General features: G+C 35.5%; 1 protein-coding gene and 1 pseudogene across 5 annotated transcripts; both read left to right on the plus strand.

Annotated features, from left to right (window-relative positions):
- The first annotated feature begins 898 nt into the window (after nt 1-898).
- Nucleotides 899-1,585, plus strand: LOC306667635 (E3 ubiquitin-protein ligase SIAH1-like; annotated as a pseudogene). Its single transcript has one exon. The product of its transcript is annotated as an E3 ubiquitin-protein ligase SIAH1-like (transcript).
- A 113,336-nt stretch (nt 1,586-114,921) lies between these two features.
- CALCR (calcitonin receptor) lies at nt 114,922-236,284 on the plus strand. 4 transcript variants are annotated; one of them, XM_079149672.1, is made up of 15 exons: nt 114,922-114,959; nt 115,148-115,355; nt 180,507-180,581; nt 190,015-190,093; nt 198,130-198,283; nt 200,754-200,864; nt 204,632-204,744; nt 208,071-208,162; nt 217,424-217,550; nt 225,353-225,506; nt 227,253-227,313; nt 227,395-227,461; nt 229,303-229,521; nt 230,729-230,770; nt 234,266-236,284. In XM_079149672.1, exons 3-15 carry the CDS (start codon nt 180,559-180,561, stop codon nt 234,500-234,502), a joined length of 1,479 nt encoding a protein of 492 aa, XP_079005798.1. In that variant the 5' UTR covers nt 114,922-114,959; nt 115,148-115,355; nt 180,507-180,558; the 3' UTR covers nt 234,503-236,284. The 4 variants fall into 4 exon arrangements, with proteins under 4 accessions (XP_079005798.1, XP_079005800.1, XP_079005799.1 ...); XM_079149674.1 differs by lacking the exon at nt 180,507-180,581; XM_079149673.1 differs by lacking the exons at nt 114,922-114,959; nt 115,148-115,355 and adding an exon at nt 118,664-118,994.
- The last annotated feature ends 7,435 nt before the right edge of the window (nt 236,285-243,719 follow it).

Raw genomic sequence — 243,719 nt, forward strand, 5'->3', positions numbered from 1 at the left:
AGGCAGTATGTGGAAAATCTCTGAACTTTTTGTCAATGTAAACCTAAAACTTCTCTATAAACTAGTGTTGAAAAGAAGTGATGATACATCAAAGTGTCATCTCAAGCTTGAAAAGTTGGTTCAACATTCAAAAATGTGTCTATGTAATTCATCATAACTGACTTAAAAATAAAAATCATAAATCATTTCAATGGACAACATCTCTCTTATAAACCTTATAAACATCTTATAATAAAGATGTCCATGGAGTTGGGAATAGGAGGGAACTTCTCCTACCAATAAGGAGCATCTAAGAAAAATCTACGGCTAACAACCAGATTAGGGTGTAAGAATCAATGCTTTTGTCTCAAGATCACGATCAAGATGAGGATGTTAGTACTGGCTGCTTTATTCAACAATGTCCTGAAGATTCTAGCCAGTGCAATAATCAGGAAATAGAAATACAGAGAATTCAAACAAGAAAGGAAAAAGTAAGAGTAATTATTCACAGATGACATGATGATCTATGTTGAAAACCCAGCAAGGATGAGGAGAAAAAAAAAACCTTACGTTCCCTTCTTACTCTTATCTAAGCCTTTGATTAATGGTTCCTTATGAAATTGCAATACACATTAAAACCACTTTATAACTCTTTATACCATAAGGAGATACAGTATTCCCTCTTTATCCATGAGAGATGTTCCAGGAACTTCCAGTGGGAAGTAATTTTGACTTTTCTAGAGGAGAGCAGCCACAAAACAAGCCAAGAAAACCAAGCCCAAGAATTCCGGAGGCAGAAGTTACTTCTGGGTCTCTGACTTAAAGCCGACACTGAGAGATTGGACTGGCCATTGGTATTTGAGGGAACACGCATCTCAGGCACCCCCGCAGCTTTGAAGAATCCACTAGCTTACAAGAGATGAGTCATCAGACTGCTACAGTATTACCTACTCATATCTCAAAATATTCACCTTTCCAGAGGGTGCCTGCCATGATGGGCACAACGGTATCCAACTGGGCAAGTCATTTTGAGGGCCTGTGTGCTTTGATTATGTTACCACCCATTTTTCAATGTCAGAGTGGTCATCTTGTTTGTAGCAACTGTCACCCAAAACTCAGATGTTGTTCAACTTAATGGGGCCCACAGGGATTTATTTGCAACTTGCCTATGGAGAAAGAGATCAGTTCAGTACTTTTCCCTTGCAAATATGCCTTTTCTGGATATGAAATAACTCTGCCACTTACAGTAAAAGCAGACCACAAAGAACTCGGTGAACTCAGGCCTCATTCCTGTCCTTGCTCTGGTGCTTCCTGGAAATGGCAAGGCTCTTTGGATGCTTTAATGCCACATCTGGTTCACCGGCACAAGTCCAGTACAACCCTACATGGAGAGGAGAGAGTTTTCCTTGCTATAGGTATTAATCTTCCTGGTGCTGTTGCCTGGGTGATGATGCAGCCGTTTGGACTTTACTTCTTATTTGTTTTGGAGAAACAGGAAAAACATGATGGTCACCAGAAGTTGTTTACAATTGTACAGCTGATAGGAACATGAAAGCAAGCTGAAAAGTTTTCTTATCAACTTGAGTTAAATGGTCATAGGCAATGACAGACTTGGGAAATGACTTCTTGATCTATTCATGAGGGAATTGCAACAGCCGTTATGAATGGTGAGAGTGATGTCAGGAGGACGAGATAAGGTGGGAGGATAGGGAGATGGGCTCCTGGGTAAAGTTCTGAGAGCACAAACAGCACCTGCAGATATTTGCCAAGAAACTTACTAAAAGGCTATTTTTAAAACAGGACCTACGTGACTGGGGTCCATGCTTCTCCAAAGAAGGAAGAATGCCTGATTGATCTTTTGACTTGACTAAAGGCTACATGAATACCTCATGAATACCTCATGCCTTACCCAGGATTGGGCAGGGCACTGACTTCCTTAAACCTGCAGATCCTTATAAACCCCTAGACAATAGCCACTCTTTGCTATCTCTCTCTTGGTACCCCTGCCTCTTTGGAAGTTCTACTTTCTTTCTATTACTTTAATAAATTCTGTAGCTTTGCTCTCACCCTTGTGTTCATGGATTTTGGTTTTCAAATTCATGAGACAAAGAACCCAAACCCACTCTCTCCACTCTCCATGCTACAACTACCTAGTCTTTGACACCAACATTGCACAGATTTTTTGTAGAAAATGGAAATTTAGGAATCAGGGTAACTATTTCAATCTGTTGAAACAGCAATCAAGCATTTTCTGGTCAGTGTTTTAAACTGTTGCATTCAATTTCACAGGAGAATAAGGCACCCATCTGCCTGCCAACCTGAAACTCTTGTCTGGAAGCTAGACCCATGAAGTAAATAAAAAAGACTGTTAAATACAGGAAACAGTTGCATGCAGTAACACTAATATATTTAAAAATAAGTCAACAGTGAACTATTGAAAAAATATGTATATAACCAAGATGGGCATCTCGTGATTAAAAGAACAAGCATTGTAAAATAATTCTGATTTTTGTGTTTGTTGTAGATTGATTGTATTGTTGAAAATATCGGTTTCATGTGCATGTGTGTGCGTGTTTGTGTGTGTGTGTGTGTGTGTGTGTGTGTGTGTGTGTGTGTGTGTTTGTTTTTTTCCTTTAACTGACAAGCCATCTGAATGGTCTTAGACCACTTCCTTTCTCCTTTGTTAGTCAATACATAGTGCTGCTAGTTTTGTGTGTGCATGTATGTGCGAATTTGCAAGTTTTGATTAATTCTAATTTTTCATTGAATAAATTTGACTTTCTTTTCTGTTATTTCAGGTTGTCCTCACTATTTTTGTACTTTTTTAAAGTTAATGTCTTTTTATATACATAATTTTGTTTATGATAAATTTATGTGTTCAAGACTTATTTTCTTTTCCCTCATTAATCAGTCCATTAGAAATAATTTAAATTCAGCTATGTGAAGACATGGGCCCAGAAAGGAAGGGTTTACATCAGAAAAAAATATATCAAAAGCCATTTAGAGCAACTATAAAGTGATCTTTCTCTCTCCTCGCTCTCAGTCTCATTCTTTCTCTTCCTGTTGAATCATACCTTCAGGCTTACTCTGAGAAGTTAGAGAATATATGCTAATTAATGTAAATACTGACTGGGCTCTTTCTTTTTCAAATAACTTGGACAAATGACATTTTAAAAAATTTGTTCTTTTGTTTATTAGTTTTGCAGAGGAAGGCATCTTCATGCAAAATATTTGTAATTAAGAGCAAATCACTTGTTTATAAAAAGCAGTGCCAGGTGTGGTGCTGTAATCCCAGCACCTCAGAAGGCTGAGGCAGGAGGATCACAGGTTCAAAGTCAGCCTCAGAGACTTAGCAAGACGGTAAGCAACCTAGTGAGATCCTGTCTCAAAATAAAAAATAAAAAAGGGCTGGGTTGTGGCTCAGTGGCTAACCACCCCTGAGTTCAATCCCTGATACCGAAAAAAATATAATTTTGCAAAAAAAAATGTTTTTACTCTTTTATAATTCTCATTAAAAAATTATATGGTTAAAAAAAAAAAAAAAAAACATGGACTGTCAATGCCTAAGTCTGAGTACTCCTGGACACTATATATGTTTTTTCACTTACATAGCTACGATAAAGTTTGATTCATATATTATATACAGAGATTAATAACTCTAAGTAATAATAAAATAAAAGAATTATAACAATATTCAGTAATAAAATTTATGTGAATTTCTCTCTCAAAAAAATTTAAGACAAATATAGATTTTTTTTTAGACTACTGTAGAGTGAGAATGACGACAAGCAAAATTTGGGTAAAGGGATGATTGTATGAACACTCAAATTTTATTTCATTTCCCCAGAGGTACTACCTTGAGATTCCTATCAACATGTGGCTTCTCTCATGTTCTCTCTCAGTTCTGCCAAAGACACGGAAAACATGGGTTCAGTGGCAAGCTAACTCCCCTTTTTCTGTGTTGCCTCCAAGATTAGAACTTAGATATCTTCCTGGGCCCTGGGCACTGTGCCTACTGGAGAAGTTGACTTTGCCCAGTCCATTAACGATTTTGCCAGCACAGACTGACTTTAGCTAATCTTCCCATGGACTAAACTTCTGTATGTTGCCCAGCAGACCAATTTGTCTTAGCTAATAGACAGGTAGGAGGATTGGATATAAAAGTAAGAACTGAAAACAAGATATTCTAATCCTCTTCAAGGGCACTTTAATATGTGACGTTGGAGAAGTCCATTGAATTTAGCCTAATGACCTTTATCTATTCTCTTAAAAAATCTGAACTCACAGGCTGCTTAGAATCTGATTGCTCATGTTTCCGGATCCTAATTATTTACTTTTTTAAAAAAAATTACTCATAGGAATCAAATTGTTATATGCATGCATGAATATGCCACAATGAAATCCGGTATTCTGTATAATTAATATATACCAATGAAAAATTTTAACTGACAGGAGGCTAAATTGGAACATATTGAATCATTATGTAAAACTTCACACAGTGAATGAAAAGTTGCCTACTGGCCATTGTTGGGTGACTAACATCTGCCACAGAAACTGAATACAAAAATCTGAACTCACAGGCTTCTTAGAATCTGATCTCTCATGCTTCTGGATTCTAATTATTTTCAACTAGAAAAGGCTCTGATGTTTTAAAGACAGCAAGTGTCCCTGAATTAACAGAAGATACAATAGACTGATAGGAACAAAGCACAGTGACTGAAGAGATCATATAATCAAAAAAAAAAAAAAAAAAAACATGAAAGATCAATTGCTCTTAGTTCCCCGTGTCAGGACATCATGAAAGCAAGGGACCCTTCCTTGCTTTTTCCTTTCCCATGGGTTCTATTCAGAATGCTTTCTCACCATTGTGCCCAGGTGGAAGCTGGAGTGAGATTGTGTGAGGAGTTACCTATTCTGAAATAAATCATTTGTCGGTGGACTCAGAACTGAGCAAGCACTAGAACTCTGGGCTCATGACAGATCTCTTTTCTGCAGTCTTTGATACACATAATGAAAAAGAGCCAAAGCTACTGCTGCTAGTTTCACAAAGTACTCACTTGAATGAGAAAATCTGATGACTGCCAGCCTTCATGCCAAGGAGTCAAACACTTTACATCAATATTTATCACATTTATTTCACTTATCCCAGGCAATGAACCACTTCCCTCAGAGAATTGAGCACCTCCTAAAAGGTGCATTTAGTCTGCACCTTAGGCTGCAGACTAAATGTTGACTACCAGCAAGGATTCTTTTTTCCCTCTGAAACTCCTCAGGAACATGCTATTTACTTTCTTCACAATGGCTGCCCACGGTTGTTCAGGTAACACTTTTGCATTCAGATACTTCCTTGGATTGTAATCTGCACTCTTTGGTGCTGGATAGTTCACATTTGTAGTCCTTGATTGAATTAACATCAGGCTCCTCCCCTTTTATGCAATTGATTTCAAATGTGGAACAATGCAGACATGAAACCATAGTTACCATTTCCATTCTTAGCACCTTGGAACAAATTCACTATGGCTCCATATGCCCTAGAGCACTGTCGGTATAAGTTAACAATATTGTAAAGGGGATTGTGAGCCCTCTATATTTATGTATGTATTATAAATTCTATGACTGCCCCCACATCCCACAAAACTTTTTGATAGGATGATACTTTTGCCTTTAATTTCACAGGTCAGGTGGGGGGAAAATCATTGTACATATTTTTCTTTCACTTCTCTAGTTTCTTGGCTGATAATGTGTTGAACATAAATTTTGTAACCTTTAAGCTCTTTAATCAAGCACACAACTAAATCTTCTTTCTCTCTGTTGCTGAGTTTCAATTCATTCCCTCCTTACACTTATGCAAATATGGTTACTTGATTACTATCAATACTATACATGTTGAATACCGTAATGAAAGAAACTCACACTCACAGGATAAATGTACAGAGAATGCAGAAAGTTACTTAGTTTCTGAACTTTTTAAAAAATACAATATGAAAATTATATCTAGATTGATTCCCAAGTATTTTATTTTTTTCAAGGCTATTGTAAATGGGGTAGTTTTCCTACTTTCTCTTTCCGAAGATTCATCACTTATGTATAAAAATGCATTAGATTTATGAGCATTGATCTTGTAACCTGCTACTTTACTGAATTCACTTATGAGTTCTAAAAGTTTTCTGGTGGAATTTCCCGGTTCCTCTAAATATATAATCATGTCATCAGCAAATAGGGATAGTTTGAGTTCTTCTTTTCCTATTCATATCCCTTTAATTTCCTTGGTCTGTCTAATTGCTCTGGCTAGAGTCTCAAGGACAATGTTGAATAGAAGTGGTGAAAGAGGGCATCCCTGCCTTGTTCCAGTTTTTAGGGTGTATGCTTTCAGTTTTTCACCATTTAGAATGATATTGGCCATGGGCTTAGCGTAGATGGCTTTTACAATGTTAAGGAATGTTCCCACAATCCCTATTTTTTCTAGTGTTTTGAGCATGAAGGGATGCTGTATTTAATCAAATGCTTTTTCTGCATCTATCGAAATAATCATGTGATTCTTGACTTTAAGTCTGTCGATATGGTGAATTTTATTTATTGGTTTCCAGATGTTGAACCAACCTTGCATCCCTGGGATAAAACCCACTTGATCATTGTGCACTATCTTTTTTATATATTTTATATGCGATTTGCTAAAATTTTGTTGAGAATTTTTGCGTTGATGTTCATTAAAGATATTGGTCTGAAATTTTCTTTCCTCGATGTGTCTCTGTCTGGTTTAGGTATCAGGGTGATATTGGCTTCATAGAATGAGTTTAGGAGGGTTCCCTCCTCTTCTATTTCATGGAATACTTTGAGAAGTATTGGAATTAACTCTTCTTTAAAGGTTTTGTAGAACTCGACTGAGAACCCATCTGGTCCCAAACTTTTCTTTGTTGGTAGGCTTTTGATAATGTCTTCTATTTCATTACTTGAAATTGATCTATTTAAATTGTGTATGTCTTCCTGGTTCAGTTTAGGTAATTCATATGTCTCTAGAAATCTGTTGATATCTTCGAGATTTTCCATTTTTTTTGGAGAATAGGTTTTCAAAATAGCTTCTAATTATGTTTTGTATTTCACTCGTGTCCGTTGTGATATTTCCTTGAACTACAGAACACTAAAGAAAATAATTAAAGAAAACCTTAGAAGATGGAAAGATGTCCCATGTTCTTGGATAGGCAGAATTAATATTGTCAAAATGGCCATACTACCAAAAGTGCTATACAGATTCAATGCAATTCCAATTAAAATCCCAATGTCAAAAAACTCTACACCAAGAATACAAATAACCCAATCAACAAATGGGCTAAGGAAATGAACAGACACTTCACAGAAGAAGATGTACAAGCAATCAACAGATATATGAAAAAATGTTCGACATCTTTAGTAATAAGAGAAATGCAAATCAAAACTACACTAAGATTTCATCTCACCCCAATTAGAATGGCGATTATCAAGAACACAAGCAACAATAGGTGTTGGCGAGGATGTGGGGAAAAAGGTACACTCATACATTGCTGGTGGGACTGCAAATTAGTGCAGCCACTCTGGAAAGCAGTATGGAGATTCCTTAGAAAACTTGGAGTGGACCTACCATTTGACCCAGCTATCCCACTCTTTGGCCTATACCCAAAGGACTTAAAATCAGCACACTACAGAGATATAGCCACATCAATGTTCATAGCGGCTCAATTCACAATAGCCAGACTATGGAACCAACCTAGATGCCCTTCAGTTGATGAATGGATAAAGAAACTGTGGTATATATATACAATGGAATATTACTCAGCCATAAAGAATAATAAAATTATGGCATTTGCAGGTAAATGGATGAAATTGGAGAATATCATGTTAAGTGAAATAAGCCAATCTCAAAAAACCAAAGGATGAATGATCTCACTGATAAGCGGATGATGACAATTATGGGGGGTGGGAGGGAAGCAAGAATGGAGGAAGGAAGGACTGTATAGAGGGAAAAGAGGGGTGGGAGGGAAGGAAAAAAATAACAGAATGAATCAAAAACTATTACCCTATGTAAATATATGATTACACAAATTCTATGCCTATACTTCATATACAAACAAACAAGATGTATCCCATTTGTTTACAATAAAAATAATTTTTTAAATAGGGAAAAAATATCAAATAAAAAAAGAAAATTATATCTAACTTGCAGAATTGTTAAGAAGACGAAATGAAATAGTTAAATATTTTATTACAGTGCCTGGGATAGGGTAAAGTACTTACAGTAGTTCTGGTTAGTAGTAGTAGTAGTAGTAGTAGTAGTAGTAGTTGCATTATTAAAATCATCATTTTCTTAGGGCCTTTTTTAGATAAATGAGTGAAATAAGTTCTATGTGAGACTGAAACATGTCTTTACAAGTCTTCAGAGAATAATTATGATTTGATATGATAACATTTCTTGAAGTTGGGAATTTCTGTAACTACAAATACCATTGCCTTTGATACCAGTAAAATTCAGACATTTTCAAGCTACTAGGTGTGATGGACCCAAGGTCCTACATATGCTAGTTTCTCTAAATAGTTAAAAGAAACACTATCTTCTATTTCCTGTTCTTCAATTAAGGAAACAGTATTAGCAAGTATGTCTCTGTTGATATCAACCACTTACACACTCAAATTAAACTTTTAAAAATAACACAAAAGTCAAACTAAAATAAAGAGAAATAGATCACTTATTGACATTTTTTTCTTAACTTTTAAGTTGTAGACGGACACCATACCTTTATTTTTATTTATTTATTTTGATGAGGTACTGAGGATGGAACCCTCCTCATGAACCCTCGTGAACCTCAGCATGGCAGCACTCTGCCCTTGAGCCACAACCACAGCCCTAATTTATTGACTTTCTTAACAGGAATATCTGAGAACTGAGTTTGGGGTTGAGATTGTTTTGGAAGAAATTCTGTAATGTTTAAAAGTGAGTATAAGAATTTGCATTAATAATGAGAAATAATCATAAACCAGCAAACATTAATGCAGAAGCAAATAGGGTGGTCAAATTTGGCGGCATCTTTTTTAGCAAAGAAGTCATACATTCATTTAACAAATTCTTATTATGCAAATAGCTGGACATCTGGCTGGCCATCAAGACAGACTTCCTGCCTTCTCTACCCTAGCATGTAGTTCAGGACCAACTCATATGAACTGGCTTTCCTTGTTCTCTCTCTACCTTTTCATTTGTTCAGACAATGTGATGCACTATCTCAAATTTTAAGATGGAAAGAGATAGTTCAGGGTATTCACCCTGGCCACTTCTCCTTGCTATGCCTTGGATTGAATAAGACTATGTTTCTCTATGAAAATTAGAACTTCTTTCAGATACATTTCTCCTACAACTAAAAGTTTCAGAAGATTCCAGGATATGTTCACTTCCTTTTCTTTACAAGCCTACAGGTGAGAAGAGCTTTCTGGATTTCCTAGCTATTGAGTGTTTTGACACTTACCAATTTTCCTTAAGCCCGACCACATCGTTGTTAAAAGAAAAACAACGACAACAACAACAACAAATGTTGTTGCTGTCTTCAACAATCCCTTATATGACTTGCTATATTTTTGCTATTGATTTCCTGTTCCATTTTAATTATGAATGGTTCCTGAAAAAGACTCTGTAACTGGGCTAATCTCCTATTGGATGGGTACATTAACCCTTATGTGATGAGAGAATGGGATTCTGTGGCTTCCAGTAGCATCAGAGTTTTCACATTAACATCAAGGAAGTATGGAATGAACTGCGGATGGAGTCCAAGGTCATGGGAAGGCAAGTGGCTCATGCATATAGACACTGGTGATAATGGTGCCTGCAATGATTTTTAGCATGAGGTAGTGGTTTCTGCTGGCCTGAGAGCTTACACAAAGTAAAGAACTAGACTATATTGAAAGAATTCTTGCCCTTAAAGTAGTCATACAATTTAAAGTGACTTTGCAGGACTTTGACCATACAGGTGATCTGAGCCCCACTCCTTAATTCTAGGCTATTATTTTTCTCTGGCCAACAGAATGCAGTAGACACAATGTTGTGGCAGGTCTAAGCCTGGCTTCTGAGGCCCTGAACACATCCTTCTTGTTTTTGTAACCCTACCAGGCTCCAAGTGATGTAGCCTGGGCTGACCTGTAGGTTGATAAAAAATCATTCTCCCATCATTCCAGTTAATAGGTGAGTGAGGTCAATCCACTTGTCAACTGTCAAGAATCATCTGCCTTAAAGAGCACTTGATAAATTTAACTATATTAAAGTTAAATAAAGAAATAAACAGTAATTATGGAGAACAAATTATCATTTTTATTATCTGGTTCTCAGTACACTGTAAAGTGAAAACAAGACACTTTAGGAAAAGTATGAGAAAATAAAACAAACAATGCACTTGATTTGAAAATACATTTCAAAAAACTCTCACATATTAAAAAAAAAGACTTTAAAAGATAGTCAATGCAATAGAAAAATAGGTTAATAATTTCAACGGGCACTTTATAAAAAGAAAACTGCCTGAATAACAAGCATATGAAAATGTACTTAATCTCCTTACAATTAGCAATGTGCATAATAATAATATAATAGGATACTATTATTCATACAAAATACTGTCAAAATTTTAAATATTAGAAAATACTGTATGTGTTTAATTGAATTATGGGTCTCAATTCTTCATCTCACTAAAATAAAATTATGGAGCTATACCCTTGCCAGGAACTCAATACAGGCAGTGTAACTTATTTATCTTCACATGAAGGCAGATTATGTTTCCAAAAATGGGACCACAATGTGTTTATGGGTTACATGCCCATAATTTTAGATCTGAGTTTCATATCCTGCATATCCCTCTCAAGGTTCAGGGCAGTTGTAATCTGCATGAGATTATAGCCAATAGAAGAATCACTCTTAAATACCAGTTTCACAAAACAAGAATTAAAAGACTGCCTTTGGTCTGAGGAGATAGTACAAAGCACCCAAAGAAGGAAGAAATTTTTCCAATGATAATTATACAGAAAAAGTAAACTATTTGAGTTGTTTGAGTAAGAATGTGTTTAATGAAACATTTTTATGGTTCTTAGATAATAAAGGCTTGATGTAAAGTGGGAAAAACCCTAAATCAGACAGAATCCCAACTTTGCTACAATCCTCACATTTACATTTAGTACAGTTTCTATTAGACAAATCACTTAAGGTGTCTCATTGGTTCATTTTTTTTTTAACTGGGAGTTTAATGGACCTTGAGTTTGATTCTGTAACAGTTCACATTTCCAATCTCTAAGACATTTTTTTACTCTTTTTGAAATCTCTGTGTTCTCAGTGAAGAGGTCTTCCAATCCTTGGCAATATGGTGAAGTCAGTGGAAACTTTAAACACAGTGTTCCAAGTGGGAAGTGGAATATCAACATGCTGAGCATTGCAGTGACCTTTAAAATAGTAACACCATGCTGTTTGCAAAGTAATATCATATCACAGCACTGTCAAGATCATGAAACAAGACATTTGAGCTAAATACCAACAAATAAAAACGAGGAGTACCAATGAATAATATTCTGAATTTCATTCCATTAAAGATCTAAGTAGAAATGTTGTAGTTCCAATTTCTCATGGGCAATTTCAATCCCATGCATGAGGAAAGACTAAGCAGTCTATTTGCAGGATTGCAGAAAAGCAAAATTTCCCTCTAGCATCCAAGTAGTTCCAAACATTGTTGGGAATTTCTCTTTGGACTAACAAAAGATTGTAAAAACATAGTAGAGGTTAAGAGACAGAAAGCAGAGCAACTGGTGTTGGCCTTCATTTGTGACATGTATGCCAACCTCCTCTTATCAGTGAAAGGTTGGGTCAGAACTGGGATGGCCATCTGGGCTTCCTTCAGGCTGGCCCTGAGGTGGATGCTTTCTTCCCACAGTTAAAATGTACCAAGTTGGGCTACCAAATGGGTTATGATAGCAAGGGGTACTGGAAATGTACCTTGAGTGTCAAGATAAAGACAAAAGTGAGGACCAGAGAACCAGGAGTACAGCATTGAAGAACACTTGGTTAAAAAGAAGAGGAGGAAATGTGAACAAATTCTCATTTGTTCCTGAGAGAACTTTTACACACTGCTAGGATATATGTGCAGAACTTTGGGGTGAGGAAACAATGAAATCAAGAGCTGCCCAGGCTCTGAACAAGTTAAGAAATAAACAGTAATTATGCAGGACAAATTATCACTCTTATTACCAAGTGGCCAGGCTAAAGGACCTGATTTGAAGTGTGATGCTGAAGAGGACCACCTACCAGTACTGGACTCCTGAATTAGACAAACTCAGGCACCCAGCTGCAAGCAGTGCTGGACTAAAGGCCTCCCTGTATCCTGGAGGTCTATCAGCAGGGGTGGGGGTGCGGGGCCTCACAGTATAAAGAAGAGAACTTGTCTTATGGTAAGCAGGCTTGCTCCCAGATAGAGCCAAGGGGATCTGAGTCAAGTCTTGTTCAGTTATGCTGCCAAAGTTAACCACTCAGATAAATTATTCTACTTCCCCAGGACAGATAAAACAAAGCATAAGAGAAAGATCCAAGTCCTACTATTGGGTTCCATTCATAGGAAGGAAACAAAAACACAGAAGGCACTTACCCACTCACTGAAAGGTCTGGGTCCGAGGTGGAAGGAGGTCAGAAACATATGGAATTGTCAGCCAGGGAGGTAGAAGTTATGGTGCTATGGTACTTCAGGACCTGGCCATCCTAATCCAACCTCCATGTAACTGACACATTTTAAAGAGTATTGAATACAAAGGAGAAATTAATCAAGCCCCTCTCTTGCACACTGATATTCCTATATCTGCCTGTGCTTCTGCACTCTCCTGCAGTTGCTTAGCACTTTATACTCTTCAAAATATTTCCCTATATTGTCACTTTATTTATGCTCATAATTATCCTTTTTTCGAGAAACAAAACTATCATTATTATTTCTACTTGATAGAAAAATAAAGAGAACAAAAACATCATTTTCTTAGAAGTATGTAGTATAACTAAAGCAAGTGCATAGGCTTCCTAAAATTTTTATGAATAGAATATGAAACTTTTTATTTATTTGATGGCACAAATAGAAACTAAGAAAGAAAACTAAGATATGTTTCTTTAGATATTGGCCTTATTCTCAGAATATAAATTCCAAATACCTAAAGCTTCAGGCTGGGGCAAAGGTATCATTAACTACCTTGTCTTTAAATCTTTAAACCATTCAGTCTGCAGTACCATATATTACCCTACTCAGTACCATAGAGAGGAAAATCAATTTTCTTATTTTTAAACAGATCTATTAAAGGCAGGACACAGATATTTTATTTTATCTTTTTTTTTCCCTAACCTCACAGAAATAGTATAGCAAAACTATTCTATATATTGTTTTTAGGGAACAAGAGCATTTTGTGCATGAAGTATTCACCCTTTCACTTATGTCAAGTAAGTGGTGAGTACTTGGCTCTATGCTTGATGCTGTTTATACAAAGAAGAAAAAGAGGCAGGTCCTGCTTTTAGATGGATATATTCAAGTCACAGAAATGGGCACATAGATGAATGTTATAAAATACTGCAGCTGAAATGATAGGAGGATATAAAGCCTGCAACAAGAACGGAAAGAATAAAAAAGTGAATTCATTTTAAAGTCTAAACTTTTAAAACTTTTCTTATGTAGATTTTATATAATACATATTTTTACTTAATAATCTCATAGAAGTGGGCTTTATTTGACTTTGCTTGTACATAAAAGTTATTTATCTTTACCACCTGTGAAATGCTTTAACAAAGAAAGTATAAATGATTGGTATTAATTATCAAAATATGAATGATCACCTTAGCATTTCCCTGATTATCACGGTGTTTTCAGGGTGGGGAGTAGGAGAGAAAAAAATATCGGAATCCCAGAGCAGTTAGAATAATATCAGGGATAACAGAAAGACAACATGTTCCATTACCTAGCACTGAAGAGGGACGAGCCTCCATTAGGTCTCTGGACTGACCAAGCAACAAATGAATAATTTAAGGAGTCCCCAAAAGAAATACTTTTATGATTTTCTCTGTGCCTATTGGGATATTTTCAGCAGAATACAGTACAACACCAATCACACGGGATCCTATGGAAATGGCTGATGCTGTGACTGAAATATTGAGCCATCTTTCAGAAACAAGAAAATATTTCTGGCAGTATCCGTTGTGCAAGAATCTTCTTCTAGGAAAAGTTCTTTAGAAAAGCTTATTGTGTATAGGAAAATGGGCCTGTGTTAGTTTTCCTGATGAAGCGTTTTAAATCTCTGCTGTCCATTGAACAGTTCATTCCATTCAAATAGAGAAGATCCCACGGGTTCATGTTTGTTCTTATGACGGGAACATAAGCCACAGTTATGGCCCAAATGGCCAGTTCTGAAACACTACGTTCTAAAAATATTCCACTTTTTCAATATGAGTCCACCTTAGAAGACACAACTGGGACAGGTATCCACAGTTCTCTATGGGCTCTTTCACTATGATTTATTTTCTTTATCCCAAATGGATTATACCCCATTTTTTTCTTCTTGGCATAAGTAGCATACCCAGTTACACGTTCCTCAGAGACAATTGAGATATAAGCAACTAATAATTCATGCATTTAATTTCCTAAGTTTTATTACATTCTTAAGACAGCCTCCGGTTTTAGTGCTAATGAATATGCTACAATACAGGGCATGAGATTGCAGCAAACCCCAGCGAGGTCATGAGTGGCCCCACGAAGACTGTTGGGGAAATATCTGTGGTACAAAGTCATTAGGCAGCATTTCTAGAACTGACAGGTCATTTGTTAGACAGTGAAAAGTAAACAACATCAGTCTATAGATGTGAAATGTAGCAGAAGTGCAGAAATCTTAGAAAGGGAAGATGAAGAGGTAGCAAGGCTTAAGCTACAGATTTGGTTTTAGGCTCTCACTAACAGTCTGATAAGGGCAAGTCGCATAGTGATCAAGGAAGGGACCTTAAAATACCTAGACACTTAAGCAATGCATGTGGTTGATAATAAGCTTTGAAGGCAGAAGCACCCAAGAGGCTGAGGTATATGATCAGGGAAGAGTCCTTTCTATAGGTTGTATCAAGGTTAACTCAGAAGGTGTCAGCAGTGGAATGGAGGCAGGTCTGGAACTAAGAGGTCGGAAAGCATTAGGGACTGAATGTGCGTATGCCCCCAAAATTTGTAAGTTGAAGCTTTAACCTAGTATGAGGTATTTGGAGTAAGGAAGTAATTAAGATTAAATGACATCATAAAAATAGGCCCTGATTTGATTGGATTAGTGTCTAAGAAGAGATACCAAATACACACACATACACACACGCGCACAGGGAGGGAGCATCGAGCCCACAGTGAAAGACAGCTATCACATCCCAAGAGAAGAGCCCTCCCCAGACACCAATCATTCTGGCACTCTGGTCTTGGACTTAACTGTCTCCAGAACTATGAGGGAATCAATTTCTGTTTAGGCCACCAAGCCTATGGGATTTTGTTATGGCAGCCTGAGAAGACTAATATGGCAAGCAATGGCAGAGGAATTGGAAAAGGAGGGACATGGTTGCAGCTTTTAGTGAGAACTGTGAACTGAGGAATTTAATGTTATAGCATTAGATTTTATATTTCTCAGTAGGGCATGAGCTGCAGGGGAGCAGAGACATAGTCATTTACTGCGCTATCCTCAATTCCTAGAACACAGCAGGTCCTTAATCAATGTTGGTGGAATGAATTCTGCCTTACCAAGACTGGCTGGGGTCCTGCAGGGAAGGAGGCTGGAACAAAAGCAGAGATAAAATGGCTCCTGTAAAAGCATTTTACACAAGAAAGACACTGGAGTGATGTTATACACAAAACAAAGACGGTTGCAGAGGCCATCACCATACATTCTCCAAAGTTTCAGAGTAAAAGTCATCCTCTAGACTACTGTACAAATGCCCAATGGGCCAATATGATTGTCTTTCAAAAGGCAAGAGGTAGGAAATGGTGTTGAAGAAAAGACAGCTATTCAGGAATAACACAATAGACTCCTTTACTTTTCCAAGAAATTAGCCACTAAATTATGGTGACCCACTGTTGAAAACAAAGTTGCAAACCATATGCAAAGGCCAGAGTATGTGTGTGTGTGTGTTATGTGTGTGTGTGTTGTGTGTGTGCATAATTCCCAGATTTCTCACAAAGCAAACATTCAAATTATAGATTATTAGTATCATGAATATCATGGGCTATTATATACATGCACAGGAATTTCATAGGGACTACATAGAAAAACTCAGGAGCAATTTTCACAATAAAAGAACAATTTAAGGAACACTTTATGTCATGTTTACTTAGACAGTATTCATCAAAGCAAATCCTAACTAACAAGGCCAAAGTCAGAGAGGGAGAATGTTCATTTTACATACTAGGAGCCCCTGGCAAGAATGTATGTGTGCAAAAAACATTAGAACTAAACATTCAATCAAACACAATTAGTATTTTCTTTTAAAGTTTTTGAAAATCCTTTGATTATGCTATTGTTATTATATCGTATATTCTTGGTTATTAAACATTTCTGTTTTGGTCAGTTTTTTCATTGCTGTGACTAAAAGGCCTGACAAGAACAATTTTAGAAAAAGAAAGTGTATTTGGGGAATTGTAGTTTCAGAGGTCTTGGTTCATAGACAGCGAGCTCCATTCCTTGAGTCTCCAGGAGAGGCAGAACATCATGGCAGGAGAGTTTAGCAGAGGGAAAGAGCTCACATGATGATCAGGCAGCAGAGACAGAGACTCCACTTGCAAGATACAAAATATACCCTAAAGCCATGACCCCCAGTGCCCCACCTCCTCCAGCCACATCCTTGGCGCCTTCAGTTACCACACAGTTATTCCCATCAAAGGATCAATTCACTGATTGTGTTAAGACTCTCATAACCTGATCATTTCTCCTCTAAACCTTGCATTATCTCACACATGAGCTTTTGGGGGATACATCACATCCAAACCATAACAATTTTCATATTTTCTTCAGACAGAAGGATTTCAGTTTTTTAATGTGTGGAAGTGTTATGTAAATATTCCAAAATCACAATCAGTTGTCTATCTTTTGCATATCTTCTCTCACTTCTCTCAGAGTAACTGCTCCGCACTTTCTTCTAATGCAGGTTTCATGTTAACATGATTGAATTTATCAATTTTTAGTGAATATTTTTTAAAGCAGTTCTCCCCATCTCAAAACTCACTTAATATTCTTCTGTACTAATTGTTTAAATACTAGTTTTGCCTCGTATCAGGTCTTTAATCCACTTGGGATTTGTGCTGGGGAGTATAATGTGAAACAGTGTTGGCCTGATTTCATTTTTTCATATGAACTCCAAATTATCTCAGTACCTTTTGTTGTTGAAAAGTCTACAGTTCTCCACCTACCTGTTAGTCTCTCACTCTCCTAGATCAAGTATCCATTTATGCATAATTTTAGGGAGACTCTTATTCTACCCATGATTCTCTATGTGTATCACTCAAGCATGTTACATTAATTTACTGAAGATTACTAATTATCTTGATATTTAATAAGAAAAGTCCACCCATTTGAGGAATAGGGCAAGTTAAAAATGCCACCAAATTCACTGTTCTTACAGAAATTCACCTCTTTTTCTTAAGTAAATACTTCTCAAATCGTTGCAAATCTCTTGTTTAATTTCCAGAATTTCTGAAAAGGTTCATTAGGAGAATATTTGCTGGTGTTCTATTGTTTTTATGAATTAAAGGATTTCTCAAGGTCCTTATGCTGTCATTTCTGCTGACAACACTCTGATAAATTATAATATTTAGTGTATATCTATAGCCATGAAAAAATTGCCTATTAATCCTAATAATTATATCATTTTGACTGCATCTATATATAAAAACCTATCATTCGTGAATATTGACAATTTTGTTTCTTCTCTCCCATTCTTTATGATTTATTTATTTTTGTCTCATTAGGACTTGTAACACAATGTTTGATAGCATTAGTTAAAGCAAACTTTCTTGCGTATGGCCAATCTCAAAGCAAAACTTTGTTTTTGCTTCTAGGTATAAAGTTATTATAGTTATTTTCATATAAACACTACAAGATTAATAAGACTTGCTTCTTTTCACGATTTCTATCTAATACAAATGTTGAATATTCATGCATATATTGAATAATACAATTATTCTCTATATGGTGATTTATATTGATTTTTTAATAGTAATGTCATAAATCCACACAGTTTTCTTAAATAAAGTCAACATGGCCATAATTTCCTATCCTTTCTATTTTGTTGGAGTATATGTGCTAATATGCTGTTTGGAATTTGCATCACTGTTCAGGGTTGAAACTGGCCTACAATTCTCCTTCTTCATTCTACTCTCTTCAGGTAATGGTAGTATCAGTGTCATAATAAATTCATAAAATGACTTGAAGAGTTTCATTACACTCCCTTGAAGACTCTGTGTAATGCTGGAACACTACACTCAGAATTGGACAAAACTTGTGTAGCAAATGAACTCTGGATTCCTCTTGTGAATCTGTTTCGATTGCTGACTCAATTCTTTCAATTCCAATTCAGTTTTTTTTTTTTTTTCTTTGTCTCTTCTTAGTTACTTATGGCAGTGTCTTAGTCTGTTTGGGATATTGTAACAAAGTACCATAAACTATGTGACTTATAAATAGCAGAAATTTATTTCTCACTGTGTTAAAGTCTGACAAGTTCAAGATCAAGACACCAGCAGATTTAGTGTCTCGCAATGGCCTGTTTTCTTGTTCATAGGTGGCAGCTTCTCTCTGTGGTCTCAGATGATATAAGGGATGAGGAGTCCGTCTATTTTAAGTGCACTCATCCCACAATCTAACTACTCCCCTCCCCAAAATCCTAATATCATCACCTTGGGTGTGAGGATTTCAACATACAGATTATGGAGGGACACATATTCAGACCATAACCCGCAGCTATTTTTGCTCAAAATTTCAGATTTGTTTCCAATAAAATGTTGCTGCATCTTCTGATCATATGTAATGATGTCATCTTTCTGTTTGGTATTTTTTTGAGGGGGAGAGGGTGTCAGGATTTTGGGGTTTTTTTGGTACTAGAGATATAACCCAGGAGCACTTTACCACTGAGCTATATCCCCAGCCCTTTTTGTTTTCTTTTTCTTTATTTTTTTAAATTTTGAAACAGGGTCTTGGAGCCTCACTAAGTTGAAATTGTGATCCTCCTGTCTCCGCCTCCCCAGCTGCTGGGATTACAGGCATGTACCACCAACCTGGCTGATGATGTCACCTTTCTTATACCTGATATTTTTATATTTTTGTCTTTTATAAAAAATCAGTATTACTGACAGTTTCTCAGTTATAATTTTTCAAAGTGAACTTGTCCTTGCTCATCTATTGCATATTTTCTATTCTACTCATTTCTTGTCTTAATTTCTTTATTTAGTGACTATTTTTTAGTTTTTTCTTACATCTTAAAGATTTTTAGTTCTTTAATATTCAGCTATCATTTTTCTTAATACCATATGTAGCTTTGCATATTTTTCCTTTAAATGTTGTACTTCAATGCATTTCAAAATATATATTTGTGAATTTTTCAAGCAGAAATTTAATATAAATAGCTTGGTCCAACATTTTACCTGAAATAGTACTACTTTGATGAAAACACCACCACACTTTGACTTATCCTACTCTTATAATTGCTAAAAATAGAGTATTCCATATCTTTATTTTTTCCAATGACTCCTTTATTTCAATAACTTATGATCTCTACTAATTAAATCTACTATACTTCTGCCATACTCTCCAACAGACTTTCTCTTTGATCAGTACTATCTAGCAGCATGATTTAGGGGGATTACTACATAAATCAGGAGATACTTCTCTACTTCCTTGTACACTTAAATCCCTTTAACATGTACAAATATGTTCAAGTCTTTATATCCTGAATTTCATTAGTTCACATCACCTTTACTGTGAGATTTATTTACTTTGAAATACAGAGCTCCCTAGATTCTTCCTCTCATTCAGACTTAATCCAATCAAAGGAGACTGTCACACTTGCCCCCAAAACCCAAAACAAAACAAACTGGACAAGTTTAAAAATCATACAGAATTAAAGAAACATGAATGAAGTCAACCGCAGGAAGTTACAAGGATTACTATCCCTTGAATAAAACAATAAGAAGAATAATCCATAGAAGAGGTAAGAACAAACAGCTGCACTTTTAACAAGGACAAATTGACATCCTCAGGAACCTCAGATACAGATGAATAGGTTCTTACCTGCCAATTATTTTACCCAGAACTTAAGCTAATATTCAGCAATAGCACAGCAAACTATGGAGGCAGGGGAGAAGGGGAGCTCAGAGAAATCCTCCCTAAGATGTGTGGGGTTTCTGCATATTAAAGTAGGTGGGAGATCAGAGAAGGAAGATCAAAAACAAAAAAGATTTCCAATGGCACTTGAGTCTTTCAAGCATCATAGACCGAGGAAGCACCAGTAGAAGTAAGAGAAGGACATCCCGGGCATTCTAGGCCTTCAGAGAATGGACAGCTCTGCTCTCTTAATGTCATTATGAGCCCTTAGGGCTCAAAAAAGATGTACTAAGTCCCAGCAGTTAAGGTTAGCACTAGGAAGTAAAAGTAAAGCAAAACTAAAATTCCAGTACTGCTTCTAATCCTAGCAGCTGGGGTATAAAGCAGAAAATTGTTTGCCACATTTACAAAAGCAGGTAGTTCAACTGCAAGTCCAATAGATTTCCAAAATGTTTTTAGTGCTTATATCCAAGATCCTACAAAAGGGAATGTTGACCCAGCTTAAAAATGCTTAAAGTCAGTGGTAAAATACGTTAAAGCCACCACAAACCCTAGATCCAACTTATTCACCAATCAAATTGAATTAGTCACCTCTCTGGTGGTGTGAAAAAAGTGGCACACAATTTTTGAAAGCAAATAATATTAATATCTATTTCTACTGATGTCTTTTTTTTAATCGAACCCAGAGGTACTTAACTACTCAGCCACATCCCCAACTCATTTTTTATTATTTTATTTTGAGACAGGTTCTCGCTAAGTTGCGTAGGGCCTCACTAAGTTGCTGAGGCTGGCCTCAAATTTGTAATCCTCCTGCATCAGCCTCCTGAGCCTCTGGGATTACAGGCATGGACCACCATGCCTGGCTTCTGATGTCTTATACAAAATTATCAGTGTATAAGGTATAGGCATATAAAAAGTAAGAAAATGAGACACTTGCTCAAGAGACTAAACCGTTAATAAATGGATACCCACAGAATTTTAAAATGATACTATTGACAGGGTCTTTAAAATGATCATGACTAAAATGCTAGTGATTTTAGTAGAAAAGGTTGATGAAATGTATTAAAAAAATGACTAATTATATCAGAAAGATGAAACCTTTAATAAAGAACTAAATGGAAATGCTCATAATGAAAAGTGTCATGTGTCCAAAGTGTAAAATGTATAGAGGAAAAGATTAGAAAACTGGAAGACAGTTTAAATAGACAGAACCCCAAGTTAAACTCCAATATTTTTTAAAATAGTGAACATAACAAAACAATTATTAGTAATTGTAGTCCTAAAAAAAAAAGAAGAAGAAAAAGAAAGGATGAAGCAAAAGGAATATACAATGAGATAATACTTGAAACTTTATACAAGTGACAGACATCAACCTATTGGTCCAAAGTGCTCACAAAGCAGGCAGGATAAATACAAAGAAAACCACGCCTATGTTTAGCATAATCAAATTCCTCAATATCAAAATAATAATTCTTAAAAATTGCTGGAGTTCAAAGACTTATTGCTTACAGGAGGAAAATAATATAAATGATGGCTACCATTTTACTAGAAATAATAAAGTTCAGGTCAAAATGGCCTTTAATGTTTTTAAAGTGTTAAAAGAAAAAAAAAAAAGACAAAAATTGTCAAATCTAGAATTCTATCTCCAGGGCAAATATCCTTCAACTATGAAGGCCACATAAAGATGTCATCAGATAGCCCAAAGCTAAGATAATTTATCTCCAGGAAACCTACATTTCACAAAGAAAAAGAAGGACAAAAAGAAAGGTTATTTAAGCTGATAGAAAAGGATACAAGAAGAAACCAAATTCTTTAGAATGGCATTAAGACCATCTGAAAAAGTAAATAGCTAAGTAAAGGCAAAAGACTTTTGAAACTTCCATTATTATATTTATGTTTATGTATAATTATGCATTTTTAAAGGATGTGTTTTTTTACTAAAAAAAAGAGGAACAAAGATTTTTGGAGATTAGAATATATGTAGAAGTTAATTATAATAATCCAAGAAAGAAAGAGTATAAAAATGATGTTGTGCTATTATAAGTTTTATAAGATTCTTATGCAGATTGTGAGGTGATGTTATTACAAATATTATTGTTATTTAAAGGTAGGCTGTGGTAATTTCATGATGCCTGTTGTAATTTCTAGGGCAACTGATAAAAAATTAAAGAGATATAGCTGAAAAGTCAATGCAAGAGAACAAATGGGATACCCACCCCACAAAAAACTGTGATATACCAAAAGAAGGCAAAAGAGGAGGGACAGAAAAAAAAGTACAAATGCTACAATCAGTATAAGAACAGAATATGAAAGTCATCCACCTCAATAATTCCATTAATTGTAAATGGAATAACAAATCTAATTACAAGAGCTTAAAAGACTGAATAAGAAAACAAGATTTAACTACCTGCTGTTTACAAGAAACAAACAGTTATAAAGGTACAGAGGCATTGAAAATAAAAGTATGGAAATATTCTCATGCAAACACTAAGCAGAAGAAAGTTTGTATGGCAATACACATTTCAGACATAGAAAACTTCAAGACAAGAGTATTACTAGAAAGGAAAGAATTTGTTTTATGACAAAGTAAACAATTTGTCAAGAAAACAAATACCAAAAATGTATGCACTAAAGTATAGCAAAGTTTCAAAATACATTCATCAAAGCTGACAAAACTAATAGATAAATCCATAAACATAAGTGGAGATTTTTAGCAAACATTTTTCAGTAACTATCAGAATAAGTAAATCAAAAATTCAGTAAAATTTTAGATTTCAAAAATATTATCAAGTAACTTGAACCAACTAGCAGTTATAAATTGTGAATTTCAACTGAAGAATATGCATTCTTTTCAGGTTTACCTGTAACTTTCACTAAGATAGATGATAGTAGGCCTTAAACAAATTGCAATAAATATCAAATATCTATAATCACAAAGAACACATTCTTGTAATACAAAAAGTATTGAATTAGAAATCAATAGATAAATCTAGAAATGCATTTAGAACATAGACATTTCAATATGGATAAAATATATATGTAAATAAATACATATTTGATAAGTATAAAATATATAAGATAATAGAATAACTACATTAGTACATATAAATACATAGAAATGCATGTACATAAATACATAGAAATTATAAATATACAGAAAATATTGAACTTAAAGTATTCCCAAATAGTCCATGGCTCAAAAAATATATAGATAAATTATAGAATATATTGGAGTAAATAATATAAAACTCCAACATATAAAAACGTGTGGAATATAGCTGAAACAATGCTGAAAGGGAAAGAAAAAGAAAGGTGTGTGGGGTATCTCATAAAAATCGAAGGGAGATCACTAGAGGAAAGGGACCAGAGGGAGGGATGCAGGAAGGGAAAAGGGAGATACTGGGGAATGATATCGCCCAAATTATATTGTTAAATTGTGTGCTCATATGAATATGTAACATAAAATCACACCATTGTGTAACAATAATGTATGCACCAATAAAAAAAAAAAAAAAAAACTGGAAAAACTGACCGAAAGGAAATAAATACCTTGAAATAACAGGTTTTTATTTTTTTAATGAAAAAAGTCCAAAATCAATAACCCAAGATTCCACTAGAGGATACTGGAAAGAGAGCAAATTATATGCCAATTAGAAAGAAATTTTAAGTGGAAACCAGTATTCAAGGAAATGAACAAAATGTAAAGAAAATCAGTCAGATACAATGGTGTATGCTGTAGTCCCAGGTTGAGGTAGGAAGAACTTGAGACTAGCCTGGGTCTAGCATAGCAAGACCTGGGTTAAAAAAATATATTCAGAACACCAAGAAGGTGAATAATTTTTTAAAAGATAAATCTAGCTAAAATTATCAGGAAAAATAAATTATAAGCCAAAACAAAGACATTGAAATAATGAACTAGGAACAATAAAATAAATGTGGACAAATATACAGGATGCAGCAAATGGTCGTATTTCAAAAAAAATGTTAAATAAATGAAGGACAGACATGGAAGATACATACTCAGTAATTCCATTCACATGAAGTCCAAGAACAGATAAAATGTATTGCCAGTGACAGATTCTAGAAAGCAGAAAGGTAGTGGGGAGAGGCAGAAGTCATTGAAGAGCACGTAGGTAAATTTCTGCTGAACAGGACATGGTCTGCTTCTCACTGTATGTGCATGTGGAATAAGATATGTGTGTGTTTGCATTTCATGTTAACTGCATCTCAAGTTTTAAAATGAAAACTTAAAAGGTAGACCCTCTTTATTTTTATTCTGCACTTTAATTCTTGTATTATAAATACAAGAGAGGTTGAGTCCTTACTTGACATTTTCAGAGATTTGACATTCCTCTTTTGCTTAGCTTTCCCCTAACCTCTAGCCCGACATATGTCTTCTCAAATCCATTATATATGGATTATATATATATAATATATTAGATATTAGATTATATATTATAGTATACATATGAGTTATGAATTATTTGTATTTTCTGGAATTTTACTCTTCTTAACCTTTCCAATTCTTATGATCCTTCCCAGTTCTAGTCTCCCTTATGTCTTGCCCACTTATTCTTGACAATATTAATATTAAAATTACTACTTGTAAGTGACATTCATCAAGGATTTTTCATTCTGTACCCTGTGCTATTTTATGTGCTTAATCACTTCTCATAACAACCAGGAGATAGATAATATTATTCCCGCCCTTATTGCAATAAATGAAGGCTCAGAAGCAATCTGTAGAGTGTTATACTACCAAAAAACAATCGTGGCCAGCATTGTCTAAGACTGTGCTCCTATCCTAAGCTTATTATACTGAGGTTAATTTTATTCTTTCTTTGGGTCAGTACCACTTCACACTTAAATATGCTATTTTTTGTTATTACTATCTCTTAAGGATAAATGCCAAGGCTGTCATTTCTCTTATTCCTCCTTTTAAAATACTTAACATATTTGTAGTCACACAGAGATGAATAACTGCAGATTGAATGAAAATAAAGTTATTGTCTTCAATTTCTTAGTGTTAGATCTTTACAAGTAAATAAACAGCTCAAAAATTATCACTAAAAAAAATGGAAATCCTGTTTACTTGTGACTAATTTTGTTGTCTGTGCAATCACTTGTCTGACATAACCTGTATATTTTATGCTTTAGTAATGATTGGAACCAATCTCTTTAAGTAGCAACATAAATATAAGAGCATAGTTATTACCTGTAAGAATACTTAGTATTCATCAGAAGTAAAACAAAAACAAGGCTAGGACGTATAGTTAAAATCTTTAATACAAAATTAAAGCTGAGAGTGTTCCCTTTTACTTTTACATACCAACTTATAAATATTGCTAATAATTTGAATGGTCACTTGTCATACATTGGCAACCTCTTTAATATCTAGGGACTAGATATTATAAAATTAGAAGGCTTGTGTCCAATATATGCACAATGTATACAGTACAGCAAAGTTCAATGAAACACACGTTGCAGGGCAATGGGTAAGCTGAAGTTTTTAGCACACTCTATCCAAGCACCTTTTACAAACTTCTTCCCTCCCTCCTCCCTCAACCCGATGAACAAGGAGAACTGTTCACAAGTAGTTTAACAATTCCAAACACAATATTTCCCATCAGTGTTTTGTATTTTTTTTTTTTTTTTTTTTTTGCGGTGCTGGGGATTTGAACCCAGGGCCTTGTGCTTGCAAGGCACACACTCTACCAACTGAGCTATATCCCCAGCCCTCCGATCAGTTTTTAACAAACTATTTACAAAAAGTTTTATTCTATTACTTCTACTTTTAAATATATAAAGCACTTCTAAATACATAGAAGGAAGGATATTCTACATAAGAACTTAACCTGATAAATAAAATTGCACACATAGCAATGGTTACTTTCTGAGGCATCTTCTAATGTGATCATTTTATCAAAAGATGCCTTTTCTTATTTGCACTTTGACTGATTCACACATTAACCACACTTTTAAATTAATCAGCTAGTATGACTCAGCGCCCATAAGTTGCAGAAGTATACTTTCAAAAACTTGAATACAGGAAAGATAACTTCTCAGAAAATAAATAGTTCATGAAAATCCTTTTTATTCCTGTCTTGCTCATTCAAGTTGTAATGAGAGCAGTTAGCAGCACTTTGGAAGTCTCGCTACCCAGTTCCTGGTGACAATGGAAGCTGGCTTCACACTGACGAGATGAGCACGAATCTTGCTCTGGTCAGGGTTTCCTCCTTATTTGAATTTTTTAGGCATATTTTGATTTCTGATTGGATCTGCCAGGAAATTTAATTGATATTTTAGCACAAATTACCATTTAATTAGTAGCCAGTATGAGTCTTTCATTAAATGAAATGACTAAACATATGCCCTTGCTTAAGGATAATAGTCACCTCAAGTAGTGTTTCCAAAGACAGCAGTCATACTTTTGAAAGATGAGTCAGCTAAAGAAAACATCTTTTTCCCCTTATGATTTCATTAATAAATTAGCCAATTCTATTAATCTATTTTTCTACATTATTAATGTATTATTAAAAATTAATGTTTTTCTAAAATAGTATGTCATTGCTCTGTCTTGAGATAAATCAGAACAGACTTTGTTAAACCAACTGAAATTCAGTACTCAATAGGTCCCACTTTAGCGCTTGGCGCCAAAATAAGCACTTGAGTACCTGAGTCTTCGATACCAACATCTAGAACTGCCGAGTCATGTGGCTTTGTCTTAGATACTTAGAAACTCAAAACTGAAGCTTTTGATAACAGCTGAAATTTGTTCTTCATTTCTACATCCTTGTATGCATAGTTAGGAGTAACCTGATACCCTACCAAGGCCAGCCGCTTCTTTGGTAATCTAACAATGTATAGCAGAGTTATTAAATCAATGACAAACTAACTGTCTACAAAACGGTAAGGGGAAACAGGTCAGAACTCACTGCTGCTATCTGTACTTGAACATTTCCATCAATGTCAGCAACAACAAAAAACAGCTCACTGAAATAGGCAATGATCTAGAAAGAAGATTTACTGTCATTTAGATGATGTGATCTAAAAAGGCATGCTACAATCTTTTGGACCTCAGTTTACTTACCTATAAGACAAAGAGTCTATTGCAGCTGATCACTAGCTCCCTTTTATCTCTAATATTCCTTGTGTTGAAATTGCCTATTCTCTTGCTGTTTGGCTGTATTGTCTCCTTCTTAACTTGGGTACACTATGTGCAAAGGAAAATGAGAATAGGACTCCCCAAGAGCTGTGATAGGGAAAAAACAATATATAAGGTCACTAGCACTAATATTAGCAACAGCACAACAACAAAAAAGAAAACCTACAGAAAAAAGTGTTTAAACTGTACAAAGAGCTACTATTGAGAAATCAGAGTAAGTGAGGTGAAAGTCAGATTACTCCAGCACAGCAGATACAAAGGCAGAATCAGGAGAGAGAGAGAATGACCAGCAAAAGAAGCTAATGAAGTAATAATTTCCTTGTGTTCATCCTAAAGTAAAGGGGGAAGTAAAGTCATTCACTTCATGTTCTGCCATCTGAGATAATTACAAACATATGCACAGAAAACAATAATCATTTAAATCAAAACCCGCACATAATGTGGAAAATCTCTTTTTCTAGTTTAATAGGTATATACTGTCAGTTAGGGAACTTTTTTTTTTTTTTTTTTTTTTTTGCCAATGTTTAAGAATTTGCTTAAACATCTGACAGAGGCAATCTCTAAAAATTTTTCACCTCTTTTTTCTTTTCATTTTTTACTTATCTCATCTTCAGGTGATTGGAAGTTAACTGGGAGGAAAAATTCAATCTCTGAAGCAGTTTCACTTAAAAAACAGAAAACTGTTTATCAAGTTGAGTAAATACCTTTGTGCAGTTTTACTCAATGAATGATTTATTTCTTAAGAGTGTTTGAAATGGTATGCCTTTGCGCCAAAAAATGGTATGCCTTTGCGCCATGTACAAAGAGAGAGACAACATGTATCCCATTTGTTTACAAAAAAAAAAAAAAAAAAAAAAAAAAAAAAAGTGTTTGAGAAGTAACTTGGTGGAGAGAGACCTACCTATGTTTAAAAAGGAATTCAGTTTGCAGTAATGAGAGAAAATTGAGTTGATCAATATTATGGCAGTGCATATTATTATAGCCAAATATTAGCTTTCAAATTTCCAATGCTAGTTCAATGTCTGGTAGTCTTTTGTGTGTTTTCAGAACTGGTTGCCTCAAAGTTCAAGAGTTCTCTTCTCCTAGAATGGCACATGAAATTCAAATCTTATACATGGACAATTCAGTATTTTGACCATAAAGTAGAGCTTCAAGATTCCACCAACTCAAATGGTATGCCTTTGCACCATGTACAAACAGAGAGGCAAATGAAAAAATTGTTTACAATATGAAAAAGTAAAAAAAAAAAAAAAAAAAAATTGAAGATGGAGTGAAATGAAAAAAAAAAAAAAAAAAAGATTCCACCAACTAAATTTGCCCCTCACAGCACATGACCACACTGCAGGAACATTATGTAGAATATTTTATGTTTTTCCCTTCCAAAATCACCCCATCTCTTGACCAACCTTCCAGTCCTGAATGTGGAAGGGAAGATAACTCATCCTTCAAAACCTGTCCCAGGAAATTTGGGTTTGAGGTCAGGATCTGTCAGTTCTACAGATGATCATCAAAATAATAAAGTAAGAATAGCAACAATAATAATAGTAGTTGTCAGAATGTCTGATACTTATTTGAGGAATTATATGCATTATCTAATTTAGTTCTCTTAACAATTCTCTGAAGTAGGCATTGACTACTTCAATGTCATGACTTTTATGGCATGACTTTATATGTAAGAAAGGCAAGACATGGAGAAGCTTTATCAAACAGCTAGTAATAACAGATTTCAGGTTTTCTGCTTGTGGGTGAGACCCAAAAGAAGTAAACTAGCCCCTGTATCTTGCTATTTCTTAGTGAAATATTTCTTTCCTTTCTCTAAAGCTTATTTTAAAAACGGAGTTCCATCTTTAAAAAGTGGTTTGCCATAGTTTCTGCATACTGTTTTGGGTGCAGGAGTAGGTACTGAGGAAGTGCTATTTGGAGAAAAGAAGGGTGTTGAGCCCTGGGAAATGGGAAGAGGGATAGCAGAATCCACCAGCTCCTGCAAGCCTGCCTTTCAAGTGGGGATATTTAGAATGGGGGCATTTCATTGAATAAAAATTGTACCCTACAAAAGTAGCTTTGTAAAATATTAAGGTGCAGTCACTTTCTTCCATTTATGTGAGTAAATAAATCTTAAACTGATTTGATTGTCTTTTTGTTACCTGCTTCATACAAGTCAATTTAAATTTTATTTTTGATCATTTTATGGGATCAAATTATGTTCTTTTCCAAAAACTGGAATTTAAAATTCAATTCTTGTCAACAGTATATATGTAAAATTTTCCTACAATTATTATTGCATATTTAATTCAAACATACATACATATACAGATATATTGTGAATTTTATGGCATTCTGATCTAAAATTATGCAACATAGTTTGTTTTATTTATTTGTTTAGTTTTTGTTTTCTTTTTTTTGTGGTGCTGGGAATCCAACTCTTGTGCATGCTTGGCAGGTGCTGTACCTCTGAATTATACCCCTAGCCCATTTGTAGTTTGGAATTAAATATAATTATTCCAAAATATTAAAACTAGTTCAAAAAATTTCCAAAACATAAAAAAGGTTTTAGATAGATAAATGACAGATAAATGGATAGATCTTTTGGATAAAATTTCTTCTAGAATTGAGAAATACTTTTCTAATCTTAGACAATGTGTTACTTTAAAAACACATTCGTCATATTCATGGGTTCCTAAACACAATTTTAGGGTTTTTTTTTTTTTTTCTTTAATTAGTAGTAAGTGACAAAATGCAATGACTGAGGCTTTCTTCCTTTTCATTTTTTAAAAATTTGGTACTCTTAACTATCAAGGAATATCTTAAAGAAATAAATAGAATAGCCCATAAGATCCACATTGCTTGATCATCCCAAGAATGATTCACATATAGGGTATTTCCTTAATTGTGCCCTTTATCCTTGTGTCTTTCTTTCCCTGAATGTTTTCCTAAAAGACAAGACAGGAGGGAGTAGTAATAAGGCTTTCATTTTGTCATTTCTTATAGATTTGGTATGTGCTTACATTTCATCAATACATTAAACCACTTTCCACATTAACCTTAGAACGTCTTTCTGAGATGACTGTTTTTATCTGACAAATATTAGGATCATTTTCTGTTCTGAAGTCAAAGGTGCTTCTTTTTCTTTTTTCATTGATGAATAAGCTAAGAAGATATTCATTCCTGGCTAAACTAGGTTGTTTTATATTATGTTTGTGTGTTGCAGCATGATAATATTGAGTGCTAATTGAGTATTGGAGTATGCCATATTAATTTTCTTTCGAAGCACTTTTATAATTAGAACTCTCTATATAAAGTTCATCTATACATTATAACTGAATGAACTTAAACCGGGGAATGTAGCTCAGTGTTAGAGTACTTAATTAGCACGTGCAAGACCCTGGGTTCAATCTGCAACAATGAAAATATATAAATAAATAAATACATGCATTTTTGTAATGTCTCTCCTTAATAGACTAAGCAGAAAATTCTAAATATTTGGTAAAAACATCTTTTGAAACATGAGCCTCTTCTTAAATAAATATTTAATCAGGAAATATTAGGAAAAAGTAAGGGTTCAGAACCAGATAGACCTTGTTCAAAATAATTTTTCAGTTAGTTAGCAGTATCTCCACTGAGAGACTTAACCCCTCTAAACTTTATTTTCCAAATCTATTAAATAGAAAAATAAGGGTGATTATAAAGACAAAATTAAAAATGCACTTAGCAAAGTGAATGACACACATAAATGTTGAACAAAATTTAACTTTCATTTTTAAAAATTAATATTATTTCCAGTATTATTTTTGCCATGCCATAATAATAATATTAATTTTTGTAAGTACAAAGATAAATCAAGTACAAAGATAAATGAAGACATCAAAACGATCTTGTACAGTTCATAGCCTATCATTAGGAACAAGACATGCTAATGGATGGTATAATATAGTGAGATAATCTCTATCATGGTATGAAAAATGTGCTGTGGTATTTCAAGGGAAAAAGATAATACCGATTAATTCTATCTCAGAGTGAGAGAAGGTAAAGAGGCAGCTGCTGGAAAGATGACAAGAAAATCTCTTTAATGTTATGACATTTAGGCTTCCTCATTAACTACCTGTGTAGGTCTGCTCAGTTGAATCTCCCATTTTTCACAATGACTGTTTTAGACTTCATCCAACCCTTTTCACATTTATAATGTCTCCTCTCCTTCCCACATTCTCAACACAAGACAGTGTTTCATAGTTTTGGAGGAAAGAGAAGCCTTCTGGCTGGAACTCCATTAATTTCATTTTTCTTACTATGCAAATCGATCTATACCAGAACATATACCTCTTCATTCTTGTTACACTAAAGGAAATTAATGCCAATGTATACTTGGACTCTCATCTTCCCATCTTCTTAAAAAGCTACATTATCTCTTCTTCTTTCTTTTTGTGTATTCAACGACTCCTTCTCAACTGGATCCTTCCATTTGGCTTTTTAATATGTTAAGTGTCTCTCATAGAAAATAAAATAGTTAATTATACTTAGTGTTTTGTTTTGTTTTGTTTTCTTCACATTCACTCTCCATCTCATACCATGAGATGATTTAACTCCAATAGAAATATTTATTACTTGACATCTCAGAAGTATTTGTCACATTGTCCATGGTCTTTTTTAAATTTTTTATTTTTTTTCTTTTTACCTATACATGACAGTAGAGTATATTTTGACATATTTATACAAACATGGAGTATATCTTATTCTAATTATGAGCTCAGCCTTACAGTTGTACATGATATGGAGATTCGCTGTGGTATATTCATATATGTACATAGGAAAGTTATGTCAGATTCATTCCACTGTCTTTCCTATTCCTGTCTTCCCTCCCTTCCCTCCATGTTTTTTTAAACACTTTTCTCTTGATTTCCAAGGCAAAACACTGTTTTACTTACACAACCAGAAGCATGTCTCCTTTAAGCACTTATTTGCCACTGCCACTATCCAAAGCGCCATTACCTCTAACTCCAATAACTGAAAAGTCTTCTGTATTAATATTCTACTGTGGAGCGACAAATTACCACGAACTCATTGTCTTAAAAGACAACCGACTGGTTAGCTCAGAGTTCTGTAGTTTGGTCCAGCTTGTAGCACGGCATTGCTGAATTCACACTCAGAGCACCACGAGGTTGAAATTGAGGTATCAGGTAGACTCAGTTCTTATCTATAGGCTCTAGGGGAGTATCTAATTCTAAGCTCAATCTTCTTGTTGGCAGAATTCAGTCCCTTGCAGTTCTAGGACTGAGGCCTCTCTTCCTAGAAAGTTCCTGTCAGCTGGGAATTGCTTCTCACAGTCACAGGCTGTCTTCATTCTTTTCCATGTTGTTGCCCTCCATTTCAAACCATCAATGGCACAACAAATCCTTCTTGTATTCCCAATATTTGACCTCCTCTTCTGCAACCTGCTGAAGAAAGTCCTTGGATTGAATGACTCTTGTGATTAGGTCAGTTCAGGAAGAGCTTGGTCAAGCAACCCAGAAAGACCATACAACATTTCTCATTAGAGACATCCCGTCCACATCTCCCACACTATACTGACAGGATTGGACTTTATTCTCCAGGGAAGGGAAATTATCGGAGGTTTCCAGACAGGTTTCATAAATGATGAGGTAAGTATTTAAAGGATAAAAACAACAATGAGGGGGAAATGGACTTGGTAAAAGAATATACAGAAAATGTGGTAAGACCAGGCTATAAAGTAAATGAGTATCCTAAAAGAAGAGAGAGAGATTCTAGCAGCATTCTGGAAATCTGACAAAACTTTAACTCAGTCATACTGATTTTCATTAAACCACCACTTAGTCACTTGATAATCATCCCCTTACATACTTTTCTTGGAACTACATTTATGGCTTATTCTTTGGACATCAGCAACATCAAAAGTTTTAGTAGTCTTTTGGAATTCTCCCACCATTAGTTTCTTAGATTTAGTTTTCTTAGACCTTCACCTTCTCATCAAATATGCAAGTAGAATATAACTTCCATAGTAAATCAACACTTAACCAAAATACATATTAGCTAAAGCATTATGAAAACTATAAAATAAAAATTAAATATAACAAATTCCTGGTACCTAACCTTCCCTAGGAAGATCCAACCCCGCTCCCACCTGATCACTGGGTCACATAAATTCCAGGGAATAAGATTAATCTATCTAATGTCTTTTGACTTTTTCTGAGTGCCAGGATGGATGGGCCTGGAGGTAGCCCCGTGTCTTTATTGAATGATATTTTAATTAGGAGACTTATCTCTGGATCACTTCTACTTTCCTGTTGACAAGGGACTTCCTGCTCTTCCAAGATCTATTGGCAGCTTCCAGTCTGCTGGTCGGGTTGTAAAGTCATTCATTCAACCCGACGAAATTTTATTACTATTACTATTCTGCTATATATACAGCTATATACAACAGGACATGGTAAACACTGTAGGAGAAATGAAAGATAAGTAAGCAACTGTTATGATCCTTAAGTATTCAGTAAGAAAGATAAAAAAATCAATTAAAATATACTATCAAAGTAATGCATTTTTTCAAAGGTACATATAACATTCTATGGGTCATAGAATGATATAAAATTATAATCATGTTTTTTCTATAGTAATTTGCCAAGAAGCTTTGCCCCAAACTGACATCTTAGATTTACTGTCAGAAGAAACCCAAATTTAAACAAAAGAAATGGAAGTACATTATGTAAGATCAGTTATTCCTGATACTATCAAAAAAAAAAAAAAACAAGATTTCCAAATATCCCTATAGAAGAGTAGTTTTATTTTACTTTAATTTTACAAAGATTAGGAAATTCAGAATGATGAAAAAATAACTTTTGTGAATTAATGACATTTAAAATTAATTATTTTAATTCCACTAATCACAGGAACATCTGTGATATTTGAAAAATTAAAGTGCATATATATGAGCCACTTTTATCTGCAGAAAATTTTGGACTTAGGGATTTAAAATTTCTTTATAAATTCAGTGACACGACGGACTCTCAGAGATTTAAAGTATATAATTGAGATTCACTGGTTGTGGTGGCCAACAGTTCAGAAAAGAAATAAGAACAAGTTGGATCTCTGGGGCCCTGAGAAAGAATGTGAAAGTATGTGCGGAACTAGAATGGAACTGAGAATCATCATAGGTGGTTTACAATCAGTATATTAGTGATTTTCCATCTTGTTATTTCTCTACACAGTAGGGAAACTGAGACTAAGAAAAGTTTCATACTGAAGGGTGACCAAGAAACAAGCAAAAATATGACCCAGTTTTCTTAAATCTAACTACATTGCTTTATGTAATCCTTTAAAGGAAATAAGTCAATCCCAAAAAAACCAAAGGCTGAATGTTTTTCCTGATAAGTGAATGATAATACATAATAGGGAGGGTGAGAGAAGAATGGAGGAACTTTAAATCACATAGAAGAAAATGAGAGGGAGGTGGGCTATGAAAAATGGTGGAATGAGACAGACATCATTACCCTACATACATGTATGATTACAGGAATGGTATGAATCTACATCATGCACAACCATAGAAATGAAATGATGCACCCCATTTGTGTACAATGAATCAAAATGCCGTCTATAAAAATTTTTTTAAATAAATAATTTTTAAAAAGATTTTTGCAGTGCACCTTTTCTAATGGATATACAGCATATAAATTTTAATTTGTGATTTATTGAGAAGGCTAAAGGCAAATTTTGATGTTAATCATACAGAAAAGAAGACAGATGATAAGACCATAATAAAACTTATATTGATTGTAATTCATAGATAGATAAGTAAGATCTGAAATTTGAAAATACAAATCAATACGTTTTCCTTTCCCAGAGAGGGAACCAAAATGAACCACAAACTAATTAAAGCTTGTTGTCATACAATTTAAAGTGACTTTGCAGGACTTTGACCATACAGGTGATCTGAGCCCCACTCCTTAATTCTAGGCTATTATTTTTCTCTGGCCAACAGAATGCAGTAGACACAATGTTGTGGCAGGTCTAAGCCTGGCTTCTGAGGCCCTGAACACATCCTTCTTGTTTTTGTAACCCTACCAGGCTCCAAGTGATGTAGCCTGGGCTGACCTGTAGGTTGATAAAAAATCATTCTCCCATCATTCCAGTTAATAGGTGAGTGAGGTCAATCCACTTGTCAACTGTCAAGAATCATCTGCCTTAAAGAGCACTTGATAAATTTAACTATATTAAAGTTAAATAAAGAAATAAACAGTAATTATGGAGAACAAATTATCATTTTTATTATCTGGTTCTCAGTACACTGTAAAGTGAAAACAAGACACTTTAGGAAAAGTATGAGAAAATAAAACAAACAATGCACTTGATTTGAAAATACATTTCAAAAAACTCTCACATATTAAAAAAAAAGACTTTAAAAGATAGTCAATGCAATAGAAAAATAGGTTAATAATTTCAACGGGCACTTTATAAAAAGAAAACTGCCTGAATAACAAGCATATGAAAATGTACTTAATCTCCTTACAATTAGCAATGTGCATAATAATAATATAATAGGATACTATTATTCATACAAAATACTGTCAAAATTTTAAATATTAGAAAATACTGTATGTGTTTAATTGAATTATGGGTCTCAATTCTTCATCTCACTAAATAAAATTATGGAGCTATACCCTTGCCAGGAACTCAATACAGGCAGTGTAACTTATTTATCTTCACATGAAGGCAGATTATGTTTCCAAAAATGGGACCACAATGTGTTTATGGGTTACATGCCCATAATTTTAGATCTGAGTTTCATATCCTGCATATCCCTCTCAAGGTTCAGGGCAGTTGTAATCTGCATGAGATTATAGCCAATAGAAGAATCACTCTTAAATACCAGTTTCACAAAACAAGAATTAAAAGACTGCCTTTGGTCTGAGGAGATAGTACAAAGCACCCAAAGAAGGAAGAAATTTTTCCAATGATAATTATACAGAAAAAGTAAACTATTTGAGTTGTTTGAGTAAGAATGTGTTTAATGAAACATTTTTATGGTTCTTAGATAATAAAGGCTTGATGTAAAGTGGGAAAAACCCTAAATCAGACAGAATCCCAACTTTGCTACAATCCTCACATTTACATTTAGTACAGTTTCTATTAGACAAATCACTTAAGGTGTCTCATTGGTTCATTTTTTTTTTAACTGGGAGTTTAATGGACCTTGAGTTTGATTCTGTAACAGTTCACATTTCCAATCTCTAAGACATTTTTTTACTCTTTTTGAAATCTCTGTGTTCTCAGTGAAGAGGTCTTCCAATCCTTGGCAATATGGTGAAGTCAGTGGAAACTTTAAACACAGTGTTCCAAGTGGGAAGTGGAATATCAACATGCTGAGCATTGCAGTGACCTTTAAAATAGTAACACCATGCTGTTTGCAAAGTAATATCATATCACAGCACTGTCAAGATCATGAAACAAGACATTTGAGCTAAATACCAACAAATAAAAACGAGGAGTACCAATGAATAATATTCTGAATTTCATTCCATTAAAGATCTAAGTAGAAATGTTGTAGTTCCAATTTCTCATGGGCAATTTCAATCCCATGCATGAGGAAAGACTAAGCAGTCTATTTGCAGGATTGCAGAAAAGCAAAATTTCCCTCTAGCATCCAAGTAGTTCCAAACATTGTTGGGAATTTCTCTTTGGACTAACAAAAGATTGTAAAAACATAGTAGAGGTTAAGAGACAGAAAGCAGAGCAACTGGTGTTGGCCTTCATTTGTGACATGTATGCCAACCTCCTCTTATCAGTGAAAGGTTGGGTCAGAACTGGGATGGCCATCTGGGCTTCCTTCAGGCTGGCCCTGAGGTGGATGCTTTCTTCCACAGTTAAAATGTACCAAGTTGGGCTACCAAATGGGTTATGATAGCAAGGGGTACTGGAAATGTACCTTGAGTGTCAAGATAAAGACAAAAGTGAGGACCAGAGAACCAGGAGTACAGCATTGAAGAACACTTGGTTAAAAAGAAGAGGAGGAAATGTGAACAAATTCTCATTTGTTCCTGAGAGAACTTTTACACACTGCTAGGATATATGTGCAGAACTTTGGGGTGAGGAAACAATGAAATCAAGAGCTGCCCAGGCTCTGAACAAGTTAAGAAATAAACAGTAATTATGCAGGACAAATTATCACTCTTATTACCAAGTGGCCAGGCTAAAGGACCTGATTTGAAGTGTGATGCTGAAGAGGACCACCTACCAGTACTGGACTCCTGAATTAGACAAACTCAGGCACCCAGCTGCAAGCAGTGCTGGACTAAAGGCCTCCCTGTATCCTGGAGGTCTATCAGCAGGGGTGGGGGTGCGGGGCCTCACAGTATAAAGAAGAGAACTTGTCTTATGGTAAGCAGGCTTGCTCCCAGATAGAGCCAAGGGGATCTGAGTCAAGTCTTGTTCAGTTATGCTGCCAAAGTTAACCACTCAGATAAATTATTCTATCCCCAGGACAGATAAAACAAAGCATAAGAGAAAGATCCAAGTCCTACTATTGGGTTCCATTCATAGGAAGGAAACAAAAACACAGAAGGCACTTACCCACTCACTGAAAGGTCTGGGTCCGAGGTGGAAGGAGGTCAGAAACATATGGAATTGTCAGCCAGGGAGGTAGAAGTTATGGTGCTATGGTACTTCAGGACCTGGCCATCCTAATCCAACCTCCATGTAACTGACACATTTTAAAGAGTATTGAATACAAAGGAGAAATTAATCAAGCCCCTCTCTTGCACACTGATATTCCTATATCTGCCTGTGCTTCTGCACTCTCCTGCAGTTGCTTAGCACTTTATACTCTTCAAAATATTTCCCTATATTGTCACTTTATTTATGCTCATAATTATCCTTTTTCGAGAAACAAAACTATCATTATTATTTCTACTTGATAGAAAAATAAAGAGAACAAAACATCATTTTCTTAGAAGTATGTAGTATAACTAAAGCAAGTGCATAGGCTTCCTAAAATTTTTATGAATAGAATATGAAACTTTTTATTTATTTGATGGCACAAATAGAAACTAAGAAAGAAAACTAAGATATGTTTCTTTAGATATTGGCCTTATTCTCAGAATATAAATTCCAAATACCTAAAGCTTCAGGCTGGGGCAAAGGTATCATTAACTACCTTGTCTTTAAATCTTTAAACCATTCAGTCTGCAGTACCATATATTACCCTACTCAGTACCATAGAGAGGAAAATCAATTTTCTTATTTTTAAACAGATCTATTAAAGGCAGGACACAGATATTTTATTTTATTTTTTTTTTCCCTAACCTCACAGAAATAGTATAGCAAAACTATTCTATATTGTTTTTAGGGAACAAGAGCATTTTGTGCATGAAGTATTCACCCTTTCACTTATGTCAAGTAAGTGGTGAGTACTTGGCTCTATGCTTGATGCTGTTTATACAAAGAAGAAAAAGAGGCAGGTCCTGCTTTTAGATGGATATATTCAAGTCACAGAAATGGGCACATAGATGAATGTTATAAAATACTGCAGCTGAAATGATAGGAGGATATAAAGCCTGCAACAAGAACGGAAAGAATAAAAAAGTGAATTCATTTTAAAGTCTAAACTTTTAAAACTTTTCTTATGTAGATTTTATATAATACATATTTTTACTTAATAATCTCATAGAAGTGGGCTTTATTTGACTTTGCTTGTACATAAAAGTTATTTATCTTTACCACCTGTGAAATGCTTTAACAAAGAAAGTATAATGATTGGTATTAATTATCAAAATATGAATGATCACCTTAGCATTTCCCTGATTATCACGGTGTTTTTCAGGGTGGGGAGTAGGAGAGAAAAAATATCGGAATCCCAGAGCAGTTAGAATAATATCAGGGATAACAGAAAGACAACATGTTCCATTACCTAGCACTGAAGAGGGACGAGCCTCCATTAGGTCTCTGGACTGACCAAGCAACAAATGAATAATTTAAGGAGTCCCCAAAAGAAATACTTTTATGATTTTCTCTGTGCCTATTGGGATATTTTCAGCAGAATACAGTACAACACCAATCACACGGGATCCTATGGAAATGGCTGATGCTGTGACTGAAATATTGAGCCATCTTTCAGAACAAGAAAATATTTCTGGCAGTATCCGTTGTGCAAGAATCTTCTTCTAGGAAAAGTTCTTTAGAAAAGCTTATTGTGTATAGGAAAATGGGGCCTGTGTTAGTTTTCCTGATGAAGCGTTTTAAATCTCTGCTGTCCATTGAACAGTTCATTCCATTCAAATAGAGAAGATCCACGGGTTCATGTTTGTTCTTATGACGGGAACATAAGCCACAGTTATGGCCCAAATGGCCAGTTCTGAAACACTACGTTCTAAAAATATTCCACTTTTTCAATATGAGTCCACCTTAGAAGACACAACTGGGACAGGTATCCACAGTTCTCTATGGGCTCTTTCCACTATGATTTATTTTCTTTATCCCAAATGGATTATACCCCATTTTTTTTCTTCTTGGCATAAGTAGCATACCCAGTTACACGTTCCTCAGAGACAATTGAGATATAAGCAACTAATAATTCATGCATTTAATTTCCTAAGTTTTATTACATTCTTAAGACAGCCTCCGGTTTTAGTGCTAATGAATATGCTACAATACAGGGCATGAGATTGCAGCAAACCCCAGCGAGGTCATGAGTGGCCCACGAAGACTGTTGGGGAAATATCTGTGGTACAAAGTCATTAGGCAGCATTTCTAGAACTGACAGGTCATTTGTTAGACAGTGAAAAGTAAACAACATCAGTCTATAGATGTGAAATGTAGCAGAAGTGCAGAAATCTTAGAAAGGGAAGATGAAGAGGTAGCAAGGCTTAAGCTACAGATTTGGTTTTTAGGCTCTCACTAACAGTCTGATAAGGGCAAGTCGCATAGTGATCAAGGAAGGGACCTTAAAATACCTAGACACTTAAGCAATGCATGTGGTTGATAATAAGCTTTGAAGGCAGAAGCACCCAAGAGGCTGAGGTATATGATCAGGGAAGAGTCCTTTCTATAGGTTGTATCAAGGTTAACTCAGAAGGTGTCAGCAGTGGAATGGAGGCAGGTCTGGAACTAAGAGGTCGGGAAAGCATTAGGGACTGAATGTGCGTATGCCCCCAAAATTTGTAAGTTGAAGCTTTAACCTAGTATGAGGTATTTGGAGTAAGGAAGTAATTAAGATTAAATGACATCATAAAAATAGGCCCTGATTTGATTGGATTAGTGTCCTAAGAAGAGATACCAAATACACACACATACACACACGCGCACAGGGAGGGAGCATCGAGCCCACAGTGAAAGACAGCTATCACATCCCAAGAGAAGAGCCCTCCCCAGACACCAATCATTCTGGCACTCTGGTCTTGGACTTAACTGTCTCCAGAACTATGAGGGAATCAATTTCTGTTTAGGCCACCAAGCCTATGGGATTTGTTATGGCAGCCTGAGAAGACTAATATGGCAAGCAATGGCAGAGGAATTGGAAAAGGAGGGACATGGTTGGCAGCTTTTAGTGAGAACTGTGAACTGAGGAATTTAATGTTATAGCATTAGATTTTATATTTCTCAGTAGGGCATGAGCTGCAGGGGAGCAGAGACATAGTCATTTACTGCGCTATCCTCAATTCTAGAACACAGCAGGTCCTTAATCAATGTTGGTGGAATGAATTCTGCCTTACCAAGACTGGCTGGGGTCCTGCAGGGAAGGAGGCTGGAACAAAAGCAGAGATAAAATGGCTCCTGTATAAAGCATTTTACACAAGAAAGACACTGGAGTGATGTTATACACAAAACAAAGACGGTTGCAGAGGCCATCACCATACATTCTCCAAAGTTTCAGAGTAAAAGTCATCCTCTAGACTACTGTAAAATGCCCAATGGGCCAATATGATTGTCTTTCAAAAGGCAAGAGGTAGGAAATGGTGTTGAAGAAAAGACAGCTATTCAGGAATAACACAATAGACTCCTTTACTTTTCCAAGAAATTAGCCACTAAATTATGGTGACCCACTGTTGAAAACAAAGTTTGCAAACCATATGCAAAGGCCAGAGTATGTGTGTGTGTGTGTTATGTGTGTGTGTGTTGTGTGTGTGCATAATTCCCAGATTTCTCACAAAGCAAACATTCAAATTATAGATTATTAGTATCATGAATATCATGGGCTATTATATACATGCACAGGAATTTCATAGGGACTACATAGAAAACTCAGGAGCAATTTTCACAATAAAAGAACAATTTAAGGAACACTTTATGTCATGTTTACTTAGACAGTATTCATCAAAGCAAATCCTAACTAACAAGGCCAAAGTCAGAGAGGGAGAATGTTCATTTTACATACTAGGAGCCCCTGGCAAGAATGTATGTGTGCAAAAAACATTAGAACTAAACATTCAATCAAACACAATTAGTATTTTCTTTAAAGTTTTTGAAAATCCTTTGATTATGCTATTGTTATTATATCGTATATTCTTGGTTATTAAACATTTCTGTTTTGGTCAGTTTTTTCATTGCTGTGACTAAAAGGCCTGACAAGAACAATTTTAGAAAAAGAAAGTGTATTTGGGGAATTGTAGTTTCAGAGGTCTTGGTTCATAGACAGCGAGCTCCATTCCTTGAGTCTCCAGGAGAGGCAGAACATCATGGCAGGAGAGTTTAGCAGAGGGAAAGAGCTCACATGATGATCAGGCAGCAGAGACAGAGACTCCACTGCAAGATACAAAATATACCCTAAAGCCATGACCCCCAGTGCCCCACCTCCTCCAGCCACATCCTTGGCGCCTTCAGTTACCACACAGTTATTCCCATCAAAGGATCAATTCACTGATTGTGTTTAAGACTCTCATAACCTGATCATTTCTCCTCTAAACCTTGCATTATCTCACACATGAGCTTTTGGGGGATACATCACATCCAAACCATAACAATTTTCATATTTTCTTCAGACAGAAGGATTTCAGTTTTTTAATGTGTGGAAGTGTTATGTAAATATTCCAAAATCACAATCAGTTGTCTATCTTTTGCATATCTTCTCTCACTTCTCTCAGAGTAACTGCTCCGCACTTTCTTCTAATGCAGGTTTCATGTTAACATGATTGAATTTATCAATTTTTAGTGAATATTTTTTAAAGCAGTTCTCCCCATCTCAAAACTCACTTAATATTCTTCTGTACTAATTGTTTAAATACTAGTTTTGCCTCGTATCAGGTCTTTAATCCACTTGGGATTTGTGCTGGGGAGTATAATGTGAAACAGTGTTGGCCTGATTTCATTTTTTCATATGAACTCCAAATTATCTCAGTACCTTTTGTTGTTGAAAAGTCTACAGTTCTCCACCTACCTGTTAGTCTCTCACTCTCCTAGATCAAGTATCCATTTATGCATAATTTTAGGGAGACTCTTATTCTACCCATGATTCTCTATGTGTATCACTCAAGCATGTTACATTAATTTACTGAAGATTACTAATTATCTTGATATTTAATAAGAAAAGTCCACCCATTGAGGAATAGGGCAAGTTAAAAATGCCACCAAATTCACTGTTCTTACAGAAATTCACCTCTTTTTGCTTAAGTAAATACTTCTCAAATCGTTGCAAATCTCTTGTTTAATTTCCAGAATTTCTGAAAGGTTCATTAGGAGAATATTTGCTGGTGTTCTATTGTTTTTATGAATTAAAGGATTTCTCAAGGTCCTTATGCTGTCATTTCTGCTGACAACACTCTGATAAATTATAATATTTAGTGTATATCTATAGCCATGAAAAAATTGCCTATTAATCCTAATAATTATATCATTTTGACTGCATCTATATATAAAAACCTATCATTCGTGAATATTGACAATTTTGTTTCTTCTCTCCCATTCTTATGATTTATTTATTTTTGTCTCATTAGGACTTGTAACACAATGTTTGATAGCATTAGTTAAAGCAAACTTCTTGCGTATGGCCAATCTCAAAGCAAAACTTTGTTTTTGCTTCTAGGTATAAAGTTATTATAGTTATTTTCATATAAACACTACAAGATTAATAAGACTTGCTTCTTTTCACGATTTCTATCTAATACAAATGTTGAATATTCATGCATATATTGAATAATACAATTATTCTCTATATGGTGATTTATATTGATTTTTTAATAGTAATGTCATAAATCCACACAGTTTTCTTAAATAAAGTCAACATGGCCATAATTTCCTATCCTTTCTATTTTGTTGGAGTATATGTGCTAATATGCTGTTTGGAATTTGCATCACTGTTCAGGGTTGAAACTGGCCTACAATTCTCCTTCTTCATTCTACTCTCTTCAGGTAATGGTAGTATCAGTGTCATAATAAATTCATAAAATGACTTGAAGAGTTTCATTACACTCCCTTGAAGACTCTGTGTAATGCTGGAACACTACACTCAGAATTGGACAAAACTTGTGTAGCAAATGAACTCTGGATTCCTCTTGTGAATCTGTTTCGATTGCTGACTCAATTCTTTCAATTCCAATTCAGTTTTTTTTTTTTTTTCTTTGTCTCTTCTTAGTTACTTATGGCAGTGTCTTAGTCTGTTTGGGATATTGTAACAAAGTACCATAAACTATGTGACTTATAATAGCAGAAATTTATTTCTCACTGTGTTAAAGTCTGACAAGTTCAAGATCAAGACACCAGCAGATTTAGTGTCTCGCAATGGCCTGTTTTCTTGTTCATAGGTGGCAGCTTCTCTCTGTGGTCTCAGATGATATAAGGGATGAGGAGTCCGTCTATTTTAAGTGCATCATCCCACAATCTAACTACTCCCCTCCCCAAATCCTAATATCATCACCTTGGGTGTGAGGATTTCAACATACAGATTATGGAGGGACACATATTCAGACCATAACCCGCAGCTATTTTTGCTCAAAATTTCAGATTTGTTTCCAATAAAATGTTGCTGCATCTTCTGATCATATGTAATGATGTCATCTTTCTGTTTGGTATTTTTTTGAGGGGGAGAGGGTGTCAGGATTTTGGGGTTTTTTTTGGTACTAGAGATATAACCCAGGAGCACTTTACCACTGAGCTATATCCCCAGCCCTTTTTGTTTTCTTTTTCTTTATTTTTTTAAATTTTGAAACAGGGTCTTGGAGCCTCACTAAGTTGAAATTGTGATCCTCCTGTCTCCGCCTCCCCAGCTGCTGGGATTACAGGCATGTACCACCAACCTGGCTGATGATGTCACCTTTCTTATACCTGATATTTTTATATTTTTGTCTTTTATAAAAAATCAGTATTACTGACAGTTTCTCAGTTATAATTTTTCAAAGTGAACTTGTCCTTGCTCATCTATTGCATATTTTCTATTCTACTCATTTCTTGTCTAATTTCTTTATTTAGTGACTATTTTTTAGTTTTTTCTTACATCTTAAAGATTTTTAGTTCTTTAATATTCAGCTATCATTTTTCTTAATACCATATGTAGCTTTGCATATTTTTCCTTTAATGTTGTACTTCAATGCATTTCAAAATATATATTTGTGAATTTTTCAAGCAGAAATTTAATATAAATAGCTTGGTCCAACATTTACCTGAAATAGTACTACTTTGATGAAAACACCACCACACTTTGACTTATCCTACTCTTATAATTGCTAAAAATAGAGTATTCCATATCTTTATTTTTTCCAATGACTCCTTTATTTCAATAACTTATGATCTCTACTAATTAAATCTACTATACTTCTGCCATACTCTCCAACAGACTTTCTCTTTGATCAGTACTATCTAGCAGCATGATTTAGGGGGATTACTACATAAATCAGGAGATACTTCTCTACTTCCTTGTACACTTAAATCCCTTTAACATGTACAAATATGTTCAAGTCTTTATATCCTGAATTTCATTAGTTCACATCACCTTTACTGTGAGATTTATTTACTTTGAAATACAGAGCTCCCTAGATTCTTCCTCTCATTCAGACTTAATCCAATCAAAGGAGACTGTCACACTTGCCCCCAAAACCCAAAACAAAACAAACTGGACAAGTTTAAAAATCATACAGAATTAAAGAAACATGAATGAAGTCAACCGCAGGAAGTTACAAGGATTACTATCCCTTGAATAAAACAATAAGAAGAATAATCCATAGAAGAGGTAAGAACAAACAGCTGCACTTTTAACAAGGACAAATTGACATCCTCAGGAACCTCAGATACAGATGAATAGGTTCTTACCTGCCAATTATTTTACCCAGAACTTAAGCTAATATTCAGCAATAGCACAGCAAACTATGGAGGCAGGGGAGAAGGGGAGCTCAGAGAAATCCTCCCTAAGATGTGTGGGGTTTCTGCATATTAAAGTAGGTGGGAGATCAGAGAAGGAAGATCAAAAACAAAAAAAGATTTCCAATGGCACTTGAGTCTTTCAAGCATCATAGACCGAGGAAGCACCAGTAGAAGTAAGAGAAGGACATCCCGGGCATTCTAGGCCTTCAGAGAATGGACAGCTCTGCTCTCTTAATGTCATTATGAGCCCTTAGGGCTCAAAAAAGATGTACTAAGTCCCAGCAGTTAAGGTTAGCACTAGGAAGTAAAAGTAAAGCAAAACTAAAATTCCAGTACTGCTTCTAATCCTAGCAGCTGGGGTATAAAGCAGAAAATTGTTTGCCACATTTACAAAAGCAGGTAGTTCAACTGCAAGTCCAATAGATTTCCAAAATGTTTTTAGTGCTTATATCCAAGATCCTACAAAAGGGAATGTTGACCCAGCTTAAAATGCTTAAAGTCAGTGGTAAAATACGTTAAAGCCACCACAAACCCTAGATCCAACTTATTCACCAATCAAATTGAATTAGTCACCTCTCTGGTGGTGTGAAAAAAGTGGCACACAATTTTGAAAGCAAATAATATTAATATCTATTTCTACTGATGTCTTTTTTTTAATCGAACCCAGAGGTACTTAACTACTCAGCCACATCCCCAACTCATTTTTTATTATTTTATTTTGAGACAGGTTCTCGCTAAGTTGCGTAGGGCCTCACTAAGTTGCTGAGGCTGGCCTCAAATTTGTAATCCTCCTGCATCAGCCTCCTGAGCCTCTGGGATTACAGGCATGGACCACCATGCCTGGCTTCTGATGTCTTATACAAAATTATCAGTGTATAAGGTATAGGCATATAAAAGTAAGAAAATGAGACACTTGCTCAAGAGACTAAACCGTTAATAATGGATACCCACAGAATTTTAAAATGATACTATTGACAGGGTCTTTAAAATGATCATGACTAAAATGCTAGTGATTTTAGTAGAAAAGGTTGATGAAATGTATTAAAAAATGACTAATTATATCAGAAAGATGAAACCTTTAATAAAGAACTAAATGGAAATGCTCATAATGAAAAGTGTCATGTGTCCAAAGTGTAAAATGTATAGAGGAAAAGATTAGAAAACTGGAAGACAGTTTAAATAGACAGAACCCCAAGTTAAACTCCAATATTTTTTAAAATAGTGAACATAACAAAACAATTATTAGTAATTGTAGTCCTAAAAAAAAAAGAAGAAGAAAAGAAAGGATGAAGCAAAAGGAATATACAATGAGATAATACTTGAAACTTTATACAAGTGACAGACATCAACCTATTGGTCCAAAGTGCTCACAAAGCAGGCAGGATAAATACAAAGAAAACCACGCCTATGTTTAGCATAATCAAATTCCTCAATATCAAAATAATAATTCTTAAAAATTGCTGGAGTTCAAAGACTTATTGCTTACAGGAGGAAAATAATATAAATGATGGCTACCATTTTACTAGAAATAATAAAGTTCAGGTCAAAATGGCCTTTAATGTTTTTAAAGTGTTAAAAGAAAAAAAAAAGACAAAAATTGTCAAATCTAGAATTCTATCTCCAGGGCAAATATCCTTCAACTATGAAGGCCACATAAAGATGTCATCAGATAGCCCAAAGCTAAGATAATTTATCTCCAGGAAACCTACATTTCACAAAGAAAAAGAAGGACAAAAAGAAAGGTTATTTAAGCTGATAGAAAAGGATACAAGAAGAAACCAAATTCTTTAGAATGGCATTAAGACCATCTGAAAAAGTAAATAGCTAAGTAAAGGCAAAAGACTTTTGAAACTTCCATTATTATATTTATGTTTATGTATAATTATGCATTTTTAAAGGATGTGTTTTTTTACTAAAAAAAAGAGGAACAAAGATTTTTGGAGATTAGAATATATGTAGAAGTTAATTATAATAATCCAAGAAAGAAAGAGTATAAAAATGATGTTGTGCTATTATAAGTTTTATAAGATTCTTATGCAGATTGTGAGGTGATGTTATTACAAATATTATTGTTATTTAAAGGTAGGCTGTGGTAATTTCATGATGCCTGTTGTAATTTCTAGGGCAACTGATAAAAAATTAAAGAGATATAGCTGAAAAGTCAATGCAAGAGAACAAATGGGATACCCACCCCACAAAAAACTGTGATATACCAAAAGAAGGCAAAAGAGGAGGGACAGAAAAAAAAGTACAAATGCTACAATCAGTATAAGAACAGAATATGAAAGTCATCCACCTCAATAATTCCATTAATTGTAAATGGAATAACAAATCTAATTACAAGAGCTTAAAAGACTGAATAAGAAAACAAGATTTAACTACCTGCTGTTTACAAGAAACAAACAGTTATAAAGGTACAGAGGCATTGAAAATAAAAGTATGGAAATATTCTCATGCAAACACTAAGCAGAAGAAAGTTTGTATGGCAATACACATTTCAGACATAGAAAACTTCAAGACAAGAGTATTACTAGAAAGGAAAGAATTTGTTTTATGACAAAGTAAACAATTTGTCAAGAAAACAAATACCAAAAATGTATGCACTAAAGTATAGCAAAGTTTCAAAATACATTCATCAAAGCTGACAAAACTAATAGATAAATCCATAAACATAAGTGGAGATTTTTAGCAAACATTTTTCAGTAACTATTAGAATAAGTAAATCAAAAATTCAGTAAAATTTTAGATTTCAAAAATATTATCAAGTAACTTGAACCAACTAGCAGTTATAAATTGTGAATTTCAACTGAAGAATATGCATTCTTTTCAGGTTTACCTGTAACTTTCACTAAGATAGATGATATAGTAGGCCTTAAACAAATTGCAATAAATATCAAATATCTATAATCACAAAGAACACATTCTTGTAATACAAAAAGTATTGAATTAGAAATCAATAGATAAATCTAGAAATGCATTTAGAACATAGACATTTCAATATGGATAAAATATATATGTAAATAAATACATATTTGAATAAGTATAAAATATATAAGATAAATAGAATAACTACATTAGTACATATAAATACATAGAAATGCATGTACATAAATACATAGAAATTATAAATATACAGAAAATATTGAACTTAAAGTATTCCCAAATAGTCCATGGCTCAAAAAATATATAGATAAATTATAGAATATATTGGAGTAAATAATATAAAACTCCAACATATAAAAACGTGTGGAATATAGCTGAAACAATGCTGAAAGGGAAAGAAAAAGAAAGGTGTGTGGGGTATCTCATAAAAATCGAAGGGAGATCACTAGAGGAAAGGGACCAGAGGGAGGGATGCAGGAAGGGAAAAGGGAGATACTGGGGAATGATATCGCCCAAATTATATTGTTAAATTGTGTGCTCATATGAATATGTAACAATAAATCACACCATTGTGTACAATAATGTATGCACCAATAAAAAAAAAAAAAAAAACTGGAAAAACTGACCGAAAGGAAATAAATACCTTGAAATAACAGGTTTTTATTTTTTTAATGAAAAAAGTCCAAAATCAATAACCCAAGATTCCACTAGAGGATACTGGAAAGAGAGCAAATTATATGCCAATTAGAAAGAAAATTTTAAGTGGAAACCAGTATTCAAGGAAATGAACAAAATGTAAAGAAAATCAGTCAGATACAATGGTGTATGCTGTAGTCCCAGGTTGAGGTAGGAAGAACTTGAGACTAGCCTGGGTCTAGCATAGCAAGACCTGGGTTAAAAAAATATATTCAGAACACCAAGAAGGTGAATAATTTTTTAAAAGATAAATCTAGCTAAAATTATCAGGAAAAATAAATTATAAGCCAAAACAAAGACATTGAAATAATGAACTAGGAACAATAAAATAAAATGTGGACAAATATACAGGATGCAGCAAATGGTCGTATTTCAAAAAAAATGTTAAATAAATGAAGACAGACATGGAAGATACATACTCAGTAATTCCATTCACATGAAGTCCAAGAACAGATAAAATGTATTGCCAGTGACAGATTCTAGAAAGCAGAAAGGTAGTGGGGAGAGGCAGAAGTCATTGAAGAGCACGTAGGTAAATTTCTGCTGAACAGGAAATGGTCTGCTTCTCACTGTATGTGCATGTGGAATAAGATATGTGTGTGTTTGCATTTCATGTTAACTGCATCTCAAGTTTTAAAATGAAAACTTAAAAGGTAGACCCTCTTTATTTTTATTCTGCACTTTAATTCTTGTATTATAAATACAAGAGAGGTTGAGTCCTTACTTGACATTTTCAGAGATTTGACATTCCTCTTTTGCTTAGCTTTCCCCTAACCTCTAGCCCGACATATGTCTTCTCAAATCCATTATATATGGATTATATATATATAATATATTAGATATTAGATTATATATTATAGTATACATATGAGTTATGAATTATTTGTATTTTCTGGAATTTTACTCTTCTTAACCTTTCCAAATTCTTATGATCCTTCCCAGTTCTAGTCTCCCTTATGTCTTGCCCACTTATTCTTGACAATATTAATATTAAAATTACTACTTGTAATTGACATTCATCAAGGATTTTTCATTCTGTACCCTGTGCTATTTTATGTGCTTAATCACTTCTCATAACAACCAGGAGATAGATAATATTATTCCCGCCCTTATTGCAATAAATGAAGGCTCAGAAGCAATCTGTAGAGTGTTATACTACCAAAAACAATCGTGGCCAGCATTGTCTAAGACTGTGCTCCTATCCTAAGCTTATTATACTGAGGTTAATTTTATTCTTTCTTTGGGTCAGTACCACTTCACACTTAAATATGCTATTTTTTGTTATTACTATCTCTTAAGGATAAATGCCAAGGCTGTCATTTCTCTTATTCCTCCTTTTAAAATACTTAACATATTTGTAGTCACACAGAGATGAATAACTGCAGATTGAATGAAAATAAAGTTATTGTCTTCAATTTCTTAGTGTTAGATCTTTACAAGTAAATAAACAGCTCAAAAATTATCACTAAAAAAATGGAAATCCTGTTTACTTGTGACTAAATTTTGTTGTCTGTGCAATCACTTGTCTGACATAACCTGTATATTTTATGCTTTAGTAATGATTGGAACCAATCTCTTTAAGTAGCAACATAAATATAAGAGCATAGTTATTACCTGTAAGAATACTTAGTATTCATCAGAAGTAAAACAAAAACAAGGCTAGGACGTATAGTTAAAATCTTTTAATACAAAATTAAAGCTGAGAGTGTTCCCTTTTACTTTTACATACCAACTTATAAATATTGCTAATAATTTGAATGGTCACTTGTCATACATTGGCAACCTCTTTAATATCTAGGGACTAGATATTATAAAATTAGAAGGCTTGTGTCCAATATATGCACAATGTATACAGTACAGCAAAGTTCAATGAAACACACGTTGCAGGGCAATGGGTAAGCTGAAGTTTTTAGCACACTCTATCCAAGCACCTTTTACAACTTCTTCCCTCCCTCCTCCCTCAACCCGATGAACAAGGAGAACTGTTCACAAGTAGTTTAACAATTCCAAACACAATATTTCCCATCAGTGTTTTGTATTTTTTTTTTTTTTTTTTTTTGCGGTGCTGGGGATTTGAACCCAGGGCCTTGTGCTTGCAAGGCACACACTCTACCAACTGAGCTATATCCCCAGCCCTCCGATCAGTTTTTAACAACTATTTACAAAAAGTTTTATTCTATTACTTCTACTTTTAAATATATAAAGCACTTCTAAATACATAGAAGGAAGGATATTCTACATAAGAACTTAACCTGATAAATAAAATTGCACACATAGCAATGGTTACTTTCTGAGGCATCTTCTAATGTGATCATTTTATCAAAAGATGCCTTTTCTTATTTGCACTTTGACTGATTCACACATTAACCACACTTTTAAATTAATCAGCTAGTATGACTCAGCGCCCATAAGTTGCAGAAGTATACTTTCAAAAACTTGAAATACAGGAAAGATAACTTCTCAGAAAATAAATAGTTCATGAAAATCCTTTTTATTCCTGTCTTGCTCATTCAAGTTGTAATGAGAGCAGTTAGCAGCACTTTGGAAGTCTCGCTACCCAGTTCCTGGTGACAATGGAAGCTGGCTTCACACTGACGAGATGAGCACGAATCTTGCTCTGGTCAGGGTTTCCTCCTTATTTGAATTTTTTAGGCATATTTTGATTTCTGATTGGATCTGCCAGGAAATTTAATTGATATTTTAGCACAAATTACCATTTAATTAGTAGCCAGTATGAGTCTTTCATTAAATGAAATGACTAAACATATGCCCTTGCTTAAGGATAATAGTCACCTCAAGTAGTGTTTCCAAAGACAGCAGTCATACTTTTGAAAGATGAGTCAGCTAAAGAAACATCTTTTTCCCCTTATGATTTCATTAATAAATTAGCCAATTCTATTAATCTATTTTTCTACATTATTAATGTATTATTAAAAATTAATGTTTTTCTAAAATAGTATGTCATTGCTCTGTCTTGAGATAAATCAGAACAGACTTTGTTAAACCAACTGAAATTCAGTACTCAATAGGTCCACTTTAGCGCTTGGCGCCAAAATAAGCACTTGAGTACCTGAGTCTTCGATACCAACATCTAGAACTGCCCTGAGTCATGTGGCTTTGTCTTAGATACTTAGAAACTCAAAACTGAAGCTTTTGATAACAGCTGAAATTTGTTCTTCATTTCTACGATCCTTGTATGCATAGTTAGGAGTAACCTGATACCCTACCAAGGCCAGCCGCTTCTTTGGTAATCTAACAATGTATAGCAGAGTTATTAAATCAATGACAAACTAACTGTCTACAAAACGGTAAGTGGAAACAGGTCAGAACTCACTGCTGCTATCTGTACTTGAACATTTCCATCAATGTCAGCAACAACAAAAAACAGCTCACTGAAATAGGCAATGATCTAGAAAGAAGATTTACTGTCATTTAGATGATGTGATCTAAAAAGGCATGCTACATCTTTTGGACCTCAGTTTACTTACCTATAAGACAAAGAGTCTATTGCAGCTGATCACTAGCTCCCTTTTATCTCTAATATTCCTTGTGTTGAAATTGCCTATCTCTTGCTGTTTGGCTGTATTGTCTCCTTCTTAACTTGGGTACACTATGTGCAAAGGAAAATGAGAAATAGGACTCCCCAAGAGCTGTGATAGGGAAAAACAATATTATAAGGTCACTAGCACTAATATTAGCAACAGCAACAACAACAAAAAAGAAAACCTACAGAAAAAAGTGTTAAACTGTACAAAGAGCTACTATTGAGAAATCAGAGTAAGTGAGGTGAAAGTCAGATTACTCCAGCACAGCAGATACAAAGGCAAGAATCAGAGAGAGAGAGAATGACCAGCAAAAGAAGCTAATGAAGTAATAATTTCCTTGTGTTCATCCTAAAGTAAAGGGGGGAAGTAAAGTCATTCACTTCATGTTCTGCCATCTGAGATAATTACAAACATATGCACAGAAAACAATAATCATTTAAATCAAAACCCGCACATAATGTGGAAAATCTCTTTTTCTAGTTTAATAGGTATATACTGTCAGTTAGGGAACTTTTTTTTTTTTTTTTTTTTTTTGCCAATGTTTAAGAATTTGCTTAAACATCTGACATAGGCAATCTCTAAAATTTTTCACCTCTTTTTTCTTTTCATTTTTTACTTATCTCATCTTCAGGTGATTGGAAGTTAACTGGGAGGAAAAATTCAATCTCTGAAGCAGTTTCACTTAAAAACAGAAAACTGTTTATCAAGTTGAGTAAATACCTTTGTGCAGTTTTACTCAATGAATGATTTATTTCTTAAGAGTGTTTGAAATGGTATGCCTTTGCGCCAAAAATGGTATGCCTTTGCGCCATGTACAAAGAGAGAGACAACATGTATCCCATTTGTTTACAATAAATAAAAAAAAAAAAAAAAAAAAAAGTGTTTTTGAGAAGTAACTTGGTGGAGAGAGACCTACCTATGTTTAAAAGGAATTCAGTTTGCAGTAATGAGAGAAAATTGAGTTGATCAATATTATGGCAGTGCATATTATTATAGCCAAATATTAGCTTTCAAATTTCCAATGCTAGTTCAATGTCTGGTAGTCTTTTGTGTGTTTTCAGAACTGGTTGCCTCAAAGTTCAAGAGTCTCTTCTCCTAGAATGGCACATGAAATTCAAATCTTATACATGGACAATTCAGTATTTTGACCATAAAGTAGAGCTTCAAGATTCCACCAACTCAAATGGTATGCCTTTGCACCATGTACAAACAGAGAGGCAACATGTATCCCATTTGTTTACAATAAAATAAAAAAAAAAAATTAAAAAAAAAAATTGAAGATGGAGTGAAATGAAAAAAAAAAAAAAAAAAAAGATTCCACCAACTAAATTTGCCCCTCACAGCACATGACCACACTGCAGGAACATTATGTAGAATATTTTATGTTTTTCCCTTCCAAAATCACCCCATCTCTTGACCAACCTTCCAGTCCTGAATGTGGAAGGGAAGATAACTCATCCTTCAAAACCTGTCCCAGGAAATTTGGGTTTGAGGTCAGGATCTGTCAGTTCTACAGATGATCATCAAAATAATAAAGTAAGAATAGCAACAATAATAATAGTAGTTGTCAGAATGTCTGATACTTATTTGAGGAATTATATGCATTATCTAATTTAGTTCTCTTAACAATTCTCTGAAGTAGGCATTGACTACTTCAATGTCATGACTTTTATGGCATGACTTTATATGTAAGAAAGGCAAGACATGGAGAAGCTTTATCAAACAGCTAGTAATAACAGATTTCAGGTTTTCTGCTTGTGGGTGAGACCCAAAAGAAGTAAACTAGCCCCTGTATCTTGCTATTTCTTAGTGAAATATTTCTTTCCTTTCTCTAAAGCTTATTTTAAAACGGAGTTCCATCTTTAAAAAGTGGTTTGCCATAGTTTCTGCATACTGTTTTGGGTGCAGGAGTAGGTACTGAGGAAGTGCTATTTGGAGAAAAGAAGGGTGTTGAGCCCTGGGAAATGGGAAGAGGGATAGCAGAATCCACCAGCTCCTGCAAGCCTGCCTTTCAAGTGGGGATATTTAGAATGGGGGCATTTCATTGAATAAAAATTGTACCCTACAAAAGTAGCTTTGTAAAATATTAAGGTGCAGTCACTTTCTTCCATTTATGTGAGTAAATAAATCTTAAACTGATTTGATTGTCTTTTTGTTACCTGCTTCATACAAGTCAATTTAAATTTTATTTTTTGATCATTTTATGGGATCAAATTATGTTCTTTTCCAAAAACTGGAATTTAAAATTCAATTCTTGTCAACAGTATATATGTAAAATTTTCCTACAATTATTATTGCATATTTAATTCAAACATACATACATATACAGATATATTGTGAATTTTATGGCATTCTGATCTAAAATTATGCAACATAGTTTGTTTTATTTATTTGTTTAGTTTTTGTTTTCTTTTTTTTGTGGTGCTGGGAATCCAACTCTTGTGCATGCTTGGCAGGTGCTGTACCTCTGAATTATACCCCTAGCCCATTTGTAGTTTGGAATTAAATATAATTATTCCAAAATATTAAAACTAGTTCAAAAAATTTCCAAAACATAAAAAAGGTTTTAGATAGATAAATGACAGATAAATGGATAGATCTTTTGGATAAAATTTCTTCTAGAATTGAGAAATACTTTTCTAATCTTAGACAATGTGTTACTTTAAAAACACATTCGTCATATTCATGGGTTCCTAAACACAATTTTAGGGTTTTTTTTTTTTTTTTCTTTAATTAGTAGTAAGTGACAAAATGCAATGACTGAGGCTTTCTTCCTTTTCATTTTTTAAAAATTTGGTACTCTTAACTATCAAGGAATATCTTAAAGAAATAAATAGAATAGCCCATAAGATCCACATTGCTTGATCATCCCAAGAATGATTCACATATAGGGTATTTCCTTAATTGTGCCCTTTATCCTTGTGTCTTTCTTTCCCTGAATGTTTTCCTAAAAGACAAGACAGGAGGGAGTAGTAATAAGGCTTTCATTTTGTCATTTCTTATAGATTTGGTATGTGCTTACATTTCATCAATACATTAAACCACTTTCCACATTAACCTTAGAACGTCTTTCTGAGATGACTGTTTTTATCTGACAAATATTAGGATCATTTTCTGTTCTGAAGTCAAAGGTGCTTCTTTTTCTTTTTTCATTGATGAATAAGCTAAGAAGATATTCATTCCTGGCTAAACTAGGTTGTTTTATATTATGTTTGTGTGTTGCAGCATGATAATATTGAGTGCTAATTGAGTATTGGAGTATGCCATATTAATTTTCTTTCGAAGCACTTTTATAATTAGAACTCTCTATATAAAGTTCATCTATACATTATAACTGAATGAACTTAAACCGGGGAATGTAGCTCAGTGTTAGAGTACTTAATTAGCACGTGCAAGACCCTGGGTTCAATCTGCAACAATGAAAATATATAAATAAATAAATACATGCATTTTTGTAATGTCTCTCCTTAATAGACTAAGCAGAAAATTCTAAATATTTGGTAAAAACATCTTTTGAAACATGAGCCTCTTCTTAAATAAATATTTAATCAGGAAATATTAGGAAAAAGTAAGGGTTCAGAACCAGATAGACCTTGTTCAAAATAATTTTTCAGTTAGTTAGCAGTATCTCCACTGAGAGACTTAACCCCTCTAAACTTTATTTTCCAAATCTATTAAATAGAAAAATAAGGGTGATTATAAAGACAAAATTAAAAATGCACTTAGCAAAGTGAATGACACACATAAATGTTGAACAAAATTTAACTTTCATTTTTAAAAATTAATATTATTTCCAGTATTATTTTTGCCATGCCATAATAATAATAATATAAATTTTGTAAGTACAAAGATAAATCAAGTACAAAGATAAATGAAGACATCAAAACGATCTTGTACAGTTCATAGCCTATCATTAGGAACAAGACATGCTAATGGATGGTATAATATAGTGAGATAATCTCTATCATGGTATGAAAAATGTGCTGTGGTATTTCAAGGGAAAAAGATAATACCGATTAATTCTATCTCAGAGTGAGAGAAGGTAAAGAGGCAGCTGCTGGAAAGATGACAAGAAAATCTTCTTTAATGTTATGACATTTAGGCTTCCTCATTAACTACCTGTGTAGGTCTGCTCAGTTGAATCTCCCATTTTTCACAATGACTGTTTTAGACTTCATCCAACCCTTTTCACATTTATAATGTCTCCTCTCCTTCCCACATTCTCAACACAAGACAGTGTTTCATAGTTTTGGAGGAAAGAGAAGCCTTCTGGCTGGAACTCCATTAATTTCATTTTTCTTACTATGCAAATCGATCTATACCAGAACATATACCTCTTCATTCTTGTTACACTAAAGGAAATTAATGCCAATGTATACTTGGACTCTCATCTTCCCATCTTCTTAAAAAGCTACATTATCTCTTCTTCTTTCTTTTTTGTGTATTCAACGACTCCTTCTCAACTGGATCCTTCCATTTGGCTTTTTAATATGTTAAGTGTCTCTCATAGAAAATAAAATAGTTAATTATACTTAGTGTTTTGTTTTGTTTTGTTTTCTTCACATTCACTCTCCATCTCATACCATGAGATGATTTAACTCCAATAGAAATATTTATTACTTGACATCTCAGAAGTATTTGTCACATTGTCCATGGTCTTTTTAAATTTTTTATTTTTTTTCTTTTTACCTATACATGACAGTAGAGTATATTTTGACATATTTATACAAACATGGAGTATATCTTATTCTAATTATGAGCTCAGCCTTACAGTTGTACATGATATGGAGATTCGCTGTGGTATATTCATATATGTACATAGGAAAGTTATGTCAGATTCATTCCACTGTCTTTCCTATTCCTGTCTTCCCTCCCTTCCCTCCATGTTTTTTTAAACACTTTTCTCTTGATTTCCAAGGCAAAACACTGTTTTACTTACACAACCAGAAGCATGTCTCCTTTAAGCACTTATTTGCCACTGCCACTATCCAAAGCGCCATTACCTCTAACTCCAATAACTGAAAAGTCTTCTGTATTAATATTCTACTGTGGAGCGACAAATTACCACGAACTCATTGTCTTAAAAGACAACCGACTGGTTAGCTCAGAGTTCTGTAGTTTGGTCCAGCTTGTAGCACGGCATTGCTGAATTCACACTCAGAGCACCACGAGGTTGAAATTGAGGTATCAGGTAGACTCAGTTCTTATCTATAGGCTCTAGGGGAGTATCTAATTCTAAGCTCAATCTTCTTGTTGGCAGAATTCAGTCCCTTGCAGTTCTAGGACTGAGGCCTCTCTTCCTAGAAAGTTCCTGTCAGCTGGGAATTGCTTCTCACAGTCACAGGCTGTCTTCATTCTTTTCCATGTTGTTGCCCTCCATTTCAAACCATCAATGGCACAACAAATCCTTCTTGTATTCCCAATATTTGACCTCCTCTTCTGCAACCTGCTGAAGAAAGTCCTTGGATTGAATGACTCTTGTGATTAGGTCAGTTCAGGAAGAGCTTGGTCAAGCAACCCAGAAAGACCATACAACATTTCTCATTAGAGACATCCCGTCCACATCTCTCCACACTATACTGACAGGATTGGACTTTATTCTCCAGGGAAGGGAAATTATCGGAGGTTTCCAGACAGGTTTCATAAATGATGAGGTAAGTATTTAAAGGATAAAACAACAATGAGGGGGAAATGGACTTGGTAAAAGAATATACAGAAAATGTGGTAAGACCAGGCTATAAAGTAAATGAGTATCCTAAAAGAAGAGAGAGAGATTCTAGCAGCATTCTGGAAATCTGACAAAACTTTAACTCAGTCATACTGATTTTCATTAAACCACCACTTAGTCACTTGATAATCATCCCCTTACATACTTTTCTTGGAACTACATTTATGGCTTATTCTTTGGACATCAGCAACATCAAAAGTTTTAGTAGTCTTTTGGAATTCTCCCACCATTAGTTTCTTAGATTTAGTTTTCTTAGACCTTCACCTTCTCATCAAATATGCAAGTAGAATATAACTTCCATAGTAAATCAACACTTAACCAAAATACATATTAGCTAAAGCATTATGAAAACTATAAAATAAAAATTAAATATAACAAATTCCTGGTACCTAACCTTCCCTAGGAAGATCCAACCCCGCTCCCACCTGATCACTGGGTCACATAAATTCCAGGGAATAAGATTAATCTATCTAATGTCTTTTGACTTTTTCTGAGTGCCAGGATGGATGGGCCTGGAGGTAGCCCCGTGTCTTTATTGAATGATACTTTAATTAGGAGACTTATCTCTGGATCACTTCTACTTTCCTGTTGACAAGGGACTTCCTGCTCTTCCAAGATCTATTGGCAGCTTCCAGTCTGCTGGTCGGGTTGTAAAGTCATTCAGTTCAACCCGAAGAAATTTTATTACTATTACTATTCTGCTATATATACAGCTATATACAACAGGACATGGTAAACACTGTAGGAGAAATGAAAGATAAGTAAGCAACTGTTATGATCCTTAAGTATTCAGTAAGAAAGATAAAAAAATCAATTAAAATATACTATCAAAGTAATGCATTTTTTCAAAGGTACATATAACATTCTATGGGTCATAGAATGATATAAAATTATAATCATGTTTTTTCTATAGTAATTTGCCAAGAAGCTTTGCCCCAAACTGACATCTTAGATTTACTGTCAGAAGAAACCCAAATTTAAACAAAAGAAATGGAAGTACATTATGTAAGATCAGTTATTCCTGATACTATCAAAAAAAAAAAAAACAAGATTTCCAAATATCCCTATAGAAGAGTAGTTTTATTTTTACTTTAATTTTACAAAGATTAGGAAATTCAGAATGATGAAAAAATAACTTTTGTGAATTAATGACATTTAAAATTAATTATTTTAATTCCACTAATCACAGGAACATCTGTGATATTTGAAAAATTAAAGTGCATATATATGAGCCACTTTTATCTGCAGAAAATTTTGGACTTAGGGATTTAAAATTTCTTTATAAATTCAGTGACACGACGGACTCTCAGAGATTTAAAGTATATAATTGAGATTCACTGGTTGTGGTGGCCAACAGTTCAGAAAAGAAATAAGAACAAGTTGGATCTCTGGGGCCCTGAGAAAGAATGTGAAAGTATGTGCGGAACTAGAATGGAACTGAGAATCATCATAGGTGGTTTACAATCAGTATATTAGTGATTTTCCATCTTGTTATTTCTCTACACAGTAGGGAAACTGAGACTAAGAAAAGTTTCATACTGAAGGGTGACCAAGAAACAAGCAAAAATATGACCCAGTTTTCTTAAATCTAACTACATTGCTTTATGTAATCCTTTAAAGGAAATAAGTCAATCCCAAAAAACCAAAGGCTGAATGTTTTTCCTGATAAGTGAATGATAATACATAATAGGGAGGGTGAGAGAAGAATGGAGGAACTTTAAATCACATAGAAGAAAATGAGAGGGAGGTGGGCTATGAAAAATGGTGGAATGAGACAGACATCATTACCCTACATACATGTATGATTACACGAATGGTATGAATCTACATCATGCACAACCATAGAAATGAAATGATGCACCCCATTTGTGTACAATGAATCAAAATGCCGTCTATAAAAATTTTTTTAAATAAATAATTTTTAAAAAGATTTTTGCAGTGCACCTTTTCTAATGGATATACAGCATATAAATTTTAATTTGTGATTTATTGAGAAGGCTAAAGGCAAATTTTGATGTTAATCATACAGAAAAGAAGACAGATGATAAGACCATAATAAAACTTATATTGATTGTAATTCATAGATAGATAAGTAAGATCTGAAATTTGAAAATACAAATCAATACGTTTTCCTTTCCCAGAGAGGGAACCAAAATGAACCACAAACTAATTAAAGCTTGTTCCTTACAAGAAGCATTTGTGTCTGCAGCTCACTGATCATTCTATATCAGAATAATTATGCAGGAAAAGAACTACTGGAGAATACAGGACTGGTACTTCATCCCTATCTCCATAATAATTACTTGGCTTCATTTCCTAAATTTTAGATGAGGTGCTAATTTCCTTTATTTAGTTCTGACTACAAATGAGACTGTCATTTGCTTCTGTTTGACTCTGATTAAAAGTAATAACCACTTTAGTATGACTATATAATCTAGGCTTAATTGAATCACCTGCCACCACCAATAATAGAATTTAAAACATATATATTTGTCCAAAATTTTATGTGTGGTTCAAACAGGGAAATACGTCCTACCTTGAATCTCTTTAAAAATACTTGTATTCATTTACAGAATGGACCAAGGCTGTGTTTTGTCACCAAGGAGTTTATATTGAAAGAATGAGGAGGATAAGGCTTTTGCACCATTCCTAAAAGGAAGTTGGAACTGAAGGATATGAAGAAAGATGAGTCACTTGTCACACAGATGGAACAAGGCCCTCCTTCCCTGAGCCTTCAGGTATTGTAACTATTGAATTGAGACTACAAAAATACATATTTATAGCATTGTAAGTATATAAAATAAAAAGCAAAACAGAAAATTAAAATGTAACAAAAATTAAAAACATAACAAAAGCAAACCACCAATAGATACAGTTAAAACAGGAGCTATGATATTGGAAGCTAGATATTGTCAGTCAAGCATGGAAGCTAAAAGAAGAATTAAGGAATCTAGAATGTATGAAAAGAAAAGTTAGTGTAAACGAGTAGGAGTTCCACAAAGAAAGAAAGAAGAGAAAGTGATGAAATAACATCTCAAAAGAATGACTGAGAATTTTCAGAATTTATAAAACCCATGAATACTCAGAATCAGTTTTAGGAACCTAACTCGACAGGTTCTGAACAGAACAAATGTTAATAAATCCACACTAGAGTGAAAAAGCACATTATATTAGAACTTCAGAATTCAAAAGATGAGAGATCTTAAAAGCAACCAGAGACACACTACCCAGGGAAAATAACAGTCAGCCTGAAATCCTGTATTGACCTAAATTTTAATTCAATGTGACAATGAAATAATAATATTTTAAGAAAAAAGAAGAGTAAGAGATTGTAATGATAATAAACTCTCACTGAAAGAACTACTAGGAGATACAGTTCAGGAAAAAATAATGTAATCTCTAAGGATGCAAGAACAAAATAATTATATAAATAACAAGGATAGTATTTACTAATTTGAAGCACACAAAAAAAAAAACTGAAGAAAGTGAAGACCTATTTTCTGGATGTGACGGAGGTCAGATGTGGTCACTAACTTCCTACAGAGAACAATGATAAAAAATGTATAATTGAAAACAAAACTATTGACAGACACTGAACAGTGTCCAAAAGAGGACAGGGAAGAGTTTGATCTAAAACTCAGTTTGGGAATTTCTGACTTGAAGACATTCCTAGTCTCAGTGGCTATGACTATGCAAAATGGCAGTGGGGGAAAAAATCAGCCTATCCACTTAAAATTTCCAGAAGCAGATTTCAGATCGGAAAGAGAAGCTGGAGATACAAGGGGCATCAATGTAAGGACCAAAGAAAAGTGAGACCAAAATTCAGTGTGTAAACATTCTTCTCAAATCACTACTGACAAGTACACAAAGCTTGTAAGGAAAAGATCCCAGGGGACACCAGTGAAGGCTGCAGAGGTCACAGGGATATCTGCTCTCAACAGTCCAAGTGACATGAAGCCAGTCCTGTGAGTTCAATGCTTTTCTTGACCATGTGCCAAATCCAAGAATCTCAACCAACTCCAGGCAAGATTTAAAACACAATAAAACCCCTCATCTGGAGACATCATACCCAAACTGCTGAACGACAATGATAAAAGAGAAAATCTTGAAAGCAGCCAGAGGAAAATGATGCCTAATATGCAGACTAACAATCATTAAATAACAGATTACTTCTCAGAAACTCTGTAAGTCAGAAGATGTTGAAACGCCATCTTCCTAGGGCTGAAAGGAAAAAGGTTGTCCATTGAGAATTCTGCACCCAGTGAAGAAAGGTAGAGAGGAAAATAAAATTAATTCATTTTCATATAAAACCAGAACTAAACTTATTGTCCACAGACCTGCACTATAAGAAATGCTAAAGGAAAAAATACTTTAGAGGGCAACTTGAATCTACAAAAAGGAATGAAAAAAAAATTATAGCGTTCTGTATTTACATCAGAAAGATAATGAGAGTTGAATGATATTATTAACTATTTTAACCTATTTGCCAGTTATAGGTAGCACTACACCCAATAGCTGAAGATGCATATTCTTTTCATGTGTTCATAAATTGTACATAAAGATATGGTCAGAGAATATATTATAAAATAAACATTAAAAATTATTTTAAAAAAAACCTTGAAATTTTAATATGTTCCCTTGACCAAATGGAATTAAATTACAAATCACCAAAATAATACAGGTAGAACCCCCCCCCAAGATATCTAACAACTCACATTTAAATAACTCATGAGCCAAAGAAAAAAAAATCACAGAAAAAAAGTAGGAAATATTTTGAACTAATAATAACAAGCACAATACATCAACATTTTGGGGGGTGCAGTTAAAAGCAAAACATAGAAGAAAATTTTAGTTTTGAAATGTGTATATTAAAAAAGACTTTCTCCAATTAGTGGTCTAATCTTCTCAATTAGAAACTAGAAATTTATGATTACACAAATGGTATGCCTTTACGCCATGTACAAACAGAGAAACAACATGTATCCCATTTGTTTACAATAAAAAAAAAAAAAAAAAAAAAGAACAGGCAATAGAATAGAGGAAAGAGAATGGGGGACCAAGGAGAGGAAGGAGAGAGGAAGTAATGGGGATGGAAATGAAGCAGATTATATTCCATGTTTATATAATCAATCATAATGAACCCTGCTATTATGCATATATAATGCACTGATAAAAACATAAACAAACAGGTAAAAATTGGCTATCCAATGGAGAAGGAATGTACATGATTCCCCTTCATTGTTACTTTTTTTTAATGTTTTAATCCTTGAAGTCCCTATTGTAGTTTACATTGAACTAAATTAATTATTTTAACTGAGGATTCATGGAGTTTCATCTTATCAAACCAACTTTGTAAGTGCCAGGGCTTATTTTATTTTTTTATTAATTTTTTTATTTGTTCTAATTAGTTATATGTGATAGTACAATGCATTTATGCATTTTCATAAATCATGCATAAATAGAGAAAAAAAAAAAAAAAGAAAAGAAACTAGAAAAAGAACAGCCAGCACGGCTCAATGGTGCTTGTCTACTCTGGGAGGCTGGGGATGGCAAATTTAAGGCCAGCCTGGGCAACTTAGTAAGACCCTTTCTCAAAACAAAATTAAAAGGGCTGAGGACATAGCTCAGTGGTAGAATACCCCCTGGGTTCAACCCCCAGTATAACAAAAAGAAAAAAAGCTAATTACCCTCCAAGCTAGTAGGAAGTAACAGAAAGGCAGAAATCAATGAAATTGAACACAGAAAACCAACCAAAGAAAGTAAAACTAAAATTTGTTCTTCAAAAAGATCAACAAAATTAAAAAAACCTTTAGTAAAGGAAAATGCTTTAGCTAGTCAGGAAGAAAGAAAACACAAATAATAGCACCAGGCATGCAGAAAAGGAAGTTGCTACAAATCTTACAGATAACATGAACAACTTCATGCAAATCAATTAGAAAATGAAGATGAAATTTTAAAATCCCTTGAAAGACACAAATTACCAAAACTCACTTAAGGAAAAATACATAACTTTAATAAATTTACACCTACTCAGGAAATAGACTCCATACTTCAAAGCCTTCTCACAGTGAAAACCTCAGGCCCAGAGAACTTCATTGATAAAGTCTACAACATACTTAAGAAAGAAAGACCAATTACACATGCAGTTTTCCAGAAGACTGAAAAGGAAAAGGTAAGAGGTCAACTTATTTTATGAAGCTATCCTTATTGTGATACTACAAACAAAGTTATCACAAATAAAGAGAACTGAAGAACAAAAAATACATGGGAAAAGTAAATATGAGATCACTTGAGAAAATTAAGCCAGCTGAATCACTGCTAGCTTGAATTGAAAGGACCAGAGAGAATACAAAATGAAAAAAGGCAGTTAGATGTCCAATATTCATCTGAAAGGAAACAGGCTGATAAAATTACTCATGCACATGTTATCTTTTATGAAAAAAAATGACTAAAAGAAGTTAAAACCAGTATCAGAAAGGACATAAATGAATGCTCAGGGACAGAGAAGAGGGCTATAAAGGATTATTTCCAAGCTTTCAAATCCAATCAAAGAATTTAGGTTAGAGTTTGCCTGGCTGAATTTCAGAATTGCTTTGAACCAGTGATTCCTATTTACCTTCCATTTTTGCCTCTTTGGAATTGGGATACCTGTAACTGCCTGTGTTTGTCCTACCGTTGAATGTAGGGAGTGTTGCGATGAGAGAAGCTGTCTCTTACCTTTCAAAGTAAAGAGTAATTGTGCCCCAGGAAATGCACTTAATCACACCCAGGATGTCATATGCATGTGATTTGTTCAGCTGTTGAGAATTTGGACTTCTGAATTAATAAGATTTCGATTGAGCTTCTAGATTGGAGCCAATGCTATAATAGCATTGAGAACCTTGGAACTTTGGGGAGGGGAAAAATGAGTTTAGGGGCCAAATGGCAGCCTATGGTAGGCAGAATGTTCAAATAAGCCCCAAGAATTACCACCCTTCTGCTGTGTGCTCTGCATAATCCCTGGGTTCTTGGATATGATGAATTTTATTTCAGAAGTTAGGTTATAGTAAAGGTAGAGTTGACTTTAAAATAGGAAGATTATCTAGGTGGGCCTGAATAAATCACATGGACATTTAAAAGCACAGCATCTTTCCCAGCAGAACAAAGAAGCTGCAGTCAGATTTTCAAAAGATTTGACATGTCAACAAGCTGAATGAGATCTAAAGCAGATTTTTCTATAAATCTCTAGAATCCAGCTGAAACTCTGATTGCAGTTGTAACACTCCAAGCAGAGAACTCAGGCATGTCACAATAGATTTGTGACTCAACAAAACTATGAGCTAATAAAGTTGGTATAACATTCCTATAGAAAACTAACATAGATCTCTAAAATCTTTTGGCAACTTAACTTCAGAAACATAAGTATAGCATGATGTGACCAAATAATAAAAAATTTTTACATCGTGATCAAGTGAGTTAATCCTGCCTATTCAAGGTTTGCGTAATATTTGAAAAGGACAAATCAATAAAGTTTGCCATATTAACAAGACAAAAGGAGAAAAAATTAGGGGGGGAAATTAACAACATTAAACATCCAGTCATAAAATTTAAAAAAAGAAAACCCCCAGGAAACAAGGAATAATAAAAATAGAAGGAAATTTCTTACTGTGATGAAGAACATCTACCAAAAAAAAAGCTGTAGTCAATGTCATACTTAATAGAAAAACAGTAAGTAATAAACCTAGAATCACAAACAGGGCAAGAATCTCAGCTCTTACTGCCAATATGCAACATTATACAGGATGTTGTGGTCATTGTAATAGGGAAGTAAAAGAAACAAAAGAAATACAGATATGAAATGGAAGAATATACCTATTTTATAGATGAAATTATGTCAAAAATTCTAAAGAATCAATAAAAAGTGATTAGAAATAAAAAGTGAGTTTAGCAAGTTTATATAACAAGTTGAATACATGAAAATAAATTTCATTTCTATGCTCATCTATGACAGTTAGAAAAGAGACTTAATAACAATTCCATTTAAAGATATACTAAAATACTATGTACTTAGAGAAATACTTACCAAATTATATGCAAGAAACAGTCAGTGCTTTTAAGACAATAATTATTTTACAAGTTGATCTGTATTTTCAAAACAGTCCAAATCAAAATTCCAGCAGTAATTCTCTAGAAATTAACAAGTTGATTCTAAATTTTTACAGGAAAAATAAATCCAAAACAAGTTTGAAAACATATAGAGTTGGAAGACTTATATCACCTGATTTTATACCTTTACATACAAATACAATAATTAGAAGAGTGTGATATTGGCATAAGGATAAACATATACATAGAACAGAATAGCTTCTAAAATAGAAATGTGCATTCACACGCATGGGGTCAATTTTTGTTTATAACAGGGTCAAGGGAATTCAGTGAAGGAAATGAAGTATTTTTAATAAATTATAATGTATATCTATATAACAAATAAATCTCAACATTTAACTCACACACTGTGCTTGAGAGGTTAATTCAAAATTGTTCAGTAACCTTAATGTAAAATCTAGTAGTAAAAAGCTTTTAGGAGGAAACAGGAGAAAATTTTCATGACTATTCTTACACAGAATATGAAAAATGAAAACCATAAAGAAAAATGATGGACTGAACTTCATAAAAATTGCTAACTTCTGCTCTTGTAAAACACCTTTAAGAAAATGAAAAAGCAAACTGATTAGATTCAAAGAAACATTCTCCATACATATGTTGTTGGACAATGAACTTGAATGCAGAATATATAAAGAATTATTACAACTCTAATTAAAAGACAAACCACTCAACTTAAAATTAAGTAAAAGTCTTTTTTTTCCTTTTTTTTTTTTTTTTTTTTTTTTTTTTGTTACTTGGAATTGAACCCAGGGAATCTCTACTACTGCCTTCATCCCCAACCCTTTTTAATTTTTATTTTGAGAAAGGATTTCATTAAGTTGCCCAAGCTAGCCTCAAATTTGCAATCCTCCTGCCTCAGCCCTGTGAGTTGCTGAATTACAGGTGCACACCACAGTGCCCAGCTTGAACGAAAGATTTTTAATTGACTTTTTACAAAGGAAGAAGTATAATTGTCTTAAAAAGTACATAAAAAGATGTTCAACATCATTATTCATCAAGATAATACAAACTGAAACTAAATTAAGAAACTTTGACTCATTGGAGTCCTGATGCAGGTGCCAGTAATACTTTGGTATGAAGTAAATATTGTAAATCATGATTGTTACACAGATAGTATATTGGTCAAAAATCATTGAACTTTATTCTAACAATGGATCAATTTTATTATAGGTGTAATTCTATAATGAATAAAAATAAGATTATATATAAAATGATTAGCATATAACATAATAATGCAATAAAACATAATCATTAATAAAATTTAATGAAAAAGGCCTTCTGTGGTTATTTTAGCATGAAGAAAAGTATTGAAACACTCATTTGAAGTTTTCTTGTATAGATGATAGAAATGGGGATGATGTGAAAATTGTCTAAGATACAATCCAATTGTGTATAAAATTATGTGACTGGGATGTGAGTGAATGCCCAATAGATTCATTTAAAACCCACTAAAATCCTGAGGGATGGTGACATTTGCACAGATATTAATTTTCTTATATTTCTATATACAATTTGAATATTTTATGTAGAAAGGCAGCATTTATTTAATACTGAATAAAATGGAACAGTTTTTCCTGTAAGGAAAATAATTTTAAATATATTTGTGTAAAATATAGCAACACAATAAGGCACACACAAATAAAATAACTAATATCACAAATAACAAAATAAGATTGGAGGATTGGGGTAGTTACAATGGAGAAAGAAAGAGTCCATAAATTAGTAAAAACAAGGTCATGCAACCAAGGACAAAAACCTGGTAAAAAAAGAATTTTTTTTTCAAAAAAATTCAGAGAAATAAAACCCAATAGCAAATAAGCATAGGAAAACATGCTAGTCATAGTATAAATGTAAAATAAATTAGAATAAGATATCATCAAATACCCTTAGACCAACAAATAAAGAAAATCTAACGATACCAAGTGTCAAAGAGACTGTGGAATAATGAGAACTTTCTTATAAATGGCTGCAGAAAATATACATTGAAGAACAATTTGAGGATATCTGATGAATTTGAAGATGCATTTCCTAGGATCTACTATCAGAAACCCTCTCACACACATGCACAGGAGGTTATGTACACAAATGATCATTGCAGCATTATTGATAGTACAGATGAATTGCAAACATCTGCATGCCTTTCAGATGAAGGATGGATAAATAATTGTTACTGCACTCATCTGTGTAAGAACTGCATCAACATGAATAAATCTCACAGAATTTAAACTGAATGAAAAACAAATTGAAGGAAAAAGAATATGAAATCATTTATTGTAAAACAGAACAATAACACTTGTAATAAAAAAGTGAAACTTGCAAGGAAAGATAATGATTGAATTCTAGAGGATGAATAAAGGAAAAGAACCAAAGCAATATGGCAAAATGTTGTGACTGAAAACCTAAGGGAAGAATGAATCATGATAGACAGAGAGGAAGATAGGTAGGTAGACAGAATTCAAAAGACAGATGAACAGAGCTCAAATCTCTTGTAATGCGAAAAACTTAAAATATGAAAATGTGGTTTCCAAACTTCTGCTAGTAATAGTTTTTATTTTTAAATAGAAATATGTCTGAAATGATCTGGTACAGATTGAGTAATAAAACCTCACTTTATTTTATTGATTAAGGGTAATCTATTACTAAGCTGTCAAAGCTCTATTAGGTATAGTTTGGTCATAATTTCATGAGGAACAGAACTTTAAAACTGAATCTATACCTAAGAATTGATCAAACAGAGGCACAGTAGAACCTGTCATACCAACCCTCTACAAGATCAATACTGATCACTGTGATATTGATTGGTCTACAAGGCCAGATATGGATTGTGAAGGTGGAAGAAATGACTGGCTCAACCTGATTGTATAACCGGTTACAGACTCCTATGTATTCTGGGAAGTGAAACAGTCAAAGCCTTACAAAGTGTCAAATGTATTAAATTAATTTCGTACCCAATCTTTTGACTTTTCTTTGGTTATGAGTTCTCTAATTTACTTCCTGAAAAAAGTTTTGCTTTGAATTCCGCCCTTTCCAGGCTCAGAAATAACTACATTTTCCTGTATTCAATTTTAAAAGCAAGTCTAAACTATTTTGATAAAACTGTAGTGGGTAAAGGGCTCCCCCTATGCTAAATTAAGAATCAGAATATAAAATCCAGAAAAGGAGAATTGGTAGACTCTGACAGTTCATCAAATGAGAAGGAACAAGACTGTAACATACTGAAATTTTATAACAAAAATCAATTATCTAATATGCATTTTCTGAAATTTGAAAGCTTTTATAATGAATGGGTGCCTTTAAATACCCTATATCATATGAAAATGTAATTTATTTCTGTATGATTATGATTCATTAATAGAATTCGAATGCATCAAATGTATGATTGTGTTGTGTGGTCAGAGGTGACACTACTTTTGTGGGCATTTAAACAGTCTATTATTTAGGTTTACTTTATTAATTTCTTGAGTCAATTTCCACATTGTCACATGGAATTGTGGAATGCAGTAATTAGTAGTCAGCAAAGAAAAGTGAAATAATCTGGGTGCTCAACATAGCAGAACTGAATATCCAGCCTTGCAGACACCTCTAATATTCTGCTTACAAGCAATGCCTTCAGACATGTAGTGGAGTTATACATGATGTCTGCTGCAAAATATAAAGTGTAGTCAGCAGCCTATAGAATTATAGTGGCAAGATCCTATTTCAAAACATTTTTTTTTCCAAGTTAGAGGAAAGATGCAAAATACCCTTATAGAACTCTCAGCATCTAAGCTACGGCACAGCAGTGGGAGAGAGGTGATCGGATGACGCCCACAAGGGAAAACATGTAGATCACATTATTCATGTATACCACCTGCTGGTAGACATACAGCGTTGCTACATAGAGAAGGGCACCGAGGGGAAATGAAAAAGCCAGAGTAGACTGAAGGGAGAACTATGTTCAGAAACCGGTGAGTGAAACTGGGCAGACTTTACATCAAGTTGATAACCATATTTCAGTCCTTCGAGAACTTTTCTAACGCATTTCGGAGTTCGTCTTCGAGACGTCTGTATTTTGCAATGACATGCAGCAATTGGCTCCTCTTAATAACTCTGTAACCACTAGTAATTGTGCATAAATCCAAGATCTCTGGATCACTAATTCTTATACCTATGTGAATGCATCCCAAAGAGTGCACTTTTGCCCCCCACCCGCCTGCCCAAGGGGAAATTTGGCAATGTCAAGACACAGTTATCACGACTGGGGAAGTGCTACTGACCTCTAGTGGTAGAGGCCAGGGAGGATGCTAAACATTCTACAATCACAGCACAGACCTCCCAACAAAGCATAATCTATCCCCTAATGAAAATACTGTTGAAGGAGAAATTGTGGCCTACAGGAACTAAATCAAAGATAAAAATACACAATATTGTGAATAACCACAAAGTTCATATTTATTTAATAAATGTTATGTAAAAAATATATAAACAGTTGCATAGCGCTTATTACATCTCTAGTGCTCTTCAAAGAGTCTTCCAAACATTAACAATCCAAAGAGGTATATGTTATTAATAGACCCAATTTAAAAGTGGTGAAACAGAAACACAAAGAAATTAAAGAGCTTAACCATGATGTCATGACTAGCAAATGAACACGTCACCCTCTGAACCTAGGGAGTATGACGCTGAGGTCTAATCCCTAAACTCAGACACCATACTGTTCACCATGTAGTGGACACACTCTTTTAATCCAAGAAGATACCCAGAAGTAGGATGGCCATTTCAATTATTTTTCTGCCCCCACTGGTGTCTCCTACTAGAACTCGATGAAATAAATGTACTGTCAGTCATTTCACACTTTGGTCTCCCTGTTTCAAGAGGGAAGGTTGGTGTAGTGGGGGGAAACTCTAGGTCAGAAGATCAATATTCAGACTCTATTCCTAATTCTTTTTTGGCAGTGCTGGGGATTGAACTCAGGGCCTCGCACATGCTAGACAAATGCTTTTACCACCGAGTCACACCCCCAGCCCATCTATTCCTAATTCTGAATTCTGTGGTTTTCACCAACTTTTTAAGTTTCAGTTTCTTCCTCGTAGAATAAGATCATTAACACTTTCGGTTTTCTTACAGGGAATAGAGATAAGGTATGCAGTGTACCTAGCACACAGAAGGCATTGAAAGTCATGTAGCCAATGAAAAGGCTGTCATTAACACAATTATAATTAATAGGCTGGAATTTCTTACCCATAGCCAGTAAGTTCTAATTTCTTTTTCCTGAGACTTCTCTACCTCCTGCCCACTGAAGTCTACATGATGAGTTCTAGAAAGACCCACCCCTCCCAGTCTACCCCACCACATTAAATTAATTCTACCCTTCCCCTGGCTATATAATGAGTGAGGACACTAGAACAAAGTACATAGAAATATTTCTTTTGTGATTTGAGCATCTTGAAAATTTTTCATTTTTCACCTTGGTATTATATTGATTTCTTCATCTTAGCCAGTTCGGATATAAATTTCTGTCTCCTATATCATTACTTTATCTGAAACAAAACAATTCCCTGGTTTCAGATACAATAACATTGTAAATGATTCAATGTGTGACAAATTCATTTGAAAAAAAAGTTTATTGAAAGCCTATTATATGCCAGGATCTAGGTCATCACCAGGAATATACCAATAGTACAATATACACCTTGACAGAGATAGTGATAGGATTTTTTTAATAGTAATAATTTATGGACACTGTGTCAGTGTACTTTCTGTTGCTGTGACAAAATACTTAAGATAGGCAATTTAAAGGAGGAAAGATTAATTTTAGATCATGGTTTCACAGATTTCAATCCCTTGTCAGTTGGTCTCATTACCTTGAGCCTATGGTAAGTGGTAAGGCAGATCGTCATGGCAGAGAAAGAATATCAGAGCAAAGCTGCTCACCACCTGGGACCAGGAAGCAGAGAGAGAGAGAGAGAGAGAGAGAGAGAGAGAGAGAGAGAGAGAGAGAGAGAGAGAGAGAGAGAGAGAGTCAAGGAGGGATCAGGATCCATATAGTCTCTTCAAGGGCATGGCATGCCCCAAGAACCTAACCTCCCTGGGCCCCAGCTCTTAAAGGTTCCATCACCTCTGATAGAGCCGTAGGCTGAAAATCAAACCTCTGGCCTATGGCCTTTGGGGAACACTTAAGATCCATATCCTAACAGGCATAAAGGAGAGATGAAGTAGCATAGAGAAAGATTTAGCTGTAGAACCTGGAAAAGGGGAGAAGGGCAATCAGAAAGTAAAATGCATGGGCTCCATCTTTTAGGAGCTAGGAAATGGAGAATGCTTTAAAGATGCAAGCAACTGGAAGTAAAACAAGAACCTGTTGTAACTGTGTTTAAAATCTAAGAACAATGAAGAAATCCAGGTACTAGACCTAAGTCAAGTCAGCCAGGGTCAAGTCAGCAGTGATAATAAAATTGACTTGATATTTAGTGTTGTGGCCACAAATCTGTTATGCCCTGAAATCTCCCTGATAAAATGGGGAAGTTTCAGGACATAGAGAATGAATCCAGCAGCGATGGTGGTGACAGAGAGTGGAGGAATAAAGTTATAAAGATCTACTGAGCAATTTTTTTATGACTAGAGTGAATAAATATCTATTCATTAGGGTTTATTTCCTCTGCTCCTCTATATATCTAGCTAGAATATCAACAATTTTTTAATAGTAGCCTTATTGATCACAGGGTGTTACTACTTGAATTCCTCATTAAATACCTATTTTCCTTAGGATGCTATTTCTAAAACATTTCAATGGAATTAATGCAAATGCAGAGATACACATACATATTCCCTTTGTTGGCTCTGATGGCCCAGTTCCAAGTGAAACTCCTTAGAGACAAGAATTTTGTATTCCAGTTATTAGTTTACACATATTTGTATTATTTGTGCTATTACTAAAATGTTTATCCCAAAACATTTTAGTAACAGATATTATATGTTGTATACTTTATCAAGCAGCTTTGGTTGCTACTGAAACCCTGCCATATGTCACTAAGGAGAAAGCCCCGAATTGAAAAACTCAGTTTTTGAGAAAAAAAAAAAAATTATGTTTTGATCTCTGGAAGTGTTGGTGCAATGGCTCAAGTTGGGATAATTTACTCCCTGATATTCCTCCTCCCCCCTTCCCCCACCACATGATATGAAGTTTGAATATTCTCTGGAAATCCACATCATGGATCTTTATTGTGGACTCAGATACCATTGGTTTAAGACAATTTCTTGGCTTTTGAATCTATCCTGAGAGTAAGTAAACTCTAAGTCATTCTGAAAATTTCAAGCACAATTTCCAGTTTAAAAATTTAAAAGACTATCTTATCATCTTGAAGGACACATAGTCCTATTGAGACAAATTTAAAAGGAACACTTTGAGGAGAGAAACGTCAAATGTGTGTTTTCCAACTGCTAATTTACAGAATTGACTTCCATCTAGTTTGGCAGACTGTTGCAGGAGGATGACAAAAGACACTGTGCCATCAGGGCGTCTTCCGACAGCCTATGAATACACCATGGTGCCTAGCTCTTACCATCATGTTTATAATCAAGATTCCTCAGTGCCGAGAGATGAGAACTATTTTGACAGATGCTGGGCTTTGTTGTAACAAATGTTGATTGGAAGGATCTCTCAAGGTGGTTTTCCTTTGGTAAAATCTGCCCTTCATCTTCCTAACTCTTCAATGTCAGAGGTTAAGATTTAAAAATAAATCATAGATTGTTCCCACAAATCGTAGTTTTGAGCAATCATGCAGATACATTATGGTAGCCATACTTCCATCAGCTCATTGATTTTACTTATGAAATTTATATCTCTGAGAAAGATTCCTGCACTTGGTATGATGGGCTCCTTAATGATGCTGTCATTGAATTTTGGGTCAGGACATGAGAAAAGCTAGTATATGAGGCCTATAATATGATGGATGAACATCTCATGGATAGTCACAGCACTTTTCTTCTCCTGTTTGCTTTAAAAATGTAGACCTATCTGTCAGAGTCACCAGAAGCAAAGATGACATTTATAATGTTCATCCATGGATACGCAAATTTCAGGTAGGGAATGCCTTTAATTAAGAGATTTGCATTGCCAATTACTTCTCAATTCTTATTTTCTTGAATAATTATATGAGCCTCAATACAAAATGGAGAATTGGGGGTAGTCTGCAGTGGCAGAGACTGAGGTGATTTTAGTTATGAAGTTTTATTTTAGCCACAAGCTCTCTGTCACCTACTCTTCGTTTAGTGACAGAAATGCAAGATGCTCTGGTGGCCTCAGAAGCAAGTTCAAGCCTTCTGTCACAAAGGTGATATTTTACAACCACACTTGCTATCATGTATTTTTAATTAAATCACTTTTTAAGAGGTATTGAGCCATAACTTTTAAGGGGGTCTCAGATTTATGTCATGTGGGTTTAAATCTAGTCCTGTCACTTACTACCTGTGCGTGATCCACCCTAACCAAATGGCTTCCATTCCAGTTCTTAGTGTGAAGAGTGAGCATAAGAATTAGGTTTACTGAGAGAAAGATATGTGGGTACAAGTTAAGATAAAGCTTGTGCAGCATTGGTAATAACACCTACCACCGCTTAAGAAAATGTTAGTTTTACATAAATACCTTACACTCTGGTGTAATTTACTCTTACTTTAATGTCTATTGAGTTGAGGGGGAAATATTTTATTATCTTCATTAGGTTTGTTTATGGTCTTAGTTAATACCAAGAAAGTCTTATTAAAATAAGTTAATATAATTTCTGATGATAGAACAACATTGAAACTTGTGGCTGCCAGGGCTCTTAAGAATTCCTAGAAAGCATTAATTGACAAATTTCCCTATATTCCTATAGCCCACACAAAGACAACTTTTTAAAAATTGTGATTTGCTTTTGTCTTTGTCTTATTTTAACTAAGTCAATAACATGGATTAACCCACTAGTTACACTACATATGCCAAGGGACCTGATTGCATGGTAATCCCAGTGACACAACCGTGAAATTGTATGTGGCAAGTTTAACAATTATGAATCTTCCTGTCCCCCAGATGTGGGGAAATAGGCAGTTACAATGGAGGAATCTGATTACTTAAATGTTCTTTTGTATATATCAGAGAGAGCTTCTTTTTCTGTCCTGGGGTGGAGGGGGGTGAAACAAAATGTTTTATTTTTAAAAGAAATGCTTCTGATGATCAATAGAATACTCTTAGCAGACATCAGTTTCCCTGGGGATGACTTGAGGAGACTCCTGGAAATGACAGTACAGGGTTCCATCCCTTCGAAGCCACTTACAAACCTTGGTGATTTTAATCTGTGAAATAACCATTTCTATTTCGTGCTAGGAAATAACACTTGGAAGGGCTGCCATTGCTGGCACCTTATTTCCCCTGTACCATATTAGATTTGTGAACGCGCGCTTTAGAACTAGAGTTGACAAAATGGTTAGGATGCTGTTATCTAGAAGATTCTTGAAACACTTTTCTTTTAAATCAGGACACCTCTTGTCCTTTCGTCAAATGCTTATAGTTGATAAGTAGCAATTAAAATGCTGAACTTTTTCTTTCCAGTTACCAATGGATTTGGTCATGAAAACAGTTTGGACGGATTTGGATTTTCTCCTGCCTTCACGTATTAAACAATCAACATCTCCACAGTGTTTCCCAAATGATTTCAGTCTAAAAGAAGAGACAAGCAGGTTGAACCATGTAAACAGAAGGTAAAACTTAATGTAACAAAATGATTAAAATATAAATACTATTTAAATAGTATATAGAAAAAACATTTCTGAAATCACTTTTTAAATTAGCAGTTATCAAGAATACAAGTAACAGTAAATGTTGCCAAGGATTTGGGGGAAAAGGTTCACCCATACATTGCTTGTTGGACTGCAAATTGTTGCAACCACTTTGGAAAGCAGTATGGAGATTTCTTAGAAAACCTGGAACAGAACCACCATTTGACCCAGTCATCCCAGTTTACACCCAAAGAACTTAAAATCAGTATACTACAGTGATGCAGCCACATCAGTGTTCATAGTAGCTCAATTCACAATAGCTAAGCTATGGAACCAAACTAGGTGCCATTGAACAGATGAACAGATAAAGAAAATGTGGCATCTATACATAGTGGAATATTATTCAGTCATAAAGAAGAATGAAATTATGACATTTGCTGGTAAATGGATTGAACTAGAGATCATTGTGCTAAGTGAAAGAAGCCAATCCCAAAAATCAAAGGCCAAATACTCTCTTTGATAGATGAATGCTAACCCACAACAAGGGAGGATAGAGAGGGGAAGAATAAAAGTTAATTCAATTAGACAAAGGGGAATAAGAGAAAGAGTATGGAATGGGAATAGGAAAGGCAATAGAATGAACTGGACATAACTCTCCTATGCTCATATATGAATACACAACCAATGAAACTCCACATCATGTACACCACAAGAATGGGATCCTAATTAGAATAAGTTATACTCCATGTATGTATAATGTATCAAAATATACTCTAGTGCTGTCATGTATATATAAAAAGAACAAATAAAAAAAGAAAGAAAATTTTTTAAACACAGGACTTTTTTTAATCTCTCTTAGAAAGCTATGCATAAACTCTACCAAACTCAGTGTTAGTTTCTAACATATACTTCCTGAATAACTTCAGGAATATCATAGGTTGCCCTCACTGTATTCCTTGTGCTCTCCTATAATACTTCATGGACTCTATTTGCTAATCAGTGCCCATAAAATAAAAATTTTAGATCCATCTCTTCAACTCTTGCTTATTAAACTTCACGGGTATAGTCAGTAGTTCCCTGTGACATATTATTAAGACTAAACACCTAATTTACTTGTCATTTTATTTTTTTTTTAAATTAATAACTTCAAAAAACTCTTCATGCATTTGCCCTAATCATTTGGGAATCTTTTAAAAACTTCTTAATCTTTTGCGATTCTCTAACTTTGCCAAATACAGTACTAACAAATCTCTACAATAATTTCAAACATGTACTCACACTTTAAAACAAGTTTGCCGTATTTATTTATTCAAGCATTTTGGAAAGGTAAAAGATGTTGGGCATTCTTGAAAGTACTTTTTTAATAAACTGACCTAATAAATTCTCTTATTCCTAAACCTTGCCTTAATACCAATATAAATACCTATCTCTACTTCTTCTATTATGATAAGGCTTAATGACTGGTGTCAGGATAACATTAGAGATTACTTTTAAGTAAGTAGGATCCAATATATTTTTTGTGAACTTTTAATACCTTTTACTTGAAGGGAGGCTGAGGGATTGATGACTCTGTGATCATTTACATTAGATTAATTGTAATATGTATTCCTCTTTAAGGTAAATGAATTAAACTTATAATTAAACCCAATTTTTTCTTAAATATTCTTTGCAGTCTTGACTATTAGAATTATGCATGACACATTAGAGCACATTAGAAGAGTCCCAAGAAAAATAATCAACCACAATCTTACTAGCAATACTCATTTTTTTTTTTTTTTTCATTTATGCCCTCTCTAGACCTTGTCCACATTCATTTTGGGTAGCTGTCACAGAATTGCGAATATTCCTGACTCCATGGTAGGAGTATAATGAAAATAGTTTTCATCAGACAGCCTCTTTGCTTCATTCTGTTCCAAGTCCATGAGTGCATCTTTTTTCTGTTCTTGTTTTTACTTAGAGAAACCCACATTCACTAGCAGAGCCTGCCTGCACTGTCTTAGCTGCTGACTGCCACCGTCTTCTCATCCAAGGTGTCTCACATTTCCTGGCCCTACATTTTCCATCCTTTCTAGAGTCTGATTCAAGTTCCACTGTAACTCATTATGCTGTGTTTCAAAAACAAATTACAGAAGAAAAAACTCCTCCTCATATTTGTTCAGAAAAGATATAAACCCAAGAGTTGATCACTAAAAAGTCATTTTCACAACTCCATTTCTGAAGAGAGGAAAAAGTGCAACAAGATGAGACACTGAAGAGCAACTGTAATTAAAAATTATTCTAGCTGCTTTACACCTATTTTACTTTTTCCGGTATTCACAAAACCCAAGGACACAGATGCTGCTATGAACTGCATTCATTCTCCCAGCAGAGACTGGTGGAACACTGCTAACTCGGGAAATCCGGCCTCAGTGTCTGTGGACCTGATCAGGCACCATGGCCTCTTCACACCATCAGCATCACTGACCTTTTATTTGCTTTCTTTTTGGGGATGGGGAGGGAGGTTCCGGGGATTGAACTCAGGGACATTCGACCACTGAGCCACATCCCCAGCCCTATTTTGTATTTTATTCAAAGACAGGATCTCACTGACTTTCTTAGTGCCTTGTTTTTGCTGAGGCTGACTTTGAGCTTGCAATCCCCTTGCCTCAGCCTCCTGAGCCGCTGGGATTACAGGCAGGGATCGCTGTCCTGGGCTTTTATTTGCTGTCTAACATAAACATCGACAGGACTTAGCCATATTTCAAAATAGCTTAAATGTAAGCAACACTAAAAGAATTTTCTAAAAATCTTAATCTAAAAAAAAAATGGGGCAATGTATTGTCAGTATTTTAGATTTTAAAAAGAATATCAGGATAGCACTTGTATTTCAACTTAGAAAGTATTTGGGAGGAGATCATTTCAATTGTCAAGGTATGGTGTGGCTTATTTTTATTTAATTGTATCCCTGCTATGTGGTACAAGAGAATAGGAATTACAAAAGAGAAGTCATGAGAACCAGCTCTGGTCATGGCACTGCCCACAGATAACTAGATAATTGTTTGTCTATTATTTAATTTTAATTTTAATTTTTTAGTACTGGGGATTGAGCCCAGGGATCCTTAACCACTGAACCACATCCCAAGTGTGTGTGTGTGTGTGTGTGTGTGTGTATTTTTTTTTTTTTTTTTTTTTTGAGACAGGGTCTCCCTCACTAAGTTGCTAAGACTGGCTTAACTATTTGTTTAGATGTCTTTTTTTTTTTTTTTCTTTTTTTGTACTGGGGATTGAACCCAGAGGTGCTTGCTCAGTTGTCCTCACCCTTTTAATTTATTTATTTTTATTTTAAAATAAACAGTTTCTCACTAAGTTGCTTAAGGCCTTGCTAAATTGCTGAGGCTGGATTAGAATTTGTGATCCTCCTGCCTCAACCTCCTGAGCTGCTGGGATTACAGGTGTTGTACCACCACACTAGCTTTTTATTTATTTATTTATTTATTTTTACTTTCCATGGACCTTTATTAATTAATACAATGATAATGCCCTGTGTTCCCAACTTGAATTTCCATTTTGAAAATACTATCATCTGTATCTATCTGTCTGCTTATAAATGACTTTTTAAATGTGTCAATTTTTTTCTTTTAATTTTTTTATTCATGAACATTAATACAGAATGGTGGGTTTCATTGTCATTGTGTCATATTTTTGTAGCCACAAAAACCATTTGATCAGTTTCTCTCCTCAATACCTCCCTCGCCATTCCCTCCTCCCTCCCCTGCTCTTCCTTTACCCTTCTGGTCTCCTAATTTCATGGAGTTCCTTTTTGTCTCTATTTTTTCCTTCTGATTTCCACATATGAGAAAAAGCATACAATACTTTTCTCTCTGAGTCTGACTTATTTCACTTCAAATTAGGGTGTCCAATTCCATCTATTTTTCTGCAAATTACATAATTTTCTCCTTCTTTATGAACATATAAAATTCCATTATGTATAAATGCCACATTTTCTTCAATCACTCATTTGTTGATGGGCACCAAGACTGATTCCATAACTTGGCAATGGTGAATTGTGCTCCACTAAATATGGGTATGCATGCATCGCTGAAATATACTGACTTCAGTTCTTTTGGATAAATATCACAGAGTGGCATAGCTGAATCATATGGTAGGTCTATTTTTAGATTTTTAAGCAAACTCCATACTGATTACCACGGTGGCTGTACTCATTTATATCCCCTTCAATAGTGTAATAAGAGTTCCTTTTCCCCTGCATCCTCACCAGCATTTATTGTTATTTGTATTCTTGATATTTGTCATTCTAACTGGAGTAATATTTCAAAATCACAGTGTAGTTTTGATTTGCTTTTCCCTAGCGGCCAAAGATGTTGAACATTTTTTTTTTTTTTTTTTTATATAGTTGTTGGCCATTTACTTCTTTTGAGGAAAAAAAAATTGTCTGGACAGAAACATAGGTTTTTCCTAACTCCACTGATTCGTTCTAAAGACAAGTGAGATCACATATCAGGAGCACCCTGTAAAGAATATGGTACTGCTCATTGGAAGAATCAAGGAGTATAGAGAAGTGCAAACTCTGGTGTGTTCTTCAGATATTTCCTAGCTAGATGACCTTGGCCAAATTATTTTACATCATTGATAGTCTATTTTCTCAGATGTAAAAAGTTACAAGAGGGTTTACTAACAGAACCAATTTCCTAGGATTTTTTAAAAACTTTATATGAGATAATACTAATATATACTTTAATTTCCTTAAATTCTGGGACAAAAAATCAAGTACAAATAATTTAATAAAAGGTAGAAAAGTGAGAAGGAAGTCATAAAATATCCTTTATCAGACAATTTTCCATTTCTTGGTTATCAAACTCATCAAATGAATTTTCATGTCTAATATTAGAGTTTTCATTCCTAGAATTTCTACCTAGTTCTTTCCTACAAATTCAATTTCTCTGCTCAAATTCTCCATCTGTTCACAACTCTTCTTTACCTGTCTAGGATAATGTTGCTGCATAATAAGTTGCATACTTACCAGCTGAAAATAACCATTCTAATTTGCTCATGATTTTGTGGTAATTCAGGAAAAGATCAGCCTTTGGGTCTCTCACGTAGTCATAGTAAGATGTCACCTGGGGCTACAGTCATCTGAAGACTCTGCTGGGCTGGACATCAAGAAGTCTCAACCCACAGTTGATAATAGGTATCCCCTGCAAGGTCGGCTGGGGCTATTGACCTCAGTACCTACGTGTGTCCTCTTGAGAACAAGAGTGTGAGGGGAGTCAAGCTTCTTATCTGGTTGGAGAGAACAGAAGGAAGCTGCATGGATTTTTCAGATATAACCTCAGTAGTCACATAGAATCACTTCTGCCTTATGCTATTGTCTAAAGCAGATAAAAGACTCATCCAGATTCACAGGAGGTAAACTAGACAGAACCTCTCAATAGCATGTTTCGAAGAATTTCGTGACCATGTTTTCAAACCACCTTGCTACTTTTAACTTTAAATTAGTGTATTTATCATAGTTCTTTTAAAGACCTTATCAGCTCATTTCAACAACTGTGGGTCTGCTTCAACTAACACATCCTTCTCCTGACTGTGGGTGGCATGATTCTGCCTCTTGACATATTCTGAAATATATCCTGGCACAGAAGTTGTAATTAGAGCTACAGTTTTTTAGGTTTTCATTTAATCTCTAATTACACGCCAAATATTGTGTCTAAAGGGAACAGTAGGAATGAATGTAGATAAATTACCCTAGGAATAGCACACTCCTTCCTCAGACAGGTCACTAGTTTTACAATCTGTCTTGGCTTTATTGCAGCTTTAGTTGGATCCAATTCACCATTAGATTCACATATTTTGATGGTGAGATCAGGTCTTTCCTATGCACAGAAAGATGCTAAAGATCTTTCTCTAGAGTGCAACTGTCTGCCTTATGGATTGCTGGAGAATTTTCTTTGCTTTCTAACTCTCTACTTTCCTTCCTAGGTCCCAGGATTCCCCCATGCTTGTCCTCAGTGAAGGTTGCATCCACCTCAGGGTTATCTTTTCTTCGAGTTATCCTGTTCTCCCTCAACCTTTAGTGGCCTGTTGGTTTACCCTCGAGAAGAATTCTAGGCTGGGCATGGTGGCACATGTCTGTAATCCCAGCAGCTTGAGAGGCAGAGGCAGGAGGATCAAAGTTCAAAGCCAACCTCAGCAACTCAGCAGGGCCCTAAGCAACTCAGTGAGACCCTGTCTCTAAATTAAAAAAATAAATTAAAAAAAAAACAAAACATAAAAAGGGCTGGGTATGTAGCTCAGTGATTAAGCACCCCTGGGTCGATCCGTGGTAGCAAACAAACAAACAAAAAATTTAAAAAGAAGGATTCTGTGCACCTTGGGGATGTTCCTTTTACTTTCTTTCCCTGTCCCTAAACTTTACACAGTATTGCTCTGCATTTTTTTTCCCATAGAAATAAATTTGTAGCACTATGTGTACTTGCTCTGTGACTGTGGTTCTCAGAAATAGAATCACTGTCATCTCTATATACCCTTCAAAAGTTTGGCTATTTCTTCCTACCCCCATCTAGTTGATGACTTCCCTCTTTCCCCAGTATGCTCAGGGATGACAGCAGGCGTAGATATTTTCTTTCCTAAAAAGTGTTAATTTCTTTTTATAATTTCATTCATTTAGATTTCTTAACATAGCTCTTTGAAGAGTTCTGAAAGACTGATTTTTATAGTAGTGTATATGCCTTGCTGTGTTAGCGGTGAAATGGAAGTCTTTTTCAATGCTTTACATTAGGAACTACTTTGAATGGGAAAAAAAAAAAAAAAAACCCTTGCTACATGTAGCATGACCTTACTCCACAATACTAAGGGTCCACAATGCAATTGTCCTGTAGGGACTCCCTAGAGACACCACAAGTTAAAGAATTTGACAATTTATCTCTAGTACAAAGTCATGAATGTCTATTTTGGGTCATCCCAAGTGGATGTGAACTACTTCTCATCCTCATTCTTGATTGTAATTGAAGGAAACACTCTTATCAGATCAATCATCTTATGCCATATGCCAGAAACTACATCATCTACTCTAAGAAAAGTATCACTTCTGGCATAGTCAGTGTAACTGGGGTTACTATTTTTTTAAGTTTTCAGAAGTGCACCATTTTTTCTTATGGTCCATCTGGGGCAAGAGCAGTGTTCTTTAATTTTTTAAACTGGTCCTTGCCTCTACCATTCTACTGAAGATGCTTTGAACTGGATGCAGTTTATAATGGCTATTTTTCGAAAGGTCAATAAATCAGTATGGGAGTTCCATCAGCTGCTAAATATTCCCATCTTTTAAAGCACATAGGTACTACAGAAATCATCCCAGTTCTGTCCACGAACCTATTGAACACACTTTCAGCAAGGTTTAGACTGTATGAATCTATTTTGCATCTAGTTTCAATACACCATCTCTGTAACAAGAGGGCTTCACAGCATTGAAGTGTCTCTGAAATAAGATGAATTAGTTATCTATTGCAGTGCAACAAATTATTCCAAAATATTAGAAGATTAAGTAACAAACATTTATTATCTCATATTCTGAGTGTCAAAAATTCAGAAGCAGCTTAGTGTATGATTCTAGATTTGGGCCTTTCATGAGGCTACAGTCAAGATGTTGTTGGGCTGGACTCATCTGAAGGTCTGATTGGGGGAGGAGACAGGTCTGCTTTCATAATGACAGATTCACATGGCTGTTGGCAGGAGGCTCCAGCTCCTTGCCACATAGACCTCTCTATAAAACCACCTGAGCATTCATACAATGTGGCAGCTAGCTTCCTGCACAGCAAGAGATCCAAGAGAGACAACAAGGAGTAACCCATGATGTCTTATACTTCTATACACAAACTGTTACTTCCACTGTATCCTACTGGTTAGAAACAAGTCACTAAGTTCAGATGAATTAAAGGAAGAAATTTTCCCCAAAGAGAGAATCACTGGATTTTGGTGAGCACAACCTATGATGATCACAGTCCTTAAGAGTCAAAGTCCAGATCTGGAGGAAGAAAGGCTTCTGGGCTTCACCGCAGGGATGAATTGGTAACAAATGAGAGTCTTGTGGGACTAGACTCGAGGCAAAAGAGGTAATAAGGTATGAACTTGGAGGTCACAGACCTGAGGGACATCTCTATCCCTCTCTCAGTTTACCAATGAGTCACCTGATACCTATAGGTTATCCCCAACTTAGCATTCACTTTATGATTTTCCTATGATTAAGGACATTATATTTTCATATCACTAATTTGTATGGCTCTTAATCCATAGCTGCCTGCATATTACCTATAAAAGAAGCAATGTTTGAAACTCTGCTGAGCCTCTTCCGACCTCTCCTTGAGAATATATCTATTTTCTATAATCAAGGGTCCATCACCATCCTCTACAGACAATGACAATCAGAAAGGAAGAGTCATTGTATTTGGGAAAGACCTTACAGTGATAAAAACCATCCCTGTTATTTACTGTCCCACTGTCCTGTTATTCTGTTAACCAATATAACTATTAATGAAATTCTCCATTTCTCCCATGCTATAAGATATGTGAAAGTGTATCATATGAAGGAAATAAGTGTGTTCTAATAATAAGCTTCTAATAATTCATTCCCAGCACCACTAGTAGAGTATGTTTTAAATAAAATGTGAAGGAATATCCAAGCCTGTGATCATCATAGATTTCACGACAGTTTCCATGAGGTTGGCATATTTACTCAAGTGCCTTGTTTGATTCAAATCAAAGTAATTATAGTCTGTCTCAGTCACCTTTTTGAATTTGTAATCTCAAACAGAAAATGATTTCTTTTCTTTTTTCAGTGAATTCATTTACTTCTTTTTTATTTTTTATTTTTCAATTTGTTCTAATTAGTTACATATGACAGTAGAATGCATTTTGACACATTGTACACAAATGGAGCACAACTTCTCCTTCCTCTGGCTGTAAGTGGTGCAGATGCACACTGGTAGTGCAATCATACATGTATATAGGGTGATAATGTCCATCTCATTCCACTGTCCTTCCCATGCCCACACCCCCTCCCATCCCCTCCCTCCCCTCAATCTCCTCTGCATAACCCAAAGTTCCTTCATTCTTTCCTACCCCTGATCCCATTATGCATCAGCATCTGCTTATCAGAGAAAACATTCAGCCTTTGAATTATTGGATTTGGCTTATTTCGCTTAGCATGATATTCCCCAGCTCCATTCATTTACTGGCAAATACCATCATTTCATTCTTCTTTAACGCTGAGTAATATTCCATTATGTATATGTACCACATTTTCTTTATCCATTCATCTGTTGAAGGGCACCTAGGTTGGTTCCATAGTTTAGCTATTGTGAATTGAGCTGCTATAAACATTGATACAGCTGTATCACTATAGTATGCTGATTTTAAGTCCTTTGGGTATAAACCAAGGAGCAGGATTCATTTAATTCATCTTTTTTTATTTATTTATTTTTGTTGTAAACAAATGGGATACATCATGTTTCTCTGGTTCTACATGAAGTAGAGGCATACCATTCGTGTAATCATACATTTACCTAGGGGTAATGGTGTTGATTCACTGTTATTTTTTTCCTCCCCCCCCCACCCCTCCCACCCTTCTTTTCCCTCTATACAGGTGGGAGGGGGCAAGAACGGAGGAAGGAGGGACTGATTTCTTTTTTTACAATACATTGGGCTATGATTTTCTGTATTTTTAGAGAGTTTCTAAGTTTGTCAATCACCAGATTTCACATAGAAGTTTTGACTTTTAATCAAGAAAAAATATTCTTGGTCATACTTATGGATGATCTTCTATGTCCTGATTTGTCTCATATATCATTAAATCACATCTTATTTACATCTATTGATGAGACATTTATTTACTTTTCCTGCAAACCTTCCTGAGGGCAGAACTATTTAGAACAGTGATTTGATGATATGTTTCTAAAATCAGCTCTACTACCCTTTTGGAAATATTGTAAATATTCCTTTCATGAGTCAACTCATTTTTCTGACAGTTTGTGGTAAGAGTGAAAGCATAGGAAAGGGAGAGACTGAAAATATGTTATAACACGATCTGGGCTCCGTCTATAAGAAAGGATATTATTACTAGGAAGAACACTGACCACAAACCACGGGTGCATCTGTATCTGTGCCTATGAAGGACCATGAAAACTGACAAAGGGGATCAGTAGGATTAGTTTTAGGATATAGAAATAATGAGGAAGGCATAGGGCATTTAAAAATATATCTCAACAAAGCTGAAGGAACATAGAATTTAAAAGTATCACAATCCTCCCATTCTCTTGCAAAATGAGTGAAAAACTCTTAAGATATTAAGATACCTGTATTTTGATATAGAACATGTTATATACTTATTATAATAGAAAAACATAAGCCATTTCTATTTCTCTTTAAATTTACATTAAAAGATTTATTTTGCATGCGAGGCATACACTGATGAACGCATGTCCCACATCAGTGATCACTTCTCTATCAGCTAACAGGATTTACATAGAGATGAGTTTCATGTGAAAACTGATCTTGGTTTACTGATAGAAATAGAAAATTTGGAGAAGTCTCCAACTATGAAAAGGAGTCACTGCCATGATGAAAGGTGCTCATGAATGCTCCTGGCAGTGCATGAGATGCATCGTAATTCCAAGAAATTATCCAAATTTTAAAACGGAAAAAAAAAATTGGGCGCCCCCATGGAAGAATGAGATAGACCCTAAAGTTATTTCAAAAGAGCAAATGCTTTAAGTTTTATTTTAGGTACTGAAAATAAAAATGATTCTGGGGCTGGGGATATAGCTCATTTGGTAGAGTGTTTGCCTGGCAAGCACAAGGCCCTGGGTTCAATCCCTAGTACCGCAAAAAAAAAAAAAAAAGATTCTGTAGAATTTTTAAAATCTTACATTGGGTAAAATCGGTCTTAAAGTTACAAAGGAAAAATGAACAAGAATTTAAAATGGTTCTTTAGTGAACCCTTGATCGTTTAAATCATTATGTGAGAAAGTAGCCCTAACTTCTCATTTGGCCTTCCAACTCCTGATCAATCTCTAGAATAGAATGCCTTTGTCTGAAAGAGAATCCCTCTCTGTGAGACCTGGAACAACCCATGTTGTAATCAACAGGTTGTAGAAGACTGAGTGTGTATTCTGAGATAATGGCATATTTCCTTATTTCTTTCTTGTTAACTTTGACGGCACTTTTTGGCATATCAAATTCTTTACAAATAGGAAATTAATATTTACAACTCTCTTGCCACATAGGTGTGTGTCTATCCATAAAGATGGCAATTTTCTTCAGTTGAATCATTGAACCTTTTGTAAAACATAACATTTATGGAAACATAGTGCTGTAAATGGCTGTATTTCAAGCCTCTTTTTGCTAAAACTCAATTTAAAAAACACATTTTTCTCCATGGCCCAGTAAACATATTTATATGCTTAGATATATACATAATTGAAATAAAGACTCTTACCATGCAATCAAAGCTGAAATTCTTTTTTCTGTTGTAGTTGGGTCACTTTTACCTGATATAGCTTATATTTTAATTTTAATTGCTAGCTAGATTTACTAAATTGATGTCACAACCCATCTGTAGGTTGTATACTTCAATTCAGGAAATGCTATTGCAAAGAATCTCAAAATATTATCTTGACACCTGCTTCGAATGGGAAGAAAGCCAGGGGCTCTTCTCCAAAGGATAATGAATTCTTTAGAAAAAAATCCCCCTTTCTTCTGGGATAATGTTCTAAGCCAAATGAAATAGGAAACTGTGTCAGGCACAAGGACATGTCCAACTAAAGTGCCATTAAACAATCCCTAAAGATTGATGGCAGAAGTCCAGAACTTCACACCATTGTTGGAAATCTGTTTTACTACACTTGAATTCACCATGCAGTTCTCCTTTATTGCTTTAGGACATGAGGTTATACATTAAATGTGGAAGGACAGAAGGAGCTAGTTGTCTCTTTGCCTAGAAAAAGTCTACGAGAGAAAATAGGGGAACATCTTACAGGCTGTTGAGATGCCAATGTGAACCTGATATTGCAACATCATTATCAAAACCATGATATCGATATCAATATCAAATAGGGTGCCATGTTAAATGGTTGACAGAGGCAAGAGTCACACAAAGTGGCCCTATAGTATATAGGCCCACCAGGACCTTGCTATCTTTCTACAAAAGTATTTGGAATATTTTTCTTAGTGCTGAAAAATGGTTAGTATTTATTTCATTTGAATTTGTATTTGCCTTTTTTTAATGTTCTGCTGTCTTCTTATACTACAAGTTCCCAGGCATGCTTCTTCTGCTTTAATAAAATACATATGTATATATTCTTATTTATTACAAATTAAAATCGTATGGACCCTGAAGCCCATAAAAATAAAGAAAAATAAAGGAGAGACAATGTTCTTCTTCTCTTAAAAAGCAAAAGCAGCAAAACAGTATGTTTAGAAGGGTTTTTCCTCATCATTTAAAATATTTTTTCTGGGAAAAATTTTTTTTGTCAGGTCAGGGTAAGGATTTTGTGGCATGCCTTACACAACATGGTCCATTATCTGGCATTATGCATTATCTGCCTATGAATTATATTCCAGTAAAAAGGGAGTAAAGGAATTACTTTTTAAAACCACATTATCTTATTCAGGCTTTTGAAGTATTTATGTATACTGAAGAGAGAACTTAGTATCCCAAAAGGTTTAATGCACCCATGTTAAATAAAGAAGAGTCTCTTTTTCCTGTGGGCTTAATGTGGAGAGAAGAAAGACCAAAAGACAAGAAAAAGAAAGAAAACACAATAATACAAGTTGCACTGAATTTAATACACATGTCCATTTATTCCAAGCAAACACATTTTGATATACCCTCAAATTCTAATCAACCAAAACATTGATGCAAAAGTAGGATCATCTTATTGCACAGTCTTTTGTTCCTTTTGGCATAAAACAAGAAAGTATTTTTTCAAAGACATACATAGAAATAAGGTATGAATGTACCCTCCTTCCCAACAAAATGCAAAGACAAATTTATCATTTTGTTATTTTTATATCTTTTATAGAGATTCTCAACTAGAAGTATGATTTATTTTTTATTAAAATTTTTATATTTAATGGGGTATAACTTGTCACATCTGTTTATAGAATATTTAAAATAATTATTCAACAAGTAACATTTATTTTATATCATCTCACAATCCCAATTTGTATCACATGTTTGAATGAAAGCTACATGAAATTATAACAACATTGGGTTTATTTAGGTGTATAAGTACCACTTCTAGCAAAAACGATTAAAGTAACCTGAACAAGCAAAATACAGTTTGATGTGAAGTATATATTCTATTGTAAGTTGTATGTGAATACTTACAGTAACACTGTTATTTTTCTTTTTAGCATAAAATAAGCAATTTTTAACTAACGATACCATTAGCAATTATACTATAGCTGAAGTTAAATCTTCTCAATAGTGAGAGTCTTAGAGTTAGCTAGATATTGAAAAAAAAATTTAATTACTTTAGTCTTAAAAGGGACTCTACATCATTTCTCACCAAGACACTTCAAGCCATGTGTGACTTAGTTCCAAATACTATAGATCTATATTATTAATCTTTGAATGCCAAAGAAAAATTAGGATTAAAAACCTCGAACTGCAAACCTTTGTTTTTACTCATTAGCAATAGTTATGATATAAACTCAAAGGAAAATCTGAGTTTTCTCTTTGTTGTTATAATAATTTTTAACCTAATTATAGAATTTTTGATCATTTTCTTAGGCTATTTGCACCAAACAGTTTTAGTATTATGAAAAGCCATCCACTGAGTGGACAGGAAGCTTTACTATACAAGTGCCATTTGCCATAAATGAACTGGGACTGAAGAGCTCTATTCAGAAGTTTCCAAGTGGCCTTTAAGAAGACTTGTATGAGGTGTAGCCAAGTCCAAGCCCACAGGTACTAGAGCAAAAGCTAATGTCCTGTTTCTCCTAGCTTGTCTTCCTGTGGACCAGTTTAAGTGGCTTTTCAGCACGTTGAAGTGACAGATTTGGAGAAGATGAGGAAAATGATGCATTTAGAACTGATAGTCTGCTTTAACCTGAAGCTATCTGAACCCATGAGGTTAGGAAAAAGGACTCCTTCGCACAGTCCAGCCAAAAATGCACAGACTTAGAGACAAAAATCCCAGTTAAAATAAATTGAATTGCCCACTTTGTTTCCTTTTCATATGGATTTCTCTTGGGAGCAGAACAGGGATAAGGTGTGTCTGGACTGAATACCATCATAACATTCAGCCCAAATGTGTACCAGGTGCTGTTGCAGACAGCCATAAGACAAACACCCAGGAACATGTAATCTTGTATTGGAAATGACTTCCCGCTCTGAAACTTTAAAATGAAGAGTTTCAGATATTAAGAGGATTGTAGATCTAGGTAATTCTGGAATTTTTAATTTTTAAAATTTCAAAATTTTATTTATTTTTGGTACCAGGGATTGAATCCAGGGGTGCTTAACATCCCAAGTCCCACCTCCCCACCCTTTTTTTTTTTTTTTGGACAGGGTCTCACTAAGTTGCTTAGGACCTCACTAAGTTGCTGAGGTTGGCTTAGAACTTGTGATCCTCCTATGTCAGCCTCCAAGTTGTTGGAATTACACCATGCCCAGCAATCCTGAGATGTTCAATTATAAAATCCACTGGACTGTCACTTGGAAAGAATAAGAATCCACCATGGCCAGAACTATGATTTAAAGAAATGAAGCCAATATCACACTGATACCTAAACCAGACAGAGACTCATCAAGGAAAGAAAATTTCAGACCAATATCCTTAATGAACATCGACGCAAAAATTCTCAACAAAATTTTAGCAAATCGCATACAAAAACATATTAAAAAGATAGTGCACCATGATCAAGTGGGTTTCATCCCAGGGATGCAAGGTTGGTTCAACATCAGGAAATCAATAAACGTAATTCACCATATTAATTGACTTAAAGTCAAGAATCACATGATTATTTCAATAGATGCAGAAAAAGCATTTGATAAAATACAGCACCCCTTCATGCTCAAAACACTAGAAAAAATAGGGATAGTGGGAACATTCCTTAACATTGTAAAGGCCATTTATGCTAAGCCCATGGCTAATATCATTCTAAATGGTGAAAAACTGAAAGCATTCCCCCTAAAAACTGGAACAAGGCAGGGATGCCCTCTTTCACCATTTCTATTCAACATCGTTCTTGAGACTCTGGCCAGAGCAATTAGACAAACCAAAGAAATTAAAGGGATACGAATTGGAAAAGAAGAACTCAAACTATCCCTGTTCGCTGATGACATGATTATATATTTAGAGGAACCTGGAAATTCCACCAGAAAACTCTTAGAACTCATAAGTGAATTCAGTAAAGTAGCAGGTTACAAGATCAATGCCCATAAATCCAACGCATTTTTATACATAAGTGATGAATCTTCAGAAAGAGAAATTAAGAAAACTACCCCATTCACAATAGCCTCGAAAAAAATAAAATACTTGGGAATCAATCTCACAAAAGAGGTGAAAGACCTCTACAATGAGAACTATACAACACTAAAGAAAGAAATTAAAGAACACCTTAGAAGATGGAAAGATCCTCCATGTTCTTGGATAGGCAGAATTAATATTGTCAAAATGGCCATACTACCTAAAGTGCTATACAAATTCAATGCAATTCCAATTAAAATCCCAATGACGTACCTTACAGAAATAGAGCAAGCAATTATGAAATTCATCTGGAAGAATAAGAAACCCAGAATAGCTAAAGCAATCCTTAGCAGGAAGAGTGAAACAGGGGGTATTGCAATACCAGATCTTCAACTCTACTACAAAGCAATAGTAACAAAAACGGCATGGTATTGGTACCAAAATAGAAAGGTAGATCAATGGTACAGAATAGAGGACACGGACACAAACCCAAATAAATACAATTTTCTCATACTAGACAAAGGGGCCAAAAATATGCAATGGAGAAAAGATAGCCTCTTCAACAAATGGTGCTGGGAGAATTGGAAATCCATATGCAACAGAATGAAACTAAACCCATATCTCTCACCATGCACGAAACTAAACTCAAAATGGATTAAGGACCTCGGAATCAGACCAGAGACCCTGCAGATTATAGAAGAAAAAGTAGGTCCAAATCTTCACCTTGTTGGTCTAGGACCAGACTTCCTTAACAGGACTCCCATAGCACAAGAAATAAAAGCTAGAATCAACCACTGGGATAGATTCAAACTAAAAAGCTTTCTCTCAGCAAAGGAAACTATCAGCAATGCGAAGAAAGAGCCTACAGAGTGGGAGAATATCTTTGCCAATCATACTTCAGATAGAGCACTAATCTCCAGAATCTATAAAGAACTCAAAAAACTCTACTCCAAGAATTCAAATAATCCAGTCAACAAATGGGCTAAGGAAATGAATAGACACTTCACAGAAGAAGATCTACAAGCAATCAACAAACATATGGAAAAATGCTCAACATCTCTAGTAATAAGAGAAATGCAAATCAAAACCACCCTAAGATTCCATCTCACCCCAATTAGAATGGCGATTATCAAGAATACGAGCAACAACAGGTGTTGGCGAGGATGTGGGGAGAAAGGTACACTCATACACTGCTGGTGGGGCTGCAAATTAGTGCAGCCACTCTGGAAAGCAGTGTGGAGATTCCTTAGAAAACTTGGAATGGACCTTCCATTTGACCCAGCTATCCCACTCCTTGGCCTATACCCAAAGGACTTAAAATCAGCATGCTACAGAGATACAGCCACATCAATGTTCATAGCTGCTCAATTCACAATAGCCAGACTGTGGAACCAACCTAGATGCCCTTCAATTGATGAGTGGATAAAGAAACTGTGGTATATATATACAATGGAATATTACTCAGCCATAAAGAATGATAAAATTATGGCATTTGCAGGCAAATGGATGAAATTGGAGAATATCATGCTAAGTGAGATAAGCCAATCTCAAAAAGCCAAAGGACGAATGATATCACTAATAAGTGGAGGATGACACATAATGGGGGGGAGGGAAGGGTTAGTGTTAGGGTTAGAGTTAGGGTTAGGGAGGGGGGCAAGTATGGAGGAAGGAAGTACTGTATAGAGGGTAAAGAGGGGTGGGAGGGGTGGGGGGAAGGGAAAAAATAACAGAATGAATCAAACAACATTACTCTATGTAAATTTATGATTACACAAATGGTATGCCTTTACGCCATGTACAAACAGAGAAACAACATGTATCCCATTTGTTTACAATAAAAAAGAAAAGAAGACTATGATTAATTGTACAAAAAAAAATAAATAAATAAAAATAAAGAAATACAGGGAGATTATTCTTAAGCATCAAATCAAAGGGAAGCTATTATTTTTGTGGTCTGAGTTGCACATGGAGTCATCAAAGCTTCTGGATGTTAAGTTGCAAGTAGGTGTTGAAGGTTGGGATTTTCTAGAGTCAAGGGGTCCTCAAGGTCACATGGGCATTGACCGATGTCAGGAATGTAGTTAACATGACTTATTTTGTTTCAGTGTTTCCTACGTAGTGATTTCTTTTTAATCATCACTGAGAAATTTCATGTTTCCACATGGAAAGTCAGATTCCATTCCAGTTAGGGGGACAAAACATAGAAAAATAGTAGTTTTCTGTTTAACATTTTTTCATTTATTTAGCTAATAGTTTTTAACAACTAATATTAGCTCATGTTGTGAAATTAATTCTTAACCCAAGAGCAATTAGGATGCCTAGAGATCAAGGCAACAGCATGAGACTTGGACAGAGGATATTTTGCTTCTGATTTGGCCCTGAGGGCCCAGTCAGCTGAGGGAGGCTCTGGGAGAATAACTTTTGGTAGTCGACTCTTTTTTTTTTTTTTTTTTAATCTTTTTTCTTTTTTATTTAGCTTTTAGTTTTTTATAGACTGCATTTTGATTCATTGTACACAAATGGGGTACATCATTTCGTTTCTATGGTTGTGCACAATGTAGATTCATACCATTCCTGTAATCATACATGTACATAGGGTAATGATATCTGTCTCATTCCACCATTTTTCATACTCCCCTCCCTCTCATTTCCTTCTACAACTCTTGACAATCTCTTTCAAGTTTTTCAAGTTTCCAAAGAGAAGATCAGGCAATGCACAATTAACCTCACTAGAGATTTCTCTCAACTGCCTATTAGTATCTGGAAGATTGAGTGACCACTTGAAAAAGCTAAATATAGGACTGACTCTCTCTCTCTCTCTCTCTCTCTCTCTCTCTCTCTCTCTCTCTCTAATTTTTCCTGTTCCTCTTATTTTCTCTATTTCTTCAAATAATAACTAGTGCTCTCTAGTTGTCAATTTTAGTCTTGACTTAGATTTTAGTATTTAGTATTTAGTATGATTTGCTGAAACTCCTTTGCTCCAGAATTATTATCATATAAAAGAATCAGCATTTAGAGTATAAGTTGTTACTTTTAGATTTGGGGATCTTATATTCCGGACATATTTAGAGTTTAAATCACATAAGTATTATTCCAATGCTATAGTCCCATTTGTACTGATGTGCTGAAAACTACAAAAAATTTAAAATACATTAAAGGGTGCTTATAGTAGTCAACTATTGCTATGCGACTAACAATTCCCAAACACCTTCTATTTTTCTGTGATGCTGTGGTTTGACAATTTAGGCAGGGCTACCTGGGATGGCTTGTTTCTAGTCCATGTGGTGGCCACTGGACTTGTTCTTATGTGTGTGCTCAGTTGACAGGTAGGACAGAGCTGGACTAGCTCTCAATGGCCTCACTCACATGCGTGGCATTTATCGGAACTGTTATCAGAGGCAATCCACTACTTTTCCACATGACCTCTTCCTGTAGCTCATTCAGACTGCCTACCCAGCATTTGGATTTCAATATAGCCCAACCCAATGCACAAATGTAAATCAAGTCCCTGCTTTCCTCACATGCTGATACTTAAGGGGACAAAGTGAGTTATGAGGACAACCCCAGAGTCAATATGGAAGGGAGCATACATTGGTATGGATGGTTAGTCATGACTCATTGGCACCATTAATGTAGCCATATACCCTCCTGTGGTGAGAATAATCCCTCTTTAGTGACGGCGAAGAATCTGTGTTAGTTCTGTGCAAAATGATGTGGGTTAAACGCACAGAGACACAAAATACACTCAATGATTTAAGTGGCAGAATTTCATTCCTCTCATCTTGAGAGTGTGCTGGATTTAGTGATTCACAAGTAACCAGTCGTGTGGCAGAAGTGAAGGTTTGTAGCGTACAAGATGAGGACATAAAAGACATTTTGGCTTACTCTTTGGTCTAGACCCTTGGATCACAACTCCAGACAAAGCAGCTCAAGTACAGTTTGGATGTTAGTTGGTTGTAAGTGTACACTGATTTTTATTACTATTTTTTTAGTACACAATTATTACCTAAAATGTGGGAATAGTTTGCTTGCATTAATTGGCCATTCAAGTTAAGAAATGGATACAATGCCTTCAGTCTTGATTCTCTGATTGTCAAATTGTCAGTCAAGCTAATGCTCAATAAAATGTGAGGAAATGCAATATTATTCCAAGAAAGAATTGAACACTGTTATAAAAGGTGAAATTCCTCAGTATCAGGTTCAAAGTAAGGCATGTTGGAAATAGCAATTTAGCATCCTTTGTCCTGATTTTGTAGTTTCAATACCCAGCTCCCATTATTTGAGAAGGCAGTTTTGCCTGAGTATGAACTATGGAATTGGATCGCAGCTTATCAGCTGCGAAATAATTTAACCACTTGGAAAAGGAAGAATTTTTTTTAAGGCCCCCAGAGTTATCATTGTCATGACAGCTTAAAAAAGTCTTCTGTTTGGTGTGAAATTGACTTTAAAAAGAAAAACTCTAGTCAGTCTAAAATGACTATTATATATTAAAAACTGGCAATGAGGGGCTGGGGAGATAGCTCAGTTGGTAGAGTGCTTGCCTTGCAAACACAAAGCCCTGGGTTTGATGCCCAGCACCACAAAAAAAAAAAAAAAAAAAAAAAAAAAAAAAAAAAAAAAAAACCACTGGCACTGAGTGACTGATGTATGCTAAATTATTATATTATGAGTATATCATTTCATTTTTATTAAAAATATCTCCAATGGCAGTGCTATTGTCATCCCTAATACAAATAAAGAAATCAGGCTTCAACAATCTAAACACATTGATCCTGCTCACACCAAGAGTCAAGAGTCAAATCTAGGTAGGCTATCCCTGGAATGCTCACTCCTAACCACTTCCCTGTAGTACATCTAGCAAGAAAGAACCTTGAAAATACTGAAGTACTATTAAATACTACCATCAAAGTTTGCTAAAAGATTATGAGATTTCACTCACAGAAATATGTAAGCTCTAATCATTTCAAAGGAGAGAAACAAGAAATATTTATTTACTTGTCTTTTCCTGACCACTATCAGACTGGTAACATTATATTTCTTCTCTCTCTCTCCCTGCCTCCCTCCCTCCCTCCCCCCCCCTTTTCTCTCTCTCTCTCTCTCTCTCTCTCTCTCTCCCTCATTCTGATATCATAAGATCTTCCAGTTCTCTCTCTGACTCAAATCTGGGTACCTACATGTTATTCTTTGTGTAGCTGAAAATTGTCATTTCTTCCTCAAATCACAGACTAAATCGGCCCCAGGTCACTGTGGTCAATTGCCCCTGACCAACAGTGCCCAGCATCCTAGCGATGATCTATACACTGTGGCCACCACCGTTGCCAACTGAAAATGCTCTCCTCTTACCTGCATCACTGAACAGATGGTTTTTCTGTCCATTTCTAGTATTCTGGTGCTAAATTCACAAAGAGCACTGCTCTAAGCCCTCGGCTTTGCACAGGAATATCAGCGACATCTGCTGTTTGGACTCGCCTGTATAATCTTCTTCCTAATTTTTGAATTTGCTTTGAGCCTGAGGGATCTCAACAGACAATCTGAGTATCACTGCACCTTGAGAAAATGAAAGTGTGTTCTCCTCTTGTCTTGAATGAAGTGTCATGAAGACTTTTCTTCCCCCAGGCCTTGTGCTTATCAGGGAGAGTTGAGTACTGCCAACTGTCAGCCCCTAAAAAGGGCTTTCGTTTTCTCCCAACCAGGCTGTATGGTTCTTCATGAAAACAGTCCCTGGCAGGTCCACTAGCCAACCCACAGAAATATCCAGAGGAATCTGAATCTGCAAGAAACAGAGCTATGGTATCCTTTTAGTATTTTGGATACAGTGTCAGAAACCCGTCATCAGTTAGCCTTAGGATGGTCAACACCTTAGAAACCACTTGTGAGTATTTTTGAAATGCATTGCATTTGCTGGGGATCGAATAGTCTCTGATAACACTGTTAAGTACTTTATTTAAAATTAAACTAAAAAGTCAATTATTATGCATAATTTATGATCCTGCTATTTAGAAAATCTTCCAATTTCAATGCAGTAAAATATAAAAATCATAATATGATCATTGAATTTGTGTGCCAATTAAGGCCTACATACCACACTAGTTGAGGACAAGTCTAACCACAGAGGCAGCATTGATAAGATCTAGGCTCAGAAAAAAAGCCACTAAAATACACCATTGTTATGTAAATTAAAATACTAATTGGGCATATATTTGCTGCAGGCGTTATGTAAAATAACCTTTTGTGAATCGATTGAGACTCTAGTTTTCTGACTTTCTTGTTATGCAAAGCTCATCAATGAAAAGAATGGACAAGCATAAGAAACTGAACACCTTTTGGGTGAAAGCTTGAAAAGCCAACCTCTGCTCTTCAAGACTTTAAATTAAGAAAAGCATGGCAGAATAGAGTAATCCTCTCTGAGCTCCCTGGCAGAAATATCCTCTAAGATTTGAAACAAGTCAAGTCTTGATCCACTAACCCAGATTTGCACCTAGACCCTAGCATGCACACATGCAAGGAGATGTGAATACTGAAATTTCCTTCATGCAGTAGCCATTTATGAAGAGCTCACTCTATACCAGCAAGTCTCCAGAGGACCATTACACAAGACTGCATCTTCTATGAAGCTCATAATAGTGATGACAGGGATGGGGGATGCTGGACCCCTACACTTCCTGTTGTACCTTGATTCATTCCCTCAGTAATACAAAGTAGACATGTTCATAATTTTCCAGATGAAGAAATCTAGGCTGTACATAGTCACAAGAATAAACACTAAAACTGAGGTTTAGGCCAAGATCTCCCTGATTCTATACTTTTTCAGAGTTTGAGATTTTAGAGTTGTGCTTGTTCCAGGAGATCAAGAACTCTAAAAATGCATTCATATGAATACAGATCATGGTGGGGTTAAGATGTGAACTTTAGAATTAAGGGACTATAAACTGATGAAATAGATTAAAAAGTAGATGATGAAAATCCAGAGGATAAAGTCAGAGTTGTCATGGAAGTCTGTTGAGGTGGGACAAGTAAGAACTGGTTATTAAAAACACAGGAATATGTCTGTGCAAGAAAGGGAGGGGTGTGCAATCAGAAAGAATCAATAAAGGCAACACACTTGGAAGAGAGTTTCATAAGTGGATAATGTAAGTGGAGAGAGCAATTTTTTTTTATGTCAAGGAAATAAGCTTCCTAAAGGGTTAAGGTTTTCTTGCCATATTACAATTAATTGATACTTTCTCTTTTGAATTAAATGACATTACGGATTAGGCTACACCAAATTTCTGCCATTGGGAAACCAGAATCTATTTGATTTTATAAATTAAAATCTAAAACCCTAAAGTTGGAGAAGATGTTGGAACTTCCTATCACTCACTTGGAAATTAACTTGGCAGAATTTAAATATTTTTGTTATTAAAATAACAGTGAGATGGTTTACTGACTGTGACAGGACTGGTAATCGTCTTCCCCACAAATCTGTTATCTCAATTTGCCATTGGTAACAGAATGCAGTTTTATTTAGGTGAAGAGAACATGTTTTACAGAATTTCCTACAAAAAATATACAAAGCTCCAGTGAATGAGATGTCAGCAGAAGACTCATGTGAGACTTCTGGGAAGGTATAGGTTGCCTCTGAGATCTAAGGATGGCAGAGCAGCAAGATTAGGACAAACTGATGCCTGATGGTCTGGAGTCACCACAACACAAAAGACTGCCTACCTCTAGGCACCTCCAGGGGTGAGTTAACACTCTCCTTACACATTGATCTATTTACTTTGGGGTGTTCAGAATATGTGTGGCCAAATCTGATCTAACCAATACAGGATGAATTAGATTAAATAATCATTGTCTTAGAATGCTATTAAATGCTAGATAATCTTGAATTAAAATTGAACAATGATAAAGAGATAATTAAAATTTATATGTGGAATTTACGGCTAAATTTTGTCTATCAGTATCAAATGTAATTATTTGAAGACTGATCTAGGAAGAATGAATCAGGGGTAAGTGAACAGATAAAAATTATCTTGAATTTCTCACAGATTTCCAGGATTTCATAAAAAGATAACAACAAAGTGATTGGACAATTTCTACAAATACTTAGTGTTCTATGATAAAAATAGAAATGTTCAAATGCAACAGAAATATAAGAATTTATTTTAATCCCTCATTTTTCACTGACACATATATCCTTTTCTGTAAAATTATATTCTTAAGGAAAATGTGCTATTTCTAAAAGTTCTACAATTCTTAAGTATCTATCCTATAATAGTCTGTTATGCATAAAATTAATAATAAAAGAAGAAACAGATCATGCATAAATGCAGACTTGAAATCCTTTCTAAAATTTTTCTATCATTTGACTTCCTCACCTGCCTGGGTAACTCCAGACCAATAGAAGATATTAGGAAACTGACCAAAGAACAAAATGTTTTCCAAAGGAGGAAAGAAGAGGCATGGAACATTACTGAGCAGAATACCATGTAACCTTTAAAAAATCTTCTAGGTAATTGGGAATATGGAAAAAAAATAAACAGTGGTAAAATACAGATAATTCCAATTTCTATCCAGGAGTGGAAAAGGGAATTCCAAATAGCAACTTTCTTGGCTTCACAAAGGAACAAATCCATGTGAATTGCCACACAAATCAGAAAGTATCACTTACACTCATTTTATCATATTTAACTTTTATAATTCAGTAATTTAACCCCACAACTTCAATCATCAATGTATTTACAAATGAATCACAAATGTCCATCTCCAGGCCTCAGTTCTGTCCTAAATTCTAGACCAGAATGCCATTATCCTCATATGGACGTCAAATAGGTCTCAGTTAAACATGACACATGACAGACTTTCAACATGAGAAGGAAATGTCTTCCCCTGTCCTGCTCCCAACCCACAGGCTCTCTGCCTTGGTTATGCCACCACCATCCCCTTGACCTCCCAATCTCTCCACCAACCTTGGATTTACTTCTGCAAGATCAATAGAAATGTTATCTCCTCCTTTCTGCTGTCTTTGCCAGTGATCTAAATTAGCTACCGCCACTCCCCACTCCCCCTGTCCATTGGACATCCTTTTAACTGGTTTCCATCTTTCCTCTCTCTTTCCCTTTGAACTGAAGATGATTTATTTTCTAAAACCAAGATAGGATCGTACTTGACCTTTCCCTCTTTATAATCCTTCAATAACAATCAGTCCCTAACCACCTTTATATTTTCATCTCCTGTCATTTCTTTCCCATGACCTTACACCCTGGTGACATGAAGCAATTCACATTTCTTCAAATAAGATATGCACTTGGGGCTTTATGACTAGCCTGGTGCTCTGATGAGGTGCCCTCTTTACTCTGCCTCTTTGCCTGTTCATATGAGCCACATGTGTACCTCAGTGGCCTGTCCTGTCAATATGAATTGTACTGTCTCTTCCTTGTGTTCCTAAAGTGTTTGACACATACTTCTATTAAAACACTTATTTCTTGTGCATTTAATATTTTACTTCTCATTCTAGTACTACTAGGCCATGAGTTATTTGAGAGACTGTTTTGTCTATTTTTATATCTTCAATATATAATACCCTGCCTTATATACAGTAACTGTTTAATATAAAACATACTGACATGTTACTCTTATAATGATTTTTTTCCTTTATAGATTTTTCTTTTTCCTTGAAAAAAATTATCCACCACTTTAGTTTTATCTTCACAATGACTTACATGAGTAGGGAATCGAACCTGGGCGATACTAATCCCTTGACTGTGCTTACACAGCACATTTTAAGTATGTCATAGTGCTTAATAATTGCCATAATTGTTTATTAAAACGTAATTCTTTTCCAGTTAATTAAACCTGTCTTTGGTAAGGTGATCCAATTTTGGCACAGAAGCAGCTTTTTATGCGCATATGTGTTGTTGAAGGCTTATTGGATATCATTTTTACAGCAATAGAGTTTTTCCAATTTCTCTCCTTACTTAAATACATGGTAACATTACTTCTATAATATAAGAATGCTCTCCCAAAGAAACAATGAGACCTAATCTATTGTCATTAAAATGGCAAATCATAAATAATTTAGAGAGCTGTCATTTTTTCCTCTATATAGCTACACACTTATAGATTACAAATACCCTTTTAAAAAAAACAAAAATTAAATATTAAAAGAATCTAGCTCATGGTTTGTGCTCTTCCTAAATAATTTACCCTATTATGAGTAAATGATCTGAATTTATTCCAACAACAACAAAAACACAGAATCCATACGACTTCAGACGTTGTCATCTCAGAAATGTACCAATTCCAGGAGACATTTGCCTTCCTTTCTGTTTTTGGACACAAGTGCTATTTTTGGAGTACACAAGCAGAGACAGTCACATTTTATAGATGTGCAGAGTTTCTGGAGCTGCTGATATGATTCTGGATGTTCAATCACAAAAATATTACACTCCAATAGGAGTCAACCTGCCCAACACACCGTTCAGTCAGGAGCTTCCTCTGGACATTCAAATTAAAATGGCATTGAAACTTGATTACAACTTTTTAAAAAGGGGAGATTTAACTTTTCTTTTTAAACTTTTAAAATTATTTAATTATAGAATATTTTAAACATGACAAAGAAATACAAAAATAGCAGGATTTCATATACCCATCACCTAGATTGGACAGATCCTAATACTTTGTCTCAATTTACTTAAGACATAAAAGTGTATTGACATATTTTAAGTCTCACTTCTCATTCTTTCTTCCTCTTTTTCTTCTAAGTAGTAATACACAAAATAGAATGAATGATGTCTTATTTACGGAGGTATCTAAATATAATAAAAATATGTAAAGAACTTTAGGGATTTAACAATTACAAGAAGAATGGATTAATTCAAAATTTGTGAAACTATAGAGTATAGAGCAGGAGTTGGCAAACTTTTTCTGTGAAAGGTGAGATAGCAAATATTTGAGTTCGCTCTTACAACTCTGCTTTTGTAGTGTGAGAGCAACAGACAATATACAAATAAATGAGGGTAGCCAAGTCCCCATATTGCCTTATTATAAAACTGATGGCAGACTGATTTGACCAGCAGGTTGCAGTCTACTGACTCCCAAGGTAGACAGTTTGCATTGAACTATTTAATTTTGCTGAACAGTTACTTAAAACAAAGGTATATATACAATAAGCTATCCATAATAGACACTGTGGTTTTTATGATAACTCTCTGGAAGAGATCAAAATTGTCCCTGGTATCCATCATCTCCTTCTTTTATAATTATATAATTTTAAACATATGGTGATATGGAATAAAAAATAATTTCCCCATACTCCTTTGCAGGTAGATACAGCCATATGCCTGAGTTCTGCCCAGTGAGCTGTAACTTCAACAACTATAACAGTCACGTGTAACTGGAAACCTTCCTTAAAATTTAAAAAAAAAAAAATTTAAAGTGATAATATGCACACTCTTTAATGTTTTTCCTTTGCTTCCTTTATCTTGCAGCTTGAAATGTGGTTTAATTCACCAGAACTCTAGCTTTTAAGGACATGGCCCTCACACTAGGAATGAAAGAGTGGTGAGCTGGAGAAGTCCAGATCTTTGGGAACTTAGTATAGTCGGGCCTCTTAGCAGTATTATTCATCAAGTGCCCATCACCATATATTTTTCAAAGGAAGAACTAAACTTTAATATTCTTTTTTTTTAGTTGTCCATGGATCTTTTATTTTATTTATTTATATGTGGTGCTGAGTATCAAACCCAGGGGCTCACACATGCCAGGCAAGCACTTTACCACTGAGCCACAACTCCAGCCCCAACTTTAATACGCTTAATCCATGATCATTTGGAGTTCTTCTGTTATTTGCAGTCAGACTTAACTTGTGTTGATGTATCTTTCAGTCTCACTCAGTGACAACAGGCAAAAACTCAGGCCCAACCAACAGCAGCATTCTGTCTAACAGAGTTTCCTACCTCCTCATTCCTGAGTCTATGTTCTCACTCCTCTTCATGATGGAACTTTCTGGTAAACTAACCATTATTTAAGTAAAGAAGTTTATGCAAAATGTAAAGAAAAATCTACAACAGTTCAAAGCAAAGACCTAAAATGCTATAGAGAGATTTTATTGCTTGTATTTTCCCTTATTCCGATTAATACTTATGCCGACAAGCAGATTCATGCAAATGCTGAAAACGTCTGTGTGTTTCGTTCTACATGCTGGTGCCTGTGCCCCTGGAGAATGGACCCTTCAGCTGTACTGCCAAATGTCGCCTTCACACAGGTGTCGCTGCAATGGTGGCTGCAGTTGTTATCTGAGCTGCTACGGCTGCAGCTGGAAGAAGAGATTCCAGAGCAAGCAAAATCTGAAAAGAGCTATTCTAATGCATGGAGACCATCTATTCCATCCTTCTTTGAACTTCTTATCAAACACCCTTTGATATAACATTCTGGGTTTAGAGTAATTCATTTCACATCTGTTTTTATGTAAAGCCCTTTATTCATCAGATCCTGCAGGATGACTGTAAGAGTTGAGTTGTAGAGGGAATTACAATCCCAATTTAAATGTAATTTTGTAAAAAACGAGAGAGAAAGATAAGCTGATATAATTAATATTTCTAACATGGAACTACCGGGGACAAAAGATCCAGAATGTTAATGGTGCTTATCTCTGTCTGCTGAAGTTATAAGTGATTCATTTCTTTTTATTTTCCAAATATCCTAAACAAACCTTTGCTACTTTTGAAAACAGGGAAAAAAATGAAAACTCAAGTTCCCAAAATGCCTGATTAAATGAAGAAAACCTTTGAGAATAAAAAATATTTAAAAAATCAACATGGCATAGAAAGTAAGAGCAAATAACAGAGCAACAACTCTCATTTATCTCCATCACAGGAAGGGAACATGGCATATAGCTGACACAAGGAGCAAGTAAGCCAATGGTCCATTTCTCTTTGGTTAGTTTTGGAACACCTGTGCAATTAACCTTCTGGTCACTTCTTCTCTGAGCCTTTCAACCCCAGTTTCCTCCTCTATGAAACTGAACCTAGCCCTTGGAGGTGCTAAGACTGAAAATTTTTGTGAAAGTGCCTGGACTTCAGTCTCTAGCAGATTCTAGAGAATACTCAATTCACATCATTGTAATAGCAGATGTTCAATCAATTCACAAAATTACTCTGTGAGTACACAATGTGAGCATCAATGTTGTGCAGGAAACAAAGATGAATGAGAAAGCCACCATGCATCCATGGAGAGCACAATTGAGTTGGATAGACAAGACAAATGTCCAAATAGTTATAATGCAATGTTCCTCATAAGAGAAGTACAAAGTAGGATGAGGTACTGAGCAAATGAACAAAGGTTTCACAGGGAAGAGTGTTCCTAGGTGAAGCAGTAAAGAGCAGTTTGGTAAAGAAGTAAAAATTCTAAATTCTAGAGCTGGCTGTCCCACCAACTATGTGACCCATGACAGGGTTACAAACCTCTGAATTTCAGATTATTTTTCCAATTAGAAGGATTTCCCCAAATGCTTCCTATGATAACTTCTGCTTTTATAATACACACTGATAAAATACCTTGTGCAAGAACTGATCTAATTTTTTCATAGCTACAGAACAAATAAAGATTGCATGTGTGCCTGCTTTCCCTCACATGGGCCTGGTGTGAAATATACGTATTTAATCCTCATATCAATTCTATGATACAAATACAATTACTATTATTCCCTTTTTCCAGCTGAGGAATTGAGGCACACAGAGATAAAGTAAATTCACTAAAGTCACAAAACTAAGGATTGAAACTCAGGCAGTAAGTAACATTTGAACGAATCTAAACAGTTCTTAGGATTCTATATCAAACTATAAAGGAAGGAATACTTTCTAGAATGGAAACTTACCATGAGCAAGGGCATAAGAAGTAGGCAAGTCAGAGAGTTTTAGGGAAGTAGCAACTCAACATCCCAGAAAGAATAAACTCTAAATACATAAGTGGGAATTTTTATTCATTTTGTGACCTGATAAAATCCTTTAAGTATGCTAATCTGTGATTATCTACAAAGTAAAATAATAACATGGTCTTTGCAGGACTGACATAAAGATCAAATAAGATAATACATGTAAGGTGCTCAACAAATCTGGCACATGGTAGGTACCTAATAAATTGAAGCTATTTTACTACTAATGGGTGAATAGCCTAGATTGGCCAAATCATAACTAGGATAAGGTGAAAATGAGACAATAGTGGCTACAAAGGTAATTAGAATACAACTTAAGATCTTTAATGCCTGGTCAGGAAGTTTTTTTGTTTGTTTGTTTGTTCATTTTTTACAGTCATTAGAAATTACGAGGAGACATTTTGTATGGCTGTAGACAATATTAAACTCATTTGAATTTTCTAAGCACTCACTTGGTGGTCAGAGGAAGATAGTTCTGTCAGAGAATCACAAATTAAAATATAAAAAGGCATGAAACATAACATACATCCATTTACAAGGACACTGCTTCTGACCACCTAGATTACTGGGTTGCTGAAATTTCTGCATAGAAAGATACATTATTAAATTCTGAAAGTGTCAATGTCTATAAGGCTGTTTATAGTTTGGCTTTGAAGTACCACAAACTATTTTGTGGGGACAAAATTCAGAAAAGAAAAAGACAGAAAGAAAGAATAAGCTAATAAAATTTTAAAGTCTGAATTCAACCCATTTGGACACTTACAAGTTAAGAATGGAGTTACAAGTTAAGCATGGAGTCAGGCAATTTGATCAAATAAATAACCAACCTCTATTTAATGTGGGATATATGCTTTACATTTTGCTAAGGATTTACATACTTTATCTGATACCATCTTCACAGCATACTCATAGTTAAATTTTATTTTATGACATTTTTAGATGAGAAAACTGAGGTTCAGAGGCATGAAGCAATCTGTCAAAGTACACAGAGAATCCTGGATGGAACCAGGATTGAAAATTCATCTCTGTTGTTCTACTTAATAGTGTAGACCAGGAATACCACCGACCACCAGTTCTACTACTACCACACTACCACCTCTACTCACATCTTCAGATCCCCACCACCATCCAACCACTAGTACTACCACCATCACCACAGGACCAGCCCAGTCACAGCCTCCAATTACTGCATCTATCACCACCACCACCACCATCAAATCCCACAAATACCAAAACCACCTCCACCTCCATCACTATCACCAACATCATCACTGATACCACCATCTCCAGCACCAACTCTCCCTTCTGCTTCCCAGAAAGACTAGTTTCTTTATAGTTAAATCTCCTTCCAGGAAAAAACAAATCATGTTCGTCAAACCTCCTAGAACAAGTTTCTTTCCCAGCTTCCCACCCTCTATCCCAGAGCAATGGTCCTGAACATTTCCACCTACAGAGGGTGGCTGGGGGTAGTTTTAGTATTAAGAAAACCAAAATCGATCCCATTTTCTGTGATCATGCAGTAATGCATTTTATAAACTAAAGCATATTTCCAAATTTTTAAAGAATAGAGTTGTATAAGATGAAGGGCATATCTGAATGTTCCAAAGCCTTGTTACTTAAAAGATGATCCAAAAAACCAACATCCCAATACCATCACCATGAGAGTTTATTAGAATACAGAATCTCAGGGCCCAGCCCTGGATCTGACAAACAGAATCTGCATTCAAACAAGATCCCTGGGTGATTCATGGCACATTAAAATTTGACAAGTACCTCTCTGAATCCCTTAAGTCTTAAGTCTAAACCCTTAACTAAATTCCTTCTTCTATTTTTCTGCATACAATAGTGGGTGATGTTTCTGTGGCCATTTTTTACAAAGACCTCAACTCAAACTTACAAGAAACATAAAAACATTTCCTTCTATTTTAAAATAGAGCAGTTTTCAAGATGCTGGGAATCTATCTGGCTCCTCACTGAGTGACAGAAATGAAAACAGGTATTCTTTACAAAGGGAAAGGCCGGCTGCGTCAAGTAGAAGGAGAAATTTTGAGTGCATGGGAGAAGAATATCAGAAAAGGGTTAAACAACAAGGTAAAATAGAGAGAGAGATTTGAAGAAAACATTCTTTAAATAGAGCAGGAACGAAGAGGACATGGGAAAATACTGCCCCCCTTTGAAGTAGAGAAGGGAAAGCTGGTAAATGCTGATGCTAAAGTGGCTGAGGCCGTTAATGAGGTTCTGAGGATGTGATTTCACTCCCTTCTCCCCAATATATACAGTCATCTGTAATCAAATTTATACTCTGTAATCAATTTTTAAGAAGGACAACCTGGGTGACAAGGGTAGTTTAAGAATCACCCCAGGGATGAAATACCTGCCTGCTGCTAGTCCCTTCCTCCCGTTATTTTTGTCTTGTCCCTAGTCCGATTCTTTCCCTTTGTGCTGAACATCTTCTCTCTTTTCAGTTTATACCTTTGAAATATTTGTGCACCCTCCTTACCTTTTTCTCTGAGTAATGTATGTAATTAAAATCAATTTCTGAGGTATTTATAGATGCCCACCATCAGCCTATTCTTCCGTCATTTAGAATCACAGGATTTTAGAACATTAAGGCAGCCTACAAGAGAAAAGGGCCTTCTCAGTCTGTGGCCCTTAAAAATTTGTATCTCTATTTGCTCCCTTTCTGCTCCCATCAGCCAGAACTGGTCCTGATGGAGCAGCAGATTCCAAATTTCATAGAAACATTTTCATACATTTTATGTTGCCATTTTAGCAGCTGATTTAATTGCTTCCCTCCCTATTTTTATTTTACTTTTAAGAAATTTCTTTTCTCAGTGTTTTATACCACTGTCCCTTAAAACACCCCAAACATGCAAGTTATCACCAAAATAACATTTCTATTTAAACCATGGACTGGAAAGAATCTGTTATAAATGTTTAAACACAATATCCAAAGAAAAGTTGGGTGGACAATATATTCCACTGTTATGCAATTTCATTCATATGTATTTACTATGTAATTTAAAATGTCACCTTTTATTTTTGTAGTGAAAAAGGGATATTCTATTTCTGGGACATGCACGGCTCTGTGTTTTTAACACTCACCCACCCACAGCAGAGTCTGTTAGTGCCAGAGTATTAGATTTCAGAGACACAATAACTAGTAAAAACAAATCTCTTCCCAGGCAGAATTAATCCCTTCTCTTCTGAGCTCCCAGGGCACTGAATATACTTCTGCTGCAGATGTTTGAATTATTATTACTAATTGTTTAAATGGTCTGCCTCCTCCATTAGCCTACTCTGCTGGGAAGGCAAAACCCCTCTTTCTCAGATAGCTAGGGGTTCAGTTTGTGATTTGTTGAAACAAATGATTTTTTTGAAAGATTTTTGTTTGGTTGTCATTTTAAAACATATGCATACATATAGAATTGTCTATGAACGTAATTTTATGCCTCACTTTTTTTTTATCTGTAAGCGAGCTTATATCTGTGCTGAGTAATTATTGAACACAGGCTGGTCGCATATATATTAGTACACAGTCACGCGTCAGCGACAGGGACTCGTTCTGAGAAACACATGGTGAGTTGATCTCATTGTTGTGTGAACACCATTGAGTGTACTTACACAAACTAAGGTGGTTACAACGTCACAAGGTGATACAATTTATGGGACCACCATCACACATGCAGTCCATCCATGACAGAAATGTCATTCTATTGGTAGGTGGCTATTTGTGTTAGACTGCTTGTGTTAGAGTCTTGGCTACTTTGTCAAAACATTTAACCCATTAAACATCTGTCTCTGCATCTGTTCTGTGGGAATAATAATTGTGCCTACCTCAAAGAGTTAAAATGAGATAATGTATTAACGCATACCGAATAAAATGCCTGGTACATAGTAGGTGTTCAACAAGTCCAAGCCAAAAAAACTTAGTTTTTTAATTAGAAAATAGAAAGCCAGGAATGGCAGATATTTAAGAACAGTTTCGCTTCAGTTCTAGAAAAGTTATGTATGCTCTTGCATTTCAGCACTCTGCCAACATACCCTAAGACAATTTAAGCTGAAACATTAGTGTCATGTGAGGTTTTTCTCTCCTAATATAATTTAAGATGAACTTGCTTTAGAAGTACAGAAAATTATGGTTACTTATCTCACGCCTGTCTCCCAGATTCCCGAGCACTGACTAAATACATTTAAATTACAGAGAGCCTTTTACAAAGACACACATGGCGTACACATGCATAATCACACAATGAGTAGATTTCTGACCCAAATCACATTTTTACATTTTTTTATTGGGGGGGCGGGGAAGCAGCACTGTATGGGAATTTTCCTGGAGAACTCAGAGTGTCTATCTCCGTTTTATCCACATCTCAGCTCAAGGAGAACTTGCCCTGACTATCCCAGGGCAGTACTACCATGCCTCTCAGTCCTGATCTTCATAACATTGTTAGAATCTGAAATTAATTAATTTAATTTATTTATTTGGCTTATTATCCTTTCCTTTCTCCCACTCTAACATAAGCTTTTTGTGTTTAACTATTCATTTTTTTTTATTGAATGAATCAATGAATGAATACATGCTTGCATGCATACATTTGTTTCTGTAGTTTTTCTCCTGCTTCCTTGGTTCCTCTCTAAAATTGTATTTAGAAGACAGGAAATAAATGGATATTTCCCAACTTCACCAGAGTGTAATAGTTAGTTTCCATTGCCACTTTAATGGTGTATGCCCCCACCATCCCCTCCTAGTTTAAGTTATTTATTCATCAAGTTAACAGTTAACCCAGGTAAAGTTTATGTAAGTACAATCTGGAAAGACACTTCCTAGTTCAAATGGAATTTTTTTTTTTTTTTCTGCCAGGAAATATACAACTGTGTTACCCCCTATGAGAGACAAAAAGAGAAGAGAAACTTACAAATGCAACAGCTCCTATTTCAGAAAAAAGAGGTGAAAAATCAAAGCAGGTGACTTCCTTCAAAAAAGCATGATCTATCAGGCCAAAGTTCAAATTGTTTCAAAAGGAAAACTTGTATTTTGCAGCAACATGTATTATTATTCTCCCAGTCATGGTGAGGTCTGTAAATCTGTGAAAGGTGATTACATAAAGGATAATCACAAACTACTATCTGTTTTGAAGGAGGCTACCAGAGGAAGAAACACTGGTCCTCATTTAGACTGTGGGCTTCTTGAGGGCAGGGACTGTGTACTATACCCTCTGAGCTCCTTCAGGGTGCCTAGCCTAGTGTGCTGTGATATACTATATTAAGCATGCATTAAATTGCCAATGCATATTTCAAAGTAAGGAAAGTTTTGCTGAGAGTTTGTAAAGCTAGGAACTGGGTTTCTGAAAGAGATCAGAAGTTTTTTTGTTTTTTTTTTTTTTTTTTTTCTCTAAATTCTTTTAAAAAGAGAACAAACTCTGATCCATTTAACAGGCATTCTTTTCCCCAAAATAGAACTAAATAATTTTTTTTTCAGTCAGTACAGTATAATTTTCCTTTACATTACCATATTGAACAAGAATGGGGTTTAGTGGACTTAGTCTTTAATAAAAGGCAATCTTCCATTTACTGCAATTTAAAAACATCAGTGATTTTTATGGAAAAGTCACTGGATTCTAGAAACATAAAGGTATTAGAGTGATGTGGTCCAAACCCTAGTTTTGCAGATGAATAAACCTTGTTCTGAAGAGATAGAGTTGAGAGGTCACAAGACCTGTCAATAGTGAGTAGCAAGATTTTGCTTCCTCAGTCATGAAGGTGGAGGGTTTGGAGAGAGAAGAGGACTTGGCAGTTGAAGGTTGTTCTATAGGATCCAAGCATGGAAGACAGACAACAAAATTCTTTTCTGTAAATTTGCCCAAAGGCGAAAATTTTAAAACAGGGACAGAAGGAAAGCAGCCAAGTCTTAAAAGACAGGAATTTTAGTCATAAGTAATCAATGAAAATACCAGAAATATATGATTACCAAATTTGTAGATGCTCATTTTCTGAGTGTCTCTTTGATGAACCAATTTTATTTGCAAATACAAGGTATTGTATTTGAAGAGTAGCTTGTTCTAATCAAATATCTTAGGATTTTTTTTATTATGACCCACAGCAAGAAATATATTTCACTTTGTCACTCACTACTTACATACATATATCGAAATGAGAAAACAAGTTTCTGGAAACCATACTCACGATTGCCAAATATGAATAACTGCTATTTTCTATTCTACTTCACTTCCTTTTTTAAAATGTTGCTTGTGCCTACTAGGTTGATTTCAGGTCTCAATAACAGATCTTCCAACTGTTCCAAAAACAAATGTTCCAAAAACAAATGCCAATTTTTCTTACTAGACCATTCCCATGTTAATATCTGCCCTCCAAGGGCTTACTATGTCCACATAGAAAATATTTGGAAAGTACTAAGGCAGAAACAGCCATACTTCTGTAATTCCAAGTGCTTCCAACAGGTACACAATCACTGTAGTATTCAGTGAATTTCTGTTGCATACAAAGTCAACTGTGGTCCTCCTGAGAGACCAGAGAGCCTCATCCTCTGCTGTCACTTCCCTGAAATCTTCTGCCTTCAGAGAATTCTCCTTGTTCTCTCCAAAGTTATTACTAACACAATTAGCACATTGATTAGTCTAGGTTGCTTAAGCTTAGACCACACATGGTTTAATGCTTTATAATACATGCTGTTTTTCTCACTAATTTTTAGACTGTTTTGTGGAGTTATGGTTCAGGGTTGTTACCCATACATCTTCAGTGGCTTTACAGATCCAATCCTGTACTGCTCTCATGATACGAGTTGACATTATCAGTAAGGTAGTATGCCCTAAGATTAACCCCCAGCAGAAAAATCTCTGTACCTGTTTTGTACCTAGTGCTGAGGCAGCAGCACCTTCTGCTCAGTGATAATCTCTCCCAATTCATTGTTATTTCAGTGATTTGGGATACAACAGAGAGAAATTCTCAATGTTTGTCCTCCCGGCAGTCAACTATAAAAGATACTTTAACAACTTTAATAATCCTCTGCTGTTTGATTCCGAAGAAGGTAATTAATATTCCAAAAGAGAATTTTTAAAGAAGGGCAGGGTCAGGTGTTAGCTGGTTAACAGCAACTCGGAAGCAGGGAGTTATTTAACCTAGGACAGATGTTAAAGCATGGAGGGAAGATTTGTATCTACATCCTGAATGTGGAGGGTTACTTGTAGGGGGTTTGTTTATGCCCTGTGTGTGAGTGAGTGAGTGTGTGTGTATGTGTGTGTGTGTGTGTGTGTGTGTGTGTGTAAGCTTCCTTCTCCCCCAAATGTCCAGCCTCCTTTCCTTGTTACATTTCTTACTGCTAACAACATCATTCCCACTTAAATCCAGGGAATGTGAAGGGATTGAATCTTTCCCTGCAGTGGGGCGGTGCCTTAGAGCTTGAATGCATGGTGAGTCACATACAGCCCTCTTGGTCACCAGACTGAAGGTGGCAGGGAAGGGGGGCCATATACACAGGAGGGATCTGGAAAGACAAAAACCCCTGGAATGTCTACTGGGAGAACTGATCTGTCCTTGAACTGTTTCCATTGGGACCCTGAAAGTCCCCAACCACACACGTTAGGAGTCCCTCTAGTCCCTCCGGTTTGGGAATGAGGGCTCACAATAGGATAGGGGCATACACACCTTTTGCCTAGAGTCACTCTTCCAGGGAAAGGTTCCAAGGATGGGTGAGTGAGGGTTGTAGCCCCATTCACAGAACACCTCCATCTGGGTCACCTGGAGCTGCCCCGTGCACTTAAGAGAACCTCAGACTGCCCAGGAAAAAGTGTACTGTGTTGTCTGTTGTCTGGCTTTCTTCCCGTTCTGTTGTATTTTTATTTCTTTTGCGGAGGAGACAGTGTTGGTAACCTCGACGGTGTACAGTCACCTTGCAGTCCCGGGACGCAAGGGATGCTATTTTCATAGCCCCACACCGCTTGAACAGAGTTAGGAAAAAAGTGTCTGAATGCTGCCTTGCTGCACCCAGCTGTGGGCTAAAGGAGGTTGAGGGCGGGCTGTCCTTGGAACCAACTTGCCTGCCTCCCAGGGTGCGCCTGCCAGCCCCGGCTGCGCCCTGCCTGGAATCAGATTGTCCCGGGCTCCTGCTGGCATTGAGGACTTTAAAGGGGGAAGAGGAGTCGCAGTTTTCAACATCAAGTCAGACACCCTCTGTTTCCCCTCTCCGTCCTCGCTGCTTTCACTCACCTATGATACTGTGCCCACCTGCATCTCCTCTACGTGGAGGGCACCGTTCCCCCAAAATTAACCTGAGCCTCCCTCCAGCCTTCCAACTCTGAAAGATTTCCCAGGGCTTTCCGGACACCCAGAGTGTCTCTTCTTATCCTTGCCTCCCAGCTCCTTTTTCCTCCACTCCAGCTCTTGGCTACCTTCTAAAGCCCACCCCACCTCCGTCCCCCGTCATTACCTCGCCCCACTACCAACCTTCTCTCCATGGGCTCCCGAGTGCTGTCCCCTGAGTGGTCACTGTAGGAACCAGGGGTAGGGTTCTCTGGGGTAGGGTTCTTTTGGAAGCTCATCTCTCTCCGGAATTTGCATCCTCCGGGGAGGGGACAGGGGTCCCAGAAAACTGTCTCTGGGGGACAACAGGTTATGAATCTCCCAGCCCAATCTGTCGCCCCCTACTCCCTCCCTACTCAAGGTCTAACTCGAGTCCCTCGCCTGCTTCCCCTGTTTACGCCGCGCCGGAGTCTCGGGGACTTGTAGGGTGAGCCCCAGCTTGGACTGGAGCTAGGCAGCCAGCGCGAGCGCAGCCCCTCTCGCGGGCCGGGCTGAGGGGGGCTGGCGCGGAGGCGCACGGAGCTCACCGGCTCGCCCCTCCCTCTCCTGGGACCGGAGGGGACTGACGTGGGAGGGAGGGTCTGAAAGAGGGGGGGTGGCTCTCATCAATTCCGCTGCCACCTCCCTGCTGCCTGTGGGGAGGCGGGCGGCGGGCGGGTGCGCGGGGGTGGGGCGGGAGCGCGGGCGAGGATTAAGACTCTTAAGTCGGGAGAAGTTTGCGCACAGCTTCACTGCGGGGCCAGCGAAGGCAGGCGCCGCGAAGGTGAGCCTTCCGGACTTTGGGGAGGTAGACAGCAAGCATGGGGAAAGGACTGCTGCCTTTAGCCTAGAATACAACCTGGGGCTGGGTTTAAACCATCACTTAAGGCAGAATTAAAGTGTCAGAAAATCGAGAGGGGGTTGTAGAGGGAGAGCTCGAGACTAACGCAGTTTGCTCTCACGTCCAACTAGGAAAGCCAGCCCCCCAGACGCCGGGTGGGCTGCGCCTCGCGGGTCGCCAACCTTCCCAGGTTGGAGAGGTGCGCACGTCCGCACCTCACCCGGAGGCTGGCATCTCCTGTCCGGGAGACGGGCGTTGAAGCTGGAGTTCCTGAGTCTCTGGAGCCACCACCTTTGCTTCTGCTGAGCTGTGTCCTGCCGCCCCGTGAGAGAATTCCTGGTAAGGAGGGTCTGGGAAGGAAGGGGACTTAAAGCTTTGGGGGTCCCAGGGATGGCTAATTGTGCACCTTGCTTTTTTATTGCCAAACTGCTGTTGGCTTGTGATGTTAGAGGTTCACTTTACCTTGATTAAGTCAAAAATAGGTATCCTGGGAAGGTGTTGCAAACTTATAATTTCGTGACTTTTACAGTGTTGTTAATATCAATTTCCCCTCAAAAGTTGTTTTCTCCGGTTTATTGGATATAACAATGACAGGGCTTAAAGATGTAGATTTTTCTCAAAAGGTGTTTATTAACTAACAGAAAGATAACATCAGCATCTTTAGGATGTGTCGTGTAGTTCTGAATATTGGAAATGAGTACAGTAGTGAATGGAGTTGCTTGTTTAGTCATGTTTTACAGAGAATTATTTTCCAACAATCATTTATGCATAGCAGCCATTCTTCACACCTATTAGGAAAAATATGTTGTGTGCATAGTTTCCAAAAGAGTACTCTTTTATGATGCTCTTTCCAAGCTGGGGTGAAAGACATCAAGAAAATCTCCAACAAATTAATTTCTCTTCCCGAAACATTCATTTTCCTTGAGGTTCAAGGAAACCCAGTCAAAGTAAAAAATCAACAATCCAATTCCATTGTTTAACCTATCATGCTGCCTTTATTTAACAAATCTACCTGGGAAAAGTTCTATCTAATATTATCTAGCTTTAATATTATGTGATATATGCAAGACTCTTAAGATGCCATGACCTTCGGGAGACCATGACCATTTTGTGGCTGCAGTTAACCTGAGCAAAGTCGTCTAATTGAGGTTATTTATTGAAATTATTGGATAAGTGAAAGTTCAATGTTCAAAATAAACCAGTTTGACAGTGTCGTTCCTGAAATTAATCTTTCAATAGCAGAATGTCCAAGTTTGAGTGTGCCTTAAATGATCATAAAAAACAAATATTTTATACATCGGGGCAGACTGGCTTACCATTAAGGACAAAGTCGGAATGCTTTTTGTGTTGTGGGACTTATAAACTATAATTTATAAAGGATGTCATTAGCCTAATATGTGTTGAGTAGTTAAAGAACTCAACTTTAGTTGAAATTGCTGGTTTTATATACTACTATTAAATATGAAAAGGACTAAGATGATTAGATTTGCCACTGGTACAGTTTAAGTCGGTCACTCATTTCTACTCAATATATTAACAGCCCCAACATCTTCAACCAGCATTTGTTCTAGTTTGAAAACAATGTCTCTAGCCTATAGTTAATATGGGAAACTAAAGCCAGAAGAATAATATTGTAAAATGTTCTAGGATAATAAGCATGAAATCCTCATTATAACTGATTCACAAAAATATATAAATAATCTTGGAATTGTGTTGTTCATGATGCTTGGAGCTGGAAAAAAAGTAGCCGATATAAATATGGCTTCTCTTTCCCATTTTCTTATATTTTTTAAACTTGGATGATGAAGGATGGTAGATAGACAAAGGTTGCCTTTGCTTTAATCAGTTGAAGGAAAAAGCTAAATATTAGTGTAGTTGTGCCGTGGCAGCTCTATTCTTGATGAACTTCTTGGATTTTTTTTTATAATACTTTAACATGACTTAAAATATTTTCTATTGTTGTTTTTATTAAATGAAAGTGAAATGGGAATAAGAGACCGGTGATATTTGCAATGACAGCCTAAGCCAGTGTTCTCAACTGGGGCTGCAAATTAGAATCAATGGGAGAACTTTCACAAAAATATGGATGCTGACTCTACCCTGAGGCAATTAAGTCAGAATATCCAAGGAAGGGGTCTGCATTTTGAAGTATTTCTTTAGGTGATTGTAATATGCACCTAGTACTATTGGTTCCAATAGGTTTGATAGAGCCCGTTAAAGTTGGGGGGGGCGGTCTTGATGGACATAAATCATGTTTGTTGTATTGCTGGTCTAATCTTTGGTTTTGATAGAGCCCTTTAATGTCAGAGCATGCTGATAAAAATAAATGTTGCTTATTGTATTGCTTGCCCAATTTTTCCATAAGTAATATGTGTATATAAAATATATATATAACTTGATTTCCTAATTAGAAGAAAGAGGTCTTATTTGATGTCAGATATTTAACCATAGTAGCTTCCAGGAAAAACATATTTTTTTTTTCCAGAAAACAAGCCATTGAGTTTGAAGCTTATTTGGCCTTGTAGAAAATGCTGTAGCTCTAGGAACTCTAGCTCTAACAGATATTAAAAATAATGATTTATGAAACAAAATTTTATCTCATTCTACTATGACCCATGATGTGTAATGTATACATATGTACATTTTTGAAAGGAAAAAAGGAGGAAAATGGTATTTTTCTTCTTGGCATGCCAATTAACATATTCTGGGTGCCAATTATGTTCTAATATTGTTACAAAAATTATGAGGTACAAGCTCCAAATGCACTTATGAGGCTTACGAGGCCAAGCTATTACTCTGATTTTATAGGAGGAAACTGAGGACACATTAGATTAATGAATTTGTTCAAAACCACCAAGTAAGTTAAAGATGTATTTGAATCCAAACCTTCTTATTCTGAGTTCAGTGATGTAATAAAACATGCATATTTGCATATTTGTATTTGTTTTAATTTAAGGTCAGTTGTATTGCATTTTTTTTTTTTTAATTTAAGGGCACCATTTATTTTAAAGCAACAGAGGTTAAGAGCACAGATTCTGGCATGACTCTGCTTGGGTTTGACTGCTGGCTCTATCGCTACCTACTGCATGATGTGGGCAACTAATTTAGCCTTTCCTGCCTTAATTTCCTTTGTAAAATGAGGAATTTCTTCTAGTGAGAATTTAATGAGTTAATACTTGTAAAGCACCTGGGAAGGTGCCCGGTTCATAGTAGGTTCTTTGTAAGTGTTATATATTTTTAAATGTCATATTTCAGAAAACACATTTTGGTTGTTTATTATATGGCAAGCATTCCTCTAAGCCTGATGATACACAAATAAATAAGTTATGTCCCCATCTTCAAAGATTTTGTGTCCAGTAAAAAATGACCAATGCATAAGTAGAATGATTATTCCACTCAAATATGGACTTTCATCCATTTTAATTATAATTAAAAGCATGATTTTGTATGACAGCTATGCGCTTTTCAATGTTAATATGATCTGCCAGAGCTCCATATCATGAGTATTATAAAACCAAGTGATAATGTTTTATGTTGTCACAATGGTATTTATTGGTTTCCAATTTTATCAAAACACAGAAAATTATATTCCCATGTATTTCTGGCTTTGATTTTTGAGGTCAGAAACCCAGTAATATGGAGAGTTTTTGGATCTTTATATTTTTAAAGTGAATCATGAGAATGGGATATTGGGGAAGATCAGTGAAAAATGTTATTGGAACCTAATACTCAATACATCTGAGAACAATTTTCTAGAATTGGTTTTCAAAACAAATATGCTTGGAGTGGAGTTTTTCTTTTGTTTTTAAAGAAAAATAGTTTTTATAGAAGGAAGAGTGGAACACGGAGAACAGGTAAAAGTTCCTAATGCAGGGAGGCTGACTCTGCAAAACATACCCCACCGGAGCTGCCTGAGCTTCCTACAGTCTGCCTTCAACTCCACTTCTGCCAGATACCTGCAACCTGTGGATGCCTGAGGTATAAGACTCTGTCTTGTTCAAATAAAGTCTCTCTTTACTTAAAATGGCATATGAATTAGTATTCTTTGTGCAAGAATAACACAGATACTCTAAACCTAAAGAGTTAATTCTTAAAGAAATAAAGTACCTGGTTCAGTGATATATTGCCTGTTTCTCCAATCAGTGTTTAACCATTTTATTGCATTAAAATTCCTGTTTGCAAATATATACCTCTCTCCCCTCCCATCAAGTCTCAAGGATATGTCCAGTTTTTCTGAGATCTACTATATTTTTCATCCTCACAGTTTCACTGCCACCTCTCTAAATTTTTATTTCCATTAGCAAAATCCTTAAATATGTTCCTAATATTCAGTCACATTTACTCTGCATGCTGAATTCATTTTTATACACCATGGTCAGACTTATTTACTAAGCTCGGATTTTGTCATCTTCTATTCATAATTATTCAGTGATTGTCCAGGGACTAAAAGACCCTGTTCAGCCTGGTATTTAAGATGTTTCTTGATATAATCCCATTTTATCTTTCCCATACATGACAAGTAAAAGACCTCAATAGCTTTCTAATTCTGATTCTGGATCTGTAGTTATGGTAGAAAAATGGACTCCAGATTTGAGGTCCATCCTTCACTGTCAACCCTGTTAGCCTCAGTTTACATTCTCTTGCCTCAGAATTTGTGTGTGTGTGTGTGTGTGTGTGTGTGTGTGTGTGTGTGTGTGTGTGTTTATGAAGCCCTTTACATCAATGGCTCACTTACAAAGCTGTTTTATTTTGGTCTTCATTTTGCTCTGCAACCCTAGTCCGGGTCCCTGTCCTTTATTTGTCCAGTGGTTCTGAACTCAGCATTTCAAATTATACTGACCATCATCCTTTAGAATGTATTAATCATTCCCTCCTAACACACCTAACACATTTCCATCCTGACAGCTTTGCTCATATTTTAAAACTCAATAAATACTTACTAAGTGCCTATTATGTCCTAGTCAGAGGATATTATGACAAATTATAGCTCCTGGCTTCACAGGGACTGGAAGAGACAGACAAACCAACAATTATACAACCGGCTGGTACGTACAGCAATAGAGAAATGCAGCCGATGCCCGGGAAGCGGGGAGGCACGGCACCCATGGAGGCCTCGGGAAAGCTTTCTAGGGAGGTGACCCTAAAAGGGACATGATTTGGGACTGAAATGAGGAGACATAATAAGCTGAATAAAGACAGGAAGACATGGGATATGCTACAGGCCAGACACCAGGGTGTAAAAAAGCCCTGGAGGCTTGAAATCACATGGTACTTTGGGAAACTGCAGGTATTTCGGTTGCTCACTGGGGTTTGCGGAGCACAGATCATGCTAAGGGGCTTGCATGCCTGCTGCACTAATGGGATTATATCTTATCCTGAAGATAGTGGAGGTCCTTGAAGGATCTAATGTAAGGGACCGAAGTCATCAGATTGACCATTCTGGTAGATCATTCCCATGAAAAATATAGGAGGGGTATTAGATCAAAAGAAGAATGTTTACGAATTAATAGGAAGACCAGAGCCTGATTGCAATAATAGATGGGAGAAACAATTAAGGCCACCTTGTTGGGAATAGAAAAGGAAATAAAACAGTCAGATGATTTTAAAGGTAGCCTTTGTAGGATTTGGTGAATTATAGAAATTGAAGGTGGGATGAATGAGGGAAATGGCTGATTAATGAATTCCCAGTTTCTCTCACAGATAACTAAATAGATACAATGTCACTCATCACATCCAGACGAGGACTATTTTAGAGGGGGAAGATAAAGAGTTGAATTTGGGGCTAAAATGATTTGGCTTATCCATGTATTCAGTAGAAGTAGATGTAGAAATTTATACCTCAAGAGAGAACTCGGTACTGGAGATACAGACTTGGGCAATGTATGTCTGCAGCAGCCAGATGGCATAGGAATGGAGTGTGTCACAAATGGAGAAATATAAGAAAGGAAGGAAAGGAAGAAAAAGAAAAAGAGAAAGGAAAAATCAGGCAGAAAATTAAAAGGAAAAGAAAAACATCTAAGAGAATTCTGGGGAATGCCAATTTTTAAAAAGGATAAATGGAAAACAAGCAGGCAAAAAGTGGTGAGAAAAAGGGAGAGGGTAGCTTTACGGAAGCCAGAGAGAGAGAAAAGGAGCATCTTGCCGGGAGCAACCAGGAGATAAGGTGGGATGAGGAGAGATCGTAGCTGGACTTAATCCAGAAGTGGTTGGGTGTGGTTGAGGAATAAATGAGAAGTGAGGAAATGGAGATGCCGTGCACAATGATTTCAAGCAATTTGAGATGCACTCCTTATTCTCTCTTGAAACTGGGCAGTCTCCTGAAGTTTAACTGAAAGTCTGCTTCCTTCTTTTATCTTTTTCTGATCAGCCAGTGACCCCCTCAAACAAAATGCAATGTTACATTCTAATGTCCTCAGACTTCCCAGACTTTACGTATGTGAGGTTCTGTGTGTGCGTGTGCATGTGTGCACAAAAAACAGACCATATTTACCTTCATGTAAAGTATTCTTCCTTTTGTCATTCATTTACTGAAATGAACTTTCTCAAACTCTATTACAGTAGCATATTGGGATTAAAAAATGTAGGTTTATAAAACTCAACCCTCAAAGACAATGATCTAGAAATCCTAATATTTCACATACACAAAATATTTCCCAGGATGTTTGAGTACTTGAAAGTTGTATAGGTAAATTTTTCAAGTCAAATATGCCAATTTTGGGATCACAAATTATGCCATTTTATAACTGTCTCATGGAGCTTTATTTCACCTCTGTGTTAAGAGTATCTGTTAATTTTCCTTATTTTCTAACCAAATTACAAAGGACACAGTCATGCGTTTATCCGATCTTCCCAGCACACACCAGAGACTCTCTTCTCAGTGAAATGAGTTACAACTTAATCTAAATTTGATCATAATGATGGTGCATTTTTTCCCCCTGAAGTGATTTTTTGACCCATCGAAGTTTAAAAGTTTTCTTCTTTTAACTAGCTATTGCCCCAAAGCTTTGGTACTTCTTCCAAATCAATAACCCATTTATATTATGGGCCTTATTCTACCCATTCTCCTATTTCAGGCTTGAGTTGATGTGGTCCTAAGGAGACAAGCCTGTTTTCTTTAGTGAGTATTTAAAACATAGCTCAGCCATTTTTTAACACAGCATTCAATTTAAGCATGCAGAACTTTCTCCAGCATCCCTTTTACACTTCATAGTCACAAAGTACCTACAGTGGGACCTCCATATCTGTGGATTCCACAAGTTACAGATTGAAAATATTTGGGAGAAAATGCATTTATACTAAGTACAGACTATTCTTTTTGTCATTATTACCTAAATAATATAGTAAAGCAACTATTTATATAGCATTCACATTTTAGTAGGTATTAAAATATGTAGGAGGATGTGCATGCAAGTACTATGCCATTCTATGAGACTCGAGAGTCCACCGACCTGGTCTCCATCGGGAGTTCTGTAACCAGTCACCCATGAATACAGAAGGTCGCTCTACCTCTACTTCTTCTCTGTGTCTTTCACTAGGCTGAACTTACTTGGGTGATATCTATACCTCTGTATATACCTGGGGAAAACCCCAAGATTTTTCTTCTTATTTTCCCAATACGAACAAGAGATTTAGCAGCATATAATTCTAAATCTTTGAAAAAATGATCATCTGTGAGCTAACACCTCATAGACCCAAGGACCAAAGTTTAGACTTCATAACAAAACAGTAACAAAAGCAGTTACAATTCACTGAGCCCCTACTTCTGCTGGAGACAGTGATATTCAGTAGCCTCATGAAAATCATATGGAATATTATTAAACCCATTCCATGGATGAGGAAACAGACTCAGAGACTTCTAGGACTTGCCAAAATTCATGCACCTCTGAGGTGGAAGAGCTAGAACTCAAATCTAAGTTTACCTAAGATCAAAAGTCTATGCTAATTCTGCTACCACAGTTAAATGGCATTTGATGATGACTTACAGATCTATTTTATTGTCTTGGATGGTCAGAGCGTTTAATAACAGATGGGATTAGGAGCTCCTCCTCATTGACATTTCAACCAGTCTCTCTGGAGGCTTTCTGCCTCTTCAATCCCACCGGACTGCAGGGGCTCAGACTACCTGTAACCAAGTTCCAGTAATGTGAAATGTCCATGCTCACACCTGTCATAAATGGACATTCCAGATAGCTACATGCACAAACAGAATATTCCTACACAGCAATAAAAATTGCAAAATGTGATACAGTTATAGAATTTTAGGTTTCTATTGTCTGACCAAATCTATGTCTGTTAAGTAGTTATTATTCATTAATTGTAAACAGACATATATTTGTGACAGCTAAATACGAAAACTCTATTTCTCCTTCCATGGAGTTTCAAAGTAACAAACTTTATCCCATGACTGTGGGATAGAATATCTTTTTAATAATAACTAACACTAACAATTTGTTTAAAAAAAAAAAACAAACTTTGTTATTTGAGATGTCCTCTCTAGGGTGATGTTCATCAAATCAACTCAGGCAACAAGGGAAAAGGAAAGGCAACTTGTACTGCTGCCAAATCTAAATTTTAAATTGACTTGACTCATACATTAATTAACCTAACCTTCAGCATAATTATTTGTTTCTAACCTGAAGTGCGACAGGTAGAATTCTGGCAAGCGTGAGAAGTTATCGTGAATAAGGTCGATGTTTATGGCCATTAGATGGGATCTCTTTAGCCCAAGATAAAAAGAAGTTCATGGCACAGAGCTCAGTCGCAATAATGCAAATCGCTTTAGCACCTTCTTTCCTGGGCCTACCACAAGGCCAAAAGGTCAGGACAATATTAGAACACTTTTTCATTCCTAATATCACATAGACCGCAAAGATAGCATTAAAGCAAAACCCCAGCAAAGTGAAGGATCATTGTTGCTCGGGGGCCAGTTCAGGAAAAATAAGAATTTACTGGGTTGCTTCTTTTCCCATTCAAAATGAAAGTAATTTTATTGCATCCCATGAGGAAAATATATATTGTTGCAAATTAGATGTATTATTTTAGTGATTAGAAGGTCAATGAGAAACTTGACTTTTCTTCTTAGCTACTGAAATATTAATACCCGGGCATATTTGAGGAGTAGGAATTTGATGTCAACAAATATCAAAATTGAAAGTTATGGTCCTGTTGAGCTGCGTTTTAATTTGTTAAAGAGGCATTTATACCTTTGAGGTGATGCCATATATTTTCTTGATAACTAATATTTTGCCTTTATTAAAGATGAGGAATCTGACCCTTTCATTAAAGAAGAGAAGCAGAGTTGACATTATTCCCCACCCGTAGGTGATATTTCTATACCATGAGAACTCCAGCCTTCTGACGCACATCCAGGGCTCTCCCTGCAGAGCCTACTAAGTTTTAAGGAGCTCTATGCATTCACAGAAAAATATGTGCCTCATGCACTTCAGCTGAATTTAAGGAGAGTGGAACATGAGGAAGAGTGGCCTTGGACTACACTGTAAGAGTCAGAGCCAGCCTCTGAATTTCCTCCCTTGAAGTACTTGAACCTCCTGTCAAATTCCCACTTATCCCCAGGCCTGACTTCCTAAGGCAAAGCCCCAACTGTGTGAGTCCCTCAGCCCCCTTTTGCTACTGCCCCACTCCCAATCAATTACTTTTACTCTATTCCCACAAATACTGCTTTCTGCAGATAATGTCATAGTACAATAAACCCGGACTCCTTTCAGGGAAAAAAAAAATGCATTATCAATGATAATTATGTGTTCTTAGATCAAATGAATTTGTCTTTATTACCAAATTTAAATCTTTATACTGAATTATAATTAAAAACTTACTATTGATGACCTGCAAGATACCATGCACTAGGAAAATTACCTGAAAGAAGAAAGGTGCCATGTCATTATAACTGACTTGTGCATGATAGAGTCTCAGAAATTCATTGACAGAATTGGGATTAACTGGATCATGATTAAACAGAATCAAGTGTCAAAATTCAACCAATACCTGAATCTCAAGAGTGTTCTCTGATTTAAAAAAAAAAAAAAATTTGTAGATGGACACAGTATCTTTATTTTATAGATTTGTTTTATGTGGTGCTGAGACTAGAACCCAGTACCTCACACATGCAAGGCAGGTGCTCCACCACTGAGCCCCAACCTCAGTCCCCATGTTTTCTGATCTTTAAGAAAAGCCTATTTTTAAAATTTTTTCAAGAAATCTTGGATACAAAATAGATGTATTGAAATATTTCAATAATAACAATCATGAAAATAATGATAACTAACACTTACATAGCACTTACTATGAGCCAGTAATGTTCTATGCCTTTTGTAGACATTAATCTATTTGATATTCACAGCAATACCCTACGGTAAGTATATAATTATCCTTTTTTACAAAAGAAGAAAATGAAGCACAGAGAGGTAAGTAGCCTATGGAAGAACACACAGCTAATACACAATGGATTTGGAAATGAAATAAAGGAGATATGGTTCCATAATGTAAGTAAATCAGAAAAGGGAAATGTGATTGTTATGATTATTATAATGTAAAATGTCTTTCACTCCTGCATTTTTTTGTGTCTTTGAATACCAGGTGCCTAGATTTCTCTATTTTTCTTAGAAAATTAAGGGGATCGAATAGTGGCTTTCTTTGTTTATTCTAAATATTAATCTCTGCAGTTGTCATGGGACTATAATACCACACTTATAGTATTCCACTCTGCACTGTGGTTTATCAGAAGGGGAAATCGTGTTTTACCAAGTTGACAAGCTCATTCTTAAAATGACTGCTTCAGTGCAAACAATCTGACTTACTACTTCAAAGGTCCAATTTCTACTGAAGAAATGCAAAATGCGACTTTTAACACAACATGGCTTTAAATAGAATTTCAAAACTATATTTTGATTACTAATGAAAATTAGTCAGAAACCCCATGGTATGTGTGGTTTCAATGATGTGGAAGAAAAAAAAATTGTGACCCCAAAATGGCAAGTAAAAATACATTGAATTTTAATTAGTCTAAAAATGGTCAAGTTTCCTGTTCACTCATTTGGAGATGATAAACTTTCCAAGATCTATTTTGGAGCATGGCAAGTCTTTTCCATGTGCTCCGAATGGTCTCATTTCCCTGTGTGGTGACTGTTGGCACTCCTTGTACTTATGCACCAGAGACAGGGAGGCATCTGCGCGATACCCAAAGGAAACTTTCCTTCAAGAATGTTCGGACTACTCCGCCTTTAAGTGATTTCTGTTTACCGTTACTATTTTTAAATTTATTAACCATATCTGCAGTTACTTTCTCTTCTCATATTTGGTTCTTTTGTTTACTTTCTCAGCTCTTTTATTTACTGTTTAAGTGTTTTTACATTCCATTGTGTAATGTTTTGACCAAAGGTTGCTTTCCCTCTACTGCTACAACTCAGCTTAAGAATAAGAAAAGGGTAAGAGAACACTGATCTGGAACCTAACTGCTTTACATTATATTATCGAACTTCCCAGGAAATAGAAAATCGCTAGGACATTTCTGAGCAGCCAAGATTCAGCATTTTACCCTTCCATTTCACTCTTATCACTGTCCAGAATCTTCCAGCTGGCCAGATGTTACCCCACATTAAATCGAAGAAAGGGTAGGCTTCCAGACATAACATAATCATGATTAGCGGGCAGGAGAGAAATTAAGTTTACCTGATGTTAACCATTATCCATTGTGTCCAAGCTGGAGATTTTTTTTTTATATTTTGATATCTTTATCTGTTTGTTCTTTCTTCTTCACAATATTTGTAAACCGTTTTAGAGTAGATAGCACAGATTATTATTGGGGCTCGGATATATATGCCCAAATTATCTCATTGAGGTTGCACAAAACTCTTGAAAGTGAGGTATACTTTTGTGTCCATTTTACAGATACAAAGACTGAGAATCAAAGAAACTAAATAAATTAATAGTAAGAAATAAGAAGCTAGGTGTCATGGCAGACACCTATAATCCCAGCACTCAGGAGGCTGAGGCAGAAGGATCAAAAGTTTGAGGCCAGCCTCAGCAATAGAGAAACTCTGTCTCAAAATAAAAAATATAAAAACTGGGAATATGACTCAGTGATTAAGTGTTCTGAGTTAATCCCAGGTACAAAAAAAAAAGAAGAAAATAGTAGTTACAATAATTATTAATAGTAATATGTTAGTCATGAGATTTTTTTAAAATTTTTCTTGTAGTTGTAGAGAGACAGCATGTTTTTATTTTATTTGTTTATTTTTATGTGGTCCTGAGGATTGAACTCAGTGCCTCACATGTGCTAGGCAAGTGCTCCACCACTGAGCTATAGCCCCATTCCCCTGAGAGTATTTTAAAATTAATCTTTATTAAGGGTTTACTCTGAAGGTTCTTGGATGAATTATCCCATTTAATGTCATGATATTCATGGATCTTACTATTATACCCATTTTACCTCCAGGCAATAGTGAGGCTCAGAGACATCGTGAAAGATCATGTACCTGTAAGCAGAAGTAGGACTGAAACTAAACACAGAGCCACCATCTGAGTCACTGTCCCACACTCCTGGAGGCAGAGTGTGCATTCTTGCCCAAGTCTGTTTGCTGCTCAGCTTGTGATTTTTTCAGGTCTCATATGACTTTTAACCTAAAACAGTTGTTCATAAACATGGTCTGACAACCTGCGCTGATCCATGCAAGGGTTACAGTGTCCAGCAGCAAAATGAAAAGGTCAAAGACAATGTCAAGAGTTTCTTTCCAAGTGTGTTCAGTTTAAAGGATTGCACTTTGTTCCGAGAATATATGCTTCCTTTTCTGACACAAAAATATCCCTTCCTTTTATCTAATGTTGGTGATGGTAGATGATAGTTGTTTTTCAATTTTTTTTTAGTAAAAAACTATAAATGTGTCAACCTGATTGCTTCTGCTTCCCACTGGGGATGATGGAAGAGGAGTTGTTATTTATTTATAAAATTTAAAAATCTGAGCTCCTTTGAAAAAGCACAAGAATGCTGTAATAAAGGGCCGTATCCATAGTATATCCACTCATTTGCCCGAGACTTAAGCCTTATGCTGGTGAGTACCACTTCATAGTTCTTAAAGAAGTTTCAAGGAAGCAGAATATGCTTGAGAGAGAATGACATTTTCAGTGTATAGATAAAGTTTTACAGAGTCTCATGCTCCAGGTACAAGACACCTGAACTATGCTTGAATGACGTGCATTGGGCCTACATGCCTCCACGTTCAGGGTCATGGATCTTCTCTCACCTCTCCCATGAGGCAGTTCTCAGTAAGGTTGTGGTCTTTAGGGTCCACTCCTCACTCGTAAGATACTAGTATTATTTGGCCTCTTTTAGCTCCTGTCTCCTTTAAGGAAGGATTTGTTTCTCATTTGTTTCTCAAAGGATTATTCAGGGTCAGGGGGGTAACTTTGTAGTGGAGCACTTACCCAGTATGTACAAGGTCCTGGGTTCAATTCTCAACCCTGAAAAGAAAAAAAAAAAAAAAAAGAGGAAGAAGAAAAAAATTATTATTTCATGGATTTCAAATAATGTAAGAAAAGTGCCAAGCATGGCCTAAGGCAGACAGCAGTCAATACTGGTATCTGTTTGAAGGTTTTCTTTTTACTCTCCTTTTAGTGGTACTCAGGATCAGCCTTGCACATGCTAGGCAAGAACTCCACCACTGAGTTACAACCCCAGCCCTTGTCTGTGTTTTTATAATGATTATGATCCTCATTTTGCAGATGAGAAAGTGACACCTCAGATTAAAATGAGTTCATCTAATTAAGGGATGGAATTATGGCTTGAACCTAACTCTCCCCATATCCCAATTCTTCTTTTGGTTATCCCTCACCCACGATTTCCTACAAATCCCAAACCTTGTTTTTCACTCTCCTATGCCACAATTTTAGTAATGGTAAGCACCTGAGAATCCCATTGATTTAAATGTTTCTCCATCATTCTGTAAATGTGTGTCTTAGATGTCCTTGTTCATGTAAGCACAGCCCATAAACTTCTCAGTAGGAACATCAGATGAAATGTAAAATGATTTATTGTACAAATCACACCAATAGAGGAACATTAAAATAAATACAAGTAGGTATAAAAATTCTAAAAGAGTACCAGATGCAAATTAAGGCTGGGGATGTGGCTCAGTGGTTGAGTGCCCCTGAGTTCAATCCCTGGTACCACCCCCCCCCAAAAAAAAAAGTGCCAGATGCTTTGACAAGTAAGATCCTGCAGTGCATAAAGAAAGCAGTAACTGAAGGCCACTGGTTTAATGAGATGATAAAATTTGAAGGGGAACCAATAATTTTTATGTCTATTAAAGAAGCTTCATTGTGTGACAGGTGTATAATAGCACTTGTTTAATTTTCCTAAATTACAGATACACTGATAGTGTGTTATTTGTTTAAGTTTCTTTTATCTTTAGTTTAAGTTTTCTGGAGAGTGACTTTGTCTCTGTAGGGTAAAGCATGGCTTTGACATTAGGAGATTATAAAATGTGGGCATTCCTTAGTCAAAGTTTTATTTTGGTTATAATCCAAAAAATAAAAGGTTTCTGTCTTTTTAAAGAGAAAGCAGAAGTATGTCATAGTTCAGTCCTCAGAAGGAGCAAATGGGGAAGGAAAACCAATTCCTTTTCCTTTCTTTCAGAGGGGTTCTTTTTTCCCCTGGTGTAGCATACTCTGAAGCATTTCATCCCTCCTATGGAGTTACTCAGAGACCTGGATCAGAACAACTGTTTCTAATATATTCAGAGACAAGAGTATACTGAACATGCACTGTGTTGTGAAAGTGAATCTTAAAGGATGCAGCAGTTATTAATTAAGTTTCATATCTTCATGTGATTTAGGGCACACATTTGCAGCAGAGAAATTGTCACATGGTGTGTCAGCCAGACAGGGATGATAACAAGACTAGATCTCCAAAGGGAAGTTCAGTTACACAAGACAGAGATACCAGTGAGCAGTGGGAGAGAGCCAGTGGAAGATAATTTTGACAATCTCATTTGCTACACCAATTTGTGAAAATGGCTTTAAAATATTTATGTTTCAAAGACCAAAATATTTCTTCAAAGATTAACTTTGTTCCATTAAAGGTCATAAGTAGGAATATTCGAAGTGTTTTTTAAGTACTGTGTATCTTGCTAGAGCCTCACAACCACCATTAAAGGTGAGAAGAGGAGACGGTTCCATCATTTATCTTTGGGCCTGCAGGTTCATTTCGGGTAATGGAAACATTTTGAATGAAATAATAGATTTGTCTTATAATATGAACAAGTCATTTAGAAAAGCCACAAGAGGGCAAAGGCCTAGGTACGTAACCTGCAGAAAACCAAATCAGCCCATTTTGCTGAAATTGTGGGAATAGATTTGTTGGGTCTCAGGGACTGAGAGGGAGAAATAGGAAAGTTTAGGCTTGTCAATACCCAATTAAGAAGGTCTGTCTTTGGGACAGTGGTTTGTGTGTGTGAATCTTAGTAAGAAGGAGGTGCTGTAGAAACTTGCCTGCCAATTTTTAAAGTTCTTAAAGCTTTGCTGCCAGACTGAACAAATTTTCTAGACTTTATTTTTTCTTTCTTTGTCGGTGCTGGGTATCGAACCCAGAGCCTCACACATGCGAGGCAAGCACTCTATAGCACTGAGCTACATTCCTAGCCCTCAACTTCTTTATCCTCCTCTCATGGACGTAGATGATAGGGACAAGGATTTTATTAATTGCCAAATCAGAATTTTTTAATCTCCAGCTCATTCCAACATTCCCTTCTCTCTACTGCCCTAACTCAGGGGTTCTCACACTTCAGTCAGCAAGGAAACAAAACTGGTGGGCTTGCAAAAACGCACATCCCGGGTCCCATCCAGAGTTTCTGATTCAGTCTAAGGTGGGGCCCAATAATTTGCACTTCTAGTATCTAGGAAGCTCCCAGATGATCATGAGGTCATTGGTCAAGCTCTGGAACTCACTAGCGCCACCTAGCTATGCCTTTCAGCTTACTCTTTTCCCATCCCTCCATAGAGGGGCTTCAAGGCAACTACCTCATGCCCACTATTAATGTAAAATTTCTATATAGTAATAATTTCTTAAAATAAAACTCTAAGCCAGCAACAGCATGGAAAGAGTATTCGCAACACATAAAGCAAAGAATATTTATTGAACCCACATTTTGTACCAAGTATCATTCTAAAAGCTTACAACTATTGCATTATTTTTGACTCAAAAAAGAAACTACTGTTTGTCTTGAATATTTAAGAAGCTTGATTTAGCCTTTCTACAATATACACATATTTCCAAACATCAAATTGTACATCATAAGTATATATAATTTGTATTTGTCAATTAAAAAATTTAAAGAAAACTACCAAGTACATACTCTTATTATCCTCTATTATATATAACCACTCTGAGGATTAGAGACATTAGGTAAAGTATTAAGCACCCCTGGGTTCAATCCCTGGTACAAAAAAAATTTTTTTTGAAAAGGAAAAATAACCCAATTTTTTTAAATGAGATAAAGTTACAAATCAAAATGTTATGAAGGAAAAAACAAGTGGTAAGATCATTATGATAAGGGACTTAGCTTAATAATCAAGGTGATGTAGAAAATGTAGTATTATTTGTCAAAATTACAATTTGCATGTGCTCTTGCCCATTATTTCTACTTATTAACCACCCAACAGAAATGTGAGTCTCCTTTTATGTCTTGTGGTCCTTCTAGAATGTTTCTTGCAATACTGTTTGTAATACATCAAAGATGGATACTATCTAAATACCAATTAGAGAGAGAATAGATAAATGTATATGGCGTTCCCATACTACTCAATACTACAGAGGCATTAAAAGAGAATGTATCAACTTGGGCAAATGCTCATCATATGTTAATAAAAAAGAAAGTCTCCAAAGAACATGTCTAAATGGACAAATAGACGCTTTTTAAATAAAATTACACATTTACACACATCTATGTGCACAAAGAAATATCTAAAGTGGTAAACATCCCATTTTTAACTATATGTACTGCTGAGGAGTTATAGTAAAAGAGTGGTATAAGTCTGAGAACTTATATAAAAGTTCTGTTTAGATTTCATAATTTAAAAGGTGAAGTTTTAAATTTTTGTTAAAAGCAATAAGAAAAAATGTAATGGAAAATATTTTTTAAATAAATTTTATTTAGAAAGTGAAGGACATAGAGCAGTATCTCTGAATGCAGGGAACATGCTTCCATTTATATCTGACTGGAGCACATCAGTGCCTTTGAATTCCAGGTTTTGCTTTCATACATATATCAAACCACTGAGGATAATAAGATCTATCCAAATTCCACTTCTGTTTTCATGCTCCATTCCTACTCTGCTATTTCAAAGCTAATACCTGCCCTAGAGAAACACAGACAAGTGTCCCCAAGAATCTTGGTAACTTAAGGATAAAATTAATGGATTCAGAAAGAATTTCATGTCCATGTTCATCTCTGACCTTTTTGCAGGATGCAGTGTTAGCGTAAGGTAAGCCATGCAGTGATCAGTATCTGTTCCAAACATTTTGGCCCTCTGAGTTATCTCTGTGTTACAGGTAAATTTTATCCTTTTCATTTTTGCTGAAAAAGACCTTAGTGGCCAAAGATTGTTTTAATTAAATTTAAAGTTGGGCATAAATTTATCCTATTCATAAATACAGTCCACCCATCAGTCCAAGTCTAGTTTTCTTGCCATCAAGTTCTTGTTTATCAAGACTTGTTTTAAAGCTATGATTTCAGATTATACGTTAACTTGATGTTTCTATTTGAATAAGTTTATAATAAGCTCAATGCTGTGCTTAATTGAACCCACTTTGATATAGTTCCAGCCTGCCCCAATAAACTATGTACCCAGTTTGGAATTCAGTGTCTCCCCTTTGATAAATGTTTGGCAGGATAAATCCTTTCAAAACAACTTGAAGGCAGACATCATACAAAATGGTTGTTTTTATTCTAAGTGACTTTTTGCAATTTAAACCATTATCAAATTTATTTTGGGCTACCAGCCTTAGTCCTATCCTGGCTATTCCACATGACCCTGGGAGTATAAGGACCTGTTATTTTTACTTGAAGCTAGTTGAAGGGTAATGAGTTCATCTTCCTCTATCCCACCCACAGTTCCTCAGGGGACTCAGTCCCTCCTGAGTTAACTGTGCCTGCACTGCTTTGAAGCACGGAGATGAGGACATGAACTGGAGCCTGATCATATCAAAATCCCCTTCTGACTGTCAAGCTCCTGACCACCTACTGTTCATCTGAGGGGTTCTCCAGCCCCATGTACAGTACTGACACATGAGTAGTAGTTCTGTTTGACTTCCTCTATCATCTGACTGGGTCCTGCTTGTACAGAAATGTCTGTGATCCCTCAAGTCTAAGGAAATGGATCCTTGAAATTCCCCATAACTGGCACCACAAGGCCCCTTAGTATGGTAGTTACATACAGAGATTCTGTAATCAGAGATTCTAAGGTCAAGCTGTGCCTTGCTGGTTACTGGCAGTAATGGCCTGGGACAAGCAATTCAACCTTTTCAGGCCTCAGTGTTCTTATCCATTCAATAGGGATATTAGTCCTGCTTCTCATAGTCATTAGATCAATAAAAGTGGAATGCACAATTAGTGCAGAATTAAATGCTCAAACATTAGTGATGCTATGCACTATATAAAATGACATGTACATATATTATATACATGACCTGGCAAGTGGAACATCCATCATCTCTGCTTTCAAAGCTCTGCATTTGTCCTGTCCCTGAAGTTGGGACTTCCCTTTGGAACACAGTGCTTAGCTTAAGCTAGAGTAATCCTGCAAATTGGTATTAAATATTTTGCTCTTCCCAAGGGTCTATTGCTGGACTCTGTTTCCCTATAATTCTCCCACATTCTTCCCTCCCTCCCTCCCTCAGGTTTAGCTATCTTGTTCGTCCAACCAGAAATGGAAGTCGTTAAATATCGATCCTTTGTTAGAGATATGATTACAGTCATCTTTAATCATTTGGGTTTCTTGTGTCATACAATTTGTATTTTCTTTGATCTATTTCCATGTGGATTTCCTTTCTTTAAAAAAGTTTCATATGTAAGATAGGTTTGAATCTATAAAAATATTAAAACATCTATTCTACCAAGAGTTGGAAACCTTTCTCATGGGTTTCTAAGAAATAGAATTTCATAAGAAATAAATACATTGTCAAGTAAATAACTGTAATAGGAGTGATTTTTCCAATAAAGCACATTTTATAAGACAATTTTCATAACGGTTGATTAAAATGTGCAACTTCTCATGTGGAAACAAACAAGACATAAAAGTAAAGTATTATAATTGACCAAATCCTCATGAAAATGTCACACACTAAAGCAAAAAGTAGATTTATCAACATAAGGTTTATCTTTTGATCTTGACAAGTTTCACAGTTAAAGTCCAAATTTCTTAAACAAATTGACAAAAACAGAAATGGCAAAACATTTCTTTTTGCATGTCTACTCTAGAGCTCTGTTTTGGGACGGATGCTGATGTCACATGTAGGCACAGTGAGATGCAGTGCCTTGCTAGAAGACTCATATCTATCATGGCCATGGAGGGGGAAGTGACAAGATGCACAGCACACAGTTGCCATCCCCACTTGCTTTTGGATCACACACAATGCCCCTGTACAACCATATGCTGTGTGCATTCTGCAGGGAGGGAGAACATGCTAACATCCAGTGAAGCGGGGAGGAGCAGAGAGGAGTACTCTGAATGAAGCACTATTCAGAGTACTTTGCATGTACTAACTCTTGAATCATCACAGTTGCACTACAACATGCATGCAATTTTTAACCCCATTTTACAAGTGGGGATGTTAAGCCCCAGAAAATGTCAGTACCTTACCCAAGGTTATACAGCTAGTCATGAGCAGAGTTCACTGACATTCGTCAGGAAGTCTAACTCCACATTCTGTGTCTTTACCACTGTCCTAATCTGCCTTCAATGCTCTGTGCAAAATAATAATAGAGAGTAAAATTTCATGAATATCTTTCTATAGCATGACTCTGTAAACCTAGCACCATAAAATGTTAGTGTAGGAAGGAATCTTGCTGATAATCTGGGCCAAACTTCCACCTATTAAAGGATTGAATACCTGGTACCCAGTTCCTCCTTAGAGTCCACAGGCTCTTCCTTTGTTGGACATCCTTCAAAGCATTCTGATTTATTAAGCCAGAATCTACATCCTTGTGACACCTTTGACCCTATTTGTCCTCTATGGAGCAACACAAACCAATCTACTGTCAACATTTTGTAGGTGAAGTCTCTCTACCACAAGTGAAATTTGATGAGAAAGGAGGCAGATTTAAAAAAAAAAATAACCCATAATTGAGTGAAATGGCATTTTGCTTTAAAACTTTCTCCCTCTAAAATAACACTGCACATTTCAAAAGAAGAAGATGGTTAAGGTTCAGATTTCCATTAGGTAGATAGAAAGATGGATTCTTTTATTTTGCCATTGCCATAGAAACAGATGGTCTGTTTATGTCTTCCAACAAGGAAGAACTTCTTTGTTTTTTTTCCCAAGAGTTTTCAGGCACACTACACCAAAAACAGTCCACTGTGCCCAAGGAGCAAAAGAAATCCCTTTTCTTGGTGGGGTGGAGGCAGCAACAAAGCCCTGCATTGTGAAGAAGAGAACTCTGAGCATTTCTTCTGATCATCTCCCTCTATTACTTGTTATTTGAGATTCACAGTCTTTAATATAACACTCTATTAATGTACTATATTTTATGTATGAAGATGCTGATTGCCAAATAAATTAGCCTTCTAGTTAAGTCCTCCAGAGAAGAGAGAAGGCCAAAAGAGAAATGATTGAAGAAATGTGGTTTAATATAAAGATTTAAAATCAAGTCTGATTCACCCATACCCCAGACCATGAAAGTGGCTCTGAAAAGATGGAAATGAATAAAATACAGCTAATCAGTTGATCCAGAAAGGTCAGGACTTGACCGTGGTTTAGTTGAAATCATGTGCATATACCTGCCCATTAATCTGCTTACCATGGAGCTGGTCCTTAGTTTTAAATGATTACATATAAGTCCTGAAACAGTATGGTTTGGAAAGGGCATGCCAGCCTTAGTCATAACACTGAGTTCTAGTTCCAGCTCTGTCAACCTGATTTGTGACTTTACAATGCTTGTAATCTTTATGGAGCTCCTGTTAGGCTTTGAGGAGAAGAGCTGGATTATTTTATTTTATTTAGTCTGAGAGCCACTTTGCAAGTTAGATACACATTCACCTCATAGAAACAAGGACAGCGAAACTCTGAGAGGCAAATTAACAATGGCCAACATCACTCAGCCTTAGCTTACATCTTTGTAGAAATGAGATCTGTGTGCCCTCTACCTCCTGTGTAACTCTGACATCCTTTGATTTCAGTGTAAATATTAGAATGTAGTTTCCTGTTCTTTTTATTATCATTGCCATTATTCGTTGTGTCACAGACTGCTCGCAGGCCTTTTTCTTAACATGTTATCTGTATTGACCATTTATTTTGGTCATACCCACTTATAAATTCCCTTCTTGGGTTGGTTTAACATGTCACATCATCACGATATAAATTTACAATGTGGCATCAGTAAAATAAAATCAGACTTTACAGAATTTGACTCTTGCAATACAAAACTACAGGTACCCTTTGCTGACAGAAGCACAGGCACCTTCTGTCCCCTTCATCCAGAATATGCCACCTTTCACCCATCGTACTAAATTTGTTTTCCCAAAGGGTCAGGGAAGCTCCTGTAACCTTTTGCCAAAGTCCTCTTCACTTCTGACCTTTTGCCTGAAAATACGGTTGTTATTGTATTTGTGATAGACCTGAGAGCAGCCTGCACTAAGAAAACCCATGGAAGGAAGTAGTCGTATTGTTGTTCTTGTTGAACATGAAGGGATTGATTCAGAGCATGTGAATCACGTTGGAAAAAACCTTCAAGAACAAATAGGGGCATAGCTCATTGTCAAACAAGTTGGGGAACTTTTGCCTGCTTGTATTCAGAGCTTTCTCCCTGCGAAAGGCTCTTCGAAGCCTCAGAGCCGAAATGCATGTTTCCGGTTCTTGAGCACATTTCTTAGGATTTGACAACTTGTCCAGTAGGTGGCACAGTGCTAACACTCTGGTAATGACTTTCTGTGTTAAAAGGAATTTTCTTAAACTTGGTTGAAAAATCTCAGGATGGATTTGCTTTATATGCATGTTTAAACCTACACTCAGCATGTTAATCTCATCTTTGGAAATGTATTTTGGAATTAAAATTTTTTGAACGTATGTATTTTTTTTTGGTTCTGTTAATTTTAGAACGACTCATCATGCCTCATTGTGCCTTCTCCCTTCAAGTATTTATAGTATACACCACAATTCACTTTTTTCTTTTTCAAAGATAAGGAAAAGCAGATATAAATTGAAAGTGGGTCTTTAAATCCTATGCTTTTTGCCGAATTTCTTGGGAGTGAAAATTTGCAGAATCCTAAAATTACTTATATGGGACTGCTGGAAGTCACTATCACTGGTGTCTACTTTGCAATTGAACTGTAGTAGCAACAGAGCCAACCACAGGAAGGAAGGTCATATCTATAAATTATACAGACAGTTTGGACAAAAGTCCAAATGCATTCTAGTAATTTGAATATGTCAAGTAGGTGTTTTGCCATCTTTAATTCATCCAGACATACTTGCCTGACACCTTTTTCCAATCATCCCAGTCCTCACATCTCATTCTTGTGTATATGTGTGTGTGTGTGTGTGTTTAGTCAAAATGGAAATCCACAATAATTGTGAATTCTAAAAGTATTAGAACCTGTCAACATTGATTGTATTGACAAATTTATCCACTAATTTATCTTTAAAGGGAAAATAAAACCAAACAGTAGACAATATTGTAAACATTATATAAACAAGACATTATTTTGAGAAAAAACTGATTAAATGCTAAGTACTGGGAAAAATAATATGGATTTCATCTCACATTTTAACATGCTGTTGTATTTAGCAAAAGTGCAACAAGTGATGGACTCTGGCATTGTGTTCTGAAGCAAATCATTGCATTTTAATTATGTTGCCAGTCTGATCTGTCCAGAAAATAAAACTTCCAGTGATTGAAACTGAATTGCCTATTTGCATTGTATAAAGCACAGGCCTACCAACAGTATATGGCTATGCAGGATGGGTTATCTTTTGGCGAATCCCCCTAGAATGTACTTGTCATTGTGATAATATTTAAACACTGCTCATGGTCTTTACATCTCAGTTGAGTTACAAAGATACAGAGCTGTATTTGCGTTTCCTTTTAGCTCTACTTAGTAAGGACTTCATTGAGTCTTTAATCTGCAAAGGTTTATACAGTCAGATGAACTCAATGAATTCTAAGATCAATATCTTAATGCTTTACCTTGATTTTCTCATCTTGATACTTACCTTAACCATAACTCTTACTCTGAAATTATTCTCCTGGGGAAATTTCTATGGAGAATAATAAATGAATTAAATAATACTCTTAAATAAATAAATATTCTTAGCCTTCAGAGTAATTGTCTTTACGTTACCTAGCGTCAACTTCCTAAGTTGGATATTTTAAGCATTCTACATATTGAGAATGCTCAGAAACAAACTGGAAAATGCAGTTGTTGAGAGATTTTATTCTCTCTTTTCTAGCAGATATCCCTTTTCTTCACCTTCCTTACTAGAGAATGGGGCATAGAATTAATAATCATGAGAATAATCTGAAAAATGTGATATTGTTCTTAATTATGAAAAATTGGAGGTCTAAAAGTGCTTACTCATCATTCATCTCCAACTTTCCAACTGAGCAGAGTTCAACTGCTCAAATAATAAATAAATGACTTTCATCCAACTCTCCATTGTCAACATGAGAGAATGAAGTCACAAAAAGGTTCAAGGACCAGCCAGACATTCTTCGTTGAATAATTGGCAGAAATTTAACAATTGGAAATTCTACATAATTTATCTTGTCATATGCTTTAACTCATATTTCCATTTCTCTTCCTGAAAATATGGAAATAACTTAAACACAATATTATACTTTTTTTAACTTGAAAATAATTTTTACTCGAGCATTGTTTAATCACTCCATTATAATTCTCAGGGGAAACAAAAGGTTTAAGTTTTAGTAAGAATCTTAGGGGGGAAAAATTTTAAATTGACACATACCCAGACAAAAATGAGTTCTCAATTAAACTATCATAATTATTATGAATTCAAAACTGGTCAAGACAGCATAAATGCATTGTGTATTTTAGTAATTACTAAAAATCTGAAGCAAAACTTCATTACAAGGACTTATCTTAATGAGATGGATAATGAGTTTTGGTTGTGTGTGTTTTTTGTTTTTTTTTTTTTTTTTCTTATTCTAATTAGTTCATGTATCAGTGGACAAAGATTAAATATTACTAAACATGTGCAGAGTTCCATATTCATCCTATTCATGTTTTTGTTTTTTTCTAAGAAAATGAAAGAAGCAGAAATGGGAGGAGTTTTTGTATAGTAACATCTCTTGATTCCTTGAATTCTTCCTTAGCTAGAGGTCAAAAATCACATGATGATTGGTCATTAAAGGAAGAACTGCATCTAGTTATTTTACATCTTAACAATTTATTTAGATCTTCCCAAGCAAAGAATTAGAAACCACTTGGCTTGTGAACAGGTTGGTTAGACAGTCATTGGAGTTAGTTATTTTGCCAACACAACAATAACATTTAAAGCTAGGGAGATTCTTTATACCCTGAAAGATGCAGCATTCAAGACTAAAGTTTGTTGAGAGGTAGGTAGGCTTTGGTGTTTTGTTTGTTCTTTTCTAAAGTAGGAGAAGGATATTCACGAAAAGGGCTTAGAGAATAGAGAATTTGGCAAACCTCAGACAAGTTCTAGGGCAGAACATATATACACAATTGAGACCTCGGTTGGGAAATTCATACTCAAATTTATTTCGGAAGTCAGTATTATGTGTGTACTTACTTGAAGACCACTGGGTCAGGGATATCAACATTCTGGAGCCTGGAGCCAGACAGCAATTTGTTTTCCTGCTTAGCTATTAGGGAGTCCACAGACTTTTTTTTTTTTTTTTTGCGGGGGATGCCTTTGGTGAGATGGTGTATCTGAGCACCCCTGATACAAAGGTCAAGTGGATCCATAAATGACTGATTCTATCACCTTAAGTTACTTGGACCAATTATATCCTTTAAATACTCAGGTGTAGTCCTCCAAATATGATGAAACACAGGTACATGGGATTAGTTATTAATAGAAACACCCCCATTCTAATTCATACCTTACTTGATTAACCTGTATGATTTCTAGCAGATGACTAAACCTCTTTGCTTTCCTGCTCATACAACAGAAGTTAATTTTGCCTTGCTTCAAATTCTTTATTGAAAGAGGATTAATACAAATGTGTTTATGTGGGCAAAACCACCCACGAAAAAATTGTCCAAATAAAAGATTATGCTTCTCATTTTTAAGGTAATGGAAGATTTAAACATCAAAAAGTAAACTTGTTCAAATAATAACAACTAGCAGTTTTAAATGTGATTTATTTAGCAATCTCCATTTACTTATTTATATTCAGAATTTTATTCATTCAGGAATGGAGATCAATAAAATTCAGTGCTATCTACAACACTATATATGATAAGCATCAAAGAAGGGTATGTTCTATAAATTAATACATTTTGTCTTCTAGCTGGTTGTCCTATCTACCAGGTAGAATGTAAATCAGCACATATTATCCCACTAACTGGGTACCCTAACTATCAGATAAATATACAAACTCTAGCTTTTGATCTAGATCTTCCTGCTAATGCCTCAAGAGTAGAGTTTCCCTGAGTCCCATAGACAGCCATTCCTGAGAATTCCATTCCATAAGACTAGAAGTATCTTTCCTTGACTTTTGGAGGCTTCCAGGGTGAAGGAGAAGAATGCCTATCTCAGCTTGGCGTGATGGCACACTCCTGTAATCCCAGTGGCTCAGGAGGCTGAGACAGGATGATTGAGAGTTCAAAGCCAGCCTCAGCAAAAGTGAGGCACTAAGCAACTCAATGAGACCCTGTCTCCAAATAAAATACAAAATAAGGCTGGGGATGTGGTTCAGTGGTCAAGTGTCCCTGAATTCAATCCCTAGTACCAAAAAAAAAAAAAAAAAAAAAAGACAAAAGGAATGCCCATCTCTATTCTGCACTGTCTTCTCTGGGGGACTAGCAGAGAGGTGAGAGTGAAAACACACAGAATTGTTTATACTGATGAGGAGAACCCAAGTATGAATCCAGATTTTGCCCTAATCTAAGAATATATTGTGAACTCCAAATCAGTCACAGGCCCAACTTTAGGATTTCAGGCCAGACTGGGTGTGTTTGACTTCCAGCATCTGCCATTTACTTACAAATCACGTAGATTTGGATAACTTACTTAACCTTTTTGTAAATCAGTTCCTCATACACAAAATGTGGCTAATAATAATAATAATAAATAATGTCTTTCTCATAGTTCTATTAAGATCAAGGATGATAAGGCATATAAATAGTATGATTGTATGAATGATCACTGGTACCCTTTTGTGTACACTTGTGTGAGTTAATAAGGATGTTATTAATAATTACATCAGAACAACAGTAGTAATCCAGGACTTTCCTGGGAAATGTATGAGATCGCCCTATCATAAAACACCTGGTCCTTGTTAGACGATAGTTTTCTATTAATGTAATATTAATATTACCAAAGGGATTATGGGAGAAAGTTTCTGAGAACGTGGTGTTCACTTTTGTATTAGCATTTTCTAAACTTATTGATTTGCAAGCTTATTTATTTCTAAGCAATATATTTGCTCTCAAATGTATATGTTAAGAAGGGCATCTTATCATTATTTTATTTATGTAGCCACTACTTCTAAATGAGGTTTAGATGGGGAAAGTTCACTTTGTCTAAGAAAATCCCAAACATAGACTGTAGCAAGGAAGCTTCTTGCTTTTGCTCCAGTCACTACCCTTGTTGGATGATCAGAGGGGTGATATGAGGTCAGTCTCATGGCAGCATCAAACTACAATTTAACTTCAGGAAGTTGACAGTTATTTTTGTTTAGATTTTTTAAAAAATTAAAAACACTGTGTCAAAAATCCAGCAAACATAATTGGTAATAGAAGCAAAGAAATTCCAGACCCAGAAGTCCCATGAAGTCATCTCTATACCTCTTGCCAGCATAGGGTCTTTTTAAAACATGTTCTCAGGATCCTGGCCAGCCTAGCATCAGCTGCCCCAGCGACAGGGCTTCCATCATTTCTTTGGCAAAATATCATCAAAGTCCAGCAAGCAAGATCCTTTGACCTGAATTTCTCAGTTCAATATAATTGCAATCCTAGGAGACACCAGATTATATTTCTGCTAAATTCAATTTCTTAGCCAAAATTTGCTTTGTTTGATCTTACATATCTGGAGTCAGAATTTGCATGGTGTAGTTCACATTCTTTTAAAACACACCATCAAATTGGACATAATTTTCTTATGTTCGTATATGAATACACCACCAATGAAACGCCACAACAAGTTCAACCACAAGAATGGGATCTTAATTAGAATAAGTTATACTCCGTGTGTGTATAATATGTCCAATAGACTCCACTGTCATGTATATCTAAAAAAACAAATAAAAAATATTAAAAAAATCAAAATCATCTTGCCCGTCTAAGTCTAAATTGAACAAAACCTGTTCTCTATATTTCCTAAGAGGAAAGCATTTTCAGTTTATGTAATTTGAAAGGCAACAGTATACATGGAGGTCGTAATTTATCGAAGAGCCAAATAGGTCCCTTATTCCTGATTATATTAACAGGAATAGTGTTCATATAGGGCCTCCAGTTTACAAAGTAGACCGAGACATCATCTCATGAGTATTTTATTTTCACCGTTCTACCAATTTGACACGCAGTACATCCAGCCTTGTCCATGAAGCAGCCTACGGGAGGATTGGAAGCAGGAACACTGGCATGTTTTCTGCCCTTCCTGCAGTCAGGAACGTGTGGAACAGCCTGCAAAAGGATGAGTTCATATTCAGCCTGGGAAAGCGGCAGCGCGGCCTTTCCTGCCGCTCGGCATGAAATGAGCCATGAGCAGCATGAAATCACTGACCACAGGTGGAGAGACTCGCAGTGACATAAATATCTTAGCTGTTTAGCAGTTGGAGGATGGCTGTGGGAAGATTTGCCACAGGCTCCGCCTGGCCAAGTCAGCCTTTATAAAGAAATGGTCATTTTGGCCACACAGTGGCCAAGGATCCTGATGAATCTCATCCCAACCTCCAGTTAAAAGACTCATGATGCAGAATTAGAAAAATATGTAAGTCAATACTTATACTATTCCAAGAAGAAAAAAATATATATATTGTGCAAAACTGGTATTTAAAATCTATGTGCTAAAAACACCTCTATAATCATAACAAGTAAAAAACCAAATGTAATTTATATGACAAATTATTAACCACACAGTTATATAAGGTGTTTTAAGGAAAAAAAATTTTTAACTAATTTGAAAATATGTGGCAAGGAGGAAACAACTTACCAAAAAGGAAAAAAGTCTGAACAAAAACATGAAAAATATTTGAATATTTGAGTTCAACTTATGTTGAATGACAGATATAAATTAATGTAATAAATACAGAATGTATGCTTATGATCTGAAAGTCCATTTATTTCTTTATCCAATAACACCCAACTTTATCTCAGGTGTGAAGAACTATACCTTCTGGTTTCAATTTTTTAAAGTCTTCTGTGTTATTTGGTTTTGGATCAATTTTTTGTTTCATTTATTAATTCCTGTGTCTTTTAGTTTAGTTTCTTACCAATATAAAAGAATGATAGAGTTAGATTTTTGAACAAAATTAAAAGTTACTGTGCATTAGTGGGATAGTATATTCCAACTATAATTATTGTTGTAATTAGCATAATTAGCCCTAATCTTTGCTACATATTTTCCAGTTTCCACGCATTCTACTATATACTGTTTGTTATGCAATCTATGTTTTGTTTGGTTTTAATTTCTGGTGAAATATAAAAGCTGGAAATCTGGTAGCAATTATTATCATATACAAATATACCTTAAGTACTAACTATAATAATTATAAAGAGACCATTAACAGAAGAAAAAATGCAAATAATTAACAACAAAAAAATAAAATATGGTGGCTTTAACAACTTGTTAGAATATTATATAGTTATTAATATCTATTTTTAAAAATTGGTCTGAAAAAAATTCTCACAATATAATAAAAACTTGGCCAAGAAAACCCTATTTACATTTTTACTCCAATTGTGAAAAACACTTTGTGTTCATGTGTTTACATATATATATATCACAGAAAAAAGACTAAGAGCTAGATACATCAAAATGTCAAGGATGACTGTCACCTGTTTATAGCTATTAGTGACTTTTCTTTTGAATTTTTTTCTAATTTTCCAATCTTTATGTAATGAGAATTTACTTTTATAGTCCAAAACCCATCACTAATGTGAATTTTAGCCTAATGTCTATCAATGAACTTCTCAGAAAGCAAAGTCATGAGAAACTCTCTGATACCTTGGAGCAGACTAAAAAGATTAATTAGAATTCCAGAGACCCAGTTTACAGTGAATGGTCACAGGTCCAAGTCCTTTAAAAAGGTGACTAATTTCAGTTCTTGAAATTTATGGATGGACAAATGAATAGGATGGAACTTGAATTGCCTTCTGTGAAACCATTTTTATGTTTTGACATACAAGTCACAACCCGGTAATGTCCTCTAGTCCACAGATTGTGCAAATACTCCAGCAACTGAGTTTTTAATAAAGGGTTCAATAGTTTGTTCTAAAGTCGCTAGCTAATGTAACTATGAGACTGAGTGTATCTTTCTCTAATTTCCAGCACTTAATTTCAATTCTGTTGCTTGTTGATATTAAAAAATAATCAGTGCTTAGTTTCGTGTTTCATTTACAAAGTCATAATTTGATTTTGTTACTTTGGAGCTTATAATCCAATTTGTTTCTATTGTTCAGCCCAGTAGAGTGAATTTGAGTGGCAATCATATGTTACAAGTTAAACCGAAAACACATCTGAATTTTTGCAGTCTTCATAAGGCTACTGTGAGTTCTAATGTCAAATTACTTGTCATTCTTAATGAAAATCAAGTTTTGCTACCAATATTGAAGTAATTTCTTTTAAATCCTTCCTGATTGATTATAAGTAAAGAAAGGGATCTGGAATTAAATTGATTTATAGAGGAATGCTAATATTTATGTTTTATAATTCTTTTATACCACATAAGTATAATGAAGATGCATGTTTTTTCTTTAAAGCTGTCTTAAAATTTGGGTGTATTTTAAAAACTGGACAGTTGGGCAACAAATTGTTTAAAAAGAATCTGTTTAGAAGCATTTAGAATAAATCTATGACCATTAGTCACTAAATTTTTCTCCAATTAGCTATAAGTAATTATAAATAAACACACTAAGTTACATAAAGATAAAAATAGGAAGGGTATCAACAAAGATAAATGTTTCACTGAATCCTAACCCAAAATTTTATTACATAGTGCCATTTGTTGAAAAATTTGAGCATCGGTATAAAATTCTTTTAACTACAGTTTTACCAAAGATAAAGTGACTAGCAGAACAATGGATTTGCTGTCTATACAGGAGGGTAGTGTCCTAACCACTGACTCCTATCTTCCTACTTAATAGGCTCATGCATCTGTTCAACAGGTATTGAAAACTTACCAAGTCCACAGTTGAACTGCCTATCCCTCAAATCCTGCTGAATTCATTAGTGTTTTTGATTGCACCTAACAAAAACTCATCTGCAGTTGCCTTAGCAACTACAATTTATTGGAAGGATCCTAGGGCAGCATACAAAAACTTAAGGCAACTGTTCTCTACCTGGTGCCCCAGTCTTTCAGAGGAATGGAAGTAGGCATTGAAAACCTACAGGAAGCCAGGGAGTACTTTCTTGCTTTACCTCTTCTGCTCTCTCCTTGCTGGCTTCATTCCACTGCAAACCTGAGTAGTCCATGGCAGAAGACAACTGTCCCATAGATCTTTGAGAAGGATTCTCCCATTCAGGACATGCAAAGACACCGACAACCTCTTCTCACTGTCTAAAATTGTGTCACAGGGTGGCCTCTTTCAGGTCCCAGAGCATCATCCTCTTTCCTTATCACAACCTTTACTGTATAGTGTCCCTCTTTTCATCCAGCACTGCTTTTTACATATGGAAAAACAAAAACTTTTAGAGTCTTTTGGTAATTTTCCCAAGAACATAAAACAAGCCAGTGTCAAAGCTAGGATGTAATGCTAGGGCAGATACGTCTGCTTCAGAGACCTGTGCTACGTGGAAATGATTCCTTGGGTGTCATTAACCATACATTGTCCTGTACTGTTAATGAAAATCTGAGATTTCAGAGGAACACTTCTTCCTTTAATCATACATTCTTCAACCAACAAAGATTTATTTAGTTCCTCATTTTCCCTGGATCAGTGAACTGAGCAATTGGTAGTTAAACAGACAAAATACTAGATATTTTTCCTGAAAGCTCTTGATCAAAATGACAGAAATAAAATCATATGTCTGCCTTAAAGTCAACCAAGATCTAAAGCATGATGCATTTGCCAAATGAGTGGTGGTGTTATCAATAAATATAGACCAGATGTATGGGCTGAAAAAAAAAATCTACAGAAAGCTTCAGGGAGAAGATAGGACTTTGATTTAAGTGACTGGAATTTCACAAATCCTTATGCCAAGGATTTTAATAAACTTTATATAGAGAAAAAAGTTACCTAAGGAGCTTTTGTAACACATAAACATTTTATATACTAAGGAAATCATGTGTTATCTAGAATTTCTTACAGTACAGATTCTAGGTCCTTCCTCATGTGTAGTCAATGAATATCTCAGGAGTTAGTAATTCATTATTTAAAGTTAATTTTATTTTGATAATCTCTATCCTGGAGGGAACATATGCAGGCTCTAGATAGAGGTAGAGTATATCTGCAATGGTGCTTGAAGTCTTGAGCTAGGCACCCACCTTCCTGGAAAGGGGCTTCATGACTTCCATCAGGCTAAGAGAGTCTGTGACCCCAAAAAAGGTTAAGAATTACTAAGATACAGAAAAGAAGGCTTAAGGTGTTTTAAAGATTGAGAAACAGAATGTTTTCAATGTTAGGAGAGCAGAACTGTCTAGCCCAGGATAAAAAGCACTAACCTGAGGGTGCTACTGAGCACACAGTGACACTAAATAGATGGTAACTCTGGCCCCATGTTTGCCATCTCTACTGAAAGCAGAAGAAGAATAACTATAATAAAACTGTAGCAGACAGAGTTGAGACAGGTAATAAACACTTCTTCACACTAAAAATGCTGGGAATACCCCAGAGGATAGGAATAAACGAGATAATCACCTATCTAGAAAGTCAGACACACAAAAAGATAGGTTATCCAGGTCTATCAGCTTTTTTAGCAGATTATGGAGTCATGCATTGCTGGCTGCTTTGTTCTGGCAATCATCACCACGGCCCTAATATAGGAAGATACTTTATGATGCAGTGTTTTGAATGTGTAGCTCTATTAACAATTTAATTTTAGGTTAGTCTCTTATTATATTGTTGATGTCCTTCATCTTCGCAAAATGGTCTCTGCCACAATCAGTGGGTCAGTTAGTGACTTTTTTCCTTAAAAAAGGAATATCTTGAACACAATTTTCTACTGGAAAAAGATATGAAAAGTTTTATGTTACACATTCTAAATAAAGTAAATTTGCATTTGTAAATGTAACAGTATAAATTATATTGGGACCTAAGACAATCCCATATCACCAATTTAATTAATTTAGTAAGGAAAGGGAAAAAAAGCAGCTTCTCAAACATCCTATTTGACTTTATATGAGAAAAATAAAATGCTGACCTTTCTTCCAGATGATATATGAGATATATATATATATACACACACATATATATGCACATATATAGTAAAAAATGGTTTAAAACATGGCATAGGATTATAAATACAAATAAAAAGTTTTATTTTAAAATTTAAACATGAAAAGAATTATGACAACCTGGTTATATGATTGATATAGGAATTATTTTGTTAATTTTTTTAAAAATTGCAAAATATTACCTAATAAGCAAATCACTAAGGGCTAACCTTAAACTAATAATAACTAAAGGCAATGGAAAATATTTTCACTAAATTGTAAAGCTATCAAGTTCTATGAAATTTAAGAAAGGGATAAGAAATATATAACTATATCTGTGAGTATCCATTCGTGCTCTCTATTTTTTAGATATTTAATTTTATTAATATCAAAGAAAGAAGTTGAAATATGGAAAACACATAATGTGGAATTAGATCTTTGATAATGTTTTCAGATGCAGCATCGTAAAGGGAAAACATTGGGAGGCTTCTGTTTTACTTCCACTTCCACTACCCTGGTCCATTCTGACACCCTGTGGTTCATGGAATAGCCTAAGAATTCACACCTTGACCCATACCTAAACTATATTCTCCTCTGAAGCACTAAGCTCATTAGAAAAATGGTGTCAATGAGGGAATCTCACCTTCACCTGAATCCTGGAAGATGGTTTAAGAGAAAAAGATTTTTATCACTTCACTAAAAAGTCTAATAAAGTTTTTATGAATGTTCACCTAACATGAAGAAAATTCTTTTACAACTTTTTCTTAACATTGGTTTATCTATTTCACTTTTTGTTTCCATAAAATTTCAAGCTAAAAAGAAATTACAGGAATAGTAAAAGGAATTTCTACATGTTCCTTACCCAGATTTACCAGTTCATTTTCTTTATACATTTTTTTTTTACTTTTTTCTAAATCACCAAAGAGTAAGTTGGAAGCATCATAGCCCTCGCCTTGAAATACTTTTGTGTATTTTCTAAGAACAAATGTATAGTTTATGTAAACATGAATGAGTTCTCAAAATCAGGAAACTTAACAATGATATAATACTATTATTTAGTTTGCAGTCTGTATTTAAATTCCCCACTAATTTCTTATATATTGGATGACTCAAAAGGAAAAAAAAAAGAAGAAAATTAAGAAGTTACTAAGAACATAAAAGAAATAAAATCCTTTCCTCTTGAGAAAAATAAATGAAAGATGATGCTATCTATGAGTCTCTTTAATTTTAGAGATTTTTTTTAACATAATGTCAAAAGAGTTCAGGGTTTTGTACAAGGTCAGGTTTTTCCTTCCAAAATTGGTTAACAGAAAATATTCACATTTCTGAAACAGAGTGCATGGCACCATAAGACAAATTTCTTTACGCTGATCAGTGGAACACGAACAAAATTAATGCCTAGGCTTGGTGACAAAGTGTGCCACTCATTCCCATGAAATAGTGTGTGTCTGTCTTGGGGCAGGAAGCATTTAGCATAGAAACCAGCTATCAGGGGTTATTTGGCACTTTAAAAATGCTCCTGTTCTTCCCATGTGTGTTCCCAATTTAAAATCAATGACTAGAAGCAAGAAAGAACTTCTGAACAGCCTCACTATTTAAATATTCCTTCTTAGATAATATAGCACAATACCAACCTGAATAAATCATCTGCCTTGATGCATGCAGGTAAACATGTAATGATTTAATAGGTAAAATTATTCAAATGCGAAACAAGTTAAAAAGGCTGAGATTTGAGATGATGAGGAAACTATTTCAAAGATTAAAAAAAAAAAGTTGAAAATCCTGTTTGTAAATGGAAGAGGACTTTAGTTATTATAGCATTAGCTGAGAGAGTTCATTCTGGCTTGGTTACAAACATCCCAACCTGTGACCTGGTCAGCTCCTAACTTAGATCAGTTATCCCGCTGCCTCTTGGCCATGGGCAAGTTCTTAAAGAACATACACACTCTGTGTAGATAAGCAAAGATTATTTATTTCTGACTTTAATAATAAATTCTTATAATTTTGATATTCTGTAGTAATATTCTATATATCTCAAGGGAAAACTACTAAGCCAAGGAGAGATGCCCTATGGTCTCTGAGAACATCAGTTTGTTCCTTTGCTCACTCAAATCTGTGAACTTCAGTGTATTGAGAGAAGTAGAAGCATCATAATATTCTATTGCCAGTTTTCAATTAATAGAAGGCTTTAACATGTATAATTCCATATAATCCTTTTACTTATTCCTGAAAGATAGGTGTTCTCAATGTCTCCACTGTACCGGAGACTGGGCTTAACTACTAAGGAGAACAAAAAGTTAAACAGGAGAAGTCCATGCATCTAAGGAATTTAAGTTTACATTGGGAAACACCCAGCAAGATGGATTTTTTTTTTTTTAATGTGAAAAATAAAATTGTATGTCAGCCTGTTTGAGAGATGCTATTCAGTAGGTTTCGGTTGCATAATGACTTAGGTCTCATGTAAACCAAATATTATGATTACGGGAAATGTTGATTTGTACTTGGAAATAGAGCATAAGAATAGAATGAAAAATCATATCCATGAGATTTAATAATAGTGGGATTGACACTAATTTCTTTAATGTGTTCACATGAAGAATTATGGGAAGGTTATTAACAACCATAAAACAATATGTAAATAACGTCATGAGGCAATATAGTTCACTGAGCTGGGAAGATTGCCATCACAGCTTGAACACTGGCCTAATGATCTTAGACAAGATTTAATTCTCTGAACTTCAATTTTCTCATCTACAAGATGAATGTAGTAATCAGTCTTTCTATTGTTTTTTATACAGAATGAAACAATCTACATTAAACATCTGAACAACTCTAGATGTATACAATAACCCTAACCCTAACTTGTTTAGTGTTTGAATAATTCTTTATGGACTTATCTATACTTCCTAACCCTTTAGGCTCTCTGGATTTGTGGAAGGAGCACTTTCTGAATATACTGAGAAAGCACAGGGGTGGGGGTGGGGGTGGCTCTAAAATGTTGATAATTCATCTCTGTGGGTTTCAAATCTACTAAATTACTAAGCTTCATGAGCAAAGTAACCAAAGGAGTTGGTTTGTCTTGTTGGTCTTTGCATTTCAACACAGGTCAAAGACCAGTAATAATTAAAAGCATAAAACATCCTTCATAAATAGTGAGCCTTCAGGAGGAAAGGTCAGAGCTGGTCATCTTGGAAGCATTTTAATTAATATAGGGAAAATACAAGTATCTATCAGACATGCTCTGTTCTCACACAAAATGAAAATCACATTAACTGAGTCCCATGAAAAATGATATATTTTTCAATTTACATTACCTACTTCATTGAATAAAAAAGACTCAAAGTGAGAAAACTGACTCCACTTTTACCCTCCATATATTAGTTCCCAGGCTACTTTTAACGAAGTATGATCTTTAATCCCTCAGCTTTTCCAAGAAGTGTTTCTAAGTATTGTCTCACTTCATACTGCCATAGTCCTGGGAGGCAAGTACTGTTATCATCTTTGTTTTATAAAAGTCTCATAAAAGAAAAGTAGTTAAATTGAGTGGGCAATTATCAGTGAAGCTGAGGTTGGAGTTAGTTCATTCTATATTTACTGGGATACTTACTGAGCATCTATCATGAGCTAGGTCCTCTACTACCCAAGACTCCTGGTACTTCCTATTATTGTAGAATTTTCTCTCTGCTTGGCCTTGTTGTGGCATAACAAAAGGGACCTTGCAAACTTTCATTGCTCTAATGCCAGGATTGACAAAGGCAAGATGGGGGATGCTTGGCTCCTCCAACTTGCATCACAATGCAGAGTCCAGAAGTCTCAGCCCATGCTGTGGGGGATCCTCCTCTATATTGCCTGGGATAGACTGGATGTGCCTAAGGGCAGAAAAAAAAGGAAAAAAAAAAAAAAAAACTTTTGGTACTTTATGGCTTCTGTGTGTACAAGAGTCTAATGGTTTGGCAGCATATTGATCTTTTGTAAAGTACATTGGCCAAATATGTTGATCCTACCTCCAGTTTGCCAAGCCTTTCTGCATTGACCAAGATGTGGGAAATTATCTTTCACACCAAGAACATAAATACTCCATATTTTTGAGATTTTCTGCTTTAAACAGGAGTAATCAAAGCTCTACGATATAGATTCGTATTGATTTCCTACAGAAGTTCTCTTGGGTCTTTTGACAAAGAGTCATCCCCACCATTTGTATTCTAAAGAATTACATCCATAGATTACAATCTGTCCACCCTTCCAAAAATCTAGCCAGATGGGCCGTTAGCAAGTCTATTCTAATTTAGGGAATCATTCCAGTGTCTGAAATAAAGTGCTTTAATAATTTTGTTCCATGTATATCAGTCATTGGCTGAGGTTTTGGCTCAGAGCAATGATAGAGCTTTCTCATTTCTATCATTATCCATCTGCAAAAAGTCCTGTCAATAAACTGCATTCCCTGCTGGTTGGAGTCAATTTTACCATAACCTCCTGAATATTATTGTACTCTGCCGTAGGCTAAAGGAGGTACAGCAAATATCAGTGCAAACAAGGAAGGAAGAATTGATGAATCAGTGATTGGTGCAGAGTGGAGAGAATCATGAAGGACACAGGGTTCCCTTCCTGTCTTCAGCAGTGCTACACTCTTAGAGTCAAACCCTTTCAACACTGGATATAATTTCTTTGGGACTTGTAGATATGGTTTTTTATTATAGGACCTGCAGTTGCCTTTAGATAGACTTCATCATGCAGTGTCTTCCCAAATATTGAGAAGAAAGAACTTTCAATGCAGTGAAAATCGATTATTTTACACTACTTTTAAACTCATGTCATATGGAGATGATAAATATTATAACTATCAATGGATGGTACTTAAGAGTTTTTAATATTGCTCATACTAACAAAACTCATTCTTCTTGAATTTTGTTTTTTTAAAAATCTCAGTGATATTTTTAATTTAGAGTGTATATTGATCACATTTATGAACTTCACATCTTTATTATTTGGTATACTAAATACACTTAAACTATTATGACTTAAAAACAAGATCTGTGACAGTTTGATAATAACGATTACATCATTATTAAAACTTAAGTTGCACAGTGAATTTTGATGAAGAGCGTGTTAGCTAAACATTTGGGTTGTTTCAACTATCCTCAACTAAAGGATTCCTTGGTTTTTGTTTGCCTTTAAGCTTCCATAGTGAGTAACATTCACAGTAGGCATTGTGGACATGGAAACCAGAACGAGAAATGAGGACAATTAAGGAAATAAGGGTTAAAAGTGTAAATATAGTTGTAAGATCAAATATATCTATATTCTTGTGGAATTTCACAATTGCTTTGATGAGTATATAAAAATAAATTCAAAGAAAGGGATTTTTTCATATTGCCTCTCTAGATTGACAGTTTGCTAATACCTCCGTCTTTCAAGATGGTTTGTGATTTTCTGCACCATTTTATGATATTTAAAGGTAACGTATGATTGAAGGAAATATTCCATAGGGAATGAAAGATGACATATGACACCAAAGATAATAATTTAGCAACTCAGATCCCTGTCACAGTGTAAAGACTTTAGCAGCAACTTAACCCAAATCCCTGTTCTTAAGAACTTTGATTCTTTAAAGCAAATTCTTCTTCACACAGTAAAGTCATGTTTAGCATACTTACAATGCTATGTTGATGAATTCAACTGTATTAATTCAACTGTATTAATTCAACTGTATTAATTCTAATGAATTCAAAATGAAAAATTAAAGCTAAGAATTAAACATCCTGCCTACTACCAAATAATGTTTATAATTTAAATATAACATAAACTATAATAAAAATTGAACTTATACATTCCACTGTGTTCTCTCCAAAGATCCTTCTTTCCAAGCACTTTCACAAGTGCTTCTAAATAGCTTTCTACAAAGATTATTACATTTTTCTTCCACAGAGCCATCTAAAAGTTTATGGTTTCACTAACAGAATTTCTGGTTCTGTAGGTCAGTAGAGAGGCCAAAGAATTTACATTTCAAACAAGTTTCCTAGTGATGCCCAGGCTGCTGGTCCAGAGTTCACTATTGAAGAACCACTGGCCTAAAGGACCCCCACTCTCCCAGGATTGAAGTTTCCCTCAATCCCCCACTTTGAAAGTTTAAAAATGAGCAAAGAATTTATATAAGGATTTCAGAAGTCTATATAGTATTAATGAGATGCTTTGAATAGTACATAATATTATTGTTTGTTTCCATAAATTTAGAGGTTTTTTTCCACGACAGTGCTGCCTTCCTCAATGAAAATGTTAACTCTCAATACCTGTGTGACTAATTGCCATCTGTGTTCTCTGGAGCCCTGCTAGTAGGGGAACATGTCAGAGATCTCTGAAGTATTCTAAAATGTACACTTGTGGATGATTGTAGGCACTCTTTATGGTAAGGAAATTATAGCTCTCCTGTCTAATATATTATATTAAGCCACCAAAATGAAATTGAATCAACACTTTTGTGTGATGTAGCATTAAAGTTAAATTAAAGGGTGGGAATAGACACATAACTGATATAGCTTCTAGAATGAGGAAAAGAGAAAAAAAAAAAAAGTCCACCTGCTGAGTTCTAGTCTAGCAGTCAGAAAGGGAGAAAAGACAGTCTGAATATTTTGATTCATAAATTCACAATCTTTGTCTGCCATGATTTCCTGTGAGGATCTTTTAACCTCCCAAACATTGTGTTTTCTCATTTCCATAATAAGAATGGTTATGTAGACCTGATCTGTAATTAAGTGAGAACAGGATTAATGGAAAGAGCTCTTTGCAGACTTAACTTTTCAAAATACAAATAATATTCAAAGTACCTATTAGTATGTCTTTATTCAATATTTTTAACCAATTTACATGTGAGATCATGCTATGAAACAGGAATACTGACAAAGAGCAATGAAAACAAGAGTCATGTGTGACACATAGAAATGTAGAAATAACTGCACCTAGGAGGCTTTTGCTACCATAAGGGGAAGACAAGTTGAACAGCTGTTCTAACCACAGATGACATTTTTGCCTTTATACATTGATTTTATTGTACTGTTTTCCCAATGACTATTCAAAGTAGAATGGTAACCCCTGACTTCACTCAAACTTCCATCCTCTTTCCAGCCATCCATTCATTCATTCATCAAGTAAATACTAACATCCAGTGCTCTGTTTAAATTGTGCTTAAAACAGTGCCTCGAACCTGCATTTTAATCAAAGTTATACAAGTCTCAGATATACACTGTTCAAACGCGAAGTTTGAGGAAATAAAGAAATGAAAATATCCTGGCATCTATAGGAGAAGTGATTTAAAATTAATTAAAAATCATAATAATAAATATGCAGTTCCCTTACTTTACAGCTATATAAAATGCATACTTATACCTTTATTGCGTGTCCAAGTATCATTCATTCATCCATTCTTGCTTGGTAGGCTTTAAAAAATCTAATTTTCCTATGATTGTATGCCTGCAGCTATAGAGCACAGCATTACTACAAAAGAAATTGTAGACCAAGGTTTCCTATGGAAATAAAGCCAAATATTTCTGTTCTACAAATTTTCAATAAGATTGATTAGTCACTACCAGTTTCAGACTGTTGCAATTTGAATGAGGGTAAATCAGAAACCTTAATCAGACCAAGTGTCTGGGGGTAAAATAGAATATTAATATTTGGGAAATTTCAGTGTGGCTTTCTTTTGTGTTTCACTTATTCTTTAAAGCTAACTATGAATAAGAGATATTTCTGATTATTTTCCCACTTTAGTATTTTAAAATTATATTACATTTTCAAATAAAATAATCCATTTCAATATATTAGGTAGAAAATGTATCTTTAGAGAATAATGTTTTAGAGCTTGTATATTATACTGTAATATTTCAAATGTCTCCACTATTTGTGGAATGCTTATTGAGGGTGTCCTTTGAACTAGAGACCGTTAAGCTCCGGTGGTGGAGAAATGAGTACAGAACACTGACAGGCCTGAAAGTGTTCGGACTAGTGTCAATCTTTGTTAGTGGTGTACAGAGTTTACTAAAGTGTAGATTTGTCTTTTGAACTCACCAGAGTCATCAGAGCATCTTCTGAGCCATCTTAGACTCTGAGAGAAAATACTAGTATTTTAGAACTGTTGACACTGGTACCTTATACTCTGGAGCCTCAAACAAACCATTAGATTACTATGCTTTAATATGCTTGCTAAATTAAATTTAAAATTTTGATACTTTGAAGCAATGAATAACAATAACCTCATCCCTGTAATTAAAACTGAGCAGGTTTGTTTTTCTCACAGATGCCTCAGCTTTAATCATTTTAACCCCAAAGATAGCATTTCCCTTCCCACTGGAACAAACCTACATAACAGAGCAGAATTCTGTTTAGTGAAGTGTCCTATCCTTTATATGCGTCTCTGAGGATAGCTGTGTGCTGTGTTTTGTCCCTGAAGCTTAACACAGGGACATCCCTGTTGAAGTAGGCAAAGCTTGCTCTAGATGCGTTCTTACGAGGACCATTTGTCATTTTCTAAAGCTGTCTGTCTGCTTCAGTTGTGCATCATTGTCAATCCGAGGATCTAAAAAATTAAAGATTTCTTACTCAAAAATCCCAAAGCTAAGCATAAAATAATGTAAATAATTAGATTAATTAGATTTCCAAATGATATTTTTATGTGTCTGTAATCTTTATATAAGTTTGAAAGTCATTAAAACTTAAAATTGTACTAAGACTTTTGGAATACCCTGTTAACTCGAAAGATAAACAATATTTAGATATATAACTTAAATACAAACTTATAGTTTTTAACACATTGTATAACATATGCATAAACTTATGAAAAGTTACATAACACATATACATTTGTATAAATACGTACTTTGAATACATATCTTCACATACAGTCATATATATCTACCCTGTATATATAATATATATACACACACACATGCATATACACACAATTTTCCCTGAAATTCATCTGTGTCCTATTTGCCAAGATACCTACTTGACAGAACAGAAAAGGAAGAAGACATATTATTAAGTCATGTAAGAACTCTTAAAAAAAAAAGATTGTGTATAATAGGTATAAGCATAGCTCATGAATCCATTGAGCATTGCTTAAGTTTTTATTATAAAATTAACATGCTCATTATATAAAAGTTAATAATACAAAAGATTTAATACAGATGGAGTTCCTTCTAAAGTCCCTTGTAGTCCAGACACAGACCAAACTGAGACATCAATGGTTTATCTTTGCATTCTCTTAGCAACTTTGCAACATCCTCTTCTCCAACACCTGGCCATTTCATACTCTCATGGTTCTAATGTGCAGAACTCACCCTCATGTTCTACCCAAGCCTGTCCTTGAACTAACTTTAAAGCTCTGAACCACATTTGTTTTCACTTTCAGTGCTATGCCTTCACATCTCAGCATCCTAAAGTAATCCCCTAAAAACCCACAATAATTTAATAGTGATGCAACACAATCCTCTCTTCTGGGCCATTTGTACTTTATGGAGAACTTCTAATAATTTATTATTTTTATTGTGAAAGAAATATACAGACCATATTGGTAAGTAAGTACATCCTGGGGAAACTTAATGCATCATCCTACAATAAGAAATAATCTTACTCTTTACTTGTAAACCTACAAAATATTTTCAGACTGTCTTTGATGCACCTGTATTTATATTTTTTAGGGATTCTACTGATCATAATCACGATTAGCATTCTTTTTTTTACGTTTAGGATAACTTCATGGTACCAAATTCTGTTCCAAAATTAAATTAAATTGCTGCACAGCTTTCCACTGTTTCTCCAGCTCCTTGTTATTAGGTATTAGGTTATTTTTATTGTTTTATTATAACAAACAGCCATAGTTATTGTCCTTGTTCCTTGTAGCTAAATCATTATCCATGTATGAGTATTTCCCTAGGAGAAGAAATCTGAGCAGTGAATTCCTAAATTATATGTGTATGCAAAACTTTGAAACTTCGTAAAAGAACTTAGCCTAGAGAAACAACTCCCTAGTGGGATATTCTGGATCATCCTAATGAGTGCACAATAGAAGTCTTTGGTTCGAATCACAACCATGGGAATTTGAGACCTACTTGTGCAAAATATTTTGCTTACAAGGCTAGGATTCTCAGTGTTTGAAAAGGTCAAATTAAAGCCATTTTATGTGTTTAATAGGGCAATGTTCAACCTCTTATATTGTTTTAAGTAGAATTTTAAGGTGAAACTAGCAAGAGAAAAAGTAGGAATCTGGGATATTGTTACACTAATTTTGATTAATAATGGAAATGTGTGCCCCTCACAGCATTATTTTATGTATTACCAAGAAAAAAGAATGTTCAATTATATTTTAAATCAATGCTTTCTTATGTTTTTAGAAATTTTATTTTATGACTATCCAAAGAATTCTTTGATTATTTAGACATAGTAACAATTTGTGGTTACATTGAGCTAAAACTGAAAGCAAAATTGTTTAATGCAGCCTAATGCTTTATAGTCAGATTGACATTTCTTGAATCACTTTTCAACTCAAAAGGGCCCATGTTCACATTTTTTACCCGGTTTTGAACACTGATGATCATTCTACAAATTTCAATGTTCATTGGCCAGCAAGAACAGCTCTGTCATGACTTCTTCCTGGCTGATAGCAATGAATAGATCTGCCTCTGATTCAAAGGTGTTCACTTGTTCACTTTTGATGTTTATGCACCTGTTTCATCAGAATGAAACACTTTAATGTTTGTATAAAAATCCTGAATGCAAAGAAATCATATATGAGTAGATACATTTAAGAAACATAAATACCAAAATGGTAAGTAATGCTATTCATAATAATCCCAATCTTGTATTTTGTTTCATCCATCATTAACAGTCAGATAAGATCTTGCAATTTTTCAGTATAATCCCAAGCACACATTTCTGGTCAAAATGCATGGCCCATGCTTTGCAGCAGACATGCTGAATGGAAATTAAACACTGATGATGCCCACAAGTTCATCCCACAGGATACCAGCTTCATGCTGTTTGCTTCAGAATGCCTACATATTTTCCTGCCTCTAAATATTTTTATGCACAAAATAATTTGTATGTTAAAATATTTATGTGGTAAGAGTATGGGTCTTCCTTTCAACTATCCTTGGGAATGGCTAGAAAAAAGTAATTTACAATTTTAAGTATCATGAAGTGATCAGTATAATTCAATTTGCCAAAAATTATTATGTAGACAGTACAAAGAAAAAGGATGTTGCTATTGATATCAGAAACACTTGACACTGTATTTGAAGTTTACAGAAATACATGTTTCTATTTTTAGAAAGCTGAAATCTACATAGCTTTGAAATTCAATTAAATGAATGAAAACAACTGAGTTATATGAACGCAAAATTACCATTTCAATTAGATTTTAAAGGTACATCTATATAACCTAGATTTACTGCTTATTTGCTCTGTTGCCATTCTAATGGGTCCAAAGGCAAAGGCAAAGTATTGTCTCTGAATAATAGCACTTTAAGAATTTTCCATTGGTCAACTGGTTGCATACCTGCACAAAGAGGAAATAAAATGTACTGGGAAACTAAGATAGTACCTTTAAAATTCACATATAAAATTGAACGGAACATTCTTAAATTGTGTAATTAACTATTTTGAGTGCACTGATAATAATGCTGAACAAACAAAATATAATTAAATAGACTTGACAGCAGAAGAAAGGTACCAACTTTAAGTTGCCATAACTTAGACTAGATGGTTATATTAAAAATGTTTTACTATATTGAAGTTTTATTTGCCTCTAAGAATTAATTACATATGATAACAATGAATATTCTTCTTACAGTATTGAAACATTAGCCAGATTCCTCAGCAGGAATACCCTTCACATTATGAGCTCATTGGAGAGTTTCTAGTATATGAATTAGAGCTTCAAATTTTAAAAAGGCCATAAATGTGGCCAACTTCAAACTTGGGGGACCATTTCAGTAAAGTATTATATCATCTTGAGATATATAAGTGAATATACTTTTAAGACAAGTAGCCTCAATTTTAAATATATTAATCACTATATATTATTCAGTACATTTTTCTTTTGTGCTCTAGCAATTGAATTGTTTTCTATTTCTTTGATGCTAAATTTACATCTCCACTGAGCACAAGAGTTATCTTCAGGTATGTAAGCACTTAAAGTGCAATTTCTTCATGTTAGCAAACCTTGCCCTTTACTTTGTGTCTAAAGCAGTAAGTGATCTGGGGCTAAATGAAATTCCACTCTAAAGCATAGCTTTAAAAATTGTTTTTAAACATAGAATGTCACTCACTGTGTCCAACCTGCAATTTGAAAGAAAATTCCACTCCTTGGGTGTTTCTCACTAACACATCCCCAAAGCACACTGAATAGCAGAAGGTCTGAAACATTTTCCATGGATGTTCTATGTGGTAACCATGAGGTGAAAGGCCTCAGAAATTTTGCAGAACAAGAACGAAGAACAGAGCTTTTTAATTTTCCTCTTTTATTTCAGTGTGGGTGAAAACTTATAACCCCCTTTGTTTTGAGTGTTCATGAATACTTCCCCCTTTATCCTGCCCTCCTCTCAGTCTGCATGTTTGCTGAGGAAAAGGAAGAGAGAATAAAGTCATTCTAGTTCCTCTTTGCCCTGATAGCACAAAGTGTAAACCTATTTCTAACTAAAATTGCTAAAGAAAATTGTCATCACAAGTTTCCAGAAAGGAGATGGCCCTCGAGACAGCAAGAAAAAGGGGAACCTACTACAGATTCCACTAGACCTACTTTTGGGTCTAAATTAAGACTTTTATAAATAAGGAAAAGCTTATTTGCCATCTTTATTTCCTCTGTTGGTAAATATAGAACATGTTGAAGGACATATGACCAGACCTAACAACTTAAAAACTAGACTCCAAGGCATCTAAAGTACACCATAGAAGCTAAACAGTAGAAAACCAAGTAAAGGGACCTACAACTGGAGAAATTTGGGTTCTATTCCTTTCTTTAGCACTTAAAAATTGAATTATAATGGCAAATTCCTAAGCTCCCAGATTTATATGTAGCCTTTTAACATATGGTAAATCATGGGCAAGTTTCTCCTCTCTGGGCATCATTTTCTTTATCTACAAGATGAATGTATTTGATGTTCCAGATGATTCTTGTGATGTGCAATTGAGATTATACATGTGGAAGTCAATTGCAAATTATGTAGTCTAAGATTCAAAGATTCAGAACTGTGTGCTTGCAAGGAATTCATCTTCATATGAATCCTTCTCATACCTGTCTGGTCTCTCTTGGTGTGGGTCATCTACCTTTGGTATAAAAGAGAGAGAGATGTGAAGAAACATGCTAATTCCTCTGCCAAAGCACTGGGTCGTTAAAATTAAAATTCCCTCAAAACAAGTAATAACAGAAGATTTTTGTCTCTTATACAAAAAGTTAACAGTTTGTTCTCATTATGGGGAAATTTGACATAACTCTCCTAAAAATAGGTCCTCTTCATCTTGGCCACAACTGCAATTACTAATTCTTTTATTAGGCCTATATTTCAGTATAAATAAATAACACAGTCAGCAAAGTGGAGCAGATTAGATCTATAAGATATCAGTATCATTCTCCCTGTTGTCAAAGCAAATGAAATCTCTCATGCCTTATTTTCAATGACTGGGAAAAGAAACTGACCTTGTGGGTAGAGGTCAAGTGTAGTTTGATAAGGACCTCCGTCTCAAAATATATTAAAGATCAGAACATCATATAAAAGATTAGGATGAAATTTACTGAACTGTTGTAAAAACTAGAGAATGTCAAGTTTTAAGGGACCTTAGATATCAGCTAATAAAACCTTTCCATTTTATAGAAGGGAAACTAGAACAGTGTATTGATTAGTCTAAAATGATATGAGTACAGTTGTTGGTAAAGCCAGGATGGGGGTATGGGTCAATATCACTTGAATATTATTATTTGTAATTTTAGTCTTCAAGTCTGTGAAATCCCAGTCTTCATATCTACATTCTTCACGTTTCTTTATGTAAATATTGCTTCATAGATAGTTACAGTACTTTCTAAAATGCTTTCCCTATATTTCCAGATAAGAGCTCATTTTGTTCATGGATGATATACTCAAAGGAGTCTTTCCACGGAGAAGTTAGAGAGACAGAAATGCTGTGATTCTATATTTTTAATTGTTATTTTCCCTCTTTCATTATGTCTTTAATTTGAAAGATCTGTGCTTATTCGCTTCCAGGATATCTAGGGCAACATGCCTTAATATAATGCTTCTGTACCATGTACCATGTCAATTGCTCCTTCCCCTCTTCTTAATCTCTCTGTGCCTCATTTTCTTTCTCTGTGAAATAGGGTGCCATCAATACCTACTCCACCCATTATGGTGAGGTTTAAATGCATATCTAAAGCACTTTGAACATTGATGATACATAGTAAGTACTAACAGCATTAGCTATCATTATTGGCATTGTAGTTATTTACCAAAACCTATCTTCAGTGTCAGTGAGATACCAGTTTTTAAGGCTATGCACAGGAAACATGAAAAAATCTGGTCAAGTATCCTCAGTATAATATTTGAGATTATTCAAAAGACCAGTTTCAGAGCAGAATTATTTTAAGTATCTGTTGAAAACTGTTCCTTGTAATTATGACAAAAGGTAGTGTCAAGGATAGTATGTATAGAACAGAACATTTTTTTAATGTGTAGAATTTATACATTAAAGGTATACATTATTATTATATTTATACACCATTGGTTATGAAAGAAAAATGTTTAACAGGAATATGTAAAAACAACCCCATAAGCATGAATCTCTCTACTAATCTTATTGCATAAGGAGATAAAAGTTAATACCTTACTTAGGCCAGGTGTGTTGGTGTACCCCTGTAATCCCGGCAGCTCAAGAGGCTGAGACAGGAGGATCATGAGTTCAAAGCCAGCCTCAGCAATGGCAGGGTGCTAAGTAAGCAATTCAGTGAGACCCTATCTCTAAATAAAAGACAAAATAGGGTTGGGGATGCTCTGCGGCTCATTAGTTGCGTTCTCCTGAGATCAATCCCCAGTACCTGTCCCCCAAAATACCTTAATTATCTTATGGATTTTCCTAAGGATTATCCTAAGGATTTTCTACTTCTCTATTTCTGGGCCTTCCCCTGAGTTATTAGGTTTTCTTGAGGCCTCATTCTTAAATCATAGTTTACACTCAAAGAGAAGTGAAATGGACCCAGTCACAATAAAAATAAGTGTCTAAACATTACATACTTATTGCATGTCAAGTGCTTTATGAACCTAAACTCCTTGAAGTTCACATTTACACTGCAAGATAAGCATGTGATCCCCAATTTTCAAATGAGAATATGAAGACTTGAAAAAATTAACTGACTCTCCCAAGGTCACACAACTTGTCCGCACTATAGCAGGAATTCAAACTTAGCTTAGTCATTCCACAATGACATGTGCAGAGTTTTAGCACCTTATTGAAACACCAACATTCTAGAAAATATTGCTTTTTGAATAAATGCAGAAATATCAAGGAAAAACATGGGAGAACAACTCAAGTGGAAAGATAAAAACACAAGAAATAGCTTTTAAGCCAGTTGTTCTATGAGAAATCAGTGATTCTCTATGGTGGCATCCAATAGGGTATCCTAGTAAATAAAAATAGATTATGTACTTTTACTGTTAACAATAGATGGTCTGAGAAAGATTTTCTTATTTAAACACTTACTCACATGAACCATGAGCTTTATCTTCCTGAAAATAATGTTTTTCACATTCTCTGTAGAACATTTGGAACTGCTGTAATATGGGATTCCTTATATCCCTGTTTCCTTTAAAGTCAACACATAGAACTTTATTCTGGAAGTACCCTGAGAGGAGAAGTTAGGATTCACCTGCAAAGATCACTTTTTCAAGTTTTCCAGGGAGTGCAGAACAAAATGGAACAGCAGTGGCCTGCAGCAGCTCCGTGTCTGGATTTGACAAAGGAGAGAGTTAATTGTCATTCTTGGCCTTCATGGGGTCTCTACTTTGCTTTGAAATCTTTTGTTTTGTTACATAGCAAGCTCCACCACCTTATTAATTAGATACCAGCTCCTAAGTATGGTAATTATTTGTTGGAAGAAAAATGATGATCTTAAGTAATTTCAGTTTTGCCATTTATCAAGGAAAAAAATTGATGAGTGCTATTTAGAACCATATAATTTTCTTTAGAATCATGTGATACCCCTTGCATGTGTACGGGGCAGATGCAGCCGAACCACATGAGGCTCTTCAAGAACTGCTCAAGAGCATCTTCCTCTCTGCAAGAGCAATTGCTTTTTAATTAGACTTTTCAGATCGTCTATACAAGTCATAGTGATTCATTTCATCAAAAATATAATTATCTTAAATATTTTAGGATCTCTAACTGGATTTAATTAAGCAAGAGGGTACCCCCTCATGTTTACATTCACCAAATGGTTGCTGATTCCATGTAAATTTTACAAAAGCCTCATGTTATGTTTATTTTCAAGGCTCTGGATGGCTTGTATTACATATTGTGGCACTAACCCAAAAGACTTTTCTAAAGAGAGGAAACCAGTGTTGAATAATGAACACTCATGTGCTTATTACCTAGTTTAAGAAGATCTTTAATAGTATCTGTGTATCCTGCCCCAGTTTCACCCATTCCCTTCCCAGGGGAAACAATTATTTGTTATTGTAGAATTTCTAGTTGTTGCCATGATTTTCTTATAACATGTATCTGTATTCCTAAGCAGTATACACACATGCACATGCACACGCCAAAGAATTACCATAAAACATAATGGCTAACTTCTGCAGAATTCAATTGACACATATGTAAGCTACAGGGCTGTTCCTTGTTTCACTAATGTTTCTCAAGTGACCAAGTGACCAAGTTGTTCTTTGGGAAACCCTTATTACATATGTTGGATGCCTCCCTGACCCACCCCAGACCAAAGTGGAGTCTTCAGAGCTGCCACAGAGACACCTGGAGCTGGGGTAATGGTGAAGACTGGCCTCCAGTGAGGGCTGAATCCAGCCTTAATACCCCCGGGACCTCACCCCACGGATATTGGATCAATCTAAGTAGCATCTAATGCTACTATGAACCAGGAAAATGTGGAACAGAAAAATGCTGGCCTACTTTGATTTCTTTTTTTAAAAAAATAGTTTTAGGGGAAAGACACATTTTCAAAATATTTATTCACTATCATCTTAATTGTACAAATTTATGGGGTACATTGTGATGATTTGACACATTATAGTAAAAATCAAATCAGAATAATTGTTATGGTATAGATGTGAGGTGTCCCCCAAAAGTTCATGGTGAGACAAAGCAAGAAAGAATAGATGTGAAATGATTGGGAGTATGAGAACCTTAACCTAATCAGAGCATTAATCCAGTTGAGTGGATTCATTGAGTGGTAACCATAGGCAGCTAGGGTGTGGTTGAAGGAGGCTGGCCACTGGGGCATGCCTTTGGGGTATATACTTTGTCCCTGGTGAAGGGAGCTTGCTCTTTGCTTCCTGATTTTCATGTCCTGAGCTACTTTCTTCCTTCACTTCATCCCACCATGGTGCTCTTTCTCAGCTCAGGTCCAAAGCAATGGAGTCAGCCATCTAAGGACTGAGACCTCTGAAACCATGAGCCCCAAATTAACTTTTTGACCTCTAAAATTGTTCTTGTCAGGTCTTTTGGTCACAGCAACAAAAAAGCTGACTAAAACAGTAATTAGGAATTCCATCTCATTAGTTTGTGTTTGGAGGCTCCTTTTTTCTGTATTTCATAAAATATATAATAGGTTATGTTGAACTGCAGTCAACCCTCTGTTCTCAAAAACACACTTTTTTGTAATCAATATAAATAATTATTGAGCATCCACTACTCTAAACTCCTCTCTAATAAGTGAAATGATAGATAAATGCCTTTGCTCATAACAGGGACATTTACAGTAAAAAAAAAAATTCAGTAAAGATTGTTTGCTTCTTTTTTTTTTGAGAAAATATAGGTCATTTCAAATTATCTCTGAAAAATTTCTTCAAAATTAAAAAATATATATTATCAAAAGTACTATGCTGGCACATACTTGTAATCCCAGAGGCTTGGGAGGCTGAGGCAGGATGATCCAGAGTTCAAAGCAAGCCTCAGCAATTTAGCAAGGCCTTAAGCAACTCAGTGAGACCCTGTCTCTAAATAAAATATAAAAATGGGTTTAATCCCCAGTACAAAAAAGAAAAGTATTATGAATAATGCCTCACTAATATGATTCTAGATACCTTAGGTCAGATTATTAATGGAAGCAAATTGGATTTTTAAGTATTCAACATATCAATATCCACATACTGAAATTAGAATAAAATATTACTAATTTTACCAGAGACTTTTCAGTTCTTAGTACTTAGACTTTCATAATAATAATACTTTCATATATATAATTTACTTGATTGTTCCCCAAATAAATAAGATCCCTTTGAATATTTTCCATTGAACAAATACACCAGAAACTTCTGTATTTGGAAGAAAGTTAACTTCCAAATATGAGTTTTCAAAATGTTGCCTGGGCCAAAGTCTTTAGAGAGGAAATAAAGCTAGTCTTTGCTTTGAAAACAGTTGACCTCTAAAATATTAGACTGATTCTAAATTGGAATTTTTTTTTTTTTTTGCTGAATTGTCTTGAAAGTTTTTTTCATTTTGTTTTGATTTTTGTCCCGAGTCCAAAAGAACTTCAGGTTTCTGTTTATTTATATGACTTTAGGTTAGGAAGACTGTTAGCTCTTAAATACCCTATTAGGATCCTCTCTTTCCCAGGTAATAATATATTTCCACTACTTGAGTCTCAGAGTTTCTAGGGACTATAAGAAGATAACTCCCCAAATTAGATTTTCAGTAATGTGCAAGGTAAGACTTCATCATTTTCTGTCTAAAAACCAATATTGTTGAGAACAATTTAAGAGACTTGGAGAAAAGAATTTTGTATGGGAATCTTATGGGATCCCTCTCTGCTGTGCTTTTATCTGGACTAGCATGATACCACAGTGCTTTGCTGTGCCCTCAGTCCAGTCACAAATCTCTCAAAGGCAAAGTTCAGTTCCTAGAAACAAAACTTCATTCTCTCTCACCCAAACTAGGTCATCTCTCAAGCAAAAACATTCAATCTAATTTGCTGAGGATCATCTTCATCTTTCTTGGATCCCTGAGAATGACATCAAGACAAATGGACATTTACAGATCTCAGTCTTCATTGTTCAATGAAGTCACTGTCGTGGCTTGTTGTTTTCCTGTGTATCATATAGTCCATTTTGCCACACAGAATTTTTAACATGGTTGAATTTTCCATGATCAAGAAATGAGAATCAGCTGGATGTGGTGGCTCACACCTGTAATCCCAGTATCCCAGGAGGCTGTGCCAGGAGGATTGCAAGTTCAAAGCCAGCCTCATTAGTTTAGCGAGGTCCTAAGCAATTTAATAAGACCCTGCCTCAAAAAATAAAAAGGGCTGGGGATGTGGCTTACTTGTCAAGCACCTCTGGGTTCAATCCCCAGTACCAAAAAAAAATAAAATAAAACCAAAAACTAAATTAGAATTATATATTTTTCTCTCCTCCAAATAACTATTTCCTTAATTTCAGTTAAGGATCATTTGTTTCTAAAAAATTTAAAAAATTAAAAAAATGTGCAAATCTGTTCTTCTCTTCTTTGTGTCAGGGAAAGTGAAGAACAAGAGTAAAACAAAGAACTAAAAGTTAATGTTGTATCTAGCCAGACTATTCCCCAGGAACCTAATAGGATACTTCCTTAGCAACCCATGGGATGTACCCAATGAATCAGAATCTTAAGAGTGGGCCCAAGATACTGGTGTGCTGGTAAAAATTCCCCAGATGATTCTAATGCACCCAGACTTGAGAAGCCCTAGGTTTCCTATCATAAAACAGTATTGAATACCCATGTCTCCAGGTTGCACTTGCTACTCCATATTATCTGTGTGGCTTTTAATATTGTCAGTTCTGCTTTTGTACCTGGAAAGTTGAAGTGGTAAGTCATTATTGCTACTTCTTTTTTTTTTTTTTTCATCATGAAAATCATAAGCAGAAATGTTCACCTTCCATATTGCAATTAACCCTGTTTGAGGGGGTTATACAGATTGCATCAATGCAGATAGGATGATAAACTTATCATTTCCACTCTATTAACTCTCTTGTAATTAAACCTCCCATGTTGTTTAGTAAATGGATATTACATGATTTTTTTTGTTATTTTTTTCATTCATTCATTCTGCAAATATCTATTGGGTACAGCTCATTACATCCCCTGAGAATGCTCTGTCACAGAACCATGGAACCTGGGGCTGGAAGGGACCTAGTCCAGTTTTCCCAATTACAAGATGAAAAAATAATCCAGACTCAAGACTAGTTATACCAGACTAACACAGCGAGTGTTTGAAGAACTAGAAATAGACTCAACTACTTTTCCTTAACCTTTTATCTGAGGCCCTTAGGCCATATTCTATTATAGTTCTATATGACTAATGTAATAAATTACCCAATCTTTAGTAGCTTGAAACAATAATTTCTTATCTCTTAGTTTCCGTGGGTCAGAAATTTAGAAGAGCTCAGCTAGATCAACTTAACTTTGTTCTATGATGTCTGGGGCATCTGTTGGCAGATTTATACATGGAGGCTAGAATCATCTGCTGTCTCCCTCATCACAAGTGTGGCAGATGATGCTTGTACCATCAGTGAGAACACCTGTACTTTGCCCTTCCATGTGTTATGGCCTGGACTTCCTACACCATGGTGGCTGGGTTCCCAGGGCAAGCCAAGCAGAAACTATCTTACTTTTTATAGCTAATACTAGTAAGTCATGAAGAGTTACTTCTTCTCTATTCTTTTGGTCAAATTGATTACTAAAGTGTGCCCAGATTCAAGAGGAGGGAATACAGACCTCACCTCTTACTAGAGGAGTGTCTACATCACATTTTAAGAGTGTCTTGTGAGATGGGATGAATTTCAGAGCTGCCATACTTAGAGAAATAAAATCTGCCCCAGATCAGAGCTTATTTAGCGAAATCTGGTACAAGTTGAAAACTCTGTCCAGACTTTTGTATATGAATGGGGCAAGATAGCATACTCCACCAAGAAGACACCTCTGAAAAACCTAGTCAACCATGCTTTAATACTATGTTCCCTCAAAGTTAATGTCCAAATGTATGCTCTATCTTCATGCTCTGGCTTACTAATGCCATGTAAATGTTATTTAGATGGTAGTAAAAGCCTTGATAAAAGAATTAATAGTAATTTCTTTATTTTCTAAAGCATTTGGAAAGTGAGAGAGACTTTAGTGCCAACATAAGGACCTTCAACAAGTCAGAAAAATATAATTTAAAACATTGTAATATATATAATATTATAGTATAACTGAATGGAGCAAATGTGCTAGATGTGCTCCTGGAATCCAGAACTTTCCTGTTTCAAGCCTATATTTTACAACATCTTGTTTTCTTCCTTGTATCTTAATGTAGAGTGTAGCACTGAGTAGGGGTTGTGTCTTTCTCACTCAGTTGTATGCCTAGTGCTGGCAGACCTTGGCAATATATCAGTATATCCCACTTACTATATCAGTATATCAGTATATCCCACTCACTGAGCCATTTTATCTCCTTTCAGAAACATTGTGTGAGGGGGTATATGCATGTATATGTATGTGTGAGATGAAAAATATTCAAAAACTTTTTTTGTCATTGTAATTTTGTTTCCTACTATTTACCCATGTCAGAGAAGTAGATATTTATTGACTTGATTTCCATTATGAATAAAGACAAATATGGTCCAAATCCACTATAGATATATCATTTAAAGTCATATTTAAAAATCTCATTATTTTAGAATAATAAAGAACAATATATATTTGAAATGTTATGTCGAGAGACAGGAATTATTGAAAAATTTTAAATTCAATATTATATTATTTTCTGTTGTGATTAATGCAATGCAACTCGAACAGTTAAAGCATTTCATATTACTTAACTAACTGGTCTTAATGGCAGAAAAACTTAGTTTTACTTTTCATTTTTAAACCTTACCATATTCTCCTCTTGTTTGGAAAATAGTCTGCTTTTCTGTTTTTTTATTTTTTTATTTTTTTTATTTTCAGCCTTTCTCTTGCTGGTATAGTTGAGCAAATAATAGCATAACTGAAAATAAATTAAAACTATTTTGCCATACAGTTATCAATTTGGCTACTAACACAGATGAAACCAGTGTTATTATTTTATTTAGGAACTGTCTCTCATTTTGCATTCAATAATTCAAATATATCCATAATATTCAAAGGTAAGATGAAAAAAATCTCCCTAATCCTTTCCATTTACTGCAAAGTTAATTTATTATGTAGGTCCTAAAGGAAGAGCTTCCTTATTAACTTCTCTTTTTTAACCACTAAACATTTAGATGGCCCAAGCCCTTGTTCTCCCCAGTTTCAAAGTTCTATCAGCTAATTGGGGGGGGGGGGGCATATTTTTCTAAATATTTTTAGAATTAAAAAACAAAGTCTCTGAATTAAAAATGAGGCTGGGACAGAGTACTTGATTCAAGCATTATTAATTAAATAACCATAAGCAAAACCCCAAATAAAAAGCATTGCTTTAAAAGGGAAATATATAAAATGTTTTATCTCAGGTTAAAATATTACTAAATGCAATATTGAAATATTCACATATCAAAAATTACCTAATCATGACAATTATATATTACATCCTAAAGAAATGAAAATCTTGCCCCATGTTTTTTACTACTTATTTGTCAGAACACTCTATTATTCTCTTCTATGTAAGGCTTAAAGATTTATTTGGAAAAATATATCATGTGTTTAGTCTAACATGAAGGTCATAAAGATTTTTGGATGATTAGGGATCTTTTATCTTTTATCAATGTTTATGATATGTTTGCCCATAATCATTATGCATCATTACATTTCTAGCCAGAACTAATAACATTTTTCAGTTGATTCTGAAAATAATATGTATGCATTTGCATGTACCACATGCAACAAAAGATGTAATGTATGGGACAGATGATTCCTGAATTCACTCATAACCCTGATTATCCACAGGCTGAAAACATGACAACTAAATATCTATGTAAAATCTAATTCCTAGTTTGCTTGAATTTTTCACTTCATTAATTGATTCAGTCTCCTCTGGTGTCTATTTTGGCATAAATTAAGTGCATTCTATTTGAGATTAATTCCTCAAATGTTTCCAATTGGTGAGTGCACAGGTATCTTAGCCATTTTTATGGAGAGTTTAACCTAGAAGAGTCTTAGCCAGTTATTTCTGTACTAAGTTTATAGTTTACTTAATTTTAGCAAGGGAAGAGGAAAGAGGAACCCAAATTTCCTATTTATAACCCAGTTATATAGAAATTACTCCTCTGAAATAAGAAAGAAGTTACTATCTAGACTCTTAGTGCACATACTATAGATCTTAGAGACCTAGAATGGAATCCCATGTCTGCCATCTTCTCACCTGCAGACCTTTACCCTGAGAGTTGTTGAGAGAGTTTGTTTAAGTATAGAAAGTAAAGGCATGGAGCTATAGGCACAGGGCTATTTCTATTACAAATAGGTGGTCATCACAGGAACCGCTCGCCAGGAATCTGAGTTCTCTGCCTGTAGTGCTTTTGACTAAGCATTCATTTCCAACAAGATTAATTAAAAATAATTCAGAACTACCCACTAGATCATTCAATCACCATTTATAGTCAGCATTTTCTATTTGTTTCTTTCTACATGAAAGTTCAATGTCAAAAGAAGAATTAAGGTTTAAATTCAATAAAATTACATCAAAAAGTAATTTCATTTAATGCTTTAATTGGAATTTTTTTAAAAGTCCACCCTCCTTTCTGAGTCCACATGCCCTCTGATAACCACTTTGAGAGTGTGGTACACCCAAATGGAAAATATATTACATTTTGCTTTGACTCATTCTTCCCTTCTGTTAACTAAGCACATTGAATTTGTTTTGGGTGAAATATCCAGTATGTACATTAGAACGTTCTTATGTCAGTATTTGTGCAGTAAGTATACATTTACTTTTCTTTGGTTATGTGCCATATGACAATATAAATTGTATTTATTATATATGTTTTCATAAAATACTCTGAGTATCCTGTGACATACCATAGACTGATTCTCGCTCTTTTTAAGTTAATCAGAGACTCCAGATTTCATGAAATTAGGAGTGTTGATTCTTATTGATGAAAATGGAGAACACATTATCTTTTTTTCTTGGTCTATATGAACAATTAAATGAAGACACAGACCTCACCAAGCCCGACTTTCTAGTCCTGCAGAAAGAAGTGTTGTATGGTAACAACAGTTTTTTTGTTTTGTTTTGTTTTGTTTTGTTTTGTTTTCTGCTTTTCCATCTCCTTGTTTTTTGATTCAAATTCAGGTTGCCTCCAGCATTCCCACCCTGAAGTTCCCATGGGCCTGTCTTACCTGAAAGTGTCCCCTGCCTTTTTCAGTCCTGGCTCTCTGCCCTCCCTACTTATCATTGCCTTGCCAGCAGGTTGTCCTTTTGAAATGCTGCTATTATGCTAACATTTGCTCAGTCAGGTAATAGCTAACTTAAAACAGCTTCCTATGTCCCATTTGAACAGCTTTCCCATTCTGTCAGTCTACTGACTGTGAGAGAGGGAGAGAGAGAGAGAGAGAGAGAGAGAGATCAACAAGGAAGTATTTGGTGCCCCTTTCATGATGCTAAGACTGCTTATTCTTCATTGACTCTGTATAACTCTAATTTGGCCTATTGGAACTTTTTTATTTCAGGATTATTAGCCAATTCCTGAACGAGAAGTTAATGCTTGGGAAAATAAGCTAGAAAGCTGAAACTCTAGATCTTAGAGCTCACAATGACCAACTGGAGTATGTGCGTGTAGGGTGAGGGTTGACAAGAGACAACTGTTTGACCAAATGATTCAAAATGATTCAACAAACAACTGAGCCACCTGGATATTTGGTAGAATGTGCTCACAGCTACAGAATGCTGTTTATTTTCTACAGGGCCATTTAGTAATTTCCTTCTGTAGTGTGCATATCACTGTTTTTGTTTAAGGATGTTATGGAAACACACTAAATTAAACATTACCTCCATGACTGCTCTCAAGGTCACTGTGAGCTGGTGGCACAGCTGTGAATCTGCAACTGAGAAACACATGCTTCCTGGTGAATCCGGATGGCAAACTGTGAAACTAGTCATTCATAAAAACCACTTCATGTTTTAAACCAGCAGAATCTGATCCTCCTCCAGCGTACCATATCTCAGTAGTTTCCATCCTCATCAGCCCTGTTACTAAAGACACAAACATGGATGTATCCTTCATGTCTTCCTCCCACTCCCCATTTGAATCCAAGATCAAGTCCTGTCAGTTTCACCCCTCAAGTCACCTCAGGTCACTAGTGTCTCACCTTGAACAATTACAATGAACTCCATTCTGTTTCTGTTCTTGTCTTCCAGATTGTCCTGTAAGGTACCTGAGTGTGCCTGTCATGTCAGCTCTCACCCACTAATGCCTGTCTTCTCCCAGTGTCTCCACTAGTCTTTTCTTTGTACACCATTATTTCCTCTTATACTGAATTGGGGCCCACCCTAATGATACCGCCATTTACCGGCGACAAGTTCTGCTCCCTCTAATGTTGAAGATTGAACGCTAGAGAAGCACGCCAAGGCAAGCATATTAAGCAGGTTTTACTTAAAGGTAATAATATAGACTTCTCCTGGCAGGAAGAAGGGGGCCATGGCTGATGTTTTAAAGTCCCCAGAAGTGAGTGCACTCTACATCTTTTATAGGTTAAAGTCTCTTTTGTTCTCCAGTTTTCTCCCCCCTTATCTCTCCTTCCTGCCTACATGACTAGGCCTGGTTTTGCATTAAGTGAAAAGCCATGGGCAGGGGGAGGGCCAAGGTGATTCAGGCAGGTAAGGGCCCAAGGGGTATTAATTAGCATCTCCTTGCTTGCAGTCCTTGATAAAGGCAGGTAAATTTGGTAATCAATGGACTCCGGAGCTCCTTGACATTCCATTCTTCCAGGGGCAGTCTCCAACTTCCAGAGGCAGATGGCTTCATGGCTTCATTTCCTCGATTTGACCCAATCCCCTATTTCTATACTAACTATCTGTCCTTAATTCTGGCTTCACTAATGGCCTCATTTTATCTTAATTACCTTCTGAAGGTTCAGTTTCAAATACAGTCACTTTCTGAGCAAGCATGGGGTTGGAACTTCACCTAGGAATTTGGGGAGTGAAGAATGCAGTTCTGCCCATGATGTATGGCCTGTGGGTCTGATGCTGTGTACCTTTGCAGCCAGGTCTTAACTTAGCCCACAGGATCCTCAGATTTAGCACATGCTCTCGCACCTTGCAGTTCACATGTTTTCAGTACCTGGGGTTCTTTCCTCCTGTACTTGATAAGCTCCTACTCCTTCAACAAGACCAACAACTCAGATCATTCCAGGGAAGCCTCCCTGCCTATCCTTGCTAGGTAAATACCCTTATTAGAGACTGTCAGAACTTCAATGACTTTTTATTTTTGTTTAATAATGGGGATTGAGCCCAGGGATGCTATACTACTGAGCTACAGCTCCATACTTTTTCTTTCTCTTTCTCTTTTTCTTTTTCTTTCTTTTTTTCTTTCTTTCTTTTTATCTTGAGACAGAGCCTCATTAAGTAACTGAGGGTCTTAAGTTTCCAGGGCTGGCCTCGAACTTGTGATTTTCCTGCATCAGCCTCCCAAATGGCTGGGATTACAGGCATGCACCACTGCACTCCAAAGGCCCTTTGATAAACGCTTTTATCATAATTGCAATTTTCTACTTATTCTTCTAACTTTTGTATTATATGTCTGTCTTCTCTACTTCGCTTTAAAACCCACGTAGTCATGTGTCATATGCTTTTTTTAGCATTATTTTTCCAGGATCTAGCACACCTTTTACACAAATTAGAAACTCAACCCATTTTTTGTTTGTTTTAGTAAATGAGATGATTCCATAAGATTATTTAAGTCATTAATGCATATAACCCAATTAAATGAACATAAGGAAAAGGTGTTCATTTCAGAGTTTCCACCCCTGAGTAAGAGATCAAAGATTTCACATAGAAATTGTAAGGAAAAATGCAGCTCAGCTTGGGACCCGCGGTAGCACCAGCCCCTCTGAGGGAACTGGCGCTCCGTATGCACGGTCTCAGTTGCAGCTCAACAATATCTCCCAGAAATCCACGACGGACACGGGAAATCACGTAAGGGAATTTATTAACCAAACAGAGTGTCTCCCTATAGGGTAAGAGAGAAAATGGGAGGGAAAGAGAAAGGGTGCGTGCTAGAGAGAGTGGAAAGCGAGGAGGAGGAAAAGCAAGTGTGTAGGAGAGAGACGCAAGAGAGGAAAGATGGTGGTTGAATTCCACCAGGCTAACATGGGACCCATATCGGAGAAGGATACTTGCAAGCTGACTGATGAACCAATAGCTAGCTAGGATGTTCACAGATTGACAAGTGATTGAGAGGCGGGGAAAATGGCTGCACCTGATGGACTGGGGATCAGCTTTATACATTACAGAAATCTTTAGTTGTGTGCTGGGTGCACATTATAGGAACATGCCTATGCTGCCAGCTTCTCAGGAGGCTGAGGAGGGAAGGTCACAAATTCAAGGCCAGCCTTGGCAACTTAGTGAGACTCTGTCTCAAAATAATCAATAAAAAGACCTAGGATGTAGCTCAGTGGTAAAGTGTTGCTGGGTTCAACTCCCAGTACCATAGAAAGAAAGAAATCAATCAATCTCTAGTTGTGAACAAAATCTTATATCTGCCCCATAATGATTTTCTTTCCACCATTGTTTGGCTCTCACACAGGCAATACATTCATTCACAAACTCTAGCCATTTATCCATTCTGTTGAAAATCTTGTCTGTTTGTCTTGTTTTATTGTCCCATTATGTTTTAGGCTTTTTTTTTTTTCTTTTTGCTTTTTTATGATGATTTTATCAATCCCCATTGAAATGCTTATTAACCAAGACAATCACATTACTAAAGTATTTTAATGACATGGCATTCTGTATTGATGGTCACTCAAAGGCGGCTGTTCTTATTGTTCCTTCATGAGGGATTGTGTCCCAATGTCTAAAGGAAAAGAAAGGAACTATTAAAATGAATAATAGCCCTGATTCAATGTTTTCTATTTCTCGGGCACGCTCTGGAGCTGTCCAGTAATGGGAATCCTTACAATTCTTTTCATGCAATTCTCTAATAAAATAGGCATCTGCCCCTTTCCAAGCAGTATCCCTAAATTGAGTTTCTTTGTTTGACACACTGCCATCCAGAGGCGGGAAGTGACCTTTCCCCTCAGGGAGACATGAGTGTGAAATGTATCCTCTAGGTCCTGAAGTCCTGACTGTATTTAGAGCACAGGGTTACTCTGTCCACCATTTTTCTCCCACAGGAAAATCCTTTCTGCTTCCTCTTTTCTCCATCCCTTAATATTGAGCATGATCGTGATTGGTTCTAAGTTCTCTATGTTCTCTTTCTTCATAGTACTACAGTTATTGAAAGAGAATCTGTAGTACAATCTTCATTTTACAGCTATAGCTCACATCTTGCCAAAAGTTGCTGGATCATTCGATATCTCCAGATTTATGTTCAAGTCATTCCTTCTTAACCACTTCCCCAGACATTTATTTTTCCATCCTGACTGAAGGGATAAACTCTAAATAATGCCAATCATGTAGAACTTTTTTCCTGGTTTCTTTCTTTTTGTTATTATTAGTATTTTTAATTGTGGTGAAGTACACATAGCATAATGCTCAAGTTTCTCTTGAATCCTGCTTTCGGTTATTCTGGGTACATACCCAGAAGTGTAATAACTGGATCATTTGTTAATTCTTTTTTTAATTTTTTGAGGGAACCATCATACTTTTTTCATAGAAGTTACACTATTTCATATTTCAAAAAAAAGTGCAAAGAATCCGATTTCTCTATAGCCTTGCCAACATTTGTTATATTCTGGTTTTGTTTTTATATGTGGTTTTTATAAGTGGTATCTCATGGTGATTTTCATTTGCATCTCCCTGATAATTCATAATGTAGAGCATCTTTTCATATACTTACTGCACATTTGTATACTTTCTTGTTTGAGAAATATCTATCCATGTTCTTTCCCCACTTTTAAATGGTGTTATCTGAGTTCCGTTTTATTTTTCAAGAATTGTTGAGTATTCTGGTTTTCTGTTCATTTTATTGATAGCTTATATAACACCTATTTTTTTCTATAAAAATATTATGCTAAAAATACCATATCAAGAAAATTTGAATATAATTCACATAAAGTTGCTAATATGGCATTTCTTGTGTTTGTCTCAAAATACATTACAAATTTAATCACAATACCTGACACACAATAGGTGTTTTCTAGTGTTTCTAAGTGTTCATTTAATTCATTCTTAACACTTGTTTTTTCTGGAGCTATGAGCAACCCACAGGGATTCATGAGCTTATAAAAATTAGCAATTTATTTTGAAGTGAACTTACATGTTGTTATTATTAGAACTTTAATATAAACTTTTAAAGGAAGATTTTGAATCTATACCATACTGGAAATTAATGTTAAATTATTTGACTTTATTTATACATGGTTTAAGTATTTACAGGCATATATTTTAAAATCGATCCACTGGGTCTGAAATTCAAATTTATTATACTTGCTGAAGAATTCTGTTTCTCTTAAGAAAGGAAAAGACTATTTGGAAATACACTGTTAAATTATTTGTATAAAAACTGCTCCCATATATTCATGAAGTAATAGATATTTGTGTCCCTTTGGATAATCTTTTGAAATATTTAAAAGATAGTTGCATCAACCAAGTAAAGGTCATTTGTAATTCTCTTTTCAACTAAGCAGAGAACTATTTCATTTGTCTAATAATTGGACTAGATATGACCACAACTTAAGTTTACATTTCAAACATAAGTTTACAATTTTAATATATAAATTTAAAAAAATAACTTAAAAAAGGAATTATTTTTGTTAGATAAAAGGAAAAAACAATTGTCATTTAGGCTGAAAAATACTGAAATGAGCTCTTTTTTGAGAAAATTTCAATATTCAACAGTGAAGATTTATACACAGAATTTTTAGAATTCAGAGATACCCAATTGAAATTGAGAAATTCAGAACACAGATTAAGAAATGGAGGAATATGTATGAAAAACTTTAGAGAAATTATTGTTTTACATGTCTTTTAGTTAAATCAATTTCAGTGGTGGTACTATTACAGCTAAGTTTCTGGGGGAAAAAATGTGAATTATAGAAAATTCAACACTGAGGTAGATGACAGGTCAAATTGATCATTTGTTACCTTTTCCAGTCCAAAATATATTCTTTTTATTGCCTACAAGTTCAGGAGTTTAATAAAAATAAGCAATATGAGCACTGGATTTGACTTCAACTTGCTCCTCATACTAGAATGCACCAACAGCCACTTTAGAATATTAAGACTCCCTGCTATACTATATACTATACTAAGGGACTATATAAAGAAATGTGTTTGCATGTGATTTCACCTCATCTTTTTCAGGGAGTTAGTTAGGTGCTTTTGTTATCCCACTTTGTAGACATAGTTTGTCTGCTTCTCTCTTTATTTGGTCTTTACACCTCATTGTGGAGATGGGAAATTTGGCAGCTTCCTGAAGGGAGGAGGCTGGGAGATAATAGGAGAGAAGAAAGACCAGATGAAATTGTCCAAAAAAGACCATCCACTGCACATACTTGATTCCCATTGCCATGCATGCACTTTCTGTCTTTGGACAAGGTCCTTTCTCCTCTCTTGAGTTTTGATTTCATATTCAAATGAAGGTATCTGATTTGGTCATCTCTAGTGTCTAATTATCTCTAGTGCTTAAACTCTGGGAAAATTCATATCCTTCCAGTTGTCCCAAATGGAAGTGGACCTATTTTCACAACCAGTCTCATCACACTCTTCCCTCTTTGACTAAAACAGACACAACTGGATGTACCAACCAATTAATTGAAAAGGGAGTGCAAACCATTTTGGAGGAACTAAGCAAACATCATTGTAGTGACTGACACTTTCATTTTGCTTCCTCTAGACACTATTGAAGATGCAGACATTTAGGCCTTTTCAATGTGACCTTGGAATTATTCAGAATTGGTACCTTCCTTGATAATTCCCTTTAGTAAACCATGGTGTGGGGGCCTAGGACAGGGGTGGCAGAGCTATTGTCATAGTGGCTGCACTGCTGCCACTATATAATACCTCATTCCACAGCAGCATCTCCAGTGAGGAGGTGAGAACCACATGGAAATATCATTGCACCACTAGAATCCTGGTATCAGTGGTGCATGGCCTTTTCTTTTCAGATGAACTTGGAAATGGTCAAAATTTTCCCTGGAGTATATAGATCATACTCCCTCAGTGTTCCTAAAAGATTATCAGGGAAGAATAATTGGACAGAAGTTATTTTATTCTTATAATGTGAAGTTATTTTGTTTCAGGAAACGTAAATTATTTTTGTCCTACTGAGTCGGAAAACAATACAGTTTTGCCTGGGGTGGGGGCAGGCAGACAAGAGGAATGATAGGTGTGAGCATCGAACATTTCCCTTTCAAGTCTCAAGGGTTGTGGTGGATGTAGGGACACATCTGATTTACAAACACTAAGTGAGTGCCCAAGACAGCAGATCACATATTTTATAACCAGTGGAAGAAAGACACTGCTCAACAAAGGAAATAAGTGGCTAAAGAAATTCTGCTGGCATTCTTTGAGTATCAAATATTGCTGAGGTTACATATTGTAACTATCTTATGGTCTACTATTTTGTAGTCAGGGGTTTCTTTATTTCAAGTACAGATCTTGCAAAACCTACCTACTTTTAGCTACATTTAAATAATGTAACAATGATAGTATATATTAGGGAAGGCAAATGTGAAATTCCCTGGTTAGGGGAAATTTGCAAAGAAGCAAAACAGTGATAAGAATTAAAATGGAAAATTTGAGCAATCTTCTGTATTATCACTAAAAGTGTTCTGCCTTTGTGTTTTGTTGGGAGTTGTTTTTATGAACATGTTATGACTATTCTTTATTGACCACTGAGATTCATTTCCCTTTATAGTCTTTTAATTACATTTGTGGAAATACATTTTTAACACCTAATCACCATCAGGGCACTCTTAAGAGATGTAATTAGAAAGCCCATCAGACATTCTGTCTTAAATCTATTGCTAATTAGTACTAAGTCTTTTTTTATTGCAACATTGCTATTGGTATCATGAATGAAGCTTTAATAGAGAAAATGGTTTATTCTCATTGATTTGTCTTCTTTTAACTTGTTATTCCTTATTATGGATTATTGTCAAGCATTTTTAATGTATAATTTTCAGTTGCCTGAAAACAAATAGTAAGATCCAGCAATTAAGGTATGATAGTTCTAACTGTCCCTTCTCCTGTCTACAGCTTTCTCATTTTGAACTTCAAAGCTACACCACAGCCAACATTCCTATCAGCAATGGTGAATAAAGCCAGAACAGAGTAAGACAGTTCATTTTGTTTCTTCCTGTTTTCCCCTCTTCCTTTCTTTGTATTGAAGAAATTCCTACATTTTGTAAGAATTAAAAAATGCAGATGAACAAAAAATAAATAAGTAAAATTGCTCACAACCCCATTACCTGGAGGGTTCTAGTCTGTTTTAATACATTTAAATTTGGCCACATGTGTTTTTATGCATCAATCAACCACGGTAACAGACAGATTCTCTAACTAAACACTTGGTTCCACCTATATCTTTCCAAATATATCAGAGTTTTCTTGGACTGAGAACAGAAACTAAGAAGAGAACTCTGTTGCCTATAATAACAGAGTAATTGTCTCTGGTCTTACAAAGACATGCCCATGAGCAACCCTGCCCATTAATCACAAGAAAGAAGTAATGAACTTAGTTTAAAGTCAGTCTGGAGAAACTATTGCTAGTCAGATCCTGTTCAGGTTAACTTTGGTCAAGTCAGTTATCCCGGTTAGTGACTTTGAGTAAATCCCACCTCTTACTTCTGCACTGCTTCCGTTAGTTGCTATCATTGAATGAATATCACCACCAGAGGGAACCAAGGAGATGCAAGATGTCACAGGAATGTGGATCAGATATTGGGAAAATTTGAATAAAGATTACCTATGGATCCAAGTACCTAGATGCTTCCAGGTACTCTAAAATAACTAAATTTGGGCAGTTTTGACTTCTCAGCTCATCCACATTGCCAAACCAAATTACATTAAGGAAAATTACTTTCTTGGAATTCTTAATTAAGTTTGTTTAACTAAACCTTCGTTTGTATGCTGTAACTTCTTTATATACTTCTTTTTTTTTTTTTAAAAAAGTGAGCTGACAAGGTGAGTCATTCAAGTTCTTCATAAGGACTAAGCTTTCTTTATTTAAGAAAAATATTCATTTCACCTGAAAACTTAAATTACCATATTGAAATTGACTTTGACACCATCATTTTAGATAAAAGCCCTCATGTTAGAGCTTTGAATATTAGCTGTTTGGGTCATGGTAGGAAACAACTGATATGATGAAAATTATTTGCATCACCATCGCTGACGTTTAGAGATGCAACTTGGCTAGCCATCCCTGATGTCATTAATCTCACTTAATCTCTCTGTTTTTCAAGGGAATCCAGCTAATTTTACACCTTTTGAACTGCTTACACAGCCATGCAAAAAGAATAACTTCCAATTCACTCAAATTTCTGGGAAATGGATCCTTAAATAATTGAATAAGAAGCAAAAGTTTGTAATGATTAAATTACATTTGATAGGGCTTCTCTCTATTAATAAATATGTGCTTCTGGAATTGGAAATGCAGGAACAAACTGGTCCTTCATAAGGATCTTGATGAGCTCTCTTTGTATAGAATCCAATACGTGGTGGAAGGATTGGAGATGTGCATGTTAAGGGTAAGCAAAAAAAAAAAAAAAAAAAAAAAAAGAACATTCTCTGCAATGTGTAAAGACTCTGTAAGAGCAAGTACTGCATCTGACTTAGTAAATATTTGATGAGTGAATTTATAAGTACCATAAATGCTCTCTGCCTCATTCCAGCCCACCTCCATTTCTGCAAACACAAATATAAAAGATAGATACAGGATGTATCACAAGGTTATAGGGTAAAGGAGGAATGTAGCTTCCAGCTAGTGAGCATTGGCACAGTATGCCTGTGGTTAGCAGCCAGCAATTGTTTGCTTAGTGCATGTTCTATTTAGCAATGGTTGTTAAATATTTTGACACTTTAGGATGTCCCTTTATTTAACATCATTTATCAGTCTAAGCATCTTCTATCCTAAGATATCCTTAAAATCAGAACTACAAAAACAAACAAACAAACGAAACCCTGAAGGCGATTAAGAGAAATCCAACTGGGCAAGAGGAAGAACTGCAATCGTGGTTACTTCTGTTTAAACAAGACCAGGTTTTAGAGGTTTCTCTGCAGAGTATTAAAGGCAACTGGGGAAACCCTTTGATGGGAGACAGGGTGGTAATTTAGAACATGCATTAGGTTGGAACATATGATAGAGGTTTTAACCAGAGCTCTTCCACCAACTTCTAATGGATTGGAGGGAAATTGTTTTGGTAGGTTTTCCTAGTTCATTTGACAGTGAGACGTTTGGAATGTTTGAATTGTAAGACCCCTCTTAGGACCATCATCTAATGAAAGCAGGCATATATCTTACTAGGGTGTGCATGAGGGCACAAGAATGTGTTCTCTAAGGACTACATCTTAATTTCTCTATTTTAAATTCCTGTTGGTATTTAGAGAATGGTTCGATGTATGTGTGGCATTGACTTCTACATAGGTATTTTAAAATTTGGCTTAAAAGACTTTATAACTTTTGTCAGCCAATATAGTGTCTCTCAGGATGTCACCATGTAAGAAAGAAAGACATTTTTGTGCAGCAGTATTTGTAAAAGTAAACTTTCTAAACAGCACCAACGTATTTAACTCAATCATGTCTTCATCAGAGTTTTAATAATCCAGACAAGGTGTGGCAAAGTCCTGCAATTTCTATTCAAAAATAATTCAGAGATGCTAATAAGTCTGCAATATTGGCCTTTTACTTCAGTCTTTTCTGCTAACGAAGAGACCAATACATTTGTCTTTCATGGAAATCATAGTAAGATGTCAGTCATACTTGCCTGTTCATTCCTTAAGTGTTGATTATTATATTAAAATTTATAAATACAATTAGAAGCAACTAATTTAAATGAATTTATTGAGAGGCTCCATTGTTGCAGAACTTCTCAGATCTTTAATATCCAAACATACTTACAGATTTCCAGAGAAGAGTACATAGTACTATCAAACTTTGTTTCAATGAACTTCTTCCTTTTTTTCTTTGTTTGTTTCTAAATGAGTTTTTTTTTTTTTTTTTTTTTTTGAGTATTCACAGCAATCATATTTTGGAGAACACAATGTGGAAATTTCTGTTTTCACTCGTTTTCTTTTGAAGGGTAAAATAAATTCAATATTAATCTGTAAATTAATATCCTATCTCTATTCATCAAATGTATTTTTTGTATTTTATTGAAACTCAGATCCTATTTTGAAGTGAAAAGGACTCAATTTTGGCCACATGTCTAATTTTACAGCTAATGAAATGGATGCTCAGAAAGGTACAGTAGCAAGCTTAAAAGACATGGTGGCAAATTTGAGGTTGTTCTGGAGTTCAGATATGGATTCTTTATTCCTTAGTCCACCTTTTTCCATTAACCACAGTGACACTGCTTCTCACGTTTGCCATAGTTGATCTCAGGAAAAGTACTTATAAAGGAAACTTGAACATGCTAATTGCAATCAGGTGCTCTTTGGTTCTATAACTGGAGGATACCCTTTTGATCATTCAAATTTCATTTGCCCAAAGCCGAATTTCTTTCTTCTTTTATTCCATAAGTAAGAATATGGACATCACAACCAGCCCACTTTGAGTTTCTTCAATGTACTCAGAGACTCCTGCATTCTCATCCTTGCTCATCTGGATCCATTGGACTGTATTGTATTTTTCCCAACCTTTCAGCTTTGCCTTGAGATAACATTGGAATACCTATAACAATTGCATGATGTGGTTTTAATTAAATTGATAGAGTGATAGAACTAAATTTTCTATCTTTCCTTCCCCTATCACGTCTGCTATTAGAAATCCAGTACTAGAAAATATGCATGAGGTTACAATGCCTTTTCCTCAGATTAGTATTAGCCAGATTTTATCTAGTTTTATCTAGTTTCTAGGATAATATTAGTATCAACCTGAGCAATGGCACACTTTTGAACTGTGTATGATTCTGAGTCATTTCTCTCAGATCTCCTGATTGATCCTTGATGCCTAACCAACTGCGTAGGAACAGTGTGTCTGTTTCATTCAAAATACTCATTGAACACTTACTGTGTACAAGGCTTTGTTCTGAGCCTGGTATTAACACTCTGTTAAATGGGTCATTGTATCAGTCTAATTCATTTGGAAATTCCCATTGAACATCATTGCATAATTTTACATTTCATATCTTTTTTTCCTTTGTTGCCCTGTGATTAAAGATGCTCAAGGAAATAGGTTTCAGAGTAGCAATGCTTATAGATTTAAAGCAACGAGACCAGTAGCTTTTCAAACTGTCAAGTCATTTATACTGTTTCGACCAAGGTTGGTCTAGTACTTTGAGTGTTTTTTCTACTCCTTTTTCCTTAACAGATGAAAATAAGTATCCATGCCAGATTATTCCCGTCAGGAATTTCTGCACTGTAGATTTTTGTCTTTAACCTTTTAGGCTGTAGTAATAGAACTGCCATCTTTCTTAAATTCCAAATGCTTTAAAATGACAGAATAACTTATATTGAATTGATGAACAGATATAATAGAAATCCAGAGTGATTAGAGACCCAGGCTGGTTATGAAAAATTTATACTAAAAAAGTGTTTATTAAGCAAAGATGATATATAAGGCCTTGGGCTTGTTGTAGGCAGCCATGACCCAGTCTATGACCTCCAAAGAGCAGGTGGAAGTTGGAAAGCATCTTTAAGGATGACACCAGACTAGGAATCAAAACTTATATTTGCCAACACAGTGACTACACAACTGGAAACTAACTTAATCTCCTTTAGTTTTTATTTGTGCATCCATAATTTGAGAATAGAAGAATAATCCACATGTTGCTAAGGACAAAATCAACATATTTAATTTTCAAGCATGGTACTGAAAACGTTCCTCTTTTGCTCCATGGAAAAGAGAGAAATAAATTTTAAATTAAAGGGAGCTCATTCTCATGACTTGCATGGGGTGTATTAGAAGATGCATTGATCTAAGAGTATTTTCTTAAGTGTATTTTATACATGGGTTATTAGATGTTACCATACAAACAAAAAAGTGTTTCACAGTCAAACAAGCAAATAATCCAAAGTCAAAGTAAAGCCTTGTTCTGATTTTCTGAGACATCTTTCAGGATACCAGATGACTGTTCATGGGTCATCTATCTCCCTTATTTTCTTTTCAAATTCAGAATTTCCAAGCTGCATTTTCTCTCAACTAACTACTATTTGCTTGATGTTGTCCTTCCTACTTGGGTCCTGATTTAAACTCCCTAAGCCTCCAATCAAAACTGTTGAGAACAAGGTCAATGAACACATCCAGTATCACCCTGAATCCTGCCTACTTGAAATTCAACATTCACCTTTCTCCAAATTCTACCTGCAACCCATCCATCCTTGCATTCCATCTTGTAATCATCTCTTTTATTAAGCCATTGGCCTGTCATTCATCCTGTGTTTTCCATGACTGTCACTCTCTTTTAAGTCTTTCTTCATTCCTTTCTTTCCTTCCTTCTTTTAAATAATCTTATCTTCATTCCAATGCTACATTTCTTTGCCTTGTTTCTTTTCTTTGAAACTTATAAAGCCATCAATTTCTTCACAGCTTTACCTTTATTTTCTTTGTCCCTTCATCAGGAATACTCAATGAAGCACATCTTTCAGAGGCATATCTACAAGGCACTATTTAATCAGGACAATTCTAGGGGCAAGCTCAATGCTTGTTACAGTTGAAAATAATGGAAGAGTCTTTAAGATTATAAACTTCTTCAATTAATCCCTCTCAATCATTTCCAAATATTCATCTTCAGATCTATTTTTATACTGTCTTTATTTACCTGGGTTCGTCATGGTACAATTGTAAAATTAGTGTGTTGGGCTTTGAAACCATGGGGCTCCCCTTTTCTGCAGCAAGATGACTGTGCAGTTACAGTCACCTTAAAAGTGATGAGTCTTCAATGGTCTCCAGTGCTCTTCATTTTAATGATATTGTTGAGTCAAACAGAGCAACTTCACATTACAAAATGTCGATTGACATCAAACAGATGGCATGGTTAATAGAAGCCAATTAGCTGACTAATGACCCCATATTCACCTTCATTGAAAAGCTACCTTCTCACTAAGCTTAAATCCCATATTTGGGCTTAATGAGAGGGAATTTCACTTAAAGAAGCAGCCTGGATGTAAGCAATCTTTTTAAAATTAATGTGTAACGATCTAATCAGGATAGTGCACATTTCCATCTCCTTATATACTTTAAATTTTTTGATAAATACATATTTGTACAGTGTGATATTTTAATGTATGCATATACTTTACTTTGTTTACTTTAACAGTGATTAATGTTTCCATTGGACACCAGTAAGGTTCTATACATCCTACTTCTCTCCAAAGCTAAATCATTTGACTATGATGAGCAACAGAACTTTAGGAATTCTAAAAGCAACCTTATTAAGAAAGGCTTGTCATGTCCTCATGTACATTTCGAAATTCTGCCTTTCACTCCAGGTAATAAATCTTACCTGAAGCATTCAGGTTGCATTATTCTCAATTAAGTAAGAAGACACAGATCAAAAGCTCCTCCTCCACCTACTTCTTTCTCCTAAGTTTGTTCATTATTTGTCCTTTTGTCAAGTTAGAAACCTAGGAGACCACTTTAATTTCTTCCTCTTTATTTCTCTCCATTATCATATCAGTGCATGTTACTGTAGCAAGATCCTATATTATGTTCCTATCCAAGAGTTCTGTGTATTTGCCTAAAATGCATAAGGAATGATTTTTTTTATTGAAAATTAAATTTCACCAAATTTAATTTGACATAAAAGTACATGAGAGTCTCAATAAATCAAAAGAGTCAAGGCTGAGAAATGTGAGAATTTTCTGATGGAATTTAAATGCTCTAAGTGTAGTCAAAAACAAAATAGATGTTCTTCAATTTATTTATTTGTGTTTTGCCACTATTATTATATTATTTTTTTATTTGTACACACCACATTTTGATCCACTGTACACAAATGGAGTCCATCATTTTGTTTCTATGGTTGTGCATGATGTAGATTCTTACCATTCGTATAATCATAAATGTACATAGGGTAATGATGTCAGTCTCACAAACAATAATAGATGTTGGTGTGAATGTGAAGAAAAAGGCACACTTTTACATTGCTGGTGGAGTTGCAAATTGGTGCAGCCACTCTGGAACAGTGTGGAGAATCCTCAGAAAACTTGGAATGGACCCACCTTTTGACCCAGTTATCCTACTCCTCAGTTTATACCCAAAGGACTTAACATTGACATACTGCAGTAACACAGCCACATCAATATTTATAGCAGCTCAATTCACAGCTAGATTGTGGAACCAACCTAGATGCCTTCAACAGATGAATGGATAAAGAAACTGTATTATATATACACAATGGAATATTATTCCGACATAAAGATAATAATATTATGGCATTTGCAGACAAATGAATGGAATTGGAGAGTATCATGCTAAGTGAAATAAGCCAATCCCAAAAAACCAAAGACCAAATGTTTTCCCTGATAAGTGAATGATGATATATATTGGGGGTGGGGGTGAGAGAAGAATGGAAGAACCTTAGATTATACAGAGGGAAATGAGAGGGAGGGGATATGGAAAATCGTGGAATGAGACAGACATCATAAGGAATTATTGACAGAGGATAAGATCATACTCATTTTAGTAAAGAAAATAAGCTTTAGGGATCAAGATGTGGAGCAATGAAACTGGTCTGAAAGCTGTTGTCCAGAGGGTAGAGAGGAGTAGACATATTTAAAAGATACCAAAATGCAAATAGTCAGAGTTCTGGAGAGGATATGTTGGGGATGAAGAAGTGGGTAGAATCAGGATGATGCCTAGCTTCTCATCCAGACAATTCATGAATAATTGTGCAAGTCATTAATATGAGCAATGCAAGAAACTGAGCAAAAAATTAATATGTTCAGATGTGCTAGTGTGGTGGTGTGGAGAGGACACAGTTGTGAAAACTCACAGAGTTCTGTTTCATTTAATTCATTAGCTCACAAACCACCATAATTATCAGTAACAGTAAAAAACATTTTTATCTGAAAGTGTTGCTCAGCATCAAATAAAATTGTTAGGATGTGTATACATAAAGATGAATATGCATGTATGCAAAGTGCCAAAATGGTAGGTTTCAATGATAAATTTCCTGAGCACTCAAAGCCTACCTTATCCAGCGTTATATCCACTTTCTGAGAGACTCTGCTCTAGCTAAATTAAACTATCACATTTAGTATTCTTTGGATACACTAATTCTTCCTATCTCTATATCTTGTTTTTATTTGCTTTCTCTGCCTAGCAGGTGTTTGCTTTTCAAAATCCTATTTAATTTTCAAATTATATCTTAAAATATAAACCCTGCCCTGGTCTTCCCAAACAGAAATTATCTGGCTCTCTTATAAGGCCCTATATTTTTATAATTTTAATGAACTTTGTACCCAGATGGCATTTTAGTTATTTTACCACATTTTATGTCATTTATACCTACTCCCTGCCCTGCCCCAGATGTTCAGATTCTTATAATGGTGCCATATCTCATCCAGCTCACCCACATTTGCATGTTTGCAGCATGTCAGCACTCAGTGCATGGATGTGTGGGTTTTCAATCCACTGAGTGGACTTGAATTAAGTCAGAAGCAATGAATAATGATAAGCATATAAGATGACATTTCAAAATTATCCTTTACATTCTCCATTTACTATTTCACCAGTATGCAAATTGAATAGAATTTACTCTTTTGGGAGCAAGTACATCAGGCCCACATTAGAAACCAAGCAGAGTGAGTACAATCTATCATACGATGAATATAGTATAAGAGGCAATCATACCACTTAAGAGAAATCATAATCACTCTTTCCTGGTTGAAATCCAGTTTTCACATAAACCTCACTGATGAAAAGCAATACATATTTAAATTTTCACCCCTTTATTATCTTTCCTTGTGTACCATTGTCTACTAAGCCATGAGAAACTGTTATTTATGACACAGTAGCCTCTTCTGACTATGGTGCTCTTGAGTGGAATGACGAGCAGTTGGTGACATAGTCCAACTTTTCTGTGGAAGAAATGCATTCTTACTAGCAACTTGAAGCTTGAAGAAATATTTATAGGAAGAAATAATCAAGGCTGTAAATAAAACTACTTTAGAGTTGACCTTACATTACCCACAGGGCACAACCATGAATCCTTCACGAACCAGATTTTATTTGCTCATGTCCAGTGAGGTAACTTCTTTGTGGCTGTTTCCATAGCAATTTTCAGCAGTTCTATTGATGGCATACACTGTCAAAGTCAACCTGGATTGCTCTTGATTTCTTGGAATTCCTTTATTTCAGTCCTGATATGCACAGGTCCCTCCAGAATTTTTAATAGTGCCTCAGGGCCAATGGTCTGGTTGAAAGGAGAGACAGTGAAACATGCAGTTGCAACTGTATCATAAGCATATTGTTCTTATTCATGTGTATTTTCTTTATGGTGTCTTGGAATATCGATCCTCTTTGAGTCAAAAAGAAAGAAAAGGAAAATATGTTATGGAGGTTATATTAATTTAAACCTTTGTTACTTTTATATTTTTATAGAACAAGGAGGGATTTTCAAACACCAAAAATGAAGTTCACCATGACATGCCGATGCCTGGCACTGTTCGTTCTTCTGAATGTAAGTAAAACAGAATTATTCTAAGACATGTCAATCAAGAATGCCAAATAGGGAGGAATGTTTGCGTGTGATCGGATTGGCATTTGCAAGGATAGGCATTCTTCTAAACTATCATTTAAAAATATTTCATTACCAAATCTCCTTTCTGAACTTTCACTAATTTAGATTAGTACCATCATTTTCCCATATATTTGAGTTTTGTTTATTTACAAAATTTAGTATTCATTTGAAAAGCCTTTGGAAATAAGTATAGAAGCTTCATAATGTTCTCATAAAATATTTTTCTTGTTTGACATGTGTATTTGAATCATAGTTTCTGGGCTGTTCAGTACTTTTAAAACATCCAATCTCCATCAGTCTGGTTATTAATTTTAAATATATTTCTCATCAAAAAACTAAGAATCTTCAAGGCTTTATAATTTGATGTCAATCCATAACTCTTTCGTTAGCCTTTTAAAACATCTTCAATTTTTGTGATTTTGTATTGTCATTGTTTTGTTTCTAAAGGATTCAGCTCATTAGAAGATTGTTTTAGAAAGCATCATCCATGCCTAGTTATTCATGTGAACATGATTAACCCACCAACACATCAGCTTCAATACACATGAAAGGGAGAAGGGTAGATTTCACATAAATCAATTTGTGCTCTTCTGAATCCTTACTCTTTGTACCACATCAGAGTAACATTTGCTAATGAACTAGAGCTGGCAGTAGAGATCACTTAGGATCTCATACTATGATACTGAAACAAGCTAAACTTGTGCAGGGTTCCAGGATGTCCATTATTCATCAGTGTGTGATTTCAGGTTTACAAGTCCACCTAAACTGCTTCTCTTTACATTATTTAAGAAAAAAATATCACTAGCATTTCATAAATGTTCATATAATTTGTAAGGGAATTTTTATTTTGTAACATTATACTTCAAATGAATGGTTCATGGGGATTGTTAATGCAACCTTTTTTGCCTTTTTTGGATAATGGGCATAGTTTATGATATCAGCCCATCTGATTATTTTAACCTAATAAATATTTCTTTAGATAAATTGCAGTATAATTTTCTTAAAGTAATTCAGTTTCTGGAAATGTATATTACTTCATGCCATTGGAAGTCTAAGAAAAACTCACAAGAATATTGTAAACTAATAAAATAGTTTATTTTGTCTATAAATGCCCAAGCCCTATGTGATATTGTATAGATGCAGAAATAATGGTATATATTATTCATAAATTTATATTGTTATTTATCATAGCTCAAATGAAATCCTATGTCATAGAGTATATGTGAATATTTTTAAATAATTTATATCAAAGTATATAATTCTATTGTACATAGTAGAAGAAAAACTAAAAATTACTAAATATTAACAAAATACATTGATTATAGATTATGAGTATGTTAAAAAACTAAAACAGATCATTTTTACTTGGGCTTTTGACTTATTTATCTTACATCTTAAATACTGAAAAAATTTCATATATTTATAAGAGTTGTAGATGGGGCCATCTCTTGACCAGCAAACATAAGTGAGCACAGTACTTGGGTTGCTTTGAGCTCTCCTTGCTGTGACAGAAAGTAATTTTTTTTCTCTTTCTGTATTTGGATTATGTATGTCATTTGGAGAATTTCTCTATAAAACAAAATTTGACAAGACCCTAATTTTAAAAAACGACTAAGTAAATAGAAAGATCAGAGGAGTAGAAGGAAGGGAATATCAGGTTTGGAAAGAAGGGATGGGATGGGGAAATACTGGGACTGAATTAGAACAAATTATATTCTGTGCTTTTATAATTATACCAAAATTAATTCGTCATGCATAACAAAAAAGCACCAATAAAAAATAAGTTCAGAACTTGAGTCTCAAAAAAAGCAGCATATAGATAATTTTTTAAAAATTTCCTTCAAAAGATTCATTTTGTTCCATGTGGGGGATTTCCACATCCCACGCGGATGCAGGGAAGAGTTTCTGTCAGAGGACGACAGTGCCGGTGATCAGTTAATTACTAATAAACTTATCTAATCAATAATCATAAGAACCAATATTCTTTTCAAATGGAAAGTGGTGTAGCAGATCTGATCATACCAGATCTGGCCTCCAACAAGATGGAGGACCCCACCTTCACCTTTATTTATAGTATAGGTAAAGGGGCCTGGATACGGGGGGCTTCTTCTATGAGGAACAGGATGGGTGGAGTTAGGGAAGCCATTTGCTTAGAGAATTAGCATATCCTCAGGGGTGAGCCACCTACCCCCAGCTATCTGAAATAGTCTCTCATGACTGCCAGTTCCAGGGAGTCAGACCTCTGTATCCCATGACTCAGCCAAGCCTGATTCTGCTAAACATGGATGGCTCCCCACAGTTGCACATTGGTGACTTTTAAAAATAGCAATGGTCTTAATGAAGACCACCTGATACTTTTTACATAATACATTGTCGTGAAAAACCAGTGCCAGTATATTTATTAAATTCCACCAGGTGTTTTCCACGTGATCTTTCTAAGTATCATTTGGGGCCTTCTCCTTCCCTTTGGTAATGTCTTCCCCATTAACCAAATCCACCCACTCACTTTCTCTCCCTACTCTGACGTAATGTCAGGCTTTGGACAGATTGATAGATTATGAGCACTCAAAAAAATGTTATTGATGTGAATGATGACAACAATAATGAAGACATAGAAAAACTAGGTGGGAGCATTTTTTTCTTGTTATTATTTGTTTACTTAGCTGCATTTCCCCAGAAAATACATAGGACAAAACTAGGCATCTGATCCTACCTGGAGGAACCAGGGCTAATATTTTACAAGATAGTATTTTTTCCTTTGTTATTTTGAAAAGTTTAACTGAAAACTGCAAATAATTCTAACATATTCCTTACAAATATTTAGATTCTTTTTATTACTAAATATTTTATTTATATAAAAGGTACATGATTCAATACACATATATAGTATGTAATGATCAAATCAGGATATTTAATATTTCCATCTCCTTAAACACTAAAAAAACAAAATCAATATGTGTGCTTTTTAGAGCGATTCTGCCCATGGCAATCAATAGGAAACCTTCCCTTCAGCACTATAGTTTTTTGCTTGAGCCACTGCAGAGATGGAACTTTTTTCAAAGTTCCAGACGGAAGAGCTCTAGTAACTGTTCTTCATACTTCCAGAAACTGCTTTTAACCCCAAGGCAGATGATTGTCTGATACATAAGTAAGAATTGCTTCAACATGTGGCCATTTCAAATCAGGTTACTTTCCTCTGCACTCCGTGATTATGTGGATGAAATCTTTTAGAATGTAAGCCCCCTGAGGGTAGGGACCTTGCCAGTCTTGTTCACTGCTAAAAACCCAGAATAGTGTCTGGTGTGTGGGAGACACTTATTTATTCACCAAAAGAACCAGTGAGGCTCACCTGCTGATTGCTGCTGGTGGTGGCAGCTTGGCTGTCGGATATGTGGCGCCATTTACTTGAACCTTTAGGAGTGACATCACATATCCAGCAGCTAAACTGCCACGGGGGACAACAATTAAGAGGGAGATAGATTGTTTGTTGAAGAATATGTGAGATAATTTATAGGCAAAATTTGAACATTAGTCTTTACTCAAACAAGCAATATACTCTTAATGTATCATTTCTATCTTCATTTAAGAATAGAATTATATATTAATTTAAATCTCTCAAATACATAGAATAGACATAACAGTTATGATAAATAGAATATTTTTACATCTTTCACTTTACTTCATTGTTCTAATTACAACTGATATTATTTTGCCACTTTACTGCTAAAAATAATACTACCTCACTAGCAATTTTTTATTTGTATGAAGTTATCAGAAAAAATGTTTAATGAACTTTATGAAATTTGTAACTTTTTGAATGTATGTGAACATTCATGTTGTAATTGAAAATATAATTCTGGAAAGAAAATTAACTTCTAATCATCACATATATATAGTTGTACATCTGTATTTATCTCTTTATCTATTCATCTACCTATCCATCCATTTATCTATCTGTCCATCTATCCATTCATCCATACGTATATCCATCTATCCATCCATCTATTCAGCTATCCATTCATCCATCCATACATACATCTATCCATTTATCTAACAATTCACCTATTTATCTATTCATCTATCCATTCCTCTATTCATCCATCTACCCATTCATCTATTCATATATCTGTCCATCTATCCATCCATATATTTATCTATCCATTCATCTATTCATCTGTCCATCTATCCATCCATATATTTATCTATCCATCCATTTGTCTATCTATCCATCTATCCATTCATCTGCCTATTCATCCATTCATCTATCTATCCATCTATCCATTCCTCTATCCACCCATCCATCCCTCTATCCATCTACCTGTCCATCCATTTATATGTACATCTATGCACCCATTTATTCATCTATTCTTTCATCCACACATCCATATGTCTATCCATCCATCAATCTGTGTGCCTATTTATGTACCATCCATCTATCCATTCATCTATTTATCCATCTATCCATCCATATATTTATCTATCTACCCATCTATCCCTTTATCCATTCATCTGTCTATCCACAAATAGAATGCCACAATTTGTATGCTATTTTAGGAAGTCATCTTGCCATTCAGCTATCACTGGGAACATTCCATCTTCATGGCTCAAACATGGACCAGCCCAGGAGCAGACTGAGATTGCTATGGCTCATCTAACAACAGAGGTTCTGATTTTTCATTCCTTCAGTGTTGAAACAATCTCTACTGAACCAGGCTCCAAACCACGTTCACTGGAGTTTGTTTCAATATTGCAAGAATGATAAGATTGAAGCTACTGTCATCGGCATGAACTACACCTACTCTTATTCAGATGTCCATATGTTCACTGTTACTGATGTTAATATGCACTAAATCAAATAAAGATGTAATTGAAAATATAAGTATTGAGTGTTTCACTTAATATCTTTGTACATACAATTTCCCTATGGCTTCAATGACTTGCAACTAGTACAGGAACATATTTTAATTAGTTGTCAGTCATTTAAAGACGGAATTCAGAATGTTGCTTCTAGAAAGAAAACCAAAATTATGGGAAATGATCCCTAATGTCTAAAATATCTAATATATGTGACAAGATATGTATATATGTATGTTTATGTGTGTGTGTGTATATATATAAATATATATTTATATGTATTTGGTAATTCATCTTCTAAATTCATTTGAAGAAGTTGAGAAGGCAGCCCAGAAATTAATAATATATCAAATGAGAATTATCATACTAACTAAAGATTCTAAGAATTGAGACAAAAAAGAAGTATCTAAAATAGATGTGTAAGCCATTATCCTTCCTTTCTTTGATGGTTCCATGGTATTTAGTTGAATTTTTTAAAACACACACACACATTCATAAAAATGTAGAATAATTTTATAGAAAAAGAATCCATAACATGGAATCTTTTCCAAGTACATTTTTTAAGTTTCACAAACCATATTCCTATTCCTTATGGAATATTTGAGAGTTTATGACTGATGATTGTCTTATGTTCGGTATTTCTGTTGTTAGACTATTTTGTAGTGCTTGTCTTTCTTGCTAGACTGTAAGCTCCATGAGAGCAGGATCCACATCTGTTTTATTCAACACTCTACCTCATTGTTTGACTTATCAAGTTCAGTGAATGTTTTCTTACCAATTAACCTGAAAGCCAGTGAGAAAAGTCTTGTCAACAGAATTATGTTTGGCTACATGAGTAAAGGGTTTGCACATGTGTAAAACTTTTGTAGGTTTATTAATTTCTTTCTTCTGTCTTAAATTCAAGAGACACTAAAAATAGAAATAGTCTAAATATTTAAAGAGTAGTGTCAACTTTATTCACAGTGGATGTCAACTAGTGGACATCTCTTTAGCAATCATAATATTAAGTGTTTACCCTCTTCTCTTTGCAAAACTTCTGCTCAGATGGCATCTGCAAACCAGATCTAAAACAGAATTTACCTTCTTCCCTCCCTCCTTCTGCCAAGGATTTCCTTTTCTGACCTCTCACCTTTCTCAGGAACTACCATTTCTCTGGTTACATAGTGGGCTAACCATCTGGGTTCTTTGACTGTTCCCGTTCTCCATTCCTTACACTCAACACATGCCTTCACACCTTTATTATCTGAGGAGGTTCTGAGCGTTGTCCAGGCCTTCAGTTTCTGGGCTCCCCTACCCATTCTAACCTGTGGACATTGATGCCTGACAAATGGATTATACTAAAATTCTCCTTTTACAGCCTTCACTAATCAGAATCCTGCAAAATGTCTTTTATTTTGCAATCATGTTTTGATATTATTAGCTGAAAAGTATTAAACTTTTCAAGTGCTATGCACTTTGTATTTGTTTTCTTGTTTATTCTCACCATATCCATAGACGGTAGATATTATTATAAATGTAACTCAGACCTGGAGAGATTTCTAATCTGCTCAAAGTGACAGGACAAGGTTTAGTTCCTTTTTTTTTTTTTTCCCTGTACCATCCGAGTCCTTGATCCCATTTCTTACTTGTAGTTACACAAGTTCCCCTTCAGGCAGGGTGTCTCTATTCCATTGTCTCACATGGCTGTTTCCAATTTCTGGACTCTTGTAAATTCTCTTCCCTTCATTTTAAAGACCCTTCTGTCTTTTCTCTGACTAATCAGACACTATATACTCTCAAGGTTCAATTCAGACTCTGCCAAGTATCTGTAACCACCCTTATTTTGCTCCATACATTCTCCCCTTTCTGAATTTCAGTTGCATTTTGTGCCACACCACTTACATGTAGTGATGAGCTCACACAGGAGATACAGGAGGACACCCACTGACAAAGAATGAGGCTATACAAGAGTAACTTGGGTGCACAGTTCAATTTAATAGCAACAAATTTCATTTTAGAGACGGGAATACAGAGAATACAGAACAGTAATTTTTTTTTCTTTTTTTTTTTTTTTTTTTTTTTTTTTGCCATTAGTACACTTGGGAAAACTTCAACCTAGGAATAATTTAGACAGAATAGGTCAAGTAAATATGTACTATATTACGTCTGATAGAAAGCAATATTCTGAACTTCAGGGAAAAAGTCAGTGTAGGCTGAAGTTTGTAGGTTTTCTGAAAATAAAAAAAAATATAAATTTAAAAAATCAGATTCAAGCACCACTAAGAACATCAATCATAGTCACAAAAGAAATTGAACTCCATATAAACACAGTTGGGGTGGTATGATACACAGTGATCTTTTCACACAAACACATCAACTTTGATAACCAGAGGGCCGTGATGGTGATGGAGATTAACCAAAACTAGAAAAAAAGAAAAAAAAAAAAAAAAAAACTCATGTCAACCTGTACTGAAAAGGCGAGTGTACCAAAATAAATATTTAAAAATTAAATTGATTTTTATTAGCAAAAATGAATAATCCTGTGTAGGTCATGTGCTAATGAAACCAATTTAAAGAGATTAAAGTCAGTTGTCAGAGGGAAAAGATATATCATTTGTCCTATGGAATAAATGATAAATTTCTGGCAGCATTCACAATCCAAGCACAACCAAAAATTCATCTGAAAAAAATGTCCAATAAATGAAGCATCTTATTCTACTGTCTAGTTTTAAAGAGCATGATCCATGATTCTTGAGAGTTCCAAAGAAGGCAAAATTGATTTATTTGGGAGATTTTTCTGAAATCATGTTACTTGCTTTGTTTACTTCTAAACTTAACAATGATAACAAAATTTAAACAATCCTAGATGGTAGAGAGATGTGTGTGTGTGTGTGTTTGTGTGGGTGCTATCCATTTTCAATAGTGAATAGATACTAATACAAATATAGAATTTGTAGCTAGAATTTATATATGAAATGTAAATATGCTTTTTAGTTATAAAGCAAAAATATTCTACATGGAGATCAGGGATAATTGTTGCTTTTAGAAGGAACAGTAAGTGCTTTCAAACTCTTCGGTTATCTCATTTGTGTGTTCACTCATCCCCACTCTCTGTAAGTAACTGATTTTCCTTTTTAATACAGCACCCAACTCCGATTCTTCCTGCCTCTTCAAATCTCACCGATCCAACAGCTATTCCTGAGCCATACCTGTATGTCGTAGGCCGCAAGAAGCTAATGGATGCCCAGTACAAATGCTATGACCGCATGGAACAGTTACCACCTTACGAAGGAGAAGGTAAAGAGAAGACATGTGAACATATGTTTAAAACACCATTAAACTCTTCTTTCCATGGGTAGAGATGTGGTGGATAATTTAAATTTAATACACCAGCAGTTTCCACACTATGGTTTCTGAATGTATTTCATGTGGAATATTCATTTCAGTTCTCAACTTCATCTGGTTTCTTTTTGGTTAGCATCTGCCTGCAGGGTGAAATTACTGCAGTAACTCTGGAGTCACACCTGCAAGCAGGAACAATACAGGACTAAGTGAGGGAGGGGAGGTGAGAAATGACAAGAAGGGGAAGTGGAAAGTGGTGGGCAGAGAATTTGCCTGAGATGGAACCTGTCAAAACAGTCTAATTTGGGTTAATTAGGCATAGCTTTCCTTCCCTGTCAGTTGGTTGGCAACCCATGCCATTTCTTCTCCCTTTCTACCCCCAGTTCCCTGGAGAATTAGAAAAAAAACACATCTCAGCAGACATCATCTTCTCTAGAATGTTCTATGTGACTGCTGATACATTTTCAGGGCTCAGCATATTCTATTGGCTTGTAGAAGGCCCAGAAGAAAATTAAGATGTGATATTCAAGCATTAGAACATCCATTAATATCTTTTCCCATGCCTCCTAAAACATTTGAAAAAATTCAATGAGACCTTGTACAACCTTGTGCATTCTAAGGCAACCCTACTTGGCAAGGGGAAAAATAGTTAAATATACTCTACTACTACACGTGGTTTCCTTCCAAATGGTTAAAGTTCCCAGTTCCTATTTTTAGCATTTTCTTTAAACAGAAAAATAAAAAGTTAAAAGACAAGTATATGTTATTCTTTTGTCTGTGGTGGTTTCAGTGTTTATCAAGAATTGAAAGGGCATTAGATGCAACTCTATCCAAAGGTGAAACCATTCTTTGAAGGAAGTGAGACAACACACACACACAAATCCCTGTTATTTTCAGAGACCAAGTGAGTGAAATCTATTTCACTTTAGTCTTAGTCACCTTGGGAGGTTGAATTTTTGTGCTATGATCATTGTATTTTTTTTTTTTTTCCAAACGAAATTTTTTGAGAACTGCCTTCAAAGCTTGAGGCTCATTCTTTTGAATACCTTTAGAGAGGTACATCTTCATGTAAGAAACCACTTGGAGTCAATGAATACATAAAGTGATCAAACTGAGCATTATTTCAGTCAGTAATAAAATGTAATTCTAAGATAATAAGACTTTTTAAATGTGATTCACTAACTGACTGCAAGTGCAAATACAATAGGAATTTTGAAAAATTTCAATGCCCTTGGATTAAGAATACCACTCCCCAAGGTAACCCTTTGAAGGTTAATGGTTACCAAGATCTTTATGTTCTGAAGCCATATTGATGTTTATAAGCAAAGTTTTATCTAGGTATGAACTTGCACATAATTTCATAAGAGTTCCTCCTAGTATTTCTAAAAGATTCTTTAAAAGGACAGCTTCTGAAGGAAAGATTCAGTGCATATAACACATATTTCTTTTAAGGAACAAATAGAGTAAACCCTACCAAAATGTAAATTCCATTAATGATAGGTAAAGTGAATATCTTTATTTCATTGTTTCTGCTGCTGTCATTGTTTTTAACATTTCCATATCCCGGTGGAAAGTTCCAGAATAAGATATGCTCAATTATCTATGCATAGTTAAATCCTGCTGAGGATTCCACAGTTTTTGACAGCTTTCAATTGTATTTTAATTTTCTAATTTAAGCCTGGCCTCCCAAATAAGACATTTAGCATTTAGTTGTGAGAACCAAACTACCATGCAGAAAATTCAGTATCTCTTGTCAATTCCTAGAATTCAATGTTTATAAATAAATAAATGAACAATTTAAAAGATTTATTAGATGCAATATGCTGATAGCTTTGCAAAATTTATTCCTGGAAATTTATTTCAAATTTTGAAAAATTAATTAGTATCATGAATTTTTTCAAGTAATACTATCTTACCGAATTGTTCTTCAAATCCTCACACTGATAATGGTAGGAAAACAACATGCCTCACAAGAACTGCAAGGCCTGCTAATCTGAATTCAATTTCCTGGTGGAATATTTTAAAGAGTAAAGTTTTAGGAGGTAAAAAACATGAATACATCTCAAAATCATTTGATTAACAACCAACCTACGCCTTAGATTTACCTCACTTCACAATTAAATAAATGGAGAGCAGAGTAAAATGCAATCTTTGCAGCTGCTTGCTTTTTGATAAGCTCAGTTGTGGAAACTCTTACAAAGTAGGACAGACCCTGCCATTCGTCCAGTGAAATAATTGAGTCACAGATAGGCTAATGTTATTTGAAACTTTATTTTCATGATAAACGACTCTGGTTCATTTGAAATGTGGGCAATCATGACAGAGCAATGTGATCAGCTACATGTGGAATTGTCTTGGGACCACTCTTTTCATTAAATTTTATTTAATAAAATTAATAAACATTAATTTCTTTCTAACTGCCCAGGTCCGTACTGCAACCGCACCTGGGATGGCTGGATGTGCTGGGATGACACTCCGGCTGGAGTGTTGACCTTCCAGTACTGCCCAGATTACTTTCCGGATTTTGACCCCACAGGTAAAAAATTTATTTTTATTTTAAATTTTCGTTCTGAAGTCTTTGGAGTTTGCATGGATCTGAAAATATAATCATATATAAAATATGTCTATCTAGTCATACTCCAAGTTTTAGTACATTCTGAAGAGTTTCCTCAATTAAAATATTACTCAGGCTATATAAATACTGCAAGTTGCCTTTATTTTTTATATCATATTGCTGGTTAGTTATGCATAGTGGTATTAAATTTTTTTTTTATATTTTTAGCTGTAAATGGACATAAGATCTTATTTATTTATTTCTATGTGGTGCTGAGAATTTGAATCCAGTACCTCACACATGCTAGGCGGGTGCTCTACCACTGAGCCACAATACCAGCCTTATAAGTTCTGGTTTATAAAAGTAGTTTCTCAAAACTCTGAATAGTTTTATTTAATAGTGGGTTTTAAAAATTTTTTCAATTGTCACATTCAGTAATTTATGCAAAATCTTGATGTAGAATTTGCATACATTGGTTGGGCATGCTGTACACAATGGAAATTCTAAATAACCTTGAAAAATGTTTAATTAAAAAAATCAGGAGGTAGTAACTCTAGACACTGCATTTCTGTTCTAACCGCAGATTATTAAAATATGCTCAATAAGTAAGACTGATAGTGTAATAATTGATCAAACCAACACCCAGCTCTGAACTATCTTGGGACCAACAAGAACAACTGACAGATACATTAAGTAAATGAGTGACAACAAATTCACTTTAGTTTTAAAACTGCATATGAATGTTCCTCATTAAGTATCAAAATATTTAATGAATATCAAAATATTCAACATTATTTTCAAAATATTTTCATACACATTATCTCATTTTATACTCACTATAATTGACACAAAACTGTAAGTGAATGCAAGTCTCCTGAGCCTTTACCTAACCCTCTCTATATAATTAAGTATAAAAGTTTAGAAAACCAGTTGAGAACTATTATTTCTCAGTCTTCATATAAACTCATGCAGATTGAAATACTTTCAGAACTTTGAGGTCTCAATTTTGTCACACTGCATGGTTAGGAATCAAGCGGGGGTGCTCAAGCAGGGAGAAGGGGTAGGAGGAGAAGGTTCCAAGGGAAAAGTTTCCAAGTATAGTGAGAAATCAAAGGGCCAAAGTCACATGTTTGTGAATGGTCAGGTGTCTGTAAGCAGGTTGGAGGTGTGGAATTAGAAGTGTGCCAGGATTAGTGCTCAGGAGCCATGCAGAGGAATGTAGAAGGGTGTTAACAGCATCACTCCAGAGACTAAGCAGATGGATAAAAGTGGAGACTGGGACAGGTTAGACGATAGCGTGAAGCAAATGATTCTCTGGTTAACCAAGAAGCCAAGAAACTTAAAAAACAAAATAGATCCTGATGCCAAGTATCACCCAGAGATTCTGATTTAATGGGATTAGATATCAGAGTATAGTCTGGACATCAGGATTTTTAAACGTTCTGCTGTGAGTCGATGTGCAGCCAAGCTGAAACCAGGAGACAATGAAAGTCCAGGTGAGCAGGTGGTCAGGACCAGGGAGGCTCAACCCAGTGCACAGCGTAGCTGTGCCCCGGGCAGGCAGAGCGCAGCCTCAGAAGAGGCGGTTGCAGGGAACAGGGAGGACTCAGGTGAGAGAAGGCAGCCACTCAGCTCCAGGCACTGTGACTGTCAGGCCAGAAAAGTCCTGTCTCAAGAAACTAGAAAGAAATCTGTCCCACTGAAATAATTCTGGAACAAAGATCCTGAAAGGGGGGTGGAAATCTTCGTTATAAAGGAGACCCAGATGCTGAAACTACACGGGATTAGCTACAGATGCAACACGTTAAGTCCCTTTTAAAGGGTGAGATTCTTTTCCTGAGAGTAGAATTTTCACTCTGCTGGTTCAGAGGACATTTAAATGGCTCTAGAGTTCCAATTATAGCAGAGAAATGAGTTCATCCCTGGACAAGGTTTGGAAGATGTTATTTGCCGTTCCTTCAAGGGAAGATCTGATTTGTCTCTGAAATCAAAGTTCCACCTAAGTAAGGCAGGGATAATTAAAATGGAATTCTAGGGAGGTACTTTTAAAACCAGGGTCAGCCAGCCAACTTCTGGGAATTCCCATTTTGATGGAAAAGTTGAGATGTGAAAAAAGAAGGGGCTCTGTCCAGTGCCCTAACTCAAAACTACATTCCAATAAACTCTAAGTAAATGATACTTAATGATAATCCTTCGGTTCTTTATTGAGTCTTCCCAATAAATGATGCTTCATTAATCTTGATTTGACAACTACATTAGAGGTAATTTGATTGGCGCAAAGCACCATTCTGCAATTGAGGCTACTAGACCAGTTCCAAAGTGGCAGCAGGCTCCTGCCAACGTTTCTATAAATACTGACTAAAAGGCAAGGTTTTGATCAGCAAAATAGAGATTTCTGGGCACAGATCCATCTTTTCAGCCTAGTTTTTAGATGGAACCCTCTCAACTGGGAGATAAATCCATTTTCACAAACCACATGGTAAAAATGTCTATCTATATTCAACAAACATAAATTATTTAGGATTTTATTATTGCTCTAAAAGCTACATCTGAATAATGTACAAAAACTTTAACGAATTGTCAGTCATTTCATTTTGGAAAAAATTCTTGGTAAAAGATAACTAGTGAAGAAAGTATTGAAATTCAGAAGATGACAGTGTTCAGGAAGATGCTAATAAAGCAAAATTTAACAAGACGTCACTTAAGGCACTGCACCTGGAGTCAAGCAATCAACATGAACAACACGGTGCCAACGTGGTCAAAATGTGGTTTAGGACAGGGATGCCCATCATCCCTTTCAAATTTGTCCTGCAGTCTGTCCACGAGTGGAATGAACTTGTTTAGGAGAATACTGCTCCTTTATGAATACATTATTTTCCCCGCTGCTTGCTACATAACATACATGGCTACAGAGCTAATTTCTAACAATATAGTAAAGATAAATTTTTCCATTACAATCACTTTTTAAAAATGCCAAGTAAACTTGACATGATCACCATGAACAATTAGCATTAGCAAAATCATGAACAAATTTTCATTGCAATGGTGGAGATTTGTAATATGCTAATTATAAATTCACTAACTAGCATCTAAAGAGGTTTAAAGAAGTACATAGTAAAGTTGAAAGCTATGAATCCCAATATGTTTTTGTAAGGTGAAGAGAAATGATTAAATTAAATCTTTTTGAGAGGTGGAAAGATGAGTTCTTGCTATATCTCTCAGTTTGGGATTTCCATTGGATTTAACCACATGAAATTGCCAATATTTGACCATTTGACCCACAAAAACCACAATTTCTTATAGTCAGTCTTGTAAAAATATTACAAATAAAGAAAGATATGGTCTTCCTGTTCTCATATACTTCCCATTTATAAGCAGAAATTTGTCTGCTAAAAATATGATTTAGATCCTGGGTAGCACTTTGGAGACCAACAAACTTGGATTTAAAGCCTGGCTCAATCCTTGTGACTTTGTCAGACTTTGTAACCTCTCCCTATCTGCCTGCAGTTTGTACATTGGAAATGGCAACATCTGCTTCCCATGGCTTTGCTGAAGATAAATGAGACAACACATATTAAATAAAACACTTTATATTAACACATGACCCATATGGACTGTACTGACTGACGTTCACATTCAAGTTCTACAAAATGATTAGCACTTCGAAAGGGCTTTTAAGTTTTAACTTACTATTTTTTCCTTGGGATTTTGAGATATTAATGTTTTGATTATTTTTTTTTCTTTAACAGAAAGGGTTACCAAATACTGCGATGAACACGGGGTTTGGTTTAAACATCCCAACAACAATCGAACCTGGTCCAACTATACTATGTGTAATGCGTTCACCCCTGAGAAGCTGCAGGTAGGTCCTCTTTCAAATTTCAGTATTGGATGAGAATGCTGTTATTTATATGTGGAAATGGGTACATAGCTATAAAATACCTCCTACTCAGAAGTCAAGTGATTTTTATGGAGGGAAGTCAGTGGTGACCTACGAGTTAGGGTCTCTATGAAGTGGCATTAGAGAAAATGACAGTTCCTTTCTTGGTTGGCATTTAGTGTCAATGGAACTTCCAAAAGCACATGGAATCAGGCCAATTTGTGACAGAGCAGAGAGAGCCCATGAAATAGATGATGAGACCCCTCTGATGCCAGAAAGCAGGCAACATTTCAAGGGACTTCATAACATCTCCCTCCTGTAAGAGTTCTAAAACTTCAGAATTTTTTGCAAGTTGTAAGCTTATTACCCTCTCCTCCCTAATGTTGGGTAGGTTTACTACCAGGAATTGAAGGAACCCCTGTAGTGGAGATCCTTATTGGCTCATTGGTACAGTTATGGCTGTTCAGATTATTTTCAGAGAAAGTTCATTCTGATTTGCTAGTACGTGTGTCTTATTAGCTGCTAAATATTTCGAACATCACCTCTTAAAAACATTTATTTAAGCCAATGGGGAAGGGGCAGATAATGTCTCATGCATCAGAAATCTGAAAACATCGCTAAGTCCACAACCAGCCTCTTCATCCTAAAGAGCTGGGAAAAACAGTGTCAAATGTTTAGCTGGCCAGGGGATCTCTCAATATCCCTACTGGCTGCAACGTGCACCTGTTACTTCTTTCAGAGATTGGCACGTGTACTATATAATTACTGGGTTGGAACTAAAGGCACATCATGCTTGTGTTTGCTATTGAGAGACTACAGGAGTAAATTTTTTAAAATTCCATTTATTAAAAACAAAACAAACAACAAAAACATCAAGATGAATAGGCAGCTTAGAACCCAGTTGTCTCCTGGCTCCTTGTCACAAGCACAGGAAGAGGGCACCAAAGCTAGTGACCTCTTTACAAATTGCCTGATGGTACCCGAAGAGAGGATGCATGTCTATACCCTAATGGAGAGATGTTACTTAAGAAAGTCTGACTGAAGTGATATGTCACCAAATAAGGAATTCCTGAGTGAATGCTGTTTATGATTATATGGGAAAAATTATGCCCAGGTTACTGAATTGTTATAAGTAGTACAAACCCAAGTAGATAATTTTCATTGTGGCCATGTCTGACCTTCTCACCTAATATTATCATTCAATTGTTTTACATATCCTTCATATAAATAAAGTCACAAAAAGTTGAAGAAATCAACCCAAAATCTACTTTAAAAAAGAAAAACAAATTCTGAGTCTCCAGAATGACACAGGATAGCAACTAAATTATGAGCTGCTGATTTACTCTTATACACTTAGATAAACATCTCACAAAAATAAATATAGTTTTTAAAAAGAAGTGGTGTGAAGACAACCAAAAGAATATAAACTAAGTTATATAAAGTTTTCTTAGAAAAATAGAATTAAACCAGGCACAGTGGCATACTCCAATAATTCCAGAGACTTGGGAGGCTGAGGCAGGAGAATTGCCAGACAACCTAGTGAGAACTCCCAGATAGATAGATAGATAGATAGATAGATAGATAGATAGATAGATAGATAGATATGTGCTGGGGATGTGGTTCAGTGGTTAAATACCCCCGTGTTCAATCGCCAGTACTACTACTACTACTACTACTAATAATAATAATAATAATAGAATTAAGTTATACAAAGCTTTCTTAGAAGAATAGCCAGGAAATGAATTCCTGGAAGAAGAGACAAGACATGAACATTTATTTTCTCAAAAGTATTCCCAAATCCCTCCCAGGAAGTTCTCTGAAGTTTTCATCAGCTCCAATTATAAATCAACTCTTCCAATTTTATCATTATTACTTGTAAGGCTAGGAGAAGAAGTGCCATCAGGAGAATGATAGCAGTGAAAATGTCAATCAATATGTATGTATATGCCTGTCAAATGGTACAACAGGTAATTCAGGAAAAGTTGATTAATCTATATTGAAATTTCTGGAGCCTAGAAAGGTGATATTTGTTTGAGGACAATAATCATATACATAACTAAACGAAGGGCTCTACATGCATTAAGAATATTTTAACAGAATTAGTGCTTCAATCTCAGCTCCTTCACAAGGCAAGTGACAAGAATCAAAATACTCAAGGTACATAAATGTCATATTTATTCCAGAAATTCATAACACTTCATAGAAATTATCCTTCTTATCTATGTTACATTGCATTAAAACCAAGACCCAACAAACTGTAGAAGGAATTTCATACAAGAAGTCAAGATACAAAATATAAGTACAAAATTATATACAGATTATGTCTCATTTTTTAAAATAAAGCAAGGAAAAACAAAATCCCCAGTTCCAATTGATCAATTACAATGAATAAAACTAATTAATATTAATTTCAAAAGCACGTGTCAAAATTATATGCGTGTGTGTGAGAGAGAGAGAGAAAGAAACAGAGACAGACGGAGAGATTGAGACTAAGACAAAGACAGAAACACTGAGGGAGAGAAAGGGCAAAAGACAAAAAAGCCAGAGATGGACGATTAGCTCAACCTCTCCCTTCTGTATGGCAAAATTTTGAGAAAAGGAAAGATTATGGATAATGAGGAAAATGATGCCATGATATTATGCATTTCATGAAGGAAGACATTGACATTCTTTTGACTCAGTTAACACAACAGTATGAGAGAATTAATAAAATGAACTATAATTATGGAAAAATAGAATTAACAAATGACCGTCAAGGAATAAGTCTTCAGCTTCTTCAACGAACTAAATACTAAAGATAGCCTTCTTTTTTCAAATCTATTTATTTTAAATTGACATATTAAATTGTATGTATTTTAATCCTGGGTTAAATACAGGCACAGAAAAACCTGCCATTGTACTTTCTACTCTCTGTGTGTATTCCTAGTGATAAGAGTCAGGAGAATTTGTAGATTATTATTCTGCAGTTCTGTAGGGTAGACATACCCACTGTCTGTAAGACCCTAGAAGTTAAACCCTGCTAGGATCTCTTACTCAGCTTTGGGGTAATAATTTCCATGCACTTAAAATTACTTCCACAATGTATTTTTGAATGAGATTTAATTCATCTCGAGGAACTTTATTCTTTGAAAAATAGGTCAGTTGATTTCTAAAAAATAACATGAATAAACATAAAAATAATTTCATTCACTAAAGTATTCATTTTGATGTTTGTAGATGGTTTTAAAGACGGAAAACATGTTGACTTGCATCTAGAAACAGAAACTCCGCCCCCTTCCCGTGCTCATTCATTCATTTCTCTGTTTCAGAATGCCTATGTTCTGTACTACCTGGCTATTGTGGGTCACTCTTTGTCCATTTTCACCTTGGTGATTTCCCTGGGGATCTTCGTGTTCTTCAGGTAAGTATATTTACAACACCTGCTTTTTATCTTCTTCTCTAAGTTACTGAAATAAGTGGCAAATTCTGTAAGAGTGGGCCTGGGGTAAGGTCTCTTGCAAATCCTAAAAGACATGCACCATTGGTAGTGATGAAGTAGCAAAAAAATGAAATACTTTTGAACCCTATCTTTGGGAGAACACAAGGATTCATTATCATTTTCAAAGGCAATATGCCTCCTTCCACAAATAAGACAGGCCTGTGAACCCATGAGGACAGTATGTGGTAATATGGAAAGGTTCCATTGCTCCTCCGTCTTCTCCTATCCCCACTCTGATATACAGAGGCCATGGCTACAGGTTCAAATGCACCCTGCCTAATTATGAGCCGTATCACAAGTGCATTTACCATGGCTGGTGAGGCCATGATAGCAGTTAATCACAGAGGAAGGCAAGTCCTGAGTCTCTCTTATGACCTTAACCCGCTTGACCAGAATTAAAGTTGGTGGAAGAAGATGGCTCCTTGTCTAGTGTTAATTTTTTGTCCTTGCCAACCTACTGCTTTCAGCCACACTTGTCTTCTAAGACACTGTGAGGAATAATATTCCCATAAGGGTTTTTATTCTAAGGTTGTGTCTATTAAACTTAATTGCATTATCTATGCAAAGTGATTAGGCTGATATACATGCAGATTTTACAATAATGGAGAATTTTAAGTGTTGATTCCTTCTTCATCATGTATTTGACAGAGTAACATATGGCTACATTGTGATGTTTCTTAAATTTGGCATAATTTCTTTAAATCAAAGCATGTGGCACTACATTACCCTTTCATGAGAATTCTAATTTCTACACTAGAGCAGTATCTCCTTCCACTTAGAATTTTATACTCTCTTCCGGGCAAAATTTAGATTTTCTGTATTTTATTATAGAAAATTAGATTGATTAGGAAAAATCTTGATACTCTATTCTTCATTGTATGAATAGGGTGGGGCTAAATATCTGATAAATATCCATTTAGCTAAATGTATAACATGCATAAATATCTGATATGAAAATTCTGTAGAATTCCCAACAGGCAGAAGAACTACTTATTTTGTTCAAGCAGAAAACTCCCTTATCAGAATTTCCTATTGCTGTTACACTAGCTGAGGTAATAGTCAGAAAACCCTGGAGCAACTTGGGTTTAAATAACCTATAGACATGGTCTGGCAATTGCCATCTGCTAGAATAGCTAAAACCCCAGAAGAATGAAATTCAGAGATATGTTAGCCTATGTGAGAATAAGGCATAAAAAACACATCAGAGCATGTCTCTGCAAAACCCAACTCCAAAGATGTTTTTCTTTAGGCTTTATGTGTGAACAATTACATCAGAAAGCAAAATGTGAGAAAATACACAAGAAACAACTTGAATACTTGAGGTATTTTGTCTTCTTTAGGTGAATGTAAACAGAAGCTTTTCAAATAACTGTACATTTAAGTTAGAAACTAATATGTATGTTTGCATCACAGCAAGGCTTCCTAAAAATAAGGCTCCCACAACATAGCCCTTAGCTGATTTTCTAAATCATATTTACAAATGTAGGTTTGGAACAGACCACGCGTATATTCTTTGTAAATGAACTGCAGTTCAATAAATTTGTTAGAAATGGAAGTAAATTAGGTGGGAATGATACGGTATCTAGATTAGTGTCTGACACATAAAAAGTGTAATATGAGTCAGGTACAGTGGCACACATCTGTAATCCAGTGGCTCAGCAGGCTGAAGCAGGAGGATTTCAAGTTCAAAGCCAGCCTCAGCAATTTAGTGAGGCCATGAGCAACTCAGTGAGACCGCCTCTAAATAAAATGTAAAAAAAGAGCTGGGGGTGGGGTTTAATGGTTAAGCATCCCTGGGTTCAATACCCAGTACCAAAAAAAAAAAAGAAGAAAAGAAATATAAATATATGTTTGATATCATTATTATTGCTATCATCATAGTATTATTGGTAGTAATAATAGTTGTGGTGGTATGATACAAAAGAGGAAGATAAACTCCTTCCTAAGCTCAGATTCCAGATAGTCCTCTATACTTAAAAGATGTAGTTAAATGTACAGTCATTTATATATAGACTAATAGAATCTTAATTTGAATTTTGTTAAAATAGTATCATGATAGTACTAAAGAAAATGAACAAGGGGAGAATAATCAACTGTGTACACACCCTTAGCCCAACTATTATTTTTTCTTTATCCTCTTAATCTTTGTCCATATCATAGACAAGATTCTTATATTGCCTGGCTCAGTGATGCATACCTGTTATCCCAGCAACTTGGGATGTTGAGGCAGGAGGATCACAAGTTCAAGCCAAACCTCAGCAATTTAATGTCTCAAAATAAAACACATAAAGGGTTGGATATGTAGCTCAGTGATAAAGTACCCCTGGGTTCAATTCCCAGTACAAAAAATGACTAAGGAATACAAATACCAATTTGTAACTGAATAGCAAATAATTACATAAGTAAACAGACAATGAGCTCCTACCACAAATGGTTTAACAGAAGAAAGACTGATAAAGCAAAAAGACATGAGGTATTAATTGCTAGAATTAGAAGAGTATTTTCAATTATAATGATCAGAACACAGCAGAGTAATCACATAGCATGATTAATTTTGGAATGTCTGCTCATTTTTCAAAGGCTCTTCACCATGGTGAATAAATACATCATCTTGACTCTCACACAACTTTGATTAAAAAGTCTGCTTCTAAAAGCCAACTTTTTAAGCTTTTTAAAGCAGAACAATAGAAAAAAAGAAAAATTCCATATCTGTAGCTGTGCAACTAATAAATGTAGTCAGGACTTTAAAGGTAATTGTCAAGGGGGCATCTCTTAGTATTTTATTTGTCTATTCACTTAAACAAGTTATGAGATGTGAAAGTGAAATCAACAAAGAAAATGAGAATGTTCTTTCAATTATCATTTCTGTATCATGCCACAGAGGATGAGTGTTTAAAAATGTGACACATAAAAAAAAAAAAAAAAGTGACACATGGTTGGGAGACTGAGGCAGGAAGATTGCCAAGTTCAAGACCAACCTCAGCAACTTAGTGAGAACTTGTCTCAAAAAATAAAGAGAAGTAGGGGTGTGGTTCAGTGGTAAAGTGTCGTTGAGTTTAATCCCCATTATAGGAAGGAAAAAAAAAAAAAAGAATACAACACAAGGACAAATTATATTATTTCTCTACTCCTTTTAACCCAGAGTAAAATGATACTGCTGTAATCCTTGAGAAAGTAGGGGGCAGATCATTTGTGAGGCACTGACTTTGTTCTACTGTCTCTATTTTAAGAAGCCATCAATCAACAACTTAAATCTGGGGAGGAAAAATAAGTATTATTAATTTATAATCTAAATCTAATAATGCAGAGACATAAACTGAAATAGCTGACTCTCCAGGGCAGCCACACAAGAGAAGAATGAGAAATGTAGGCCACAAATGTGGAGATGTCAAATATTCAAATTCAAAGTAATGAGATACAATTTTTATACTTGTTTTCAATGATCTCCTAAAAATGCCCAAATTGAAATTTTTAAATACATCTGTTTTCTTAAAATTGAAGTATGTTCCTGGCTTTTCTAATTTTTTCTTATATTTGCATTTTAAAAATAATAAAAGTGGTTGTGAAGTAGAAAGTAATTCTGATCTAACACTGGAATTTATCTATTAATTTGCAAATTTTTCCCAGGAATTTTTTTCAAATAATTAACATCACCCTTAAGATCTTTACTGTACTTTACAATCTGAGGGTTTATAATTTATTTTCTTAAATACCAGTGTTTATGTGAAACATGATCCATCATCAATCTCTTGCTTAATTCTGTATTCTTGGGGTATATTGCAAAATTTGAACCGTTAGTTGCATAAAACTTTCATGAAACCAAAATGAGAAGTTATGCAACTCCTCTTGGTGAACTAGTTCATTCATAATCATCCCATGAAATTTCGCTCTGACATCCTCAGAACTCTTGAAACACACCTTACAAGGTCTATCAAAAGGAGTAACCCTACAGGTGTCCTCAAACCAGCAGGCTAAGGAGGCCTGCAGAGAATTTAAAGTTACTGAATGTACAGGAGGCCATGGATCTGCAAATACTTCACTAAAATTCTTGTGCTGTTACTCAGAATGAGACCATTAAAGCATGCCCTAATCTAATGTGATTTTATTCTTAGTCTTCAGGAAAAAGGAAAAGGCAGAGGGGCTATGTAACTCTGAAACAAATAAAAATCATACTCCCTGTGCCATTGGAAAATTAACATAGAAATGTACGTAGCATCTTTGTTATTTTAAAAGAAGAAAACTAAACTTTTGTGCCTTCTACAATCTAGAGGAAACTGAGTTTCAGTGATTTAATTAATAAAAAGGGCAACAACTTTCATAACTGTATGAAAGTTTAAATAGCATTCATCATGCTATAGAGGTGTTTTTAGTCCACCAGTTAAAGATAGAAAACAGCCACTCTAAGAAGCTATTTGTTCTAGGACCTTTGTAGGGAAAATAGGAGCAATAATAAGGAGAAGAATGAAATATAAACATCAAGTTAGTTCAGCAAGACCTCTCACTATTAGATGACAATAGTGCATATCAACAATAGAACTAAGATGTAGACACCCTTAGGGAAAACTGATTTGGGAAAGTTATGTAAGTGCACATTTGCCTGAGTTTGGTTCTTCACCATTTACAGCAAGTTTTCAATAAATTCACTTATTCCATAAGTGCTACTTACAATTTATCAATTTGACTTTCTGTGGAATACACTTAAATACTTACACAGCTCATGTGTTCTCTCAAGAAAAGCATAAATAGAATGTTCATTAACAGCCATTGTGACTGATCAGTACGTATACTTTCTGGTTGTTAAATATTTTCAATATTTACTACTCTTGCCCAAAAGGTTTTAGAAATATATATTGAAAAGCATGGAGTGTCTTTACTGCATGGCAAAAAGCATAGGTAGTCAGGGAGGTCCAAAAAGGTGGCTTCCACTGGGTCATCCAGAAAGAACAATGGTTCCTCTACCACCAACTCAGTGTCTATTGCTCTTTCATTTCACATCTACATACTGGATGGAGAGACAAGTCTTTTATCTTGTGAGGTGTCCACCATTTTATGTCTCTGGCTGCCTTCCTACTCCTCCAGAGAGAACACCAAATTGAAGGCACCGAGGACAGCCTGCTTTCTTCCAACTTGGGCACTACCATGCTGGGACAGTCAGGATAACTGTTGGCCATACCAATGCACATTGTTCACCCACAGAACAGTAGTAACAGGAAAAGAAGCAAGCATTATGATTAAAAGGGGAGTTCTTGATAAGAATTTTGTGCTGTATCTAAAAGTAGAAAGTTCCTTATCAGGAAAGACAACATATGATCTGTTATGTTTTGATTTTTTTAGAGTCTTAATGCAGTTACGCACTAGTACCCTCTTCTCTTGCCCTTAGTTCTAATGTCCATTGTAAACAAAGTACAATAACTAGGTAAAGGAAAGTAAAGTCACACTGGAAGATATAATTTGGACTTTTACCAATTATAGAAATGAAATTCCTATCTCATATTATCCCATGGACTAGTAAATCCATACAAACATTTACTTGTTTCCTTATTTGCTGCTCCTTGTTTGCTTTGAATGTGACTGTAATTACAGACTTATATAGGAGTGATACCAAAACTGATGTAAATAATCTGCAAAACTCAAGGCAAATATTAAATGCCTTCTCGTACAGTTACAAGCTCTCAAAAAGTATACATGCATATGCAGATAGAGTACTAATAACTTAAAACAAATTCTTTGTGAAAGATTTATACCAGATAAACTACAATCATTAAAATGACTTTTTGATTTAGCCTTAAAATATGACATTTTGAGATTCGAAGTCAAGTAAACTTATTTCTTCCTCATATTTGAAATGACACCATGGTTCAGCCAAGACAGCAGATAATGGTGTCTTGTCCTCCCACTATTGGAGAATCTATAGTACCTGTTGTTCCCTGTCACTCAAATAACAAGCAATGTTCTGTCCATCGAAATGCCTATTTTTTTTATCAGGGGAATATAGTATAACTAACATCAGGTTTATGCAATTTCTACTTAAAACACATCAGATCTGACAAGAAAATGCTGTCAGCTACTCTTATATCCACTCAAGCAGCAGGATTTTTGCATTAATAATTCTTATGTTAAATTCAATTAATCTTCTCCAGAGCCTATTCCTCTTCTTCAGAACACTTAATCACAATAAGAGTAAATAAGCAACTATGTTGCATATAAGGTCCTTGAAGTCAAACTTTCTGTTTGTCCACTGATACATCCCCTGCCTCTACTAGAAGTTCTGGATCATATTAAGTACACAGTAATTCAATTATTAATTAATTTTGATAAACTTCAAGTATTGTTAACTCACTTCAAAAAGATGAATGTAAATGTCATCGAGTAATGTAATAAAATTTTTTTAAACTCAATAAACAGAAATTATATTTGAACTTTTAAGAAACAGAAATTCATTATTAGACAGTCTCCCTTTGGAGGCTAGCAGTTTATCTAGTTTTAAACCATCATTTTCTCTATATTCTTAATGAGAAGCATGTATATGTTTTTAGATATGTATATGCACATAAATATGTATTTATACATATTTTCTATATATAAAATATTGCTTAAGTCAGCTTTTCTCACTGTTGTGATTAAAGACCCAACCAGAACAACTGTAGAGGAGAAAATGTTTATTTGATGGCTTACAGTTTCAGAGGTCTCAGTCCATAGACGCCAGGTCCGTTCCTCAGGGCTCAAGGTGAAGCTGAACATCATGGTGGAAGAGTTTGGCAGAGGAAATTAGCTCATATCATCGTGATCAGAAAGCAGAGACTTCACTTTCCAGATATAAATATATACCCCATAGCCACACCCCCAATTAACCACTTCCTCCAGCTACATCCCACTTGCCTCTCCATAACTGTCAGTTAATCCCATAGGAATTAATTCACTGATTAGGTTAAGGCTATCACCCAATCATTTCTCCTCCAAACCTCTTGCATTGTCTCACATGTGAGCTTTTGGGGGACACCACATCTAAACCATAATAAATATTATATATACATATGAGCTAGTGTTAACAACAGGATGATGTCCAACATTAGTTTAATAAAAAAAGAATTTTTTAAATGTTCAATATGATACAAAGTATGAGGTTGAAATCATCTAGCATTTAATAGAATTCTTTGATGTACTGAAAAAAATTGCTTAGTGGTCACAGTTCAAGCAAAATTGTTCTGATATATTTTTAATTAAGAAATGAGTCTTAAGTCCAATGATGCATTGGTGTTCTAAGAAACAATTTCCTTGGACACTTTCATGATAGTAGGAGGAAAAGAGAAAATAATAGGCAATAAAAAAATAAGTGCTGTATCAGGAGGTGATGAGTGTTAAGAAGAAAAATAGAGCAGGGACACAAGGGTGTGAGGAAGCTACAGGTGGAGAGGATATCTTTTGTTCAGGGAACTCTGGTTTCCACAGAGAATGTAGCTAATGAAGTCCCTTACGCCAATGCTATGCATCAACAGGTTATTGAACTCTACCCAAGCTAAAGAAAACTAGGCCCAGGAGCAGCAGACCTTCCTCCTGCTTTTTGTTCTAGACAATATCGGTTGTCGTGGGCTAAGCCAGACTGAATGCCATAAGGAAACCACAGATATTTACTTCCTAATGAGAGGAATTATTAAATGCAATTATGACTAGGTGGAAGGTGGTGGGCCACAGGTTCAACATCACGGACTCCAACAAGGTGGAAGAGTTTATGTTGTAGAAATCTGGGCAATGTTTCACATAACTATTTTTTTTTCTTTTGAAAGCCTTAAATTTGCAACCTGCCTTTAGCACTATTATAAAACCAAGTAAGTTTGGTTTAATTTAACAGGGTTTTTTGCTGACACATAAAGTAATCCATTGTAGTGTGTGGGTATGGGTAAGTTCTAAACCCCATCCTTACCATGCACTGCCTTCTGGACATAAAGTTCTATATTCTAATACTGCCCAATAAGTTATAATAAACTATTATTTATTAACTCCTAATGTGTGTGCTTCCTGAAAAGGTGAAAAGTGTAGCTGCTGTCATCCAAATGTGCTCTCACAGAGATCCTTATTACTTACACTTACTTTAGACTACAGATAATTGACAATTCACTATCCTTTGAATTGTGAATATAGGAAAGCATTGTAAGTAAATCCAGACCATTCTCATATTTCATCTTTCCCAGGATTTCTTTTTCAAAAGAAGACTTTATTCCATGAAGTTGTTTTAGGAGTAGCTATTCTGAATAACCTCAGGTTTTAAAGTGAATATATCATACTAATATTTTTGGATGAAATATGATAGATAAAGGATTTCTATTTAACTACAGTTCTCATTCCAATTTTCTTTCTACCATGACACAGGCTGTCTTCATGGCATCCAAAAAGTGAAAAAGGACATTCGAAGTAGTGCTCGATTATGTGAACTTTCACATCAGGACACATGTACAAGTTTATGAAGTCGGGGAGAAAGGAATAATAGAATCCAACCAATTGCTTAGTACTCATAAGGTGGGAAAGTGACTATGTGAGGAAGCAGCAGCACTCAGATAGGTCTGATCAGATCTGAAGCACAATATGCCTCACAAGGAGATCAAATTTAAGCCCATTTAGAATTCTCTGCCTGCGTCCGAGCTCCACCAGCAGGAGAGTGTGGAAAGCAGGAACCACAGTGGGGATTCCACATTGAGATCTGGGAAGATACCAAAAGACATGGTGGAAGCAAAAGATGGTGGCAGACTTGAAGCTGTGTATGAAATGGCTCCAGGACATGCATCTTGTCCCTTGTCTTGGGAATCCTTGCTTCTGACTTCTTGCTCTATGACCCCATTTGCCACCTATATTTGGCCTTGTTACAACAAACAGTAGACTTTTCATTTGAAGCACGCTCCTGATGGTTTCTCCTCTACAAACCCTTCTTTTAATTATTTCTCCAACATTATCATAATCAAAAGTGATTACTTTTACTCTTTCAGTTATTGTAGGAAGTTATTGTTTTTAAAAGTTTTTTTAAAAATAAGGCAAAAATATAATAATTAGTTTTGAGGATGGGACCCACCTCATTTACTTCTATACATCCTCCTGTCTGTTGCTAAAGAAATATGAAAAATATTATCAAGTATTTTTCAAGGACTTTAATATTTGGGCCCCAGTTAATACTTGATGCTGCTTTTTCTTTAGGAGCCTCGGCTGTCAACGGGTGACTCTGCACAAGAACATGTTTCTGACTTACATTCTGAATTCCATGATTATCATCATCCACCTGGTTGAAGTTGTGCCCAATGGAGATCTGGTGCGAAGGGACCCAGTAAGCTCTGCATGATTTTGTTTTTAATTTTATTTTAAAGAATCTAGTACCTGTAAATAGGGACGATGATGTTAATGCTATTTACATCTGCAATCATATTTACATCTTGAGCTAAAGGTGGCCTTAGCAAAGCATTATCAGTTCTAGGTATTTCTTGGAAATCATTGTTACATGCTATAGTAAAGGGCTGGAATCATTGAATCACAAGCAATTGAGAATCATACGATAAGGCTGTTGTACGAGGGTTTGGGTCAGTCACCTCAACACTATGCATTACTCAAATGAGTCATATAAATATGTTCTATGTCTGCATGCTTTGACATAAGAGAATTAAAAAAAATTAGGGGCAAAAGAGTACATCCATGAAACTCACGCCCATGAACACCACCACAACAATCAAATCTGGTGAGTGTCCTCCTTCTATGAAAGTATAAACAACCGTTTACTTTCCAGAAATTTTTTATCAACTCAGTGCTTAAAATTGTATAATCACTGTTTCTGTTATTTAATAATCATTTGATCCTTAGTAAATACTTTCATCTTGAAAAATCCACAGATGCTTTTCTGCATCTCCTGCCTTTCTCAATTTCAACCAAAAATATTTTTCTTACTCATTAATGGCCTACATTTTAATTGGTCAATTCAAAACAATTTAATGATGTGATGATTTCTTCCATTGCATATGAAATTGCCAATATTTGATCATTTTTATTCTGTAAAATTGATCTATGTTTCATCCCAATACAAATTTAGGGACAATATACTGGGAACTGTTACCTCACCTAGGCCTGAGCAGACAATGGAGGGAAAGAGGGAGGAAGCTAAGGACAGAGAAATGATATGGTTGAGGGATGATCTTCAGAAACTCAAGATTCCTGCCTCTAAACACAGCCAGCTGTAGAAACCCCCCAAAAGGGACAAGGGAGTGAACACCTACTCTCACCTCCCTCTCTCTACTAAGGGTTCTATTAAATGAGCTTAACCAGAAACCAGAGAGCAAGGAAGCCCTAGTGAAGGCATCCAGATCCATATCTCTGGCCCAGGACTGTGTGAGGCGTGGAGAGTGCATCTGGAAGCTCAAATAGAAGCTCTCACCACACAGTGAATGGCCAAGGGATATTTTCAGTTTTGTTTCCCTGCTTAACTGTGTTATGCAAGCATCTGTAGATAGCCTCATCTTTCAAAACTGGCATTTGACAGTTCTGCCAACCCAATGACAAAAATGCGTGAAATCTGCCCAGAGCATGCATCCTGCTTGACAGTGGCATGGCATGGGAAAGCAGCTTAATTTGTCTTCTAATGGATCCTCAGTGTTAATAATTTTTGCAGCATGAATATATCCAGAAAAGCATTATGATTCATCTTTTAAAACCATGACATCTGTTATCAGAGACAAAGTCCTGTTTTACCTGAAGAATAATATGACCAAATAGGTTTATTTTGATGAGTTTTCTTTTCCAGTGTTAATTGCTTTAAATAAAATTTATCTCACTTAATTTTATCCTCACAAGACCTCAGTGAGAAAGATATTATCCCCATTTTTAAAGCTGGGAAATTGAGGCTCAGTGAAGGTAAGTATTCCCCATACTGTGAGTACTTAGAAATGGGATTCAAACATGGACCTATCTCACACAAACCTATCTATCTTCACACCACAGCCTTCATTTATTTCCTTAGAAGATACATGTGCTTAAAGAAATGGGCTCAGCCACTCCAAAGCAATGACTGTCAACAATTGCACTGGCACACCGTAGTTAGTGAAGCTGACCCCAGCCAAATTCAAACTAATGTAGAAGCAATTTGCTAAGCAAAGAAGAGTCAACTGTTTGGCTTTCCATTTTCCACTAAGGTTGAAAACACTGAAAAAGTTACCACCTGTGGGAAGTAGGCCAGGCAATGGCACTTCGGTTATTAAATCCTCACACATTGGCCATAGCAGTGCTCAAATTATGAAGTATTATAAATTCACAGGTAGACCCTCTCCTGTCTCTCTCACACTGATAACTCTTAACCCCAGGCAACTTGCCACCCACTTGCTAAACCTTTTATCATTTTGCAATAGTCGAAATTCAGGCTCTTTCTGACTTCACTACTAACCTATAGAAACTTTATCCTTCAAATGAGAATAACAGAAACTACCCTGCTTAGTTTCAAGGGATTGTCCTGGAATCCCAAAAAAGCATAAAGCTTTTTAAAATTTCCAAGGTCATCATACAGCAAGCAATTAGTTGCTCATAAGTTTTCTGTTAACCCCTGCCTTATAACTAAGTCCCCTCATCTCTGTACTTGGCTTTTCCAACAGATTTATTGCTCTATTGATCTTTTTTTAAAATATTCTTTAGTTGTCAATGGATCTTTTATTTATTTATATGTGGTGCTGAGTATCAAACCCAGGGCCTCAACACATGCCAGGCAAGCACTTTACCACTGAGCCACAACTCCAGCTCCTGCTCTATTGATCTTAATGGTCTTATTCGTTGTCTTTGCTAGATGTGTTCACTGCCATAGGATGTTTTAGGGCAGACACACTTAGGTACTCTGCTAGTCTCAGTACATAAATTGCTTCCTAGCCACCACTCAGTTCTGCCCTACAGCCCCTTTGATGCCTAGAATCTCTAATAAAGCCTGTAAACTGGTGTCTAGGGACCCAGCCCTGCTGCTATGCAGCTGATATCCTGGAAGAATGAGTGTGAGCTTAGAAGAGCCAGAGAAATTAAAAGAAAGTGTTTTTCTGGGATGGATGTGTGAGGCTAATTCACCCATATGCATTCTCAAAGTACAGTTGAGAAAAAGGAAAGAAGTTTTTCTTTATGACCTGATAACACTTTTTTCTCCAATCTGTAAGTTTTTAACCTAATAAACGTGCTAATGTTTAACTGCACAAGAGCAAGCTTCCTAGGGAAAAGCTACAAAACACTTCAAAGACAGGATTTCATCCATTCAATCAAGTATTCATTGAACACCCAAAACTCAAATCTTAATATTCAGACCAAACTGACCTCTTACTATTTTGGGAAAAGACCTATTCATGACATTCTCTTCACATTCCTTAGGAATGAATCCAGTGTCATGTAGAAACAGTCCCATGTGTCTTGCAACCACACAAGTGGGATTCAGACATATTTTTACCTGTTCTGAAGGGTGCTTTCTTTTTTTAATATATATCATGGAAAACAAAGGATCAAAAATCTAGATAGCTTTCTCTGTACACCTACAAGAGGAACTCCTTTCCACTGAGGCTAGACAAAATGAGAATGGGTCACCAATCAGAACTCACTTATGTGGTAAATGGAGTGATGTCATGATGTGAGAATACGCTGTGCCCTATTTCACATTCCCAAATGTTTGTTTCTTCCATTAGACAAAATATGAAGACACACGGTTCTCACCAAATACATGTGAATAATGTAGGTTAAAACCAACTGACTAAATTGGGTATGTGAAAATTAATTCATGCCTGTGAAATAAGCATACACTTGACCCAGGAGGAAAAATAACTAGTTTTAAAAAATTACTAGTTTTTTTTAAAAATAACTATTTTTTTAGTACTTTCTCTATTTGAACAAAGTCATTATTTTCGATCAAAATTTTTGTTGACTCTCTAACCTTCCATTTATAAACAACACAGAACACCTCTCTCTAGCAAGCAAAATTAGTTCAAGAAAAGGTAACAAAGACTCCTAAGTAGAACTGTTTTGTGTGTCGTTCATCCTTGAAACTGTTTCTGCTATTTCTCTGAGAGAGAAAGATGCACAGTGAAACTTCTCTTGTCTCATCTTGAAAATACATATCCTAGCATAAATGCATTCAAATAAGCCCAATTTCTTGAGTTTTTCCCATCCAGAAGTTTAAGTGCATTGTAGTTGAAGCAATGAATTTGGGTATCAAGAAAGAAGAAATTTCCTTGCTGTGATAAACTTGAATATAAAAAATAAACAAGAACTAGGAAAAACTTAACAGCCCTTCTCAAGCCCTATCTTTCTTAGGAGAAAATTTCTTCACTTCTAAAGAGTCAGATGTAATAGCATCCAGAGACTGAGAATTCAGTCATCAACATTAAGTCACATACTGAACCATGTTTAAAATTACTTTAAATTCATGTTTTGAAATATTACATTTTTCTTGAAAAACTGACAATCCAGAAAACATTTGATTAAGGTTCTCCCTAACCAAGAAAAATAAAAACAAGAAGAAAACACAGGAGATAGTAAATATATAAATAAATAAAACAGAAATTTTTAGAAAAAGGAAAGTTTTTGGACATTTTCAGTCTACAAATATTCATCGAAATTGCAACTAACATGAAAACTATAACCACAGTCATAAATTAAAGAAAAGAACATTCATCAGCAAACCTTCTGTGATTTAGCCCTTTATCTCCTTTAAAGGAAAACAAAGTACTTAACTTTTTTTTTTTTTTTTTTATTGTAAACAAATGGGATACATGTTGTTTCTCTGTACATGGCGTAAAGGCATACCATTTGTGTAATCATAAATTTACATAGAGTAATGTTGTTTGATTCATTCTGTTATTTTTTCCCTTCCCCCCACCCCTCCCACCCCTCTTTACCCTCTATACAGTACTTCCTTCCTCCATACTTGCCCCCCTCCCTAACCCTAACTCTAACCCTAACACTAACCCTTCCCTCCCCCCCATTATGTGTCATCCTACACTTATTAGTGATATCATTCGTCCTTTGGCTTTTTGAGATTGCCTTATCTCACTTAGCATGATATTCTCCAATTTCATCCATTTGCCTGCAAATGCCATAATTTTATCATTCTTTATGGCTGAGTAATATTCCATTGTATATATATACCACAGTTTCTTTATCCACTCATCAATTGAAGGGCATCTAGGTTGGTTCCACAGTCTGGCTATTGTGAATTGAGCAGCTATGAACATTGATGTGGCTGTATCTCTGTAGTATGCTGATTTTAAGTCCTTTGGGTATAGGCCAAGGAGTGGGATAGCTGGGTCAAATGGAGGGTCCATTCCAAGTTTTCTAAGGAATCTCCACACTGCTTTCCAGAGTGGTACTTAACTTTTAAAGTCATTTTCTTTCTTAAGCAAATGAAAGGCAAAGACATGGGTTGTTTTTTCCTATTGACCCTATTCTAAGGTCACTGAATCAGTAGTTAAGAGGCACAAAGATTTCTCTACCCAATACCAAAGTGAAAATATTTAAAAGAAAGTGATTTCTTGAAGAGGGAGGCTGCCTCATCCCCAATGTTGCACTTCTTCTAAAAGAGTTTTATTTTGTTGAGGCAAAATAAGAAGAAAAGAAAGAAAAAGGAGTGTCCTCATCCCTCAGGTGGGAATCCCTGCAGGGGTGAGCTTCCTTCTGCATCAAAGTGGTCAGTTTCTTCTCTCAGAAGTCTTTGTTTAGGCATATTCTCTCCTGTCTGGCCAAGGATCAGAATCTTTTTCCTTCAAATTCTTCTATTTTATTTTTTTGAGTTAAACTCAAAATAACTCATGGCATAAATAAGGACTGAATAGATCCTCAGTTTATTGAGTGATGTGAAAATTGCCCATTGTCATTTATGTCGTTTGAGTATTTCATTTCCATAATATCTAAAATTTCATTTTCTTGTTCCATCCATTCATTTGATGATCTTCATGTAGAGTCAGGATGCAGAATTAAAAGCATTGTTCTTGCTGCATCCAAAGGAAGCTGGCAGGATACTTGTCATTTTCTAGAAATAAATGTCTCTCTGAACTTTTCATCTGGGTAGGAGAAGGACAATACAAGATTAGTTTTTCCTGGGAACCTGAGCACTTTGTACCTCAAAAACTGAAACAATTGAATTACACTTTCTGTAGCTTCTTGTATAAATAAAGTCAAATGAGTTCCAAGTTCTGAAAAACAACATGCATTTCTTCTAACCTCATTTGTGCAGGACAGTTGAACCAGCAGACAATGCCATACCTTTATCCTAGGTCATCACAGGAAGATCGGGTTGGAAAGAGTGCCTAGAACTGAAGTGCTAGAGTTGATCAATTGCAGGGTGGAAACTAAACACCCCTGCTGGACCGAGGGAGGCTAGTGGAAGGGAGAGCAGATAAATGTAGGTGAGGCAACCAAGATGGCAGTGCTTCTGAGATGAGAACTCAGTAGCAGATAAAACTAGATTGGCATGATCTATTTTAGTAGCCTATGAAGGGAGAAATTGGACTGGGAATAAGAGTGTCTGATTGACTTGGGGACACAGTAGAAAGAATAATACCAAGACATGGAAGTGAAATAAGGTATTCTACTCTGCCGTTTATTCTTCTTCACTTTACTTACATGTCAAAACCAATAATGATCCTCCAATTTTATAGTGAAAATTGTTTTATTTAAACTTTGCTATGTGATTACTCTACCATCATAGAGTAACATTATCTCACATAATGTTGCAGAATATATTTTCCAGTGGCACATTATCCAAAATTGATTTAAAACAAAATGATGATGGCTGAGTAGCTCTTACCTAACAAAATCTCTCACAGATTAGATCCACGATAGACCTAAAAAGTGAAGAGAATAAAAAGTGAGGAAAATAAATCTCAGTCAGAGAAGAGAGTCTAGAATCTGTGTATTTACTTAAGTTCAGACTTTGGCTGGCCCCACAGCCTTGTGTGTGCAGAGGAATCCAGATCATAGCTAAGTCTAAACTACCTGAACTGAGATTTATATTAACAACTGCACAAGAAATAAGCACTTTGGATTTATCCAAATTAAGTTCCTATTAAAACAAACAACAGGAAAAAAAACTTCAAGGAACATAACAGAATCCAGAGTCTATAACATTACATTTACAGGATCCAGAGTACAATTCAAAATTACCAGACATAAAATTTTTTTTTTTTTAGTAAACAGTACCCATCACAAGAGAAAATACAATTGAGATAGACCCTGTGTTGGCCCAGATGTTAAAAATTAGCAGACAGAAATTTTAAAGTACCTTACCTTAACTATACTGAATGTTGGAAATGAATGAAAAGATAGGACATCTTGGCCAAAAAGTAGAAATCACTAAAAAAGAACTACCTGGAAATTCTAGAACCAAAAATTAGAGCAACTGAAAATGAAAAGTAAATTAAACTAAAAATGATGGAATTTGTAAAATGGAGAGTAAAGAGGGGATGAATAGAGGCTCAGAGACTTGTGGGGCAGTGTTCAAAAATCCAAAATACAAACACTTGAGACTCCATGAGGATAAAGTAAAGAATAATCTAGAGAGGGCTTGACAAGCACTTGGACCCCAATATAGAAAACAAAGATCCCATAGGAAAACAAAAACAGGAACATCAGCTGGGCTTACCGTAGGCTCCCATGAGACCTCTCTTTGTTATTGCCAAGGAGACATCAGCAACACCAACGGATTAATGAACTTCAGGAGCAGCATTAAAAATGCCAGGATTATTTTGGCTCATTGACCACAGGGAGAAAAGAGTCATAAAAGTCACTTGACAAATACTTGGATATTTTCTATAATTAAGAGTCTCAGATGGACTGCAGGAAAATGAACCTGTCTAGTCTAGAAAGGTCTCCATAATGAACTTGGCCTCAATTGGCCTATGTTGCTATAATATCTATATATAATATCTGTCATATAATATCTATGTTTACTGTAATATCTGTAGACACTGTAATATTTGTGGATACATAGAGGTGGCACATGTTAGCAAATGCTTGGGGAAACTGCCTTGTAAACTAGATGTGCACACTTTGGCTCATATTTGCATTTACCCTGTGTTCACATCAGATCTTTACCTGTGTCTTCCACTGAGTGTCTTCATTTCTTCCTAACAGGTGAGCTGCAAGATTTTGCACTTCTTCCACCAGTACATGATGGCCTGCAACTATTTCTGGATGCTCTGCGAAGGGATCTATCTCCATACCCTCATTGTGGTGGCTGTGTTCACTGAGGAGCAACGTCTGCGCTGGTATTACCTCTTGGGCTGGGGTATGTATTTCCTCCAGTTGAATTTTGAGCCAATTTGAGTTGTGTTTATATGTATACAGTTTTCTAGTCTTTGTCTCGGAGACTTATAAATAGAAGGAAAGTGTTCCCATGTGCTTTTACAATGAACACAGAATTTTTTAATCTCCCTGAAAAGAAGATTCCTCCAGAGACAGGATTATTCTTACCCTCACCATCTTGGGTGGGAGGAATAGGTTGCTACAGATCTTGGGGCCTATTGGAAGAGAAAAGAAAAAAAAAAAAAACTGCATGAAAGAAAGAATAATGGCTGAAAGAAGTTGAAGAACCCAAGGAGTTAGAGATGTGTAGTCCATACCCCTCTAGATTAAGGAGGAGACACACTCTCCTTTCTATGACATGGGGAATAGGTTGCTACAGATCTTGGGGCGTACTGGAAGAGAAAAGAAAAAAAAAACTGCATGAAAGAAAGAATAATGGCTGAAAGAAGTTGAAGAACCCAAGGAGTTAGAGATGTGTAGTTCATACCCCTCTAGATTAAGAAGGAGACACACTCTCCTTTCTATGACATGAGCAGGTAGGATTCAGTGTCCATATGCCTCTTTTGCTAATTCTAAAATATGTATTTCAGAATAAATGCAGAAAATGAGTTTTTGTTTCTGAACTCAAATGGGAAATGGTATGTTAGGGCTGCTGTGAATAGCACAATCATATTTTGAGTGAACAGTCCAACTTAAAATTATTTCAGGCCAAACATTTAATCAGTGGTCATATTGAATTATATGCTTCATGAGTTTAGAAGCTGAGGTTATTCATAGGTAAAAAATATTTTGAGACCTTCTCTTTTTGCATATAATTCACAGAAAATAAAACTGTGTGGGTTTAATCCTCTCCAGAGATGCATTTCTTAATCTGATGATAATAACAAAATCTTTTTCTACAGATGTTTCAATCAAATCAAACTGTTTTCTATTGCACATAGGTATAACTCAGTAAAAACAAAATCTTTTTCAAGGAAAATCACAACTTTAGATTTCATTTATAAAATGAAATTTATTTTTAAAAGATGTGATTTGGCCGACCGTGTCACCAGTAGCTATCTCCATAGTTCTATTTATATTCAAAGGTGTTTCTTACTAGTACTTGGAGTTTAGTGAAGGAAGTGGCACAGTTGCCTCCGCCACGGTCCTGCAGTAAGAACTTAGAGGGGAGGGTCTACATTGGCTTCTTGGGCGGATTTTTATTAAAAGGAAACAGGGTCAATGTACATTATATAAGCAGACAGAAAAATGAAAAGCCTAGAAGAAATAATGTGACTATCAAGTAAGGCTTTAGAAACAATCAGACTACTGTTGCCAGACACTGTCCCAAGTCACATCCCTCCAGCTTGACCCAGCTCCTGTCCATATGAGAGCCTAGACTCAGTTAACAGTCATCAACGAAATCATCATCATTAGGGTTCTTACTAACAATGGTAATAATAATCATAGAGCACATTAAAATGCCCCCACTGTACAGGGCAATTTGTGAAAAGCTTTTAATTATCTGGAAGCTCCTAACCAAACTCTCTGAAAGTGCATGTTGTTCTAACCAGGAGATTTTTACCTGCCTTGACCAAAGACAATCTGTGCACAAACATCAGGTAAGTACCTTGACAAACACACTAAATTTGCTGCTGTTTTTTGCAAGTATACGACCATTTTCCATACAACTAGAGTTACTGCGTATGGCCAGGAAACCAAGTGTGATTTGTACTTTTTACATTTTTAGGGTTCCCGCTGGTGCCAACCACCATCCATGCGATTACCAGGGCCCTGTACTTCAATGACAAGTAAGTATTCAGGTGGTTTTCAGTTAATAAATACATAAAGAAAACGCATTTGGGTTCATGTGTTCCCTCCCTTTTCTTCAGCTGCTGGCTGAGCGTGGAAACCCATCTGCTTTACATCATCCATGGTCCTGTGATGGCAGCATTGGTGGTAAGAATTGGTTTTGAATCCATCATTAACAGTGCTATCTCTTTGTTGGGATTTTTGTGAACATACTTCTATGTAGCCTAGATATTATAACTTGAAAATAATATAACTTAATTACATTCTAGAATGAGGAAAACAATTTTGTTCTTCCAAAAAAAGTTTTATTTATGGGGGAGGGGTTACCCTAAGCTCATGTTCATGCACACCATAACAGCAGTGTAGCTGCATTTTCTAAGAATTCTACACCTAGACAGTCAGTTGGATATACATACTGAAAAAATATTGAACATATGTTTAGTAATTATATATGTGAATATGAAGACATCGCAACCAAACACAAAATATAAATTCTAGGTAAATTGCAGTTTTACATGTGAAAAACTGAACAATGGCTTCTAGAAGACACCTTAGGTGAATATCTTAATAAGCTTGAAGTAAGAAAAGAATTCTAAAGCAAGATACACAAAGTACTAAGGAAGAGATTGATGAGTTGACAACGTTTAACTAGGCTGATATTTAGAGAGTGAAAAGACAAATCTTCAAATTCAAGAAGTGAGTTGGAATATTCCAAATAAAAATCAGTAAACTTATGAAAAAGTGCTCAAACTCACGAATCCTCAGAGAAATGCAGATTGAAATGAGGATGAAATAAAACTATAACCCCATCTGTAACTGCTGTTAGAAAGCTGAGCATACCAAGAAGAGCATACCAAGAAGAGCCAGGGTAACGAACAGTGGAACTCTAGTATACTCCTGCAGGGAATGTAAAATAAAACCATCACTTTGGAACTCCAGTTTGGCAGTTTCTTGTAGAGTTAAACACACGCTTACCATTTGAATAGGTAATTCTACTACTGAGTGTCTAGTAAAAAGATAGGAAAACATCTGTCCACACGAAGACTCAAATTCCAATGTTCATAGCATCTTTATTCATGATAATCAGAAAGCAGGAACAACTCCAATTTCCATCAACAGGAAAGTGAACAAACAAATCATGCACACTCTTCACATAATAGTTTTATGAAGTGTGGAATGATAATATACACAACATAGACAAATCTTAAAGGTAGTATGTTAAACCAAAGGGACCAGACACAAAAAAGGACATACCATCTGATATTCCATTCCATGGTAACAGAAATCAGTGTTTGCTTGAGGTGGAGCTGGGAGAGAACTTTCTGGGGTGATGGGAATGGTCTCTGTCTCTAGAGCGGCTGTCACACAGGTGCACACAATTGTCTAAACTTCTCAAATATTTGCTTAAAACCCGCACTTTATTTAATTCCAATTATAATTCAGTGCAGTTATTTTCTTTAAAATGCTGCTTATAAAAGAAGACTGGGTTTGCTCTCTCTGGTACATACAGACTTCACAGATACATTTTTCAGTCCTCACTTCACTTTCAGTTAAGTAGAGATGACTAATGGGGACATCTTGATAAAGAAAAGACAAAATGGCGAGTTCTTGCCATGATGTGGTACCATGATGTGCTGTGACGTGAGGATAGCAACACATCCAGTGTTGTCAGCAACCCCCTGTGTACAAGTTATAAAATCTAAATAAGGAATGGGCAGCCTCATTGGAGTTGAACTTCCTGTATTTACATATACAGGGGAAATAGTTTCTTATTTAAGGAAAAAATACAAGAGAAAATGAATACAGATCTGAAAAGAGTCTGGTTACCATATTTGAAGTTTCAGGAATGCTGGGCTAATTGTGCAGTCTCTTCTGCGCTGTGTGAGTGACATCTGCTCTTCATGCTGGGTACAGGAGAACTGAGGACAATAGACATCTTTAAGTGGTACCTGTCGACATGGTTTGCTCGTGATATCATATCTCTGCAGGTCAACTTCTTCTTTTTGCTCAACATCGTCCGGGTGCTTGTGACTAAGATGCGGGAGAACCATGAGGCGGAATCCCACATGTACCTGAAGGCTGTGAAGGCTACTATGATCCTTGTGCCCCTGCTTGGAATCCAGTTTGTCGTCTTCCCCTGGAGGCCCTCCAACAAGATGCTTGGGAAGATCTACGATTACCTCATGCACTCTCTGATTCACTTCCAGGTAAGGCAGCCAGCAGCATATTTATTCAGTGACCTGTTCAGCTGACTGATCTATTGAACTCTAAACCCCATAATTTCAATGCAACCGGCCCCAGCCAAAATTCTGAAGGAAATCAGGTTGTTGTTGTTTTTTAAGGCACTTGTTTCCACTGTCTATGCCTGCTTTCCTGTCACCTACAGGACCCAAAAGTGGTTCCACCCAGGCAGCTGGTCACTCACACATAATTGTCAGACCTTCCTTTAATAAATAAATGTTGACTCTGCTCTGGGGCAATGAGGAGCAATGAATTTGCACAGAACTACCCATGCCTCCTGCTCTTTGACCTTCCATGTGTGAAGCAATGTCAGGAATCCATCCTTGACAGTTCACTGGCTGTACAGGAAAGTTGTGTTCAGGGGTCTCCTCTTGTAGGAGCTAATGGAACTGGCTCAGGGGCTGTCCTGAGCTGTCTAGAGTCTGCATCAATGAAAGAATGGCTGCTGCCCAGATCCACAATTCCATTGAAGGTATACTGATAGGTATTTTTAGGTATTTTGAGAACAAAGTAGAATATGGGGGGTCCTCAGGAAAAGGAGATTCTATTTAAATTAATTTTATTTTCTACTGCCAAGGTTTAATGTGAAAAAGAGCCCAAAATTTACTGTGATAAAAGAAAGCTTGGGCTGTAATTAAATCTTGGACACACGGAATCTTCTGAGCAGTTTCTAGGACCCTAGAGATTACCTCATCTGTGTCCTGATTGGAGAGATGAACTTGGGTGTGGGTACCATGACAATTGTAGGACATAGGTTGACAGCCATGCACTGTGACACTGATGTTTGTAAAAGCTTTCTCTACTGAACCTGATGACCTCAGTCTCAAAAGGTCTTTTCAAATCCACTTTAATCCACATATTATGCTAAAAAATCTCCAAGTTCAACAAAGAAGTATATTAACCAGATTTACTAGAGCTGTCCTAGTTGCCATGTGATAGAATCCTACAAGAATAAATGCATTTCTAATAAAATATTCTTGTCATATAGCACTGAATGAGTGTTAGATAATTATTTTCCTTACCTTTATACTTCATCAAGCTTTGACATGCTATTGCAATAGGAAAATTATCCCCCAAGACAATCTATTATATTGATATAAGTATATTGATATTGATTGACAACATAGTGCACACAAAAATAACTTCAACTCTATTTTCCCTTCTCTTTTTTAGGGATTCTTTGTGGCGACTATCTACTGCTTCTGCAACAATGAGGTAAGTCTGCTTTCATTTCATATAATACTATTGCCTGTTTAAGAAAGTCAGTATTTTATGGTGTCCAAAGGGCCTCCATACACATTTCATTTGATCTATGGTTGACCTCAGCAGCTTTCATAATTAGCAGGACTGTGTTTTTTCCATATCTTTAAGCTGAATCTTACTTATGGATGTGTGATACAGTTGCAGGTAGGCTCCAAACATGCAGCTAAGTTCTCATCTCCTAGGGTTGCCTCCTGAGCTGGTCAGCACCCCCAGCAGTAATAGTGAGAACCATTCTGGGTTCCCACAGAGGAAAAAAGGAAAGTCCCTATTCCTTCTTGGAAGCCCCAGGCCCTTGCTATACAAAACCAGCCTCCAGTCAGATTATACAGTCTGCTGCCCTGTTTTTCCAATTGCTTGGTGCAACTATTGGACCACTACTCAGCATTTTAAAAATCACCTTGAAGTTAAAACACAAAAAGGATCTCCAAAAAAAAATGGTTTATATATTGAACGTATTTATCAGGAGAACCTAACAGATAAAAACCCCATGTGGCCAGGGTTTTTTAACCAGAGTACTCTTTCTTCCAACAATTACCTGGGACTCTGATTTATAATATATAAAAAAGGAGCTGCTATAAACCCAGAAGTTCTTCCAAAGAACTCGCAGGTTTTCAGGGAACATGCTTTTAAAACTTCCTTATTTTTCAGGTGAGATGTCTAAGCTCCAGAAAGATCATGTGATTTGCCCAATACATAAACATAGTTGTGGTGATAGCCAGGACTGGAGCCCAGATTTTCTGTTTCCCAATTAAATTGACTAAATTTCAATAAATTATCTGTATCTATAATTCCTCTCTAGAGTTTTGCAAAAGTGGAATATGCTTTCTATAGAACAGCAAAACTTTTTTTTTTTTTTTTGGGTGGGGGTGTACCAGGGATTGAACTCAGGGGCACTCAACTACTGAAGCACATCCCCAGCCCTATTTTGTATTGTCTTTAGAGACAGGGTCTCACTGAATTACTTAGCACCTTGACATTGCTGAGGCTGGCTTTGAACTCATGATCCTCCTGCCTCTGCCTCCCGGGCCACTAGGATTACAGGTGTGGACCACCATGCCTGGCTCCCATAAAACTTTCAGTGCAAAAGTATTTTTGATCATTTAAATTAATTCCTATCAAGAACAATTCTATGCAAGACAAATCACACTTTAAGATATCAGCATTATTTTCCTGTTAGTAATTAGAAACATTTTCTAACCATTATTAGTTGATACTTATTTTTCTCTATTTCCTTCATTAAATGACATTTAATGAGTACCTAAAATATTTTCCTGCTCTGTGATGTTACCTATCTCCAACCTCAACATGACCAGGTTTTTGTTATTATCTTTTCATTGGTAGATTTTATTACTTCCTCCCATCATCCTTTCATCCAAGAGCTCATTACATCATTCAACAGAAATATATTGTGCGTTTACTACTGCTAGGAGCATGACAAGGGACTAGATAGAATTGAGACATCCATTTGTTACCAACTGTTAAAGTGTCCCCCCACTTCTTTCTTTTTTCTTTTTCAGAATAGCAAAAACTAATAAATGAGTAGAGCTTGAATCGTCCCATGTACAGCACTAAGCTAGCGAATACTCTGTGATTGAATACCTATGTCTTTTAAGTTATTTCAGTTGACATGCAAAAGAAAATTTTTTCATCTAAAATAATATCAAAATAGGGCTAATATAAAAAACAGATCCAGGAGAGGAATATCTTGTAAAGCACAAGAGGATTGCATGCATTTGTAAAAATACTGCAATATTTATTGTGTCTTAACTATGATGCTGTCTTTGGGGGTGTCAGGCATAGGAAGCAAACCCAGGGGCACTCCACACAATTGAAATGTCTTGCGTTCATTTGAGTATGTTATCTGTTTTCTGAAATAAAGAAACCATATCCATTTTCATTAAGATCCCGTTACTGGAGGAAAGTGCAAGTGTGACATTTCTAATAATACAAAAATCATGTACTGTGCCAAATGTAATATCACAACCCCATGGATTTCAGGCATCTGGGTCTCAGTTGGGCATTCTGTGTACATATCACCTTACAACACTGAACACAGGCAGGGCACTCACATATGCCAGAAGTTATTTCCAGCTGCCTCTGAGAGAGAGCTCTGATGGAACTCTGCCTGGCTGAATATTGAGTTTTAACAAAGATAGAGGGGGGCTAATAAGTCATTTGTACTACAGGGAGATGTAAATTTTAATTTTGATTTATTGTCAGTATGTGATCAGTGATTGCTCTTATGGATATGGATCATGTGGTGGGTTCATAGGCAGATGAGAAACAAGGAAGAAATTTGGAGAAGTAAAGTAATAGAAATCAGGACATGTCCACAAGAGCATACTGTGTATCAAGCATTTCCTACAATTCTTCCAAGTGTGAGAACATTAATTATCCAAACATATTAATAAATTATCAGGTATTAAGGGACCTCAAAAAGATGTCTGCAACTAGAAAGATGGACAATTTGTTTCTAAGGAGTACTTAGAATGGACACACTAGATTTTTCTCCCTTTTTCATATTTTTAGCTATTGCCCATAAGTTGTGGATAAAAGTTTGTAGATTAAGAAGCATGATCAGAAGAACCTCACTTTAACAATCACAACTTGAAGGGTGTGAAAACTAAAACATTTGCTATAAGTGTGTGAAAACTAAAACATTTGCTATAAGTTTCTTGCATTTAAGAATACATATATAATTTCCTTGCATTCAAGAGCCCATTCCAGCAGCCTGTAGTGGTTTACAAGTCTCATTGTAGAAAACAATGCAGTTAGTTCAAAAGCTTTTGTCCAAAAGTGCAGCTGGTTACCAAATATTAATGCTAGCACCCGCTGTTGAAACTTCTGGTGACTCCCCTCACTTCTGAGGACCCTAGGGGGTCTTCTCAGTCAATAGTCTCCTTGACCAAGCCACAGGCCTACTCTGATTCAGCCGTTTTCCTCCAAACCATGTGAGGAGGGTGGGGACTATAGCTCCTTTCTTCATACTACCTAGAGCCTGTGGTTCTGTCCACAGCCATTGCCACTCCACTGCTTGGACACCATGTTGGATGTGGTGTCAGGGCAAATGTGGGACTTTTTTACAGGGTTATCGGTTTTCAAGATTATGCTCTTGGAATCAATAAGAAAGGCCTGCTATAATAAGGGTACATCTGAGAAAGCAAATTATCCCTTGCTTTCTTCTCCCCATTTTCCCAGGACTTCCACCATGAAGGGGAAATGCAAGGTCATTTGTGTTTCTGTGTCTCTCCCACTCTTCTCTTCCTCTTGGGGCTGCAAGGGGTCTGCACACACTACTTGCCCTTCCTGTCTGTTAAGGACTGTCCCTAAACCATATCCCACTTGTTCTCTACACTCTGGCTTTTAATAAAACTGTTTTCAGACCAGTAAGCTGATTTTCAAGACTATTATCGTTTAATGAAAACAAGGCTCCCTCTTGTCTTGCAGGTCCAAACCACCGTGAAGCGCCAATGGGCGCAGTTTAAAATCCAATGGAACCAACGCTGGGGAAGGCGCCCCGCCCGCCGCTCTGCTGCTCGCGCCGCCGCGGCCGCTGCTGAAGCGGGCGACATCCCGGTGTACATCTGCCACCAGGAGCCGAGGAACGATCCCGCCAACAACCAAGGCGAGGAGGGTGCTGAGATCATCGCCTTGAACGTCATCGAGCAAGAGTCATCCGCTTGAATGTGAAGCAAACACAGCATTGTGATCACTGAGCCTTCATTTCCTGGGGGAAAGATAGATCATGCATTTAACGATCCCCATCCTCCCAGGAGCTGAGCATATCATTTGTGAAGAATTATTAAGTGAATTTGTCCATAGTGATTCTGAAGAAAGTAATTCTTGGTACTATTGCTTTGGGAGACAGTCTAGGAATGGAGTCTCCCACTGCAACTTGTGAACTCCATCATTCATCCAGGACTGAGATGCAAATGTCATAGTAATGCAAGCAAAGTATCCAAGAAAAACGCAACTAAATTGACCTAGTTCAGATACAGGGTGCTCCTTGTTAATCTTGAGCCATTTCTACCTTTGAAAAATTAAAATCACTATCAATATATTTCTTTTTAACTCTAGATTTTGAATTAGAATATTTCTGTATTTGGCTATGGATCGGATTTTTAATTTTTTTATTTCAGTCAATTCTGATGTTACATATTTTACCATCCATACAATGTAAACTGCACAAATTACATGACCTCTGCAAGACAAAGTGGCTTTCACATATAAAGATGACTAAGGATGTGGAAGAAAAGACCTGCATCTGGCAGGAAAACATAATGCTTTGAATGAAAAAGAAATCTTGAGTCAATTTACTGGAACTATTACGTGCTCAGCTTGGTTTTGGATAATTCTGTCCATTGGGCAGACCCTAACTGCTGTAAGGAATTGGTCTTAATGCTGAACATGCTTTGGAGGCTGACATTTATAAATTGGGAGGTCGCAACGAATCCATCACTAAATTTTCACAAACTGCCAAAAATATAATTCTTAGTGGAAGAGAATACTCTTTAAAGAGTTTTCCACTTTCCTAAACTCCAGGATTTATAAAGCAAATCATTCTGAGGTTTATAAAGCAGATTACCTCTTGCCCTTGGGTGCTATCTAGCAGTAAAAGATAGATGTGTTTAAGACTGGTAATTAAAAGACTCCATATAAGTCCATTAGCTGCCTTCCATCCAGCTTCAAAGCTTAACAAGATCGCAGTCTTTTCCAGGAACTTTCAGTAGAGCTAATTATAAATCAGTGTATAGTTGACCTCTTGTGTGCTGCTATTAACAAAACAGGAAGAAAAAACATAAATGCTACAAGTTTAAGCACGTATTAATTCATGTTAGAATAAAAGTAGAATTTCTCATTAAAACCAGTAGTGTATTTCCACATCTCTCTTCACTTCCTAGTGTAAGATCTTCAAAAATCTCTGAATAAGCCAGTAACATTACTGGCACCAGCAGTTAACTGGTGAGTTTGCAACAGTAATCAGAGTCATCATTATTTAATTTGTATGCTGAGATACACTGAAATCCTCCAAATCTCAAATCTCATCTGTGTCATGCCACTGCCTTTCAGAAGTGATTTAGTTGTGAAAAGACAAGAAATTGATTTGTTCTGGTCACATATTTAGTGCACCCAGAAAAAGTTATATTTGTCCAACGAAAATGTATTTTGGATACTGAAGTAAATTAAGTCTCCTTTACTAAATGTAAGGGAGGAATTGAGAAGAAGGTATTTTTCCAATCACAGTGTTACGTAGTAATGTTCTTATTTTTGTTTACAAACATGGAAAACAGAGTATTTCAGGCAGCTCTCGTACAAATGTGATAATATATTGCTGAAATATTTTAGATGTTATTGTGCTAATGTAGTAATATAGTAGGGGCTGAAGAAATCAAAACAGCTTATTAGTATTGTACATAGTCCCAAAATTGTGTGAAATGCTTATGCTACGTATATGTATAAATTAATACAGAGATATTAAAAGCAAAAGATGTATATTTGCATATTTTTCTAAAGAAATACATTATTCATTTTTCCATTCATTCATCTTGTCTCCTGTTCATTTCATGCTCACTTCTTCATTTCAAGCATGGCCTGCTGACATCTCATCTGGTTTGTACTACAGGAGGGGGAAGAGTAATCCAAAAGTATTGGCTAGAAATCATGTGCAAAAATGTCAGGATCCTTATCTTTATTAGTGTAACTACCTTCAGTCTTCAATTTGACTCCGTGGTGTAGTTCTTATTCCCTTGATAATGCAAAGACCACACACTACTAGCAGTCTATGTTGTGTAAGTTCAGGAAGCACAGCAAAGAGATCCAGGACAAGAAGTATTATATCCTTTCATTGTTCTTGTTGTTTTCACCATTCTGTGACCAGACTTGATCTGTCCAACATCATCTAAGATCATTAGAATCGCTACAATCACTCATTTTTAATATAGTATGGGAGAATGATAAGACTGGATAAAAAATAATTAAATATCATCAGAATGCATAGAGGCCATTATTAGAAATATTTTTAGATCTGGATAGCAAGAAATGGGGAAAATGAGGATTAAATGGGACTGTGATGAACTAATGATGGGAATAGGAGCAATACTTCACATTATATGATAACATCCAAAATTGTTGCCTTATGAGATCTGGGGAACTTTTTTAGGAAGGAAACATTTTTCCCTGTATGTTCCAGTGATACAAATAGATATTATCCTTGTGATCTTACAGGACAAAAGTAATTTCCCATCCTACCATTAAATCTCATTCTTCAAAAGAGGGAGATACACTCAGAGGTTGGCTGCTTACCTGCTTTGATTCCCTCCTACAAAGTGATCCAAAATAAGTCTTTGGGTACAAATGGATATCATGATTCCTGAAGGGAAGGAAAGATGTTGAAGTCCTGAGAAACATGCTTATCATTGTGGAGTTACAATCCTTCTCATTCCTTCCTTCATTCATTACTCATCAATTCAACACAAGCTTCATACACTTCCATCCTGCATACAACTGATGTTCATTGGGTTAAAATGGCAAAGCTTCTTTGCAGTAGTGGATGCTTCTTTTCTGTGCCAGTGGTGAAAATGGGAATCTATAAAGTGAAAAGCACAACCACTGATACTTTTGGGGTGAAGAAACAAAATGGCACACATGGTTGGCGTAGTGGCTGAGTATAAGCTCCCCTCCTCGTCAGCCCTGAGCAGAAGAACTCCAGTTACAACACTCATGGAGGGTTATCATGTTCTTGATAGCAAAGTCAAAAACAGTTTTTCTATTGAATACATTACAGTCCAACACTTCAGAGTTTAAAATGAGATTATTCGTGAAAAATGAACATCAGAAACAATATTTAGAAAAGCAATGAGATAAACTCAGAAGGAACTTCCATTTGATATTTTGAAAAAGAAAACCAGGGGACTTGCTCCTCCTAGCTCAAGATCACAGAAAACTGGTGTGGAGCAAGGGAGTGTGGAAAACAGTAACTGAAAATATAAACAAAAAGAATGATCATGTGCACGTGAGGGCAGAGTAAGCTAGAGAAGCTATATTTGAACGTTAAAAACTAACTGTATTTCCAGTGATTTTTATTTTTCTGGACTTTAAGATTTTTTTTAATATCTCTAAGTAACATGAAGCATTGGAGAAAACACAACCACTGACATCTAATTTTCTAATATTGTATCTTCCTCCATTCAGATTAGCAAGCATCTCCGAAAGATTTCCCTTATCATAAGCATTGACCAGTCAGCCTCTTATATCACTGATCAAGGTCCACTTTCCACTTACAGAATTCAATACTTTATAACTTTCCCAGAAATCCTTTCACTGGGACTCAATCTGTGCTGTCTTCCCCAGATGACCAGAATTGCCACCTCATGTCACTGCAGTCTCTTTTGCTTCAGAGACTGATCGTCTTATTTTAATTCAGGAAAACTGTCCCCACATAAAATCAGAGTACTGACTAGTGAATGGATAGGATGGGGAACACCTTGATTCTTCACTCACCCACCCAACTCTGTGCTAGGTGGTGAAAAAAAAGTGGCAAGTTGAGAAAGAATAAACCCCAAGGAACTGCAGGGCCAACTGAGATGGTCAACTAGGAAGAACACTGATTCTTGCTCCAGATATCCACTTCAGAAACTGCAAAATCAGGACACAGCATTTCAATAATTATCAATTAATGAAAAAAAGAAACAAAAGGGGAGAAAGACATAGAGAAAACTAAGCTTCATGAGCCAACGTGCATTTTGAGGGACCAGAGAAGGGTACAGGGAACAGACAGAGGCCACTAGCTGTAAAGAACAGAAACAAGGAGAGAGTTTTACTGTGTCTTACTCCTCTCTGGCTCCATTGCTTAGGAACACTGGCTGTAACAAGAGGGCTGATTACTGGTCCCTGTGCTACTGGGATACTCTTAGGGCAACCCAACAGCCCTGAAGGACTGAGGAGTTCATAAAAACAATGAGATATGCACTAAGCAGCCACCTTGAGCACTGGATCCTCTTCTTTCCTCGGCTATATTCCCATAGGACTGATGAGTTATGACCTGGGGAAATGTCCTCATTCTAATGATTTTACTCTGAAAGGATTAAAAGTATTCAAGATTGTTTTCCTAAGAATAGCAAAAAGGAAAAAAAAAAAAAAAAAAAAAAAAAGCAAAGATCAAGGATCAAGGATTCTTGCATGGTTTTTCCCTGGATCTCACTCCCTTTGTCCTCTAAATTCAGCAGAATCACACAAAGTCAAGGCCTGGCCTTGGGTCATTTCCCAACAGACATTAGAGACCAATTACTCCAGGAACGGGAGGTCACAGGACAGGATAACTAGACATATGAGGGACACAACTTTTCAAAAGAAGACTAGGAGATACAACAAAGCACACCATCTTACAGAGTGAGAAACACCGATGAAGAATCCAAATAAAGATTGAAAGGCATGTTGGAGGACTTAAGTGGAGATGCTAAAAACAGAAAGAAATGAGAACTCATACAAAAGAACCCAGTGGGTTCTTGAAATGCAATAGCCAAAACACACTATATCCAATAGTTGAAATAAATAACAGTTAATTATGTAGACCCTGACTCAAAATGAATTACTGAGGTTAAAAAAAAAAAAAAAAAGAAAAACTCTTAATTTCTCCCAGAGGAAAGGACAAAAACCTAGAAAGCAGAAAATAAAAACTAAAAGATACAGGTGTGGTAGTACATGCTGTAATTCCAGTGACTTGGGAAGCTGAGACAGGAGGATTGTCAAGCTCAATGCCAGCCTTAGCAAGACCTGACTGAAAATAAAAAAGGGTTGGGAATGTAGCTGAGTGGGAAAGCACCCTGGTTCAATCCCTGGTACCAAAAAACAAACAAACAAAACCCTGAAAGATAACAAAGATAAAAGATAAAAGTACCAGTATCAGAACAATAGGAGTCCCAGGAGGGCACACACAAAGATAAAAATGGAGAAGGGGACATATTTTTAGAAATATGTTTAAAACTCTCCACAATTAAACATGAAGAGACCTCAAATAGGAATAACTCAAAGATTTCCAAGTTTAATGTGCAAAACTAAAATTCCTATTAACATGGAAAAGGTTGGCACAAGAAGAGATCAAAATTACATGAAAACAGGTTAAACATTTTCTCTTTTAGAGGAAAGGTAAGCATTTGTACAATTAAGGGAGTCACATGGGTGAATAAAGGAGTATGAATCTTCATATATGTGAAATTAGTCTTAACATCAATTATAATAAGGTAGTCATGGTCACCAATTAAAAACAGATTCTTGGGGAAAAATTTTAAAGTCCCCAAAGCAACAAGAGACAAACATAAGACAAAAAGAAAACTAAAGATTAAACAGGAATGGGGAAAGTTATGCTACAGAAATATAACCCAAAGTAAATTGGGGGTCTTGCCTTAATGTCTGACTAAATATAATATTAGACCAAAAAACAGAAGTCATAAAGGACAATGTCTTAGCTCATTAAGGCTGCTATAATAAAATGCCTTAGACTGGGTAGCTTATAAACAGAAATTTATTGTTCACAGTTCTAGAGGTTTAAAGACCAAGATCAAGATGTCAGCAAATCCGGTATCTGTTGGGCACCTGCTCCTGATAGGTGGTACCTTCTGTATGTCTTTCCATGGGGGAAGGAAGCCAGGGAGCTCCCTCTAGTAGCTTTCATAAAGGCATTAACACAATCAGTGAGGTAGGAGCCCTCATGATTTAATCACTCCCCAAAAGGTCCCACCTCTGAATGCTGTCACATTGGGGACTAAGTGCTAATATAGGTTTTGAGAGGACATACACATTGAGGTGACTTCAAAAGTAGTGACTGAGCAGATGAAACTCATATGCATCTTTAAATACAGCTTCAAAATACATCAAGCCACATTGAGAGAACAACAGGATGAAATAGATGATTTATCAGCTGCAATTGAGGATATTAACTTACCAGTCTCACAATCTGATACATTAAGTGAATAAAATGTTATCAATGCTTTAAATGCCTGAAAAATTCAACTATTGATCTCAAGCAATCAAAAATATATCAAATGCTATATTCAGCATAGAGAAAATGTGCATTCTTCCTGAGGACACATAGAATGTTCATAAAAGTCATATTTAAGAAATGAACACTTCTTCTGAAGGGTTGAAATGACACAGATCTCTGACCACAATGCAATATAATTAAAATCCAATAACAAAATTGTAGCTTAAGCAACTTGATATAAGAAATAATAAATATTTCTAAATAATGCTTACTTTTAGAAGGCTATTCAGAATTACAGAATGTAATGTGTCTAAAGTAGTGTCATGTTAGTTTTAACTTTATATTATTTAAATAAAGTGTTACAACTCTAAATTTATGGGACATACCTAAAACAATTCCTAGAAGGGAACTGAAATTTTAGCTATATTTAAGTAGAACAGTAAGTTGAGCAACAGTGTAAAAGCAAAACTACAAGGACAATGTCACTGTGAGTAATTACCTTGATGCAATGATATCTTATGAGTACATTATCAGGCAAGCTAGCTCAGAGCTCCTGGTCCAGAAATGGTCACAGACAAAATTAAGATACTCAAATCCTGCATTTTTTTAAAATCAATTGGAAATAGTGAGAAGCCTGGGGAAGATGCGATAGGCGAACACACTTAGCATAGGTAATGCACTACCTGGGCTTGATTGGGTTACTAAATATGGAAGGATCCTAGAGCCAACGCTGGGTACCTACTCCATCAAAGAGATGCAAACACAAGTACTTGTGGCTTCAGTTGGAGCTCGTCAATCATCAAAATTAACAGCACTATATTTTTTTCTGAATTTCTCTAGCAGAGGATATAGGAACCAGAATAGGTGTTGCCATCAGTTGGAGATTAAAGATCTCATGACTATTGAGAGACCTTGAATCCTCATGGATATGCAGAGTATCATGAACATCAGGGTTCATATGTCATCGTTAGTCTATCAGAATATGTATCTTTAGTCTATCAAAAATATTTGGCATCTCATGATGCTTCCATATCATACAGTCTATGTCAAGCACAAATATATTCCATTTTTTTATGTCTAATGTATCTTACAGGTTACTAATCTACTTACCATTCACATTTATTTTCTTCTACAGCAGAAATGAATATTCTAAATAGTAAAACATATTGCAGAAGGTCATGAATTTCCTATAAATCAATGAAATAAAAAAAATGAGAGAGAGAGATAGAGAGAGAGAGAGAGAGGGAGGGAGGGAGAGAGAGAGAGACTAATAAAACCAAGACCAAAAAATTCATTAAACTAGCCAAGCACCATGGCCCATGCTTGTAATCCCAGTGGCTCAGGAGGCTGAGACAGGAGGATCGTTCAAAGCCAGCCTCAGCAACTGGCGAAGCACTAAGCAACTCAGTGAGACCCTGTCTCTAAATACAATACAAAATAGGGCTGGGGATGTGGCTCAGTGGTTGAGTGCCCCCAGTTCAACCTCTGGTACCAAAAAAAAAAAAAAATACATTGGAAAGAAATAATGTCTCTAATTAGAATGGAAAATAAATTCTTATTTTTAAAATATATAATAAAAAAGTGGGTAAGTGAGATACCATGGATATGATAAAAACAAGAGGATCACAGTGATGTTTATAAGAACAGTGAATAACCATGCACCAATAAACTTGAAAAACCAGATGAGACAATGAAATTTCTAGAAAAAAATAAGAAAAAGATGAAATGGGCACAAAAAATACAAAACTTGAATCAACTAAGTAGTCAAAACCAATAGCCTTAGATGATTTTACAGATAATCTATCAAAATTATTGAGGAATAATTTCTATCTGAAAATCATTTCCAAATATACAGAATTTTTCAGAATATATAATGAAAGTGGCATCACAAGTCAGGGGAAAACAATGAGTTGTTTAATAGATGGTGTTGGGAAAATTGGCTCACACAATATAATGTGATCTCTAATTCCACGTAAGGGAAGTGTCCAAGGACATTGAAGATCTAATTATAAAAATCAATCTATACATCTATACATCTACAAAATGAATATGTATGGAAATATATCCAGCAGGAAAAATTCTTATGCACATATCATAAACCAAAAAGCAGAAAAAGACAAATTATTTACATTAAAATTAAAAATTTTATTCATTGAGGAATAGTGCTCCTTATCAAACAGATATCTTAAATTGACAAAAGAAATAGGCCTGAAAATAAATTAATATCTAGAAAACTTAAAACAACTTTGGCAAATCAGAAAGAAAATATGGATGAGGAATATGCAATGCAATTTGTAAGAGAGATAAGAGAGGTGATCCAAAAGTTTAACAAGAATGTGAGTGCATAATCATTAGTTAGCAGAGGCATGCTTACTGATACAGCAATGCCCCTATGAGACACAGGAACAGACTGCTTCTATGGAGAACCACCAAAGTCTATACTTCCTCTTATGCGAGAGGGGAATCTGCAAAGTAGCCACTATGTTTATCTGATTCAAAAGTTGTCACTTGAGAAAGCAGGTATCCTTTAATGGAGAAGCAAACCTCCTCCAGTTCATTGGAAGATTGGAAGGAATAGAAGGAAATAATTGTGAAAGATTGGAATGGAAATGAAACCAAAGTTTTGAACTAAGTGAATAGAAGAAGACACATAGAAAATATAACCCTTTATCTGATTTTTGAGTTAGGACTGTGATGATGAAGAGTGAAACTGAAGCATTTGCTCAACAATAACTATAATAACAGAAGAAGAAAATTCACCAATCTACAATCTGCTTGCCTGTACCTTCAAGATATATGGAGAGGAGGTTTCAAGATGGCAGAATAGAGTAGGCTGCTTTCCTGGTTTCTCTGTGACATGAAACCAAGAAAGTAGACAGGCAGCTTCTCATCAAGGTGGGTGAATGAAAACAAAAGTGGGGG

The sequence above is a fragment of the Sciurus vulgaris genome, assembly GCF_902686455.1.
Source record: "Sciurus vulgaris genome assembly, chromosome: 8".
NCBI classification, from domain to species: Eukaryota; Metazoa; Chordata; class Mammalia; order Rodentia; family Sciuridae; genus Sciurus; species Sciurus vulgaris.

Coding starts and splice junctions, on each gene's coding strand:
- CALCR (XM_079149671.1), top strand. CDS start 180,472: ATGATAGTTCTAACTGTCCCTTCTCCTGTCTACAGCTTTCTCATTTTG. Junction 227,314..227,394: donor GCCCTGTACTTCAATGACAA/GTAAGTATTCAG, acceptor CCTTTTCTTCAG/CTGCTGGCTGAGCGTGGAAA. Junction 227,462..229,302: donor CTGTGATGGCAGCATTGGTG/GTAAGAATTGGT, acceptor ATATCTCTGCAG/GTCAACTTCTTCTTTTTGCT.